The sequence below is a fragment of the Triturus cristatus genome, chromosome 5_2 (genome assembly GCF_964204655.1).
Source record: "Triturus cristatus chromosome 5_2, aTriCri1.1, whole genome shotgun sequence".
NCBI classification, from domain to species: domain Eukaryota; kingdom Metazoa; phylum Chordata; class Amphibia; order Caudata; family Salamandridae; genus Triturus; species Triturus cristatus.
This window is the reverse complement of record NC_140588.1, coordinates 1,031,932,969-1,032,221,326: the sequence shown is the minus strand read 5'-3', so window position 1 is coordinate 1,032,221,326 and position 288,358 is coordinate 1,031,932,969. Positions and strand designations below refer to the sequence as shown.

Genomic DNA, 288,358 nt, shown 5'->3' with positions numbered 1-288,358 from the left:
AGTTCCTCCCCAACTCGTCTGTTTTTACCTTATAGATCTTATCCAACTAATCTCCGCTCGTCCCACCATAACTCTGTCACTACTCACGCCTTCACCCCTCAGTTAAACTCTACAACCCTTCTCTGTCCATACCTGCCGTGAGCTTTTAAAATTCATCCGGCCTCTGCTCCGTCCCAAACTGTCAGTGCTCTCTGTGCCCCTCCCTTATTTAATCACGTGTACATCTCTTTCCAACTTCCTGATAGGCTAATTACATGCATTTTCCCGCCGACAGCGCTCATGCAAATTAGCCTGAGCACTGTCAACAACTACATCACCCATAATGCAATGAACAGGCATAAACTCAGACTGAACTGTCATAATTATATTTGTCATAACACATGTAAGCTGAACATGCCATGAAAATCCTCGCCAACAAATAATGTTCGTATTAATCTTAACACAAGCATTTCCCTATGAATATCCACACCAGCTTGTAAGATGAATGAAGATGTTTCGCCGCGTATGGTGTCCAATGTTCTGTCTTTACTTCTTATTCATTTTTAAACGTTTTTAAACTGGTGGGTGCTATCCCGATGCAGGGCAAATGTCTATATAAACACAATTATAGAGTTCGGGATGCACACCTGTCTTTTTGTAATTGTCCAAACATTATCCTGTGATCCAAGAATGCGTGCAAACTGGCATGTGCCTTTGCCCAAACGGCACGAGAGTAAACACAGTTATGAATGTGGGGCGTTCTCTACGCCCCTGCCGGATGCACTGCTGTAAGCGCCATTGTGGCCGTTATGTTTTTTAATCCTTTTTCATCGCTTAATTTTCATAAACCATTTTCTCAACAAACTTTTTAAGTTAAACTGTAGTAGTTCAATTTGTATTTCGAACCACACGCGGAATTATTTGCCATTTTTCCAAACTTCTTATGCTCCAATAGTGACCATCCGGACCTCAAAAAGGAACACGACCAATGCAACAATTCATCCAAGGCAGTGCTTTTATTAAAAAACCCAATGCATTTCGGGCAACCAAGTGCCCTTCTTCGGGGGTCACTGTAAATGACAATGGAAACAATAATAACAATTACCATTTTAAATCCATGATTATCAAACTTGTTTCAATATAACATTAGCATGTTCTTATCTTCTATATACCCATTACGACCCAGCCCTTGCCTGTGCTCCCAGAGTGCCTTCTCCATGTTCGGTACTTGAAAACTACCCACCCTGCCAATACTCTATGCTAAAAAGAGACATACCCTGCTATTTTATACCTAAACTACCGACCTGCTGAACAGTCAACTTTCCCATCCTTTCTCACAAATTCCGTGCGGTGTACCATTAGTCTCCCTTCCTCCATGTCCCCCTCAGACTCACTTTCTCCTTCGTTTTATCACACTTTCAAACTAACCGCAACACACTTTCTCCCTGCGGTTCCCTCCTCAACCCAAACCTTCGTTTCTACACTATTCCAGACGCCCTTCTCCCTTTCACTGGTTTGCTTAAAACGCTTCAGTTCCTCCCCAACTCGTCTGTTTTTACCTTATAGATCTTATCCAACTAATCTCCGCTCGTCCCACCATAACTCTGTCACTACTCACGCCTTCACCCCTCAGTTAAACTCTACAACCCTTCTCTGTCCATACCTGCCGTGAGCTTTTAAAATTCATCCGGCCTCTGCTCCGTCCCAAACTGTCAGTGCTCTCTGTGCCCCTCCCTTATTTAATCACGTGTACATCTCTTTCCAACTTCCTGATAGGCTAATTACATGCATTTTCCCGCCGACAGCGCTCATGCAAATTAGCCTGAGCACTGTCAACAACTACATCACCCATAATGCAATGAACAGGCATAAACTCAGACTGAACTGTCATAATTATATTTGTCATAACACATGTAAGCTGAACATGCCATGAAAATCCTCGCCAACAAATAATGTTCGTATTAATCTTAACACAAGCATTTCCCTATGAATATCCACACCAGCTTGTAAGATGAATGAAGATGTTTCGCCGCGTATGGTGTCCAATGTTCTGTCTTTACTTCTTATTCATTTTTAAACGTTTTTAAACTGGTGGGTGCTATCCCGATGCAGGGCAAATGTCTATATAAACACAATTATAGAGTTCGGGATGCACACCTGTCTTTTTGTAATTGTCCAAACATTATCCTGTGATCCAAGAATGCGTGCAAACTGGCATGTGCCTTTGCCCAAACGGCACGAGAGTAAACACAGTTATGAATGTGGGGCGTTCTCTACGCCCCTGCCGGATGCACTGCTGTAAGCGCCATTGTGGCCGTTATGTTTTTTAATCCTTTTTCATCGCTTAATTTTCATAAACCATTTTCTCAACAAACTTTTTAAGTTAAACTGTAGTAGTTCAATTTGTATTTCGAACCACACGCGGAATTATTTGCCATTTTTCCAAACTTCTTATGCTCCAATAGTGACCATCCGGACCTCAAAAAGGAACACGACCAATGCAACAATTCATCCAAGGCAGTGCTTTTATTAAAAAACCCAATGCATTTCGGGCAACCAAGTGCCCTTCTTCGGGGGTCACTGTAAATGACAATGGAAACAATAATAACAATTACCATTTTAAATCCATGATTATCAAACTTGTTTCAATATAACATTAGCATGTTCTTATCTTCTATATACCCATTACGACCCAGCCCTTGCCTGTGCTCCCAGAGTGCCTTCTCCATGTTCGGTACTTGAAAACTACCCACCCTGCCAATACTCTATGCTAAAAAGAGACATACCCTGCTATTTTATACCTAAACTACCGACCTGCTGAACAGTCAACTTTCCCATCCTTTCTCACAAATTCCGTGCGATGTACCATTAGTCTCCCTTCCTCCATGTCCCCCTCAGACTCACTTTCTCCTTCGTTTTATCACACTTTCAAACTAACCGCAACACACTTTCTCCCTGCGGTTCCCTCCTCAACCCAAACCTTCGTTTCTACACTATTCCAGACGCCCTTCTCCCTTTCACTGGTTTGCTTAAAACGCTTCAGTTCCTCCCCAACTCGTCTGTTTTTACCTTATAGATCTTATCCAACTAATCTCCGCTCGTCCCACCATAACTCTGTCACTACTCACGCCTTCACCCCTCAGTTAAACTCTACAACCCTTCTCTGTCCATACCTGCCGTGAGCTTTTAAAATTCATCCGGCCTCTGCTCCGACACCATACGCGGCGAAACATCTTCATTCATCTTACAAGCTGGTGTGGATATTCATAGGGAAATGCTTGTGTTAAGATTAATACGAACATTATTTGTTGGCGAGGATTTTCATGGCATGTTCAGCTTACATGTGTTATGACAAATATAATTATGACAGTTCAGTCTGAGTTTATGCCTGTTCATTGCATTATGGGTGATGTAGTTGTTGACAGTGCTCAGGCTAATTTGCATGAGCGCTGTCGGCGGGAAAATGCATGTAATTAGCCTATCAGGAAGTTCGAAAGAGATGTACACGTGATTAAATAAGGGAGGGGCACAGAGAGCACTGACAGTTTGGGACGGAGCAGAGGCCGGATGAATTTTAAAAGCTCACGGCAGGTATGGACAGAGAAGGGTTGTAGAGTTTAACTGAGGGGTGAAGGCGTGAGTAGTGACAGAGTTATGGTGGGACGAGCGGAGATTAGTTGGATAAGATCTATAAGGTAAAAACAGACGAGTTGGGGAGGAACTGAAGCGTTTTAAGCAAACCAGTGAAAGGGAGAAGGGCGTCTGGAATAGTGTAGAAACGAAGGTTTGGGTTGAGGAGGGAACCGCAGGGAGAAAGTGTGTTGCGGTTAGTTTGAAAGTGTGATAAAACGAAGGAGAAAGTGAGTCTGAGGGGGACATGGAGGAAGGGAGACTAATGGTACATCGCACGGAATTTGTGAGAAAGGATGGGAAAGTTGACTGTTCAGCAGGTCGGTAGTTTAGGTATAAAATAGCAGGGTATGTCTCTTTTTAGCATAGAGTATTGGCAGGGTGGGTAGTTTTCAAGTACCGAACATGGAGAAGGCACTCTGGGAGCACAGGCAAGGGCTGGGTCGTAATGGGTATATAGAAGATAAGAACATGCTAATGTTATATTGAAACAAGTTTGATAATCATGGATTTAAAATGGTAATTGTTATTATTGTTTCCATTGTCATTTACAGTGACCCCCGAAGAAGGGCACTTGGTTGCCCGAAATGCATTGGGTTTTTTAATAAAAGCACTGCCTTGGATGAATTGTTGCATTGGTCGTGTTCCTTTTTGAGGTCCGGATGGTCACTATTGGAGCATAAGAAGTTTGGAAAAATGGCAAATAATTCCGCGTGTGGTTCGAAATACAAATTGAACTACTACAGTTTAACTTAAAAAGTTTGTTGAGAAAATGGTTTATGAAAATTAAGCGATGAAAAAGGATTAAAAAACATAACGGCCACAATGGCGCTTACAGCAGTGCATCCGGCAGGGGCGTAGAGAACGCCCCACATTCATAACTGTGTTTACTCTCATGCCGTTTGGGCAAAGGCACATGCCAGTTTGCACGCATTCTTGGATCACAGGATAATGTTTGGACAATTACAAAAAGACAGGTGTGCATCCCGAACTCTATAATTGTGTTTATATAGACATTTGCCCTGCATCGGGATAGCACCCACCAGTTTAAAAACGTTTAAAAATGAATAAGAAGTAAAGACAGAACATTGGACACTGTTAGAAATGGGATTTCTGGTTGGCTAAGGCTTGCGCCAAAGTCAGACAGAAACCACCACTCTAGTCAGGGCTGGGGAGTTACACGCCAAAGATAACCCCTGCTCACCCCCTTGGTAGCTTGGCACGAGCAGACAGGCTTATCCCTGAGGCGATGTGTAAAGCGTTTGCGCGCGCACCCAGCAACAACACCCAAGGCCCACCACAAAGGAAACTCCACACAAGGTATTATATAAAAATAACCTTTGTATTATACACAACACATTAGATAAAAACACACACTTTACAATGTGCCAACAGGCACGGGCAGAATTTACAAGGGATTATATATACAGGGGACAGGGCCACATGGACCACTGTCAGGAATTAGTACTCTTTAGAAATAGCACTTAGAACGTAGGAATAATATTTTAGAACATAGCACATACAATCACTGTAGCACTAAAAATAGAACATATAGCACACAACCAGTAACTACTGGTAACCAGGAAGTACCACCTACGCAACCCTAACCACCTTTAGGAATACCACGCAGGGAACTAGGACCTCACTAGTACCACCTGTACTAGGGGAAAAACAACCACCTAAGTATCACTCTACCTGTAGGGGTCTAAGCACATAAACACAGGATGCATAAAATACATTTAGGGGTGTAAGGAAATAAACACATGATGCATAAAAACATTTCAGGTGCAGGAAAGGAACAATAGCGCCAAAACTCACATTAGCCACTACTGTGGCAGTCCCTGGGCCAACTGGCCTAGTAGGGGCAAGGACGCCCTGCGTCCAGAAAAGTCAGGGCGCGCCGGCGCAGGCTGCGCAAGCCAGAACACCGAGGCCACAACCTAAACGTTGCAGCTGCCCACTAAGTGCTGGGCAGCTGGACAAAATGAGTGAGGGCACTACTGTGCCTTTGGAGCCCTCTCTGAGCTATGACAATGGGGCTGCCTTGTGGGCCTCAATCAAACAACCACGGCGTTGTTGGAGTCCTGCTCAGGGACTCAAGATCATCAAAGAAATGCCCCCGTCGTCGGAGCCTTTGTGCTCTACACAACTTCTGCCCCCGTGGAGCCTCGTGGGCTCGTGAACCAGGAAATGCCTCCTAGAGCCTGTCAGGGCTCTATTAAAATATTGCCCCCGACGTTGGAGCCTCACGGGCTCTAGAACAAAGTTGGGGGCGACGTTGGAGCGGCCTGCTGCCTTTCGGGGCCGCTCTTACTTGCAACAGAATGCCCCCGTAGTTGGAGTCCCTCTGGACTCTTGGATTAAGCAATCCCAAATTGGAGCGCCTCGCGCTCTAAAGACAATTGCTGCCCAAGTCGTGGGAGCCTCACGGGGCTCGTGAGCAAACAAATGCGGCCCTCGTTGGAGCGCACACGCGCCCTTAGGAACCTCCTCGGTCCCCCACACCGCTGCCCACTGTCAGGCGGGGCAGCGAAAAAGAGAAATGAGCACTGCCCCCGCAGTGCTCTGAACGCGGTACGGGGCGGGCACCGAAGCTGTGCCCCGACACTCCCCCCACCACCTCAACACAGAGCCCCACTCACCGGGACTCCGGCGGCGCTTCCTCCTCGTCTTGGTGACCTGCAGGGTTCCCTCCACACGCGGGAGCCCTGCGCGAGGAGCCGCTGCCGCCGTCCTGCTTTCCCGATCTTCTTCCTCTGTGCAGGAGCACGGGGTAGGCTCCCGTCCGCTTCCTGCTTTTATGTCAGGCTCCGCCCACGTCCTAGTCAGCGCTGCCTGACTTCCTGTTTGAGCCCGGACCGGGCTGCAGCGGTGATTTTTCCCGTCACAAGAGGGGTAGGCTCCCTCGTTACAGTGGATGTACGGCGGGGTGGGCACCCGCCGTAAAATAAACAAATAAGCGGGGTGGGCACCCGCCAACGAGCACAGCAAGGTCCCTGGCAGGGTGGGCACCTGCCAGGGGATTTCAGGATCTGTATAGACGGGGCAAACGCCGGGTGGGCACCGGTTTGTAGAATTAAAGCGCTCCTAGCGCTAAGGATAAAAAGTAGAAGCGCTCTCAGCGCTAAAGGCCAATAAAAGCTCCCAGACGCTCTGGGGAGAATAAGCCCAAAGTCCAGCAATAAAGTCCTTCAAAAGGCAGGGGGGCAAGGCTGGACCCAGAGCCAGCTCACTGGGCCTCCAGGCAGGGAGGTAGTCCAAGTGGCGGTCCTCTGGTCCAGCGGCAGCAGCAGCAGCCCCCCTCAGGTAAGATCCTGGCAGAGAACAGCTTCTGTGGGGACACAGCCCCATTTTTATACAGACAAACCCTTTGTTCTGGGTTCAGGGTGAGGGGGAAAACCAGTCGCAGCTGGTTGGGGAGCACCCTTGATGTGCTCAGCCCCTCACTCTATTCATTGGCAGGGCTAGGGTCGTCAGTCGCACCACAGGGGGCGGGGCCAGCATTGTGTTTGGAAAACCCTGTCCTATTCAGGACCCAGGTGGACTCCTCCCACCCATCTAGCTGATGATCTCCCCATTCACCACTGGGTGACTCATCCTGACACTGGGGAATCCCTAGCCCGTCACATGACACGACCAGCCAATCACGCGACAGACACACTGCACACAGAAGTGCCCACTTCTAGAAGTGGCACTTCCACACTAGGTACATACACGCCGCACACATCATCGCGCAGCATTCACTCCCACGAGTCCGCACATACCAAACTCGGGCCTGCACACCCCACGCATCAGGAACTACTAGGGACACATACATTCCCCATGCATTCCTATGGGAGGGCAGGCCTATCTCACCTCATGCACTCAGAGCACGCACGCACTTTACCCTGGGACACAGGGAAAGTGCGCAGAAAACCAAACAAATCACCACACCAAGTCACCAGTAAAAATCAAAAAAAGTTCAGGGGTGAACCTGCCAGAAGGGCCAAGTCCAACAGACACCATACGCGGCGAAACATCTTCATTCATCTTACAAGCTGGTGTGGATATTCATAGGGAAATGCTTGTGTTAAGATTAATACGAACATTATTTGTTGGCGAGGATTTTCATGGCATGTTCAGCTTACATGTGTTATGACAAATATAATTATGACAGTTCAGTCTGAGTTTATGCCTGTTCATTGCATTATGGGTGATGTAGTTGTTGACAGTGCTCAGGCTAATTTGCATGAGCGCTGTCGGCGGGAAAATGCATGTAATTAGCCTATCAGGAAGTTGGAAAGAGATGTACACGTGATTAAATAAGGGAGGGGCACAGAGAGCACTGACAGTTTGGGACGGAGCAGAGGCCGGATGAATTTTAAAAGCTCACGGCAGGTATGGACAGAGAAGGGTTGTAGAGTTTAACTGAGGGGTGAAGGCGTGAGTAGTGACAGAGTTATGGTGGGACGAGCGGAGATTAGTTGGATAAGATCTATAAGGTAAAAACAGACGAGTTGGGGAGGAACTGAAGCGTTTTAAGCAAACCAGTGAAAGGGAGAAGGGCGTCTGGAATAGTGTAGAAACGAAGGTTTGGGTTGAGGAGGGAACCGCAGGGAGAAAGTGTGTTGCGGTTAGTTTGAAAGTGTGATAAAACGAAGGAGAAAGTGAGTCTGAGGGGGACATGGAGGAAGGGAGACTAATGGTACATCGCACGGAATTTGTGAGAAAGGATGGGAAAGTTGACTGTTCAGCAGGTCGGTAGTTTAGGTATAAAATAGCAGGGTATGTCTCTTTTTAGCATAGAGTATTGGCAGGGTGGGTAGTTTTCAAGTACCGAACATGGAGAAGGCACTCTGGGAGCACAGGCAAGGGCTGGGTCGTAATGGGTATATAGAAGATAAGAACATGCTAATGTTATATTGAAACAAGTTTGATAATCATGGATTTAAAATGGTAATTGTTATTATTGTTTCCATTGTCATTTACAGTGACCCCCGAAGAAGGGCACTTGGTTGCCCGAAATGCATTGGGTTTTTTAATAAAAGCACTGCCTTGGATGAATTGTTGCATTGGTCGTGTTCCTTTTTGAGGTCCGGATGGTCACTATTGGAGCATAAGAAGTTTGGAAAAATGGCAAATAATTCCGCGTGTGGTTCGAAATACAAATTGAACTACTACAGTTTAACTTAAAAAGTTTGTTGAGAAAATGGTTTATGAAAATTAAGCGATGAAAAAGGATTAAAAAACATAACGGCCACAATGGCGCTTACAGCAGTGCATCCGGCAGGGGCGTAGAGAACGCCCCACATTCATAACTGTGTTTACTCTCGTGCCGTTTGGGCAAAGGCACATGCCAGTTTGCACGCATTCTTGGATCACAGGATAATGTTTGGACAATTACAAAAAGACAGGTGTGCATCCCGAACTCTATAATTGTGTTTATATAGACATTTGCCCTGCATCGGGATAGCACCCACCAGTTTAAAAACGTTTAAAAATGAATAAGAAGTAAAGACAGAACATTGGACACCATACGCGGCGAAACATCTTCATTCATCTTACAAGCTGGTGTGGATATTCATAGGGAAATGCTTGTGTTAAGATTAATACGAACATTATTTGTTGGCGAGGATTTTCATGGCATGTTCAGCTTACATGTGTTATGACAAATATAATTATGACAGTTCAGTCTGAGTTTATGCCTGTTCATTGCATTATGGGTGATGTAGTTGTTGACAGTGCTCAGGCTAATTTGCATGAGCGCTGTCGGCGGGAAAATGCATGTAATTAGCCTATCAGGAAGTTGGAAAGAGATGTACACGTGATTAAATAAGGGAGGGGCACAGAGAGCACTGACAGTTTGGGACGGAGCAGAGGCCGGATGAATTTTAAAAGCTCACGGCAGGTATGGACAGAGAAGGGTTGTAGAGTTTAACTGAGGGGTGAAGGCGTGAGTAGTGACAGAGTTATGGTGGGACGAGCGGAGATTAGTTGGATAAGATCTATAAGGTAAAAACAGACGAGTTGGGGAGGAACTGAAGCGTTTTAAGCAAACCAGTGAAAGGGAGAAGGGCGTCTGGAATAGTGTAGAAACGAAGGTTTGGGTTGAGGAGGGAACCGCAGGGAGAAAGTGTTTTGCGGTTAGTTTGAAAGTGTGATAAAACGAAGGAGAAAGTGAGTCTGAGGGGGACATGGAGGAAGGGAGACTAATGGTACATCGCACGGAATTTGTGAGAAAGGATGGGAAAGTTGACTGTTCAGCAGGTCGGTAGTTTAGGTATAAAATAGCAGGGTATGTCTCTTTTTAGCATAGAGTATTGGCAGGGTGGGTAGTTTTCAAGTACCGAACATGGAGAAGGCACTCTGGGAGCACAGGCAAGGGCTGGGTCGTAATGGGTATATAGAAGATAAGAACATGCTAATGTTATATTGAAACAAGTTTGATAATCATGGATTTAAAATGGTAATTGTTATTATTGTTTCCATTGTCATTTACAGTGACCCCCGAAGAAGGGCACTTGGTTGCCCGAAATGCATTGGGTTTTTTAATAAAAGCACTGCCTTGGATGAATTGTTGCATTGGTCGTGTTCCTTTTTGAGGTCCGGATGGTCACTATTGGAGCATAAGAAGTTTGGAAAAATGGCAAATAATTCCGCGTGTGGTTCGAAATACAAATTGAACTACTACAGTTTAACTTAAAAAGTTTGTTGAGAAAATGGTTTATGAAAATTAAGCGATGAAAAAGGATTAAAAAACATAACGGCCACAATGGCGCTTACAGCAGTGCATCCGGCAGGGGCGTAGAGAACGCCCCACATTCATAACTGTGCATCACTGCAGGAGGCACACGCCACCTCCGCCAGGACAACCTCCAACTGCCATCTGCCAGAGTCGAAACTGTGGTCCTGACAGATCTACGGAGTTGCAAAACACCTGTCGTGGATGCCATCATCAGACTGTTACCCTGCTCAGCAGTCCAGATGCCACTAACTCAGTGCACCGCAAACCATCGTCCGTTACTGATTGTGTTTTGTGCTTTGGAGAGGCTGTGCAGCAATGTCATCTCAAGCAGTGTGGGAGACCTAGGACGTTGTTGAGGAAGCTGATGCAGGTCTAACACACCCCACTGCATCTGCATCAGGAATATCTCGAAGGGACACAATCCGAGACTTTTTCTTCACATGAGCGTGCTCATCTCAAGTACCCCAACCACAGTGCACTGCAACTCACGGACACTTCTGTTTGTATGTTGTGTGTCCTCTGGACTTTCTCCGGCTCCCTCCATGTTGCTAAGCAGTTGACTCTGTTATTCAGGTGTTTTCAGTTCCCGTTGCACTGTTCAAGTGGTTGCCAGCACCAATCACTCCGTGCGTGCTGGCTTACACTCACCCCACACACATCCAGCACAGGCCCTGCCAATAAAGGGGCCGGGCGCACATGCCCGTAGCCAGATCAACATGATATCTGCATGTGTCACTGTGGTCTTGTTGTATGCATGAGGGCCCTGGGCCCTACGACATTACATTGTGCTGTGTACAGCGGTTGCATACATTTCACCGCAAGCAGCGGGTTGGCACTTGGACATGTAGTTTTACCGTCATCCACCCAATTCCTAAGGGGAGTGGGCTGGGCCATCATAGGTAGAGCCAACGTGGGTGTGTGAGTGCTATTTGCTTGCCCCTGGGTGTGGTTCTGTACTGTGAATGTGCATCTGCATGTGTCTCTATGGCTGTGTGGGTCTCCTTTGTTGGGTGTGGGTGGTCCCTAAAGTGTAATGGACACAAACGTATGTGATCTAGTTCGCCTTCCATGGGTTCAGACCCCACCCACACCTGTTCAGCCACCTCCTTTTGGCATGCTGACACATGGCAACGGGGTGCCATATGTGGGTGGGTGAAGTGTCGTGAGCCAGCTGTGCTTGCGGGTGCTTCCTGCTGTGTGGTCTGTTGTAGGCTCTGTGTCCTACTCTGAGTAGCTTGGCTGCCCGGGTCCTGGTAGTGGGTTGCGTGGGATGTCCATGGTCTGTTGTAGGGCATCGGTGTCGAAGGTGTGGTGGTCCTCTCTGGCATCACAGATGTGTTGTCTTCTGTGCTCTGCTGGTGGTGTTGTGTGCCCCTCTGCAATGTGAAGGGGAGATGCATGTTGACATTGTGTTGCCATGTATGTTTGCACATTGTTCTGGTCTTCATGCAGACTGTATGACAATGTACATTGTAACTGTTTGTGAGGTGCTGAATTCTGCTGCGGAACAGTGTATGTTTGGACTACATGACGGATGTGAGGTCGTACGCCTACATTTCCATTTCACAGGAGACAGTTGTGTCCTCTGTTCTGCAGTGTTGGCTATGCGCATTGTACCACGCTGTCGTCAATGTGGGTGTGCTGTTCTTGCTATGTGTGTGTGCTGCAGTGTGCCAAGGGGATCAGGGACATGATCCTGGGTAATTGTGGGTGTGCAGTGTGCTACGCCTCTTGGTGCATGTGTGCCATTGTGCCAATCTCCCCCATCCCCCCAGTCCCTATTGGTTACTCTCCCTGTTGATGTTGTGTCAGGTCCTCTCGAGCTCTGTCCGTACTCCCTACTCCTTGCACCGTCTCCACACTAATGACTGTGGTCTCGGTTTCCTCCAGCTCCTCCTGTAGGGCAGGACTGCCACCTCCTGTCGCCGTTGCTGCCTTCCTGTTGGCAGTGAGTTTGTGCCTGGTTTAGGTTGTCACGTCATGCCGGCGCCTCTTAGCCTGCTGGATTGGCTTCCTCGGCACTCCGACTGCATTCCAGGTGGTCTGCTTGTGGGTCAGTTGCTGGTAGTGTTCTGTCACCTCTGTGACGCTGGTCTTGTTTTCCTGCTGTCTGCACCCCGTCTTCCTCTCCCTCTTCTCCGTGGCCTTCCCCGACCCCGTTGTTCCTTGCTGGTGGTCTGTGGGTGTTGTGGGGTTCGCATTGGCCTCTGCGCTGTTTCAGGGTGCATCCATGTTGCTACGTGCTTTGGCTTTTTTCTGGTGTGTTGTTTCTGTGTTTTTTATGGTGCATTTTCCCGCCAGACGCATGGCATTTTCAGGCCTGTGGCTGGTTTTTGCTACTTTTTGTACCGCGATTGGCCTCATCGCATGTTTTTTTGCGTTTGCGTTTCGCATTTTTGTGGCGTGGCATTGAATTTTGCGCGGCCTTTTGACAAGTTACCTGGTGACTATCGCATGCTACCGCCGAGTTGTGAATACTTGCTTGGCACGGAGTAATTTTCCGGCGATGGGCTGTGATGTTGAGAGATGCGGTAGTTATCACACGTTCTTCTGAATATATCCCTAAATGTGCAGGCTCCTGGCTGTCTGAGCCAGTGCTTAATTTGTGCCTGTGATTTCCGGTGCTCAGCACCAGCACTTAATTGTTAGCACTGGCACTTATGGCTGTCTGCCACATGGTGGTGCTGTTGTCTGTTTTAGAGATGAGCACAACTACAGTTGTTCATTAATTAAGAATACATTACAAATGACTAATACATTGTGTTCAAGCTATTCCTATCACTTTTGTGCCTGGAAGAGTATGAATTGTCACACTTGTAGGAGTGTGATTGTTAGATGATGTGTTGGTACTGTCGTTGGCTACACTGGCAGGGGCAATATGAGCTGCCGTAACATCCTGACGAGAACCCTAGAACTTATTTTTTTTACAAATTAAGCACTGGTCTGAGCTGAACTTTGCTGAGTTGAAGAAGTCACAGCTCCTGTGGGTGTCACATCTTCAGCCTGGCAAAGCACCTCGAGGCCCTCCCCCTCATGACGAGGTGGAGTGTCATTAATTCCCTCATATCTGGACACTTCAGTTCTAAAACTTGAAGTGCCCAGGGCTGTGTGTCAACAATCATTGACACTTCATCACAGAGTGGGGTGGGGTCAGCAGTCTCACCTACCCCATCCCACTCTTTGACAGTGAGGGACTGCCTTCCCTTACTGGCTGACCATGCGGGCCGTGGCGGCTTCTCTGCTGACTCAAAGGAGCGTCGCCCCACTGAGCAGGTTGAAAAAGAAAAAAAGAAAATGATAATAACTCATTGTTATTATCATTTTATTTTTCGCTTGCTCAGCCGGGTAGCGGCGGGGCTGCTCTGCTCACAGGGCAGGGCAGGGGTGGAGTGGTTTGCCCCCTCCAAGTGCACAGGGCACTTTGACCGACCGTCTCGGGCTGGTCAAACCGCCATGCGCACTTTGCATTGCAGCGTGCATGGAGAAAAAGCCCAGCTACCCATTCTCTGGCTGCGTGCTGAACCAAGGTGTTCAGACCAATCACAACGCTGCATTGCAGCATTGTGATTGGCTATAGGGAGGCTGGGAGCCTTTTGTTTACTTCTACATGCTTCCTGCCCTGGAAGTGGGCGAAGAGGAACGAGAGGAGGCTGCAGACAGGTAAGTGTTTCTTTTTTTTCCCCCTCGTCCCCTGATCCCCCTCTCCCGTTAAATGCCATCCACCGCTGCTTGAGGGAAGGCAGCAGTCCCAACCCTCCTGGGACCTCCGAGGGTTGGGACTGCAGCTGCTTCCCTCATTGGTTGACTTGAGGGTAAGGCAGCCGTCCCAAGCCTCTTGGGATCTCCAAGACAGAGCTGCACAGGTAAGTATGATTGTATTTTTAATATTTGGTGCCTGTGTGCATGGGAATTTGGGAGTGAATGTTGTGAATGGTTGTGTGCGGGTGTGTATGTGTGAATGCATGAGTGTGATTGAGTGTGTATGTGTGTGTACCCACCGCCCACCCCCTTCCAAGTAAAAGCACAGGCCACCACTGCTAAAGTCACAGGTAACGTGGAGCTTCTGTGTAGGAGAGTGCGCGCGCTCTGCAGAGCGGAAGTGAGTGTTATCTGCTTCCCTCTCTCCCCCAGGCACGCGGGCACATAAAGGCAGGACGGGAGCACGCTGTCTTCTGCCAGGCTCGCGCTGTTTTCCACCAGGCTCCCTTTGTCAGCAGCTGGATAGATTACACCCAAGGAATCCTTGATATTTTAATGCCGGCTCTTCACTTCTTGGCAGGAGCCAGCCGGGTGGGAGCACAGACACTTCGGCCCTATTAACATGCCAGCCCGTCACAGCCCTCTCAGTTGAGACCAGTCGAGTGTAGGCACTGGGTCAAGTATGTATTTATCCCTTGCTGGGGCGGCAGCGTCGCCGTTGACAGGGACTCGTGCCAGTGACTCAGCCTGCAGGGTCCGTCCCTGACACATTCCTCTCCCGGTGGTATGCCTGGCTGGTGCAACATTTCCATTGACGCGTCACAGGCCGCCCCTCGCGACTCTTTTCGTGCACGTAAAGAGAGCCATCCAACACCCACGCGCACAGAGGGGCAGCAGCTTCTCACAAGGGTACCGTGCAAATCTGAGAGGAGAGAGGTGAAATAACCCTCTGTTTAGGACCCATTGAAAGTTGGATGATAATCGGCCCGGTATTGACCCCTCACCTGGATCTGTGGCTACCAAACCACTTGTAATCATCCCTGAAGAATCCTACTACACAATCTTGACAATAACGCATCTGGATTTCCACACCTGGATTCCCGCTCCTCTTGGGTTCTGGCAATTTCTGGGGTCAGGAATGCAGCAGTATTCCGACCTGCCCCGAAACTCTCCTGAGAAACATAGAATTAATAGGCAAATCGAGAAAGCACCCTTCGATTCCAACAGTAATTCCACTTTTTGGCAATCCCCCCCCCCCCCCCCACCTGGAAATATCAATAGATTTTATCTGGTGAAATAGTCAAGCGCAAGAGTAGCTTGGTAAAATCCTATGTCAGGATTATCATTTATGTGGGAAAAGCCTCCATGAGTTTCTCTCCCCCAAACATTTCACCTTCAAAAAGCTCTATAAAGCTATGGATTAGAAATGGACCAAAAAAAATGAAGAATAACCAGTGGAATTCGTTACATATTACTGCACCGATTTCCACTGGAAATTCTTCATGTTTGGCCGATAACATAGATGTCACAAAATATTCCCATTTCTCAAGGTCCATTATATGAAGGCTATATAATTAGAGATCAAGGAATTAAGGATGCCTTTAGTATTGCTAAATCTGCTTGATAAATTTGAGTATCAACTCTCCGATGACCTTGTGATCTAGGCACAGGTGGTGAAAAATCAGACACTCAGGGACATTCACAAACCCCTATCGCCACCACAATGTCACTTTTAGTGAGGTTGTGGTGGCAATAGGGGCTTCGACTTATTTACAAGGTAGCGTTGAGCCACTTAACGTGCCTTAGCGCTGCCTTGTAAATAAGGCACCCTTTCACGCTGTATTCAGCGTGGAAGGGGAGGGCAGGGTGTGTTGTGGTGGGAGTTCCACCGCAACACCCATTGATTTTGACCCTGCCCCATATTTACAAGGGTGGCATAAATATGGGGCAGCGCCAAACTTAAGACCAGGGAAAACCTGGTCATACCCCGGTGCAAAGAGGAGAAAGTTTAATTTCTCCTTGTTTTTTCAGTTTCTACGTGTGCTGTGTTGTGCAGCACACATAGAAACAGAAAAACGCCATTGATTGTGTACGTGCAGGAAGTTGTCCCTTACTGCAGGTAAACAATCATAAAAAAATGACGAGTTGCAACTCCTACGTGTGCTGCATCAAGCAGCACACACCGAAGTTACAAACCACCATTTAAAGATTGGTTATGTGCCGGAAGGGAGACCTTGCAGCGCATAAACAATCTTCCCTGCAATGCAGACACCCTTGAATTATGGCGCAAGGGGGCCCGCGTTGGCTCTAGGCTGCTAAATTTAGCGCCTGCGCGGGGTGAAATGCAGGGATGCAACATAGTGTTGTAAATATGGTGCAGCCCTTCTTTTCAGAAGTGGCGGAGCGCGGCGTAAAGCCCAGAAGGCTAATGCCGCACTCCTTCACTTCTTTTGTAAATCTGCCCCTCAGTATTCCTGCTTTTCTAGTAATTCCCAATTTGGTCGAATACACCTTTTTGCAGCCAATTTGGCAGAGACGCTTTGGTGCAATGAGTGCCCAATGTCACACATTGTAGCAGCGGGCAAGGTGGCCACAGAAATCTGGCTACTGGTGGCTCTCACGGAAGCATGTGCAAGATGGTCTAGTCCTTGGGAACCCAAGGTCCAGTCTCACCTACAAGAGAGACCAATCCATGCTCGACCCCTCCCCTGTGGAGGGAGATCTCTTTTGCCATACCGTCTGTTCAGAGGATACAGGGTCAAAGTGCTGCAGGCCTGCCTTGATCCAGCTCTTCTTTAAGCTCTCACTCCCATCTCACCGAGGATCTCCCAGAACATTCTTGCATCCTTTCCAATGAGACACTGCCCTGGAAGGCAACAAAGAATCATGTTTAATGTCACCGCCCCATTGCTATGTTTTCCCCAATAGCACATCCAAGCATCCTTCCTTACTGACAGAGATACAATATTTGTCAAGGGTTTGCGTCTGGTTTGCACCACACAACGTGGTGCATGCACACCAAAAAGCCTAAAATGCAATTTATCAAGCCACAAAAGGCCACGCTGCGTGGCCCTGCGTGGCTTGAGAAATCAGGAGCGATGCAACACAGCGCAAATCCCTGCGTTGCGTTACTGTGCCCTGGGAAAGAGTTCCATAGGCACTGCGTGGGTGTTCCCACACAACTCCAATGGATTTGGACGCATTCCAAGACTTACCATCACTGGTAGACCTGGGAATGTGTCAAACCGATGCTCCTTCTCGGGGGAGAAGTAACTTGGAGAAATATCTTCATTTCTTCCCGTTACTTCCTCTTTCTTTGTGTACTGTATTCTGCAACACACATAGTAAGAGCAACATGCCTCCAGGGATTGTTTTTGTACAGGAAGATGCCCCCTGTCTGCACAAAACAATCCTACATGGAATGTAGGCACCCGTACAGAATGGTGCAAGGGTGCCTGCGTTGGCGCTAGGCACCCCTTGTGTGCCAACATTGGGAAAAGGACAGGAATACACCATATTGTAATAAATATGGTGCGTTCCTGCCCTTTCCAAGTAACACAGCAAGGTGACTTGCTGCGCTGCGTTACACGTACATAAATATGCCCCAATTTTTCATCCAATTCAGAGGCTGCACCAAGTTTGCCAGCCCCAAAAGGCCTTAAGGAGAATCCCACACAAATATCCAGACATGAGACCTGATCACTCTAACAATTCCTTGGACTGGTAGAAACACATGTGCATGTATTGAGTTAATAGCTTGAAAAACCTTATCTAAGTCAAAGATACAAAGACCACATCAACTGGAGATGCTGTGTAGATTATATGCCTTAGATTTCCCGTTCTTTCTGAAATTGCCTGTTCTTGAACCTGGCAGCTTTCTGTTTAATTAGGTGTGTTGTAAAGCTCTATGTTCACCTTATGAAACATACAGACATAAAGTAGAAGGAACAACAACGTGCAATTTAATAGGTCAATCTTCCTTCAGAGTCCAGTCAGGTGAGTTGGTCCTCACTTTTGATATTCTTGAAACCAATCCCCTGGAAACAGTGTTTTTTAAAGGTTTTCTCAAAAAGTTCACTTTTTGCAGTTCAATTGACTAGAGCAAATTGGCTTAGGCTCTGAATTGAGTGTCCCTAAAATTCTAAACATATGGACCGAGAATTATCAGGACCCTGCGTCATTTTCAGAGCCAGTGTTTGTGGCCAAATTTATTTAAAAAACATGCACATCCAAGTGGCTTCATTTTAGAATCTGCATTACCACAATCAAATTCATTGGCAGGCCTGCATAGATCACATTGCAACGGTCTATACTTTTCAAAATAAGATATTTTATGAATTCATTTTGATGACAGGTTTGTTGGAGAGAGAAGGTTTTGCGACATAAGCACAGTTCCATGTTTACCCCCTTAACTATGAGGCAGATATAAGGGTTGACTGGGAGTCTAGAATCAAATATGGTCCTCAGCTGTGGAGGAAACAGGTACTAGGCAATGATCACACCCCTCTTGTAGGTAAGAAAACCAATCGGTTCTGTTTAATGTAGCCTTTTAGTGAATTTAAGCGAGCTTGCTTGTTTATAGCAAGTTTATCAGTGTGATCTTTCCGAAGAAAGGGTAGGAAAAACATCTTTTACGCAGGATGTAGAGCAAGGTTCCACTGTCATTTTAGATACTTTGGGGGATATTCACAAGGATCTATCGCCGAGCAACGGCATATTATCGCAGCCAAAGTTGCAATAAACTTATCTTCCCAATCACAAGCTGATGTTAACAGCCCACAGCACCAGTTTACCTGTGATAGCAGCCGCAAAAGGCATTGCCACAGATGACCCCGCAACAATCTCCAATGAGATGCAGAGTAGGTGTTCCCGTGCCAAAAGCCGCGACAGCACCATTCCACAACATTCACAACGACCAGCTACAACTGTGATAAGAATACAAAACAGGCGATTAGGCACGTTATCAGCAGTAAAATAACACCTGCTCTGACCTGGTGCAAAGTCGGACCACAGCCTGCACCACAAATGTGAGCCCAGCCCAGACCCACACCTGAAGAACAACAGAAGCACCCGGGCAACTGAACATGCAGTCCGGAGGGCCGAAAGGGCAAAAACACCCGCCACCACCACCCCCAGGACACCCCCTCCCCGGCACCCCCCAACCAAAGACATGTCACATCAGCTACACCGAAACATGTACAAAATAATCCGTTTGATGTCGCACAATCGCAACTGGTGACATGCATATGTCTTCACAAAAATGAGCATCACACATTTACGTTCGAAGCAACAAATGAAACTTTATTAAAATGAACACTGAAATGAAATGAAGACACATGGCGGCTCCCCTCGTGTCAATCCGTAGGTCACAGCCTGCAAGACAAAAAACATGATGAGAAGGTGTGTCCTGCGCACAGCAAAGGACAGAGAGAGAGCGAAGGAGAGAGAGAGGAAGAGAGGGAGAGAGAGAGATGAGAAGAGAGGGGGAGAGAGAGAGAGAGGAAGAGAGGGAGAGAGAGAGATAAGAAGAGAGAGAGAAGAAGAGAGGGAGAGAGAGAGAGTAAGAGTGGGAGAGAGAGATAAGAAGAGAGTGGGAGAGAGAGAGAGAGAGAGAGAGAGAGAGAAGAAGAGAGGGTGAGAGAGATAGAGAAGAAGAGAGGGGGATAGAGAGAGAGAGTGCCGCCCCTGCACACCCAGGCCACTCTGCTCACCTGCTGCCACCGGGTGTGACTCCAACCACTTGCTGGTATGTATAGCAGTACCCCAGGTCACACACCTGAGACAGAGCCGTCATCTGAAACAGAGTCTAGATACATGATTGGCACAGTACACACACTTGCACAAGACAAAAGTGCCTGTCCGCCCATGCACACCCAGGCAGAGGCACCTCAGCCCCTCCCGCCGCCCATCGGAGCATGCCCGCCCATGCACACCCAGGCCTTACTGCTCACCTTCCGCCACAGGCGCGTAGACAGGAGGTCCCACCAAGTGGCGCTGCAAGCCACAAGCCCAGGGCCAGTGGACATGTCACCCTCCACACCATGCAGCCCCGCTCCGCAGGCCAACAGGTCTCACGTTTGGTGCTGGGTCTTGATTACTCCATGGCATAGGACATACCAGTGCACCTGGCATCATCGCAGGCTGCACACCCGCTCAGCCCAATGGATGCTACTAACTCTGGGATCCCGGAAGTGATGCTGCCCGCTGGCTCTGGCCTACACTGTGGTCCAGCAGGGCACACAAAACCTGAGCTGTCCGAACCGCAAGGACGGGGCATCATCGCAGGCTGCACACCCGCTCAGCAGCTTAAGGTGCCACTAACTCAGTGCACCCAAAGTCACCGTCCCATGGTGGGGTGCCTGTGCCGGCTGCAATGCTCCGTGTGCCACTAACCCTGTGCAACCCCAGTCAGCGCCACGTGGTGGTAGGCTTGTGTCGGCCGCAAGGCCTTGGGTGCCACTAACCCTTTGCGCAACAACTCATGGGCCCTTTATGATTGAGGACCGTGGAGCGTCCGTCATCCAGTCACCACCGGCAGAGGGGAATGTGACGTCATCGGCCCCTTATGTTGGCGGAGTCACATGGCCTGTGATGCCTGTGCCGGATGGGTGTGGTGTGCGTGCAAACCTGCCCTCAGGGAATGGCTGTGATATGCTTACAATTAGACCAGTGACCTGCACACCACCAGCGAATACGCCTGCGACGGGTAGCAATGAGGCCCCCCCTCGGAACGTAAGTGGAGTGGTCTGACCTGCCATACGCCGGACCAGCGCAGGGCTTGCAACAATGACTCATGGGTTCTGGGCATGGTTCAGTCCATGTCTGGACATGGAAGTGACTGATGCGTGTGTCCCTGTTGTAGTGTTCACGGGACCCGGTACACAATATGCAATGTAACACCCTCTGACTGGCATCCCACAGGATGAGCATCATTGACGCATGGGAAATCACTGTCCCTACATTCATCCACACATTCATGAATGAATGATGAAAGACATGACACAGCAGTGTGTCACTGAATGTTTATTGCACATCCAGTGCAGTTCTGCAGCTGGAGCAGTGCAGGGCAATTCCGAGCACACTACACAATATGGGCCCGTGGCGGGCCAGCCAGAGTCCATCCGGGGATGACAAGTACTGCGGAAGAGGAAGGGTACGGTCCGCAGTCTGGTCGCCATGCCATTGGTCATCAAACAGGATATGGCAGTCCATGTCGCTGTCCAAGGTGAGTGCATCGGAGTGTATCGGGGGTCAGTGGAAGGTCATGAGGCCATGTGCGGCACCAAGCAGAAACAGGCTAGGTGGCGGAAATGAATGCTAGTGCCTCCTTGTAGGAGAGTAGGATCCGCACTTATGTTGCCCCCACTTTTTTCTGATGTTAACACTGGTTTCTGGCTATAGTCTGGCTGGGTCCCTGCCAATCAGGGCCCCAGTCTCTCTGTTCTCTCTAAACAACTTGGAGTGCATATTAGATGAACTAGTGATAGGATACTGTGGTACCTTATGAGCCCCTAGTATATAGTACCTTAGGTATCAAGGGCATAGGTACTTCACAGGCCTACCAGGGGCTGAAGCATGTATTATGCCACCCCTGGAAAGCCGACTAAATGTGACACCACAGGCCTGCTACTGCAGCCTGGGTGAGGTAGTGTTAGCACTTCTCACTGAGGTATTGGTTCCTATATCTCACCATACACACACATATAAACCTATCAGTCACCCCTAAGGGCCCCTCTGCAGCTGGCAGGGTCTATTCCCTGTGGCTGTTTGTGGTTGCGGTTAAACCATATACTCTTAAGTGCATTATAACCTCCCGGTAAAGGCTATCTTTGGAATGACTGCATCAAAACATGTCGTGTTTGGTGTCAAACAACTTAGAATCATACCCCCACACCAGTAACTGGTGTGGGAGTATGATCCCACCCTTCTAGAGGGGACGACATGTACCTATTGTGGTAACACGGTAGAAATCTGAAAGAGCCCTGGCATCACAAAATGGATACCACCAGCACAGACACTGGGCTGCCCTCCTGCTGCTGACTGAAACTCGCAGTGGAGGAGGCCCAACAATAGGCATCCTGTCACAGGGAGGTGTCACCACCTTCCAGACAGGATTTAGTGTATTGGGGCTGGGTGGGTGCACTCCTAGAGTGCTTTGAAGTCCTGCACTGGGGGAGCAGTAGGCTCCTCTGTGCATATGCCAGCTCAAACCGGTTCAGGGGCTACCTGTCCCTGCTCTGGCGTGAAACTGGACAAAGGGAAGTGGGTGTAACCACCCCCTACCCTGACCCTCCCAGAGGAGTGGTCATAGAGCTAGTCCCTCCCTGTCTTTTAGTATAAGATAGGGAACCCTTGCCATTGCAAGTTAGATATCCCTGGATGACGCTTTACAAGAAGAATCCTGGTCCTTCGACGTTCCACTACCTTTGGAAGATGGAAGAATCTCCCTTGGAGTCAAGGAGTGACTCCCCTGCTTGGCAGGCACCAAAAACTTGAAGCAACAGTCGCAAACATTCCCGCTCCCGCCAGAGTCCGAAGTCCCTGCAGCCCCAGAAGTGGATTTCCTGACTTCTCGATGGCCATTGTGAGTTCCCAGAAGAGCTGAGGCGAGTGGACCCCACGATTGACGAGGAACCACAATACCTGGGTATCGTGCACTATTGTCGAGTGCAAATGCTTCACGACGTTCTATGAACTTGTGCTTTGGACCATTTGTGGCCCAGGCCTCCAGCAGGTTGTGTACCGAAAATCAGCAGCCTACCCCGTCCCGAGTGACCAGTGGGCTCCTGTGAAGCATTTCCTCACAAGGGATCTTCGCGATTCCTTGCCCGTTGGCTTGTGGGTCTCCTGAAGACTTTCTTATCAAACCAAAGGGCTCCCCTGGTTGCTCCATACCTGCCCTAACTTACCCTTGCTGGGTGAGTCCCTCAGACCTTGCTGGTCTGCACCATTGACTAAATTCACTTTTCACAAGACTTGCTGTTGCCAAGGCTTGTTGGCTCCAATCTGGTTGCCGACACCGCAGTCAGCTGCAGACGTTGTGGAACACTCCGAATCCAGCTGCTGGTCATCGTCAATCCCTCCTGGTCCTCGAGAGCGAAGAGTCAAAACACCCTTGATCGCCTGAAAGCACCCGACATCCGTGGGCATCCATCTTCCTGGCCCCGGGTCACTGGCAAGTGACTGTGAACACTGTCCCTTCTGCTTTCAGGTCATCTTCATCTTGAATCCAGCCTTGGATTCCACCGGACACTTCTTCAGTCTTCGCAAGCAGCAAATCTTCTTTGGCTTCCATAGAAAACAGCGACGTGACCCGACACCAAAAGACACCTATGCACCCGGCTTCCCTGGGTGAGGTAACTCGTGCACTCCGGTGCCCTAGTGTGTGTTGGCCCTCGAATTGCTTACCTTGTAAGTGGCTTGCTTGTAGACTTCCTCGAAGTACCCTTAAACTTTAAAAATCCAACTGCGACGTGCTCCATTGAAATCAATAGGAACCCGCGGCGGTGTTCTCACACTTCACGCGCCTCCCGTGGGTCTGTTACTTACCTGCTTTTGCTGCATTAGTGAAGCCCCAGCGATTCTACAGGCCCTAGGCCTTTTCCCCTTGCAAGCCGACTTTCCTAAACCTCTTTTTTAGTATATGGTCTGGTACGCCCCTAGGGCCCCAGCCATATTTGTGCTTAACTTATTGTGAAACGTTGATATTTGAATGTGTTCCTGACTTCTAATCTCATAAAGAGATTAGTAGAGTGTGTCTAGAAATAAATACATATATATTTGATATATATACCTGTGTGGTGTCCTTTCATTTGGTAATTCAAGAGATTATAAGGTAAAACAAGCTGCTTTACATTCCTCTGAGACTTAGCCTGAAGGCTGCTCTCCACAGCTACCACTAGGATAGCTTTCTTTAAAAGGTTGTCTTAAACCTATCTACCATAAGAGTCGAATTGAACTGGTGCAAGGTGGCCACTATAACTAGTGACCAGCATATACCAGGCCAACTTCTCACACTCCTGCTGACAAACCCATCCACATCCTCGTCCCCAGATGTGTGCTCTACCCCACCTGTGGGTGCTGCAGTACTGGCTGAGGCACTGTGTGCCACTGACACATCAGGTGCCGGAGGGGATACGTCTGCCGTACTTTGAGGCAGTGGCACACCAGGGGTTAGAGATGTGGATGGTGTGGGGCAGCAGCATTCATATGTGCCACGCATTGTGGCAGCAATGCCATGATGATGATCTGCAGGGCATGGTAGATCCCAGCTACATTTTGCTGATGTGCAGTGGTGGCTGCCATCCTTTGCGCCTCCATCCGGACCATGTCCTCCATGAGCCTCCACATGTGTGCCAGCTCATGGCTGGTATCGCTGGTGCCCCTCTGAGCGGACAGGTGTTCTTCTCTCCACGTCAGGACTCCAGCGATGTCAGTCAGGGCTCATTGAAGACCATGGAGCGGGCCTAGACACCCATGGATGGCATCCAGTTTAGTGGCCATGAGGTCAAACCCCACCCGCACCTGCTCAGCCATCTCCTTCTGGGCCTCCACCACACGGCGTTGGAAGGCGTGTGTTGTTCCTGGGAGTCTTGGATGACTGCCGGGGCCGTGGGTACCTCATTCTGGGTGGTTTGGGTGGTGGGTGGGGTCTCCTCGAAGCAGCTGGTCAGCCCTGATCCCGGAGGTGAGTCGCGGATGATGTCAATGATGTCTAGGAGGGCTTGTGCGTCGATGCTGGGGTTGTCCTCCTCGTCATCATTGAAGAGTGACTGGAACTGCTCAGCAGGGGGTGTTGACGGTGACCCTGCAATGTGAAGGGGAGATGGTGTATTGCAATGTGTCCACATGTATGTAGCCGCATGGTACATGTTGACATTCAAACAGCATGGCATTGTACATTGTGACAGTCTATAGATCTGGGCGATGACCCAGAGTCATTGAGGGTGTGCACTATGCTCTGCTTGATTGTGCATGTGTGCCATCGTGGCCATCTCCACCCGTCCCCCCAGTACCTGATTGTGAGAAGTTGGCCTGGTATATGATGTTCACTAGTTAAAGTGACCACCTTGTACCATGCCAAGCAACCCTTATGGTGTGGTTGTAAGTCAACCTTTTCGGACTAGCTGCCCTAGTGGTAGCGTAGGCTAAGCAGTCTTTGAGGCTAAACTCGTTTAAGCGTGTTAAGCAAGCTGTTTTACCATAGGTAACCCCCCTTTATACCAATGAAAGGACACCACACAGATATATATTCAAAATATATATGTATTTATTACTCAAAGTATCCCCTAGACTCTTTATGAGCACAGGAGCACAAATCGTTAAACAAGAAAGTATCCCAATATACAGAAGTTGCACTTTATATGGATAGGCCCTGGTGGCCGCTCAAACCATATACTAAAATAGTGGTATAAGTACCACGAACAGGAAAGGGAAAAGGCCTAGGGCCTCTAGAATCGCTGGGCCTACAAGGAGCTAACTTCAGTTAGTGACCAGGAGGTCCACGGGTCGCGTGTGCAGTGAGGAAAGTTACACGCGGGCTCCCATAGGTTTTCAATGGGTGCGTAAAAGTTCAAAAGTTACTGCTAAAAGGGTCTTCTGGTTGAACTATGAAATCAAGACTTCAGATCTAGACATTAGAGATGTTACTCTACACTTGTGCACCGGAGTGCCAGCTTTACCTCACCCACAGGAAGCGGGAGCATAGGTCTCGAAGTGCGTCGGGTTTCGTCTATCTGTTCAATGGAGCCTGATGACAAAGATGCTGCAGGCGGCCGGTCCAGAAGAGATGCGGTGGATCCAAGGGTGGATCGGAGTTGTAGAAGACCTGTAAGCAGAGGGGACAGTGTTCACAGTCACTAGCCAGTGACCAGCGTGGCACCAGGTAGGTACCAGGCGATGTTGGGTGCCAACAGGTGAAGAGGTGTAGCTTGTCTCCGCAACCACGTGGTCCCTGAATATCGATGACGTCCAGGAGTCGGTTCACGAGCTGTCCCACGCAGGCTCTCGCTGTCGGCGGTGTCGGCGACTCAAAAGGAGCAAACAAGCCTTGGCAAAAGCAGGAGTCGTAGGAATTGAAGAAAGCTGTTTACTCTGACCAGCAAGGTCAGAGGGGCTGCTCCTTTGGAGGGAAGCAGGGGCCAGTCTGGAGCAACCAGACCAGCGTCGTAGTTTTCAAAGTTGGTCACCAAGATGGCCACTAGCCAACAGGCCAGGGTCCGGTTAGGCGTGTCGAGTTGCAAAGTGCAGAGGGGCCCCACGCAGATCGTGGAGATGCTGGAGGGCTGACCTTTGGTGCAGATGCTGCTCGGGTGTTGGGCTTCTCAGGACCCAAAGCACAACTTGGAGGGAGCCTCTGTTATCGCGCTTGCAGCTTGTCGAGTGTCTTCCAAGATGGATGGCTCCACATGTCTCGGTGCCTCCATGGGTTCCTTCTTTGCAGGGACTGTGGATCGGGCTGTGAGAGGTCTGGAGGTCCAGTTCTTGTCGGTCTCTGGGCTCGGGCTCCGGCGGGAGGCGGCGGCAAAGCAGACATCGATTCGCTGGTTGGTGCTTGCGTTAGCAAGATGGTCACTCCCTGACCATAGGGGAGAATTACTTCAGTCTTCTGTGCAGCAGAACATCGAAGTTCCCGTCTTCTTCTTAGTGTTAAGTTGATTCCAGGATGTCTGAAGTCTTAGGACACAGCTCCTACCTTTAAGCGGATTCTAGGGGCCGGACTACCTGCTAGGTCCCTCCCTAAGGGTGGGACCAGGAAGGGGGGTGGTTACACCCCCAATCCTTTGTCCAGCTCGCCCCAGGTCCGGGGCTGGTGGGCCCCAGGACCGGTTTGAACTGGCATATGCATCGAGGCTCCTTGTCTGATTCCATTCAAGCCCTACCTGACCAATACACAAAATCCTGTCTGGGGTGGTGCTCGCACCTCCCCTGGCAGGAAACCCTTTGTCCACGTCTCCCAAGCTGGAAGGACTCCCAGCAGCAGGAGGGCAGACTTGTGTCGGTGGTGGCAGCATCCATTTTGTGGAGCTGAGGCTATGTCTGATTTTACCCGGGTTTCAGGATCTGTACATGTCGTGTCCCTCTAGAAGGGTGGAATGCTAACCCCGTCGCCAGAATTGGCGAGGGGTTAGTATTCCAATTCGTATGACACCTTACTCGACATGTTTTGAAAAAGCCAAACCAAAGATAGCATTTAACCGCGAGGTTCATAATGCACTTAAGAGTATATGGTATGGCGATATCTGGAAACGGTAGAAGGAAGTTATTCCGACCACTGCAGACAGGCTCAGCTCATGCCAGAGCACCATCTCACATGAAACCAGGCACTCTGCCTTCAGGATTGTTAAGGCCTGCCATCGGAGTGACTTATAGGTTAACATGTGTCCCATTTAAGGTTAGGTATAGGTATACTACACCTAAGTAAGAGGTGGATACACCAACTTACCCCAGCTGAGTGATCAGCCAGTTGTGTCAAATTGTTAGGCCACGCCAGGGGTGGCACAATACATGCTTCAGCCCTTGGTAGGCCTTAGATACAACAATGCCCTGGGTACCTAGTGTACACTGGTACAGGGGCTCACAGGGTGATCCATTTCAATTGTGTATGTACCTAGGGTACATGGAGTCCATTTTAAAGAGAGAGCAGACAGGCTGAGGTCCTGAATGGCAGGATCTCAGGCCAACTAAGTCGAAAAACAAGCTAGACACTAGACAAAAAATTGGGGGTAACCATAGTCAGATATCCACCTTCCTACACAAACCCCCCCCCCCCCAAACGAAGGGAGATAAGGCTGTCCTTGACCAGGTAAGCCTATATTGCCCAAGTGGCCATATAAGGAGGAACCAGCACTGACATGGTTACCCCCTGTCTCATGGTCCACTAAGCAATCCCTCACCCTAAAGGTATCATAGGGTCTCCACCATAGGGAATCTCTACCTTTGGTGTGTCTTTGCAAAGTAAAAGGCTGGTGTTGAGATGGAGTACTGAAGTGAGTGTCCTCAAAGTGAGGCCTCAGCTTCCTCCAATCATCCTCCACCATGGATGCCTTTCTTTCTTTAACTGAGTTGCAGTGTGCTCTCAGGGTCAGCCTCTGGCTACCTAAAGCTGGAGGCTGGGTCCCTTTTGTGGGCTTACTGGAGGGACAGGTCAGGTTTGGGGCCCTAAGGTCCCATGTTTGCCTGTGCCCAACAGAATCCCTCTGGGGGAGGTCCCTAACTACCTGTACAGGGGATCCCTCAGGAATGTGTTTAACCATCACCTGGCTAGGGCTGCTAGCCAGGCAACCCTCATTCTTTTGATGGGGGGGTTCTTGTGGACAGGGGCCCTCTTGGGGGCCACTGGCCTCCCTGGCCTCTGCAGCCCTGGGCTGACTGAGGCAGGGTAGAGGGAGGCAGGCTACCTGCACCAGACTGGGTCCCACCTTGGAAAGGTCCACTGACATCAGAGGCTCTGCCAGGCTAGGCTTGGCTACCTCTGGGGCAGTTCTTTCACAAGGGGTGGGGTCAGATCCCTGGGGAGGCTGACCCTTTCCTAATGTCTGGGGAGAGGGAGACTTTTCTTCCTCCCCACTACTCTCTGTTTGTGTGGAGTGATCCATAGTTTCAGGCTTCACTACACCTATGTCAGTCTGAGTATGGACTGAGACCATTACAGTCCTGCCAACCTTTTCAGGAGGGCACTCAGTTTGGGTTTGAGCTGTGACTGTCACAGCTCTGCCAGTCTCTACAGGGAAGTCTGTCTTTGCCTGGGCTGTGGCTACCACTGCCCTTCCAACCTTTTCAGGGAGGAAATCTACTTGGACAGGGATTGTGGCTGGCACAACCCCACTACCCTTTTGTGAAAGGCCTACCATTTTAGAACGGGTGTCTTGTTCAACTCCAGCCCAAGCTGAGAGTTCTAAGTCATTCCCCAGTAAGCAGTCTACAGGCAAGGTTGGGGACACTGCCACCCTTTTAGGGCCAGTGACACCTCCCCAGCTGAGACACACCTCTACCATGGGATGACTGTTCTGTTTGCCATCAATGTTAGTTACCTGGTAGGAGCAACCAGGCAAAAGCTGCTCAGAGGGAACTAGCCAATGGGCCACCATAGTGATGCTAGCTCCAGTGTCTCTGTAGGCCTCAGCTTTTCAACCATTGATGTAGGGCTCCTGTCTGTACCTACCCAAAGTGTTGGGACAGGCAGTGAAGTTGGCAAACCCCATGCCACCATCACAGACAAGAGTAGTTGCTGTAGGGGAATTGGCTAAGCCAGGGTCCCCCTGTGTTCCCCAAGTAAACCCACCCAAATTTCTGGGGGCACTCCTACCACCTGGGGGATTACTGCTGACAGTAATAGGTGGTGTGACAGGAGTAATTGGAGGAACAGTTTTGTTTTCAGCCTTTGGGCAACTGCTGTCAGTTTTCCAATGCCCAGGAATTTTATATTCATGGCAGTAAGGCTTTTTACCTGTGGTAGAGGAGGGAGCTTGGGACCCACCACCCTGTGTGGAGTTTTGGGGCCCTGAGGAAGATTTCTCTTTTGTTTTATCCCCACCCTTCTCTTGAGGTTTGGTGGTATCTTTCTTTTGGTCACCACCCTGATTTTTAGGCCTGATCCTGGTCCTGACCCATTTATCTGCCCTCTTTCCCAATTCTTGGGGAGAGGTCAAATCTGAGTCTACCAGGTGTTGATGGAGGAGCTGGTTTTGACAGTTACTTAAAATCTGTTCTCTCATCATCAAATTGTACAATCCTGTATAATCTGAAACCTTACTTCCCAGCAACCAACCCTCCAAAGCCTTAGTGGCACATTCAACATATTCAGACCAGTCCTGAATCTATGCCTTCTGGGTATCTCTGAACATTAACCTGTACTGTTCAGTGGTTAAGCCTAACCCATCAACCAGGACACTCTTCAGGGCTCTGTAGTTTCTGACATCCTCCTCTCTAACAGTGAGGAGTCTATCTCTGCCTCTACCTTCAAAGGAGAGCCATAAGATTGCTGCCCACTGGTCCTCAGGAACCTGCTGCACTTTGCAGGCTCTCTCAAGAGCAGTCATCCACTTGTGGATATCATCCCCACCTTTGTAGGGGGGCACAACCTTGGACAGATTCCTATTATCAAAGACCCTATATTTGTCCCTAGGGACAATGCTGCCACCAGTGGGTATAGACCCACTCTCTCTAGGTTGCCTAGCCTTGTTCAGTTTCTCTTCCATCAGGGCTACTTCTAGCTCCTGTTTCCTGATCCTCAGCTGAGCTTCCTGCATTCTGGCCTCATGCTCCCTCCTCTGAGGGCTGGTCATCCTTCTTCTGGAGTGACCCTGAGAGCCTCTAGAGGCATGAGAGCCATTAGAGTCACCTGAGTGATTCCTCTGTCTCCCAAACCCCTGGTTAAGTCCACTAGGGAGATTAAATGGGGTGATCCCATTGTCAGTCCTAAGTAGTCTTAAGTTAGCTGAGCCAGGTATAGCACCTGGCACTGGGCTATTTCTCCCATCAGAACTACTACTACTATCAGACTCACCCCCTTTGTCATCCCTGTTCCTATGCTGATCCTCATCATCTGTAGTCTGATTCTCAACTAAGGGGTGACTGTTAGAAAGGGGTACTTCAGTAGCATCTTCAGAAGGAGGGCCTCCTGTTCCAGTCCCTGAGGGGTCTAACTGGGAGGCTTTCTTGAGAGCTCTCTGATCTTCATCAGCTTGTAAGAGTTCTCTGAGTTCAGCAGAGGTAGGGTTCCTGGGCTGTTTAAGGCCCCTGATATTTGCCAACTGCCTGAGCTCATTCTGGTTTAGGGTAGCAAAGATGGATGGTGCCCTCTGGGGGCCACTCTCGACAGAGATGGGTACGTTGGACCCCTCTGCCCCAGCCATTGCTCTTAAGTGTGGGTGGATGTGTTGCAACTACCTACACTTGGGTTTTCCTACTAAACCTATCTAGTAGTTGTAGTCAGGGTGTGCTACTCCCTTTGCTCTACAACAACTAAGTTCAGTAGAACTTAAGTATATAACTAATCTTGTTTTATATGTACCTAAAGGTACCTGTATGATCTTTCAATTGGTAACAAAGAGATTACAAAGGTAAAACACAGCAAGCTCAAATCCCACCGCTGCTCACCAATGTGAGAAGTTGGCCTGGTATATGATGTTCACTAGTTAAAGTAACCACCTTGTACCATGCCAAGCAACCCTTATGGTGTGGTTGTAAGTCAACCTTTTCGGACTAGCTGCCCTAGTGGTAGCGTAGGCTAAGCAGTCTTTGAGGCTAAACTCGTTTAAGCGTGTTAAGCAAGCTGTTTTACCATAGGTAACCCCCCTTTATACCAATGAAAGGACACCACACAGATATATATTCAAAATATATATGTATTTATTACTCAAAGTATCCCCTAGACTCTTTATGAGCACAGGAGCACAAATCGTTAAACAAGAAAGTATCCCAATATACAGAAGTTGCACTTTATATGGATAGGCCCTGGTGGCCGCTCAAACCATATACTAAAATAGTGGTATAAGTACCACGAACAGGAAAGGGAAAAGGCCTAGGGCCTCTAGAATCGCTGGGCCTACAAGGAGCTAACTTCAGTTAGTGACCAGGAGGTCCACGGGTCGCGTGTGCAGTGAGGAAAGTTACACGTGGGCTCCCATAGGTTTTCAATGGGTGCGTAAAAGTTCAAAAGTTACTGCTAAAAGGGTCTTCTGGTTGAACTACGAAATCAAGACTTCATATCTAGAGATTAGAGATGTTACTCTACACTTGTGCACCGGAGTGCGAGCTTTACCTCACCCACAGGAAGCGGGTGCATAGGTCTCGAAGTGCGTCGGGTTTCGTCTATCTGTTCAATGGAGCCTGATGACAAAGATGCTGCAGGCGGCCGGTCCAGAAGAGATGCGGTGGATCCAAGGGTGGATCGGAGTTGTAGAAGACCTGTAAGCAGAGGGGACAGTGTTCACAGTCACTAGCCAGTGACCAGCGTGGCACCAGGTAGGTACCAGGCGATGTCGGGTGCAAACAGGTGAAGAGGTGTAGCTTGTCTCCGCAACCACGTGGTCCCTGAAGGTTGACGACATCCAGGAGTTGGTTCACGAGCTGTCCCACGCAGGCTCTCGCTGTCAGCGGTGTCGGCAACTCAAAAGGAGCAAACAAGCCTTGGTAAAAGCAGGAGTTGTAGGAATTGAAGAAAGCTGTTTACTCTGACCAGCAAGGTCAGAGGGGCTGCTCCTTTGGAGGGAAGCAGGGACCAGTCTGGAGCAACCAGACCAGCATCGTAGTTTTCAAAGTTGGTCGCCAAGATGGCCACTAGCCAACAGGCCAGGGTCCGGTTAGGCGCGTCGAGTTGCAAAGTGCAGAGGGGCCCCACGCAGATCGTGGAGATGCTGGAGGGCTCACCTTTGGTGCAGATGCTGCTCGGGTGTTGGGCTTCTCAGGACCCAAAGCACAACTTGGAGGGAGCCTCTGTTGTTGCGCTTGCAGCTTGTCGAGTGTCTTCCAAGATGGCTGGCTCCACGTGTCTCGGTGCCTCCACGGGTTCCTTCTTTGCAGGGACTGTGGATCGGGCTGTGAGAGGTCTGGAGGTCTAGTTCTTGTTGGTCTCTGGGCTCGGGCTCCGGCGGGAGGCGGCGGCAAAGCAGACATCGATTCGCTGGTTGGTGCTTGCGTTAGCAAGATGGTCACTCCCTGACCATAGGGGAGAATTACTTCAGTCTTCTGTGCAGCAGAACGTCGAAGTTCCCGTCTTCTTCTTAGTGTTAAGTTGATTACAGGATGTCTGAAGTCTTAGGACACAGCTCCTACCTTTAAGCGGATTCTAGGGGCCAGACTACCTGCTAGGTCCCTCCCTAAGGGTGGGACCAGGAAGGGGGGTGGTTACACCCCCAATCCTTTGTCCAGCTCGCCCCAGGTCCGGGGCTGGTGTGCCCCAGGACCGGTTTGAACTGGCATATGCATCGAGGCTCCTTGTGAGCCTCAGGCATGTCTGATTCCATTCAAGCCCTACCTGACCAATACACAAAATCCTGTCTGGGGTGGTGCTCGCACCTCCCCTGGCAGGAAACCCTTTGTCCACGTCTCCCAAGCTGGAAGGACTCCCTGCAGCAGGAGGGCAGACTTGTGTCGGTGGTGGCAGCATCCATTTTGTGGAGCTGAGGCTATGTCTGATTTTACCCGGGTTTCAGGATCTGTACATGTCGTGTCCCTCTAGAAGGGTGGAATGCTAACCCCGTCGCCAGAATTGGCGAGGGGTTAGTATTCCAATTCGTATGACACCTTACTCGACATGTTTTGAAAAAGCCAAAACAAAGATAGCATTTAACCGCGAGGTTCATAATGCACTTAAGAGTATATGGTATGGCGATATCTGGAAACGGTAGAAGGAAGTTGTTCCGACCACTGCAGACAGGCTCAGCTCATGCCAGAGCACCATCTCACATGAAACCAGGCACTCTGCCTTCAGGATTGTTAAGGCCTGCCATAGGAGTGACTTATAGGTTAACATGTGTCCCATTTAAGGTTAGGTATAGGTATACTACACCTAAGTAAGAGGTGGATACACCAACTTACCCCAGCTGAGTGATCAGCCAGTTGTGTCAAATTGTTAGGCCAGGCCAGGGGTGGCACAATACATGCTTCAGCCCTTGGTAGGCCTAAGATACACCAATGCCCTGGGTACCTAGTGTACACTGGTACAGGGGCTCACAGGGTGATCCATTTCAATTGTGTATGTACCTAGGGTACATGGAGTCCATTTTAAAGAGAGAGCAGACAGGCTGAGGTCCTGAATGGCAGGATCTCAGGCCAACTAAGTCGAAAAACCAGCTAGACACTAGGCAAAAAATTGGGGGTAACCATAGTCAGATATCCACCTTCCTACATTGGTGGTCACTCACCCTGTTGCGGTTGTGTAGTGTCCTGTCGAGCAGTGTCCGGTCTCCCGACTCCGGCCACAGTATCCACACTGATGACTGTCGACACCAGCTCATCCATGTCATCCAGCACGAGCTGTGGCGCTGGGCCCTCACCTCCAGTCTGCATTGCTGCCTTCTGGTTGGCTGCGAGTTTCTCCTTGGTCTTTCGCTTGATGTAATTCCATTGCCTCTTGACCTCATCCATTGTCCTCTTGTGCTCTCCGACGGCATTCACCTTGTCCACGATGTCCCGCCATATTACAGTTTTGGTGCCCAATGACACATTGGAGGTGACGAACAGTTGTTGATGGTGATCCATCACCTCCATGACTATGATCCTGTTCGCCTGCGGACTGAACTTCTTCTTCCTCTTCTTCTAGTCCTTGCCCTTCCATTTCCCCGAGGTTCCAGGATGGTCGACCGGGGTGCTTGTGGGGTTGCGCTCATCCTTTGCGCATGTCCTAGCTGCCTCCATGGTGCTTGGGTGTTGGTCAGTTTGTGTTTGGGTGCTTTTTCTACTTTTATGGTGATTTGTCCCGCCTGCCAGGTATGTGTTGCAGGCCTGGCGCTGCTTATCGCTGATTTCCTCATCGCGCTTTGGCCCATCGCAGGTTTTTTTGTGTTGTGGTTTGTGTTTTTATCTCCATCAAGGTGGTTGTATTGCAGACATTGTCCGTGGTTTAGGCAGACTATCGCATGGTACCGACTTGTTGTGAATTCCACGTTGACACGGGGTTATTTTCCAGCAATGGGCTGCGATGTGGAGAGTTGTGTTAAGCTACTCTTGTGGTAGTTATCACATGTTCTTGTGAATATACCCCTTTAATGTTTAATCTACTCAGATTATTTCCTCCTAAAGCATTGAACCGAAGGTTAAGAAAGATAAATGTTTTGAGGCAAGGTGGGGGATTGAGTAGGAAGAAAATTAAGTGTTGTTTAAGATTGAATTTCGTAACTGTAGGAAAGTAGGATCTGCTTCCATAGTTACCCCCACTTTTTGCTGGTGTCATGTTTTTCTGACAAGTCTGACTGAGATCCCACTAATCAGGACCACCGTCTCTGTGCTTCTGCCCCAAATTGGACCATGGTGAGCACTTAGGCACCTCCCAGATTGGCTACTGGTTTACACTTGTAAGTACCTAGTATATGGTACTAAGGTACCCAGGGCATAAGTACACCTATGGGCTGAAGCATGTATTATGCCACCCACGGGAGACCACTCGAATTGTAACTACAGGTGTGCCATTGCAGCCTGTGTTAGATGGTGCTAGCACCACTTACGACAGATATAGGTTTCTTATATCTGAGGTCACTGCACTTAAAACCTATAAGTCATCCCTAAGGCTGGCCTTCCAATCCTGTAGGCAGGGTGCTTGGTTCTAAGTGTGAGGGTACCACTGCATGAGCAGGGCACCCCTAAAATCCACGTGGTCCATTCTCCCTAGTTGCAAGTGCTTCAGCCGTCATGATACATAGAGTGGCCATGCGTCATTTCGTGATGTCTAGCTCTCAATTGGCTGTAACGAACCCTGGTGTGTTTGGTATCAAACATGTTGGAATCCTGCCCCAACAATGTAAACGGTCTTGGAGGTATGATACCATGTTCTGTAAAGCTCCTGGTACTAATCATCTAGACTCGGACAGCAAACTATGGCTGCTGCCCTCCTGCTGCTGAGCCAAGCTCGAGCAGGGAAAGGCAGGACAATAGTTTTCCTGTCACAGGGAGGAATGCCATCTCCCAGACAGGACTTAGTGTGTTGGGGCAGGGTGGGGGCGCTTACCAGTGCCACTAGACTACTTTGAAGGGCACATTTGGTGCCCTCCTTGTATACTTCAGTTGAAAGCAGTTCAGGGAGCTGTTGGCTCGTGCTCTGGCATGCAACTGGACAAAGGACATGGGAGTATCATTCCCACTGTCCAGCCCCTCCTGTAGGACCCCTAAATCATCCCAACCCTTTCTATAGGGTACTTAAGGGCTTACCTGTGGGTGGTTCCTTATATTCGTCATGGGACAAGATTCAGCTCTGAAACCACTTCATCTTCGATCGTCTGGGCACTTTAGACTTTGCTGGACTTCGCTTTGGGAATCAAGACTGGAACTGGCAAGACTCCTGCTACTCATTGTCTAGTCGTCCTACCAGTCCTCTGCCTCGTCTGTGCCTGTGCTCCATACAAGTTCTTCTACAGGCCTGTGATTATCCAAGACACCCAAAGGAATCTACCGTGGAGTGAGAGAGTCACTCCCCTGCATCTGTAAGCACCTCAATGAAGCTGACCAGTCTGCTGTTCCTGAGCTCCTACAGACGCCAAAAGGTTCATCAACACAGATGGTGGTTCTGCAACTCCCTCAAGGCTGCACTGTCTTCACTGCAAGTTTAAAGCCAGTATCCCTCATCAGAATCGCTGGAGTAGTACCCCTGTGCACCTCATTGGCTTGCCGTTGCCAAGGCTTGATGGCTCTCTCCTCCAGATATCTTTGGGCTTCAATAAGTTCCAGCCTCAAGCATCTCTTTACTACCAAGGACTTTGTCCTCACCACATCCTCTGCACCGTGGACCTTTATCTTAGTGAGTTGATCGAGGTCCTCTTGCGACTCCAGTGCCTCCAGCCTTTGAGTCCTCTTGAGGGTCTTCTTTAACTCCAGTGGTCTCCCCCACTTCCTCTGCATCTCTGACATCGGTGTCAATTAGTCCTCCGTGCCTCCCTGGTCAGTCCTGAGTGGCATAGACTCTGTCTCCTTAGCTTGCAGGCACCTCTCATCTTGAATTCACCTTTAGGTTCCACCGGACTTTTTCACCTTCTTTGCCAGCGGCCAGAAACGACACTCCTGAGGCGATCAGCCGGGAGGAAACGCGCTTTTTAAAAATGTAATTGAATTGTTGAAATTTATTTTACTTGTGTACTGCACCTTCCCCTGGGCACTTCCCCCTCGCCAACCAGTCCAGTTCTCCCCGCGCAGCCGATTGAAGCGCTGCTTTGGGTTAGAGAACCAAACTTGCCGCCATTTCCTCGGAAACGAGGTCACGCCCCCTCACTCTGCTATATAAGATGCGCTGAACGCCAGAAACGACACTCCTGAGGCGATCAGCCGGGAGGAAACGCGCTTTTTTTAAATTTAATTGAATTGTTGAAATTGATTTTACTTGTGTACTGCACCTTCCCCTGGGCACTCCCCCCTCGCCAACCAGTCCAGTTCTCCCCGCGCAGCCGATTGAAGCGCTGCTTCGGGTTAGAGAACCAATCAGGTCACGCCACTGCCTAGGCCACGCCCCTCTCCCCTGCACAAAATATGCATCCCCCGGACGCGCGCAGGGGGCGCGCCAAAGGCAAGCCCGTCTGCGCCCGTCTGCGCCAGATCGGGCAACGGGCCCAGCCCCCCTGCACCCCCGATCACATCACCCATCACATACTCTGCATGTGATTTACAGCAACTCAGGACTAGTACCCCTGACCATTGTCTCCACTCAATAACACCCGAGCAGAGTCAACGCATATGCAGACATTGCTCATACAGACTCACTCCCCACGCTACTCCCAAACCTCGCACAACTAAAATGGCCCTGCTCAACTGCAGATCCCTTCCAAAACACAGGACCGAGATTAATCTTCTCATACTGGACAATGACATCGAGGTACTGTTCCTCACGGAAACCTGGACCAACCCAGCCTCCGACCCAGACATAGTCCAAGCTCTACCTCCGGGCTACCTTATCAAACATCATGATAGACCATCAGGGCCAGGAGGCGGCATAGCAATCATCACCAAAGCACCCATCTCATGCTAGATCTTGGACAGCCCAATCTTTGATTGTGAAAATATCCACTTCTCCATTCACCTCTCCCCGGAGAAAACCTTGTCTGGACTGCTGGTCTATCGTCCCCCGGGCCCTCTGGGACAATTCCCCAACTCCCTAACGGACACAGTTACCTCACTAGCATGCCTCTCCTCCAACTTCACCGTGCTTGGAGATCTTAATATGCATTTCGACGATCCAGGGATCAAAGCAGCGGTAGATCTTAAAGAAGACCTAGCCGCACTCAGCCTCTCCCTGAAAAATCATCACCCCACCCATAACAAGTGCCATCTCCTGGACCCAATCTTCTCCAATATCCTGGAACTCTCCACAACGACTCCCCTACAGATTCCCTGGTCTGATCACCACCTGATTCGTCTAAACTATCCGTTTATCACCAAAACCACACACAGCCCCCCGCCTCAGGCCCCCTCGCGCCCGTGGCACAAGCTAGACACGGCTGTCTGGAGCAACCTACTGACAGCTTCCACTCCTATGTTGGACCCGGACCCCTCTCTGGCGGACATCCAAATTCGTTCATGGATAGAAACATCCCTAGACTCAATCCTCCTATACAAATACCTACCTAGCAAAAGAGGATCTTTCAAATCACCCTGGTTCACTCCAGAACTGCGCGAACTACGAAAACAATGCAAAAAACAAGAACGCCTCTGGAGGAAAGACTGGGCCCCCAGTAGTAGAGAAAAATATAAATCAACCATGAAACAGTACAAAACCTGTATTAAAAACACACAAGCCGCTTACTTCGAAAACAAAATCCTTGCAGCTGCCAACTCCTCTAAAGAGACCTATCACATCGTACGGTCACTCATGAAAATCCCCGAACCTCAGCCCATCGCAGACCTCACCGGCGCAAGATGCACCAAACTCGCCGAGTTCTTCTCCTCCAAAATCCTAAAAATCCTAAAAACCTTCTCCCCTCACCCCCCCCCGGCTAGATTCACCAGCCCAGTCAACTGTCCCAGACGTCCCCTGCCTGGACGCCTTCTTCCCCATCTCTATTGAGAGGATGACGGCCACCCTGACCCAAGTGAAGAGCGGGTCACCAGCAGATCCAGCGCCCATGGGCAAATTGAAACTAGTCGCCCACATTATATCCCCTGTCCTCACTAAGCTGATCAACGTCTCCCTCTCCCAAGGGATAGTTCCTACCAACTGGAAAAACGCGATGGTACGCGCCCTCCTCAAAAAACCCCATCTGGACCCTACGGATCCCTCCAACTTTAGACCAATCTCCCTTCTCCCAGGCTTCAGCAAAACGGCAGAAAAAATAGTGAATGAACAACTTTCCACCTTCCTAGAAACCCACAACCTCCTCCGACAATCCCAGACAGGGTTTAGGCCTGGACAAGGGACTGACTCGCCCTCCTGGCCGTGATAGAAGAGATGAGATCCATCTTGGACGCAGGGGGATCAGTGGCAGTGATCCTCCTGGACCTGAGCGCCGCCTTTGACACGATGGACCACACCATCCTCCTCCACCGTTTGCACAATAGCGGAATCACTGGGACCGCTCTAGCTTGGTTAAAATCGTTCCTAGAGCACAGGACCTTCCAAGTGACCGATACCTACGGTCGCTCCAACGCCCTTCCCCTTCAGTGTGGGGTCCCACAGGGATCCTCCCTGAGCCCCACCCTTTTTAATGTATACATGGCCCCTCTTGATGACATAGTCTCACCATTTGGCTTAAAAGTGGTCATGTACGCTGACGACACCCAACTAGTCGTCTCCATCAATCAGGCTGACCAGTCCATGGAGAATCTGGTCTCCTGCCTGCAGAGCGTTTCCAAATGGATGGTAGACTCCCGCCTTAAACTCAACGGCGAGAAGTCAGAGATTATGCTTCTAGGCAACCGCGACAAACTCCCCAAGTTGCTCGCATGGCCGCCCAGCATGGGCGTTCCCCCTACACCAAAAAACGAAATCAAGAGTCTAGACATATGGCTTGACCAAGACCTCAGCTTTAGAACCCAAGCGAGAAAGACAGCCGGTACATGCCTTGGCCTTTTACGATCAGCCCGGAAGATCCTCCCCCTGATTCCCCCCCAGTCCAGAAAAATTCTCATCCAAGGCCTTATCATATCCAGACTTGATTACTGGAACGTCCTATACCTGGGCGCCCCAGCAACTGTGATCAACAAACTCCAGCACGTGCAGAACGCGGCAGCAAGACTCCTCACGGGGACGAAATACAGATGTTCTGCCAAACCTTCTCTAAAGGCTCTGCTCTGGCTCCCCATTCAGGAGCGCATCACCTTCAAAACCCTGTGCATCTCTCATAAAATCCTCCAGGGTAAAGGCCCCCCAATTCTCAAACCCCTTATCAAACCCCACACCTCCACCAGACAGCTAAGATCGGACTCCCTCTCATTGGCCAGCATACCCAGAATAAAAAGAGCACGTACGGGTGGGCGCCGTTTCGCCTACAACGCCCCAAAGCTCTGGAACAGTCTCCCCATCAGCATCCGTAAAGAAACCAACCTGCTGCCCTTCCGCAGGCTTCTGAAGACCTGGCTCTTCCCCCGATAACTCCGTCCCAGTATAATTTCTAGCTGACACTATAGCGCTGGGACGCCCTCGGGTAGCTACGCGCTTTACAAAACCAAATCCAAATCCAAATCCAAATCCATCTTAACTGAAGTCCTCCATTTTAGTCTACAGCGGTTTCACTTTACACCTATGCACCCGACTTCCCTGGTGTAGGTATCTGGTTCCTGGGGTATCCACGGGTGGGGTGACTCTCCAATCTTGCATCTTCAGCTGGGTTTCTTCAGGGTCCTCTGGGAAAGGTCCTTCTTCTTAAAAACTGCAACCACGACTTACCCATTGACTTGTATTGAGAACGCGGTCGTGTTCCCACTCTGTACGCGGCCTCCATGGGGTTCCTGGTTACTTACCTTAGGTGGTTCCTTGGGTCCTCAGCTATTTTATGTCTTCTGGGACCAGTCTCAACTTAGGTCGTGGTTCGCATTCCACTTTATTAATATATGGTTTGGTCTCCCCCTATGGACCACTGTGTATTTGTGCTACTTACATGTCCTGTCATCAAAGTATTGTGTGTATCGTGATTATATCTCCGGGTAGGAGATATTGCAATGTGTTAGTGAGTGTTTATAATAAATACACATTTTTATAACTACACTGTTTTATTTTTTCACCTAACCTGCACTATATGATTATATTCTGGTAAATCAAGCTGCTATACACTCCGTCTGGACTAAGCCTGAAGGCTGCTCTCCACAGCTACCACTTCAAGAGCTTTCTATGGTTGTCTAAGACCTCTAAAATCACCATAAGGGTTTTCTGGATAAGTGCAGGGTGCTACACTTACATATGTGAACACCATGTACTAAGCCAACCTCCTACAGGAACTTCAGAATTTTAGTTTTAAAAAACTGTGACACGTTTTTTGTGTTGCGCATGGAGAGCTTTTCAGTGCGTCCGTGTTGGACTTGGCCCTTTCTGCATGGTCACCGACAAACTTTTTGCCTTAACCCCTCCTGTATTCTGAACCTGTTTTTGATGGCTTCAAGACTTTTTGTACTTTACCACTGCTAACCAATGCTAAAGTGCTTGTGCTCTATCTTCTAAACAGGGTAACATTGGATTACACCCAATTGGCACATTTACTTTACTTACTACACGTACCTAGGGCCTGTAAATTAAGGGCCAGATTTACTAATCTTTAATGTCACGGTTGCACCACTTTTGTGGTGCATCCGTGATGAAAAATGCTAGTACCTATTTACAAAGCCACACAAGGGTAGATTTGTGATGCCTTGCGTGGCTTTGTAAAAATAATTTAAAACAGCGCAGGGGCTTGCACTGCATTGCATTACATTTCATTCTAAGAGGCATTCCATGGGTGAAACATAGGCGTTCACATGCATCCAAGGACAAAAATCTTTCTTTCTACTTGTTACTTCCTTTTTCTATTTATGCTGCAATCTGCAGTACACATAGAAAGAAGAAAATTCCTCAAGAAATTGTTTTTGTGCAGAAAGGTATTCCTTCCTGCACAAAAACAATTCTCCTTGTAACTCGGGCACCCTTGCACCGTGTTGCAAAGATACCTGCATTCGCGCCAGTCTGCCTGAAGTGCGCCAGCACTATGAGAGAGCAGAAGTAAGCCATATCTGAGTAGATATGGCACATTTTGGCTCTCTCCCTTTCACGCAACGCAGCGCACTAAGTTGCCTTGCTACACTGCGTTGCATCAAAGATTGGAAAATCTGGCCCTAAAAGCTACAAGTAGGCCTGCAACACTTTTTGTGTCACCCACTTAAGTAGCCTTTTAAAACATGTCTCTGGCCTGCCATTGTAGACTGTGTGCAGTTTTAAACTGCCATTTAGATCTGGCAAAATAAACCTTTTGCCAGGCCTAAAGTATAAATCACTCCTAGGGTAGGCCGTAAACAGCTTATAGGGCTGGGTGCATTGTATTGAAAAAATTGGACAGGTAGTTTTAAATTTTACTTGTCCTAGTACTGAAAAACTCTTAATTTCGTGTTTCACTGCTGTAAGAACAACTTCTCCTGTAGGATAACATTGGGGGACCTTATTTCATTTGATAAGTGATAACATTTGTTTGGGAATAGGTAGAAATGTCATGTTCGGGCTCTCATGAATTGTAATTTAAACCCTCTTGGAATTAAAGTCACCATTCTGAAAATGCCACTTCTCAGTTTTGAACGCTGACATTTTCGTGTCTTAACTATTTGGTGCCTGCAGTCTTTATCCTGGGTCACATGACTAGGTTTAATTGGCAGCTGGCCTTTGTATATTTCTCCTAAACAGTATCATAATGGGCCATCCTGACCTGATGGAGGAGTGAAGCTATCACCTACCACACTTGCACTTCTAAGGAGCTTCCTCAGTACACACACAAAGAACATAACACCAGACATCCTGAGACCAGGACAGGGAAGAGGAAATTCCAATACCATCTCTGGGGGGAAACTCTAGACATTTCTTCCACTTCAAAGATGGTACCAGGTAAAAAATTAGAGCCATCAGACCATTAGAACCAACAGACCCACCCTTGAGTACACTTCTGGTATTATGGATACTACAGAAAAAGGACTGCCCTGTTGCCTGAGGCCTGTCCGACTGTCTGAGAAAGAACACTGGGCCTCCCCCTTCGTTCCATGCTAACTGAAGTGGATCCAAGAGTCAGTTCACTGACCACCTGTTCAGAGCTACAGGGACATACCAAGCTCCAGTGGCCTCCCTGCAATTGCCCAGCAGACCTGCTGCATTGATCTGCCTGAATCTGCAACTGCACCTGCACCTGCTTGAGCCCTGCTTGCCTCTGCCGGAGTAAGTTTTGATCCCCAAGAGGTGCGTCCCAGTTCACGCCAAAATCTTGCCAATCGCTAACACGATGCTTCGGTGAACCTGGTCCTTGTATCTAGCCTCACTCCATCAGCCTGAACGTGTGACAAATAGCTGGGAGTGGCACTATGGACTTGTAGGTCCTATACCTATTTAAGTCTTTGAAATTGCATATCTCTGATTATACTGATTGGATTTTTATCATTTTGGTGTTAAATAATTAATGACGTTTTACTCTATTTTTCTAAATTTTGTAGGATTTTTCTTGTGTTGTGTTCTCTCTTTAGTATTTTTTAAGTGCTGCATAAATACTTTACACATTGCCTCTGAGTTAAGCTTGAATGCTTTTGTGCCAAGCTATGAGAGGGTTAAGCACAGGTTAATTTAGTGTCTTTTGTGATTCACCCTAACACTGATTGTGGCTGTTGCTTGAGAAAGATTCAAACACCTCTTCAACCAACAACCCAATTTCTCACAGTCTGGATTGGTCAGGTAGTGGTAGATACTAAAGATTACTTTGGTTTGTATCTTCGTGAATTTTTTTGTCAAGGTAGACTTTTGCCTCCCACCAGGTGTGTGAGAAGTTGGCCTGATATGTGCTGTCCACTAGTTATAGTGGGCACCTTGTATCAGTCCAAACAACCCCTTATCATGATAGGTTAAAGAGAACCTTTATTGAAAGCTATCCTAGTGGTAGCTATGGAGAGCAGCTTTCAGGCTAAGTCTTGAAGGAATGTAAAGCAGCTTGTTTTACCAGTCTATAATCTCTTGAATGATCAAATGAAAGGACAACCACACCAGGTATTTACTTAAAATATATGTATTTAAGATAAAACACACCCCTCTAGTCTCTTTATGAGACTGGAGTTCAAATTACTTAAGTTACAAGTCAGTATTCAACAGTAAAAGCACAAAAACACGTTTTGGCCCTAGGGGCCTACCAAACCATATACCAATAAAGTGGTATAAGAACCACGACTGAACTAGACACAAGGCCTAGAGCCTGTAGAAGTGCTTGGACCACAAGGAACCACCCAAGGTAGTGACACAGGGGACCCACGGGGGACGCGTGCAGTGTGAGAACACAGCCGCGAATCGCCGTTAACTTCTATGGGGAAAGTCGCGGTTGGAAATTAAGAGTTTAAGGACACTTAGAGGATGACTAGGAGCAAACCCTTTTGGGCTTAGAGGTGTCTAGGGCCAACACCCACGGGAGCACCGGAGTACTCGAGTTACCTCACCCAGGGAAGCCGGATGCATAGGTGTCAAATGGTGTCGGGTCGCGTCGCTGTTTTCAATGGAAGCTGCTCAGGAAGTGCTGCTGCCGTGAAGAGGAGAAGTGTCTGGAGAGATCCAAGCCTGGATATAGGATGGAAGGAACCTGAAAGCAGAGGAGACAGAGTCTGGGTCACTTACCAGTGACCAAGGGCATGATAGTCCAATGCCCACAGATTTCGGGTGCTTCAGGTGAGTTGACGGGTGTCTTGACTCTTCAGCCACGAGGTCCAGAAAGCGTCGACGACAACCAGGAGCTGGATTCGAGCTGTCCCATGAAGTCTGTTGAGTGCTGCGGTGTTGGCGACCAGATTAGACACAACAAACCTTGATAACGGCAAGTCACTTGGAAACAGAGAAAGGACGCCGGTGCAGACCAGCAAGGTCTGGATGACTCACCCAGCAACGGTAAGTTGGGGCACGTCTGGAGCAACCAGGAAAGCCCAATCAGAAGAGGAGTCACCTTCGTGGGGACTCACTAGCCAACGGGATAGCGATCGTGAAGGAGCCTCGAGCGGTCGCACTGGAAACTGGCCCACGGATCACTCGTGGTTTGGAGGCCAGAAATCTTCGGTGCAGAAGGTGCTCAAGAATGGAGCTCCTTGGAGCCCAAAGCACAACTTCGAGGACCAGGAAGATAATGGATCAGCAAAAGATCACAGTGTGTAGGGGTCACGGTTCCACATCACCCACGATAGCCACGGGCCCCAGCTTTGCTGTGGACTCAGGGTAGCCTCGGGAAAGTCTGGAAATCCAACTCTTGGGATGCAGAGACTTTGGCGTCCAGCGGAATCTTCAGAATTGCAGACCGGACAGTTGCTTCTTTGGTGCCTGCCAAGCAGGGAGTCACTCCTTGACCCCAAGGGAGATTTCTTCAGTCTTCTAGTCAAAGTAGAACGTCAAAGGTCCAGGATATATGTTGCAGAGTTTCATCCAGGGTAATCTAAAGTCGAAAGGACTGGGTTCCCATACTTATACTAAGTTTGGGGGTTGGACATACTCTAGGGACCCACCTATGGGAGGGTTTGGAAAGAGGGGTGGTTACATCCATTTCCTTTGTCCAGTTTCATGCCAGAGCAGGGACAGCTAGCCCCTGCAACCGGTTTGAACTGGACTATGCACAGGGACACCAAGTGTGCCCCCAGTGCAAGACTTCAAAGCCCCAGAGAGTGCTCCCGCCCAGACCCAATACACATCTGCCTGTCTGGGGAGGTGGTTACACCTCCCTGGGACAGGAAACCTATTGTCCAGGCCTCCCCTGCCTGAGTTTCGGTCAGCAGCAGGAGGCCAGACCTGTGTCTGTGGCAGTGGCATCCATTTTGTGATGCCAGGGCAGTAGAAAGTCTTCACCTGGTAAGACCAGTGTGAACATGTCTGTCCCTCTAGAAGGGTGGAATGCTACCCCCGCCGCGAACTGGTGGGGGGGGGGTAGTATTCCAAAGCATTTGACACCAAACACGACATATTTCCGTGCAGCCAGTCCAAAGTTAGCATTTACCGCAAGGTTATAATGCACTTAAGAGTATATGGTCAGGCTGCACCACAAACAGCATCAGAGGAGGTACTCCAAACACTGCAGAGGGGCTCTGCTCATGCAGAGGCACCCTCTCACATAAAAACCAAGTACTATGCCTTCAGGATTGTTAAGGCCTGCCATAGGAGTGACTTATAGGTTTTATATGTGTGTGTAATGGTAGTGATATAGGTAGCCTATACCACAGTAAGGGGTGCAAGCAACACCTTACCCAGGCTGCAGTAGCAGGCCTGTGGTGTCATTTTGGAGTGCTTCCCAGGGGTGGCATAATACATACTTCAGCCCCTGGTATGCCTCTGAGGTACCTATGCCCTAGGTACATAGTATACCATATACTAGGGGCTTATAAGGCACTCCAGAATCCAATTAGAAATGAACCTAATGTACATGGAAACCATTTTAGAGAGGAAGAAGCTAGGCTGGGGTCCTGATTAGCAGGGCCACAGCCAGACTACGGTCGAAAAACTGTGAAACACCAGCAACAAGTGGGGATATCCATGTGAAGCAGATCCTACTCTCCTACACAACCACTCCCCCCCCCAAACGCAGGGGCATTAAACTAACCTTGACCAGTTGAGTATTCATGTTCTAAGTGGAAAATACCTAGAGAGTCCATCTGTATTGGCATGGTTACTCCCAGGTCTATGTTCCACTGTAAAGTCCATCCCCTGTAGGGAAATGGACCACCTAAGCAGTTTGGGGTTTTCACCCTTCATTTGGTTTAGCCATAAGAGGGGCTTATGGTCCGTCTGAACAAGGAAGTGAGTACCAAACAAGTATGGCCTCAACTTCTTCAGAGCCCAAACCACAGCAAAGGCCTCCCTCTCAATGGCTGACCAACGTTTCTCTCTAGGGGTCAGCCTTCTGCTTATGAAAGCTACTGTCTGATCCTGACCTTCATCATTCAATTTTGACAGTAGAGCCCCTACCCCCAATTCAGATGCATCTGTTTGGACAATGAACTTCCTGGAGTAATCAAGACTCTGTAGAATGGGAGCAGTGCACATGGCCTGCTTCAGGTCATCACAAGCCTTTTGACAGCTAGCTGTCCACTGAACCTTTTTGGTCATTTTCTTAGAAGTTAAGTCATTCAGGGGTGTCACTATTGATCCATACCCCTTGATAAATCTCCTATAATAACCAGTCAGGCCTACGAAGGCTCTCACCTGAGTCTGGGTAGTTGGAGCAACCCAGTCCATGATGGTCTGGATTTTGCTCTGCAGTGGTTGAACCTGGCCTCCATCTACAAGGTGGCCCAGGTACACAACCCGACTCTGCCCTATCTGGCACTTGGTGGCCTTGATAGTGAGGCCTGCCTTTTGCAGGGCCTCCTAAACATTCCTTAGGTGGACCAGGTGAGCCTCCCAGTTGGAGTTAAGACAGCAATATCATCTAGATAAGCTGGACTGTAGGCTTCCAGCCCTGTGAGAACTGTATTCACCAACCTTTGGAAAGTGGCAGGTGCATTCTTCAAACCAAAGGGCATCACCACAAATTGGTATTGCCCACTGGGTGTCGAAAATGCAGTCATCAGCTAGTCTGATCTGCCAGTAGCCAGCTGTTAAGTCAAATGTGCTAAGGTACTTGGCTGAGGCCAAAGTATCTATGAGCTCATCTGCCCTTGGAATTGGATGGGCGTCAGTCCTAGTGACTGCATTGCGACCCCTGTAGTCCACACAAAACCTAATCTCTCTATTGTAAATGTAAATGTAGTTGAGCTTATATAGCGCACAGCTACCCGCTGTGGGTTTCCCGGCGCTTGCTTAGGGAACCCGTCCTGGTATTCCCCTGTGAGATAGCAGGGTATCCACAAGGTGAAAGTCGGGCATCCCGCCGCGAGGGGCCGTTGTGGAGATTAAGCAAGCTATTGCCCAGAGTCGCAGAGTGTGAACCCGTGAGTCGAGGAGGCACCGGGGCGAGAATTATCGAGTCCGTGGAATTTTTAGCCCAAGACCCGCCGAGGCGGGGAATTGAACCCTGGTCCAGGACCGATCTCAGCTTCCAGGTCTGCCGCCTCTAACCCCTGAGCCACACTTCTCCACCACTGGTGTGAGGTTTTGGCACAAGGACCACTGGACTAGCCCAAGGGCTATCTGAGGGTTCAATAACTTCCAAATCCAACATTTTCTGGACTTCTGTCCTGATACAGTCCCTGACATGGTCAGGTTGCCTATGAATCTTATTTTTAATAGGCAGACTGTCCCCAGTGTCCACTTCATGAGTGCACCAGGTAGTCTGACTTGGAGTCAGAGAAAACATGTTTCTGAACGGATTGAGCACCTGTCTGCAATCAGTTTGCTGCTGGGCAGTGAGGCTGCCTGCCAAGGCCACACCATCAGCTGACCCATCATCAGGGTTCTGTGAGAGGAGGGCAGGGAGTGGGTCACTCTCTTCCTCCTGTCCCTCATCAGTAGCCACGAGCAAGCCCATGTCAGACATGTCTACATATGGCTTATGCCTGTTGACATGGAGAACCCTGTGGGGACTCCTGGGAGTTCCTAGGTCTACTAAGTAGGTAACCTCTCCCTTCTGTTCAACAATAGTGTGGGGCCCACTCCATTTGTCTTGGAGAGCTGCTGGGGCCACAGGCTCCAACACCCACACTTTCTGTCCTGGCTGGTAAACAGTCAGTACAGCCTATTGGTCATGCCAGGCTTTTTGCAGTTCCTGGCTAGCCTCAAGGTTTTTAGTTGCCGTTTTCATGTACTCAGCCATCCTGGAGCAGAGACCAAGCACATAGTCTACTATGTCTTGCTTTGGGGGCTTGAGAGGTAACTCCCATCCTTCCTTCACCAAACACAATGGACCCCTGACAGGGTGACCAAACAAAAGTTCAAAGGGGCTGTAGCCAACCCCATTTTGTGGCACCTCCCTGTATGCAAACAAAAGGCAGGGCAAGAGAATGTCCCATCTTCGCCTAAGCTTTTCTGGGAGCCCTTTAATCATACCCTTTAAGGTTTTGTTGAACCTTTCAACCAAACAATTGCATTGTGGGTGATAGGGTGTGGTGAATTTGTAAGTCACTCCACACTCCTTCCACATTGCCCTTAAGTAACCAGACATGAAGTTGGTAGTGTACCTCTGTCTGATACCACCTCCTTAGGAAAACCCACTCTTGAGAAAACTCCCAACAGGGCTCTACCCACCACAGGTGCTGTAGTGGTCCTAAGGAATATAGCTTCTGGGTACCTGGTAGCATGATCCACTACTACCAGGATAAACCTGTGCCCAGATGCTGTTTGGGGATCCAAACAATGTCAATCCCTACCCTTTCAAAGGGCACCCCCACCACAGGTGGTGGTATCAGGGGGGCCTTTGTAGTGCCACCTGCTTTGCCACTGGCTTGGCAGGTTACACAGGAGCAACAAAACTCATTTGTGTCTTCAGACATGTGGGGCCAGTGAAAGTGGGGACCAGTCTGTCCCAAGTCTTGTTCTGGCCCATGTGACCTGCTGAAGGGATATCATGGGCTAGGGTCAATAGGAAGTCCCTGAACTTCAGAGGTATAACCAACCTCCTGGTGTCACCAGGCTTGGGGTCTCTACACTCTGAGTACAGGAGTCCATCATCCCAGTACACCTTGTGGGTACCACTAGCACTCCCACCAGCCTCAGCAGCAGCTTGCTGTCTGAGGGGTTCAAGAGAGGGGCAGCTCTGCTGCTCCAGGCTCAGATCTGCCCTGGAAGGTCCCCCTGTCCCCAAGAACTCAACCTGATCAGGCTCAAGCTCCTCTGGGACAGTTCCTTCTTCAGGACTGTGAACTTCTCCCTCAGGAGACTGATCCTCCTTCTGAGTCAGGGGGGAACGCTCTGCCTTAACCCTTCTGCTCCTCCTCTTGGATGGCACTTGGTCCGTTATTCCAGAATCCAAGGCCTGTTCAGTTTCAGACATTTTGGCCTGTGACCTGGTCACAGCAAACACATCTGCAGGCATGCCCAGCATTTCTGCATGAGTCCTGAGCTCTACTTCTGCCCAAGCTGAAGTCTCTAGATCATTGCCAAGCAAGCATTCGACTGGTAGGTCTGCACTCACCACAACCTTCTCAAGGCCAGTTACCCCTCCCCAGGAGAAGTTAACAACTGCCAGAGAATGGTCTGTTCTGACATTGCTAACATTGGTTACTTGGTACATTTCACCAAGTATAATCTGCCCAGGATCCACAAGACCTTTTGTCACCATAGTGACTCTTGCTCCTGTGTCCCTGAATGCCAAAGCCTGTACTCCATTGATTAAAGGCTGTTGACTCTACTTGCCCTCGTTACTGGGACTCACAGAGTGGGTCATATCCATGCCCCCATCACAGACAAGAACAGCCTGAGTGGTTTCTCTGACTAGGCCAGAGCCCAACTCAGTACCCAGGGTCAACCCTACTAAACCCTTTGGCTGTGTATTCCCACCACCAATTGTAACTGCACTAGGGGGAGCAGGTGCCTTAGGGGCATTGGTGGGGGCTGGAGTATTCTCTTTGGACTTGGTGCAATCACTGGCCCAGTGTGTCTTTTGCTTACAGACTTTGCACCATGGATTCTTTTGGCCTTTCCCTTTGTTAGTCTGTGAATCCCCACCTGAAGAAGATTTTTGGGGCCCTTGAGAAGACTTCTGGTCTTTACCCTTGTCCCCTCCCTTGTCAGAGTTCTTAGAATCTTGCTTCTTTGGGTGCTTGGTTCTGTACCTTCTGCCTCACCCTGGTTCTGACCCATTTGTCTGTCTTCTTTCCCAATTCTTGGGGAGAGGTCAGATCAGAGTCTACCAGGTACTGGTGCAACAGCTGAGTTTGACAGGTATTAAGAATCTGCTCCCTCATTATAAGATTGTACAATCCTATGAAGTCACACACTTTACTGCCCAATAACCAACCTTCCAGAGCCTTAGCAGCACAGTCAACAAAGTCCACCCAGTCTTGATTTTGTGCCTTTTGGTTTCCCTGAACTTTAACCTGTATTGTTCAGTGGTTAGGCCAAACCCATCTATCAATGCACTTTTCAAGACCTGGTAATCATCAGCATCCTCTTCTCTTACAGTGAGGAGCTTATCTCTACCTTTGTCTGCAAAGGAGAGTCATACGATTGCAGCCCACTGCCCTTGGGGGACCTTCTGTACTTTACAGGCCCTCTCCAAGGCAGTTATCAATTTGTGGATGTTATCCCCACTCTGGTAGGGAGGGACAATCTTACTTGGGTTTCTATGATCATAAGACCTCTCCCTATCCCTAGGGAAATTGCTGCCACCAAGGGACTCTAGTCCCTCCTTTTTGCTAGCTCAGTAGATCTCTAGGTCTTCCCTATCTAGGGCCATCTGCTGCTTTCGGAGGTTGAACTTATCTTGCTCATACTTCAGCAGTCTCTCTCTCCTCTCCTGGGAGGTTTCCCTCCCTCTGTGAGAAGAAACTGAAGTCCCTATAGATGAGGCAGACTGAACAGACTCCCCTGAGAGAGATCTATTCCTTCTAACCCTACTTTCAACTCTTCCTGGAGGGACAAAGAGGGGAGCATTGTTCTCTTTCTCATCATCCTCATCCAGTTGAGCTGTGGTCACCAGATTCTGATCATTGTCATCAGTCTGGTCAGTGGCAGAGTTTGGGCCAGGGGGAGTTCCACCTCCAGATCCACCCTCAGCTGCTGCCCCACCCACTCTGCCTACCCCTTCAGGCCCACTAGGCCCTGAGAGATCATCCAGCCTGAGTATCTTTAAAAGATGCTGGGTGGTTGGGCTTTTGCCAGTCCTCAGCTATGGAACATAAGGCCCTAAGCTGTGCAAAGGTGAGATCCTCATATTTATAGGGAAGAAGCCCACTGGCTTTTGGCAGGGACCCACTGGTTCCTGGCTGATTAGACATTACTAGTGTGGTGTGGTGTTTTGCACTGCCTACACTAGAGTGGCTTACTAATACTAAACTCTCTTGAGTTGTAGAAAGGGTGTGTAAGCCCTTGACACACAACTCTAAGTTCAGTAGAACTTACTGTATACTAAACTTGATATTATATGTACCTAAGGTACCTTTAGTGGTTTTCAGTTGATCAATTCAATTACGATTATCTGGTAAAACAATAGCAAGCTGGAATCCCACACGCTGCACACTAATGTGAGAATTTGGCCTGATACATGCTGTCCACTAGTTATAGTGGGCACCTTGTATCAGTCCAAACAACCCCTTTTGGTGATAGGTTAAAGAGAACCTTTATTGAAAGCTATCCTAGTGGTAGCTATGGAGAGCAGCTTTCAGGCTAAGTCTTGAAGGAATGTAAAGCAGCTTGTTTTACCAGTCTATAATCTCTTGAATGATCAAATAAAAGGACAACCACACCAGGTTATATTTTAAAATATATTTATTTAAGATAAAACACACCCCTCTAGTCTCTTTATGAGACCGGCGTTCAAAGTACTTAAGTTACAAGTCAGTATTCAACAGTAAAAGCAGAAATACACGTTTGTGCCCTAGGGGCGTACCAAACCACATACCAATAAAGAGGTATAAGAAGCACGACTGAACTAGACACAAGGCCTAGAGCCTGTAGAAGTGCTTGGAACACAAGGAACCACCCAAGGTAGTGACACAGGGGACCCACAGGAGACGCGTGCATTGTGAGAACACAGCCGCGTATCGCCGTTAACTTCGATGGGGAAAGTCGCGGATGGAAATTAAGAGTTTAAGAACACTTAGAGGATGACTACGAGTGAACCCTTTTGGACTTAGAGGTGTCTAGGGCCAACACACACGGGAGCACCAGAGTACTCGAGTTACCTCACCCAGGGAAGCCGGTGCATAGGTGTCAAATGGTGTCAGGTCGCGTCGCTGTTTTCAATGGAAGCTGCTCAGGAAGTGCTGCTGCCGTGAAGAGGAGAAGTGCCCAGAGAGATCCAAGCCCGGATCTAGGATTGAAGGAACCTGAAAGCAGAGGGGACAGAGTCTGGGTCACTTACCAGTGACCAAGGGCACGATAGTCCAATGCCCACAGATGTCGGGTGCTTCAGGTGAGTTGACGGGTGTCTTGACTCTTCAGTCACGAGGTCCAGGAGGCGTCGACGACAACCAGGAGCTGGATTTGAGCTGTCCCACAAAGTCTGTCGAGTGCTGCAGTGTCGGCGACCAGATTGGACCCAACATGCCTTGGCAACGGCAAGACACTTGGTAACAGAGAAAGGACATCGGTGCAGACCAGCAAGGTCTGGGGAGTCACCCAGCGAGGGTAAGTCAGGGTACGTCTGGAGCAACCAGGAAAGCCCAATCAGAAGAGGAGTCACCTTCGTGGGGACCCACTATCCAATGGGCTAGCGATCGCAATGGAGCCTCGAGCGGACGCACTGGAAACTGGTCCACGGATCACTCGTGGAGTGGAGGCCAGAAATATTCGGTGCAGGAGGTGCTCAAGGCTGGGGCTACTCGGAGCCCAAAGCACAACTTCGAGGAAGACCAGGGAGATGATGGATCAGAAAAAGATCACAGTGTCCAGGGGTCACGGTTCCACATCACCCACGATAGCCATGGTCCCCAGCTTTGCTGTGGACTCAGGGAAGCCTCGGGAAGTCTGGAAATCCACCTCTGGGGATGCAGAGACTTCGGCGTCCGGCGGGAGCTTCAGAATTGCAGACCAGACAGTTGCTTCTTTTGTGCCTGCCAAACAGGGGAGTCACTCCTTGACCCCAAGGGAGATTTATTCAGTCTTCTAGTCAAATTAGAACGTCGATGGTCCAGGATATATGTTGCAGAGTTTCGTCCAGGGTAATCTAAAGTGGCAAGGACTGGGTTCCCATACTTATACTAACTTTGGGGGTTGGACATACTCTAGGGACCCACCTATGGGAGGGTTTGGAAAGAGGGGTGATTTGACCCATTTCCTTTGTCCAGTTTCGCGCCAGAGCAGGGGCAGTTAGCGGTTTGAACTGGACTATGCACGGGGACACCAAGTGTGTCCCCAGTGCAGGACTTCAAAGCACCAGAGAGTGCTCCCGCCCAGCCCCAACACTTCCCTGGGACAGGATACCTATTGTCCAGGCCTCCCCTGCCGGAGTTTCGGTCAGCAGCAGGAGGCCGTGTCTGTGGCAGTGGCATCAACTTGTGATGCCAGGGCTGTAGAAAGTCTTCACCGGGTTAGACTAGTGTGAACATGTCTCTCCCTCTAGAAGGGTGGAATGCTACCCCCGCTGCCAGGACTGGTGGGGGGGTAGTATTCCAAAGCGTTTGACACCAAACACAACATGTTTCCGTGCAGCCAGTCCAAAAGTTAGCATTTACAGCGAGGTTTTAATGCACTTAAGAGTATATGGTCAGGCTGCACCACAATCAGCATCAGAGGAGGTACTCCGAACGCTGCAGAGGGACTCTGCTCATGCAGAGGCACCCTCTCACATAAAAACCAAGCACTCTGCCTTCAGGATTGTTAAGGCCTGCCATAGGAGTGATTTATAGTTTTTATATGTATGTGCAATGGTAGTGATATAGGTAGCCTATAACACAGTAAGGGGTGCAAGCACCACCTTACCCAGGCTGCAGTAGCAGACCTGTGGTGTCATTTTGGAGTGCTTCCCAGGGGTGGCATAATACATGCTTCAGCCCCTGGTACGCCTCTGAGGTACCTATTCCGTAGGTACATAGTATACCATATACTAGGGGCTTATAAGGCACTCCAGAATCCAATTAGAAATGTACCTAATGTACATGGAACCCATTTTAGAGAGGAAGCAGCTAGGCTGTGGTCCTGATTAGCAGGGCCACAGCCAGACTAAGGTCGAAAAACAGTGAAACACCAGCAAAAAGTGGGGGTACCCATGTGAAGCAGATCCTACTCTCCTGCAAGGAGGCTTTCTGGTAACCTCTCAAGCTCCTTTTATATGAATAATAAATGCAACTCTAGATCCCAAATTATCCCTGTCACTTGTGAAGTTTCACAGTCTTTGATTTTGACTCCTGTCATTTTCAAACACTACAAGGAGCCTATTTGTCCTCTACTCACATATAGCAGCATCAACATTTACACATATGAAGATGATACACAATTCTACATGAAAGTTTCCACTCAGACAACCAATGGCTCAAAAACTACCTGCACATCACCCAGACCTGAATCTCAACCCAACCAAGACAGAATAACAAGAAACAGCACAATCCTGAACCAAGATAGCCTTGAATCCCAACTGTTGTGGCTTGGAGTCACCCTGGACACCAACCTTACCCTCAAGAAACCCATAGTCCAAATAAACAAAGATGGTCTGGTAGTAGCTCTCTCTAAACTGAACTAATTTCTTCCATATCGTAACTTAATAACTGCTATTCAAGCCCTCATAATCTAACATCTGGGTGGTGGTAACACCCGGCTCCATTGCCTCACTGACGCCACACTGGCACCCCTTAAAGGCTTCCAGAACACAGCAGTATATGTCATCCAGGGCCTAAAGATATTGTCATGTAGTTCCTATATAACCTATACAGGATCTGCTCGTTTGGATAACATAAACTGTGGGACTGGAGGTAGACTGATTCTGTGCACCCCCACTGGATACGTTTGCCTGTCTTTATTAGCTAGCTCACAGTGCCACTAGAGTCTACTCCTATCAGGGAGAGAATATTTCTTGGCAACCTCAGAACATGACAAACGTGATCCCTCAGAATCGTGGAAACAATATACTACCTTTCACTCAGTCACTCGTGCTCACTTAGTTTGTCTCAGAGATTCACAGAATAAACATACCAGGCGTTTGTCAATAAAGATTTATTGAACAGTTGTTATTCTAGTGTAGACTAGATGAGCTGCAACAACCATAAGACAGTAGCAGAGATATATGACTAGAAGCACTGAGAAATTAAATGGATGGTATAGCTCTACCATCTTTCAATAATCATGAATACATACAAGTATATAAAACACATAATAAAAGGTGCATACTCCTACGATGCCTCCCTACCTAGATGTACCTAAATGTACCTAGCATCAGTGTAGGTGTTATGCCAAGAATCCCACTAGGATCTAGGCAACCCCACTAACCGAGAATGAGAGAATATGGGACTCCATCCTGGTCTTGAGTTGGACACGCCACAAGGGATGTTAGACCACTGCTAGCTGGAGCATCTGCATGCAGAAACCTCAGCATCTCTGGTCAGTGTGTCAGCCTTGAAGTCTCGGTCTCCTCTGTCTTTCTAAGCAAGACATGATGTATAGATACCCATAGGTCTCCCCAGGGGTCCTACCTTGCTGTGTTACTGTATTGGCCTAAAGGATGACGTCGGCCCTGAATTTTATACAGAGATTTTATACAGGAGATGTTCGTCCTACTGTCAGTCCTGCTGTGCTTCCAAGAAGCCTCATGCATAATGTATGAGATTTGAACTAGGGGAAAACCCGCGTTCTGAATGCAGTGTTGTATCTAGGTAAAAGGTCAGTCCCTATGAATCATTCTGTATGTAATGTAGGGAAGAATATAGGTGAAAGGTGGCAATGTTACCTGCGCCAATATAGGGTACCTATATGGAATATAATACCCACTCCTCTTCCGACTGGACGACATATGTAACTTATTACCTTACTACTAGCTTAACTAGATATTGGTATGCATAAAGTTTTATAAAAACATCTCTTTAGCTAAAAATGTCTAAAACGTGCAAAAGAATTCCAAAAAACGTAAAAATGTTTTTTTTTTAAATGCAAGCCATAGTGCTAAAGTGTCCGTAGTTATAGTCCCAACCACTATAAGCATTAGAAAGACATGTATGAATGGAATGTCAATGTCAATTTTGTTTTTGAGTACCAAATTTCAGCTTGTTTAAAAAAGGGCGAATTTCTTTCAGCACACGACGAGCCAAAATGAGTCAAGTATTTATGTGGTAGACGCAACATTCTCGTTGCTTGCTTCTGCAGTAGACGGATCCTGTAGCACCTCGCAGAGTACGTCAATTGAGCACAGATGATGTTCCATACTTTCCGCAGCCGGTGCTGGGGCAGCCTGTGCGCCGTCCAAAGCCTGGGTGTCAGTGGAGGAGCCGGTATCCATACCAACAGGTGCAGTTACCACCTGTGGTGGCTCAAGGAATGCCGCCATCAACATTGGAATACACTGAGGACACTGCAGAACATGGGCCGTTATCAGGTCCAGTAGAGCATTCACGTCCGGTAGGGCAGAAGATGGGATTGTCAAACAAAGGTCTAACACGCATTCTTCTCTGCAAAGAGGCATCAGAGGACAGGTATGATACAATCCATCCAGACTGGTTGAAATGATAAGAACCAAGATACACTTAGTTCTCTTAGGCGACGCATGCCTAGATGTTGTAGCAGGTGGTCACGGTATTTACGCTCCAGGAGTGCTTTCCCCATCTCCTTGATGACTGGGATGTCAATTGCGTAGCAGGTAGAAACAATATGGATACCTGCTATTAGAAACAGGATTAGTGGAAGTCCTCCAAAGATGCTTCCGAATACGGAGTGTATGAAGTTTGGTATAACTCCAAGTACCGACTGAAAGGTGCCTAGAAGTCCAGAACCTATGGTCTTAAATAGGTGGACTATGCCTGTTGTATCAGACATGTTAAAGATAGGATTTACCATTTTTGCAAAATGGAAAGGTCAGTTTGAATGGATAAGTGCCTGTATCTCTGCCGAAGACCTTGCGATCTGGAGATCAAAAGTCTCTCGAGCGAAGGTTAAGGGCACAGACGTCTGTAAAAGCATGGCTTTCATTCTGCTTAGAGTATCAAACCGTATTAAAGAAACATCCAGTGAAGGCCATAACAGCGCCTCCCTAACTGTATGTGTTGGTGGAAACAATACTTGCATACAACAAGTAACCCTGGAGCTCACGGTTACTAGTTATGCGATGCCCAGGAGCATTCCACAGCAGCCTTGACTGTTCAGCATCAAGTAACTCCCATTTGAAAGTAGCCCGAATGCTGGAGTAATCACTGCAGCTGGGGCATCCCGTTAAATGACAGGACAAGTTTCCTACAGAACCATTACAAGCCCCGTGCAGTATTATATCCTGGCATATGAGTGATCCACTTAAAGCGCTCTCACAGTTTATACCGCTTAGGATCACTTCCGAATCCCCACTCCGGCACCAAAATCTGTATGGTAATTCCCAAGATTCCTTAATGTATTCCTTACCCATTTTTTCAAATCTGCCTGCCTGCTTTTGTTCAAGGCAATACTGAAACTGAAAGGTAGAGTTATGTGGCCATGGATTAGCCATTCCGTGGACGGTGATTCTGCCACTGTAAATGGTAATCTATCCAGTTTTTCGATACAGAGCATTGTATATTTTGCTCCACTTTGTGCCATTTCTATCTGTTTCTCTGTTAGATTGTATTCAGAAAACAGAGACGGGCTTTTGATGAAACGCCAAGGCACATAGCCTGCACGCAAAGATTGCAGCGTCCAGTTTAACAACATAACAGAAATTGAGATTGCCCATGTTGTAACATGGCTAAATCTTGTTCTAATATGTCTATTGCAGAAAATACAATGTTGCCTAAAGAAATATATCCTGATGGTCAATGTAGTTAACCCATTGTCTACCACTGCTAGAGATTTATCTAGATTTATACGGTCTATTTCACGTAATCTCTCTACTGCCTCTTGTTGGGATATCTTCCATATTTCATTGTAGGCAGCATAAATGCCAGCATAAATGAAACGTTTCTGGCGTGGCTTCCTGGGACCTAATAAAAAATCCCTAAGATCCACATCCTGTGTCAGTAAGGATGTGTTGTTTCACCTGTGTGAGTGTTGAGGTTTTAGTCAATGAAGGCACAACTTCCCAACACTGTAGGATATCACTACCCCTGGATGTTCTCTCTGCACATACCATGGATCTGGCCTATAGATACTGAACCCTTCGGTCCTACCCATGAATCTCGCCTGACAACTATTTGTGTCTGTGGGCCAAATCAACCATTTCTTCCAATCGGGGTCTGATCTGTTGAACTGTATACTGTCACCTTTTTGTGATGTTTCGTTGGTAAATAGACATAATATTGAAAAAAATATATAGAATGGACAGAATATCGAATTTAAAATATAGAATGGACATAATATTGAATGGACATAATATAGTGGTTAATAATATCGACATGCAGGTAAGTAATATCGCTTGTCAAAATATAGAAGTATATAATATAGGCATTAAAAAATATCGAATTTTTAATAATATCGATTTTTTTTAAAGTGTTTTGTATGTTAGTATATGAGTTAGAAATGTATATTATTTTTGTAATGTATGTTTAATTTTTTTTGAAGTTAAGAAATGTATGTAAAATAATTTTTGCCTATTTTACTTCCGTAGCAGGTTGTGGGTTCATAGGGGAATAGGGTGGGAAGTAATTTAATTATAATATATATTTTTATAAATAAATTAAAATTAATTAATTATATGTATGTATGTATAATTTTTGTGTAATTTAAATCTGTAGTGGGTTGTGGGTTTATAGGGGAATGGGGTGGGAAGTGATTCAATTTCAATTAATTAATTACATATTTTATTTATTAATAATTTAATATTCAATAATTTATATTTCTAATTATGTTAATTAATTTATTATTAATTAATTATAATTTGACTAATAACAAGGAATAATTTATTGGTAATAATGTTAATTATGTTAAAAATTGAATTCATTAGTAATTAAAAAGATATTCATTTTTAAAAATTATTTTGTAAATATGGTAATTGTGTACGTTTTTTAGGAGCGGGTTGAGGGTTGATAGGGGAGTCGGGTGGGAGGTAGTTTAATTTTAATTACATTTTATAATAAGTTAAAAATAATATTTATTAAAAGTTATTTTATAATGTTAATTGTGTTAATTAATTTAGATTTCATAATTATTCATTTGATTGTTAATTGCTATTATTTAATTAATTAATTAATTGCAAATTGATTATGTTAAATAATTAATATTTTAGTAAATTGGAGGTGACGTTTATAGGGGAAAATGGTGGGACGTAAATTAATTTACAAAAATTAATTAATTGTTAATTAATGTTTTTTTTTTTCTTCTTTTTTTTTTATATTCCTCATATACCAGCAGATGGGAAAGGCAATCCAGATGGGGAAGCCCCCTCCCCTCAACACCCACTAGATAAAATACGGTTCCGATATTAAGACCCCGGGGGAGAGAGAGAGGGGTCTAACCCCTCTAGCATTTTACTGTTTGCTCTGTCCACTCCAACGTTTACTCACTGAGAGGCCCATTGACGATGTTAGAGATTGAGCCCCAACAGTGCCCAGGTAAAATCATCGGAATACTTTCATCATCTGTTCCGCCAGGCCATTAAGGGTGCCCATACCTTTGCTTCACTAGAGGGATCACAGGCAATATCTGACTCACAAGTGAACATAATGTGTTTCAAGCAATCTGAAAATATAGGTGCCTTCTCGTTTTTCCACGCCCTACATATTTCTCGCCTTGCTAACAACATAGTATAGAAAATAAATTTATAATCAATGGCACATAATTGATAATTGTTAACTAACCCAAACAAGATTGTCTTTGTATTTATGGTAAATTGTACATTTAATACTGCTGCAATGAATTCGCCTAATCTAGCCCAATATTGCGCCAGAAAGGGACACTCCACAAACATATGTATGTCATCAGTGGCGAGAAATCTACAACGAGGGCACCGATGTTCTAGGTTGGTGAATCTTGCAAGTTTCTTGGGCGAGATATATACTCTATACAGGGTAAGCAGATGGTTCCCTTTAAGTGCAGCTGGCTTAACCACAATATGTAGCATTGTGAAGGAATCCTCCCACAACTCCTTAAGATTATTATGATCTAAATCAACCTGTTCACCCCATATTTTTAGGAGTTCGATCTCCGGAACTTCTTCTTCTCCCATCATAGCCCAATACCAAAATGCCAACTCTCTTTTCCAGGTCCCTTTCCTGTTTACCTGGTCAAAACTTGGATTAGATGTACAGGACACCGGCGCGGGAGTAGCCCACCAACCTGATAGTTGATAATACTTGAACCTGGTGAGAGAACCCTCCGTCAAAGTATAGAGAGAATCCCAGTCAATAAGCTGTGTATCCTTTAGAAGATCTCCCCAGTGTGTAATACCGGCCAACCTCAAAGGGCGGGCTAGCTGATCCTTTAAACACTCTGGGGTCCCTGGTGAGTCCCAGATCGGGGCCTGGGGAGCATAGTAGGGGATTCCCAGCTTTTTCCTGAAAAAAACCCAATTTTTTAGGGCAGCTATCAGAATCTTTAATCTAACTTTTTTTTAAAACCTGGGATCTCCAAATTTGAACAGAAAATATTCCTGGCCCTGGGGTAGACTGTGTAACAAAGCCTGAAATAGGAAGCCTAACACAGTAGTATCTGCCTTATCTGCCATTCGTCTGAAGTTTTTTAATTGGAACGAATGACAGTAGATAAGTAAATCTGGAAGGGCAAGGCCTCAAAATTTTAATTTTCTCGTCAATTTTTTCCATGATATTCTCGGCGATTTAGTGTTCCAAATAAATGAACCTATTTTTCCCTGCAATTTAGCTATATCTTTTGGGTCGAAAGTTAACGGGATAGAGTTAAATAAAAAGGTAATTTTCGGTAAAATAGTCATTTTTATGAGGTTCACTCTGCCAAATATGTTAAGCGGGAGACCAGACCAACGTTGAAGAAGATGACAAATTTCCTTATAAATTCTATCAAAGTTTATTTTAGTTGTCTGATTTATATCTTGAACTAGATGGATTCCCAGATATCTCATCTTAAGTTTAACAGCCGGATATTCTTTAGCCGGGTTCCACTGCATAGACTCGGTTTTGTCTCTATTTATTTTATAACCAGAAATTGCTCCAAAGTCTTCTGCCCATGCAAAGAGTCTAGGGATGGCCTCTTCTGGGTTCGATGTAAACATTAAGAGATCGTCTGCATAAAGAGCAAACTTCAGCTCCAAACTCGCGATCTTAAAAGGTTTGAAGGTCGAGTCTGATCTCAACTTAATAACAAAAGGCTCGATATACAAATTAAACAAAAGAGGGGAAAGAGGACATCCCTGTCTGGTACCACGAAATATGTGTACCCAATCGGTAAGAAAACCATTCACTAAAATTTTGGCTTTGGGACTAAAATATAAGGATCGAATCGAGGCTATAAAGTTCGATGGCATACCAAATGCAGCTAATGTTTCCCAGAGATAGGACCAACTGACTTGGTCGAAAGCCTTTGCGGCATCAATGGCCACAATAGTTAAGGGAGACTTTTCATTAGTCGCTACATCTATGGCAGCAATGGCCTGAAATGTAAGTTCGTTTAGCTGCCTACCAGGCATGAAGCCTCTTTGATCACTGTGGACCACTGATTTAATGACCTTGGCCAATCTCGCTGCCAATACGCCCGCAAAAATGTTATAGTCAGTATTCAGCAGCGAGATTGGCCGATAGGATTCCACGATCAGAGGGTCCTTATTAGGTTTTAGTATTAGAGTCACTGTTGCCTCGGACCATGTTTGTGGCACAGCCTCGCCGGAGAGATGTATTTTATTGAATAAAATTGTAAGGATTGGCACAATTGATTCTAGATTAATTTGATATGCCTCAACTGGGAGGCCGTCCGGACCCGCTGCTTTACCTTTTGCCATGCTCTTTAGTTGGTTGTAAACTTCACCCCCTTTGATTGGTGAACTCAAAAAGACCCTATCTGCTTCTGTGAGATGTGGTAAGACTAGTTGGTTAAGCCACTTTTCAGCCTTCTCCAAAGAGAAATCTCCTTGTTCTGCATACATCTTCGACATATATTTATGGACTTCTTTTGATATCTCATGGTTGTTATAGGTCAAGGTCCCTGAGTCTTGTAAAATCAAACTCCCAATTTGGTTCTTAGCTTGATCTGTTCTGGCCTTCCAGGCCAAGAAACGACCACATTTCTCACCATAAGAGAAATTACTTAATCTGCTAGCATTCCATCTTTCCTTAATGGCTTTATCGAGGAGAGCCTGATATTCTGCCTTTAAGGAATTTATCTCGTTCAATAATATATCCGCATTAGGATATTGCATTAGGGAGGCAAGTTGAAATTGTTGTTCTTTCAACTTAATTTTTATAAGGGAGTCCGCTTCAGCTTTCCTTTTATCCCTGTTTCTCTTAATCGTGAGTGTGGTTATTAATGCCCTCATAAAGGACTTAAAAGCCTCCCATACAATCTGGGCACCCGCTGAACCACAGTTGAATCTGAAATATTCTTCGAACTGTGTGGATAGTTGTAATTTTACTTCGTCTATTTGTAATAGTGACCTATCAAGAGTCCACCTTTTCAGTTGTACTTCTTTTACGAGATTAACTGTTAATTCTACTGAAGAGTGATCCGAGAGTAGATCGGGAATGTAAGAGGAGGAGACTACTTGGGGAAGAAGCATTTGATCGATCAGAAAAAAATCAATCCGAGAGTGATGCCTGTATCTATGACTATAAAAAGAATAGTCTCTACCAATAATATTTCTAGTCCTCCAAATATCCAGTAAATTGAAGTCTTTCATTACGTTCTTAAGTTCTAATTTTGTTTTGGGTAAAGAAGCGACAGTGGCTCTAGAGGTCCTATCCAAGTTTTTATCGAAAACCAAGTTGAAGTCACCCCCCAAAATAATAGGGGCATTTAGATTGAAAAGAGATGACTTCAAATTGGCCAGATGTTCCGGACAATCCTGATTAGGGCCATAATAGACGGCACATGACAGGGGAAAACTATCTACTTTTAACAGAGCGGACAGCCATCTGCCTGACATATCCGTATCATGATTCTCTATTCTAATTTTACTGTTTACCCGAATTAATATCGCGACCCCTCTTGTGCTTCCACTTTGGCGAGAGCACAGAAGATCCTGAACCCAGTTTTGTTTCTCAAAGGCAATCTTACATTCTTGAAACTCCAGGTGGGTCTCTTGTAGAAGGCATATATGGGCGCCCGATTTTTTCAAAAATTCACAGACTCTATTAAGTTTCCTCCCATCTCTCAACCCATTCACATTCCAGCTGATTATTTTAGTTTTATTTAGGGAATTCATCATTCCAGAGAATAGGTTTTTCTATACACCAGACAATATCCATTAAGAAACGTATCCACTTATATACTAAGGAAGTATTGAATGATTTGCTACAACTCATACTGCTGGCTCTATGAGAGAATGTTTTATTTTTTTCCACCCACCCTATCCCCCCCCTCCACCCCCTCCACCGCCCACCACCCACCGTGAGGAACCCCCCCACAGATACCATGGCGATAAAAACCGCCTATTTGAAAGGCCCCGTTCTCCATACGGAGCCCACCACTCACAATTACATATATTTTACTTAGCCAGTGACCCAATGACCTTGATGCCATTATGTAATCCCTTATGTCTACACACACATTTTTTTTTTTTTTAGTTTATATTTTCTTTTTTTTTCATTTAATTTATTTTATGCTTGTTTTTTTTTTTCACATATTCTGCATGTGTTATAAGTTGGTGTTTTTGTGATATATCGCTAGTGTCACTGTTAGTGTGATAGTCTCTATTGAACCTCCTTCATGTGAGATATAAAAGTATCAACCTCCTGAACGGAGGAGAGGTTGTGCGTCTTATTTCTCCATACCACTCTCAGGGAAGCGGGGAACTTCATCATCACCTGTGCTCCCAGACTTCTTAAATCGGCCATCCAAGAGCCCAATTCCCACTGTCTTTGAGCTGTAGCACTGCCCACATCAGAACGTATTAAATATTTAACGGAGTTGATATGCAATGATGTGTCTTTCAAAGCTCGCCCTAGAATCAACTCCTTAATTGAGAAAGAGAGAAAATTAACCAGGATCTTCCTTGGAGCCTTCCTGTCTGGATGTTGTCTAAATGGATCTCTATGGGCTCGCTGGATCTTTTTTTCCAGATCGATATCTGGTCTATCTTTTAAAACCCCCTCTCTCAATAGTTTACATATCAGGGACTTTACATCACCATTCTCTATTCCTTCAGGGATCTTCAAAAATTTCAGATTGTTTCTTCTGGCATGAATCTCTAATCTTTCGATGTCACCTTGTAAAGCCCGATTCTGCGTCTGTAGAACAGAAATAGTATCCGAGTGATTTTGAGAGCTTTTTGCTAAATTGTCAACTTTATTTTCGAGTACCTCTGTTCTAGTGCAAATGTCGTCCAATTTTGACTCTAGGGCTGTACATTTCTCTGAGATTGCTTTCTGATTCCCTTCGGAGATTTCAAACCTGGGAAGCAATTTCGCGAATAGGTCTTCACGGAGGGAGAAAAGAAGATTCTTCAACTGGTTCCCCCCCGCGGGATGTTCTCCACTTGGGGATTCCTCTGCGATCTCACTACCGCTATGGCATGTATTGTCCTCGCGAACGTCAGATTTCAATACCCCGTCTGGGTGTCCTCCTGTGTCTGAACTCACTGGTGTATTGCACAGACCCATGTCAACTTCTATATCAGGTTCAGATAATAGTGGGGTGAATTTGTTTGCTAAGAGAATGGTCTCTGCGTGAAGCATCGAAGGATTCTGTGGCGATTGTAAAGAAATATGATCCTGACTAGATGGTTTAAGGGGCACTGAGCATTTTATGGTGCTGCTGGAGGGTATAGAACTGCGGAAGTCCTCCTTCTCCATTATCTTAAAATAAGATTTCAGTGATGGAGTAGTTTTTACAATACTACGCCCACCTTTTCTATCGTCCCCCGTCTTGTTCTTCTCCCTCCTGTCTTTTTTTCTATGCCTGGGTGTCTTGGGCGCCACAGCGGGTTCTTGTAGAGTCAGTTCTTTCTCAGGTAGTGAACGCAATAGGTATCTGTTTCTAGGAGCTAAGCTGGGTCCCTTCCTTTGATCTCCACTGTCTTTCTCCGTCACTTTTTCCGCCGAGGAGTTGCTGGCCGGGGCTATTAGAACCCCCTCCCCCCGTTGTTCAATTTCTCAAGATCTGAAACCACAGTACCGGGGATAGGCTCTATAACAGCAGAGTCCATTCCTGTGGCTGTAACGGCTGTGCTGAGGGTCTGAGGCCAAAATCCCCCTCCCTTCCACCGCTTTACCAACCATGTGCGCTGACCAACATTGGAGCGGTCGTAGTATACCGTACCCCGGGTGGGAGTAGGATAGATCCTCGCAGACGCTGCTGTTACTCTCTTCCACTCCCCAGCGAAACTTCTGCACACACTTCTACATCGGAATCCTCCCGAGGTCTCTCCGCACCTCCTTTCACTTCGCACCAGTGACGGAGGGTGTAGTAGGTCGTGGACTGTCATCCGCTATTTTTCTCCCCCTGGGACCAAGTGCTCGCCGAACTCTGTTCCGCTCTTCCGCTCTCCGCAGCAGCGCGAATACCCGGGGAGAAAAGGAAAGAAAGCAAACCCCTGTGAGCATAGTACACAGGTAAGTGGTACGCAGCATATCAAATCCTCACCATTCCGTCCTGGACGAGGAGCTCCATGCAAGGGGCACGACTATCCGAAAAAAAACGGGTAGACATCCTACGAAAACAGAGCCTCTCACGGCCGGCGTTAGCCTGCCGCCATGTTCCTCAAGCCAATTGTTAATTAATGTTGATTAAATTTCTGGAGTGGGAATATTAAATTATTCCTATCCGCTATCCAACACTTTCCCTACTGTTGCACTCACTGGAGTGAGAATACTAATTTTTACCCTCCAGCTATCCAACAATTTCCCTACTGTTCCACTCGCTGGAGTGGGAATAGTACATTTTACCCTCCCGCTATCCAACGCTTTCCCTACTGTTCCACTCGTTGGAGTGGGAATAGTAAATTTTACCCTCCCGATATCCAACACTTTCCCTACTGTACTACTCACTGGAGTGGCAATAGTAAATTTTACCCTCCCGCTATCCAACGCTTTCCCTACTGTTCCACTCGCTGGAGTGGGAATAGTGAATTTTACCCTCCCGCTATCCAACTCTTCCCCTGCTGTTCCACTCGCAGGAGTGGGAATAGTAAATTTTACCCTCCCGCTATCCAGGCAAGGGAATTCAGGGGGGAGCTAGTTGGTGAAGTCTTGTATCCCTGAGACTTCAGGCAGGAGGCAAGCTCTAGTCAAAGCCCTTGGAGATTCTTCTTCAAGTTGATAGAAAGCACACTTAGTCCTTTTCTCCTCTCTTTGGTAATAAACCACTGCAGGCCAACCCCCAAACACACAGCACAGGGGTAGTCTCCTCCTTCAGCTTCCTGGTTCTTCTCCTCAGCAAAGGTTCGTCTTGATTCCCAGAAGTGATCTAAAGTTCTTGGGTCTGGGTCCCAATATTTATACTACTTTTCTCTTTGTTCTCTGAAGGCAGAGAGGTCTTTGCCTAGTCCAAACCAGTTCTGGTCAGTCCTGGAGAACTTTGTTAACATGTCTCCTACTTTCCTTTCACAGTAGTGCATGGCAAGGACATCAGACACACCACAGGAGGTGGAGCCAGCATTGTGGAGGGAAGGCCCAGCCCTATTCACGTCCCAGGTGCAACTCCTCCCACCCATCTAGATGCAGATCTCTCTATTCAGCCTTGTGTTGACTCACCCTGTCTCCTGGAATCCTCCAGCCCCTGTCACTCAAACTCCAGACAAGGAATACACAGCCTAGCAGAGGCGGGTTTGGATGGTTAGACAAGAAAATACCTACTTTCTAAAAGTGGTATATTCAAACACAGAATGTTCAAGCATACTAAACTTGAATTTCTACCATGTTCCCTGAGTCAATTAGGATTATAAAATGTAATAATCAAACTGCCCATTCTGGCCTATGGAGAACAGGTAGCCTTTCAATAGTGAAAAACGAAAATGGCTGTAATTCACTATCAGGACATGCCACACACATCAGGGCATATCCTACCTTTTACCTACAATGCACCCTGCCCTTGGGCCTACCATAGGGGTAACTAATCTGTATAAAAGGGAAGGTTTAGGGACAGGCAAGTGGGTGCACTTTCCCAGTCAGCATGGCAGTACCAGACTGCACACAGGCTCTGCAATGGCAGACCTGAGACACACTTTACAAGCTGCTCCGGTGGGTGGCACAATCAGTGCTGCAAGCCCACCAGCAGCATTGGTTACAAGCCCTGGGCACACGCAGTGCACTGTATTAGGGTCTGACAAGTAAACCAATCAAGCCAATCATGGAGTCACTAATTCATACATCAATTTACCTTAGGGAGCACTGCACTGTGGCACTGAACAGCAGTGGCACAGTGCCCAAAGCATCTATAACCAGCAAAAACACATGAGGCAACAGCAAAAAATGGAAGGGAGACCCACGCCAATGGTGCCACGTCTAACATTCTATTATATATTGCCTGACGGACAATTGCCTCGTTGTCCTGTAATTACTAGAATCTCCCTACGTGCTGAGGTGGGACTTATGGCACTCCTATCATGGACGAGCCGTGGCCACTCCAGTTTCCAGATTTTGCTGTCTGTCCGACACCGCCGATGCTAGGAGGAGGAGGAGTCGCGGGAGCCGTGGGAGCCACGATCTGCGACTTACAGGAGCAGCAGAAACGTTGTATATTGGCCACAAACGAGCCGAAAACCGAGCCTCGGCAATCTAGTAAATCCTGGGATTAGCCGCGCGGTCAAACGCGACAGCAGCCGTGACGCTGACTGGTATCTCCTCCAGTCGAGCTGGGCGGCAGGAGTGAGTGCCCCCGGGGTGCTGGGACAGCGGAGAAACGTTGAGCAGTAGAGAAACGCTGTGCAGCAGTGGAGAATGGCGGTACAGTGAATCCAGGCAGTGAAGCCAAGCAGTGGCAAATACAGCATGTCCACCTGCACCAGCATTGAGAGGTGATGCCAGGGGCTTGGAGCAGTGGCAGTCTGATTAGACTGCTTAGAGGTCCAGCCAGATCAGTCGGGGATTCACAGACTACAGTGGCCCAGACCCGAACCCAGCTCAGCTCTGACCTGACCCGAGAGAAAATCACCGGGGGGGTCACAGCCTTATCAGCTGGAAGCATCTACTGTGGGGGTCTTGCTTGCGAGCCTGAGAGTCCGGGAGAGTGGTGTGGCAGGACGCTAGAGACAGGACTCGGCAGGCAAGGGTGAAGCCTCCAAGCGAGAGCGCTGCCACACCTAGCGGCGGCCGCAGAGTGAAGTGCCCAGGAGTGTTGCAGAGGTGGCCCAACGGGGTTGTGCGTGGTCTGCTCCACTCCAGTGAGCCCCGCTCTCGCGCCCCCGCCACCTGGCCTGGAATCGGTTTCTGCATGTTGCCTGTCCCGTGCGGCTTGCCTCCTCTCTGCCTCATTTCCCCCCCTCCTGGGACATCATACCTCCCCCTCTCGCATTCATTGGGCCTCACCTCCCCTCTACCACCTAACCGCTTCCCAACTACTGACTTCAAACACATGCCCCCCCAGCCATAGCCAGCAGTCTCCATCTGAGCGCGCCCTTGCCCGCTTCGTTTCCCCTCTGCCTCACCATCACCCCTTTCAGGAGGGCAGTAGCCACTGCCGTGGTTATGTCCACCAACAAGGGCACCAAGGGGGGGGCCCTGATTGGCCAAAGGTCCAGCTAAAGGGCCACACCAAGAGTGGGAACACGTACAACCTGCGCAGCTGGGCAAGGACCAAGGACCCCGTTCCTGTAGCGGACAGCCTAGCGCGGACAAACTTGGACGCTGGCCACAGGAATGATCAGCCCTCAGAGCGTTTAGATATCTCTATGGATAGAACATCACCCATACTCATATATGACGACGATGATGTTTCTAAGGGCCCAGAGCTTTTTACAGCTAAAACATCTCCCGGAGCCATAATTGTAAAAGACAATTCCCCAAGGGCTAGTACAAAAGCAGGCGAAGGGTCAATAGATCCAGCCCCCCCATCATTGGGGACGAAGTCATCCTCTCATCATCTTTCATTTACACTGCTCAGGGGGCCGACGAAAAGATCTCTTTCTTGCCAGAACTTGGGAGCCTCTCCAGCTTTATTTGATCCACACATAACAAAACAGGCAGCAAATCAGGAAGAGGGCTTGGACCTGGGAATAGCCGGGGTGACTCTGACCAGCTCCTGCAGCCCGCATAACATTTCAAAAATTGAGACGAGTACCTGCCTAATGCCGAAAGAAGATACGTCCAAAGCCGCTCCAACCCCGGGTATTGTAGCCCATACTAGCAAAGGTGAATCATGCATTTCTATAGGATCTTCCCCTGAGCTCGATCCGGAGACAAGGGACTCTTTATACAGATCACCACCGCTCCTGCTTTTTGAGCTTTCATGCGCTCAGGACAACTTGCTAAGATCAGTTAGCACATCCCTCTCCACTGCCATTAACGTGCTAACATGGCAATCAGAGAAACTCGAGCTGCAAATGGACACCCTGCAAATCATGGCATCGAAAATGGCAGAGATTGACAAAACAATAGACAAGTTGGCCGCAAACAGGGACAACTTCCTTCTTTCCTCTCCTCCCCCTGATTGCCGATGTCCAGTCCTAATAGACAAACTGGCTTCACTCCCGACGGTACTCTCCTTGTTGGTAGAGGAACTAAAGCTCAGTATCAGTACATGCCCACTCACAGCTAACACGGAGCAGCATACCAGCACCCACACGTCAGTCGCCGGGGATAAAAATCCGGAGCCCATGCAATCACATCAGCGACCAACATCGGCCACTCAGCCCCCCTCCCCCTGGGGTTTTTAGAGGGCTCGACGGGGGGGACCAACACTACAGGGGACACCATTCCCAGCAATTTAGGGTCCACTAGTCGGTTGGAAGGTGCCCAGGTCGCCCCGCCAATAACACGGAGAGAAAAGAAACGCCTCAAAAAACAAAAGAAGCAAGTCAGGAGTCTAGCGCTAAGACTTCGCCAGCGCAATATTAAGGCAACAGAACAAACAAATCCAGTAGTCAATCGGACAACTGAGCCAGGACACAATCAGCCTCTTTATCCAATATTTTGCAAGAAGCCTAACAGCAAGCCCTTACCTGCCCTAAATCCATCGAACATGCAAACAATTAACCAGCAGAGATTGCAGCCGCAGGGGACGGTTCTAAGAAGCCGAGGAGCCACTCGTTGGGGGGGCCTGACATAGTAGGGCCTGCGCCAACATTGGACTTGCACAGACAGCCAACCCTCTCTAACTTAAATTACATCAACAATGGGATATCGGGTGCACAAAGCACCAATCTAGTAGAAAGACCGTTGAACTGGAACTCTGGAACCATCTGGGCCCCTACCAGGACTTCAGCACCCCCTACCAGAACCCTGAATGTCAGCCAGAATTATATTAGGAATGTAGGACATCTAACAACTCACCCTGGCAATGTACAAGGCCAACTAACGGTACATTTTCACCAGCCCAACGGTTGGACGCCAACCTCCCCCTCCAGCACCCAGAAACACATCAGACATGGAGGTTATCTAACTGCTTGCCCGGGCAATGTACAAGGCCAACCAATGAGTAATTTCCATCAGCCTAACAGCCAGATTCCAACCTCCTCCAAAAGTACCCAGAATAACATCAGGCACGGAGGAATTTTAACAACCTGCCCGGGTAATCTTCAAGGTCAACCAGTAGTTCAACTCCTTCAGCCTAATGCCGCATCCAACAGAACTCTGTCTCCAAGATCAATGCAAGGAATGGAATTTGACCCCCCAGCCCCCACCTGCAAGTCCCCCAGCCCGGATCCACCTACGTGGCCACAAATCTCCCTACGCAATGGCCCCTCTTCAATGCTGGGGCAACAAGGCCCCCCACGGGAACTTTGGGAGAGTCCCATTCAACAAAAATGAGTATGATTCCAAGCTACACTTCAAAGGGCAATCATGATTCTCTCAATAGAACAAACATTTTGACCCTCCTCCAACATACACAGACACTTTCCCACATCTCAACCGGCGACATTGTCAGGGTCCAATTCGCCCCCCTGCCCTTACACACAGGGAAAGAACAAACCATCATAACCTGGGCCAAAGCAGACACTGCCGACAGAGTCCTTATGGAAAAAGAGCAATTTGTCGAATGGAGGATCGAAGTGCAGAGGTTGGAACAGGAAAAGTATCCATTTATCCTCCAGGCACCTACAAGGAACCCCCCCATGGCCAGCATACTGAAGGGGATTCGAGGTGGGGAGGGTTCCCTTGCACATGCTAATTTGAATATTCAGTGCACAGTTGATGGGCCTTGGGGGGGGGGGAGGAGACAGGTCATCTCCACATCAAAAAACCCCACCCCCTTTTGCTCCCCACCCTCCCCAAATTTGGCCTATTGGTGGTGGGTCGCGGCCAACCTGGCCAACAAATCTCAGGGCCCCATCAAGTGAGGGGTCCGGATCAATAAAGGCCTGGCGCGCCCCAAGTAACAGCCTTGCTCAGCCCAGGCTCCTTTCTGCCAACATCCAATCACTAAACATTATGACCTGGAATGTTGCAGGGATGACAAAGGTTCTGCAAAGTACTTTGGCGATCACGCTCCTTGCAAGGGCTGATCTAATCTGCGCTCAAGAAATATGGTCAACTACGTCCATTCCAATAGGAGGCTATGCGGAATATTTCAAACCTGCAATCAAAGGCACTATATTCAGGAGACCTGCGGGGGGCATCGCCATACACATCAAACACGCCTTGAAAGTCCACTTCACCAAGATAAAGAACGATTCTGACATGTTCCTGGCCGGAACCTTGAAAGGTCTCAATACGGGCGAGGGTCTCTTATCCCTTCTCTTAATCAACGTTTATTACAACCCTCACGGACCGGCCCCCAAAAACAAGCTTACTCAACTGATTGTTCAGATTGAGTCTTTGCTCACACAGTTTGCTTCTATGGAACCTATCATCCTCTGGGATCTCAACATGCATAAAATAGGAGAGGATGTACCGGGAAGTCATTCCGTTGGGAGCGCTGGGAGATTCAATACCTTCATGCGGGCATACAACTTGGCCACCACGCACTCCCTATCTACAAAGTGTAAGCCATGGGTATCTCACGCACCCACTTATAACAACCAGACCACCATAGACTACATCTTACTAGGTGAGAGGCTACAAAAATATATGCTAAACTTTGAAGTGCTTCCACGGAGTGAAAGTGACCACGCCGCCTTAACTTTGAACCTAACCATCAGAGCGGATATCTGCTATACCGCCCCCTGCATCGGAGCATCCCAGGGTGAAGAACAGCACAGGCTCCTTAGAAGGATTAAATGGGCGGGGCAAAGACAATCAATGAATTTGCCTTATGGAAAACATCATGGGTCGAATGGCAGACCAGCCCTAATAATTGTGGTCGTATAGGGGAATGGGATAAACTTGCACATGCCTTGGCCACACTGCTCCGGGAGAACATCACATACAGCATCCCCTGAAATCCAACATACGTACTGGGCCAAGTTCCAGCGATAAAGCAATGCACTAAACATTTAAAGGCCAAACGAAGGGCCTATCAAAAAACTAGGTCAGAGACTGCCAAAAAGGAACTCAAATTAGCCGCTAAAAATCACTCACAACAGGTTTGGAAGGCAAAACGTGAACTCACTGAGGCAAAATGGCTGAAAATATTCGACCTATTGGCGCTGTATGAATCCCAAGAATTCTGGCAATATCTAAACCAACTATTTCATGGGACCTCAAACAGAGAGAATCCTCTTGATGCAGCTACTTGGGTAGCCCATGTTAAAAGACTCTATACCGATGACCCGAACAGCACTCAGCAGAACAGCGCCTTACCATCTGGGGAGGGACATGGAAACACCCTAGCAGAGCCCGCTGGTCCTCCAGCCGTTCCAACCTTCCCAAGCACAGGGGAGGTCCGTTTAATTCTAAAAAAGATACGACAGAACGGAGCCCCCGGCCCTAGTGGTCTACCAGGTTCCCTTTTTAGGGACGATACAGACTTCTGGTCAGACACCTTGGCGCAATTATACGCTGAATGTAGGCTACTGGGGGATGTTCCAGACTCTTGGAGGGGTTCACTGCTGCAACCAATATATAAAAAAGGGCCAAACACCGACCCTGGGAACTACCGAAAGATCGCCCTGCTGGACATTGAGGGCAAGGCCTATGCAAGCTCACTTTTGGTGGAATTAGTGGACTGGGTCAAGGCGGAAGGTCTCCTGCCCTTTTATCAGACCGGGTTTAGACCAGGGGGCTCAACCGTGGATAACATTGTTGCCCTGTCATATCTAGCCCATCAAGCGGTGTCCCATTGCACCCCGCCGCTTTTTGCCTGCTTCATTGACTACTCCGCAGCCTTCAACGGTGTAGACCGATCCATCTTCTGGCAGAAACTGGCACGCTGAAACATCAGTCCACCCTTATTACAAGCCATTAAATCACTATATACGCGTATTTGGGTAAGGGTCAAACTCACCAGTTAGTCCGCTACAGAGAAAATTACCACGGACCGGTGGCTAAAGCAGGGATGTGTCCTGGCCCCGATGCTCTTCAATTTGTATACTGCGGATATGGGCCGGGCACTGTATGGAGCCTCATTAGCCACGCCCAAAAGCGGCGATAATTTTATCACTATATCAGCAAGGTCACGCTATCGCGTGAATACTTGCCTTAGCGCATTTTTTCTGAACGCCCAGCTTTGCATCTCTAATGAGATGCAAAGTGGGCGTTCGTTCCTGAAATAACTGGAGAAATGTCGCTAACCAACATTTCTCCAATTATCAAGGGAATCGCTAACAAGCATAGCAATAAGAAAAGTAGTGCTAACCATGGTTATCGCTACTTTCCTTACCCTTGCTTTTGAACTGACTTAGCCATGATATCCTAAGGAAGGTGGATATCATGGCTAAGTCTGCCTTGCCGTATCAGCAAGCTATCCCCAAACGTTGTGCGATTATCGCTGGATTTCCAGCGATAATTGCACAGTTGGCAGCTTGCGCGTTGAATTTTTTTGCTTTGGAGATAAGCGTTGCTGATAGCATGCTATTTCCGCGATAAAATTCAGCGTTGGCCGGCGATAATTATCCTCGCGCTAAGAGGGCTGAGTTATAATTATTGCCTAGCCTTGATAATATACCCCCTAGTTCTTTAACGAAAACAAATGGAGAATTTTAATAATTTATCGAACAAATATTTATTGTTTTATATTTCTAAAAGTGTTTTTCTTCCATTCTTTTTAAATCATGATGTGTTTTGTAATGGTTTTGATTAACCACACAAATAAAGTATTCATTCATTCATTCATTCATACATTCATTCACTCCTATCATGCTAATAGCATGACTCTGTAATGGTCACTTGTTTGCTAGCTTATGAACTACTTACCCCAGCTGGAGTAGGACAACAACAGGTATGGCATATTTTTGTAATGCATATGGTCATATGTGCTTTCTTGAAAATGTTAATAAAAATATTTCCAAAACCATAAGAGGAATCCTCTTTACTGGTATGGATGAATTTATCACTCCCCTTTTAAAAATGACACTGTTAGAATGATGGCTGTTTTCTGTTCTTAGCCCTGTGTGCCAGCAGCCTGTCTCCAATACACCTCTGGGGTGGGTGACAGCTGAACCTGGTGCATTCTCTCTAGACAGCCACACACAGAGGGAGCTTAGGTGTAACAGAGCAGACTTGCACATCATGATGGGCCATCCTGAGGAGGATGGAAGGGAGCAGCTGACACTTACACCTGACTAGGCTGTCCCAACACAAAGGGCTGCATAGCCCATGAAGTGAGTCTGGAGCCAGAACTGGGACGGATGACATCAGAGCACTTCAAAGTCCCTCTTTGAAGTCACCTCCACTTCAAAGACTCAACTGGGCATAAGTACTGGGTCTTTGGCCCCACCAAATCAGACACTAACGGACCTGTGAAGAAGCTCTGCAAGGAGGAAAGACTGCTGTGCTGATACAAGGACTGCCACTCTGCTTGACTGTTGCTCTGGAAGAACTGCTTTTTCTGCTGTGCTGCCCTGCTGCTCGTTACCCTCTGCTCTGCTGAGGAAGGGCTCTAACTTGAACCCAGAGTTACTCCAAGGGCATGCTGGCTTGCCCTCTGTTCTAACTCTCAGGGACATCAAAGACTTTTCATCACCCTGCAACAGCACCTGGACTTTGCTTGCTACAAGTTTTGCCCTGCCGAGTGGTGCCAATCCAGTTCTGGGCTCTTAAAAGTGCGTATAAAGTTCTACAACTGCTGAAATCCATGCATCGATGACTTTATGCCGATGGGAACTGGTGCATCTCCCTCGATGTCGGCGCATCGCTGCTGCTTTACCTCGCATCACCGACTACGCAGTGAAATTGACTCTAGGTGCCAATGCATCCCCGACTTGCACAGCTCGAAGCATCGCTTCATGCTGTTCACATCGCCTACAACCCAGCAGTTGGACAGTGATGCATTGCTTCTTTGCTCCTCACATCTTGACGCATCTTCAACTTTGCGCAGCTCAGAACAGACTCATCGAATTATTCTACAGGATCAATGATGATGCATCGCCTTCCCTCCTTGCATGATCTTCAATGTTGATGCATCCATGGTACTGTCTCAGTGGGCCATGGTTGGTCCCTGTATCTGACCCACGCTCCATTGCGGTCGGCCTCAACTTTTGGATTTATCCCAGTCAAGTACGACCAGATGTCTCCGGTTGGTGCTTCAAGCTTTTAAGCACTATATTTATATTAATTCTTTAAAAATTCACAACTTTGGTTACACTTATTTCATTTTTGTCATTTTGGTCTTAGTTTGTTCATAAAAATATAAGCTATTTTTCTAACTTGCCATGAAGTCTTTTGTTGTGTTTTCACTATGTTACTGCTTGATGTTTTGCTTTAAATACTTTACACATTGCTCTTAAGCTAAGCCTGACTGATCTGTGCCAAGCAACCAGGTGGTGAGCACGGGCTAATTTATGGAGTGTTCCTGACTTACCCTGACTAGGATTGTGGTTCCTGCTTGAACAGGGTGCATACCTCTGCCAACCAAAGACCGAATTTTTGACAGCATGGTAGTAGAAATAAAAGTATTACGAGGTATAAAAAGGTGAGAGGCTTTTGGGTGTGGTAAAGCACTCTGTTGGAGGCGGAGACACCTCAATCTGTAAGGCCTGGGACGAGCAGAACTACGAAATGGGGTAATGAAGATTACTAGTAAGTAATTGAATCATTCCTATGATCATGATCAGTGGGTCGGACGCAATGGTGCGTGCCTTCAGCCACGGAGACTGACATGGGAAAGGAGTTGGAACACCACCCTGGTGGCTATGCAGCCCATTAGCAGGAAATGTGAAGTATTCCTGGGGCACACTGTAGATCCAAGTAGGTTGGTGCAGATCATGCCGGCAGTAAGCGCAGAGTTCTGAGGAAAACCTGTGGAAGAGAAATGGCTGCTGTCTGCAGTATGTGAGCAAATGATGGAGTGTGGCAGGAGGTGGGAGTGGTCCTGACCCAGTGATCCTCACCAGAGTCCACTACACACTGTGTCACTGGAACCAAGCTATACCTCACTTATTAGCTCTAACTAGAGCAAAACTGGGTTGCTCGTGTTCTGGCTTAGGGATGACCTGGCCTGTCAGTCCTGGCTAGGCTGTTCCTATTGGAGCATGCTCAAGATTGATTTATATATGAAAGAAATTCTAAGTCAGCAGTAGGGCACTCGCCCCAACCCACCAGCCTGCACGATTCAACAGACTGTAATTCATGTGCACTTGGTTGTCAGGAGGGGCATGAATTTATCCCAGTCAGATCCAAACTCTGAAGGTACCAGAAGGTTGGTGTTGAGAAATGGCGGCCATGGACTGGGGTGCCATGATGTGGAGACTCTCCCCACTAAACAGCCCCCACTGATGTATCCTAGGGGATGGGTTCACAGGGGGATCTACACTAGAGTGTTAGCCTCTAGTGTAGATGGTTATGATGTTATCTATTATGTAGCCTGGAACTTTAAAAAAATATTTTAATTATAATTTTAATAATTTTTAATAGTTATACTGTGCTGAGTTTTCGGAAATTCATCTGGAAGTACGTGGTTGTCTGTAATGTGCAAAATGACAAAGATAGGGCTAATATCCTACACTTTATATAAATGGCTTGTCGAAATCTTGCACATTTTTACACTAGTAACATGTTTTATGTATGTATTTGTCAGAACCAGATGGTAGTATGTTAACTGCGTGTGCTGTGGCACCTTATATTAATTGATTACAATTTGAATTTGTATGTTAATAGTACTTGATGGCAGCATGTTTAATGCTCTTACACTGGCACTTTATAAAAATTGTTTACATCTGGAAATGATTTATGGGTAGAAGATATGTTTGGTCCTAGTATGGGGTTGTGTTGGGAGGAAATCTGATTTTGTCTTTTATGGATATATATGAGTGTGTGTATTTATACTTGTGTTTTGTACAATGTATGTTGCTTTTATGATCCCAGTGATCGAAAATAAAGCTAAATCAGTCAAGCTTAAGCAGCGTACATGCGCTGTACTCAAGACCTGCTGTAATCATAGAACTATTTTTTTCTTGTCTGCTACTTACAATGCGTTGACTTGAGAGTCGCACGTGTTTGCTGCCTCCTGACTGGTTCCCCCAGCTGATACATCACTTCCATTGAAGACTGAGGAGCACAGGCCAAGTACAGTTTTCTTAGGCTATCAGGGCTTATTTTTTGTTTGGAAGAACTATTTTTCTTCTGCTGCCTTTGCCTGCACAACAAGCCCAGCTTGTGTCTTCGGTGCCCCTGCTCGTCGCTACCTAATCTCCCCGTGCAGTGCCCTCGCCCAATGGGAGCTTGGGGGGCAGCCGAGCACAGCGAGGTCTTACCCCCAGGCAGATTGGGAGGGGGGGGGGAGTGGCCGGCGCAGCCATTTTGGATGATTTGGGCTACATTGGGAATAGCCCAAATGTAGCCCAATTTCGAGTTTATAGCCCATAGGGGGATATAACGAATTTTCGCGCTAACCCAGCCACCATTTTAGGTTTGGTGACCTGGTGGCTGGGAGCGCTTTGTCAGGGCAGGTTTTTTGTCAGGCTTAGTTTTCTTTTAGTGTTGGTGGTAGGCGATTTCTTAGCGGAGTCAATATGTCTGGCGGCGATTATCGGGTTCTGGAAGCTCTGAGGCTTCTTAGTGAGGCTGGGAGAATGGATCTGGTCATACAGGATGCGGCGGTGGCCGCGCGCCCAGTGAGGCGTGCGCCGGCCGGGGTGGCGGCCGCCGTCGCAGCTTGTTCGCCCCCCCGGAGAGCGGTTGGACAGCAGGTGACTGTACGGGGCCGCGCATATGTCAGGAGCACGGCCCCGGGTGGTGTGGAAGCGGCGGGCGTGGTCGCGGGTGGTGCGGGGTTGAGTGGGGATCTGGGACGCGGGAAATTATTTCGACGGGGGAGCGCGTCGGGTGCCCCCCCATCGCATGAGCGATCTCTTGGGGGCCACTCATCTGCCAAGGGAGCGGCCCCGGCAACGGGGGCAGAGGACGTCTTGTCAGGTGGGGGCCGCAGGGAGGTGGGTGGAGCGGCCCCTGCATCGGGATTGTCGGCATTGCAGCGGGGCAGCGCGGTTCAGGGGAGCGCTGCCCTGAAGGCTGCGGGGAGGCGGGAGAGCACAGGGACGGTGCGCGGGTCTTCAAAGGCAACGGGAGTGAAGCGGGGGAACAGGAGCACGTCGCATGGCTCGCCTTCGCGGGGCCAAAATGAGAGGGGCCGCTCTTATGCTAGAAGAGCGGGCCCCAGTGGGAGAATAACGCAGCCGGGTCAGCGGGGGGCCCAGGAGGGGCTGCTCTGTCTTGGGGGTGAGGAGGAGTTGAGGGACTGTGGGGTTGGGACTGAGCAGGCCGCTGGGGTAGTGAGTGCGCAGGAGGGGAAGCTTGGTGGGGTGCAGGCTGGGGGTGTACAGGCGGGTGGTTTTGTGGTGCAAAGGGGTATGGGCCATACATCGGGGCAGGAAGGGGGTATGGCGGTGGGGGGGATTCGCCTTTGATGATAGAGTCAGACGGGAGTGAGCGGGACTGGGCAGGCCTGGAAATTTCGACTCCTGGTCAGACGGGGTGTCTGGGGCGCAGGGGACAGGGATGCAGGGGGGGTTTGGGGAGGATGTAGGGGCTGGGGCAGGGAGGGGGGGTGAGGTTGTCGTGGGGCGTTTCGCGGAGGCGGGGGCGCAGAGGGATTGGGGGTGTGATGCGGTGGAGGAGGAGGCCGGGCCGAGTGTTAGTGGAGGTTATGGGGCCGGGTTTCTGGAGTGGAGTAATGGGGAGGACGAGGAGGGCGGCGAGGAGGAGGTGGTGGATCTGAGTGCATGGGGCGGGCTTGGGTAGCCAGTACGTTAGGGGCAGGTAATCGGTGATGGGATGGAAGTCAGAAGAGAGGTGGGCCCAGCACACCAGACCATTCCTTTTTGTTTCAGGCGGTGGACCGACAACCTGACCGTCGCGGGGTGCCAGACTTGGTAGGGCTGGGAGCGGCCCAGAGGCACCAAGAAGAAGGGAGGGTGGAGCCTCGGGCGGCGTGCCCAGTACCGGCGGGGGATCCCGGCGTGGCTGGCACAAGTAGGCCCGGGACGGGCTCGCCGGCCCCAACACCCACGGGGTCACAGCGCCCTGGGGGACAATGACGACGGAGCAGCGCTGAAGAGGATGTTTGTTTATTGCGTAGGATGCAGTCGGCTCCACCAGCGGGGAGCGCTGGGGGGGCCAGGCAGGAAGACCTTGATTATGAGGAAGATAGTATGGAAGAGGGAGAGGTGCGAGAAGTGGAGGAGGACAGAGCGGGGGGGCCGGATAATGCTGTGTCGAGTGTTTTGCAGGTGTCACGACGCCAGGCGAGGCCCACGGGTCGGACATCGAGGTGGGAGACTGGCTTGGCCCCTCGGCCAGGACACAGGATGGAGCGACGGAGGGAGTCCCTGGCGCCAGGTAAATGGTCTTTGCTCGGGTGCCCGGTGATGGTATCCGTGGGTGTGGGTGGGTCTGACAGAGAAGGGGGGGTTGGGGGGAGGTTGCGCAAGGGTGCGTATGTGGTGGATGTGGCGGTTGGCACGGAAGAATCAGGTAAGGGAGGGGGGTCAGGAAAAGGCAAGGACGGGGAGAGTTTGACGGACAAGAAGGGGACGGTTGAGACGCAGACGGGAGAGGGTGAGACAAAATTGGAGAGTAAAGAAGTGAAGATAAAACGTTTGCCATATATGGGGGTAACTAAGCCCTTAGGAGCACATTTGATGCTGGCTAACAAAGAGCGGATTTGGAAAGGGGAATATGTGGAAATGCTAAAGCTCCTTCACAGGGAAGTGCGGGCGAAGGAGGGCTCGAAGGAGGAAGAATTTGAATTGGCTAAACATCCTAAGATGCCGTTGACGATTGAAAATTGGACAGCGGCTATTCTTATATACGCTAGCGTGTATTGTGAAAAATTCCCAGAGAGGTCGGTGGCCATGTTTGAACATGGATGTCATACGAAAGGCGCAGATTACGGGGGTGGGTATGCCTGGGCCCACTATGATGAGGAGTTCCAGGCGCGCATAGCGTGGGACCCGGAGGCGAAGTGGGGCGAGCTGGATACAGATTTGTGGCAGCATACGATGGGACTAGCGGGGTCTGGGGAAACTATTTTCACGGCCAGCGGGCTCCCGCTCGTGTATTGGCCCTTTCGGGGAGGCCCCACCTGCAGGGGGTGAGGGGAGCAGGCAGGGGACAGGCGGGGGTAAAAGGAGCTTGCTGGGATTATAATAAAGGACTGTGCACACGGGAGTACTGCTGTTTTCGGCACAAATGCTCCGGATGTGGGAAACGACATGCACTGGTCAACTGTTGGGGGGCCCAGGGTCAGTCGCAGGGAGCCCAGCAGTGGCAGTCGGGTGCCTTTAAGGCAGGGGGTCAGCAGCAGCAGTCGGGAGTGGGGCGGGGGGCTAAGGGGCCTGGGCCAAAGGGCTCGTACTCCAGTTAAAGTGGAGAACTTGCTGGCGGCCTTGCACGGGTATCCAGAGAGGGAGGCTGCGGTGCGGTTACGTTTGGGGTTTCTTGAGGGGTTTAGACTGGGGTACGAGGGTCCACGGGTGAGGCGCTGGGCAGACAATCTGAAATCGGCACGAGAGCACTCTCAGGTAGTGCAAGACAAACTTGACAAGGAGGTACGGGAGGGCCGCATGGCGGGCCCCTTTCAGGAATGGCCGTTGCCAAATTTGATTGTGTCACCCATTGGAGTGGTGCCTAAAAAAGAACAGGGGCAGTTTCGCCTTATTCAACATTTGTCCTGGCCGGAAGGAGGGTCGGTCAATGATTTCATTGATGAACGAGAGGCCACTGTATCTTACTCTTCTGTTGACGTTGCCATGTCACTGGTGGTGACCGCGGGCACAACAGCGCAGATGGCAAAGTGCGACATTAAGTCAGCTTTCCGGCTGCTTCCAGTTCACCCTGATGACTGGGATCTGTTGGGCATACAATTCGGCGGTCACTGGTACGTGGACAAAGCTTTGCCGATGGGCTGCTCCATGTCCTGCGCACTTTTTGAATTTTTCAGCACGTTCCTACAATGGTTGTTTACATAACAGACGGGTCACCAAGGAGTTACGCACTACCTGGATGACTTCTTTTTTGTGGGCATCTCAGACTCCACGGACTGCCAGAAGGCTCTGGACAGCTTCAATGAGATCATGAGGGAACTGGGTGTGCCGCTGGCCCCAGAGAAAACGATGGGACCCAGCACGGCCCTTGCCTTTTTGGTAATCGAGTTGGATTCAAGGTTGATGGAGGCACGCCTTCCGGCGGACAAAAAGCAGCAAATGTTGGGGCTGATGGCAATCATTTTGGCAAAACCAAAAGTTACGGTTAAAGACATACAGGTTCTGCTGGGCCATCTCAATTTCGCCTGTAGAGTGGTCAGAGTAGGGAGGATGTTCTGTAGGCGACTGGGGCGGGCACTGGCGGGACAGAGGCCCCCACATCATCATGTACGGCTGTCAGCCGGGGTGAGGGAAGACTTGAGGATGTGGCAGTTTTTCTTGCAACAGTTCAACGGGATACCTCTGATGAGGGAGGCGGACATGGTGTGGGATGTACAGAATTTCTCAGACGCAGCACGGAGCACTGGATTTGGTATTTATTGGTAGGGGAGGTGGTGTGCCGAACCCTGGCCAGCGGAATGGTTGGATAGGGGCAGGAGTATTGCTTTTTTGGAATTTTTTCCCCTGGTGGTGGCCGTCACGCTGTGGGGGGCTCTGTTGACTCACAAGAAGGTCAGCTTCAGGATTGACAACATGGCAGTGGTGCATGTGGTCAATCGACAGTCTGCGAGAGATGAACAGGTTCTGAAGTTGTTGAGGGTTTTCGTGTTGGGGTGCTTGAAGCATGATATTGCTTTTCGCGCGGTGCATGTGCCAGGTGTGGACAATGACATTGCGGATGCTTTGTCTCATTCACAGTGGGGGAGATTCCGTGGGCTCGCCATGGACACGGACGTGACCTCGACCAGAATGCCGCACCAGCTGTGGTACGTAGGCAACACAGGATGTTGCAACTGGTTTTAGGCTCATTAGCACAGTCCACGAGGTCTGCATATCGAGCGGCATGGGAAGAGTTCTTACGTTCCGGGGCACGGCGGCGGGCCTCTTGGGTGGCTAGACAGGAGGACGTGGTACAGTTTATCTTGGACTTGGTAGAGAAGGGACTTACGAAGGTCACTATTGTGGGCAAGCTGGCGGGAATTGCTTTAGTCTGGAAATTGTTGTGGGGCTACGCCCCCTCCGCGGGTGAACTTGGTGCACGGATTTTGGAGGGCTGGGCGCAGGAGTGTGGGCGCGCCTCTCGAGTGCGGAGACCTTTGTCGTGGGAACTGTTGGAAGGGGTCCTCGGGGCGTTGCCTGGGGTGTGTTTTGATGCAGGGGAAGCAATCCTTTTTTCTACGCTCATGTCCTGGATGTTTTTCGGGGCCTTTGGGGTTTCAGAGTTGTTGGGGTCGAAAGGGGAGCGGGGTTTGTCTTGGGGGGGAGGTTTCCTTCGGTACAGAGGAGGTCAATATCTGGCTCCGGAAGGTGAAGATGGATCAGAAAAGCAAAGGGAAATGGGTATCTTTGAAAAGGGGGCGCACGTCGCCAGTTTGTCCTTTTCGGTGGAGTTTGCGGTGGAAATCCCTGTCAGGGGGTTTGGGAGGGCTGGTCTTTGCTCATGGGGATGGGCGGTGCGTCAAGGCTTCACAGCTGCTAGCGGTACTGAGAAAAGCGCTGGGGCGTCTGGGGATTGACGGGAAGGGGTTTGGCACACATTCCTTTCAGATTGGGGCAGTGTAGGAGGCTCATTCTATGGGTTGGGAGCGAGGGGACATGAGGCTGGGCAGATGGTCATCGGATTGCTATCAGCGTTATGTGCGCAGCAACATTGGGGGGGGTGTAAAATAAAAAATTAAAAAATTAAAAAAATGTTTGTTTGGTGTTTTTCTTGTTTCTCATTCTCGTTTCCCTTTTCAGGTTCGGTTATGGGTCCCCTTGCCAGGGAGATGTCCATCTGGATTGTGGGGCATTCCTTTGTGAAACGGGCACAGGTCCAGGCCCGCTCGAGCTAATTTGGAGACTGTTTGGGGTTTAAAAAAGACTTATTCTCGGTTGCTTGGCGAGGTAGGGGCGGTATGCGCTGGAAGGAGTTGTTATCGGTGCTGAACGGGCTTTTGGTGGCTGGTAGGTGCCCGGATGTGTTGGCGGTGCATCTGGGGGAAAACAACATGGTCAGGGAGACGGGCTTGGCGCTGATGCGGGCTATGAAGAGGGATCTGTCGTTGATCAAAGCTCAGTGGGCAGGTTGCTCCATTGTATGGACGGAGTTTGTCCCCCGGAGGTTTGGAGCGGGAGGTCAATCCTGGGGCAGTTGACAAAGCTAGGCGGAAGTTGAACTCTGACATTGTGAGGTTTTGTCGGCACTTGGGGATTGGTAGGATCGCGCATAGGGAAATTTGTTACGACACGCCTGATTTTTTCAGAGATGATGGGGTACACTTGTCTCGGCTCGGCATGGACCTGTATCTTTTGGAGTTGCGGGAGGTGTTTGCACGGTTGTTAGGGCTTTACTGTCGTTAGGCGGGAAGGGTACTGTTGGGGGTTGGCAGAAAAAGGGGGAGGCGGCGTATCCACCTTCACTCCCACCTTTTTCTGGGTGGCGGGCTGGTTGACAGTTGGCCAGGATTGGCTGGAGTTTGTTGTTATATGTTTGGTAGTTTGTGAGCAGGAGCAGGGAAAGGGTAACCAGGTAGGATAAGTTTAGATTAGAGGTTGGTTAGTTACAGTAACACAAAGGCAGGTAGGGATTACGGTCAGGGGAGTTTAGGATTTGGAAAGGCTAGATTGTGTAGGATTGAGTTATATTATGGTTATGGAATGTTATGTTGTATTTTGTGGGATGGGGGAAATGATGTGGGGATCGTAGGGGTTGGGGGAGGAACAAGGGGTCAGGAAATTCTTGTATAGTGAGGTTTTTAGTTTTGTAAGGCAGTGGCCAAGGGATGAAATTGTGATATGCACCTGTTTCAATAAAGCGGCCTTTTTCACACACAATAAACTGGTCTCGTGTCGGCTCGCCCCCCCCTCCCCCCTTTATCTCCCAATGGGAGATTGGGGGGCAGCCGAGCACAGCGAGGTCTGCCCCCTGGGCAGGTTGGGAGGGGGGAGGGGGGGAGTGACCGGTGCGGCCATTTTGGATGATTTGGGCTACATTGGGAATAGCCCAAATGTAGCCCAATTTCGAGTTTAAAGCCCATAGGGGGATATAGCGAATTTTCGCGCTAACCCAGCCACCATTTTAGGTTTGATGACTGGTGGCTGGGAGTGCTTTGTCAGGGCAGGTTTCTTTTGTCCCCACCCGCCCTCCCTAGTTTCAGGGCCCAGCTTCTTTGTAGGACAATGTCATTTTGAGATCTTCCAAATAAGCATGGCGGTGTGCCTCGTTCATTCAAAATGTTTTAATCTGGTCGCTGGGCTGTTTTCTGGATGTGTGGACAGAAAGCAAGTGTTAAAACCCTTCAGATGTGTGTATGGGGTGGGTGGGTCTGTGGGTTATTCAATGCCTCTGGATGGTACGCAGTTACCCAGATGTAGTGTCCTGCAGGACACTGTCTAGTGTTCCTATTGCTGTTGAACCCACACTAAACACCCACCCACCACAGGCGTCACCAGTCAGGTGACCCTGGCAATAAAAGGGGCCGAGCGCACGTGCTCGTGGCCAGTAACTATCAATACAAGCAGTGTCTGTGTGCTCCATTGTTAAGTATGCGGGCCTAGCGCCCCCACCACTTTACACCACTAACATAAAGAGCTAATTTATGAACCAAAGTGCACTTTCACAATAAACAAACCTAAATGGTCAATAACATATTTTCACACAGGAGTACGTAGCAGCATGAGCTCGATGACCGCCAGGATCTCATGAAGTGCTAGTGTGTGGGGGGGGGGGGGGGCAGGCATTCCAGACCATTCCTCTCTATTTGCGCTGTTGGAGGAGCTGGCTTTGTTTCCGAGGCCTGGAGAAGAGTGCTTTTTCCCTTCCATGGGTTGAAGAGTTGCAGTTGATAGCATTACTGTGCTATGGGGAGCGCAATAAGAGCTCAAGTGTAGATAGGAACTGGAAATTAATCATTGGGTAAACACTACGCTGTAGGTCTCTGCTCCAAAGGTATTCCATGTCAGAGATGCAGTCCCTGCATACATTCTACATGTTTCACTTCATCTTGCTTCCCCTAAGGTTATATTATTTTTCTGTAGTTTCCTACTGTGATGAATTATCATGTGTAACTGTAAGTGTAATTTTGTTTTAATTGACATCTCTGTTTTGAAGTGGGCCACGCAAGCTTCACTCGGTTTGACCTCTATGACAAATACGTAGCGAATAACTCGAGAAAATGGCCTGATGCTCTGTTATATAACATCAGGATTATCTCGGATTCAGGAGGCAGTTGAAGACTTTTCTCTTCCCGTAAGTAGTGGTGAGTGATAAGATGTCACAGTAAGCGCTGGGATGCCTTCGGGTAGCCATGCGCTATATAAGTCTGTATTCATTCATTCATTCATCAAAAGGGAAATTAGCAGCAAAAGTCAATTCTAGGTCAAATAACCATTTCTGTTTATTTTGTGAAGTGAGCCCCTTCACTCTGCCCCATAAACCGTGTAATTACCATCTAAATGGAGGCGTGCAGACGACTCTTCTGCGCGTCCTCAGCAATATTTTAAGAGACAGGTGAACAGCGCAAGGAAAATCCTGGGTCCAAAATAAAAGATTCGGGCTGTTAATCGCTATAATCTGTTAATGACTGGGGTTTGATACAGAACCCGTTTTGAAAATATACCATTTTCCTATCTTGCACCTTTACTGGTACGGCCATGTTTAGACTGTGCTTTGCCTCTAAAAGAACTAGGGGGCATATTATCAAGGACGGCGTTAAAATTATCGCCGGTTTAGCAGCAGAAAAATTCCGCTAAAGCGGCGATAATGGGCTTGATAATTTGCCGCAGAGAATTCCAATAGAAGCCCAGGTTCACTCCAGAACATGGACTTCTATTGGAATTCTCATGGGCATATTATCAAGCCCATTATCGCAGCTTTAGCGGCAGTTTTCTGTGGCTAAACCGGCGATAACTTTTACCGCCGTCCTTGATAATATGCCCCTTCATCTGTCAGCTAAATTCTTTGTGCAACGCGTACGTGCTAGATCAGAATATGTTCTGGGGATTTCGAATTCTCCCAAAGCAGATAGAAAGCAGGCTTCATCGACATCATCAAATACTTTATTCAGCTCAACTGAGCCATAAAAGTCTGAGCAAATAAAGAAAGCCACATACAGTATTAAACTTCATAAAATTGAGAGAGACATTTGTTAAAAGCACTAAAAACAAGTATTAGTGATATTTTTAATATACAGCGCTTCACTCATTCATCGCTCATGCGTAACGCAACATATGACTCATGTATAGCACATACTTTGAACTGAGTTGCCTCCCACTGCCTGGGTTCAGGTTGCGGGTGGGGGTTTATGGTGGCACACAACAGAGAGCTATAAATTTGATGCTGAAGGCAGTATGAGTTTTTCACTGTGTCTGTCAGTAGGACATAAAAGCTTGCAAACCACATGCACATCCAGTCCTTGCCTTCTCTACCGAGTGATAGTCGCATATGTGGCATAGGATCCTAACATAATATGCCTAAAAGATATTGCTGTTGGCAAAATCAATAGTTCTTGCATTGCCGAGGCCTATTGGCTATGTCTCCTAACAGACCTGCCCCTTGGGTGCTGCTGCTAATGTGTGGCTTGCCACAGACTTTGTTTATAACCACATCATGCCACAAAATTCAACAGCACACCACATATTTAAACCCCACTATATATCGCTCAACAACACAAAATATCATTCCACATAATTTCACTCCATGACACATAATACTGCTCCACATAAATCCATTGTACTTAATACCACATAATTACTATCCACATAATTCCACAGTACACCATGCTATATAATTCCACTTCACAAATCCACCACACACCACACAATTCCATGCCACAGAATCACACAACTAACTAATCAACCCACCTAATTCTACTACACACCATATACATATAAGCCATACTACATAGGTAAAAGACAATTCCAGTTATAATGCCAATAGCTCTAACTTCAAACAAATGCACGACCTCTTGCATTTCCATGCTTGTTTCCTTGACATGAAGCCTAACACATTCTTTGCTGCTGACTTGACAAGTAAAAAGTTAATTCAAAATTGTAACCCTTAGATTTTGTTCAAGCTCAAGTTCAAAATATCTTTATTTCGGCCATTCTGGTCATAAATGTACATTTGTTTAAAAAAGCAACACATTTCATACGGTTTTGTTATACAACCTTACATTTTGCCTTAAAGTTCATAAACTGCACTGGTTCCACTCCTAGTGTGTTTTGCCCTGGCGAGGACACGCCCCCTCACAATGCCTGGTTGACATTTCCCGGTCTCCAATCAAGAATGAGCCAATGGGCAGCCCCAGGGGCGTGGCTTGAGGTAAACCACGGTGCCTGTGTCTGAGCCATGTGGAGGCAGTGAGGAATTGTTGCAGGGGATTTCATCAACTCCGTGTGTATGTGGGTGGGAGAATGAGGCGCTGACTCACGCACCCTCCATCCTCAGTGGAAAAACAGCAGCAAGGAAGGCAGTCCCAAGGCAGGTGTCACAGCCCCGGAGAGCAGCCCCCAGGATAAAAGGAGCCCGTTCAAAGTCAGTGGCGGGACGGCAGCACCCCAGAGGTACCCCTTAATGTTACCTGCACCGCTGCCTGTGGTACACAGTGGGGAGTTCGAACCCAGACCCAGACGCGATACACGTTGTAGTAGTGCACAAGTGACGGCACCGTAACGTGGCTGCACCCTGCACACCCGCCTGGTGCAAGATCACAGCCTGCATCGATTCCCGTGCGTGGGACGAGCCCTCGGGACGTGCCACCCGGCGCACTTTGGGGGACTTGCCCAGGCATGTCCGTCCCCACTTCCCTTCGTGTTCGGCGGTGGGAGCTGGCAACGCGTGCTCTGTCCTCGCCTCAGCGTGTAGGATGGGAAGAGCAGGGATGGGAGAATGAATGAATAAATGAATGAATGACACTGTCCTCGCCTCAGCCTGCGCTGCATGGGAAAATGAATGAATGAATGAATGACACTGCCCTCGCCCCAGCGTGCGCTGAATTGCGAGAGGCAGGATGGGAGAATGAATGTGAGCGAGGGGAGGAAACAAAGGTAGTAGGAATAATTCAATGAGATGAAGTAGGAATGAATTAAAGACTAAAATGAAATGCGGATGATGGATGGATGGATGGGGTATGTTGAGGGCGGCAGGAGTGTGGCGAGAAGACTGACTGATGGAAGTAGAAGTTTCCCACACACTTTGCATAATGACAATAAGTGAATATTCGCACCCTTGAATGTACAAATGTGCCCCAGCACCTGGCTGTACTTCCCGCAGGGCGCCACTCGCACCGCGCAGATAGCACACCTTTCTATGTACAGCCTCACGCCGTGTCCCTCGCCCAGCACCCTTCAGCACATACATTTAGGGTGCACTCTCACACCAGCTCCCTCACACAAGCACCATTCAGCACATCACTTGAAGGTGAGCCCTCACACCAGAACCCTTCCGCACATACATTTAGGGTGCACCCTCACACAGGCACCATTCAGCCACACCAGCACATTCCTTGAGGGTGCACCCTCACTCCCTGAACCCTCACACAGGCACCATTCAGCACATTCCTTGAGGGTGCACCCTCACACATGCACCATTCAGCACATCACTTGACGGTGCACCCTCACACCAGAATCCTTCCGCACATCCATTTAGGGTGCACCCTCACTCCCTGAACTCCCACTCAGGCACCATTCAGCACATCCCTTGATGGTGCACCCTCTCACCAGCACCCTGGGGTGCACCCTCCTCCCGGCCCCGCAGCAGGCCTCACATTCCTGTCCCTCACTCCAGAGCTGCTGCCGGTGCCCACCGGTTGTGCACCGGGGGCCGCCGTGTAAAGGATCCCGGTGCGCCATGTGCGGGGACAAGTCGAGACTTGCAGCTCAGCTCGTGTTCCGGGCGGGGCTCCAGGGATCGTAGGCGGGACAGAGGGGTCTTCACACCTCCTCAGACCCTGGCGGGCTGTGCACGGGCCCAGACACTGGCATCTCTCGCAGCGCCCTTGCCTCTGACCCACAGCAGCAGCCCCCCCCCCCCCGCCGTGCCATCCCCGTGCCCGAGTAACGCCCCCTCTCTGCCCACTCTCATTGACGGCAGAGGGTTCCGCCAGACGCCCTCACCGCACACAGGGAGACTGCAAGGACCGACCGACAGGTAAAGCGAAGATATAATTTTTAAATCTTAGTATTGCAGGGAAACATTACAACTCTTTAAAGCATATTTCTTTAAGCACACCACGCAGGTGCGCTCAGATGCGGCTTTTATCACTGATGTCAGAAGCCGGAAACAAGCAGGATTGCGGTGTCCAGTGCAGACCCACGTTTGTTTACCTCATGCACGTGCATCGGAACAGACGCACGTGCGTTAAACGCAGATGTCTCCAAGCTACCTACATAGTTGTCTGTGAGTCTGTCTCACTCCTTGAAGTGTAGGCTGCAGGCTCGGATGTTAGCCTCGCGCCTTCGACCTTGATTCCACATAGCGCTTGCTACTGTCATTTCACAGCGCCTTGCATGACAAGGTGTACTGATAATCAGTGTAATAGAAATCAGTGCATCGGCATGAGAAGGAGAAACACACGAGACAGCCCCCAGACAGATCTTGTGAGTTAATATGCAGACCACACACACAGATGCCGTCAACGAACAGCCTTCTGGGAGGGAAGCCTCTCTAATTAGTGGTGTGTCAGACGCCGTGGCACGCGCTCACTCGTGTCTTGTGGTGGGTGTCCTTGGAGCACAGTCTCTCTCGTGGGATGTTGGTCTGACATCTTAAAGCACAGTTTAACCCACGTGATGTGGATGTTCCACCTTGAAGTGCAGTCTCACTCCGGTGATGTGGGTCCTGCATCTTGAAGCAGTTTCACTCCTTGGACTGAAGCACAACCTCACTTTTGTGATGTGGGTCTGACACCTTGAAGAACCGTCTCACTTGTGGGAGGTGGGTGTCACACATTGGAGTGCCATATCACTCGTGGGATTTGGGTTTCACACATTAGAGCACAGTCTCACTCGTGGGATATAGGTGTCACACCTTGAAGCGCAGTCTCACTTGTGGGATGTGGGTGTCACACATTGGAGTGACGTTTCACTCGTGGGATGTGGGTGTCACACCTTGGAGCACAGTCTCACTCGTGGGAGGTGGGTGTCACACATTGGAGCACAGTCTCACTCGTGGGAGGTGGGTGTCACACCTTAGAGCACAGTCTCACTTCTGGGATGTAGGTGTCACACCTTGAAGTGCTGTCTCACTTGTGGGAGGTGGGTGTCACACATTGGAGTGCCGTATCACTCGTGGGATTTGGGTGTCACACATTAGAGCACAGTCTCACTCGTGGGATATAGGTGTCACACCTTGAAGCGCAGTCTCACTTGTGGGATGTGGGTGTCACACATTGGAGCACAGTCTCACTCGTGGAAGGTGGGTGTCACACATTGGAGCACAGTCTCACTCGTGGGAGGTGGGTGTCACACCTTGGAGCACATTTTCACTCATCGGATGTTAATGTCACACGAATAACGTCTCACTCTATCCAGCCTCGATGCCCTATTTCACTTTATGTAGGTGCCCCTCACCCCAAACGCGCCAACATTACATTATAGTACACATACCATTGGAGTGCACGAAAATTCGCCCTTTTTGGTCTCAAACTGAAGATTATTTGAGAAAAGACTCCTCTACTTCACTTCTGTACCCCGGTTGTCACTGTTGCACGATGCATCAGGCCCCCGTGTCCTTTCATATGTTTAAGTGGCTTTCTACGGCTCCTAGTTTGTCCAAAATTAATATCTTGTAGTTATTGTAAGAAGGAAACTATTCCAACGCTTAATTCTTGGATGAAAGATATGTTTGATGTAGCTCAGTCTGAGACAATGATTCAAAGATTGAATGATAATTTTCAATCCTCAGATCACACATGGGGTCTTTTTCTTCATGCACCATAACCTGAATGTAGTTACTCAATGTTATACAGTTTACTCTACATTTCTCACGATATTTATATGTATTAATATTCACGACTGATGCTCTAGTGGTTCACCTTGACGAATTGTTTTACAGTCTTTTTATGCAGACAGTGTCTGATTTTTTTCTCTTCATTTTTCTGTTTTATCATCATCTTCGTTCTCTACCTATATATGACAATTGATTGGTATTTTGTTCTGGTCTTTTGCATAATGTGCACATTTTGTGTATAAGTTATGGTTTCTATATGCGGTTCATTGTATGCTATTTCCCTTTCTTTGTAAAAATGTAATAAAAAATTGAGATATAAAAAAGGGAGTTGACAACTGGGTACCAAACGTACCGATAATAACGAAATAGGGGGGCAGATTTACAAGCCCCGTGCGCCACTTTTGCGTCATTTTTAACATGGGGAAAAGTGACTCAAAAGTGGCTCAAGGGGCTTGTAAATAAGCCCCAGGGTGTCAAATCATTTAGAGTCTCAGCGCCCCTTCCATTAACTTCCTAGGTCCGGGTGTTAAGGCCTTCTGTGGCATACAAAGAACACCCACATACTGAAATATACTATATGTATCTCCTAAATTGAAAAGTCTAAAAAGGATAAATATATTGTCCAGTGCACCTCTTACATTAGTTTAAATAAATCGGAATAGCGATCTACAATTCCGGGACGTAAAAGCGGCCACTTATTTCCTTTCTACATTAGATTTTTTTTTTATTACCGTGTCTAAATTGCAGGCGAATGTTTTCGCCCCTTTTGGTGCCTCGCGTTTCCTGGAGACACGTTTCCGTTTCTAAGATATCCGTTTCTGGAGGTGGGTTTTTCTGGCAAAAACGGCTCACGTGTCCTTTAAAGAGGGTGTGAGAAGGGTTTAAAACTCCAGACCTCTTGCAGTAACTTCGCTGAGGACTGCAGAGAGGCCTGGTCGCTGCCCAGGGGCACACACAATGTCCAGGGCTGACCCGGGAGACACTCTAGGGTTCACCGCTAGCCCCAGTTGACGCTACATGAACTGGCACAGAACGAAATAAACTTTGTCCTCGTGCACTGACATTTTATACCAAAGTTTACCCCTTACCATCAGTACCTATAAAACATGTTTCGGTATGTTGAAATGTAAAACAAAATTGGATCGTTTTTGCAGTTTGGCCCTCGCGCAATAATCAGTCCACGCAAGGTACTTTGCGTAAAAGGCCATTTTATTAGGACAGGGTTGGACAACCATAACCAGAAACATAACACAAATCCCCAACAATCCCCAACAACAACATTCCTCACTACCCATACTCTCCAAGCCTCCAACTACTCCATACCCACTTCACACCGCAACCTTCTCACTTCCTTTCGCTTCCTCACTTCTCTTCCAAAACTCCACCACCATCTCCATTCGTCGTCCACTGCTCTGACGCACCCCCACGTTCTCCCCAGTATCCCCCTCCCCGGGAGGGTGAGTATGCCCGTCATGGACTCCTCCCCCCTCCCCAATCTGCCCAACACGCACACACACAACCCGTCCTAAACTGGCACGCTGAAAAAACATGACCTCCTCAACTAGTCATGCAATTGCCGGGTGGGTGGGTGGCCAACGGTCCACTAACTACCCTCCCTGAGGCGCTGGGGAATGGAAGAGGAAGGACTTCCTCTTCCTGCCCCTTTTAACCCTACCTGCGACCCCACCCCTTATCCCACCCCTTCCTCCCCTGTCCTTCTATTTGCGCGAACTCCCCGGGGGAAGACTAGACCGCTGGTCTTACTTCCCCCGGGGGCCTCCTCGCGCAATAATCAGTCCACGCAAGGTACTTTGCGTAAAAGGCCATTTTATTAGGACAGGGTTGGACAACCATAACCAGAAACATAACACAAATCCCCAACAATCCCCAACAACAACATTCCTCACTACCCATACTCTCCAAGCCTCCAACTACTCCATACCCACTTCACACCGCAACCTTCTCACTTCCTTTCGCTTCCTCACTTCTCTTCCAAAACTCCACCACCATCTCCATTCGTCGTCCACTGCTCTGACGCACCCCCACGTTCTCCCCAGTATCCCCCTCCCCGGGAGGGTGAGTATGCCCGTCATGGACTCCTCCCCCCTCCCCAATCTGCCAACCAGGGAACCCCCGGAGGGCGGTTACCTGCCCCACCCCACACAAGTGCACCTTTCGCCCTCACCGCCTCCTACACCAGATCGACTCATTCCACAGCCCACTGATAAAATCCCTCATCTCCATCATATAGTAGGCGTTTCCCATGTGCGAAAGGTGCACGCCATCAGCCCTAAAAAGCAAGGGCTCTTCAAGCCGCAGACCAGGATGCGCCAGCACCTTGATCCCACAGTCCTCACAAAAAACTCTCATTGCCCTATTTAATTTTCTGCGGGCGCGTTCCACCGCCGCGGGCTTCAGCGCCCCCCTCCAAAACTTTCTGGGAATGAACTCTGTCCACACAATACAAGCGCCAGCCAGATTGCGTTTGATCGCTGCCAAGTCCCGCTGCATTAAGTAGATCAAGGACACCGCCGACTGTCGCACCAGATCGTTCTCTCCCAGGTGAATGACAAGCAGATCCGGACAGCCCTGCTGCGAGACCTTCTTCGTGAGCCAAGGCAAAAGTTCTCCCCATCGCATCCCACTCCTACCCCACCAGAAAACCTCATGACTGCAGCTTCTCAGGCCCAGGCTACGCCCGTACACCTGCCTGTCAGCAAACTTGGCAGCCCAATGCACAAATGAATGTCCCACTATCCAGGTAACCGTCTTGGCTCCAGGACCCCCAACACAACCTACGAAGAAAAAAGGAGCATTAGAAACAAGAAAGGGGCACACAAAACGCTCACACAGCCGCCGCGCACCCTTCCGTCCTACTTCCTCACGTACCGCTCGCAGCAGCGCGAACGCCATCTACCAATCTTCCTGATCTTATCCCAGGACCAGCCCAGCCGTGCCGCCGCCGTCGCCGCGCCGATCCGGAAGGAGTGAGTCCCAAACCCCGCCGGGTCTCTCCCTAAGCGCCGCAACGCCATGCGCAGTACCGCCAAGAGCTGGTAAGCCGTGACCCGTTTCCCAGAGGCATGACAGAAAATTTCCCCCGCCAAACGGCCACACTGCCCGCAAAAACTGCTCCACTCCCGCACCGGGCACGCTGCCAACTCCCCCGACGCATTCAGCCACACCCACGTGCCTCTGCCAACCTGATCCGTCTTGGAACGCCCCAGCCATATCCCCAGGCGTCCCCCGTCCACACGTACATCCTCAAACCTCAACCCCATTCCCCCCCTACCCCCCAGCAACTCTGAAACCCGAAAGGCCCCGAAGAACATCCACGTCATACACAGGCGGAACAACGCCAACTCATACCGATCGTAACACAAAACCCCCAACTCTCCCAAAACATCCACCAACAGGCCAAAAGTGATCGCCTGGCGCAACGGCGCTCCCTCCCGCCCCCCCCGCTCCCTCGTCCAGCCCTTCAGCATCCTGCTCAACAACTCACCCTTGGCCGGATCAAAACCCAGATAGATCTTCCCATAGAAAGAAATCCCTGCCAATTTCCCTGCAATTGTCACTGACGACAAACCCCTGTCCATGCAGTGCAAAACATAGCGCACGACACCCGCTTCACACTCACCCTGAGACATCCGCCAGTCCTCCCGCGACCAACCCAAGAACGCCCCCAACTCCACCCATGCCATACGATAAGTCCGCCGCGTGGACTCGGCAACAGACTGCTCCACCAGATTCACCACTCTCACTCCCCCCAGCTCCAGATACCCTCCGGCACCTTGGTCTTGGCAAAGTCCGCTCCGGGCGCCAACCTTCGGAAACGCTGCCACTGCGAACGAGACAATGCATCCGCGATGTCATTGCTAGCGCCCGGCACATGTTTCGCGCGAAACAGCACATTCAAGCGCAAGCACAGCAGCATAAAACTTCGCAGCAAGCGCAGCACCCGCAGGTCCCTCGCCCTCTGATGGTTCACCAGTTCCACCACCGTCATGTTGTCCACATGAAAAAGCACCGATCGGTTCCGGAATTCCTGCCCCCACACCTGCAGCGCCACCAACAGCGGGAAGAACTCCAGAAACGCAATGCTCCTGCCCTGTGCCAGCCAGTGCGCCGGCCACTGCTCCGCACACCACCGACCATCCCAGAACACACCAAAGCCGCGCGCCCCAGCCGCGTCCGAGAAAATCTGCACTTGCCACACCATGTTGCCATCTGCAAAGTCCAAGGAGACCCCATTGAAGTCACTCAGGAACCCCTGCCACACTCGCAGATCCGCCCGGACACCCACCGAAATCCGCACCCGGTGATGGGGCAACACAGCCCCTGACATGGCCAAACCGAGCCGCCTGCAAAACGTCCTACCCGCCCGCACCACTCGGCACGCAAAGTTCAGCAAGCCCAGTAAACGCTGGACGGACCTCAGATCAATCTTCCGTTGCACCATCACTTGGCTCAGACACTCCTGTATCTCCAAAACCTTCTGCTGGGGGAGGCGCGCCATCCACTCCACAGAATCCAATTCAATCCCCAAAAACGCCAGACAACAACTGGGCCCGGCCGTTTTTTCCGGCGCCAACGGCACACCAAACTCCCCCGCCATCCTCTGAAACTGGCCCAAAGCCGCCCCACATTCCCCCGTCTGACCACGGCCCACAAACAAGAAATCATCCAAATAGTGGGACACCAGCCGGTGCCCCGCCCTGTCAGTGAAAGCCCATTGCAAAAAGGAACTGAAAGTCTCGAACAGCGCACAGGATACCGCGCACCCCATAGGCAACACCTTGTCCACAAAAATGGCCCCACCGAACTGCATGCCCAGCAACGAGAAATCCTCCGGGTGAATCGGCAGAAGGCGAAACGCCGACTTGATGTCACACTTGGCCAATTCCGCCCCCCGCCCACACAGCCGCACCAATCCAATCGCATCATCCACCGACGCATACAACACCCGGGAATCCTCCTCCGCGATGAAATCATTCACTGACCGCCCCTCAGGCCAAGACAAATGGTGGATCAAGCGAAACTCGCCAGGTTCCTTTTTTGGAACCACCCCCAACGGGGATATGATGAGCTCGGGCAGCGGCCACGTGTCAAACGGGCCGGCCACGCGACCCTCCGACACCTCTTTGCGCAATTTAGCCTCCACGACGTTCGGCAACTCCTTTGCTGACCGCAAATTCTCCGCCCACCTGCACTCCCGTGGCCCCTGGTACCCCACTCGAAAACCTTCCGTGAACCCCCAAAACAGCCGCAGCGCCGCCACCTGATCAGGGTAGCGGGAGAGCCACGGACCCATGGCCTCCACACTAACCGGTGTAGGAGCCCTTTGGCCCAGCCTGCCCCCTTCCTTTCGTGACCCGCCATTGCTCGGACGGGGTGGCCAAGGTGAAACACTGCGTGACCGGGTGCTTGCCACCACACTTAGAACACTCGTGTTTAAATTTGCAGGGGTGGCGGGTGCAGAATCCCTTGTTGAAATTCCAACACGCCCCAGTGGTGGCTCCCCCACTCTTCGCAGGCTGCCCGGTTGCGCCGGCAGCGGCAGCCTGCCCTCCCGCACCCCCAGTTCCACTTGCGCCCCCTCCCGCCCCCCCCCCGAGGCGGGACGGGACTGAAAAGACCGATAAGCCACCGGAAGGCCACTCGCAGTGTGTGTAGCCGCCGAGGACTGAGTGGAGGCCATCCACTGCACCCACAGCTCCTGATCTACCTCTCCCCAGGGCTTGTCCGGGTTGACACTGACCCTCGCCCGAAATTCCTCATCATAACTTAGCCAGGCAAAACCCCCAAAGTGCATCTGCGCTTTTCTGATGATATCCATGTATTTGAACAACGCAATCGCCCTATCCGGATGCTTCTCGCAATAAATACTGGCATAAATCAGGAAGGCCGACGTCCAATTCTCCATAGTTATCGGCACCCGTGGCCGCCGAGTCAACTCCCACTCCTCCTCTTTCGACCCCTCTTTCGCCTGAATCTCCCGATGCAACAATTTAAAGACATCCACGTATTCGTGTTTCCAAATCCTGCCCCTTGTCTTTTCAGACAGATGGGACCCCAGGGGCATCGCCAACCCCATATAAGGCAGCTTCTTCTTATGTTTTTCACCCCCGTCCTCCTTCTCATCAGTCACCTTCTCCGTCTGAACACCAGCTCCCACCATCCGCTTCACATCCCCCTCTGGGGCCGCCGCCTTAGCCGGCACCTGCGGCTGCGCCGCCTCTCCCACCTCCCTCACCGACCCATCCCCCACCCCCACAGACCTACAAGACTTCTTACGCCCCCGCCCAAGCCCCTCATCCCACGCCCCCCACCATGTGCTCTCACCTGTCAAAGTGCGTGGCACCTCCTGCGCCCGTCCGCCTGGACCCGGGGCCGACACCCTCACCGCTGGCGCCTTGCTGCAGCTGGCTTTGCTGGCCTGGAAAACACCAAACTTTTTCGTTGCCACCGGCCACCCCCACGTTCTCCCCAGTATCCCCCTCCCCGGGAGGGTGAGTATGCCCGTCATGGACTCCTCCCCCCTCCCCAATCTGCCCAACACGCACACACACAACCCGTCCTAAACTGGCACGCTGAAAAAACATGACCTCCTCAACTAGTCATGCAATTGCCGGGTGGGTGGGTGGCCAACGGTCCACTAACTACCCTCCCTGAGGCGCTGGGGAATGGAAGAGGAAGGACTTCCTCTTCCTGCCCCTTTTAACCCTACCTGCGACCCCACCCCTTATCCCACCCCTTCCTCCCCTGTCCTTCTATTTGCGCGAACTCCCCGGGGGAAGACTAGACCGCTGGTCTTACTTCCCCCGGGGGCCTCCTTGGCGTCTGGGGGTGCACGTCCCCTGTCTGTCCCCTCACCCCTCTTTTCAGAGGGTGTGAGGTGCAGGGAGACGGGATGGGAGAGACAGAAAGTGTTTCTTCTACAGCATGGTGTGTTTACATTATAAAGTACGTTTAGTTCTTGTAGTATTTATATGTGACCAGTTACAAATGTTTCCTGCTTGATGCAGCTCCGTTTACGGGGTTGTGGACTTGTGTTAAGTGAATTAAAACCATCAATCAGATTTCACAGGGAGTTCATAGATGCTGTGGTGGGGGTGATTACGGGGGTGTTGGGCCTCGTTCTGGGGAGCACTGATAAACAGGCGACACCAGTGTTACTCGAGTGATTGTCGCACCTTCACTCATTGCCTCCGGTCCGAGCCGGGCCGGAAGGGTGAAAGTGTTCAAATATATTTCTTGTATTTGGAGAATAAGAAATACAGTTTCGAAGCAACAGCGATACATAAAAATCAGAAATTGATGCATACAGGTAAAGGAGATAAAAAGTTAAAATGGGTTACATGACAAGCATTATTTGAGCTAGGATGAAAATGACACAGTTATATACAAAAGATCATGTGAATATCATCGTTACAGACTAATGGGGTAACCCAAATGACGTCAAAGGACCTGGGTACAATGTGGTAAAGACCCAAGGTGGTCCAGACACCCCTTATTTGGCAAAGCCAAACAGGGGAGGCAACAAATTGTGACTGCTCAAATTAATTGACTGCGTCACTGAAGCACATTTTCACATAATTGATATATTTTAAGAGCAATATATCCTCTTAATATCACACCAGAACGAAAAGACACAACCCCTGTATTCTGGAAACAACATCTCACTTATATTCTCCGTTTAGACATAAAAACAGAAATAAAACCTAGGCAGGGGAGCCCCGCAGCGGGTGATTCTCCGTGCTACAGTTGCTGCACCCCCTCGTTCCCGGGCGAGTGCTAGCGCTGCTTCTCCCTGGTCCGGCTCCTTTCTGTAACACCTCCACTCTCTCCTCCTTAATGGCGATGGGGAGTGTTTGCGGTGCCCCTAACGACCTCCATGCCAGTGCCGGCTCCATTTCTCCTGCTCTGAGGTCCGCGAGCTCGTGTGAGCGGCCCATAATCAGTATGTCATCCAGCGTGATGCCCGGCTGGCATAAGATCAGCTTTCTCAGGTCGGATGACCTGCAGCCCTGAATGAGTTGTGCCCGAATCTCAAATTGTTTGTCGATGCCCATGCACAAACTCGCCAGCCTGCGCAGTCGTGCGAAGAACGTATCTACTGTCTCCCCTTCTTGTTGCTTTGCCTGCCGTAGCTTGAAGTGTTCAAAATCGGGGTTCAGTTGTGGGTCGAAGTGTCGGTTGAGGGCAGCGACTGCTGCATCATAGTTAATCTGGTCCTCGGTGTTGGGCAGGTCCTGGAATAGTTCGTACAGCTTATCGCCACCCATGTGGAGCATCGTCAGTCACTTTACTGCCCCATTGAGTGGGAATTATGTTCCACCGTGCCTCCTGCACCCCTTCCTGCTCCACCTCCTGCACCACCTCCTCCGCCATCTCTGGCCTGGACTGACGTTGCTACCTGCTCTTCACCCCGGTTGGTTGTCCAAGAGTTCTTTTGATCTCTGGCACCCTGTGATAATTCTCCTGCGTGTGCGTTTGCTTCTTTTCACCCCTCTTAAGGTTACATTGCCTGGCAGAATATGGTTTGCTTCGGCAGATGCCTGTGTTGTATGTAATTGTTGTAATTGTAATTGTAAAATCACTTATTTAGCGCATGGCTACCCGTAGGCATCCCAGCGCTCTTGGCAAACAGTCACCCTGGGCTGATCCGATCTGCATTACTACTACGAGCTAGTTTCTAGGGAATAAAAAGGTTTTAAGTTTCTTCCTGAACTGAAGGAAGGTCTGTTCCTGCCTCAGATTACATGGGAGGGCATTCCATTCTCTTGCTGCTTGCAGAGAAAAGAGCCGACCGCCCGAGCGGGCTCGTTTTATTCTGGGAATGGTTGCCAAATTGTGTTCACTTGAGCGGAGGTTAAGTTGGGGCTTGTAGGGACTGATCAAATTTTCCAAAATGGAAGGGCCTTCTCCATGCATGATCTTGTAAGTGATGCATAGGGATTTAAATCGCACCCGTTCCCTCACCGGGTGCCAATGGAGTGATCTTAAAGCTGGCTTCGCCGACATATACCGACTAGTTCCCGTCAGAATTCTGGCAGCATAATTCTGCGCCACTTGTAAGGTCTTAAAAGTGGATACCGGTGCCCCAAGATATATGGCATTCCCGTAGTCAATTCGTGATAAAACCAAGGACTGAACTACGGTCTTCCTTGCTTTTTCAGGAAGTTGGGGCAGGATTTTGCGCAGGGATTTAAGTATCCCATGACAAACTGCAGACGTCTTTCTGGCCTGCGTATCGAAGGACAAAGCGTTGTCAAGCCAGAAGCCTAAACTCTTTATTTCCGGCTTGGGCGGTGGTATGGCACCCATACACGCCGGCCAAGCTAGACATTCGGGAATATCCTGCTTTCCTAAGAGCATCAGCTCAGTTTTTTCTCCGTTAAGTCTGAGCTGAGACAAATTCATCCAATTTACCACCACCTCCAAACAATTAGCCAAGTTGTTCGGGGGGGCATCTATTTGCTGCAGGGAAAACACCAGCTGGGTTTCGTCTGCGTAGCTTATTAGCTGGATGCCAAACGGAGCTACTAATTCCGCCAACGGGGCCATATAGACATTAAACAGTGTGGGGCTGAGGGACGACCCCTGTGGTACCCCACACTGTAGCGGAAGAAGGCGAGAGCAGTTGTTCCCTTCAAACACCTGAAAATATCTTTCCTCAAGAAAGGATCTCAGCCATTCCAAGGCGTATGACGTGCGTTGTGAGACTTCGCTACTCTCTCTTTTTTTGGTTTTGTTTTCTTCACCTTTTGCTGAGCGGTGTAGTCATAGGTGTGCTGTCACCACTCCGGTATGTTGAGTTTGTTTTCTTTTTTCTGTATGATTTTATTTGTTTTCTTATTTTTTCTTCGGTGTCTGTCCACGCCTTCCTCACATGCTGTGCCTTTCCCCCGCATACTGTTCACCCTCCCACACGCACACACAGCGCACTATGGGGAGGATGGGGGCGGAGCAACTCTTCAGTGGCAGTAAGCTCGTCAGCCCACCGCGGGCTTATGCTGGGTATTGGCTCAACACCAGCTGCCTCCGGGTGCCGGGACCTCCTACCTGGGGACGTCGCTGCTGCCTCTCTGCCTCAGCTGCAGCCGGCACCTCTGAGACACCACTCCATCTGCCACACAGTCTAGGGTGACCAGATTCTCAAAACAAAAAACGGGGACAGGTCATAGACATAGAAGTAGGACTATGGTTTGCAGTAACCATCGACATAAAAGTAGGACTATTTGACAGCTGTCATAGACATAGAAAAGGGACTACAATGACAGCTCCCTCCACAGACTGAGATGAAGCATTACAGACAACAAATCTGCGGTCTTTTATTGGCACCCCTCTCCTTTACACAGCAGCATTAGAACTTTTTTATTACATTTATACTTTTAAGGACTATAGCATATATTTGCTAAAAATCAATAAAACATTACAGGTTAGCAAACGCCAGATTTACTAGATTTATCAATGCTCGTTTCTATAGCTGTGCGTCAGCACCACGTAAAGTACAACTCACCAATGTTGCTTAGTTGCTCATGACAGAAAAGCATGGGAGGTAAACTGCGGAATGCTAAATTGCCAAATGGCAGCCATGGACCAATGTAAAAACAAACCACTTCTCTCCAGGTATTACTGCCTTAGGGTCTTAAGGGTCGCAAAGGCTGGCCGACCACACAGTCCTCCCACATTTTCGTGGTCACTGCTGGGATGTCATGTTAACTTACTGGGGTATTATAGTGCCCTCTAGCCATTGGTACCATCTCATAGTGCAATAGTGTGAAGACCTGAGCAAAAAGCTCGAGCAGCGCTGCTCGCCTCTCCCACAGGCGTTAACCCTGCTCCTTTAAGTCCTTTCCAGCTAAACAGTTTGCCGTGATCTGAAAGGTCAGTCAAAAGGTCAAGTCATAGCTTTGATATGGAGAACAAAGAGCATGCATCAATTGGTTATGAATAAAACATGTAATGAGCAATGCATTAATCCTTGCACGGTATGCATAAGGGCTACTGAAAAGTTTGTATGGCTATGAATACAAGCTACAGGAAGAAGAAATATTGTTTTATCCAAAGTAGAAACTTTGGCTGGCACGATGACGTAGGTGACGCTGCGTGTAAAATGTCTCTCTTCAAAGGATTTCCCTTCTTGCTACAGCGCTCACCTCAGTGACGACACATGCCGTAAACAGTGCAAAGAGAGCATGCGCGCGCATGCTCAACCGGAACAATGAAAAACAGGGACACCTGTAAACTTGTAAACTTGGGGATTTATAGAGCGCAGTTGTTGCCCGAAGGCGTCCAAGCGCTAGGATAACCGTGACCTACAGAGAGCAGGGAAGGGGAAAAAAAAAGACAACGGTTTAGCAGGCAGATGTGAAAAGGTGGGTCTTCAGTTGCTTGCGAAACATAGTAAGGTTCTGGGTGGCTCTAAGATGAAGTGGTAGAGCATTCCAGGCCTTAGCTGCGTTGTACATGAACGTCCTTCCGCCGGTTCTAGATCTTTTTATTCTTGGGACTACTGCTAAGAGAGTTTGGCTGGAACGAAGACTACGATTTGGGATGTAATGAGTGATCAGATCACGGGTAATGATAGGTCCCATGTCCCAGAAGGCTTGATGGGCTATAAATAGCGCCTTGAACAGAACTCTCTGCCGGACCGGTAACCAATGGAGGCTAGTCAGTCCGGTCCTCACTGAGTGTCTGTGCGGGATTTTAAGTAGAAGGCGAGCTGCGCTGTTCTGTACAGTTTGCAGCCTCCGAAGGGTGTATTCTGGTGCATCTTGAATCATAAGGGAATGGATCACTTGTAACTGGAAATAGGGGTCTTTTGGGTCGTTATCTGAACCACTAATACCTAAATAGGTATTATGAGAACCCTCAATCACGTATTTTTGGTGGTATTGGCGGTGTATCTTGGTTCTCCGCCTTATTAATACGCGTAAGCATTATCATCGGGTCTCTTGTGTGTTATGCTTCCTCCACCTGGAGGCAACCGCTAATTCGCAGTAGTGATCAGAGATATTGGTGCAAAAAGGTGCAGAATAACGTGAAAAGTTGACGTTAAAAATGTCTTACCGGTACTACCTTCAAAAAGCAAAATTTATTCTGTCAGGTGTATTGGTAGACTTCTAAAAAATGGTGGTGCAGTAGGTCAAATTATGTAACCCCAGCACTTTAAGGTGTCCAAATCAAAAAATGGTCGACATGTTTCTGCCCTTCTAGCGCCCCTGGAGGGGGTCGTTGGGCATTCTTCAGGACCTAGTGAATGTGTGAACCGGTATTCTCCAGTTCAGAGAAGGGGGTTTATGGTAATTTCCATAAACAATGAATATATCAGTATCTTAAGGTTATTCTTTTCCTACAGAAAGGAAGAACAAGTACAATAAAATAAAATAAAATAAAATAAAGTAAAAGAGACAGTACAATGAAATGCACACCAATCAGGGTGATTATACAGCGGATATCTTTGTAGAAAATGGCAATTCTTTAAAATACTGTACTGTAAAGCAATGTCAAAAATGGCAAATCTTCACTGTAATCAGAGAGAGCGATCTCAGAAGTTCGTATCTTTTTACTATTTAAACACACAGAGCCTGAATATAGAGCTGGGGTTGGGGAGAGGTAGTATGTAGATCTCGCTGTCACAGCGGGAGTTAAGGCAGTGCAGTGGTCTGTTAATGTTCAATTTCGATAGTTGGAGTATTCGGCATTTAGAATGACAGATCACATCGCCAAGATTGTAAATCTAAAAAGCGGTATGCTTATACACTTTAGAACAAAGACGGGAAGAAAACATCGTCAGTTACCTTTTGGGCGCATCCGTGTTGCGGCTGCTGCCTTGCCACTGTGAGCGCGTAGCCTGTAATTAGAAACGGGATAGGGCTGGGATGGGTGGGGGTAGGGTGGTTTTAAATACCGTGTAGTTGTTGAAGGCTGCAGGACTGGTTGCCGTTTACAGGGTTCTTCCTTCGTACCTCCTTTGTGGGCTATGCACGACTTGTGCTGACGCTGGCTTGCAGGGCTCGTACTGAACGAGATCCCGTGTTCTTGCCGTTTTGTGCTCGTTCTTCATGAAGATCGAGGAAGGACTCTATCCGTCATTGTTTGTATGAATCGAAGAAAGACTCGCTCTGTATATGACGTGTTATGCGCTATAAAGTAGGGTTTTAATTGAAAAAGAAGCTGTATTTTCAAAAGGCTTACTTTTAAAAAAGTTGAAATATTTTATGCGCTATAAAGTAGGATTTGATTTGAAAAAGACGCTGTATCTACAAAAGGCTTACTTTTAATAAGTATAAATATTTTATATGTGATAGTGATGTGTTTTGACACGTATTTTTGTTTGTTTTCGTTTTTTCACGGCAAAAGCCTTACGATGTTCTTATGAATGTAATTATCTCTATGGCATTGAGAAGGTTGAGAGCAAGTTGGGGTCAGAATATTATGATTATATCGTGTTAAACATGATATTGTCCATCGCATCATAGGTACAACATGAGATTGCATCTGACTTAGTTTGGGAAGGACTCCTCACATGTGGGTGTCGAGGGTCAAGACCTTGCACCAAGTTATTTGAAACTTAACCAGGGTATGTTATCGTTCAATCCTTTGGTATCTGTGCATAGACGGTGTACCCATCTTTGTTCTCTTTCGAATAGGATTTTTTCAGCATTGGTCTTTGATCCCAATAGTGTTTCAATTACAATCCATTTCAAATCATCCACTGAGTGTTTCTGTTCGATGTAATGTCGGCTCATCTTTGTGGTTTCTCATTTGCATTTTACGTTGCTCCTATGTTCGCAAATTCTTACTTTGATTTTCCTGCATGTCATGCCGATGTATCTAAGGTTGCAAGGACATGTGATCATATAGACAACAAAGGAAGTATTACAGTTTGTGTGTTGTCTTATGGTCCACTTCAGATTTGGCGTTAATTGGATAATCTTTGTTGGTGTAGTCATGTGACAAACTGAGCACTGTCCACAAGGGTAATGTCCTGTGACTGGTTGTAGGTCCCACAGGGTGTTGGTCGTTTTTGGGGAGGGAGGAGGTGGTCGTGTATGTACCAAGATATCTTTTATGTTCCTTGTTCTTTTGTTGGCAAATCTGGGTTTTTGCCAATTTAAAGTACCTGAGGTCAAAATCCGCCAATTTTTGTTGATTATTTTCTTTACAGCATTGCTCGCTGTACTGTAGGTTGTCACGCATGTAGGTGTATCATCTGTAGGATCTCTCTGCATTGTTTCCAAAAGACAGTCCCTTGGCTGATTTCTCGCCCTTTTCTTGCATTTCGATATTATTCTGGTTGGATAGTCTCGTTTGAGAAGCTTTTGGCTAAGGTCATCAGCTTGCTTCTTGTATTCCGCTAGATCACTGCAGTTACGCTTTAGCCTTAAGAACTGGCTGTATGGTAGATTTTCTTTTAGTGGACGGGGGTGGAAACTGTTGAATGATAATAGGCTGTTTCTGGCAGTCGGTTTGAAGAAAGTACGTGTCTTGATGGTGTCTTTTTCAATGTAAATCGTGAGATCTAAAAAATCCAGCTGTGTGTCATTAGCTGTATAAGTGAATCTCAGACATTCATCTTGTTCATTCATCCATTGATGGAACTTCCTCAGGCTTTCTTGATCACCTTCCCAAATCACTATGATGTCATCAATGTACCGTTTCCAAAAACGGATGTGAGTTTGATATGGATTCCTTGCATTTTGTATATAGATTTTTTCAAAGGTGCTCACGTATAGTCCCGCTACGCTCGGCGCAAATGTGCTCCCCATAGATGTTCCGTGTCGTTGATGGTATAGTTTCCCTTCGTACTCGAAGTAGTTCTCTGTAAGCGCCAGGGTGCAGCATTGTAATACAAAATGTCGTGGAGTCTGGTATGTCCAGTCTTGGTCAAAAAGTATTGTTTCAAGGGTTTCGAGAGTTTTCTGCTGAGGTAGGCTGGTGTATAAACTCTCTACATCAAAACCTGCCAAGAGCATAGTTTTTGAAGTGTAGTTTTCATTTTTCAGGAGGTTCAATAGATCGCGATCGGAACATCTATGGGGAGCACATTTGCGCCGAGCGTAGCGGGACTATACGTGAGCACCTTTGAAAAAATCTAAATACAAAATGCAAGGAATCCATATCAAACTCACATCCGTTTTTGGAAACGGTACATTTATGACATCATAGTGATTTGGGAAGGTGATCAAGAAAGCCTGAGGAAGTTCCATCAATGGATGAATGAACAAGATGAATGTCTGAGATTCACTTATACAGCTAATGACACACAGCTGGATTTTTTAGATCTCACGATTTACATTGAAAAAGACACCATCAAGACACGTACTTTCTTCAAACCGACTGCCAGAAACAGCCTATTATCATTCAACAGTTTCCACCCCCGTCCACTAAAAGAAAATCTACCATACAGCCAGTTCTTAAGGCTAAAGCGTAACTGCAGTGATCTAGCGGAATACAAGAAGCAAGCTGATGACCTTAGCCAAAAGCTTCTCAAACGAGACTATCCAACCAGAATAATATCGAAATGCAAGAAAAGGGCGAGAAATCAGCCAAGGGACTGTCTTTTGGAAACAATGCAGAGAGATCCTACAGATGATACACCTACATGCGTGACAACCTACAGTACAGCGAGCAATGCTGTAAAGAAAATAATCAACAAAAATTGGCGGATTTTGACCTCAGGTACTTTAAATTGGCAAAAACCCAGATTTGCCAACAAAAGAACAAGGAACATAAAAGATATCTTGGTACATACACGACCACCTCCTCCCTCCCCAAAAACGACCAACACCCTGTGGGACCTACAACCAGTCACAGGACATTACCCTTGTGGACAGTGCTCAGTTTGTCACATGACTACACCAACAAAGATTATCCAATTAACGCCAAATCTGAAGTGGACCATAAGACAACACACAAACTGTAATACTTCCTTTGTTGTCTATATGATCACATGTCCTTGCAACCTTAGATACATCGGCATGACATGCAGGAAAATCAAAGTAAGAATTTGCGAACATAGGAGCAACGTAAAATGCAAATGAGAAACCACAAAGATGAGCCGACATTACATCGAACAGAAACACTCAGTGGATGATTTGAAATGGATTGTAATTGAAACACTATTGGGATCAAAGACCAATGCTGAAAAAATCCTATTCGAAAGAGAACAAAGATGGGTACACCGTCTATGCACAGATACCAAAGGATTGAACGATAACATACCCTGGTTAAGTTTCAAATAACTTGGTGCAAGGTCTTGACCCTCGACACCCACATGTGAGGAGTCCTTCCCAAACTAAGTCAGATGCAATCTCATGTTGTACCTATGATGCGATGGACAATTTCATGTTTAACACGATATAATCATAATATTCTGACCCCAACTTGCTCTCAACCTTCTCAATGCCATAGAGATAATTACATTCATAAGAACATCGTAAGGCTTTTGCCGTGAAAAAACGAAAACAAACAAAAATACGTGTCAAAACACATCACTATCACATATAAAATATTTATACTTATTAAAAGTAAGCCTTTTGTAGATACAGCGTCTTTTTCAAATCAAATCCTACTTTATAGCGCATAAAATATTTCAACTTTTTTAAAAGTAAGCCTTTTGAAAATACAGCTTCTTTTTCAATTAAAACCCTACTTTATAGCACATAACACGTCATATACAGAGCGAGTCTTTCTTCGATTCATACAAACAATGACGGATAGAGTCCTTCCTCGATCTTCATGAAGAACGAGCACAAAACGGCAAGAACACGGGATCTCGTTCAGTACGAGCCCTGCAAGCCAGCGTCAGCACAAGTCGTGCATAGCCCACAAAGGAGGTACGAAGGAAGAACCCTGTAAACGGCAACCAGTCCTGCAGCCTTCAACAACTACACTGTATTTAAAACCACCCTACCCCCACCCATCCCAGCCCTATCCCGTTTCTAATTACAGGCTACGCGCTCACAGTGGCAAGGCAGCAGCCGCAACACGGATGCGCCCAAAAGGTAACTGACGATGTTTTCTTCCCGTCTTTGTTCTAAAGTGTATAAGCATACCGCTTTTTAGATTTACAATCTTGGCGATGTGATCTGTCATTCTAAATGCCGAATACTCCAACTATCGAAATTGAACATTAACAGACCACTGCACTGCCTTAACTCCCGCTGTGACAGCGAGATCTACATACTACCTCTCCCCAACCCCAGCTCTATATTCAGGCTCTGTGTGTTTAAATAGTAAAAAGATACGAACTTCTGAGATCGCTCTCTCTGATTACAGTGAAGATTTGCCATTTTTGACATTGCTTTACAGTACAGTATTTTAAAGAATTGCCATTTTCTACAAAGATATCTGCTGTATAATCACCCTGATTGGTGTGCATTTCATTGTACTGTCTCTTTTACTTTATTTTATTTTATTTTATTTTATTGTACTTGTTCTTCCTTTCTGTAGGAAAAGAATAACCTTAAGATACTGATATATTCATTGTTTATGGAAATTACCATAAACCCCCTTCTCTGAACTGGAGAATACCGGTTCACACATTCACTAGGTCCTGAAGAATGCCCAACGACCCCCTCCAGGGGCGCTAGAAGGGCAGAAACATGTCGACCATTTTTTGATTTGGACACCTTAAAGTGCTGGGGTTACATAATTTGACCTACTGCACCACCATTTTTTAGAAGTCTACCAATACACCTGACAGAATAAATGTTGCTTTTTGAAGGTAGTACCGGTAAGACATTTTTAACGTCAACTTTTCACGTTATTTTGCACCTTTTTGCACCAATATCTCTGATCACTACTGCGAATTAGCGGTTGCCTCCAGGTGGAGGAAGCATAACACACAAGAGACCCGATGATAATGCTTACGCATATTAATAAGGCGGAGAACCAAGATACACCGCCAATACCACCAAAAATACGTGATTGAGGGTTCTCATAATACCTATTTAGGTATTAGTGGTTCAGATAACGACCCAAAAGACCCCTATTTCCAGTTACAAGTGATCCATTCCCTTATGATTCAAGATATACAATTAGGAAGAAGAATGGATGACTGCTCCTTCTAGCTCCCTTTTTTTGATTATAAGATGTATTCTGGTGCACCCAGATAAAGTGCGTTGTTAAAATCAAGACAGGAGTGAATGAGCCCTTGAATGGCAGCCTGTTTGGCTTCCAGGGGGAGGAGGGGGAAGATTTTATTTAGCACTCTCAGAATGCCAAAACATGTGGCTGACAGTTTTGTGGCTTGGACATTGAAAGATAGTGAGCTGTCCAGCCATACCCCAAGACTTTTGATGGTGTTTTTTGGGGTTGGAGGCGGTCCTAGGCATGGGGGCCATAGGGAAGGGGGAATTGCCGGCTCTGACGGTCCTAGGAGCATCAGCTCAGTTTTTTCTCCGTTCAATTTCAGGGATGATGACGACATCCAGCTCCTCACTTCCTCCAGGCATTCTCTGAGCCCGCCTGGCGCAGTTCGAGATGCCTCCTGCGCCAGTGAGACCACCAGCTGCGTGTCGTCCGCATATGAGATGATTTTAACTCCAAATGGGCGGACGACACTGGCCAGTGGTCTCATATATAGGTTGAATAGAGCAGGGCTCAGAGAGGAGCCCTGAGGAACTCCACAATTTAGAGGTCTACTGGAGGAAACTGAATCGCCATCAAAAACCCTGAAAGATCTGTTCCCCAGAAAGGATTCAAACCATGCCCAAGCTTTATCCTTAATGCCCACACAGGACAGGCGGCTTAGTAGGGTGTCATGACACACTGTGTCGAAGGCCGCGCTTAGATCAAGGAGGATCACTGCCACTGATCCTCCCTGATCCAAGATTTTTCTCGCTTCCTCTACGACCATGAGGAGGGTGGTCTCTGTCCCGTGCTTAGGTCTGAAACCCGTCTGAGTGGGATCCAGTATGTGGTGGTCCTCTAGATAGTTCACTAACTGTTGGTTCACATATTTCTCCAAAATGTTTTCTGTGTTTAACCTGGCACTGTTTGAAAACAGGGACATTTGAGTCACTTGGAGAAAAGTGTTGGGGCAGGGGGCCACTTCTCCAAAAACGGGGACCGTCCTGGGAAAACGGGGACGTCTGGTCACCCTAACACAGTCCCTCAGGCAGTAAGTGCGACCATGCGACAGCCACGGGTGCTCGGTTTGCAGCACACGCCGTCAGCTCGACTCCAGCCTCATCGCCAATGTGGTGGGGGTGATTGCGGGGGTGTTGGGCCTAGTTCGGGGGAGCACTGATAAACAAGCAACACCACTGTTACCCGGTACGTGCAGACAACCGCGAGCGATTGTCGCACCTTTATTTATTTCTTGCGGTCCGAGTCTGGGCCGGAAGGCTGAATGTGATACAATATATTGCAGTGGCCGGATGGCTCACTACAGATGCGACTGTAACCAGCAGGAGCTTTCTCCATAACAATTCAACAAAAGTCCTAAAAACCTTTGTGCCAGCGTGCAGCAGAAACCAGTTGTAACTGGTTGCTTTGAATTCTGAAGGGACAGCCCAGAAAAGTAAGGTTCCTGCTACATGTATCAATGTATAACCTGCAGTTGCAGCTTCTTTTCTTAGATTGCATCGGGGTGTTATGGAGTGGGGGGATTGTGTGTGTGGGTGTATCAATGTATGACCTGCAGTTGTAGCTTCTTTTCCTAGATTGCATCGGGGTGTTATGGAGTGGGGGAGATTGTGTGTGTGGGTGGGGGGGAGCAGCTGACCATCAGGATGAGTAAGATAGGGGCAAAGTCTGGAAGTTAAATCAACTGATTACTTTCTCAATCTCAAATACAGCAGTATAGATGCGTGACACCAAGGGCCCACTCACATAGATTTTTCTATGCCTTTCTATCGTAGCATGCTGAGCCACCCAGCCCATACTTATTACAAAATCTTTGTGTTTCTGGCACAGTGCGTGTCTGTGGAATTTCCAGGGCACATTTGGTAGCTTTCCTAAGACAAAGATAGTACCTTGTTTCATTAGTTGTTAAATGCAGCACATTTCAGTTAAAGTCAGGACTCAAGGCACAACAAAAGCATTACAAAATCTAAAAAAAAAAAAACGCACAACCAAACCAGAAACATAGCACACTTTCTAAGTAAAACATAGTAGTCATATACAATTTAAAATGTTCGACTTGAACATGTTCCCTACATATGCGTATATAATTTACAAATGCCAGTGTTGTTCCTCGTTCGCGGAGCCATGGGGAAACCCAGGGCTCCTGGCCTCCACAGTGGAGGCTGAGATCATTTGCTGCTGATGTCCCAGAGAGCATCTTCTCATGCCCTACAAACTGAGCAAGTACAACCCTTTCCATGCTTGACTCTCAGGGCAGTGGCAAGCAGCAGTAAAAGGCTTCCTGGGGAGGTAGGATGGGGTGATCGAGCTAAAAGCTCAGCAATTGCTTAACAGCCCAATAAAGAAATTATCCATCCCAGTAATGCCTTCTTGGAAAAGCAAGTACTTTATTAGACAATGTGCGCACTCCCAGTAGCTGAAACAATTTATTGTCTCTGGGCACAAGCTTGGCAGGCGCTGCTCTCACCCCTCTACTTCACAGTCCCCAGGCTTTCTCCCTTCTTCTAGGTGGTCCCTTCTCACTCTAGGGCAGAGGTCTTCACACTTTTGGATGCCGAGACCCCCTTGTCAACATTTTGAGGTGTAAGGACCCCCTCCTGACAAAAATGTCTAAACCTGTAGGCAGGGCTACTGGAATAATGAGGCAGGTGAGGACCAAATTACGCGACAGGCTTGACTAAATTGTGTGGGAAGAAAATGTAAATGATGTTATATGATGCAGCGTATTTTGGGATAGCATTGCTTCATTATTATGAAATTAATTTTTTGCACACAGTAACACAGAGGAAAGATTCCACCCCATCAGTACCTGTTTATAACCAAAATACAGCAATTAACATCAGAAAGATTTCTAGTCAACCTTTTTGAAGGGGCTTCCACTCCGCAGGAATTCGTGCTGCCACATTAGAAGCTCACCTGGCCCGGGCCGGGAGAAGCAGGAGTCCCTTAAAACCCTGGCGGTTTTGTGCAGAGTTAGGCAGTTTATCCATGCAGCTTTCCTCTCACTCACTCCCTCCCTCCCTTCCATCCCTCTTTCCTCTCCCAAACCCGGATCCCTCTCTCACTTTGCAGGCCATTTTCTTTCACCCCTTTTTACAACTTCTGAACTCTCCCCATTCAACCTCTCACTTCACCTTTAATCGCCTCTTGCCATTCTGTCTTTTCCCTGCCCTCATCTCGAACAGTCTCTCGCATTTATCTCATGGCCTCTCTGGCCCCGTCACCTCCCGTGCCCCTCAGCACTTCTCATTCACCTCGTCTCTCCATTCAAATTTTTGTCTATTTGTATCTTACACCTCTCTAGTCCCCCCATTCATCTTTCACATCTACCCTTTGTTCTAACAGAAGCACTCACCTTTGGCTCACACTCACTTTTTGCGTGTCCACACTTCTCTTCGGCACTTCACATTTCTCCTCATCCCTGACCTCTTCAATCTAACTCTCTCACTCCCTTGCTGTCCTCTCTCATCGCTCCTCACCAAGCATACGGGTCGGGCCCGTATGCTCCTCTAGGCCTGTGCCACTCTGCTTATTGTTCCCTAATTCAAGAAGGCATGAGTTGTCTGTCGTGCTATTTTGGTGCAGGCCGCACAGTTATGGAACTTGCACCCTCCTTTGCTTTGCTCCACCAAGAATCTATTATCCTTTAGGAAGATATAAAAACCTGGCTCTATGCTCTGTAGGTCACCCCATTTGGCTGGTTCTCCTTCTCCTTCTGTGTGTTTCTCATTGTCCTTCCGGCAGCAGATGGTTATTAGCCGCAGGACATCTTTTGGTAACAGTAGCGATCTACAAATGTAAATAATAATAATAGGGAGAAGCAGGGGAGCCACTAGACCAGAACTTCGGGGGGTGGGGGCTAACACTCCTAGCCACGGCTGGCCCTAACACTGGTTACACACTGTGCAACAGTCTCTTTTGGTGCCCCACCCCGTTTCCTTCTTCTCCATGAATTCCCTCACTACCACTCACCAACAATGCACTTCATCTCTCTATAGCACCTTTCTGACAAGCATTTCATTTTTTATAGCACTACTCATACTTTAGTCACACTAATTTCTGTGATCGGCATGGTACATATTCTTTGTAGCAGGCACATTAACCCTCTGCACTGTGTGGGTGACAAGAGTGCCCATGTGAGTGCACGGTGAGAGATGCAACAGTGTGAGAGTAGGGTGAGAGGAGTGACTGCAGGGTGAGTGAGGTGGCCGTACGAATTTGAGTGTGGATGCAAGTTCAGAATGGGACGAATGCATGTATGATTACTGATGGGCTTGTTTGAGTGAGTTGCATATTGAGCAGTGAGTGGGACAGGTGAGTGAAGTGTCACATGAGTGCAGGGTAAGTAGTGTGCTTGTGTGACTGCAGGGTGAGGTACAGGGTGAACAGCACAAGTGCATTGTGAGTGCAAAGTGATCACTGTGAGTGCAGGGTGAGCAGGTGAATGGTGTGAGTGCATGGTAATCAGTGTGAGTGCATTGTGAATGCTGTGAGTGCAGGGTAAGCGTGAAAGAGAAGGGCGAGAATGATGAGTGAGTTGTCTGAATGCAGGGTTTATTCCCAGGCACTTGAAGTAACTCAGCATGTTATTGGAGGCAGCGTAGGGTTTAAGATCTAAGATAAACTATTGCTATTATGGCATCAATCTGGGATCAAGGGTGGAGGAAATAAATAATGTGCTGATCCTGCAACAAACTTCCAGGCCTATGGTTAGGGTAGCCAGCAGATTATTTTGATGGCCCAGTTGGTACAAAAATAAGCAGTCACCTAAAACAGTATTTTAAGCAGGTATCTGTGCATACTTTGAACAGCAAAAGTAAATAGAAAGCACTTTTAATTGTGTTCTCGGGCTGCCACAATGATCCATGACTGATAATTAAAGAGAACAAAGACAGAAAAGTCACATAACGAATGAATACATACTTTTTTATTTATATGTCTATTTGGTGTCAAGAGATGGTCTTTGTACTGTAGGCTCTTTAAATAACACATGGCTCGCATTTTTCTTTTGGCAACCCTACTTTATATTCCTTTTTATTAAATGCATTCTCACACTACAGCAGTAAATCTAAAATACAAATGTAAGGAATATGCAGAGTGAGGACCCAGGGGGTACTGGAAGGGGGGGGACACTAAGCCTTTGTAACCGGTTCACAAAGGCATGCAAATATGCAAATGGTCTTTAAAGACCTGTGAAAAACTTGGACGGGCGTGGTGGAGATAAGACTCCAGACACTGCCTAGCTGAGCCTCCAGCAGCTTGAGTTGCACTGCAGCAGCCCGGGCTGAGACACAGGATGGAGGAAGAGGGGGGCTGAATCCCTTGGGCCTCGGCAGAAGTGTGCTTGGGAATGCGAAACCCCCTTTGCATCGCTCCACGCCCCCCCCCCCCTGGGGGTCGCGCCCCAGAGTTTGAAGACCCCTGCTCTAGGGGATAGCAGGAGCAGGATTAATCTGACACAAGTGCAGTTTAAGTCACCCCAAAACAGTATGTGTGCTCAGTCTTGTTAGTTTCTTCGCCGCTCATGTGTAGAATCAATCCTCACAGTCATCCTTGGCCTTCCCAGTACCTCCGATGACTGGCAGCATGTCAACAGTCAGCCGTAGAGTGTCTTCCGCCTCCAGTGCTGGGCTGCATCTGAGAGTGGGAGGCAGCTGCACTGATGCAGCGCGGTCCCTTCTGGGCCAATGGCAAGTGTTTCTGGACTTTGGGTCTGGTGATGGACCCACGCAATGGCTTTAGGGCTCACCACGAAGTCCACAACAGTGCTTGGTGACACTTGGCAGATAAAGCCCCTTGTAGGCTGATCACTAACTCAACTGATACAACCCTAGATAGGCCAGCCACAACTTCAGCAGTTGCGTCATCTCACAGACCAATCACAACTTTAGCAGATGCATCCTCACATTGGTTGATCCAAGCTTTGGAAGTTACAGTCATTCATGGGCTGATCACAGCTTCGTCATTTGCTGCCACTCATGGGCTGATCACAGTTAATCAGTTGCTGCTTCACACAGGCTAATCACAACTTCAGGAAATGCATCCCTACATTGGTTGATCTAATCTTTGGCTGTTGCAGCAATGCATGGGCTGATCACAACTTCGGCAGCTGCAGCTCCGCATGGGCTGATCACACCTTATGCGGTTGCAGCCCCCTACAGGCTGATCAAAACTAGCGGTTACAGCCCTGATCAGACCTTGGCAATCTTGCTCCAATGGTTGCTGCTTGAACCATAGGGAGAGTCTGGACGAGCACTGTAACATCTGAGTCTTCCCCGATCACTATCCAGCTGTCTGCTCCTCTTAGCAGTTCATGGCCACTGGGGAAATGCTGTATCTCGCTCCTTCCTGGGCAGTCTCTCCTCCTTCAGGGTAGGCAGGCTGCTTCCCTCAATAAGGAGACAAGCAGTCTTTTAGATGCTTCAGGACAGGTATACAACTGTTCCAGCAAGAGATCTGGACTTCAGATGATGTCTCCTCACCTATGAGAGTCTATTAGGCAGACACCAGCCCTGGTTGTACCACAGCCTCCTGAGTACTTTGCGGAACACTCCCTTCTTTGGCCAAGGAGGACCTGGTGCTGGAAGAGCAAGTGGGGTAGTGGAGTCCCACTTGTGTGTATAACTTCCACCGAGAAGATGCAGAACCACTGTCTGAAACAGCAGAACCTGTTTAGGGTGATTCTTTTTTGATGTGTCCTTTCCAGGCTGTACCTCAGACACACTCCTTGTTTAGGGTGATGCTCCTCACAGCAGCTTAAGCCTTCCCATCACATGACACATGGAAATCGGGAAGCTGCAGTGCAAACTTTGCTTCATCACAGAACAGCCACAGTGTATGAGTGGCAAAGAAAGCTTCCCTCTCTCACACAAGGCAACAAGTGCAAGCTTCCATTCCCCGCAGAACATATCCAAGAGGCCAGACTAGCACAAACTTTCATCACTCACAGAACATGCACAGTTAAGACCTGACTGAGGCAAAGGTTACAGTCCGATTTCTGCAGCAGGTGCCTAACTCACTGAGAGGAATGTGTAGGTGGATGAGTGAGTGAATATTTATTTGGTCTCTGACAGTATTCTCACTGAGGTGATGCTACACATCAGCCTAAAAGTTCGGCTTTTATTGCTCGGAGACTTGCGGTTTGTGTTGATTGTTTGGTTTGCCACAGGCTGAGAAGTAGCCACAACCATGAGGTTATTGTTTGTGGAGCAGCCCGGCCACAGTCACAGTAACTATGATCTAAATAGGCGAACAGTTGCCAACCTCTTTGAAAAGGTTTTGAATACACAAGCACGAGGCACTTTGCAATTTCAGCCGTAGTTGTGCACCTGTTGAAATTATTAAGAGTGGCCACTGTTCTGAATGACACATAAAACAATGTACTTCCCTGAATACTACCTCAGGAATGGAGGCTTTATGAATTACATTTAAAATACTTATGCCAGGTGTACGCATGAGCTGTTAACCATGTGCACGCTCGTGTGCATACTCGTACACACACTTTAACACATTGATTTACACGTGCCTCATGCATTCGGAATCAACCGTGAAGTTCCCTAAGTGTAAGTCAGGTGCCTGTTTGGAAGAAGCTTGAACCAGACCTTCTAACTTTTTCCAATAAGCCTTCAACTCAGTGGTGGCTGGCTTGTACGAAGGGTGGTGGGTGGGCACAAAATAATCACTTACCTCCGCAGCGTGATGTCCTACTACCTCAGGTGTCTTCCGGGAAGACCCCTATGCAAGAAACTGCACTACCCAATCCTTGCCCTTCTCTCACAGCATGAAAGCAGCGCCAGGATTGGATAAAGAAGGCTCTATATATCACACTAGAGGGTTCATAACAATTGGAGTGAATAGGTGCACATCACCACTCCGGACTATATTCCTCACAAAAAGTAATGAGATGGTAATACAGATTAATAACCAAGGTAAATCTGCAAACCAAGGAAAAATAGACAGAAAAACAAGAAGGGAGTCTTTTCTTTTAAAGACGAGAACCCTCACTCACCCAAAGGTGACGTGCTTCATCATTGGGTCCCCTCTTACCGCCAATGGAAGGATACAGAATAACCTGAGAAATCTGTGATCTGAGGCAATACTCCCATAAAGGTGGAGGTAAATTAAAATTACCCTTTTGACACTGGACCCGACTGCAGCTGGTGCCACTCTCATAAACGACCATAACAATTAAGTATGGTTTTTAATTTCAGTTTCACTAATTTTGTAGCAGAGTGACAACGTTGGAGGTCCTGATGAATGCCACAAACTCCTAGTCATCTGGCAGAAACATGTTGACCATTGACGATTAGGACATTATTTCAGTCCTTTAATACTATCTTTTTAACCCTAGCCCATGGGGACATTTATTAAACTAATCTTTGTCACCCTGGAGCTAGTTTTAATACACTTTTTGTTCTTTAATTGCACTCTGCCCCCCACTCCCACTGCCTAAATTGGTAGCCTTATAAAACACCTCACGCTCCTCTCTTCTTTTTTCGAGAGTTGTAGCCCACACTGTATACCTTGCGGTTGCAGTGTGTAAGAGGGGACCCAATGATGAAGCTTGTCACCTTTGGGCGAGGGAGGGTTCTCGTCTTTAAAAGAAAAGATTCCCTTCCTGTTTTATTGTCTATTTTTCCTTGGTTTGTAGATGTACCTTGGTTATTATTCTGTATTAGCATCTCATTACTTTTTGTGAGGAATAGAGAAGGCTCTTCCAGTGCTCGTAAGAACACTGGAGGCCAGCGCTTTCTCTAACCCAGCTGTCTAAGACAGCTAGGTCAGAGAACTTTAAAATGCCAAAGAGACATGCGCATATTAAAGCACACAGCTCCATACTGCTGCCACTCGGCAGCACTTACCCCGCCCCATTCTGACAGTTCAGGACAGGTTGCTGAAAAATAAAATATTAATAAATAAACTTCATTACCATTTGAATTTTCAGCTCTGGGGCTTGTGGGGCGACGCTCCTCCTCTCAAATGGAGGAGTTGCCCCTGCAAACTAAAGGAGGGTTGAAAAATCAATGATTCAACGAGCACAACCCTCACCGGTTACTCTGCATTCTGCACCAATTTAAACATTTTCGGCACAATGTGGTCCACAGTTAAACATTGCTGTGCTATAAAAGGCAGCAGATTAATACTCACTTTTAGTGATGAAAATTAGATATCTTTGTGTTCCCTCTTTTCAAGATGATATGGCTATAGCTGGACACATCAGGACCACAAAGAGGTAGTTTACCCAAGGGGTGTGTGCCAGCGGTGAATGTATCAATCGGTATGATGGGTGGGCCATGTCCAATTGGAAGGAGATATTGTATTTTTATTGTTTTGTATTTTATATAGAGCTTGCTACCCCTGATAAGGCATTGAAGCGCTTTATGGCAACTAGCCCGCTGCTCCGGAACAAATGGTTAGTGGTTAATCTAGTGGTTAAATGTTAGTTATCGCGATCAGTCGTGCTCTCAAGAAGAAAAAAAACATTGCTTACATTTACTGCAGTTACTTTGTGATAGAATATACAATACCGGCTAAGTGCGATCATTGGTGGGGCTATGTGGTGTCAGGTGAATGGTTGGGGGGATAGATAAGCTGAGGGAGATTAAGTAATGCTTTGTTACAGGGACACGGTTTTTATAGAACAAGAGGTTGTGATCTATGAAATGAGGTGTCAGCCAATCGCAGAGTTACAATAAGAAGGATTGGGGCAGATAGGCGTGGGACTGAGAGGAGGCTATAACCAGACATAGACGACGTGCAGAGTACGGAAGGTAAGAAGAGGGTCACTCGGAAGAAAGAAAGGCGAGGAATCAGGCTGAAAGGAATTAAGCATAAAACTTTGAAGGAGAACCCGGCCCCTCAATATTTTTAGAAGCCCCTACTCGCATGATCTTGGAAACCCCATGAAGGAATGGGCTTTTGTAGGTACTCCACGCCCACTTGAGAAGCCGCCATTTTCAGAAAGAATTTCCTGCTAGTATTCACTCTTAACACTCTCCAGAGCGGTGGCAGAAAGAGAGAGAGCCGTCCCGGAGCCATCAAAGTGGCCATGTCCCCATCATGGAGTGAGGGCTTCTCCAGAGGAAGACACATTTATGTACAGAGGTTGAAGTGAGCCTGAACTCACAGGAACTGAGTTCCGCAACTTCTATATTTACTTTTTAATTAGTTATAACACGGTTTGTGTAGCGCCCACATTAGTCACTTCGGAACCCTTTAAAAGCTCTCCTACGTTTTACAACCATTTTCAGAATTACTGTAGCTTTTCTTAAGTTCACATATAACTTTTTTTTAAATAATTATATTTGACACTGAATCTTATCACTTCACGTGTGCTGTTACCGATCAGGGTGCTATTTAAACTTTCATCGCTTTCAACCTAAGAAAGCAAAATGAAATGCAATACATTAGCATTCACTTTTCTGTACCCCCTCTTCAGTGGTTACCATACGCGATTGGCCGTCCACGTGTTGTCCTTTCCAATTCTTGCTGCAAGCATATGCCACGCCTCTTATAGTTCTAGACATTTTTGGGTGCAGTTTGACCCAGAATAAGCATACAGGGGCTGATTTAACAACACTTTTCGCTATGTTTGCGTAACAAAGTTGGCACAAACCACCGCAAACTGTTTTTTTCATTATTAACTTTTCAGCGCAAAACTTGTTTTGTGCTGGAAATTACCTAAAAGTAATGCAAAGTGGCACAAAGTGCTGCTTTGCGTTACATAGCATCAAGGGAATGTTACATGGGCGATACCATGCACCCACCTATGCTTTTTGACACAAAACCCTATCTACCAAAAATGTGAAACAGGATTCCGCATCAAAAAGAAATGCCAATTGAAAACAGGCGTTAAAAGGAGAAATGTTTTCATTTCTCCGTTCTTTTCTGACTTTGAATGTGTGCTGCTCTGTACAGCACACATACGAAGTAGGAAAAGTTTTACAAGGTGTCTAGGCATAGTATTTTGTATTGGAAGGGAACCCTTCCAATACAAAATCTTTGCTAGACTCTCGCACATACCCCTGCACAATGGCGCAAAAGTGTGTGCGTGCCATATGGTAGCACAATTCTGCACGGCACTAGGAGGAGGGGAGGAGAGTGCCATATTTCTGTAGATCTGGTGCTCTACCAATACCTCACTGTCATGCAACGCAAAAAGGATTTTTGACTGCTGCACTGCGTTCTGTGATATTTTGATAAATCTGGCCCATAGTTCCTTGTTGTACACCATTATTTTGAAAGTTTGATTTAAATATCTCCATGGCTTCAACTCCTGCTTTAAAACCGTTTCTAGCCCGCAGCCCCCAGGGTAGGTTGAAATGAAATTTGCAATCTAGGACAGAAATTTGGGTAAATAATTATTTTTCAAATATAAGCTGCTTGCCCTTGTTGTGGTGCAATTGTAGAATAACTAAATGGAGGTCTCTCAATTGTTTGTGTCTCCCCTTCCACTAGATCTTTTTAATAAGATTAAGTCTGCACACCCAGGAGACTGCATGTTCAGATCCTTGCTGGGCTAACTTAACCTTTTATCCTTCTGAGGTTGATAAAATGATTAGCTGTTTTGTCCTTGGGTCTGACCACCATCCTTAGTTAAAAACAAAGCAACAGCCCTTAGTGCGTTTGGAGAGTGCTCCCAGCATGAGTTCTAGGGAGCATCTATTGGTGGCCTGTACTGGTGCCTTCTCCATGGAAGCTGCACTAATGCTGTGCTGTACTGTTAACTGTCATCTGAGTGGAGCCATGCACCAACAAAGCACTCAAGTTGTACACTCCTGTGAAGTATGCATCTAAGTGAACGATACCTCTTCCCCCAGCACTTATTATACCTTACTAGACTCACCAGCCCGCTCTTGACTGGTTCATGTTTTACTTGTTGGACCGCTCCTTCTATGGACATCATTTAGGGGTCACCAGGGGTTGCAGCTGCGATCCCTGTTTTGCCTTTTGTGACACCCAGCAGTGCCTTTGCCACATCTGGCCCCAGAGGTGGCAAATTCAGTGCCAGGAACACTGTGGCAGCTGGGGCTCCACTCTCTTTATTTTCTGTCAATTCATTATTACACTAATAGTGAATAAATACAAATTATTATTCACTAACAGTGTAATAAAAATGGAGTACAATATGCTGGAATATGCCCTTTCATGGCAGCTAAGGTAAGTAAAAAATGCTTTCAAATGTGTGTTGTGTGCGTGCTTGCGGGTGAGATTGTGTTTATGTTTGAGAGAGGGTATATGTGTGAATTTGTGCGAGTGAAATTAGAGGTCAAAGGGCGTGTAATGTCACTTCTGCTACCCCTGGCTTTTCGGTGAATTGACGTCTGTGGCTCCTTACCTACCTGTTGGCATTCCCCAAGGTTCCGTCTGGGGCCACTTCTTTTTGTCTTTTTATCCTTGAAGATACTTCCCCTGGTGACATTATCCCCTCATTTGGCATTTCCTATCACCTCTATGCAGTTGATACCTAAATCGGCATTTTTGCCAATTGTGAAACCCCTTCCACTGCACCTTGACCAATTTTGTGAATGTTACTTTCCAACAACTCTTAATTTGCTTTAAAAAGTGCCAGAGCACTGGTCAGGAGGCCGCTGCAGCTAGCACCACACATTACCCCTGCAATGATAGTAACAACGCAATAACCATCACACTCGAACAACTGTGAGAATTCGGATTATTTCAGGCCCCAAAGCTATAAGAATGGCTTGGGTGCCAGGTCATAGTAATTTCTAATGTATATTGAATTAATAATTAACTGTTGTTGTGGCAGCCAGACAGCGCCACCTGGTGGCAGACTGTCACAAGCTCCAGTGTTGACAATTAAGTACCAGGCTGGGCACCGGAAACCACCGACTCAAATTAAGCACCGCCTTTCAATCTAGAAAGGTATTTTCTCCTGCCCGTGTCAAGAGTACATTTTTGACCTTATTACTGACACAAGATAGGAAGGGTTCTGACAGGAGTTACTGAAAAATCACAATCGTAGATTTGTGGGTGAGTCCAAACTCACAAGGTATTGTAACATTGGAATGTCCTCTCCCTGCACCCTCTCGAGCCTGTGAGTAGATTTTCCCATGCAGAAATTACACTCCTGATTCTTAAAATCTGGATGTATGGAACTTTGCAATTTTAAATTGCATTTATGGTAGAGTTAGGAGCATTGTGGCCTATTCACAAATGCCACGTGAAAAAAAGGGGAAAAAATGAGCTTGTTTGGATGCCTGGCTTTGTGTAGCTGTGCCTCCCTGAGCTTGTATGTTTTCTGGACAGCCGTGTTTGTTTTTCACACTGAATCAACAATCCTCATGTGAGTCTACTGCAGGGGATTTCCGTGCTGAACTATTTCTGAGACCCTAGAACTGGGCTCTGATGTAAAGGAGACAGGCACCCTTCTCCCTTTGTTTCAGAGAGGCCTCAGCCCTCTCCACCCAAGTTATGTGGTAAATGCGGCAGCGGAAGAGCGACCATAGAAGAGGAGCACAGTCCTTTTTACCTGAACCGCTGTGGGGGGAGTGCTTTCTTGTTGCAGAAGTTTACTTCAGTCCCCGATAACTGGTTCCCTCCGCCTTCTTCATATTTTGGACATGTGTGAAGGGTGCGTTTAAAGTGTAGTCTGTGGGCCAAGGGCCTCCGCAGTCGCTGTGGAGTCTCTGCAGTCATGGCAGAGTCTCTGCAGACGTCACGGAGTCACTGCATTCATGTTGGAATCTCCACAATGAGAAATGCAGTGGGGAGATTGTGCCACGACTGCAGAGCCTCTGCCACGACTGTGAATCCTCCGCAACGGCTGCGGAGCCTCTGCCATCTCTGTGGAACCTCCGCCACGGGTACGGTGCCTCTGCCACAACTGCAAAGCCTCCGCCACAACTGCGGAGCCTATTTTGTCTCGACTAAGGAGCTTCCGCCATGACTGAGGAGCCTCAGCCACAACTGCTGAGCCTCTGCCATGACTGCGGAGCCTCTGCCACAATTGAGGAGTCTCTGCCATGACTAAAGAACCTCTGCCACAACTAAGGAGCGTCTGCCACCACTAAGGACCCTCCGCCACAACTGCGGAGTCTCTGCCATGACTGCGGAGCCTCGGCAATGACGGCGGAGCCTCCACCACATCTGAGGAACCTCTGTCATGACTTCAAAGCCTCTGCCACGACTGTTATTCCTCCGCAATGACTGCGAAGCCTCTGCCACAACTGCAAAGACTCCGCCACAACTGCGGTGCCTTTGTCAAGACTAAGGAGCTTTCGTCATGACTGAGGAGCCTCAGCCACAACTGCGAAGCCTCTGCCATGACTGCGAAGCCTCTGCCATGACTGCGGAGGCTCTTTGTGTATCGTGCCCTGAGTGTTTTTGTGTTGAGAATGGACTAAGAGTGCTGGAGTCTAATAGGAGTGTGTGCTGCACAAGATGATGCTCGTCTTTGTGCTTGACTACTAATGCCCACCTCAGAATTTCCTCCCTGAACATTCACTTTCTCCTGTCCCTTTCTCCAAAAACTGGGGTATCAAGCGGTGCTGGTAGGTAGATAGTCCTTTCACTTTTGTTTTAGAGTAGGCTCACCTCCTAAAGCGGAAGACCTACTTGCCTGCAAGAGTAACTTGACTGTGCCTGCCAGGGGAAGACGTGGCCTGGTCACCAGAAGTAAGGCAGCAAGCGAGGGGGGGGGGAGTTAATTTTCACAGGAAATTAAAGCGGCGTATACCGAAAGCAGAAACAGTTACGGTGCGGTGCCACGGGTGAGGGAAAGACCCCTAAACCCTCGGATTGGGGCCCTAGGGCCCAACTACAAACAATACCAAGTCCTATGCACACGCATCTAAATTACAAACAGTACAACACAATCACTGTTGATCAAAGATGAAGACAATGTTGTCCTTTTGGTTTCTGTGATGATCACTTTTAATGGTGTTGCTCAACAGGCTAGCCAACACATGTTTCGTCAGTGGGTGGTTAAACACATGACTTCTTCAGGGCTGTCACGAGGCAAGATAGATCATATACCTCAATTCCGACCTGGTGGGTCATAAATAAAGAAAGGCACAAGGCTCAGATTATTGGAATGACCATCATGGGGGCATTTCAAGAACCGAGACTTCCTAGCGTGCAAGTGGATGCTGCAGTCGAGCCGTCCAGTAAATGTAAGATCAAAAGCCAGGTTAAGGATGTGCTTGTTAGCCTCCTGGAATGCCTAATCAAAATATCTGTGATGGTTTGGAAAGTTATATAATGTTAGTAGCTTAATGAAGTATACTAAAAAAACAACAAAAAAAGCACATTTTTGATGTGTAAATGTGAAGGAATTTGAAATTGGAGGTAAAAATGTAGTCCATGTAGGCCTCAAATGAAACACTGGTCAAATGAAACACTGGTATGAGGAGAACATGCATGAGGATCGATTAAAACACAGTCGTATGCTGGAGTCTAGCATATAGCTTTGTCTTTTAATTTAGAAATAAAACCACCTTTTGAAATCTCCAATCTTCCAATTTAAATTTACATTTTTAAACTTGTAAATTAAATACAACATTTCATAATTTGTGTATTTGTTTGATATATGCTTCTGTCTGTAATTTTATGTTTTGTTTGGTTTGAGGACTAAATAGTAAAAATTGCTTAGGCCATGGCTCCCGGCTTCCAGAAGTGCTTCAGTGGTGGTCCATGGAAGTCACCCATTTTCTTTGGCAACTGGCATCTAACAAATTGGGAACTGGCCCTGAATATTCCTACCTGTCCCTTCAGGGACAATTCGGGCACTTTCAGCAGTCACCGCACTTCACTGACATAGACTGTGGCACTTAGGGCCTTTTTACGAGTTTGGTGGTGCGGGAGCAGACTGTCATGCCGGCCAACCCCTCCCGCACCACCAAACCCGTTGTCGGGGCCTCCTGCCAGATTACGAGATTCCTTGTGTCTGGCGAGCTATTTTTGGCGTTCTCACTGCGGTGCCTCTGTAAATGGGCACTGCAATCGAATCGCCAAAAACAATTCCTGCACGGCATGGTGTGAAAGTCCATGCCGTGCAGGAACTGGGGTGCATGCACACAGGGGGGCACATTGTGCAAACCCTGCATGCATCCCGAAGCAAATGGGCAACAGGGGTCCCTGTAGGACCTCCAGTGTTCCAGGACCGCCAGCATTTTCATGGAGGAAAGACTTATGCTGGACCCAAGCACTTCGAGCATTACCAAACTGACCTCAAGCATCTTCATAGAACAGAATTGGACATAGGGCTCAATGTTCAACCACATCATTGCGCTTAGCCTCAGACGCTATAAAGACATTTAGGTTAGATTGTGGATTCAGAAGCTACCAGAACCTTCCTGTTTTCAAATGTATCATATTTTTAGGATTATTTATTTATTTGTTACTACAGTCCTTTTATTTCTATAAAATGAAGGACTCGCTGTACATTGTATTGAGGGGTATCTAGTGCGTACTTCTCTAGTCTGGGTTTCTAAACCCCTGCTTCTGCTGGAATAAGCCTTGGCTGCTCACCCTTGTTACCCTTAGAGAGCACAGTGGCAGAATGTAGGGCCTAATTATGACTTGTTGATGGTCTTGGATGCCCGCCATGCCAGCGCCCTGCTCCCAAACCACCAAATCTGTGCTGAGACCGCCCACGAGATTACAAGTTTCCTTGTTTCTGGTGGGCGGTGCTTTGGTGGTCCCATGGCGGTGCCTATTAAAAAGACACTGCAATGGGAGTGCCAAAGGCCGTTCCTGCCCGGCATGAACTGTGCAGTCCATACCGGGCAAGAAAGGGGGTGAATGCACACAGGGGAGCACGTGCCCCCCTGCAGGCACTCCATGGCTCTGAGGTAACAGGCCCCCTCTGTTTCCTCACCACCACAGTTTTCGGCCTCACCGCTATGAACACTGTGGCGGTGAGGGAACTCTTAATATGGTCTGCAGTTTCGCAGCAGCACCACTAGCATATTAGGGCCTCTTACTGCCGCGGAATCCATGATCCCCAGCAGTTGTGGCGGGCCTGTCGTGCTCCTACCGCCGTAATCATATGGACCGCCACTTTGCCAGTCCAGGGACCGCCACCACAGGTTTGGGAGAGCCACTTAACGTCTTCGCGATCCAATCTGGAGTCATCCATACCCAGATGGGATGATCCAGTCACCACCGACTGCATCAGGACCCAAAGATCAATGTCTGGGAACAGCCACAGTTGTCTCTTAACCTCTATAACAATCATAGATTCTTAGCTGTGTGGACATGTGACACTACCTGAAAACTGTCAGTGCACACCGAAGAATATAAGAGGTTGTCGCTGCCCCATGCGTTTTGTAATGACACCACACCCCCTACAGCAATACTACTTTTTCCCACCCTTCATTTACAGCAGGGACAGATCTGTCGTAAGGGCAGATTTTCTCCTCCTGTAAGTTTGAATGTATGTATTCTGTTAGGGTGAAGTAGAAGATGCAATCGAAGCAGAGAAGCCCTGACCCCACAAACAGAAATGGGACTAAATAGCACCCATTTGCATGATGCTAAGTAGCACGCCACTTTAAATTAGCTCCTGTTTAAGTATTCTGGCCGCCATATTTGTTTTGTTAATATTTTTGTTACTTTACCTTCTTTGTGCCACTTGCGCCCCGAGCTTAGCCTTGTTTAAAATGAGTGTGAAAGTAAAACCTATTGCCATTGGGTGCTGAACTCGGCTGACAACAAGTGATCTAACCACCTTCACCCTCCATCTTGCTCCCATAGTGAGATGGAAGGAAGGTGTGCATTGAGTGGGTGAGTCAGCACTCATCTGATTCAAGTCGCTAAAAACATGGATTACGGGAGCCGGACAAAATGTCTTATTAGTAGGTACATTGTAGCTGTGAGTTTACTAAAATCAAAGGTGTTGGCTAATGCCAGACCCAACAAATAGGTGAGGGCCAATTCGAACATTCAATGATGTAATTTCATGACATGAAGGGCTGTCATCCTTTGTCATACTACCTCCTTTGCTGTCATAGCTCAAGTACAACCTTTGCAATGTACATTATCTATGCCTGTAAATATAGGATATTCCATGTACATGGTCACCAACAGACCACACATCCATGTGTATCTACCTGTCACTATACACGCCATGCAATAACACAATAAGTAAGGAATTCAGATGTTATCTACCAAATACTATTGGTGGTGCTCAACCCGCATACATGTGTAGTCTGGTGTCTATGCACTTACTCAGAGGTCCAATCACAAATCATTTTGTGCAAATAAGATCAATTAAGTATCCAAAAGTGTCAGTTTCCAAGGTAATTTCATATTCCAGATTCTTAAACGCAGGACTGGTGCAGTTCTTTAGTCATCAATAGAAACAGGGCAGCAGTGGTAGCTGACTGGCACCTCTAAAAGATGCACAAAGTCAATAGTCGGTACAAGTAAAATATCTCTCATAAATGTTGGTGCTCATGGGATGGACAACACCCTACTTCCAAAGGTGTTAGTCACAGTAATGGGCCGGTAGACCACAACCGCTTACAAAATTACAAAAACTGGTCAAGCCAAGCACTCGGGCTGTATTCAAACAGGTTAGAAGTTCGAACACAAAGGTAATTACAGTGGAAACATAATTTATCTAAAACGATGTTCATCTGTACAATCCATAAATCCCGTTAATGATGAAATAAGTCCATACTTCGTATTTTTATTATTATAGTTTTTAGGTCTCGTCTAGCTATTGCGTTCACGCAATCGCTATGCGAGACTCTAGTAAGAGGGGCATTTCAAAGTGCTCCCAAAAGTGGATTGCATGGCGGGCACGCGCACAATCACGTGCATCGTGCCGCCATGCAATCTGTTTGGGGAAGCGCTTCAGCCCACTGGCGCGTGCACGTGTAGCCACAGCCTCGGCATCATACTTCAAAGGGTCCGCTCCCCCGCCTGGAATGCGCTCCCCCGCACCCGCCAAGCGTGTGCGCCACGCTCCGCCGCGTCTCGCCGTAATTGTAAACATATGACAAATTTGCTTTCACTTTCGCTCGGCGGGCGCACGCGTCGGAACCACTTTAGAAGCCGGGGTTGTCTTGTGCCTATGATCGCGATCGGTTTCACTTTCACGGCGGCCGCGCTGCATTACTACCCTGCTTTTTCCCCTGTATGAATCAGGCCAGAAAACACATTCCACCAAAGCCCTAAAAGATACCTTGTCCCAGGAGCACTATTGTTTCCGCTGTACATTTCAAAAGCTTCCTTATCCAATTTGCTAACACCGCCATCTGCCTTCCTCTTGCCTGCTCTTTGAATGCTCCTCCCCTGCCGCGTCTTGCCGTAACTGTAAACATATGCCATATTTGCTTTCACTTTCGCTCTGCGGGCACTCGCTCCCTCACCACTTTAGAAGCCGGGCTTGTCTTGTGTCTATGATCGCGATCAGTTTAACTTTCACTGGCGGCCGCACGGCTTTCCATCTTTGATGAGAGCCATAATTCCTCAAAGGGGTATTGATGTCCTCTGTGCTCAATGTGAGAGCAATTTTATGTATAACAATGACTTGAAAATCTAACCTATATTACAATGTTGTCTACCGTACGCTCGGAACCCTCCTTGCAAAAAAAAAAAATAGCTCGAAGTTATTGAAAGTTATAGAGATAAAGGTCAGAGTTCGTCACGACGCATACATCCATCCAATCCCTGAAGAGGGAAGCTGCAAACATCTGTGATGCCACTAGTATTCTTCCACCCTTACGCACATTGTCGCTTCACCCACTTATTCACCCAATGATATAGGAAGGCTGAAAGGAGTGACACTTTCATCACTCATCCTCCCTTCTGCTTACTGCGTGATACTGATTTGGAGTGGACGCTCACCGTGGACCATTCTTCATGAGACAACCAGGATCATAAATCCTTCTCTCATTTTGCCTGTGCTTTGGCTATCAACGTCAGAGACGAGCATAGCTTCTTTGCACAGATTCGTAATGCGCTGTCCACCCTCCACTCAGAGACGTTTTAAGGCAAGGGCAAAGTGGGCTCTGGCCCATGGCCTCAGCCTTTCAGGGGGCCCTAACAGAGCCATCTCTGTTCTGCAGAGGGCCTTGCCCTGATGACCTTGAATACGTTTTGAACAGATTGTTGTAAAGAGCGTTTTTCTACCATTTATTTTTAATCGGTTAGAGTCTATTACAGACTTTTGGCAGAAAAAATGTCTTTGTTTCTTGCAACATCCATATAAAACGTTTCTTTTAGATCAATACAGGACCTCACATATGTGAAATGGGAGGGTATCACGGAGATTTACAGTAATATCAGTGAGCTGCTGCTGTGTTACAATACTGAAAACAAAACATCACTTTTCCTGAATATCAGAGTACTCACATTTAGGATTTGAGCAAAGAGCTGAAACTGGATCATTGAAATCAAAGCTGTTCCGAACAGTGGCCCCCAAAATATATTTGGCCCATGGCCCCTAAAATCCTTAAAACGTCCCTACCTCCACTACAAAAAGTATAGCTTTATTTATTTCATGCGTTTTTGTTTTCCTGTTAACCCCTTCCCTGCTCATGACGGAACCACTCCGTCATGAGTCACGGTCACGCTGTGCTCATGACGGAGTGGTTCCGTCATGCCGCGGCCGTTGGCGGCCGCTCCGCCCACGCGGCGCCTTTTCCCCGCCTGTGCGGGCGTGTAACGTAAGTGGGCGGCGCCGTGACGGAACCACTCCGTCATGAGCACAGCTCGCCCGTGACTCATGATGGCGTGGTTCCGTCATGAGCGCAGCGACACCGCGCTCACTGAAAAAAACCCCAGCGCCGCGGCGGAATTCGCGCCGCGGCGAAGGGGTTAATCCACCCCACCAGCTCCGAGGCTTCTTATCAAGTGCAGCAAGGACGCAGAGTTATGGTATTATGAAACAGCCTTCCTTGTTTAGTTGAGCACTCTCTCCCAGTAGGGGAGTGTCACACCGAGCCCCTTTTGGTTTCCTTGGTGCAAAGAACCCAATCAGGAAGTTTCTCTTTTATTCCTGACTTTAACAAAGAGTTTCAAAGAAAAAGTTGACAGTCAACGATTTCAAGCATGCGATATCGAGCAGAAAGTTAATTTTGAAAACTCAGAATACTATAGGTAATTAGTGTAAGTGGTGATTTAAGTGGGCAAGGGCTGTCCGGTACTTAGCACCTACACTACTTTTATTTCAACATTAAAATAACAGCACTTCTCAGCAGGAATGCAGTACTTTTCTTTATTTGTTCATTCATTTTTCTATGAAGTTATTTGTAGAGAGGAAACTGTCATCCGCAGGCAACCTAGCACTAGAACTGCGGAGAGACACATTGGGAGGGGGACAAACTCAAACCGTGACAAACTAGAGCCAGAAAGGCACACAAAACTGAAAAAAAAGCATTGGCATAGCCAATAGGTCTCGCCTTTGGGACCTTATAAGTGTTTAGCCATGCAACAGTTGATGTTGTTGCACCAAGGATATTGTGCTGGATAACTTCAGCACAATATCCTTGGTGCAACAACATCAACTGTTGCATGGCTAAACACTTATAAGGTACAAGGTTTCGCCATGCAACAGGTTATGTTGTTGCACCAGGGATATTTTGCTGCAAAACTAAATACTTATAAGGTCCCAAAAGCCAGACCTATTGGCTATGCCAATGCTTGTTATATTCTTATTTCAACTTTCACGGGTGTTGGTCATGAGCACAATCTTTCGATTCTTTACTTCCGGGTCTAATCCACTTGGGGACTACGGTTGCACTGTGGTTTGTCCCTGAATTCATCACCTATCTTGCATTTCATCTAGAGGCAGTGACCTACCTGCAGGCAGGTGTAGTGAGTGACTGCATCTGCCTGCAGGTGGAAGCCCTGGGAGGGGCTCTGGATGTCGCTTTACTTCCTTCCAAGGAACACCCTCAAGATAGTAACTGACTGTGTACCTTCTGTGTGTGGCTCACGGTCAGTGCGCCTCCTGTCGACCTCTTTGCCCCTGCAGCTGTCATACTTTATGTGCCCAAAGGCAAATAATTCTCTCATTTGCATGGGGCAATGCCAGTATGCAGATGAGGGACTGCCTCCCTGAGACCACTCTGCTGTTGATTTAGCACCAGTGTGGTCTGTATTCAGTGCTTAATTTGTAACAAAATAAGTGCCAGGGCCCTCGTCAGGAGGCCACCTCAGCCTGCACCACCCATTTCCCCAGCCAGTGCTGCCAATGACAGTACTTACACAACTACTAACCATCATACTGCTACAAGTGTGATGGTTCAGACTGTTTGAGGCCCCCCAAATCAATAAGAACGGCTTGCGAGGCATTAATTAGTTGTTTTTAATGTATATCGAATTAATAAACAACTGTTGTTCAGCACATCTCTAAATTACACAAACAGCGCCACCATGTGGCTGCCGTCATATGTGCCAGTGTTGACAATTAAGTGCTGGTGCAGAGCACCGGAAACCACCGGCTCAAATTAAGCACTGTCTGTATTACAGAAGCGTCCGGCCGCACGTGCCTTCCACTCCTTCTGTAATACAGAAGCACACGGGTGCAAAAATCAAGCACACATGCCTGTCACACCCCTGGGGCACATAACGTATGACATCCCCAGGTAGACATTCTACATGAATACATTTTGCTAGTAGTCCTTGAAATACACATCTGATGTACATTTGGAAAAGCACCAGTGAAAGTCTTTGTGAATATCATAAAAGTTACTAATGTGCTCCAACCATTGAGGAGACTTATGGTAGCACATCCCTGACTTTCAAATCTAGGACTTTCTTTATCAGCACTGTTCCTGCTGGGTCATTGGTTCAGCTGTCTTTAGAATCCCTCTGTGTTCCATTTTAGTGGCTGGCACAGTGTGTGTTGTGCTATCCTTCTACAGTTCAGCCCGCACAGCTGCAGCGGGGCCTGTTGATGTGGGAGGCTGGGCGGATGTAAACAAACAGGCACTGGCAGTTAGCCAGGATTGGGCTGCCTCTTTCACTAAACTACTGTTGTGGGAGCATTAACAAGAGCTGAGTGGTGCCCTGGCGGAGGAAATGCCTGCACTTGATTTACAAAAGAGGTGTGGCTCAGAAAGGAACAGTGGGCGCCATGCACAAAGAAGTTCGTAATTCTGCCTCTAAAAGTATATTTCCTCGTACTGGGTGCAGATTTACATATTTTAGGAATTTACGGAAATGTCCCAAAATGTTCCAGGAAAGCTATGACAGTCACAGCATTCAAGATGTATGCTCGGAAAACCTTTGTGAATTATTAATCATGTATTTGTGGAAGAGATTTCGCATATGTAATCGTACATATTTTTTAATTGGTGCAATGGCGCTTTTCCTTTTTCTAACAGGGTTATATTTCCTTGTGAACAAAGCCCCTGGGCCTTATTTATGGCATTTTTGCATAGGGCAGCGCAGCAATCCACCTTGCTGTGCTGCCCTGTGCCCAAGTGAACGGGCTTGATTGCACCGTATTTAAGCAATACAGTGCATTTCTGTCCTGTCTGCCTGCCCTGGTGCCATTTCAGCAGCCTAGCGTCAATGTAGGCACCTTTGCACCATGGTGCAAGGGTGCCTCCGTCACAGGCAGTATTGTTTTTATGAAGGGAGGGGCACATTCCTGCCCAAAAACAATCCCAAGAGGCATTTTTCTCTTTCTATGTGTGCTGCAGAATGCAGAACACATGGAAAGAGGAAAAAATGAGGCAAAATAAACATATTTCTCCTTGTTACTCCTCACCTCGGGAGGTGCACGGATTTCAGGCTACTCCAGGTTTACATCACTTTGTAAATCTGGGGCGGCGTCAAATTCCTTGGGTGTTGCGTGGGAAAACCTATTGCAACGCCCATGGAACACCTCCAGGGTGCAGAATAAGGTGACATAGTGATTTGCGCTGCGCCGCCTTACGTATGATTTTCAAAGTCAAGCAAGGTGGCTTTAAAACATTTTATGAGAGCCCTGCAAAAGTGACACAGGGCTCTCATAAATAAGCCCTTGGTTTACATCCACGCCAATTATGGCTGTACTACCTTCCCGTTCCGGTGGCCTTTGGCAGGAGTAAACTACTCACTGTTTCCAGGGTGGAAATGAGTCATGGAGACGTTTTGAATACTTGAGTTTGTGAGTGTTTTTAAAAGTGTTAGATAACCCTCAACCTGACAGGTCCACAACCTGCCCCCGGCAGGAGATTTAAGTACGCATCAAATTACCCCATACTGTGGTAATATCACACACAGGGAATAGTGCAAAAACACCTTTCCCTTTTACTTGTTAGTCAATCATTAGTGTTTGTAAGTTGAACTTGCATGTGAAAATGGGTTACTGAATCAGACCAAGTGTGTGTGTGTGAAGCAGGGAGTGAGTGGCTACCCGCAGAGGTTCGGTTGGGTGCCGTTTGTGCACGAGCGCAGTGTCACCTCGTGTGCTGTCGCGCTCGTGCCCATTTGTGCTTTTGAAACCCACTTTACAGGTTCCACCTGATTTTAAGTCCGGATCATAGACAGTCTGTGCAGTGGTTTCTAAGGAGTATGCATCCATTAGATGAACTGTAGCTAAAACCCTTTACTTCTAATTTAAAAAAATCATGTTTCTTAACAGTGTTGGTTAAGCTTATCACCTCAATTGTGCTGGTGGCTATAGGCATGCTTCTGTGTGTGAGGGGCAAGGGCCACTTTCTCCTCCGACTGCCCCTTCCATTTCCCTTCACTTTTCTTCTATCCCTTCCCCTCCCCTCCTCTCCAGGGACATCTTAAGGATTTGGGGGGCCCTGTGCCAAATCTATTTTGGGGTCCCCTGGTCGGAACAGCTTTGAATCTATGATCCAATTCCAGCTCTTTAATACCCTCTTTGGCCAGGTGACTGACAGGCATACTCCTCCAAATTCTAAATGTGTTTAAATCTAATATTCTGGGATAGTGATGTGTGTTTTCAATATTGAAACACAACAGCAGCAGCTCGCTAATATTACTGCAAATAATATCTGCAACCCCTCCCATTTCTAATTTGTGAGGTCCTGTTTGGATATTTTTATGGATGTTGCATTAAACATTAACACAACATTTCTCAGAAAAATATCTGTTGCACTCTCCCACATCACTCACATTAAAAATAGATGAAAGGCAAATTGCATTTAAAATAATCTGCTTAAGAATTATGAAAGCAAAACCAAAGGGGATGATGGACGGAGTGTTGAACATTGCAAGCACTCGCCCCCAGTCAACTGATCTGGGTTTAATCCATCATCATTCTTTAGCTCACTCCGCCACCTCAGTTCAGACATGGCCATATGCAAATCAGTATGACCCTGTTCCTCATGGAAACAGTCCAGCCCGAACTGTCAAGCCATGTCTTCCCTGGACCGGAAACAAGCATCCTGGGACTTGTTTCTGGCTAATCAGCCGTCATCAGCCAGGCTAGTTTGAATCCAGTGGCAAAGTGAGCAAGGGACCCACGTCTGGGCATACCCTGCCAACTTAGGGTGAACAAAGCAAACCCAAAGGGGATGATGGACGGAGTGTTGAACATTGCAAGCACTCACCCCCAGTCAACTGATCTGGGTTCAATCCATCATCATTCTTTAGCTCACTCCGCCACCCCAGTTTAGACATGGCCATATGCAAATCAGTATGACCCTGTGCCTCATGAGAACAGTCCAGCCCGAACTGCCAAGTCATGTCTTCCCTGGACCGGAAACAAGCATCCTGGGACCAGTTTCTGGTTAATCAGCCGTCATCAGCCAGGCTAGCTTGAATCCAGTGGCCGGGATGCGCGCAGAGCCTGAGTTAGAGGTAATGCCACTAGCTGCTTAGCTGCTGTTTCCAATGTTTTAGCCTGTTTTAATCCTGTTCGTTTTTATTCTACATACTCCTGCCCACTTTAAAATTGTAAAATTGTAATTTGCACATTCTGCTGCTTTCACTTACCCATCTGTGAGTGCTCCATCGCCCCAGTCCGACTCGGCAAGTGCCGTTGAGTGGAGGGCGTTTTCGGGAGACACTTCCGGATGCAGTCAGCGCTCTAGCCTTCGCGCTCCACTGCTACTTAACCGGATGCTCGAACTCACACGCAGCGGACGCGCGCAGAGCCTGAGTTAGCGGTAATGCCGCTAGCTGCTGTTTCCAACGTTTTAGCCTGTTTTAATCCTGTTAGTTTTTATTCTACATGCTCCTGCCCACTTTAAAATTGTAAAATTGTAATTTGCACATTCTGCTACTTTCACTTACCCATCTCTGAGTGCTCCATTGCTCCGGTCCGACTCTGCAAGTACTGTTGAGCAGAGGGCGTTTTCGGGAGACACTTCCAGGGCGGGACACTTCCGGATGCAGTCAGCGCTCTAGCCTTCGCGCTCCACTGCTACTTATCCGGATGCTCGATCTCACGCGCAGCGGACGCGCGCAGAGCCTGAGATAGAGGTAATGTCGCTAGCTGCTTAGCTGCTGTTTCCAATGTTTTAGCCTGTTTTAATCCTGTTCGTTTTTATTCTACATGCTCCTGCCCACTTAAAAACTGTAAAATTGTAATTTGCACATTCTGCTGCTTTCACTTAACCATCTCTGAGTGCTCCATCGCCCCGGTCCGACTCGGCAAGTGCTGTTGAGCGGATGGCATTTTCGAGAGACACTTCCAGGGCGGGACACTTCTGGATGCAGTCAGCGCTCTAGCCTTCGCGCTCCACTGCTACTTAACCGGATGCTCGATCTCACGCGTTGCGGGCGCGCGCAGAGCCTGAGTTAGAGGTAATGCCGCTAGCTTCTTAGCTGCTGTTTCCAACGTTTTAGCCTGTTTTAATTCTGTTCGTTTTTATTCTACATGCTCCTGCCCACTTTAAAGTTGTAAAATTGTAATTTGAACATTCTGCTGCTTTCACTTACCCATCTCTGAGTGCTCCATCGCCCTGGTCCGACTCGGCAAGTGCCGTTGAGCGGAGGGCGTTTCAGGAGACACTTCCAGGGCGGGACACTTCTGGATGCAGTCAGCGCTCTAGCCTTCGCACTCCACTGCTACTTAACCGGATGCTCGATCTCACGCGCAGCGGACGCGCGCAGAGCCTGAGTTAGAGGTAATGCCGCTAGCTGCTTAGCTGCTGTTTCCAACATTTTAGCCTGTTTTAATCCTGCCCGTTTTTATTCTACATGCTCCTGCCCACTTTGAAATTGTAAAATTGTAATTTGCACATTCTGCTGCTTTCACTTACCCATCTCTGAGTGCTCCATCGCCCCGGTCTGACTCGGCAAGTGCCGTTGAGCGGAGGGCGTTTTCGGGAGAGAATTCCAGGGCGGGACACTTCTGGATGCAGTTGTGTGAAAAACATATAGGAAACTCGATCTAGAGTGGGCTAATTGGTTGAGGACACATGTGATGACCCATGGACCGATACAACTCAAAAATAAATTTTTAGTTATTTAATTTTATTATGTATAAATAAGAAAAATCTGCAAATTTATACATATATTCAAAGATTTTGTATTATTCTTTTCATGAGGATAATCGTCCTTTGATACAGTTCTTTGTAAACAATACATACAAAATCAAGTTAATACAATAAATGTACATTACAAGCAAAACATGGTGGGAAAAAGGAAACTGATTTCAAAAGTAGTTATCTTGCATGGCTAGACATAGTCTACGCGCGTTTAGGCGTTGTGCCTTCATCAGGTAGCCATGTATTAATAATTCCTAGAGAAATAGAAAAAACGAAAATGACCCACTTTATACAGAAACATTAAAATACTTCCAAAAAGGGGGGTTACATGTGTACAGTCCTACTCATTATCTATTATTTACAAAAAGAGAAATATACATATTTACATAGTCACATTGGTTATGGTGTCACAGAAAGCAAATCATTAAAAAGGCTATAAGGTGAGATCTGGAGGGTTTCTCATACCTCAAGCAGGAGGGAAAAATAGGGGGGAAAAGAAGGGGGATAAGATGTGAAAACAAGACGGAGTCAGTATACTAAGGCAAGGTCACAAACAAAAGTGTCCCTTATAGTTCGAACATGTTAGTTTTGTGAGGGATACTCAATGTGCTTGCAGTGCGGTGTATCATCCTATCTGGATGTACTTATAAATACACCATTCCAATTATGCATTTTTGTAATCAACTGTCTCAATGGTCAATGCCGGTATGCCATTTACCGAAACCGGTCCTAGTATGCTTGATTATGGTCCAGGGAAGACATGGCTTGGCAGTTCGGGCTGGACTGTTCCCATGAGGCACAGGGTCAAGGCTGATTTGCATATGGCCATGTCTGAACTGGGGTGGCGTGGTGAGCAAAATAACGATGGATTAAACCCAGATCTGTGACTGGGGGTGAATGTTTTGCCAATGGGCAACATTCCGTCCATCATCTTGTGTGTTTTATTATTCAAATCCTACCACCTGGCTATTTAGTACAAAGGGTGGACCGTAAGACTGGAAGAGGTGGGGGACTAGCTATAATATTTAAAGACAACTTTAGTTGCCGGTCTTCTATGGACAGACCACCAGATGGCGAAAGCATGAACTTCTCCCTAGAATTCTCACACACCTGCACCTTCTCCAGTCTACTGCTTTACCGACCCCCAGGACCTATAGGTCAATTTCTCAATTTGCTCTCCATACTTGTAGCCGATTTAGCTCTAACTCCAGCGAACTTTATTATTCTGGGGGATCTTAACATCCATATGGATGACCACTCCAACCATCTGGCCAATGAGTTATCAACTTGCCTCTCGGCACTTCAAAGTAAGCAGAAAGGCTTCGCCCCCACACATGATTAAGGCCATCTCCTTGACCCAGTGTTTAGTAACGATCAGAATCTCCTGGTTGGCACTCCCATCCCCCTCCCTTGGACTGATCACTTGCTAATTCCCCTGGTCTGGGATTCTCTGGCCCCCATTCATCCTCAGAACACTACCTTGACTCTAGATAGGAAATTGTCGAATCTTTCTGCTAGCCAATGGACTGCTGTTCTTAATGCCACCAGACCCCATAGTGACCCTAACCCTGAGATGGCTAATAATAATTTTAATTCATGGATCCAAAGCTCATTGGACACTATTCTTCCAAATAAACCCTCTCATAAGAGAGTCAAGCAAAAATCGGCTCCATGGTTTTCTCCTAAATTAAGGTAGCTCAAACAGACTTGTAGGAAATTCGAAAGAAGATGGAGACAGAACTGTGCAGAAGAGAGGAAACTTGATTATAGAGAGGCAATTAGGAGTTATAAAGCAGAGATCAAAACTGCCCAAACAAACTTCAATGAGGAGAGGATCACTGCAGCCACCAACTCTCCTAAAGAGATCTTTCGTACCGCTAATTCCCTTTCCACTATGCCGCATAAACGTCCCAAAGAGGAGGAAGCCCCAGATCTTTGCAACAATCTAGCAGAATACTTTCATCAAAAAATCCAGTTGATTTTCCTGCCTTTTCCTCCCCATCTGCCTGAGTCTACCGATCTCAGCACAAGAAGTTGCCATCCTGAAACACAGTGCTCTCTAGGAGAATTTCCTTTGTTAGATGCAGACTGCCTGGATACCCTTATGTCTAGGGTAACCTCTGGCTCTCCCACAGACCCCGCGCCTCCACAGTACCTCTCATTAGTCTCTAATGCTATTCGCCCAGTCATCTTAGACGCTTTCAACTCCTCCATCACCTCCGGCATAGTACCCCTGGCATGGAAATGTGCACAGGTTAGAGCCCTTCTAAAAAACCCAATTTAGATCACTCTAAAATGGCCAACTACCGTCCCATCTCTCTCCTCCCTTGGCTGAGCAAGCTAATTGAGAGACATATAAATTCCACGCTAGTTCAGCACTTGGAATCCAACAACCTGCTTCACATCTCTCAAACAGGATTCCGCCCTCAGCTAGGGACCGAGACGGCCCTTCTGGCGGTAACAGAGGAGGCAAGGAGACTTCTGGACTAGGGCTGCTCAGCAGCCATCATTCTTCTAGATCTCAGTGCCGTCTTCGACACTGTAGACCATATCATCCTGCTTGAGCGGCTAAAAAATCTGAGAGTGACAAATATGGCACTCACCTGGTTCCAGTCCTTCCTAAAAGATCAGTTTTTCCAAGTTTTTGAGGGAACTGCCACATCGAACCGATGGCCTCTCAGCTGTGGGGTCCCACAGGGTTCTTCCCTGAGCCCCACGCTTTTCAACACCTATATGGATCCATTGGCAGAGATAGTCATTCCATTCGGCATAAAGATCATTACCTACGCAGATGATACCCAACTGGTGGTGGCACTAAACCACCATCTTGCGCTCTAGGTACCTGCCTAGAGGCGGTAGCCGAATGGATGTATCACTCTCACCTCAAGCTAAATGGGGACAAGACCGAACTGATGTTCCTGGGTAAATCTCCATCACCCTGCTTGGCACTTATATGACCGACCTGTCTTGGCCCCATGCCCACCCCAAAGCAGCAGATTAAAAGACTAGGCATGTGGCTTGACAGCTCCCGCTGTTTTAATCATCAAGTCACTAAGCTCTCTGCTACTTGTTTTGGCCTAATGAGAATGCTCAGAAAAATTCTTCCCTTGCTCCCTTTCCAGGCAAGGAGGATTATGGTGCAGGCCCTCATACTGTCTCGCCTGGATTACGGGAGCGCATTGTATCTGGGTGCCCCTCAGTCCACAATCCAGAGATTACAAGTAATCCAAAATTGTGCGGCTCGCCAACTGCTCCAGATTCCCCGGAGACAAACCGCGAAACCTGTCTTGAGGAATCTTCACTGACTGCCTATCCGAACCAGGATACACTTCAAGGCTATGTGCCTGGCCCATAAAGCTATGTGGAAATCAGGCCCACCCATCATTCAATCCTTGGTCACCCCCTATGAACCCTCTAGGAGTTTTCGTTCCAGTTCCGTTTTTCTTGCCACTCCATTGAAAGTACGAAGATCCAGATGGGGTGGACGCTCTTTCTTCCTGAATGCCTCCAATCTATGAAATTCCCTCCCCCTATTCTCCGAGGGGAACCTAACCACACTAGCAGGACATGCCTATCAGTCTCTCCGCTCCATAAGCGCTAGGAGACCTCAGGGTAGCTAAGCGCTATACAAATCATTCAAAGTGAGCAAGGGACCCACGCCTTGGCATACCCTGCCAATTTAGGGCGAACAAAGCAAAACCAAAGGGGATGATGGACTAGTGTTGAACATTGCAAGCACTCACCCCCAGTCAACTGATCTGACCCCGAAACCGGTCCTAGGATTCTTGTTTCCAGTCCAGGGAGGACCTGGATTGGCAGTTCGGGCTGGACTGTTCCCATGAGGCACAGGGTCAAAACTGATTTGCATATGGCTGGGTTCAAACTAGAACGACATGGTGAGCAAAAAAACAATGGATTTAGGCTCAGATCTCTGTACAGGGGTGAATGTATGACATTGTTCTACATTCTGTCCATCAACTGTTGTTTTTGCATTTGTCACTCAGAGTGGGAAGGGCATGCCCAGACGTGAGTCCCATGCTCTCCATGCCACTGGAATCAAGCTATCCTGGCTGAAGAGGGGTGAAACCCTGAAACCGGTCCTAGGATGCTTGTTTCCAGTCCAGGGAGGACCTGGCTTGGCAGTTCGGGCTGGACTGTTCCCATGAGGCACATGGTCAAGACTGATTTGCATATGGCTGCGTTCAAACTGGAATGGCATGGTGAGAAAAAAAACGATGGATTTAGGCCCAGATCTCTGTGCTGGGGTGAGTGTATGACATTGTTCTGCATTCTGTCCATCAACTGTTGTTTTTGCATAAGAATTATTAAAGGTAATCGAGGCAAGATTCTCTGCAGAACAGAGATGTCTCTATCAGGGGCCCCTTGAAAGGCTGGGGCCCTGGGACAGAGCCCACTTTGCCCATGCCTTAAAACGTCTCTGCTTCTTCTCCAGGGAGTGGGATTTTAAAGCTATTCCATAGTTTAAGATACTCTTCAGAGTTTTAAAACATAAAACATAGACCTGGATTACAGATGGGCGAATTTACAAACATGGTAATTTACGACGGTTGTATGGTATTTCTGCGTCAGTTATTAAGTTACAATTAATTCTGTAATTTAACAAAACCTATGCAGGACAATGAGATGTAACTTAGAATGTCTGAACGTACGAAGTTGGTATTCACAAATAGTCACTTACATCAATGTCAGTGGATGGAAAGTGGAGTAATTATACCAATGGTGTAAAAAACGATCGCGAAGCTGAAAACATGCGTAAACATTTTTCTCTGACCCCAGACTACTTTTTCACATTACATCTTCTCTCCCCTCACACAGCCCACTAACAGTGGTTAGTTTCAACTCCTTCCCAAATGTGCTCACACGCTTTCTCTGACAATTTGCAATTTTAACTTGGGACCTTAATCACCTCCAATGCAATTAAGCAGAATAGCTTCATTTTCTCTTAATTATGATCTGCCTCACGCAACACCTGATCCATCATCTTCTGTGTAACTTGCACATTTCAACAAAGGCATTTTTTCTAACTCAGGCGGCTCAAATGATGAAACTGAAGCCACGCGTGCTGCTGGGCAGCAAAAGGCCCTTTGCTGTGCAGTGGAGGGGAACCTTACTGTTCACAATTGCTGCATCTAGGTGTGAAAATGATACTAATAAAACCAATCTTTTACACAACCGTGTTACCGTTGTAAAAATAAAAACAATGTGCAGTAATAGAGCCACAAAATGTGCCGTAAAATGCAAGATAATTTGCCCCTTCTTGACACATAATTTAGTCAACCCTACCACATAATCTGCTCCTCCTCTTCCGCCTAATGTTGTGTGCGTTGGAATGAATGGTGCCTTGGATTTTGGTAGCATGGCATGTGCATAGGGCTTAAGTATGGTCGCAGATGGCGGTACTGATGGTTGCATTTCTCTGCCACTACACACGCCATGTGCGTTATCGATTTTGTATTGCTCTGTCCTGGATGCTTTATAACAAATTATGTTGTGTTGTATGAATCTATGATGGCATAACACATATATATTATGAAGGTACATATTAATGTATGATCATTTCGTACAACACTTTGTGAATGGTGTGCAGCACAATGCAAAACACATACAAAGAGGAAAAAACGAGGAGAAATAAACAATTTCTCGTTGTTGCGCCTCCCCACGGATTTGGCACTTCCCTAGGTTTACATCACTTTGTAAATCTGGAGCAGCGTCAAATTTTGTGTGATAACCAACCGCAACGCCCATGGAACACCTTCGGGCGCAGAGTAAGGCAACGCAGCAATTTGCGCTGCTTCGCCTTACTCGTGATTTATGAGGCCACTCCAAGCCACCCAGGCTTTGCCTGGTTTCATAAATCGAAAGGAGAGCCGTGCGTCATACAGGTACCACTTTACATGGTGCAAAAGTGGTGCAGGGCTCACGTAAATAAGCTGGCAAGTCTTTTCCCTGAGGTTAGGGTGACTTTGAGTGTCCAAAGTCAGAGAATAAAGGGCCCGATTCCATAAACTACTGGCTAGTTCCGACACTTGTACGACACACATATTCCCGTACGGGTGAATTGCTAATCTTCTCTTTATAAACGTGTCTTTCCTATCGTCTTGATATTCCCTCCATGCCCTGAACCCTGATGGCAGGGGTGATTGGTCTCCTCCCCATATTTCCGTAGCAGTTACGCCTGGACCCCACAGTTGTAGCATAATCAGAGCCAAGGGAATTATGCCATTTTGCCGCTGTGGCGTTTTTTGCATAGTTATAGAATTGCCACATAATTCATCATCTGCTGCATAATCTGGAGACTTTACCGAATAAATAGTTTCACGCTCAAACAGATCAAAATGTACTAAAAACGCTGCAGCATGTGTTGCTGCACAGTGGAAGGCCTTTTGCAAAGGTTTACCAGTTCCCTTTCAGTTGCTGACTGCTGTATTTAGGTGCGAAATTATACTAATGACATCGAACCTTTGCCCAGAAAGTGTTACTTGTTTAAAAGTGACAAAATAAGGAAGTAATACTATCACAAACTATGTTGCGTTATTCTGCATAATTTACTATTTTCATGCTGCATAATTTAGTCAACCCTGCTGCATAATTTGGTCCTTCCCTGACACACTCTGGGCATAAACAAACATGTAACTGTGGAGAATGCACTGGCAAATGTTTTTAAACGCCCACAAAAATATACCTGAATTGGAGTTTATGTGTACATTAGAGTTTCCGGACCATTACTCTGACACCTGCGCTTATAAGTGAAATTTAAGAGAAAATGTGCACATGCATGTTACAGACTCTAATTTACACACTCTGGGGCCAATTCAGAAAGGAGAAATCCAGGCTGTCCTAATGCCATGGAAGAGGGCCTGGATTATTTACGGGTTTAACCTGACTGAAGACACTTACTTGTAAGATGACTGCGCCTAGCGCCTAACTTAGAAATGATTTTCCTTGACTTCTGCCTTGAGCCAAAGCAAAATCTTTCATAAACCAGGACCTTTTACCAGTTTTAAGAGTGTAATGGGGCCTTGAAAAATCTCATGGAAAAGTTCAAAATTAAAAAAGTTTTAATATCAACTTTCCTGTTTTACTTCTCGTTTGGACCCCAGGATAACCCTCATGTGAACAAAATCCCTCTGTCACGTGAACGAATGCACCATCAGACGGTCACGTGACCCTGCTGCATCTGGACCACTGCAGCACCTTCTGAATAGAACCACCTTCAAGGTGATCCCTGCACGGATGCAGACAAGCATCACCGAGATCTACATCCCGGCTTCGGTTGAACCGCACGGTGTCTGTTCCCCTTCACCTGAGGTCAGACCCCAGAGCGCCAGCCCTCAACAAGCCCCCCGTTGTGGAAGCTGCAGACAGACATCAAAGACAGCGCCTTGTGGTTTCCGTTGCAGCCCCGGAAGGAGGCAGAAAGCAGTAGTTAAAACGCTTACACCGATTACAACTTATCCAAGATCCCTTTGTGTGCTCCTTGTTGGAGCCTGCCTGCCTCGGGGCGCTAACTCCGAGCACGGAAGCGGCTGGGGACTGAGGGCCCATTCACACCAGAGTTTTGAGTGTGGAAAGTAGTAATACAGGAGGAGTACTTTTACAAGGCCTACATGCCTTTGTGAATTTGCCTCAAAACGTCCAACTCCGATTTAGAACAAGCACTAGCAAAGCCAGGTGGTCTCACCCTTGAGACATGTTGGATTTGCCAATTTCTCTTGGTGGTACCGTTGCGGGTCTCTGTGCCTGATCGTCAAAATACAAAACAGTCTGATTGCTGGCAGGTCATTTCAATGGCACGTGCGTGCGTCAGACAGCACATTGTGCACATCAGCGGAATAATGCAGGCAGAGTTTGCTTTCGTTTTTACTAACCAATCCAAGATGGAGGACGCCACTTGGATCCGTAAATTAACCAACAAAGATATTTTAGCGTAAACGCGTCAATTGAAAAAAGAACCACAAAACACCACAGCAAGGCTGGCCCTGGATCTGCCTAGACAAACCCACCTCTCCCCCTTACCTCAGGGAACTCCACTGGCTCCCCGTAGCGAACAGACGCCACTGCAAGCTCCTGACCCATGCAACTGCGGACCGTCCTCCGAGATTAAACGTTAAAGAGGACCCCTGAACAGAAGATAAGAAAATCAAACAAAAACAAAAGCATGGATGTTTGTTTTTGTTTGACCGGCCTCCTAGAACCACTACCTTAACTTCCATCAGCCCACCAGACACCTCCGCTCCGCTTCCTTTCTCTAACTCTTACCTCCCGCATCTGACGTGGCAGATGCGTAGGGCGCTCCTTCTACTACTTAGGAGTGAAGACACGGAACGAGCTACACTTTAATCTGTGGAACTTCCCATCTCTTCCAGAGTTCCGAAAGTCCCTGAAGACCTGGCTAATCAGCTAATCAACTCGACTCTGCCATCGCCTGGATACCCTCACGGGTGACAAGAATTGCTCTACAAATTTACTGATTGATTGAGGTGTTAGAGGCTCGAGTAACGGAACAGTGGGGATGGAAGGGAAAAAAACAGCACACAGATGGAGGGTGGAGAAGCACAAGAGAGTAAATAACACAGAGAGCAAACACAGGGGACAGAGGCACATGAATGAGAGAAGGTAGTGGGGAGGGTGGGAAGAAGCACACAGACAAGATAGAAAAAGCTAAGCGGGAGTGGGGAGAGGGGCATGTGAGGGAGACAGCTGGAAAACACATGCACTTGTGGGGTGCTTAAGCAAAAGGAAATACAAGATAGTGTGTGTGGTAGAAAGGCAGACAGATAAAAGAGAGCAAAACTGCGAAAAGAGGAGGAGTTACGCACAAGGAGACAACTAGAAAACACACACAGTCTTGTGGAGTTCATAAGCAAAAAGAATAGATCTTTGCAACACAACAATAGGTCTTTTGCAACCAGACAACTTGTGCTCTCTGGTCTAGTACGCTCGACCTAAAAAGTGCAAATAGGGAGCAATCTTTCGATTTGTATTAATTGCACATGCATATTCTATGAATATTCTCATTTTTGAAGTTTTGGGGGCAATTCACAAAGGGATGTAATAGTATGTAAAAGAGTACAACAAGAGTATTATTTAAGTAAACTGCTCAAGGATGTGCTGCCCATGGTCATGTTAGAGTGTGAAAGAGTCAGGGATGGTGGTACATGCGTAGTTCTTGAAAATGGGAAACCTTTGACATCTTTTCACAGACAAAACGTTCCCATTCTTGCCAAGTGCTCTTGTACAATCATACATTTGCTTAGTCCTTTATAAATCGCACATTTTGCTGCTCATACATAAAAAGCCACTGCCCCTACAAACGTTCCTGACTTAACCCTGCTTTCCTAACACCAGGGGGACATTTAGAACCTGGTGATAGGGTTAAATTGATAGGGTTAAATTGATAGGGTTAAATTGAGCACAGAGAATATGTGCAGCTCTACTGATTCTAGCACCTACTAAGAGATCAGTGCAAATAGCACGTTTTTGAATAAGCAGCTTTCGTCTAGTTGTAGCGGGTGGGATTACTTGTGCAAAACTGGACCCAAGCGATGATAATGGGCCAATACCAGCCGTTGTCTCCTGCACGCCTCGTCCTCAGCCATCCTCCAGGAAGAGCTGCAGGGAGAGGGCGTGGCCTTACATTACACTTTAAAATGGCGGAACCGGTATTGAGTCATGCCGTCTGCTCAAGATCCGGCCCTTCTGGAAACATCCTCCAATCTCCTCAGGCCTATAAACAACAAATGTGACCTTGTGTAATGTAGCTGGTGCTCCTCTAAAGCCCTTCAATGGTGTGGCAAAGGCCTCTGCGGTGCTGGGGGGGACCCCCGAGTTCCGGGGCGGGGCCTCAGCACAGTACCTGGGCCTGAGCGCTCCTGAGAAGGTCCTGAGGGGGGTCCAGGCTCGGATTGGGAAGGTGGACAGTCCTGAATTGGTCGAGGGGCTGGTGCCCCAGGGTCACCTGTGGGTCGGTTATTTGAGGCCTCTGTAAACTGACCCAAGAGACTGACTTTCTTTTCCAGTCCCCAGGCCACTTTAATGTGGCGCCAGTATCTAGGTCACTCCCTGTCGTGCTGTAAATTGAGGCTGGGGGCCAGGTGTTGCTTTAGCCTTTAGGGCATTCGAACCTTGGCGCCCTGCCTTGCGTGCTCTTTCAGAACCAGTGTTATCCCCTGCCGGGCTATCACTTTTAGGACATGGCAGGTGCAGGGAGGGTGGGTTGTATGCATGCTACACGGAGGGGGCATGTTTTATTGGGACATTCTCATGTCCCGCCCCCCCCCAAGCAACAGCAATGTGCTTTTGACACATCCCTTGCCAGGTAAATGACCGGAGGCTAAATTGGGCTGGGGAGGGGGTGAGTAAGAGAAGTGGCCTCCGTAACAGCCAGGTGTTGTGACCTCATCCCCAGTGTCTATTATCAATCAATCAACGAATCAAGGTTTTATGAAGCGCAGCTACTCACCGGAAAGGGTTTCAAGGCGCTGAGGGGGGAATGGGGGGAGCGCAGCTTTCACGGAGCTCCGTCGAAGAGCCAGGTCTTGAGGTCCTTCAAGAACCTGTGGAGTGACAGCATCTGTCTGAGGTCGAGAGTGAGGACGTTCCATGCCTTGGCAGCCAGAAGGGAGAAGGAGTGTCCTCCTGCTTTGGTCTTCTTGTTGCAAGGTACCATCGCAAGGGAGAGCTGGGACGAGCAGAGGGATCTTTGGGGTGGGTGGAACGTGAGGCAGTGCTTCATGTAGGTGGGTCCAGTGTTATGAAGGGCCTTGTGAGCGTCGGTCAGAAGCTTGAAGGTGATTCTCTTCTTGACGGGGAGCCAGTGTAGTGTCTGTAGGTGTTAGCTGATGTGGCATTGGCGCGGTAGGTTGAGGACTAGTCTGGCGGCGGCGTTCTGGACGTTTGCTGGTGAGGTTCTTGTTGAACCCGGCGCAGAGTGCGTTAATCCAGGCGTAGAGTGCATTGCCGTAATCCAGTCTGCTGCTGATGATGGCTGCTGTTGATTAGGACTTGTGGGGGGAGAGTAGAGGGTTGCATAAAATTGCGCTATGGTCAGAGTTGCAGACCTTCAAACTAGGTTCGAGTTCCAGCATCAGCTCAGCAGCCTGTGATTTGGGCAAATCACTTAACCTCTATACCGAAAATGAAAATGAATTTGATCTTATGTAATGTAACTTGTGCTCGTGTACATTGCTCCAATGACTTTGGGCCGAGTTCACACTATACAAAACAATAACAAAAAATAACTGACCAGATTCCAGTGAGATTAAAGAGATGGTGATCCATAAAAGGGATGATCAGGGAATGTGGGCCACTTTCTTGAGAGTGCCCGGACCTAATTGTGATCCCAATCCGACCATATGGGTGTCCTCTCCATGTACTTTGCAGGGGAATGGGGGGTGGGGCAAGTTTTGTTACTCCACTGAAGCTCTCCACTACCTTTGGGTCATATTTGTGCTATATACCACTGTAGAGAATGGACATGCAGTTGTGCAGAAAGTTTCTACTTCGCTTGGCTGAGCCCCAAACACATCATGGCTAACAGAACTGAGTAGGCTAGTGTAGGCAGGCCATGGCAGAAAGAAGCCACTTTTACTTTGATCAACCAGTGTTCAAAGAATGGTAGGTGTTTTTTCTGTTTGGAGGAGTGTGGTTTGGGCCTTGTGTTGACTTTTTAGCTACCTTGCCTGGAGTTCTGAAATTTCACAATTTCAAATCAATCCAAAAGTATGTGCTGACTCATCGCTGTGTAAACACAGGGTACAGTTGTGCAAGAAACCGGTGTGCAAGGGGTCCAAATGAAGTATCACTTTTTAAGAGAACTGCTGAGGTCCCCGAGGAAGGATTTATAGGTTATTTTATGGAAGGCTGCGGATTGTATTGTAATTATAATTGCATTTATGTAGCGCTTACAACCCCTGATAAGGCGTCAAAGCGCCTTTTGGTGATAGCACGCTACTCGGGAACACAAAGAGGTTTAGTGGTGAATTAGTATGGGGAGATATGAAATACATTTGAGCGGTGGACATGTAAGTTTGTTAATTGGATTGAAAAAGGATAGTGGAGTGATAGAAGAGGGAAGGTTTTGCATTTATATAGCGCTTGCTATCCCATACGAGGTATCAAAGCACTTTTTGGTGGGTAGCACCCTACAGCGGAACCCAAACAGGATTAGTGGAGAATTAGTATACAGAAATATGAAATTAATTTGAGCGGTGATTAGTGGGGAATTAGTATACGGAAATATGAAATTAATTTGAGCAGTGGACATGTGAGTCTGTTAGTTGGATTAAAAAAGATAGTGGAGGGATAGAAGAGGAAGGGTTAGAAGGTGTTTATTTGGAGAGGTGAGGAGGTAAGAGTCAGAGCGAAGCGTTTAGAAAGGCCTGTTTGGAAGATCCGAAGAGTAAAGGAGGTTGGAGATAATACCAGGAGGGGTAGAGGATGGAAGAGTCAAGAAAGGGTTATTTTTGGGATCATAGTAGTAGAATGAGGTTTGAGATGAGTTAGAGAGTGGAGGTAGAGGATATATTGAGAGAGGTGTAGGGCGAGATATAAGTTGGTGCATCGGAGATGCTGAATTTACAGTAAAGTAATAAATATAAAGATACATAAGTACATGGAAGGTATATATGTATAAGGAATGTAATGTGGGTGGGGAACAGCCATTACAACGCGGTTATTACCACGCTGTGCAGTTACATCGCATGCGTTACAACGCATGCGATGTTACAACGCTATGCCATTAGAACGCAAGTCTGTACATCGACTTGCGCTAGATGGCGTGCTAACATTACAAATAGTGTAGTTTACTATCCCAACACCTTCCCTACTGTTAAGTGGACTGGAGTTGGAATAGTAAATTACACTTTTTTAATGTCAGCACGCCATCTAGCGCAAGTCGATGTAAAGACTTGCGTTCTAATGGCATAGCGTTGTAACATCGCATGCGTTGAAACGCATGCGATGTAACTGCACGCGTGGTAAAAACCCGCGTTGTAATATCATACATCCAATGTGGGTAGATTAAAGGTGTTTTAAACCAACTCAGACTTTTAAGTGTTGCTGTATTTTACACTAATTTATTTGTTATTATAATTTCTTATATTTGTTTTTGTATTCCAATAGTGAAGCAATTGTAAATCAAAATTTACTTATTTATGCAGTGACCTATATGCATGTTAAACATAGAACAATATAACCTAAGTAATATGTACATTTGTTAGGCAGAACTAATGAATATCTGTATATTTTTAAACATAATTATTATACACGTTTATACAAAGGAATACACAGCTACACATCTATAGTCCAAATAAATGCTTAGGTACACAGGGATATATATATATGTTTGATTATGGTGGTTATATGGGGAAGAGAAAACTCTTGAGTACTCTTCTGAAGATAAGGTAGTTATCTGTGGATCTTATGTTCGTGGCAATGTTGTAGGTTTTTCTCTGGGCTGTAAGAATTTATGATCTGCCTTATACTGGTAATAGTACAGTGCTTCCTATCACTAACAAGGCCAAAATGCTTTCTGAAGAGTTGACTTGGCTGACGCTCTGTTTGTTATGTTGCATTATATTATATGTTATTTTTTTAATAGTGCAATAACCCCAAACCTTCATGGAGCTGTAAGGCCGTAATACCGTGGTCTATAGAAAAGTTCAGCAGCTAAAAGGTGTAAAGGTACATTTATAAGATTCATAAACAAAAAGACAGTTAGGAATGAAGGTGAAAATTCATGAGTTCCACAATCTGATTGCAACAACAGAATGCCCCTAACTCTGGCATGGGCCTTAGGAGAAGCAGGAATATGATGTAGAGACACATTTCCCAGGCATAGATAAGTGGCACAATGAGATTAGCCTGCCATATTAACATTCGTTGGGGTAAGAGATTTTTCTAACTTTAGAATGATCCGGGTCCCATCAGCATAGTTGTAACAAGTAAAGCGCAAAGGGTTTCATGATGTCCAAGAGATAGACAGCATACACATTGGATAAGAAAGGCGAGACAGTGGAAGATAATGGAATGCTGGGCACTGAGGTGAAATGTGCTAATAAGTCGGTGGAAGAGAGAAATTTTGTAGTAACTGGACACAATCCAAGGTGCTTTCCACTTATCTTTATTTTCATTCATGTAGTGGACAAGTCAGTAACCTCCAGCAGAATGACCAAGATAACAGCTTTTTTAAGATCCCACGCAGCTCCTCATTCCATCATCCCATGCATCATAACACATCCCACCTTCTAATACATCCCCACACATCTCCCCCTTTTCATATACATCAACAAACACAAAATAATATAACATTTTTAGCATTGCTATCGCATTAAAGACAGCAAGTTCAATACAATGCAACTGCAGGAATAAATATTCATTCCACAATGGTCGGACCTTTGACCTTACATAAGCTTCCAAGACTCCACTCTCATCCATCATCTAACCTCACAACCAACTTCTTCACCTTCATCACTTTCTGTGGTTGAAAAAACTTGATCTCGCCTTTTCTGACATGGCCTGCTTTCTTTACCACCCACCAATCTCCACACTTCATACACGTTTGTCACGCCTTTCCGGCTGTCATAATTCTATTTATTATACTTCTGTAAATCTGTCACTCTCAACCTCATACGCTCACGATCTACCCACACCTGATCTTTTCCTTGTAACCACATGGGAGACTCGATGGTTCCCTGCCTTTAAGAGCTATGAACAGAGATACACCAGTCATGGAATGGGGTGTCACCCTATGAGCCCACACTATCTTATCCAATTCATCCCTACATGCCAATTCATTTGCCAGAGAAAATTGAATATTGTCCATTATGATGCAATGCGTTCTTTCCGCCAGCCCATTGGCCTATGGCCGAAACAATGCAACTCGGTCATGTCAAATGCTCAGTTTAGCAAGAAACTCTGTAATAGCTGTGAAAAACAATTGTACTCCATTGTGCGTGACCCATACTTGAGGTATCCCTTCCTCCAAGAACACCTCACTTAAGAGTTTCATGACATTATAAGTCATAATCTGTTCCATTGATCTAACCACAAACCATTTGCTGTGGTAATCCACCAGGGGCCATATGATACATACCGCACATTTTCCTTGACTGCTGAAAAAGCACCATATTAGTGTGAATGCACTGCCCCCAGGCCAGCCCTGAACTCATGCTGCTCCTGGGGGCTGTACATTCATGTGAAAAGTGGAGTGGCTGCTTTGAAGCCACTTCGTGTTTTCACAGTGCAGGTGGCACCCGCCTGCACTTTAAAAGGGGATTAAAGATCCCCTTGCAGGCAGGTGCAGTGAATGACTGCACCCGCCTGCAGGGGGATGTCTAGGGGGGTCCATGGGAACCCCTTTCCCCCACCAGAAGGCTTCAATCAGGGTGTGCACTGACAGTGTGCCACCTTTTAACTCCTGAGAGCTTCTTTGCCTCAGCGCCCGTGTCTGTAATATGGGGTGGACGCAGAGGTAAAGGGATTCCCTCATTTGCATGGGACTACGCCACCATGCAAATGAGGGAACGCCCTCTTGAGGAAGAACTGGTGCTGTATGTGCACCAGTGCTTTCAGTATCACAGAAGGAGACGCACAAAGCATCTGTGGCCCCTTCAGTAATACCAAAGTGCCCCGGGGGCATGAAAAGCAGACGCAAATGCCCGTTGCGTCCCCGGGGCACTTCTATGATATAACCCCCGAACTGACAAGAAAAAAAATCTTTTCTCCCTAGCTTCTCTATGGGGTCTAAAAAGTCCACACCAGTTTCTCCCATGGTTGAGGCAGAAGTTCCAAGCAAACCAAAGGTGATTGACTCCCTACTTTAACCTTGTCACTATTACTACAGGCATAGAATCATTCACAGCTCCCTCCACCTCTTTATCTATCCCTGACCACCAGAAAGACTGCCTTAACCTTCTTTCAGTTACGTTTTTTCGCTGATGCCCCATATGTACAATTCTAATCAATCTCGCCCTCAACACACTGGGTGGAACGATGCAGTCTCTCCTAAATATCTTTTCACCCTGAATGCTGAGTTCATCCTTCACCGACGTATACTGTGTTACATCTTCATTCAACAGCCTTAGCTGTTGCTAACCACTCCATATAAGTTTTCTCAGTTCCTCATACTCCTTGCCATTTGCTATAGCTTCCCTCCATTCTTCTTGTCCAAGTTCCCCTTCAACACAAACTATCTGGGTCTGAATTTCATGCATAAGAGAAACATCCTCAACAGGCATGCATGATCGGCAGTTAGCTATTACATTTTTCTTTTCTCTAACATATTCTATTAGAAAGTTGTAGTCCATTACAGTCATCAACTATCTAGAAATACGGGGTGTTACACTACCTTCCAAACACCCACACTTGAAAATATGTAATAATGTCTGTTTTGAGTACAAATGGCAAATGTTTCTGATGGAGTTCTAATCCATTGTGCTTTGCATGCGTGGGTTTGGATCCCATCCTCGTTGCCAAATTTTGTAGTAACTAGACACAATCCAAGGTGCTTTCCACTTATCTTTATTTTAGTCATGTAGTGGAAAAGTCAGTAGCCCCCAGCAGAATGACCAAGATAACAGCTTTTCTTAGAACCCCCTCAGCTCCCCATTCCAACAGTATCATCCCATGCATCATAACTCATTCCACCCTCTAATACAACTGCACACAGTTTTTCAATGGTACAGGGTGTTACCATGAATTCTAATGTCATTCAGTCTCTGCAAGTAGTTTGGGGTGATACACTATGTTAACCTGGGGAGGCAAGATCCAATACAATTGAAGATGGTAAAGCCTTTTGTATCAACATAGTTGTCCGGTCATCACTGGTGGTGCACGAAGCAGGTTGTGGGCCTCTGTCAGGGTGGAATCCTGTTGTCATTGGAGAGGACGTTGTTTTCTTCAAGAAAGGCAGGGAGCAGATATTTCAATGGGTTTAGCATTAAGGGTCCATTTGATATTGGGCAGAAACTGGATGGATCTCTCCAGATGAGGCCTTTTTTTCAGTATAAGGGTTTGAGATCACTGGGAAGTTGCAAATGTTAAGGATTTGTTGATGATAACTTTGGCCTGAGAGTAAGAAAGGTGGTGAGGAGGATGTTCGTTGATACTCAATGTGGCCATGTGTCTGTTTGTTTGGCAGTGCCATAGGGAGTAAAGATTGATTTTACATTGTTAGTAGAAAGAAGCTTGAAGGAGCTTGGGTTACTGGTTGGAGTTAAGATTCTCAAGTGACAAGGGCTGGGATGTGGATTCGCTATGGCATTTGCTCAAGAAATCATCTTCCAGGTCCTTGGATTTTGAAATGTAGTAATAATAATCCACATTTGTAAAGCGTGAACAATCACCTGTAAGGGTCTCTAGGCGCAGGGAGCCGTCGGGAAGATTAAGCAAGCTATTACCCAGAGTCACATGGTGCTGGGCTAATCTGCTGCCGGGGATCGAACCGTGATCCCCAGATTCCGGAGTCAGTCTCCCTGCCCACAGCGCCACACCTCTTCCCTCAAGTGATCAGGTATTTGCATCTTAAAGGTTTTGGTTTTTTGTAGGCCATTTGATTGGCAGACTGGTTCAGAGACATGACAGCTGTAAGGGGGCTTCTTCTTCTTTTTAACAGAGGTTTTGCATATCCTGGAGTGGTATTGGATGCGGTCCCTGTTTTTGGGGTTGCTTGTTTTTAACACTGTCTTTCAGGGATTCTGTTTTCTGCTTTCAAATTCTTACAGTACACGTGGAACCAGATGTTTTTTCATTGTGTTGTGGATCTGAGGATGTCTTGGATGGACTAATTTCCAAAGTTAGCGGAGAGCCACCGGTGGAACTGCCGATCTGTTTTCATTGGGTTCATTGGCATTAAACCTGACAACTGTAATTCAAGAGTATTTAGATAAGTTTCTTCAAGGGTGTGACGATGATTGTTGTGCTCAAGGAGAGTAGTGTCGTAGGGCAGGAGGACAGGTCAGGGTTGAAGCGGATGATGGAGTGGTCATTCAGCTAATGGACTGGTTTGTTTGGACTGTGATATATACTGCTAGTGGTAAGATTGCGGTTGGGTGTGGCCAGATTCATTCATGGGGCCAGGGAACTGTTAGAGGAATCTCATGGCTTTTAGGTTCTTAGATTACCAACAACGGATCTGGTTTTTGGCAGTTTGGTTTGTTGATCGAGGTTTGAGTTTGTAGGGCAGCAATAACGAAGAATGTTGTGGAAGATACAATACAGTAAAGAAGAGAGAAAGTAAGTGAGGGAGCGGAGGTAGGAAGTCGGACTTGGGGAGGAGGAAACCTCTAGGAAACAAGAGCACGTGCAAACATTGAGAGAGGTGGAGATGTTGTTTCTGTCTGAACATTGACATATTAGAGTGATACACAGGAGAGCCAAGGTTGCTTAGAAGATGCTTGGAAATAGGATTCAAGGGAGCACCCAGGTCGAAAGATGTAGCTTCTGAAACACCAGTGTTTGAGTCTATGGTGTCTCCCTGGACAGGTACAACGTATAGGAAGAAGCACATTACCAAAAGCACCAATTTCAACAGGACTCCTAAAGGAGGAAGTGATTTAATGTCTTCCTAATAAGAATGTCTAAACCAAATGCTATATTCCACCAACAAATAGATTTTAAGACAGTCTTCGTGCACTTACACGGTTTAATTTTCAGAACCATTATTAAGAGAGAATGCAAACCTTTTTATGTGCCTTAGGGTGGGGAAAGTGCAAAATACCTTTTAGCACTCAATGTAACATGCGTTCCTTTACTGTCTGTTTAAGCATGCTTCTATGACTATCGAATTTCAAGACTGAGTAAACAGAATTTACTCAAACCTGCTCCAGTAACTTCTTCCAAAGGTCAGCACTGCAGGGGATTTCCAGCTGCTAAAAACAGACAAATGGGCACCATGAAAATAAACACCGTCACAACCAAAAGCCTCCCTGTTGTAAGAATGTTAACTTTATATGCTATATATGATATTTATTATTGATATTCAGCGTTAAGTTGAAATAAGGAGAAGACCTTTTGCAGGTTTGTTAGGTTTTAAAAAAAAGATATTTAACCAAAGTTAGGAAGCAAGAGATTAAATGTGTGCAGTAAGTTAAAATCCTACTGAAAAACTCATGACTATCAGGAAAGCTCTTCCCCCGTGTAAAGTAATTGTCATTTGCAATTTATGAGGCAGTATACTGTGGTTTTGTCCTGCCAATTATCAGTACTGTGTTATTACATGGAATTTGACTTTACACTGCAGTGATACATGGGTGAACATGCATTCATGCATGTATTAGCTCAGTTGTTTTAAATAACGTGTGCTATAATATGAAACCACTGTGAGACCACCTCACACGAGTAGATAATCCAGTCTAGATTGTTTTTGGTGCTTTTTTTGATTTGTAGTTCTTTTAATCCCACTATTAAATCTGGATAATAGTAATAAATAGCATACTATATGCTGCACATCTGTATATACACTATGGGGCTGATTACGATGGCAGAAGGATTTCCGCCATCGGACCGCGATTTCCAACCGCCACGTTATGATGGCGGGGGATCCAGACTGCGACCGTGGCGGATGCAAAGACTGTCCGCCATGGAACCGCCAAAGACACTCGTTGCGATTGCCTGACGGACAGTCCAGATAGGCTAAAATGGTGGTGGTGCCTAGCAGACACCGTCCGCCAAATTAGAATGCTGGCTACAGCCAGCCTTTCCATGACGGCGAAACCGCCATGGAAAGGCTGGTGGGGATTGGTTTCGGGGGCCCATTGCGGGCCCCGCTTGTGTTGGGGGAGGTGTGGGTGCACTGGGGGGTACACATGGTACCCCTCTACATTTCATTTCACCAAGTGGCAGGCACCGTGTGGTGCTTGCCACATAGTGCAGTGAAATGCACAACATGCATTTGGAACATCGCGGCGGGTGCTGCAGTCAGCAGCACCTGCCCCAATGTTAAAGTGCAAAATGCGCCCGCCATGGTGGAGGTCGCATCCTATTTGGGTGTGCAGGACCGCTGCATGTATTGCGGACGGTCCCGGTCACCACCGCGATGGCGGACGGACTCCAGTCCGTCCGCCATCGTAATCGGCCGCTATGTGTATATATTTACAGTTATCTAAGTATGAATACATTTATAGGTAAAAATGTATTCATGTATATATACACACACACATTTCCCCATGCTATTTTCTATAGGGATTTTAGATATGACTACAGCCCGAACCGCCGAACGGAATTATACCAAATTTAGCAGAAAGCTAGATCTTGGCCCAGAAAGAGTGCTTTATGTCATTTGGTGTAAATCTGTTCAGTAGTTTTGGAGTTATGGAAGAAAAAATAGATATGTATATCTAGAGACGTGGCTCCACCTCAGTGGATCTGAGGATCCATGCGCCAACAGCAATGCCGTGTTTGGCTGTCCTCACTTCAAGAAGTGGTGGCAGCCATCTTGGGACTCCAACTCGACGGACTCGCAAGAAAAAAGGCAAAAAACCACAAGGGACAGGGTAGGAATACCATGACCCCCTAAGCCTGGTTGTGGGGTCCCACATAGCGCCAAAAATGTTTTTATCTTGGTATTTTGCTGAAAGTTCATGAAGGATCAGTGGCAAAAAAAATTTGAAAAGCAATCACGGTCCCTTGCGTATATATATTTTTTATGACCCTGGGGGAGGAGGAGGAACAGATATATTTGAGGGGAAGGAAGGGGGACTGCATGTCCCTCCCCATAAATATAGTGGTGAGCCCATGAAATGGCATCCCGGGTCCAAAAAGGCCTGGGAAGGAGAGCCGCATACTCCCCTCCCCCACAAAATGTTCCGGGGTCCAAATCGGCCCAGGAAGGTGGGCCACATGCTCCCTTCCCCATTAAGAATGGTGCCAGGCCCACGGGATGGGGTCCCAGAGGCTGAAATCAGCCTGGGGAGAGGAGCCATGTGTCCCCCTCCCCCTAAAAGTTGTTGCTGTTCTCTAGGGGATAGGAACCCCAGGGCCAAATGTGGCCCAGGGAGGGTGGGCCCCCATGAGCCTCCCCTAAAATATACACTGATCCCTGGGTGAAGGGGTCCCTGGGGCAAATAGCAGGCAGGGGAGGGAGCCTGCTGGTTGGCTGCCTTTGGGGTGCGCAAGTTATAGATACCTGAGGGCACGAGTTATAGTTTCTTGAGATAACTATAACTGCTGATGTTCTATGGTTTTATTTGTGTGAAATCTGAACCTAACTAAAACATCCCTGTACCCTTTTATAGTGAATTTCTAAGCTTTTTTTAATTTTATTTTCTCTATAATGTCTCTGTAACCTCTGTTATTAGAAGTGAATTTCTCTGTATCTTCCTACTATTTCCTATCTATAACGTCCCTGTAACCTTTGTTTCTGTCTGCGAATATATGTATACACACACACACACACACACACTCTCTATAAATATATACCCATAGTGTACATGCAGATGTGCAGAATGTAAAATGCTATTTATTACCATTGTCCAGATTTTATATTAGGATCAACAAAACGATAAATCACAAAATGTAAAGGAAAAAAAAATTCGACTGCATTACTTACCTTTGTGAAGTAGCCTCGCAGTGTTTTCATACAAGTGCCTTCATGGTGAAGAGGTGAAACTAAATTTGCCCCAATAGGACATTATTTAAACAGCTGTACTAATAAATGTATATTCACACATGGGGTGGCTTTGGGTCTGACTTCTACATCTGTATCTGTTCAACTGTCATACATATTGTGCTTCTGCCCACCAAAGCATATACTGTGCGGAAGTGGGTCAGCGGCTAGTTCTATTGCACTGTGCATTCTATTCTTGTTCTAGATACACCTGACTTCTAGGAACCACCTATATGATTCTATTAAAGTTATATGTGAAGTGATAATGAATTTTCTTTACAATTTCAAATTTTTTATCGCAAGTATTTAGCTACCACGTTTAATAGGAACATATTTTCTTTTATGCTTTTATTTTTTATTTTTGTGGCATATGATTTCAATAAAAAATTCTAAAAAACCTCACACCAGCTTGACAACAATGCCAGGCATTTTGGCTTTGACAGTGCTTGTTAGTAGTAAGTTATAGTTGAATGCACTGCTACAGTTTATCTTCACGGTGCTTCATAATGGTACATTTAAAGAACACAAATATTTTGAGGTAAGAGTTTTGGAAGTGCTACTAAATATTTAAATATATCATTTATTTTCTCTTCAAAAAATGTGTTTATATTATTACATATTTCAAACTTTGTATTATCCTTTTTAATTTTTCATGCAAATAAAAATGCATATTTAAAATACAGGATGCTGGTAAGGGCCGACTGAGTCCTGTGCGCATAATAAAAGTACTCTCAACCATTTGGTCGAGTTGAATTCCAGAGAGTGTGTTTTTGTGGTATTGAGTTTTGAGTGGTAGAGGCGCGGTTAATGTGTTTAAGGGTTTAAGCTGAAGGTATTGGAAATAACATAAGGAATAAAGGATATGGAAGACAGCATGATTTTGTGTGCAGTAGACAAAAGTTGAATTAAGAATAATTTAGCAAAATGCAAATAAGGCTCATTGAGTAGCAACTAACAGTGAATAGGTAAGCCACTTTAGTCTGAATGAAATGGGTAATAGGCAGAAAAGATATTAGGGAGTCATTGGGGAATAGATAGCATATAATCTAATGAGACAAGGTCGCCAGGGACGGTTGGTCTGCACCAAAAAAGAGTAAGGAAACCTGACCTGGACACACCTGGACACCCCCACAGGCAGGAAGTGGTGGTAGATATGGAACAGCGCCAGGAGACTGGGGAGCAAAGCAAGGTGTAAGAGGTGAACCAGGAATGCTCTGTGCACATTATGCATGCAGATAATAATTCCTAACATGGGAGTCTATTTTGCCACTTGGATTCTTTGTAATGCTCTGGTTGCTAGTGCCCATTTGGCATTTTTATTTTCTGGAGCAAAATCTCTAATGACCTATCTTAATTCTTCTCTTGAAATCTTCCTGCATCTAATGCATAAATACAATACTTTATTTGTATTAATTTAAATGTTTTGTAAAGTCAAGGATTGTGATGAAGTCATTGTGTAGTGTTGAATGCCGCAGGGATTGAATGAGTGTGAGGGTAGCATGCGTGTGTGGCAGAGAACACCTTGAAGGTTCTGATGACACTGCTTGGATCAACTGAGAAAGACTGATGTATCCCACTCACGCAAGCCATAACCTACACCATAACAAGGTGTGAGCTACACGGAATGTTATTGAAAACATTGTACTGTTGCAGCGATACAACAGGCTCACTGGACCAAGCATGGCTTTGACCTTACCCAATTCCTTCAATTAGTACAGCTGTCCATTTTTTAGTGTGATGTCGGTCTGCCGGCGCAGCATACAACCTTCTACAGCAACGTGTGACTTGTGTTCCTCTCTAGGACTTGAGGAGGGTACCGGCACAATGGTAATGGTGGGTCCAGTAAGGAGTGTCATGAGAAAGGAGCACAGGAAGGTTCCATAATTTCGGCAATACCCCCTCTACCTCTAATTTCTAGGGTAGCGCTGTCACTAATTCCAGGAGTAAACCGCTTGGGTGGGTTAAATACAGTAAAGACCCCGAACTTGCATATGGCTCTCTAGAATGCTGAAGCAGAGTGGGAGGAGAAGGTCATAGAGTTTCAGAGGGAGAAGTTGAAGCTAGGTCGCTAGAAACAAGAGGAGAGGAGGCTGGAGAGACAGGGGGAATGGGCCTGGGAAGAGAAATTAAGAGAATGAGAAGAGGGGGAAAAGGGAAGGTAATGAGCTGGAGAGGGAGACGATTGTCCTTGAGAAGGAGAAGCTTAGGATGGCAGCAGGTACAGTTCCATCTGGGAGATGCAACTCCACCTCCATTTTGGGCCAGGTAGTGGCCAAGATTCCCTGCGAGCTTATACACTTGTATGTGGAATGGTTTGTGAGCTGTAAGATCACTTTTAGGGCACAGGACTTGACTGGGGTGATAAGGCGGCTGCCTTTGTGGGTTACAGCCTTTGGAAGGGACAGAAGTCATTGGAAGGAGGCATGTGGTAGACCAGATCGTCTATGAGGGAATGAAGGAAGCTCTAGTCAGGATGTTTAGGCCTGAACCAGTTCAGTACCTTCAGAGATACAAGGAATGCCAGAAAACGGGTTGCTTTCCATATGAGACTTGTATTCACAGGGTATTGCGAGATTGGATGAGTGAGTGGAAAGAGTCAATGTCAAGGATTTTCATTTTCTTCACCGGCTGATTGTGACAAAGTGACTCACGGAGGAGCGCTCCACCCCACTTTGGCTAAATCTGTCTGATCCGACAGAGAGGCATCCAGCGAAAGGTGCAGTGCTGATAGACAAGTGGTTATCTAACCGGGTTCACAAGGGGTTAGAGCAGCATGCTGCTAAGCCAAAAGGGGAGAGTAACTCACCATAGACTGGTTCCAAAGCAGAGGGTAAGGGCCGAGGTCCTAGACAGGACCACTCAACATTCTAGCTTGGTTCTTTAATAGTTGCTGCTCCTCACTCTTAGGCTCCTGAAAAGAACATGAGATGTCCAGCTGAGCTCTTCCAACAGCAGTTGCTGTTCTTCCGCTGATCCTGATATCCCCACGGTCTACTGTCCGGATGTGTGAGTAAACCTCCCACCAACTATAGCAACTGTCAGATGTCTAAAGGAATGGGCCCCACATACCATTAAGACCTGACCTGTGACTGGAAGTGCACAGTCATAAAGTGTAGTCTAGAAATTGGGTACGGTTTATGGAACCAGCAGGTAGGCTCCTCTGGGCTGGACCTCTGCAGAGTCACATGCAAAACCGAGGTTTCTTCCAACCCTGCAAGTGGAGAGTCCCCAAATTTGTGCTGTAGTGCAGTCTCTACTTTATTCCAGGCTTTAGTTTGCTGTAGACCTGAGCTTCAAAGAAGCCACAAAAGAGGAAGCAGTAATAGGAGAACCTCATACAAGTGGAAAGGAAAGTAGGCCTGAGACTGTTAGAACTGGGGGTCTGTAGTTGGCAACGGTATGCACCTTTGTCCAAATAGGGACCCGTGCTTCTAGTCAGCGGGAGACGAATACACACTTTAGATAACCCCAGCTTATCCCCTTGGTAGCTTGGCACAAGCAGACAGGCTTATCCCAAAGACAATGTGTAAAGTATTTGTACTCCAAACACACAGTAATTCAGTGATAACACCACACATGGACACCACACCAGTTTAGAAAAATAAAGCACCTTTGTCTAAACTCAACAAGACCAAAACGACAATAATCCAGCATACATGTAGTAAAATAACACTAAAAGACAGTTATTTAAAAAATAAAGCTTGTTGAAAACAAGTAGCTCCACCTGGTGCCATTACGACATTGTGAGAGCGATAAATTCAAAGTACGGCACCGACTGCGAGGTGCACGGCATTGGGCACAGAGTCACACGGAACTCCAAACAAACAGTACATTGCAAATTAAGTCTATGATGATGCACGGCGTCCTGGAGGTGAGACGTTGACACCGAGGTCAAGACGGCTCCCTGGCTGCCACAAAGAAGGTGAGGTAACGTGTTTGCTAGGAGGCAACGTGTTGAATCCAGGACAGGGTAAGTCAGTTGCGTTAGCAGAGAGGCCTCGGTTCCAGTGAAGCGATGCGAAATCGGCAGGCTTGTGGAGTCACCCTCGGTCGTTATCAGCGCTGAGATAACTGGATGCAGGTGCTGGCAGTGATGGAGTCGTTGCGAGCGCTGGCGTCGGGAATGCCGATAACTGGAGGTGTCGAAGGGCATCGGAGCTGTAGTGCAGGCCGGGTGGTGCTTTGTGCACTTCACAAGCAGTACTCCTGGCCGCTGTGCAGGTCGCGGCATCAAGGCGGTGTGGCTGGCGGGATCAGAGATAGCTTCTCTTGCTTTTCTTTTGCAGATTTTTTTTTATATAGCTCCAACTCGACCCGAAGGTAGTGCAGCGCTTTGCATGAGCACCAGTTACATTAGACAAGGACACATTCATTATTATTATTTTATTGGTGGGCACGGGGAGATTAAGTGATTTGCCCAAAATCACAGGATGTGGAGTCAACCACAAGGCTCGAACCTTAGTTTCCCAGCTCCAAAGTCGGCAGCTCTAGCTGTTAGACCACATCCTCTCTCTTCTTTTAGGTTTCTTCCAGCTCTCAACAGCGGGAACATCCTCCAGAGGCCCAAAAATGGAATAGGCTTGTCAGATCTCTCAGCAACAGAGATCAGGAGAGCTGGTGGTCTTTTTGTCCCTGAGACTTCAGAACAGGAGGCCAGCACACACAAGCCCTTGGAGATTCTTCTTCTAACATGTTTCTCAGCAAAGTTCCAGTCTTTGCCCTTTCCGTAGCAGGAGCAGCAACTGCAGGCCAACCCCAGACACCACACAGCAAAAGGGGCAGTACTCCTCCTCACAGCTCTCCAGTTCTTCTTGTTGGCAACGGTTCCTCTTAAGTCCAGAAGTGATCTAAAGTTCTGGGGTTTAAGGGCAACTACTTATACCCAATGTTGTCTTTGTTCTTCTTTGTGCAAGGATCTCTGAGCCCAGTCCAAACCAGTTCTGTCCTCACTGGTGCAGGATGACCACAGGGGGTGGAGCCAGTATTGTGCAAGGGAGACCGGCCCTATTCAGGTGCAAATAAAACTCATCCCACTACTCTAAATGCAGCCAAGGTCTATTCATCTCAGCTCTGAGTCATCCAGGAAGGGCCAGTCATACCTCAACCCCTCTTCCCCCAGTGGCTGTCTACAGTGAATGCACATCCCCAGGCCCTGTCACTCCAAAACCAGACAGTCAATCCACAAACAGGCAGAGGCACACAGAATGGTTAAATAAGAAAATGTCTACTTTTTAAAAGTGTCATTTTCCTATACACAATTTAAAAACCATCTTTACTAAAAAATGTTTTATTAAATTCTGAGTTCATAGAGCCTAAACTTCGTTTCTCTATCTTGTCCCAATGGGAAGTTATACTTGTAAGATGGTACAAAGTATCTCCCACGGTATCCTATTGGACAAATAGTCTTTCAATTGTGAAACACGAAATTGGCAGTATTTCACTATCAGGACATGTCACACACACCAGTACATGTCCTACCTTTCACATACACTGCACCCTGTCAATGGGGGTACCTTGGGAATACCTGAGGGGTGTCTTACGTGTAGGAAAGGGGATTTTAGGGCCTGGCAAGTGGGTACACTTGCCAGGTCGGCGTGGCAGTTCAAAACTGTGAGCAGATACTGTAGTGGCATGACTGAGATACCTTTTCAGGGCTGCTCATGTGGGTGGCACAGTCAGTGCTGCTGGCCTACTAGTAGCATTTGATTTACAGGCCCTGGCACAGTCAAGCGAACTTTACTAGGGACTTACCAGTAAATCAAATCTGCCAATCCGGGTGAACCAATTGTAATAACAATTCACGCAGGGAGCACTTGGACTTTGACAGTGATCAGCAGTGGCAAAGTGCCCAAAGCATCTAAGCCAGCAAAAACGAATCCAGCATAGCACCACAAATACAGGAGGTGGAGGCAAAAAGTTAGAGGTCGCGGTGTTAGGCTAGCATTTTGGAACTTTTAAGTGTTATCCACAGGTGAGGTATGCATGATGAAACCCCGCCTCTCCCCGCCGGTTTCTCCACACCTTTGCTCATTAGCCGGACTTATCTTCCTTTCCTTAAAGGTGGGTGTTCAAAAGCCCAGGGAGCATTCGTTGTGGGGGAAAGGTATGGATTTGGCTGGGGCCAGCTGACCCAAGGAACATGTGACAGACAGGAGGACCTATGCAGCGAGAAACCATGATGGGATATTTTGTGGGAGTCCACGTGCAACCAAATTCAAAGGTGACAACATATGTATTTTCTAAAATTAAATGTAAAGACAGAGGCGCAACTAGAGCCAAATTTCGGGGGGGGGGCTGAGCAAAAATTTCGGGGGGGGCTGAGCAAAAATTTCGGGGGGGGCTGAACTTTAAGCAATAGGCAGAGTGGAGCTGCAGGGGCGCTTAGAAGGGGTGAAACAACCGCAAGGCCTCATTAACATGCAAATGGTCTTTTAAAGACCTGTGAAGTGCTCGGGTGCGGCTGCTTTTTTTGCCCGGGAAGGTGTCTCATCCCGGGCTGCCACACACGACGGGGGGGGCTGAAGCCCTGTGAGTCCAATGGGTGTTGCGCGCCTGTGTAAAGAGATAGTCATGGAGAAAAACAGAAATATTTTAACAATATTGGTGGCAGTGCAGCTACTTTTAAATATCTGAACTGTATACATACCTGCACCTCTCTGAGCAGGGCCTGTGAAATATGACTTGCCATCTGCAAAGAAGGCGGGAGGGGCGCTCTAAATAAAGAATAAAGCGACACGAAGGAAGATCCGTTTTCCTGGAGTCTATGCCTCAGACTAAACAGCTTGTAAATAAACCGCTCCGGGGCGACAGACGTGGGCAGGGCCTTGCCCAGCAGCTGCCTCGGCCTTGTCTCAAGTTGTTATCACTCCAGGTGCCCTCCAGGGGGGCGCGCTTCCCTTCCCTGTCTTCCACTTGGCAGAAATCATTTCTAAATGGAATTACTGCCGATCAGATTTCAAATAGCTTCTTTGGAATTGTGCTACGTGTTTTAGCTGCTTGGGCAACAAGTAAACAGTGACCAGGAATGGGCAGTATTTATGGTTTGATAATTGTGTGCCAAAATGTTGCATATATCCAGATTATTGGAACAGCGGTGTTTTGTGCAATTTACCACTTTTCCGACGTCTAAATCCTGGTATAGTTTCCTCCGAAAAATTGAAATATTTCCTTGCGACTGCTAGTTAGCGTTGACAATGGATGAGCCATTTTCTCACGAGGTCACTTTATATCCAAGGGGCATATTATCAAGCACGGCGTTACAATTATCGCCGCTTTAGCGGCAGAAAACTGCCGCTAAAGCGGCGATAACGGGCTTGATAATATGCCCTATGGAATTCCAATAGATGCCCATGTTGACACCAGACCATGGGCTTCTATTGGAATTCTCAAGGGCATATTATCAAGCCCATTATCGCCGCTATAGTGGTAGTTTTCTGCCGGTAAAGCGGCGATAAATGTAACACCGTTTCTTGATAATATGTCCCCAATTTCCTTAAAGCAGCTTAAAAGTGGAGCAAAACTGAAAACTGTCACGTGAAAACATTTGCTGAAATTGTTGAAAGTTTGCAAAAAAAAAAACAAAAACAAATTTGCACAACCCAATTGCAACAAAGAAAATGAAAAAGAAATAGAAAGGTACAATATGGGTAAGTATGGTATGTTATTGTATGTAATGTAATGTTGGTTATTGCGTGTTTCCAAGGCAGGTATCACGGCGCTATGGGGGTGCGCCGGGAGTACTCGGGTGAAAGTCCCACCCTCATTCTGTGATTATCTTCAATCGATTGTATTCGATTCTGAGACTTAGGTCCTCGTCACGAGTGGCCCAGCATTAAGTGCGATATTGATCACACCTCTGAAATAATACTGTGGGGTGTGTGATTTATCGGGTGTGATAAATAGGACTTATGCTTAGCTCTGTTTTTTTTGGAAAGGCCACCACAACCTATCCACCAGAGTGAAAACGAAGACTCATAAAGAAATTATTGGATACAGACCCTAGTGTTTGAAAGTGCTGCTGCGTCTTGGCAGTTGAACGGAGCGCTATACGAATGCAATTGCAAATATAATATCGTAACTTGTTGATGACACCCCCTATGTAGAGTCCAGCTGGACACGTTCTAGTGTTCTTTCTGCTGTACCCCACACTTTACACCCACCCACCACAGGTGTCACCGGTCAGGTGACCCTGCAAATAAAAGGGTCCGGGCGCACGTACCCTGGGCTAGTTGCACTACACCACTACCCGTGTCTGTGTGGTCAGTGTTCTACAATGAGGGCCTAACGCCCGCCAACCTTTACATTGGCGACGAGGGGGCTGTTACCGTGCGTACGTGCAGCAGCCCAGCAGATTGGAAAAAGGGAGAGAGTGTTGCCCGTGTCTAGGGCACCCCCTGCGAGGAGGCACCGGACACACCTGATAGCCCGCGGGGCGTGAGAAGAGCCCCGGGGGTGGAAGAGGTGATCAGGAGTCCACCCCGCACCTGCGATGCCCGAGACCTTATGGCGGCATCTGATCCGGCAACAGTGAGCAAGATTAGAGCCCCGTGCGACGTGTAAAGGAGCCAGTGGCATGCCCCTACAAGCCGCCTGCTGAGGCCCAACTGAAGCTGAGCGGGAGCCCACCCCGCATCGGAAGAGCCTGCTGCCCATGTATCAGGCGATGTAAGGCCCTGTGAGGGCAGAAGAAAATGCGTGTGGGGCCAGACTGCTGAGACGCCGGCCACCGCCGCAGACTGCCATGAGGCAGAGTGACGCCTGACCAGGAGTGGGCAGAAGGTGAGCCACTGCGGGTCGTGAAAAGGGAGCCGTGGCGTGCCCCCGCCACCGGCCTTCTGAGGCCCCATCTGAAGCGGGAGCCCACCCCGCGTCAGGGAGAGATACTGCCCGCATGACCGCAGTGCGGCGGACCACACCCAGCACCAGCGAGACGCCACCATCTGCGGTGAAAGAAAGTCCCGCAGAAGAGAAAAGCTTCAGGCTGCGCATTGGGGGAGGAGATCTTTCAAGACTGTCCCGAGGCCCCTCCCGCACAGCCCGCGAAGATAGAGGGCCTGCTGCGCGGAGTACAGAGTGACAGAGTGCGGCCAGCGAAGTGAACCTGGTGCTGGCTGTCGTGTCCCAGCAAAAGGAAAGAGAAGGGCTCAAGGAGAGGCCATGCCAACAGTTGCGAGGCCCAGCACAGCCAGGGGTGAGGGGCCCGTTGCATTCCGCTCGCAGACAGTAGCTGCAACTAAAAGGTTTACCCCAAAGGTAGCTGTAGCTATCAGACAGTGCTGTAGATGCCGGCCCGAGAAGGAAATCTCTGAGAGAGGGTGCACGAAGCAATCAATCATTTGTAAAGCGCACTACATACCCGCGAGGGTCTCAAGGCGCTGGGGGCGCTACTGATCGAACAGCCAGGTCGAGCACGCAGCAGGAAGGAAGCTGCCGGGCCGTTGAAGAAATGCAACAGCACCATCTAGTGGCCTTTTCCTCAAATGGCATCACATTAAAGGTAAGCACGGCTAGTCAATATTATATTGCCCTGCACTGCAGCGACAAGTGTGTCAAAGCGACGCAGGCCCCCAGTAAAGCACGAAATGCTACCAAGAGCCCAAGCAGCAAGTAAGTACATGAAGCATCACAACACTGCACATTGTATTGGACAAGTAGTGAAAAGAGAGAGCAGGTGCCCACACCCACTGAACAGATCACTGTGCAGCCCAACCACAAGGAGAGGAAAGAGTGGGAGGCACTGAGCTGCTCAAGGCATCCCAGTCAAGAGAGTGCCACATGTCCCCATGGACTACCTGTCAGGTTTAGAGGGAGAGACTGCAAAATCCCCAGCAAAGAGACAGGTGTGGCAAGGATAGGCAGCGCTGCAATGAATGTCTTTCCGCCTCAACTCTCACAACCATGACAGAGAGAGAGGGAACGCAGTGCTGAAGAAAGTGCTGCCCACAGAACTGAAAGTGCCAAGAAGCCCAAAGCTGTCCCAGCACAGAAAAGCATCAAGTGACCAAGAGCAGCAAGGCCGAAGAAGGCAGCAAGCCCCCCTTGAAGCACAAAAGGAGCAGGCACAGGGTGTGCAACTCCCAGTGGCTGACTGATGCCACCGCAATCCAGAAGGATTTTGCTATACACGCCCCAGTGGTAACCCGACGTCACCGCAAGCCAAGGAAATGGGCACGCCCAGCTCCAGAAGAGGACACCCGAAAGAAGGTCCAAGAGCGCAAAGACTGTGGTGCGCCGACGCAGTCACCCAGAAGCTGACAACATGGGCAAGCGCCCTGAAGAGAGAGACATCTCCACACAATTGCACTGCTGAAGACAGATGGGAGATCCCTTATGTCTCCACCATGCCAACGAAGCCTGGCAGTGGGCAGAAGACAGCACAGAGTGTCCTCCATCACACTGCCTCAAGACGGAGTCACCAGAAACCCAAGACAGGCAAGAGAGAGTCGCACACCTCACGTGGCAAGCCACCACCACAACGTACGTTCCAACGTCCGGCGACACGTGGCAGGAAGCCACAGTCGCACCGTAAGCTCGGAGGACATCACTCGCGGTGAATAACTCCGCAAAGCATGCTCGAAGAGAGGCAGGACCAAGCGCCACGACGGCGCAGCTTCGAGGCGCAAGCATGACGCTCTCGAGTAAAGAGAAGAGGAGCACCGGGAAATCCCTGTGGAGGGAATGGTGCCCGTGCAAGGTCCCCAAGAGGAAGAAGCAAGTCCTACTGACAGGATAGACCTGCGACAGGTCCGCAGAACAGTGAAGACCGTCCCAAGAACTGGACACGACCAGAGTGATGTCCATGTGGTGCAAACATGAGACATGTGGCAGGACGCCACATCTAAGTGAGGACCTGGTCGGAAAGAGGAACTGAGAGTGGCAGGATGCCACGCTGCGAAGGGAGAAAGAACAGTGGCACAACGCCACAGGGCAGACAACCACCACAGGCGCGCAGGAGAAAAAGGAGCAGAGCGACAGGACAGAGGACTCGTACCACCACAAGATGAGCGCACCCAGAGACACCAGACAGCCATCAAGCCGGACCGACGTCCCTGGAGACAGCCCAATGGGAGAACCAAATGTAAGCCGCAGCTAGCGTGAACCGCCTCTCTCTCCAATGCTTCCCAGTGAGACCGTCCAGTCCTGAAGCCAGACCGACGTCCCTGAAGACATCCCAATGAGAGAACCAAGTGTATCCTGCAGCCATCGCGAACCGCGTCTCTCTCCAATGCTTCCCAGCGTGACCGTCCAGTGCAAGGCATCGGCAGTCCAAGTCGGACTACATCACTGCTTCTCAACGCAGATGCCACGGGTGAAGAACAGCCTCAGCAAGACAAAGACATGGGCTGAGAAGTCCCTCCAGTCCTCCTCTTTCCCCGAGGTCCCCAAAAGCCAGAGATCCCGCCTGTTTGCCCAACTGATAGAAAATAACTATGTTCATCAACCAGGTGCATCATCACCAAGGAGCATCGCACCACCAGAGTGGATCCCCGCACTCCAGACAGCCAGAGTTCAACGAGGCGAGCCACCCAGTAACCTTCTGTGTGCCCCCATCAACCTGAAGTCTGCCGAAGTAGAGCATACCCGACCACTGGAATATCCACCCTTGGGATTACGCAAGACTTGGCCGTGGCCCTGTTGGGATTTCCACAGCAACCCCTCAGCGCGGCCTACGCAAAGGCCTGCACAGCCCACGCGGTCACGTGGCAATCCAGGGGCAAGGACCTCGACAGAGTTCCTGTGAAAGGGGAATCCGAATAGGAGAGATGCGTCGGCAGGAGCTCCATGACAGGCATGGGAAGCATGGAGGTCACAGTCGACGACTGGTCACCCAAAGACCATCAGAGGAAGGCACAGAACCTGAGTCCTGACGCAAGAACATCTAGACAGAGACGCCATCCTCTGCGGCTACATGAGCAACTTGGCTGTGAGTCGTGTTGGCAGTTCCTCAGCGACGCCTTTGCACGGCTTATACGAAGCCCGCACAGTCCACACGGTCCCATGGCACCCTGGCAGGAAGGCCCTCAGAGCAGGCTCCAGTGAGAGAGGAGTCCAGGCAAGAGAGGCAAGTCTGAAGTTGCTCTGCTGTCAGGAGTGAGGAAGACCATCAAGCACGTTCACCTCCAAGGAAAGGCCTCACACACCGAGATCAACTCCAACAGCTGTAGGTTTGTCGTCCACCGGAATCTGAGCACCTGAGAGATCTCCAGAGTGGACTCCACCACCGCTCCAGATGCACCGATACTTGAATTTTGTACATAGACTCCAACACCACGAGGCCATGCCGGTCTAAAGTACATCGTCAAGGCGGACTAAAGCATCCTGACCATGCGGTCCAAAGCTCCTTTGGTGCTATGTGTTGTTTATTTGTTCTCCTACAAGTTGGACTTTTGTTTGCTTCTTTTCATTAAAGTTTGGGAGGGATGTAGTGTCCGGCTGGACACGTTCTAGTGTTCTGCCTGCTGTACCTCACACTTTACACCCACCCACCACAGGCGTCACCGGTCAGGTGACCCTGCAAATAAAAGGGACCAGGCGCACGTGCCCATGGCCAGTTGCACTACACCACTACCCGTGTCTGTGTGGTAAGTGTTCTACAATGAGGGCCTAGCGCCCACCAACCTTACACCCTACACTAAAGGTGGCATATTTTACATTTTTTAAAACACAACAGTTTCTTTTTCACTTGCCTTCTAATTTATTTATTAGTATGTTTTGTTTTATATAATGTCATCTATATCTCTCTGTTGCCCTTGAAAGCGATTTGTAACAAGCATCGGCCGGGTTAATTGCAATGTTCTCTCTAATTATTTTCCTCTGTATGTGGAAATGGTATGTTGTGTGCACGCTTTTATTACAGTGTGCAGAATCAAGAGCGAGTTGTGAAAAAGCCTCTTTGAGAGCAATTGCGTTGAGAGAGCTACCACTTTGGAGAGGTGTTTGTCTGGGAGAGGAATGGAGTAGGTAGTGGACATAGAAGGCTAACGAGGCCATCAAAGATTCATTTGGAAAAAAAAACAACAAACAAGTAGCAATTGTGCCTCTGGGCCTCCTAACAGGGCTCCAATTGTACCTTTTGGATCCTTGATTTTAACAAAATGACCTCCCACTGAAAGTCGCGTTTTAATGACTCTGTGTCAAACCCAATTATGTGTAGCTCTGCTCAGAGATCTATGTATTTAATAAGCACTGTTCCCAAGCAGTGAGTGTAGAGGGCGAAAGATGCACAGTTCATAACTGGGTAGAAACTAACCATATTTATACAACTTTTAAAATAATGTCAAAACAGTATTGTATATGAGTGACAAAAGGGGACCTGGTGTGTTCTGTCCAGGTCATAGTTGCTGGCTTGTCGATTGTGATCGGATCCACTGGAATTATCGGCAGGAGAGGGACAAATTATGCGACAGGGTTAAGTAAATTTTGGAACAAGAGAAGCCAAATTATGCAGCACATTTTGTAATAGTATTACTTCATTATTTCATCCTTTTTAAACTTGGTAACACTGTATGGGCATTGGTTGCAACTCATTAGTACCAGTTAATCACCTAAATATAGCAATAAGCAACAGAAAGGTGCCCAGTCCAGCTCTGCATTTTTAGTAACTTTTGAACCATTTGAGCTAAAAACAAAAACTTTTTTTGTTATAATCATCAGATTATGCGTCAGATGATGGATTGACTCAATTTTCTACCCCTCCCAATCCGGATTCTGCCCCAACCACAGCACAGAGACTGCTCTACTCGCCGCCACAGATGACAATCGCACCCTCCTCGACCAAGGACACACCACGGCCCTGATCCTACTAGACCTGTCTGCAGCCTTCAACACCGTCTCCCACTGCACACTCTCTGCCAGACTCCATGACACCTGCATACAGGGAACTGCCCTCGACTGGTTCCGCTCCTTCCTCACCGGCAGAACCCAAAGAATCAGACTGCCACCCTTCCTCTCCGAACCCACGGAAATCAACTGCGGCGCACCCAAGGATCATCGCTCAACACCACACTCTTCAACATCTACATGGCCCCCCTCGCTTCCATGGTCAACAGCACGGACTCAGCATTGTATCCTACGTTGACGACACCCATCTCATCCTCTTCCTCACCAAAGACCCCATCACCACCAGACTCAACTTACAGGAAGGAATAAAGGACGCCGCATCCTGGATGAGCAACAGCTGCCTCAAGCTCAACTCATAGAAGACACAGGTCCTCGTCCCCGGATCCTCCCCCTCTGCATGGGACAACACCTAGTGGCCCACCACCCTCGGCAGCCCTCCTGCCCCCAAGGACCATGCCGGAAACCTAATCATCGTACTTGACTCCTCCCTCTCCATGACCCGACAAGTCAACACCGTTGCCTCCACCTGCTTCAACACCCTCCACATCCTCCGAAGGACCTTCAAATGGATCCCCCCTGAATCAAGGAAGACCGTCACCCATGCACTCATAACCAGCAGACTGGATTACGGAAATGCCCTCTACGCCGGGATCAACAAGTCTCTGCTCCGCTAACTCCAGACCATACAGAACACTGCAGTTAGACTCGTCCTCTGTATTCCTCAACACAAACACATCACCCAACTCCTGCGCAACCTCCACTGACTCCCCGTTGAGAAGAGAGTAACTTTCAAGATACTCACTCACGCCTACAAATGCCTCCACAACACCGGACCACACTATCTCAATGACAGAATCTCATTCCACGTCCCCAAGAGGAACCTCCAATCAGCCGACCTCGTCCTCGCCGAGCCCCACGCATCCGCAGAGCAAGAACGGGTGGCAGAACCTTCTTCTACATTGCGGCCAAGACCTGGAACGAGCTCCCAATCGACATCAGATGCGCCCCCAAAATGGACATCTTCAGGAAGACCCTAAAGACCTGGCTCTTCGACTGACCGGAGCACCCCCCCCGCCTCCAGTGCCTTCAGACCCTCACAGGTGAGTAGCACACTTAAAGAATCCCTGATTGATTGATAGACCCATGTCAGTTTCAGCATACCCATCCCACAGCTACCACCACCAGGATTGATCATCACAGGTGGAAAAGCATCTCAGAAGACGAGTGGGTTTTCGTCTTCTCCAAGTACCTGCCCTAAGCTCACAAGCGAGTTCCTGAAAGCCATTAAAAACCTCAACAGCCGCATCACCACATGCGCAGACACCCTGGCTCCCCTCAAGCATGACTTAATGGCAATAGCCTGACCACAGGTCAGCTGGTATAAAGAGAAGCTCAGGCTAACAAAACACCACTGCAAGCAAATGGAGTTCAAATGGAGAACAAGTCAAGACACCACAGATAAAGACATCTTCAAATTAGCCTTAAAACGCTACCACCAGCAGACACAGAACACCAAGTACATAGATCTTGCAGATCGCATTGACACCAGCACCAATAGTAGCATGGAGATCGTTGCCATCTTCATAGATTTCACTGCGTTTCCAGCCGCCGCCAGCTGCATCACCCTCTCACAAGACCTTTGCAACAAGCTCTCAAAATTCTTTCTTAACAAAATCACCTCCATATACAGTAACTTTGACCCTCAACCCCATCATGATAGCCAATAACTCTGAGTCTCCATCGGACCCTTGCACCCACCTCGCCTTCACCGAAGGACTCTTACCTATCAGTGAAGTACTAACACCCATCCTTAACACCTTCATCAACTCAGCCAGATTTCTGAACACCCGGAAATGTGCCACTTCTCAAAAAGTCAGCCTTTGTCCCAGCCACACTTTGAAACTACAGGATCATCGCCCTCCGACCATGCCCAGCAAAAGGTCTTAGAGAAACTAATAAACCAAGGTGTCACCGACCACCTCAGCAATAACCAGCTTCCAATGCCATGCAGTCCGGATTCAAGCCCAACAAAAGAACAGAAACAGCACTCAGAGCTGCCACAGATGACATCGGCATGATAAGTGACAGTGGACCTCACTGCAGCATTTGCACAATCCTCTTGAAGCACCTGCACTTGATTGGCATCCAAGTACCCGCTGTTGGCTGGATCTGCGCCTTCCTAACGGATAGAACACAAGCTCTGAGCCTGGCAGCTTTCTCCTCAAAAGCCTGCAAACTCATCTGGGGAGTGCCTCAAGGCTCATCGCTCAGCCCCACCCTCTTCAACACATACATGATCCCTCTGGCCAACGTCAACCATGCACACAACATCAACATCCTCTCCCATGCAGATGACACCCAACTATACTCCCCCTTTCAGGCAAGACCCCAAAACAAGAAGTTCAAGCCTGCATGACTGAACTCGCTAACTGGATGTAATCCAGCTGTCTCAAACTCAACATCAACAGGACAGAAGTAGTTTTCTTCAGAAAGAACATCTCACCATGGGACTACAACTTGTGGCCAGCTGAACTCAGACCCACACCCAGATCCAAAACAGGCGACCTCGAAATAATAATCAAGAGCAAACTAGATTTGACCGCCCAAGTCAACACCATCACTGCATCCTGTTTCCACACCCTGAAGATGCTGAGGAAGATCTTCAAATGGCTCCAAGTAACATTCGAAAGACTGTCACCCATGCCTTAGTCACCAGAAAATTGGAATATGGGACTACCCTCTATGCCGGTAATCACTAAGCAACTCACTAGAGGACAACAAACCAACCAGAACTCAGCAGCCAGACTCATCCTCAAGCTCCCACACAGAACTCACATCACACCACACCTCACAGATCTCCACTGGCTCCCGATTCACAAATGCACTCAATTAAAACTCATCACACACATTCAAGGTACTACACACCTCTGGTCCCACCTATATGATAAGTTTGGATCTCTTTCCACCAACCACCCAAACATCTCCACTCTTCAGGACTCCTACTTGCACACATCCCACACATACAGAGAACCAGATCAGGAGGACAGATATTTTCTTACATCGCTCCTAAAGCATGGTACTCCACATCAGTGCCTATTCCTCTCTTCTTAAATACTGCTAGCAGCAGAAGAACTGGCTTTTCATTTAACCAACCTACCACAGGCAGGGCTAGGCACACACACCTGTGGAGACCCAGGATACCATCGCTGGTAATAGTGCATTTCACAAATACACATAACATAACATTTGTTCTGAAAGTTAGAAGTGCATTGACTGATCCTTATATTGGGGGCAGGAGCTGCACCACTGAAGGTGCCATACATTAAGCAGTGCTCTAGCAACACATTGATTTCTACAGATGCTAACGTTTCTAAGTACTGTCTTTGTGAGCACATAAGTGAGACTGACCGAAATCAGCATTTGTTTCATGCTCACACTAATCAATAATTGCTGAAACGTGACAACATGTGTAGCTGGAAGGCCCATCACCAAGGCGACTGGTCATCTTTCTGTTGCTTAGTGCTATATTTGTGCCAGACTTGTTCTAATGAGGTGAAACATTTGCACCTGTAAAAATGTCAAAATAATGAGGTCATGCTGGAAATCAGGTCATGCACTGACCTATTGAGATTCAGAAAATCTCTCAAAACTTGGCTGTACATCCAGGCCTATGAATAAACTGTAACCAGGTTCGGCATCCACTAGGATCAGCGCCATGAAACCAACCGGTGTACGAGCGCTTTATAAAACCCTTTTAACATTACATAACATAACACATTATGCAGCATAATTTTCCTTTTCTTGCAGCATAATTTACTAAACCCTGCCGCATAATTTCATCCCCGCTAGCACCTTATTCCAGTGGCTTTGTCATCCTCTCTGTGTGCGGTATGAATAGACAGGGTGTGCGGGCGCCCAAGTGCACATCTTAGGGGGCACACAGGTTGGTAGTTACAGTTGGCTGAGGTCTCACACCGATCAAATCAAACTTCCAAGAGGTTAATGCTGTGTTTCCACTGTGCAGCTGCTTTAGAATTGGCAGCTTGCCTGAACACAGAGTTGAATCAGCTACCACCCATCTATTCTCCAATTGCTGGCTAAATTGGTCTGGATCCCTTTCAAAGCTATGGACCTTTTTCAGAGGGCAAAGTAGTTATTTATTGGAGAGTACACTATGCAGATACGGTGTATTTAGCTACTTAACATATACCAGAAGACGGTGGATGGGTTGAAAGAACAGAAATGGTGCATGGCTGGTGGATAGTGGGGCTGATAAATTGACAACACACTTCGTATAGATGCCATGTGTTCACAGATGTGCCCAGGGAACATATGCCTTGTGGGCTGGTAAGGAAGGTGCAAGGGGTGTGTAGAGTTATCTGTGGTGTTTGTCCTCCTGTTTGATGGTGTACACTTTCAGGAAAGGCCTGAATGCAGAAGAGCCTGGTAGGCCACTGGGACAGACATTCTGGTCAATAGGTCCCTGTAGGTCAAAGATCTTGAACCTGGTTGTGGTGTGCGGCGGTTTAGACACAGGCACCAAGGTTGTGGTTAGCTGAGCTTAGTAGGCCTGGATGTGGTGTACAAGAAGAGATTGCAGAGAGATTGGTAGTGAGGTCCCTTGTAGTGCCTTGAATACCTGGGTGGAGAGCTTGCACAGTGACCTACAGCTGAGTGACAGCAAGCGTAATGTCAATAGGCATACCTCTGTGTGTGAGGCATACCTCTGTGTGTGAGGCATACCTCTGTGTGTGCCTGTGCACTCTTTATAGCATCCTCTAAACAAAAGAAACCAGTCAACATTAAACCCTCTGAAAGCCTGTGCTACACTTGACACCTCAAGAAGTCTTCAGCGCCCACATGGCACTGCAGTCTGTACTGAAGTACACGTGCACCTCTTTATGTATGTTCCTTTCATGTGCAGCACGCATGTGGATCCCCTCATGTACACTGATGTATATTTACACCCCTTACCTCAGCAGGCTCTCTCAAGCAGCCTGTCAGCCTCTTATTTAGTCCTGCACAGAGACCTCATCTGAAAGAAATTCAAAATGCATAGACCAGTGCCTGTGCTTCTCACAGTTAAGGCAGTCGGCATGGCGCTACCTTCGGGGTGGTTTAGTGGCTTTGTACATTAGATTGTGTGTGTGCTCCACATTAGGTCTTTGTGAGGCTAATCTAAATTTATTGAGATATATTGCGTCCTCTGTTGCTCCAACCATTCCACATCCACAAAAATCAGTTCAGTTGAGCACTGGTTGTAAGTCATACTAGCAAAGTGATTCAGTTTTCAATTCGTTTTTAAGAAAATATATTTTTTGTAATTTAACAAAATACATTTCTAAAACTTCGGAATCAGTGAGTCCGATACAGAACTCAGGAGCTGAAAAACAGATTACCCCATGTCTCTCAGTAGTGAAATCCTGTAAAACTGTTATCATTTTATAAACATTTTAATAAATCACAATTGTACTGTATCAAATTATAGCATCATTGGTTTGGCTTCATAGGCCCCAAGGCTGCTGCAGTCGTCATTATGCTAGGTTGGGAGCATGTGGGATTCAAATGTTGTTTATCTGGGTCAAGTTCTGGTGCCATGCATGAGGGCCAGAGGAGTAGAGATACACACAGGGTAGCCAGACTAAACCACATTCATGCTGGGCAAATGTACAAATACACAAAGCAGGGTTTCCTGAGGGACAGATGCACCTATTCCCATTTAAATCCTCAATAATATTATTGTCATTAGTAGCCATCTAGAATATGTCTTTCAAAATATATAATTTCTACAACTATTGCAAAACCCCGGTGTGATAAAATGCATCGATCTTGTTCAATATAATGCCTAAAACAGGAGAAAAAAGTTGTCAATATATTTAATCAAACATTCAACATAATTTATCACATAAAATCTCTCCGAACATCCTTATTTCAGAAATTGGTCTAATAGATTCAACATTTAACACTCATCTTGCAGTCCTTATGTACATATTTATACATACAATGGTCTCTCTGAGCCTGCCCTCTTGACATCGTTAATGGAAATCAATGATAAACCCGGCTGCAGCAGGCTGAACAATTGCCCGTGCTTGTTGAACCTGTCCCTGTGCCTGTGCCTCCCTGTGCTGGCTTGAGATTTCGAAAGGCGAATATTCGAGTAGTTGGCAAGCTTATTTAAATGAGTGTTTATGCAATTTTGAATGCCCAAACTTAGTAAATGAAGTGAGAAGCAAAATGGTTTATAAAAAATCAATTAACCAAACAGCAGCCTTACTGTCTTCTATAACAGACAAAGATGAATTAAGGCGAAAAAATCATTTATGGTCAATAGTTAATTCTTTTGGCAAATTGTTGCCACAACCGTATTTGCTATTTCATTTAAAACCTTTGATTAAAAATAAATTCATATTATTAACATTTGGGATATACCTTACTAAAGATGGAACACCAAAATGTGAGAATAAGTGGCCGTCGAATATTTGCAGGCTATGTGGGTTGTGTGATGAAACCTTACTGCACATAGTAACTCTAAGTCCAAATTTGTTAGAAGAGCGGAAGATCGTTTTGAAGCCGATTTTTAAGAAACTGGGGGTTAGATCATGTAGGACTGCAATTATTTTATGTCTAAGTGGTGTTAACATTCAAATTATTTGCCAATTTGTTAAGTTTGTTTTCATGGCTGAAAAGAAACTTTGTAAAGCAGATATTTCAAGTAAAAGAAATACCTGTTATGAAAGATAATAAAAAAAGGGTAACGAAATAATGTTTTTTAAGCGTTTTTTAGGGAGTATGTGGGCTATTTTAATGTATTTTTAGATTTATCTTGATTATGTGTTACTTTTGTTGTCTGTATATGTTATTTTAATGTTGTAGTTTACCCCTTCAAATGCTGCAACCTTTCGCTGCTAGCACAAGGCATTTTAGTTTTGGAGCCAAAATTGTAATTGTAATTGCTAATAATTATTGGCATATTGTTAAAATTGTCTATATTTGCTGCTATTATAAGGTACTTTAGATTTGGTGCTGTAAGCAAAATTCATTTGTATATGTATATGTTTAGTTAAATGTTGCTGTGGATATTTATTATTTTTATTTTATTTTATTTTATTTTTTTCCTTTGTAATGATTTTAATTAATCAACAAATATATAAATACTACTACTGTCCCTCCCTATACACTCAAAGAAGCTAGCTTGGTCCGCTCTAAACCACTAGATGAGCACAAGGAACTACAACATTCAGTTTGCTCTGGTTTTATCCCTCCAATTAATTTGAATGGCTAAGGGGCAGTTTTTATCATAAATTGTGTTGCACCTAAAGTTTTTTCGAATGCTCTTATAGTGTCGGGGTTCAACTGTCGCCGACGCTCTCTCATTGTGCAAGATCTGCAACCCTGCTTAGATGGAATGTTGCAGGTATCAGGCCAAAGCAGGGTGATACGGATTTGGGGAGTTTGGTAGATTCATTCGAAACATGGGCTGTGGGTGAGATATATCGACAAGGTTATAGAAATGACCAGGTTTAGCAAAAAATTCCACTAGGTGGTCTAATAATATGGGTTAAGACGTCCCTGGCTTGCAGTGTAAACCCAATTGCCAGTGTTTTTCCTGATATACTTGCTCTAAATGTTTTGCTAAGGGTGCACAAACCATTTAATGTGTACAATAGAAGTTCTGCACACTATACTGAGTCTGTCTCTTTACATTGTCAGAGGAATGTTATTAGTGCGTCTAGAGGGGATTCTGCCCTTATAATAGCGGGTGAATTTAATACCATTTTTGAACCATCAGGGTTATTGATGGAGGTGGCCAGGGAAGAAAATGATTATTGGGGCATCCTGCATCTGACAAGTTCTGCGAGAAAAAAAATCCCTCTAAATCGGACCTGCAACTAGCGGATATTTCCTTATGGTTTGGAGTCTGTGCTTGTAATGGACGTACTCTTTGAGATCCGTCTGGTGATTCCTACGTTTAAGAGAGATTTCTACTAAAGTATTATTGATGATATATTTATTGATGTTTCTTTGTGGCATGCCCTGAAGGATATGACGGTACTAGATAGACAAGAGAGTGACCACAATCCTTCAGCTTTATATCTAAATGGATCACTCAATCAATCAGGGAATTATAAGCACGCTACTCACCCTCACTCACCCGTAAGGGTCTCAAGGCACTGGGGGTGGGAGGGGGTACGCAGCTCCGTTCAGCCGAAGAGCCAGGTCTTGAGGGTCTTCCCGAAGGCGTTCAGGGAGGGGGTGAGTCTGATGTCTACCGGTAGCTCGTTCCAGGTCTTGGCTGCAATGTGGGAGAATGATCTCCCGCCTGCTCTGGCTCTGGGGATGCACGGGGTTTCGGCCAGAGCGAGGTTGGAAGATCGTAGGTTTCTTTTGGGTGCGTGGAAATTTATTCTCCGTCGTTGAGGTATTTGGGTCCATTGTTGTGTAGGCATTTGTAGGCATGAGTGAAGATTTTGAAGGTGACTCTCTTCTCCACGAGGAGCCAGTGGAGTCTCCGCAGGTGGTGGCTGATGTGTTTGTGTCAGGTGATGCCGAGGATGAGTGTGGCGGCGGTGTTCTGTATGGTATGGAGTTTGCGGAGTAGGGACTTGTTGATGCCAGCGTAGAGTGCATTACCATAGTCCAGTCTGCTGGTGATGAGTGCGTGGGTGACTGTGTTCCTTGACTCAGTGGGGATCCAGTTGAAAATCTTGTGCAGGATGCGGAGGGTGCTGAAGCAGCTGGAGGTGACTGCATTGATCTGTCGGTTCATGGTGAGTGATGAGTCGAGTACGATGCCGAGGTTTTTCACGTGGTCTGAGGGGGTGGGGTGGGTTCCGAGGGTGGCGGGCCACCAGGTGTTGTTCCATGTTGAAGGGGCGGTACCGATGATGAGGGCTTCTGTCTTCTCAGCGTTGAGTTTTAGGCAACTGTTGGTCATCCAGATTGCAACTTTTTGCATTCCTTTCTGGAAGATGAGTTTTGCGGTTGTGGGGTCTCTGGTGAGGGAGAGAATGAGCTGGGTGTCGTCGGCGTAGGACACGATGTTGAGGCCGTGTTGTCGGACGATGGCTGCGAGGGGGGTCATGTAGATGTTGAAGAGGGTTGGGCTCAGTGATGGTCTTTGTGGGACTCCGCAGGTAATTTCCATTGGGGCGGAGAGGAAGGGTGGTAGCCTAATCCTCTGGCTTCTTCCGGTGAGGAACGAGCAGATCCAGTCCGGGGCAGTTCCTTGTATGCCGTCGTCCTGTAGTCTAGCGATTAGTGTGTGGTGAGAGAGGGTGTTGAAGGCTGCGGACAGGTCGAGGAGGATGAGGGCTGCGGAGTGGCCTTGGTCCAAGAGGGTGTGGATGTCATCTGTGGCGGCGAGTAGGGCGGACCCGGTGCGTTGGTTGCTTCGGAATCCAGATTGGGACGGGTCGATGATGGTGTGCTCTTCGATAAATCATGTCAGTTCCTTGTTGACTGTTTTTTCTGCTAAGGGGAGAAGCAAGATGGGCCGGTAGTTTTTGAGTTCGGTGGGGTCGGCCATGGGCTTCTTGAGCAGGGGCCTGACTTCTGTGCGCTTCCAGTCTCCTGGGAAGGTGCCTGTTGTGAAGGTGGTGTTGATGGTGTGTTGCAGTTCAGGTGCGATCGTGTCTGCGGCTCTGTGGTAGATGTGAAGGGGACAGGGGTTGGTGGGTGCCCCCGAGTGGATGCCTCTCATGGTCGTGGAGGTGTCCTTTGTCATGATTAGAGTCCAGTTGGAGATGGTGGGTAGGCTGGAGTCTTGGGGCGGCGGGGGGCCAGCTGCAGCATCTTGTGGGTGGTCGACGAAGTTGTCGTAGAGTGTTTTGATCTTTTTTTTTTTTCTTCATTTGCCTCCTTTACACCTATCTGCCAACGTTTCCATCAAGGAGTGTCCCAGACCTCATTCGTTGAAGAAAGGAACAAGAAGGGGATTCGCTTTTCTATTTGATCTGAAACGCCCTTGGTTAGCGACATCAATCTTCCTTTACTTCCAATACACACCAAACTCCTTAAGCGTCACTACTCAATGGAGGATGGAGCCAGCCGAGGTGGCGAGAGGCTTAATCATTGGACCCTAGATCTTCATTCTTACTTATTTCTCACACCAACGTAAGAAGGGAGTCCAAAATTCATACTTTTCCCCCTTATCTGAAATGTCCAACATGGCCACATTTTTTACAAATGTTAACCAATCAGCACAACTTGGGGGAGCCTGTGATACCCTTTGTTTGCAAATCTCTCTACGTGCCAAAAGTACGGCATAAAAGACCAACTTAGCGTAATTGTTATTGACTGTAGTTTGCAGATCCAAACTTCCAAAAATAACCAATAAGATACTTACCTTGACTTGTAGGTTCAAAGCGTTAGTTAACACATTACTCACGGCCTCCCAGAATGGCTGAATCTATGGACAATGTACAAACATATGCAGATCGTCTTCCTCCTTGCTGCCACACTTTGGACATGCCACATCACCACGAGACCCAAATTTAGATAACCTTTGGGGGGTCCAATAAGCCCTATGGATAGTAAAAAGATGGTTCCTTCTAAGGTATGCAGGTTTGACAACTTTATATAGCATAGAGATAGATTCTTGCCAGTGATCTTCCAGCGTAGTTTCCAGCAAGCATCCTCCCCAAAGGTCCTCCGGCAAGGGGAAAGCCCCATCCTCCATCTCTATCATCAGCCAACACCACATCGCAATTTCTTTCTTTGGTACGACCCCCAACAGCAATTTCTCGTCAAATTCATTGGGTTCTCCTATTTTTATATTTGCCGCATGATTCCAGCTTTGTATTTGCAGAAGCTTAAATCTTAAAATGCCTTGAGCCATTTCCTGTACACACCATTTCCAAGTAATCAAGTCACCATCCTTGAATAAATGTTTCCATCTTAATACACCAGCCTCTTTCAGTGGCAGTGCCAATGCATCTTTTGTCCATTCCGGAGATCCCGGAGCTTCCCATATGGGGGCTAGATAGCTGAAGTATGGCAGTTTTGTAACCTTTCTAATCTTATACCACGTCTCAGCCATGCCCCCTAATATCTTCAACCTAACTTTTTAAAAGTATTTTGGGTCTGCATATTTATACATGAAACCACAGTCTGCTCCTTTCTCTTTCTTCACCATCACCGCAAATATTTTACCAATCTCCGTATTTGTAGGTCTATTCAGTAACATTCTGCCATTCTTCAATAGAAAAGCCCAAGAGTAAAGAAGAAGATCTGGCAATGCTAGCCCCCCTTTCACCAACCTCTTTCTAAGTTTCTTCCAAGATATCCGTGCTCCTTTGGATGACCAAATAAAAGTACTAATCTGAACAAACCACTCTTTCTTAAATGGCAAAGGGATTGAGTCGAACAAGAAAGTAAACTTCGGAAGAATTATCATTTTAACGAGATGTACTCGGCCAAACAATGTTAATGGCAAATGTACCCAACTCTTCAACCAGCCCGTCACTTCTTTCCTAATCTTTTCAAAATGTTCTTTAGTAAGCTTTGTAATGTCCTGGGTAATCTTAACCCCAAGATGTCTCATTTCCTTCTTACACTTTATCTCTCCAACCTCTGTATGCCAGGTCATAACCTCCGTTTTCTCCTTATTTATATCGTATCCTGAGATTTTTCCAAAATCTGTTGTTAAAGTCAAAACTGAACTCGGGTTTTTTTTTAAGTTGGTTGTAAAGATTAAAATATCATCCGCGTATAGCCCTACTTTCTTGCTCCAACCATTAAATTCAAAAGGGGAGATATCTGTATTCTTCCTGATTTTCCTGGCCAGTGGTTCAATGTACAGATCAAACAACAAAGGCGACAGGGGGCAACACTGCCTTGTACCCCTTGTAGTTTGGACAGCTTTTGCAATCCCCCATTAACCAGAACCCTGGCTTCGGGTGCTGAGTATATTCCCCTCAAAATTTTGCAAACATTAGGACCTAGATTGAGAGATTTTGCCACCGACTGCAAATAAACCTAGTTCACCCGATCTAATGCTTCAACAGCATCTGGGACCATAACTGCCAACGGGAGCTCATAAGCAGAGGCCAGGTCAATGGACCCTATAAGCGCATATGTAAGCTCTTTTAACGACCTGCCTCTAATGAATCTTGAGGTGGAAGTAGGTTCCCAGCTTGTCGTAGAGGTCTTGGGCCTGGTCATGTCTGTGGCTTCGCTGCGTGGGTTGGTGAATTCTTGAATGACGCTGAAGAGTTCCTTGGGGTTGGTGGAGTTGGTGGAGATTTTGTTGTGGATGAAGTTTCTTTTGGTAGCTCTGATTTGGTTGTGGTAAAGCGTCATGGCGTCCTTGTAGATGGAGTGGCTATCGGTAGCCTTGGTGTTCCATAGGGAGTGACTCACTTGAGTCTTCTCGGTCACAAGCTGATTTCCTTGTTGTTTGTAATAATCGCAAAAATGTTAAATGGGCTAACATCTGTGGCAACACAACAGTTATAAGCTTCACTTATGATGTAGTAAACACAAATTTGGAAATTGTCAAAACTAACTTAGATAATACCTTATCTTTCATGCGTATGTATGTTTTATTGTTTTGGGACCTAAAAACGTTTTTTGGATTGAATGTTAGGACTGACAATGCACTAAGGTCTAGCAAGAAATGGTTTAATAGGGAATGCCACGCATGAAGCTCAATCCTGTAGCAGCTATTAGATTGGTGATAAAGGTGAAATAAAGTTATCTAGAGCTGCATTCAAATCTGAGATCAGAGGGACTAGATCAAAATGGGAAGCAGGCATTTGAGATGATCTTCTAGAAGCTGCCTCGTCTAAAAACTCGAAACATTTCTGGCACATTGTATTCCACAGGGGAAGTAACAGACCAACGAAGAAAGAAATCCACGTTCATGCTGATGAATGGATTAGGTACTTTGGAGGCCTCTATGATGGCCCCACATGCTTTATAGAGTTAGGTTCTGCCCTAGACAAAGCAAGGTCTGAAGTGGCTGCTCCATGTGTGTCAAGGATTAGTTTTACCCTAAAGGACACAATGAAAGCCATATGGGCCCAGAAGGCGAGTAAAGCTCCCGGCCTCGATAAAATACTTGTAGACCCTTTTAAGTCAGAGTCTGACAAATGGATCCCATATTTTAAAGCTGTTTCGAGTGCTATAGATGCAGGCTCCCCAAACCCAGAGACTTGGATGGGAGCAGTAATTGTCCCAATTCACAAGAAGGGATCTTGAACAGATCCTAGTAATTATTGTACTATCAGCCTAATCGATAGCTTTTAAAAGATCATTTATAGGCAGGTTCATGATAAATTAACAAAAAAAGATATCATTAGCCAATATCATTTGCCAATACCAAAAAGATATCATTAGCCAATACCAAGCTGACTTTAGAGAAGATATAAGTACAGTTGACTAAGTGTTTTGCTTTTTTTCTGACAAAATGGAAGATTGTGGAACTCTTGGGGGTTGGGAGGGTAGTCTTTATCTTGCCTTTGTTGACCTCCTTGCAGCTTTTGATATGGTCCCAAGAGGCAAGTTGTGGGAAGTTCTGCGAGCCCTAGGAATTCCTTTGGACCTCTTATACTTACTCAAATAATTACACTCAGATAATTATGCCAAGGTCAGGTAGGGCTCCAATAGTGAACATCTAGAATTGTAGTAAAGTAAGGAGCTTGACAGGGGTGTGTTTTGGCTCCTACCTTGTTCTTAAGTTTTTATTAATGGATGTATAGATTTTTTATCAAACTGTACTAATGATTCCCCCTTCTAGGTGGGAAATAAAGTGCCAGCTTTTCTTTTCGTAGATGACACTCTGCTAGTGTCAACAAATAAAAAAGGTCTACAGGTTCAGCTACATAGATTCATATTGTTTTATTCCACTTATAGTTTGGTGTTAAATACACAGAAAACAAAATTAATGGTTTTTATATGAGCTATCATCCAAAAGTTACTCTAGGTGGGTGCCTCTTGAGATAATTTGATTATCTTGGAGTTCAGATCTCTGACTCTAGCTCCTGGTCGAAACAAATTGATAAAAGTACTGCTTTACTTCACCATAGTGCTGCGGCAAAAAATGACGGAGGGTATGCTGAATAAATCAAACATTCACCCCCAGTCAAGAGATCTAGGTTCAATCCATCGCTCTTTTGCTGATTATGCCACCCCGGTTTGGACCCAACCATAATGCAAATCAGTCTTGACCCTGCTCTGCGTGGGAACAGTCCAGCCCGTACTGCCAAGCCGAGTCCTCCCTCGATCAGAAACAAGCTTCCGGGGACAAGTTTAAGGGTAACACCCCTCATCAGCTTGGCTAGCTTGAATCCAGTGGCACAGCGAGCAAGGGACCAACGTCTGGGCATACCCATCCAACTTAGGGCGCAAAGTGCTGTGGCAACAAATGACAAAGTCAGAGGTCTAATTTAAGGCTATATCGTCTGACAAATTCCTACTTACTTTTTAACATGGAGATTTGAGTTTAGAAAATCCTCTTACTTTGCATACAGAGAAAGAAAAGTAAAGTGGATTAAGTGACATTATCGCGAACATAAAGGCTATAGGATGTAATTTTGTATGTAAAACACAAGAAAATGTAAGTACATTAAATGAACTGCACATTCAGCAGTCAGGAAAGCACAAATAAAGTAATTTTTTGTAACTTTCAAGTGTGATGCAAACAAAGATTTTAATAGGATTCAAAACAAATTACCTTACTTTGTGATGCGCAAATGATAAACATTCACTGAAATAAGAGTGGTTAGAACACGCACTACTAAAATAATCTTAAAGATGCGTCGTTGTGGCGTGCTCCTGGGGTATCACCCTCTGACCAGGGTGTGAGGAGAGATATGTAAGAGTGGTGGCGCTTAACTCAGCGACAACCCCCTGGGCTCAGCCCGAGGTCTGCAGGCAGCAGGTTACAAAATGTTTCAGTGAAGTTTTAGGAAAGATAGAAGTTGATCAAATGTTCATTCGTGGATTTGTTTATTCATTAGACATGTATGCTTCATATCCAAATGAAATCAATTGACTGTCAACAAGTGCAAAATTAACCAGCGAAGAATATCAATAGGTTACCAAACAAAAAATAGAGAGAAATATCCCTACACCAATATAACCTGGTGTCGTAACAATCTGACAAAAAGAAATCTGAATAAATGTCTCCACAAATTGGAAAAGAAGTGTAGTGGTGGATTGAAATTACAAGATATATAAATGACAAGATATATCTGCTCACTGACGCCGTCGTTGTGACTTACTGATATATTTACTTGCTGGTCCTTCTTTTAAAGCTGATTTTGTTGTTATTTTAGTATTCATAACGTATTTGTGTATCTATGTGATTTGTATTTTGCCCCGCATACTCGCACCTTAAAACTGTATACACGGGAACTCTTTAGTTCCTATCCCTGGCTGCTATAACCCACAATCGCTGTTTGCACTATTGTTCTATTGCTCATTTCCCCATTTTAAGATGGCGCTGGCATAACTCGACTCGACTCCACTCTACTTCCTGGTAGCGTCACGGGGATTAGCACCTATTAGCTTGCTCCGGCCCTTATTTCAATAGCCGGATGCAAGCGCGCAGCGCGCGCGCGTAGTGTACGCGCCATAGGCGCGCCGGTGGCACGCCAGAGGCAAGCCCGTCCGCGCCCAGGCGCGTCCAGCGGCCAGTAAATATACTTTGCCAGAGCCTGCCACCTCTAATTTTGTAACTTATACAGCTGATGAGATACGGTCCTTAAGAGGCATGATCCTGCCCTGCTGTTCCGTAGCCAATCTTCAGTTGCAGAGATTTGTTTGCCCCAACTGTCGCTTTGCTTTAGGCCGTGGTCCTAAAAAAACGGATGAAGGCTATTTTAAAAGCTTCCGCCTCTTCCAATCTAAAAGAAAAGTCTCTTTCAGGTGCAGGTAACCTCCATTTCTGGAGCCTTAATTGTCGCTCCCTCCCTAAAAACAAAGCGCATATTTATGACTTTCTACAGTCAGAAAATCCGGATGCCTTGTTCATTACCGAAACCTGGCTCAATACCAGTTCTGGCCCAGACATTGCCTGTGCCCTCCCCCCGACTATGTTATGGTAAGAAGTGACAGAAGCACGGGAAGGGGAGGTGGGATAGGGATCATTTTTAAGTCTAGGTATTCTTGCAAGTTCGAACCTCAAACTTTTTCAGGCTGTGAGGCCGCATTATTCAAACTTGCCATTTCTCCACAATTGACTATATCTGGAATGCTTATTTATCGCCCTCCTGGCTATGCGAGACAATGGTCCTCCTCGTTTTCAGATGTAATCGCCCCTTTTATTTTACAAGCATCTAACTTTCTAACTTTGGGTGATCTTAATCTTCATTTGGAAGACCCCATGAACTCGGAAAGCTCTACTTTTTTAGCTGATTTGGAAGCTCTTGGTCTGATGCTTCATAATAAGGGACCCACACATCAGGCAGGGCACTTGCTGGACCCTATTCTATCTAATTTTGCCCTAGTCTGTAACACTCCTGCTCTTCCCCTAAATTGGACAGATCATTATGCCGTTCACTTCCAACTCAATGTCTCCGGAAACCCTTTCCCCTCATCCACTTATAGTAATGGGAATAAGAGACCATGGCATAAGTTAAACCTAGACTTGTTAAATAGCCTCCTCGAAGCAAATTCCCCAGATTTAGAACTCCCGCTCAATTCCTTGAATATGGCGGTTTCCAATTGGCTTTCCTCTTCTATTAATCTCTGTTTGCCTTTTACATCAAAAAACAGCTCCTCTCATCGTCCTTCGGTCCCCTGGTTTAACGATGACTTGAGGATCCTGAAATCTAAGTGCAAATCCCTGGAAAGGAAATGGCGCAAATCATATGCTTCCAGCTGTAAAGTTGATTATAAGGCAGCCCTTCACATATACCATTCCGCTTGCAAGGCTGCAAGGGCCGCATATGTCTCAAATACCATCAATAATGCTTTAAATCACCCTCAAGCCTTGTTTTCCATGGTTAAATAACTGGCTGGTGCAAACACTCTTCCCCTACCTCCCGTTCTTGATTCTACTAGATGTAATAACATCGCTAATTTTTTCATCACCAAGGTAAAAACGATTTATAGTACTTTAAATTGTTCTGTTCCTGATGCCCCTGATAAACTGGGCCCAGATAACAATCACATGAATCCGCCTGGCACATTAAAAGTCTCACAGTGGCCCTTCCTCGATGATGACTCTTTTGCCAATTGCCTAACCAGGGTAAAGTCGGGCTCCCCTTTGGATCCTTTACCGGCTAACATCTTGAAACAACTTTCTCCTGCTGTATTGGGAATCTTTAAGGGGCTCCTCAATTCCTCTCTACGTGAATCCTCTGTCCCTTTGGATTGGAAACACGCAATTTTGGTCCCCCTGTTGAAAAAGCCCAATGCTGACTCTTCGGTTTTAGCCAATTACCGTCCCATTTCACTTCTACCTGTACTTTCCAAAATCTTGGAAAAACATATTAATTTTCAGTTAACTACCCATATTGAAAATGCAAAATGTCTACATCCTTCTCAATCTGGTTTCAGGACACATTTCTCAACAGAGACTACATTACTAGGAGTAACTGAAAAATTACGCGCTTGTTTGGATCAGGGTGAGACTATGGCACTCATTTTATTAGATCTGAGTGCCGCATTTGATTCTGTGTCTCACTCCAACCTGTTGAAATCCCTTCAGTCAGCAGGAGTGGAAGGATCTGCCCTTTTATGGCTGTCCTCCTTCCTCAGCGATCGTACTTTTCAGGTCTTTTCATCTAGCTCCTCTTTTACCTCACGTTCATCTGCATATGGAGTTCCCCAGGGGTCCACCTTGAGCCCAGTGCTCTTTAACATCTATGTGAGACCCCTTGCTACCATCGTTGAGGACGCAGGTCTCACATTATACTCCTATGCAGATGACACTCAAATCATTTTCTCCTTATCCTCTTCTAAAGACACTCCTGTATCCTCATTGCGGAACAGTTTACGTCAAGTTTCGGAATGGATGAATGGTAACTGTCTGAAATTGAATGGGGAGAAAACCGAAGTCATCATTTTGGGCAAAGATAAACACCTTTGGAACCCTTATCACTGGCCCCAAGAAATGGGTCCTTGCCCCAAGACGGTTGCTCAAGTTCGCAACTTAGGGTTCATCATTGACAGTCAACTCTCTATGCGGCAACAAGCAATCAGCACCGCCGGTACCTGTTTTTCTATACTTAGATGGCTACAAAAGATCATTTGGATGCTCCCCGTTTCAACTCAGAGAACCGTGGTCCAGGCTCTTGTCATCTCCCGCCTGGACTACGGGAATGTACTCTATTTGGGGAGCAACAAAGAACTGTTGAATAAGCTCCAGATGGTCCAAAATTCTGCGGCCCGTCTCCTTTGCCATGTCCCAAGAAAAACCTCCATCTCCCCTTTCTTTGACAACCTTCATTGGCTTCGCATTGGAAGTCGAATTAAATTTAAGGCCCTCTGCCATATTTTTAAAATCAAGCAAGGCTTAGCACCTACATACCTGCAGGAACTGATTCACCCTTACACTCCGCTTCGCGCCCTGCGCTCCTCCTGTCTAGGTAACCTGGCACTTCCTAGAATTAAACTGGCTAGAATGGGCGGATGCTCTTTCTCATACCTTGGACCCAGATTCTGGAACTCTCTTCCTAATCACATGAAACACGAATCTTCCTATCTCAAGTTTCGACGCGACCTTAAAACCTGGCTTTTCACCCAGCAATTGGCTTAGTTACCTAGTCTAGATTCTAGACATACTCGCGCCGGGAAACCCTGTCTGGGGTAGCTGTGCGCCTTATAAAATTAATTTAATAATAATAATAATATAGCCCACGATGCAAGCAATGCCTAGAAAAATGAAATGGAGTGAAATGGGTAGTTGAAAACACGTCGAAACGTATCTGCAAACAAAAGAGAACTCGCTAACGTAATACCTACCGAGTTTGTGAGGATTAAGTACACATCGTGCTTAATAAAGAGCAAGTGAATGGGCTTCAAGAAACTGTGATGAGACAGTTAAAAAGAGTGGACCGTTACCGACCCGTCACTGAAACCCAATATCCACACATTCAAATTTGTGTGCTGTATAGCTATATCTTAAGTAAAACCGTATGTGCAAATTTAGTGGCCATTTCAGTGGAAAATGTGCTATCTGTAAATGACAGTGTGCCCCCACGTGATTCTTCGGGCCATTAAAAACTGACCTCCTCATGTCCATTAAAGCTAGGTAGGAAAAGAAAGTTTGTTGTTCTAAAAATTGAGCTGTGGTTCTAAAAAGTTTAAGAAGCACTGATCTAAATAAGGTTCCAGCACTGAACCAGAGAATAGTACAAGTACTACATTTACTGTATCGCATATATGGCCATATAGTTACATTACTGGATGCAAACATGGGATCATTTTTTCATTAGGCTGTAGATCTCATCTATTTCACTAAGGCCTAAAGTGGCTGTCTTTAATTTCTGAATCAATCTTGTTTTAGTAACTGCAAGCTTCAATGCTATCGACCCCCCCCTTCCCCTCCCCCCCCGGGATCACCCTCTATCACAGCCAAAACTGCCTCTTGAATATCATTATGAGCGTGCCCCATGTTTTCATAGTGTTGGATTGTGGGTGCTACTTGTATTTAGCATCTAATCCTGGATCTATGATGCACAATCCTCTTCTTTTCCCCCTGTAATGTCAGTCCAATATAGCTTTCATTGCACGGAGATAGTATGACGTAGATCACATTTCTGGTTTTACAATTAGAAAAACGGGCGATAGCATTATTGAAGGTCAGAATGTGAATAGGCGCAGCTAACCCAAGGGGACCTCCACTCTATGTATTTGAGGCCCAGCGCTGTGTGCTCATCATGTTGCGGCAAACCTATAGCTGAACTTACCTATGATGTGAAGCAGAGAAGTAAAGGATACATTCACATGTTTGTATGAACATCCCCTTTCTGATACAATGCAGGATTAAATAGCGCCTCATTTAGAGGTTGGTGGATGAATGGCATCTGAAACAAAGCTGTGGATTCTGAGTCGATCAGACTCGCAGCTCTCCGGCCCCATTTAGTAGCAGGCAAAGCACCAGATTTACACCCGCAGACCCTTACCAGGTGGCAGGCAAAGCACCAGATTTACACCCGCAGACCCTTACCAGGTGGCAGGCAAAGCACCAGATTTACACCCGCAGACCCTTACCAGGTGGCAGGCAAAGCACCAGATTTACACCCGCAGACCCTTACCAGGTGGCAGGCAAAGCACCAGATTTACACCCACAGACCCTTACCAGGTGGCAGGCAAAGCACCAGATTTACACCCACAGACCCTTACCAGGTGGTAATGTTTGCTGACGAACTATCCTCTAAAGGACCCTTGGTCTATGTACTTCAGAACATCCACCCTGTTTGGGGTGCCCATATGTAGATGTTTTCTTTTGGTGACAGCCATAGGTGTCCTAACAACACGGAACAGGAAACATAGGAATTGACCCCAAGTGCTGTCGGAAAATCCCCAACACATCAGGGCCATTTAATTTTTGTTTTCCAGTTACAAACTCCTGTTTTGGGAATTTGTTATTTGAAAAAGAAAGCTTTATCAAGTGGGCATATCACACATGGTGCCCCTTTGGTAAAGCTTCAGTGCTTTCAACTGAGCTGTAAGCAGCAGCTGCCCAAGGCACAGTGGTCCCTGGCTCTCTGGTGGATCTTACCTATGGTGGATGGTCTCCCGTTAGGGGAGCAGAGGCCAGACTGTCAGCTGGCCAGCCAGCAGGTCACCTCCAAGCTCTGAACCAGTCTCATAGTTTATCATTTATCCATATCAATTGACATAAAACACACCTGTAGCTCGCATCATCCTCAGACCTTGGTTTGCCCCTGGGATCACCAGTCCACAGTATAATGATCATAGGTACAGTTGTCTCTTCCCAGCACCACCTTATCTTATGTTGTCCTAAAACCTCTTTGCTCAGCTTGGGGAAGAGTATTTGTTCCTGCGATAAGGCAAAGATACTCTGATGCTTTTGATGGGAACGTCTTACTTCATACATCAGCTTCATACACCAGTTACTTTACTGCTTTGCTCTTGCCAAGGCCCTCTGACAGCTCAATGATTCCAGGGTAGATGGAGCCTTCCTACTGCATGCCAAGTCACTTTTCTTTACCATTATCTGCAAAGTTATATGAGTTTTAACTGACATTTTTGCTCAAGGTCTTCTAGTAATCCAGAAGAAAATGTGCTCCTCTAGAGCAGCTACCTAGTCCTTTTCAAAGTTAAAATGTTGGTAACTTCTTCATTTCTTGTTTCAGTCAGATCCCTTACACGTAGATGCCAAGGGCATCAAGATGGCAGCGAATGGACACACGTTGCTGATGGCTCTGCTTCTTCCACAGGTAATCCTTCAACTGGAGGGAAGTGTGCTCTAAAGTGGACTCTTGTTTCGATGCAGGAGTCCTTCACCCATGAAAGAGCCATGGCGCCTCCTTTGATGCTTCAGGGGAAGCCATTTCGAAGGCATTGATGTTTTTACAAATCCGTCTGGTACTGTTTTTATAACCATGGAAAAAAGATCGTTTGAGGGTTGTGACTTTGGAGTGATTGGTCTTTGGGGACTGAGTAAAGTGCTTTCTTAGTCTGGGTTAGTGTTCTTTATGCAGGTTTGAAGAAGGAGTGTAGTACGCGCACTACCTGTAAAGTTTTTAGGTGGTATTGGTGGGTGTACCGTGCTCCGGGGTATCACTCTCCGAGGTGGAGTGTAGATATAAATTTAAAGGTGCACCCCCAAAGTTTGGGGTGTGTCCCCCAGGCACTGGTGGTGGTCCTCCGGAGAGGTTTTTGAATTTTTTGAGTAAGTTTATCACAAGTTTGTATTCTTTTTCAAATTAAAATTAAAAATTAAAAATTCTACAAAAAGGTACATCCTTCGTGCCAACTTCAGGCAGCAACATCCTTGAACTCGACATCAGTTTTTTCAAACTAATGAGAAAACTCAGACTACGCCACTTCTTTGACAACTTCTTAATACCCACAAAGGAACAAGAAGAAGATCCCCTAATGGGCTTACATCTTAGAAGTACTTTCATGGCACCGGTTAGCCACAAAAGCCTTGACCTGTTTGAATAAGTAGTAAAGAAAGACATAGCCAAACTTAACAACAAGTTAACATCAAAGCTCCACAATCTCACCAATAAAGAACTAGGCATATTGAAAACCATCGCACGAAATCCAAACATAGTCTGTACTAAAGCAGATAAAGGAGGCGCATTGGTTATCCTCAATACCAACTATTACAACACTCAAGTATTGATCCACTTACAGGATTCAAACACATATATGAAATTGGAATCTAACCCCACAATACAATTCAAGGGAATCTTACAACACCTGCTTCAAACAGTCGTTGATATGGGCACCATCAATGAGAAGGTCAAAAAATTCCTCATACAACCCAATCCAAAAAGTCCCACTATATTCATGGTACCTAAAATCCACAAAAATCCCATTGAACCACCGTGTCGACCAATTGTTACCACCCGAGGAAGCTTACATGAACCAGTGGGCAAATATCTGGATCGCCACTTGCAACCCTGCGTCAACATTATGAGATCTTTTATTAAGGATACCACTGATTTTCTCATCAAACTAAATCAAATCATCATCACTGAAGATGAAGACATTACCTTATGCACAGTGGATGTCAACTCACTATACACCTCCATTCCTCATCAATCAGGTTTGGAAGCTATCGAACAAGCTTTATTACACTCCAACTATCCACAGAATTTACAAGTTTTCCTAATGGAACTAATGCAATTTACTCTTCTTCACAGTTATTTTCAATACAACAATGAATGGTTCCAACAACTAACAGGTACATCTATGGGAAATTGTGCCGCCCCAGCATATGCTAATATCTTTATGAATCGGTTCGAAGAAGACAACATCCTTACCAATCAAGCATGGACAGATCACCTAAAACTATATCTGAGATTTATAGATGATATATTTATCATATGGAAGGGCCCAGCACATATCCTAGAAAACCACCTGGAAAAACTCAATCAAATCGATCAACGCATACAGTTCACATCAAATATTCATCCACATTCAATTACATTTTTGGATGTCAACATCATTAAAACATCAACAGGATTTGAAACAGATTTGTATAGGAAAACCACGGATAGAAACAACACTCTCCACTATCAGAGCTTCCATCCTTTACCCCTCAAACTACATCTCCCATACTCCCAAATGCTCAGAATCAAAAGGATTGTATCTAATCCCAATACAATGAACACTCAACTAGATACCTTAATACAAAGATTCAGGTCCCGTGGTTACCCAGAACCGGTACTACAAGAAGCGTTAGAGCGATCAACAACAAAGAACCGTAACGAACTCCTCACAGGCCAAATCAAACACATTAAAAACCAAATCACAGTAGTGTCTAAATACTCCACCATGAGCGCCACTTACAAACGTATCATCAGAAAACACTGGCAACTACTCAAATTGGAACCGGATTTCAACCACATATTCGATGAGGAACCGATTTTTGCCTACACCAGAAATAAGAACATTGGGGAAATTTTGAAGCAACCTCAACAACCATCTATTCACCCCACATTCAAAGGTACCATCCCTTGTTTAAATTGCAACAATTGCAATAATATTATCAAAGGTGAATATATCACACATCCCATGAAAGGGCATAAAATCAAAATCAAAACAACCGCAACATGCGACACCGCTAACGTTGTATATATGCTCAAATGCCCATGTGGCAAAATCTATATCGGACAAACCGAACGGAAGATCAAAATCAGACTCAATGAGCATAAATCCAACATCAGAACCAAACAGATGAAGTCATCAGTTGCTCAACATTTCATGGAAGCAACACACAACGTTAGCCAGTTGAAATTCTGTATCCTTGAAACCATCGACAAAAAAGAAGGGAGAGACAACCACAACTTTTTATTGCAACGAGAAAACTACTGGATTTATCTGTTGAACTCCATGAAACCATATGGAATGAACGATCATACAGAATTTACATGTTACTTATAATGGTTTCAACAATATAAAACTTTATTGACAATTTTCTGTAATTTCCAGGCGACCTTTAAATTTGTTCTTTACGGGTCATTTTCTTTTGCATAACAATCATATTTGCAACCAACATTGATGTCCTGATGTTGATGTTTCTGTTCCTACGTGTTACACTCCCCCCTTCTTTGTGATATTCTACCACATTATGTTGTTTTACCCACACATACATTCCTTATTCACGCTCATGTCATTTCAACGACATCAAACACCATCCCACATCATCCCGTGTTTACATCGTGTTTATTTTTACTTTTCCATTCTCAAACCACACATATTTTCTTTTTCGTCCCATTCCTTTCACATCTTCACCTAACTAGCAGTTTATCCCACATCACCCAGTTTTTTTCTACATAGCAATCCATATCTTAATAGTCTTTCTTCCTTGTTTAACGCACTCAGTCTAGTCACGTGTTCACTCTACATTTTAACTTCCGGATTTGATCCACTACTAACACACCACTGACGTATCACCGGCTCAACGCGTCGATGCATCTCACACCCGGTAAGCAAAAGAAACTTTGGAGCGCCATTAATTTTCAAGCGTTTTATCCGATAGCAATTCCTCCACCCGTAATACCACAGACATCACTTACCAATGGTATCAGTTTAAACAGTCACATTTCCGTCGCTAACCGCACTTTCACCTCGGTAATTCGTCTTTCACTTTCCCGTAAAACCACTCAATGACACTAGTATCCCAAGATAGCCACTCGGAAACTTTAACATCCCTTTACCCGTCACCCGAAATTAACATCCACTTCCCCGTTAACATACCACCAATGTTTAACCGTCCTCCTTCATATCCACGTTACCGCGTTCTGTACTAAACACCACGTTATTCCCTTTTGTTATTCGTTTCACAATGATTGGGTGAAACTACTTCCTCGTATATTATACTCTACATTTTTATCATTACTTATAGACTTCCCCTGATGAAGGCAAGCATGCCGAAATGCATTGGGAACAATAACAAAGATGTGATTTAAGAGCAGATGATTTGCACAATGGATTTTTCCTATGGATTAAAAATGAAATCTTCAATTTCTATGAAGCAATTGAATGATCAATAAAGACTTTCTTTGAAAAAGAATACAAACTTGTGATAAACTTACTCAAAAAATTCAAAAACCTCTCCGGAGGACCACCACCAGTGCCTGGGGGACACACCCCACACTTTGGGGGTGCACCTTTATGCAGGTTTATCATGGACTCCAATTCACCAAAATAACAGGCGTAGTGGATGTCCCTCATTATTTGACCCCTTTACCCCATCCTTAGCATCTCATTGGACCTCTAGTTGCTACTCAAGGAACAGAAGAAGGTGAATGAGTGAACACTGCAGAAAGAGCCCAGAAGCCTCTCTCCCGGCTGTTTCTGATGCTTCCTTTGCAGCTCCTGAGACCTGGGGACCCAATGGCAGTGTCGTTGGTACCAAAGGGTAAGCCGGGCCCAGCAGCTGAGAGTTATGCCCACTTTGGTCACATAGGATAGACATTTAGATTGCATTGGAATGAAATGCGTTGCAGCTAGTGAAACCTTTTGTATGAGATGGGCAGGCCCTAGCAGTGAGCTGAGCAGCAGTACTGCAGCTTATCGGGCCTAAGAATGTCAACATGCACGAGTATGGAAAGAACATCAAGGGACAAAGTATCGAAAGGGAAGTGCATATAAGGAAGCACAGATTTACTAGTCCTAGCTCCACATCAATGTACCGTGTATATCACGGTACATAGATGTGGAGCTAGGTACAGAAAATATGCTTATGTTTTGATATTCTGGATTGGATATTGAGGGTGCAGATCATGCTGAGCATGTATAATTAGAACTGAGTTTTGTACCAAGGATCCACAATGCAAAATATTTGCTCATAACAATTGGGTAGTGCATATAAGGAAGCACAGATTTACTAGTCCTAGCTCCACATCAATGTACCGTGTATATCACGGTACATAGATGTGGAGCTAGGTACAGAAAATATGCTTATGTTTTGATATTCTGGATTGGATATTGAGGGTGCAGATCATGCTGAGCATGTATAATTAGAACTGAGTTTTGTACCAAGGATCCACAATGCAAAATATTTGCTCATAACAATTGGGTAAATTGTGTTGTGACAGTGAAATCTATCTGTCTGTCTGTCTGTCTGTCTGTCTGTCTGTCTGTTACAAGCATATATATTTAAAATAACCTACTTGTGTTCCTTAGATTTGTCGCATCCTGGCTAACTCTGACGAGTGCTTGGAAAACGAGTTTGCGGATGAATATGGACAATGTGTCCTCTGCAAACAGTGCGGACCTGGCCAGGAGCTTTCCAAGGTTAGTCAGTTTGTTTGTCGCTGGAAGTTTACAAACACGTCAAAATGCATCATCTTCCCTACAGATGACTGCACGTGTCCTTAAAGCAGTCTTGGGAGAAACAATTAATATGATTTTTTATACGAAAGCGAATGTCCCTAGTCACTGGAGACTGGCCTATAGTGAAGATCGACAATTACAGTTTTTCATAAAATGTATGAATGGGACTGAACCCTCAAATGATGGTCACTGTGCATGTATGACAATGCACATCTGGGGCTGCACTGACCATTAGAGAGGTGAGCCCATCATCTGAGTCTGTACCTGCACCGCTGATGCTCTCTTTGAGCTTCTGAAGATGTTTTCGGCACATGCAGCTATAGTTTAGCAGGGGACGGTTATGATTGGGCAATTGATAGTGACCCTGGACATTTGCCGCTGTGCCTGGGAGCCAGACTTGGAGATTAGGCTAGTCATTTGACACTCCAGCTGTGCATTGAAGGCTGTGTCAGGGCCGTTCAAGCAACCCATGGGTGTTTGAGCCTGTACCTGGGCACCAGGGACTGTGTTTGAGCAAATGGCACTAGCGTCTGTGCATTTCAAACTATGCATGAGCATATCTTTATTGTACTTGGGTATGAATAACAGTATCTGGTCATTCGAGCCTATACATGAGTATATGGGTGTGTACCTGGGCATATGGCGACTGTGCATTGCTTATGATGGGTTTGTCTATGTATGCATCGACATGTGATGGCTTTCCCATTGGCATACAGCATCAGCTCCATAGTCAACCAAAAAAGGCTTATGTTCTTTGGTAACATTTCGTGTTCTTATATTATTCTTTCACATACTGGTGTTTATTCAGATTTAGTGAATTCACTTCCTGTGATATCACTAAAGTCAAAAGTTAAGAGACTTCACTTTCAGTGATGTTTTGGACTTAAAGGTTGTTAAATTTCACATTATGTGATTTCATCTGGGATCACAAGAAGTAACTGTACAGGGCATCAGAAAACCATATCATGGACTTTGGCCAAAGGCACATAAGTAAATGTCTCGTGGGATTTATACAAATATTTAGGAGTGATATTTCCCCCTCTGAAGAAACCAATGTAAATTGAATATTAATCACTAACAGGATTTATTTACCCTATTTCTTGCAACATTTATCTAAGTCTAATCCATATTGTAGATAAAATATTAACATGTTGCACATTTACCAAAGCAATTATATATCAAAATAACATATTCCTATGGAAGTTATAGAAAACTTTATTCAGATTCACAAAATGACAGAAATATTTAAGGAACAAATACAACTATCACTATGAAACTCCTCACAAACTCAGCACTTTGGGCCAGATGTATGACCAAGAAAATTGCGCATCGCAAATTGCAACTCTTTTGCGAGGCGCAATTTCCAATGTACAACAGTGTATTTCACACTGTTTGCGATTCCCAATGGGGTCGCAAATTGCGAGGCTCATTCATATTAATGAGCCTCTCGCAATTTGCGACCCCATTGGGAATGACAGCACTCCCAGGGGTGGTGGCCTGCTGGGCTCAGCAGACCACCATGTCTGGAACTGTTTTTTAATAAAAAAGCTTTTTTTAAAAAAAATGCAGCCCGTTTCCATAAAGGAAAACGGGCTGCATTTAAAAAAGAAAAATGGAACCTTTCAGTTACATTTTTTTAAGGGCAGGTGATGAATACAAGCCCCAGCTAGGCCCGCAAGAGACAAGGGTTCGCTCTTCTGTAACGAAATCTATAAGGAAGTTGGCACGGAAACTGCAAAGTACAAAAACAACGTTTATTAACCCTTAAGGGTGGTCCTACAATCCACACAACACTCTTCAGTATTGCAAGGAGTAGCACAAAGAACTTGCATACACAGTCCCCTTTTATACACAGTAAAGGGGCTCATGAGTGGGTGGATACCACAGAGTTGAAGAACATTACCATTTAGGGTCATTCTTGATACCGAATCAATACATGGGCGGAGCTAACACACTCCTTGGGCCCACGAAAACACATGGTCAAGCAAAGCTAATTACAACAGATGTGGTCAAGTCTGGGCATGCGCCAGACGGACAAAAGAGAGCTATTTATAGACTGTTGCTAGGCAGATTACAAGAGCAACTAACACAGAGGTCGGACTCTCCTCGTGGTGAACACGTGGCAGCATGCCAATACAAAATGGAGTCCGGACTTCGGCCAACATAATGAGGAAAACACGATAAAAGGGAAATATTAATGTCTTCAGTAAATGCTTAATCACATTCTGCTTTAATTTACAACAGACGACCCTTTCAGCATTTACTGAAGACATCTGGTTTCCAAGAACAATCATCGTATATGTCAATTATCATCATTCCTTTAACCTCTTTAGCTAGACCCTTCTGGCGGGCAACATCGGCAATAGCTTTCTTATCTGGAATGCAGAATGAAATGCATACGGAACAGCACAATGGTCCACATTGAATACACATACAGAGAAAGAACAGAATTGCTATAATAATGCAGAGACCAGTTAAGACCTTCCATCCCCAGGCAGTAACCAACGCCCAAAACCATCCAGAAAAGGACCAAGTGCCGGTTTCTGTGTGGATTTCAGCTGCTATTTTATGCAGCTTGTTAATGGCGTTATAAACGGATGGCGTATGATCAGGAATGAACACACAGCAGCTACTTCCAATAATTTTACAGGCTCCTCCTCGATCAGCTAGCATTACATCCAATACCATACGGTTCTGCAATGCAACAATTCTGGTAATCTGTAATTCTTCTGTAAGATTCCCAAGAGCAGCAGCAGTCTGATTAGTCACAGCTTCTACCACTCTTGTTAATCTTCGGATCTTCCTACTATTCAAAGCGGCTCCAACAAAGAAAAACAGTCCTAAGTTAAAATCAATATACTGTTGCAAGCTGGTATCTGTTTGATCCACCTCATCAATTGATAGAGTACGTTTATATCTATTTACAGTCACATTATTCAACAGTTTTAAATCCTTATGATATGACGCAGGTGCTAAGAATACAGGAGGTAATAGGAATGATACATAGCATACCCCAGACCACCCAGCCGGCAAACGGTAATAACCTTTATTTCCACATACAAAGTAGGTATTATGGGACGCTAAGAAGGTGCTGTTGTTTAACCCATCGATGTTTAGTACGGTTATACAATCACTGACACCCACAGGAATAAAACCCACACTCTGGACACACAGGTCCGCTTGGGCTTGTGCTACTTGGATTACGAATTTGTCCTTCCCCACAGTGTCTCTGGTGTTCGTGAAGATGTAGGGAATGGATTCATTGTCTGGTCGGTACTCTTCCCACTCCCAAATTGTCCCATTCGCTTGTGGATATCCATTCTTGTCCTGATGGCATTCTTTATTAAGTCTGAAAAGCAATCGTCCCACTGTCGGTTTCCGAGTGGCAAACAACAAAGTGTACCATGCTCTACAAGAGCCATTGTGAGAGAAAGGAAGTGGTATGAATGGCGTTCCTCCTTTCTTCTGATGGGCTGGCATCATCCCACATATCCAACAGTTCGTAGCGTTTGTAGCAACGTGGGTGTGATGCAGCATCTGAATGAAAGTGTTATTCAAATAGGATTGTCGATGCTTCAACTCTTGATATGGCAATGTATAAAAGTAGTGCTCCGCAGGCACTGGAGTCGTCAACACAAGCGTCTCTCGAGCAGGAGTTGCCTCCTCCACAAACCATGTGGTTATACCAACGATGGCTACTGTTAGCATGAACCCCAACGCACAAAGAATTTTCTTCTTCTCCATGTCAAAGGAAACAATACCCTGATATCTTCCTGTAACTACAAAGTCTGTCAGAACTCTTCCCCTTGGGCAGCGGTTGATTTCTTCACCAGCGGGCCAAGACGGGTGTCGCTACACTAATGCAGGGCTGATCCCCCCCCCTTGCCTCATCGGCTCTCCGTTTCACTAACCCAAGGGCCGTTCTGACAGTATGTCCCGGTACTGGAAATCTCACTTCCTTGGTCGCAGATGATATCGCCTTCCTCCAGAAGTCGTGTGGTCCGAAAAGAGCTCTTCAGTGTCGTTTGGCTTTACAGCACGGCCTGTCTCTGCTGCTAGGATGTCTCGTTGATCGGTCAGCACAGCAGACTCCACCAATCCGGGCGGTACCTTTCGACAGTGCAAGGAATGGATCCAATTCCTCCTGTTCGAGACTCGCACAGCCGTCCTCGTTGCAAGAAGGACTTGCTCAGGTCCGACCCATCTCGGCTCCAAACTGTTCGATCTGTCGAAAACCTTTATCATCACATGATCTCCAGGCCGGAGACCATGTCCTTCGCCAGTAGACCGATCAGGGAGCGCCTCTCGGACCTGTTGATGAATAGAAACCAAGTTATCCGTTAACTGTGCCAGATAATCACTCATCATCACACAAGGTACATCATACACAGCCTTAGGCCTTGGTGGACCCCAGATATTCATTGGGCGTCCAAATACAATCTCATAGGGTGTAAGGCCGGTTCGAGAGTGTGGCACCGACCTAATTGACAATAACGCCAGTGGCAAGGCGTCTGGCCAAGTCAAAGATGTTGAAGCTTGAATTTTAGCGATCTTAAGCTTCAGCGTACCATTATACTTCTCGACTAGTCCTGCAGACTGGGGGTGGAATACGGCGTGGAACTTCTGGGTGATGCCTAGGCCCTTCAAGACATACTTTATAACATCCGCTACAAAGTGAGGGCCATTATCACTCCACAGAAGTCTACAGACGCCGTATCGGGGGAAAAACTCTTTCAGCAATAGCTTCGCTGTAGTCATTGCAGTATTGTCTTTCGCAGGGTACGCCTCAACCCATTTACTGAAGGCGCAAACCACTACTAGAACATACTTCAAATTGTTACAGCGCTCAAGCTGAATGTAATCCATCTGCAGAACCTCAAAGGGTGCAGTGGGCGTCGCAAATCCTCCTGCTGGAGTTCGCGTGCCTTTCCCTGGGTTATACTTCAGACAGATCATACAGGTCTGCACCACCCTCTTTGCCGTGCTAGCAATCTCTGGATGCTCCCAGACTTGGGTAAGCAATTTCACAATTGCGGAAGCTCCAACATGTGCTAGCCCATGTGCCATCTGAACCATAGGTTGTACAAAGGCCGTGGGTAATTTCCATCTATCCATCTGCTTATTTCTCCAGCAACCCTCGTCATCCAGTTCTTCTTCGCTAGCCCATTGTTCCCGCTCTTTGTCAGAAGCGGTCTTTTGTATTTCTCGCACTTCCTCCTTCGCATCATGCCATCTCTCCACCTGTGACTTCACTACATACATGGCAGTAGTACCGGGCTGCATCGCAGTCTCCCGTGCTACTCGATCCGCTAACGCATTCCCTTCTCCAACCTTATCAACCACTTTCCTATGGGCGCTACACTTAACAATGGCGATTTTCTTTGGGTATGTCAATGCAGTTAAAAGGTTGTGGACTAACTCCCCATGCATTATCTGCACCCCATGTGACGTTAGAAACCCTCTCTCCTTCCAGAGTAGGCCGAAATCGTGCGCTACTCCGAAGGCATAGCGGCTGTCTGTGTAAACATTCACACACAATCCTGTACTGAGCTCACACGCTCGTGTTAACGCTATCAGTTCCGCTGCTTGAGCTGATTTCTGTGGTATGCGTGCTGTCTCCACTATCGTCTGTAACGTGGTAATTGCATACGCTGCTGAAGCCGTACCATCTGGTAGCTTCAGGCAAGATCCATCTACCCACAATTCTCCATCTACCTCTGAAAAGGGCGTATCCTGGAGATCAATACGACCCTTTGTTTGTTCCTCAGTCACAAGAATACAATCATGCGCTTTCTGTGCCTCAGGCTGGGTCTCGGGATATGGCAACAATGTGGCCGGGTTTAATGTCACGCACCTTTTCAACGTAATATGAGGAGCTAAAAGCGTCAACTCATATCCCGTTAAACGGGCACTGGTCAAATGCTGCGTCTTTGTTTGATTAAGCAGGGCATCAACAGCATGGGGAACTAACACCAACAGTTTATGGGACAATACAATTCCTTCGCTCTGCCGTATTGACACAGCTGTCGCCGCAACCGAGCGAAAACACCCTGGCAATGCTCGGGCGACAGGATCAAGTACAGCCGAAAAGTATGCACAAGGGCGCTGCTTATCGCCGTGCATCTGCACTAAGACTGATAATGCACATCCATCTTTCTCATGCACATACAACGAAAAGGGTTTTGCATAATCAGGGGTCCCTAACACTGGTGCTGAACAAAGGGCCTGTCTCAATTGCTGAAAAGCAGCGTCACACTCATCTGACCAGGGGATCGGGATGGGCGTGTCTTTTGTCAGGAGAGCTAGTAATGGCTTAGCTATGTGTGAAAACCCCAATATCCACTGTCTACAAAAAGAAACAAGACCCAAAAATGCACGTACATCCTTCTGCGTGGATGGCCTTGGTGTGTCCAAAATTACTTGGATACGATCTGGTGTGAGTGCACGCCCCTCCTTAGACAAAAGGTGACCCAAATAAGTCACCTTTGGTCTACAGAATTGCAATTTCTTCCTAGAGACCTTGTGATTGTGGGATGCTAAAAAGGAAAGTAAGGCTATCGTACTTTTCTCGCACAACTCCAGGGTGTCAGCCGCCAACAAGATGTCATCGACATATTGAATGAGGGCGACCCCCTTGAGTAAGGCAAAGGAATCCAACTGTCGTTTCAAAGCCTGACTATAAATACTAGGGCTTTCTGTATAGCCCTGGGAATTCTACAAAAACGATAAGATCTATTGTTTAATGTGAACCCAAAAAGAAATCGGCTATCCGGGTGAATGGGAATAGAAAAGAAGGCATTTTTCAAATCAATCACTGAGAACACGGTCGCCGTAGGCGGGACCAAGGTAAGCAACGTCGTGATATCAGAAACCACCGGGTACTGAGGTATCACGATCTTGTTTACCTCCCTCAAATCAATTATGAACCGATAGACCTTTGCATCCGTGTCCTTTTTCAGAATAGGGAGAATCGGACTGTTACAGATATTATAGGGAACTTCTTCCACTACTCCTACTGCGATCAGGTCTTGCACAATCTGTATGAGAGCCTCCTGGGAAATACGATACTGTGGGAGGCGTGGCAGTACCGCCCCCTCCTGGACACTAATGTGGACCGGAGGAATCACCATTTGTCCGACATCTGTGTCCGAAGTCGCCCATAAAGCTCGGGGGAGGGTAGCTAACAGCGCATCCTCTGATATCGTACACATCCGCCCAGATCGGGGGTAGTTGTCATTTAAAATCACCCTCACACCCTCAGGGGAACAACGAATTGTAGCCCTAAAGTACTTTAACATATCAAGGCCCATAATGTTATCCGGTGTGTACGGAGCAAGCAGAAACGGACAAGGCGCAGAAAAGCAATCAACTTTAAATGCAAGGGGCTGTGAAAGAGGGCTTCGGGAGAGTGTACCGTCAAACCCTACCGATGTAACTATTGAGCCGGATGGGGGAGCCCCCGGAACCAAGTACCTAGACAATGCACTACGTGTCGCTCCTGTATCCACTAGGAACTGATCGGTAGAACCTAAAACCTCAGCCGATACATAAGGACCCGTCTGATCGACCGGCACCTCAACTGATTCAGACCCCCATCCAACGCATTCCTATGCATGCTGAGAATCATGATATCCCGATCGATCGATGTCCGATACATGATACTGGTGATGGCGATCGAAAACATTTGAGCTATCTCGGTGCTGTCCGGCAGTATCGAAACGGGCATTATCGTTGGAATTCCCTCTAAAGTTCGAGAAACCCCCTCTACCTCTCGGGCCACCCGGAGTGTGCCCCTGACGCGAAGCACGCAACGCTGGGCAATCCCTGGCCCAATGGCCCAACTGCTTGCAATACGCACACTGGTTCCTATTCAAATCAGATCGGCCCGAAGGGGGACCATAAGATCCGCCCCTTCCTCTATTATTATTACCCCGGCGGGGCGGGCCATATACTTGTGCTAACATCACTTTAGTTTTGAGATCTTTCGATTTCTTCTCCTCCTGGCCCTTCGCCTCGTGCTCCTGACGCTCATAATACTGAGCGATGGTCAGAAGGGCCGTCGGTGTCGCGGAGGACCAAGAACTCTCACTCGCTTTTAACCGGGCCGCAACTGCCGGCAGCAGATTAGCCACATATTTGTCCGCGAAAAGGTGGCGACCCGTGTCGTCAGTAAGCGACTGGCCACTAAAATCATGAAACGTCTCCTCAAAACGCATAAAGAAGTCCGCGACTGACTCGTCAACTTTCTGCTTACATGCAGCTAACATATTCCAGTCAATCTTTTTAGGGGGGATAATCGTCTTCAACTTAGCCACAATAGCCGCAGGGAGATCTAAAATATTCTGGGGTGGTTTCTGTGCGGGCTTCCGTTCCCTATCCTCATCCTCAAGGTCAGACCACCGAGCCTTAAAGGCAACCGCATCATCTACCTTTCGGACAGAGCGCCACGTATCCGGCGGTAGGATAAGGCCAAAGAACAAGTCTATATCCGCTAAGGTCATAATGCAAGAATTCAAGGCCCCCTCGACTTCTTCATAGAAGGCCGCTGGATTCTTGCGGGGGTCAGGCAGCGCATTCTTTAATGCCATAACATCGGCCCTATGCCATGGAGTGTAAACCCAATTATATACAAAATATCCCCTTGCATCGGCGGAGTTAATATCCGAGCTAGTCCCTGCTCCCTTGGGAGGAACATACAAAGGCGCCGCCTCTCGCATTGGTTTAACATGCACTATGTCATCCTTATCTGACTGGGAGGCGGATGGGTGGCCCCCTGCTGCAGACGAATCCGACTGCTTCTCCTCCTCCGTTTGTTGACGTGCTTTCTCTCTAAGGGCCAGCACCTCGTCCCGCAAAGCGAACAGCCGCCGAGCCGCCTCAGAAGCCTTAGGGGGAGAAAAAACACCATTACGTAATGCTCCGGCATCCGAAGACACTTCGTCAGGCTCAAGGACACTAGAATATTTTCGGAAAGCAGCAATTACTTCTTCTGAAAAATGAGACAGAAAATACACCCTCTCTCTATCTTGCCACGACCCCCAAGTATGGAACAACTCATCCTTAGACATCTTGCCCTTAAGTGCACGGAGGGAAAGTTTCCGAAGCTCAGCCATATGCTCGGCCGATAACATGGACCGTGTGTCGACCTTACCCGGAGCCGGGCCAGAATCTTGCGGCCGCGGAGCAGATGCGCCAACATAAGGGGGCGGAGAGCGATCTAGTAAATAAAAATCGTCATCAGGATTATTAAGGACAGGATAAAGTGGCTGACGAACAACATATTGACCCGAAACTTGTAGCCTTCGCTCTTTCTCTTGTCTGTCCGTTTGCTCTTTGTCCTCTCGACGCTTCGCTTCCTGCGCTCGCATATGATCATTCTTTCGTTGCTCCTTATCAAACAGCGCTTTCTCACGTTTCTCTCGCTCACGCACTTCCTTCACCCATAATCGCACACACTCAAACATATCCTGACGAGCACGTCGCTTACACATACACTGTTCCACATACTCAATCTTACGTATATCAAACGATCCATACAAAGGCCATCGCAACTCAGGATCCTTCCTCGTATATTTCCTCCATAACGTGCTGTAGATTATGGAAGAAAGACCATGCTTCACGTACATATCCCTATTAGGAGTCCCCTCTGGGGGAGCTGGAGCAGATTCCTCGAGGTTCAACCGGTGTCCAAAACAGCAGCACCACTTACGGAGTGCGCTAAAAGCAGGCATGCTAGGAATAATGCAAAATATGCAGTATTATCAAGAAAAATGGCACTTAATCGTTGCGCCGTTCAAAGTTTACACAGCTCCGGAGAAATTTCTCCACATTACCTGCCTATATGTGTTGCAACGCATATATTTTCACAAAGACAAATTCACAATATGACTAGTCACCATCAATCAAACTCAAATAGCCAGACCAGGCTTCAAAACTCGGAGCAAGTACCGTACAACGGTTCTTACCAATCAAGAGTCCAGGTTCCAACTGCCAAGCTCCACAATCGCCCAAACGGCTCTCACGGCAGGACCGACAGAAGAGATCTCAGTCGATGACCGGCGCCACCCAGACGGTCAGCTCGGAAGGGAAGGAAGAAAAACCTCAGGATGCCAGGGCTAAGACGCCGCTGGCAGTGATCACGTCCCCGGCCAAACTCCTCACCTTCGTCGCGACCAGTCCTTCGAGCATCCGAGTCGCCGATGAGCCCCACGTGACGGGCGCCAATTGATGAATACAAGCCCCAGCTAGGCCCGCAAGAGACAAGGGTTCGCTCTTCTGTAACGAAATCTATAAGGAAGTTGGCACGGAAACTGCAAAGTACAAAAACAACGTTTATTAACCCTTAAGGGTGGTCCTACAATCCACACAACACTCTTCAGTATTGCAAGGAGTAGCACAAAGAACTTGCATACACAGTCCCCTTTTATACACAGTAAAGGGGCTCATGAGTGGGTGGATACCACAGAGTTGAAGAACATTACCATTTAGGGTCATTCTTGATACCGAATCAATACATGGGCGGAGCTAACACACTCCTTGGGCCCACGAAAACACATGGTCAAGCAAAGCTAATTACAACAGATGTGGTCAAGTCTGGGCATGCGCCAGACGGACAAAAGAGAGCTATTTATAGACTGTTGCTAGGCAGATTACAAGAGCAACTAACACAGAGGTCGGACTCTCCTCGTGGTGAACACGTGGCAGCATGCCAATACAAAATGGAGTCCGGACTTCGGCCAACATAATGAGGAAAACACGATAAAAGGGAAATATTAATGTCTTCAGTAAATGCTTAATCACATTCTGCTTTAATTTACAACACAGGCAGTGAATGAATGAATGAATGAATGAATGAATGAAAAAAGTATTTAATAAAGCGCACTGTGGCCACGCGGCTTCCTGGCGCTGAGAACTCCAGCCAGCAATCACAGAAGTAACCCAGGGAGATTAGCAGGAGTAAGCCTGAGAAAACAAGAGGGTTTTCAAGGCTTTGCGGAAATGAGAGTAGATAGGGATAGCACGCAAAGACAAGGGAAGAATGTTCCAGAAGCGGGGGGCCAGAACAGAGAATCGGGTTCCTCCCGTTCTGGACTTGCGAAACCGGGGAACATTGAGGAGGGCCAAGGAGGAAGAAAGAAGAGGGCGGGCAGGAATATAAGAAGAAATGAGAGAGCTGATAAAGACCGGAGCAGAACGGGCAAGAGCCTGGAAAATCAAGCAGCCCAGCTTAAAAAGGGATCGCTGATGAACAGGGAGCCAGTGGAGGGACTTAAGTACAGGGGAGATGTGATGAGTACGAGGAAAATGAAGAATAAGACGGGCAGCCTGATTCTGAATTGCTTGTAGGCGACGTGTTTCATAAGCTGGTATGCCCACGTACAGGCTGTTCCCGTAATCAAGACGGGAGGTAATCAGAGCAGAGATAATAATTTTAAGAGCTTCAAAAGAAAAAAAACGAGATATTTTTCGGATAAGCCGAAGAGACAGAAAACAGGAAGAAACAACAGAACTAACTTGGGCGTGCATTGAAAGATCCTGACTAACCTTAATGCCTAAGGTCCTAACAGAAGAAACAGGTGTGGGAGAGGGACCTAAGGCAGGGGGCCAAAAAGCAGAGGACCACGGACTGGATGAGCCACCCGTCAAGACCAACTCGGTCTTGTCCGGGTTAAGCTTAAGATGATTTGCGCTCATCCACTCAGAAATAAAAACCAAAGTGGAACGAAACTTAGAAAGAGACATAGAAGAAGAGGAAAGATCAAAAACGAGCTGGAGGTCATCTGCGTAGTTATACACTGAGACCCCCAGATCGAGAAGAGAGGTGATAAGAGGATAGATGTAAAGATTAAAAAGAAGAGGGTAAAGAGAGGAGCCTTGGGGAACTCCACAGGAAACTGGACGAGCGGGGGTAGAGAATCCGGAGAGATGAACCGCTTGGGAGCGACCCGAAAGAAAGGACGCAAGCCAAGAAAATGCGGAGCCTCGAATGCCCGCTGCGCTGACACGGTCGAGAAGAATGGAATGGTCAACCGTGTCAAATGCAGCGGACAAATCGAGGAGGACCAGAGCTTGAGGAAGAGAGAAGTCGGCTTTCGATTTCAACTCATCAAGGACTGCGAGGACCACCGACTCCGTAGAGTGGCCCGAGCGGAAGCCTGCTTGATGGGAAGCCAAAAGATGGTTCTCCTCAATGTAAGAGGAGAAGCAAGAGGTGACGTGGCTTTCCAGGATCTTGCCCAGAAAGGGAAGAAGAGAGATAGGCCTAAAGTTGGAAGGAAGAGAGGAATCTAAGCCAGGTTTTTTAAGAATAGGCAACACAATAGCAGATTTGAAAGATAGAGGGACTAAGCCCAGGGAGAGAGAAGCATTAAGAAAAGAGAGAGGGGGGACAGGACAGTTAGAAAATAGAGCTCTCAAAATACGTGCCGGGGCACAGTCGGCCGGAGAGCCAGACTTGATTTTTGTGAGCAGAGTAAGAAATGAATCCAAGGAAATAGAAGAAAAAGAGTCAAGAAAGGAACGGGGTAAAGGAAGAGGAAGAGAAGAAAAAGAGGAAGAAACAGAAGGGATGTTGGATTTAATCTTAACGATTTTCTCAATGAAAAAATCGTTAAGTGAAGAACAGAGAGCCTGGGAAGGAATAAGATTGGGATTAGCGCGATCAGAAATCGCCAAGTTGTTAACCAGAGAGAAAATCTCTTTGGATTTGTTGGCGGAGAGGGCAACTTGCTCAGAGAAATACTTGGTTTTGGCCGCAAGAACAGCTCTCTTATATTCATTGAGGAGAAGTTTGTATTTGGCCCGAAGAACAGGGCAATAGTTACGTCTCCAATGATGCTCAGAACGTCTAAGGTCCAATTTTAGAGCTTTAAGCTCGTTATTGAACCACTTGTGAGCATCATGAGGGCGAACGGCCTTGATTTTCCTGAGCGGAGCAACCCGATCGCAGGAAGAGGACAACCAAGTGCTGACTGCTTCGGCTTGAGAGTCAAGAGAAAGTTCAGAAAGAACAGGAGTAGAAGAAGCAAGAGAAAGAGAAAGGGAATTGAGATCAACCCGGTTCCAACTACGTGCAACCATGTTCTTAGGTAAGGAGGATTTGTGAGGAGCGCCAAGGTTTACAGAAAAAGATATGAGGGAGTGATCAGACCAGATGCAGGGGAGAATGCTAGGAGAAAGGACTGTGCAGCGAGATGACCAAATTTGGTCAAGTGTATGACCCAATGCGTGGGTAGGGGCAGTGACATGGGACAAAAAATGAAGGCACTGAAGAGTGGCCGAAAAATCTTTAGAGGACATTATCTTCCTTAGGATTGCCCGGCCAGAAAAGGCAGGCAGTGGTCTCCGGGACCACTGCCTGCTCTTACCACCTACTTGAAGTAGGTGGTAAACTGCAAGTGTATTGGGGCTGCAAATGCGGGTGCAAAACACTAGTACATAGCATGCTGACTCGCTATTAGGAAGAGGCGCCCCTTCCTAATAGCGAGAGTCGCAAATGCTATTTTGCGAGTCAGGGACTCGCAAAATAGCATTTGTAAATGCTATTACCCTTTTTTGTGGCCGAAACGGGAGGTTCTCCAGTTTGTGGCCGCAAAAAAGGGTTGTACATCTGGCTCTTAATTCCTGAAAACAAATTAGCAAATCTCCCTAGTCATACAACCTTTTGAGATTCCAGAAGTCACTATAAGAGTTTCATGGTGAACCAGATGGTCAAATTGGCGTTGTGCGTTTTACCTTCACTGCTCTCTGTATTAGCAAGTGACAGAGTAAATTCTTTCAAATCTCAGTCATTTAGGACAAACACAACGATGCCTAGTATTCTTCACTGGGATCTGTTCTTGCCGACCCTGGCTCTGCAGCTCCTGCATTCAACAGTACAATTCACTTTGCATCAATAGTTCTTCCCTGCGATTTGGAAAATTGGAAGTGTCAACAACTTGTTTGTTAATCCAACCCTAGGCAGCAGGTATAGGTATCATGATAGTGCCTGCTGGGGCCTCTACAGCAGCTCAAGCCCCTCTCTCCGAGTTATAGGTGCTAGCTGCAGGTGAGGGTCTGTGAAGAGGCACAGGGCCTTTAAAAACAAGTCTGGCTCGAGGACGAAGGGCTGTAATGCTATTAGAACATTCAACCCACCGAGGGCAGCATCTTCTACGCGAAACGGAGAAAGAGAAAGACAAACATTGGAATTTTCAGAAGAAAGTCTATACCAGCTATTGTGGGTTTTCCATCACTCATTATCCTCTTTAGATAGTATCACAATATTCCAGTGTCATAATATCTAAATATGCTTTCAAAATGTATAGTTAAATTTGAAGAAATAAAAACTGTTTAGTCATCCATTACGTCTAAGTCTTACTGTAAATGTCCTTGATACTTTTCTAAGATGTATTTTGGCTCTTTCCCCTGTTTCTTCAGGAATGTGGCTATGGTGAAGGAGGTGATGCCAAGTGTGTGGCTTGCAGCAGTCGGAGATTTAAGAAGGATTGGGGCCACCACCGTTGCATTTCCTGCCTCTCTTGCAGCCTGATAAACCGCAGCCAGAGGTCGAACTGCACAGTCCAGGCAGATGCCACCTGTGGGGAGTGCCTGCCCGGGTAAGACATCCGCATTTGTTATAGGACTGTCCTCTCGCTATACTGGGGCAAGTAGGGGTCTACATGTAAAAAGGTGGGGGCTTCGGCTGTCACAAATAGTGATATTTAAAAGGCAATCACACCAAATGGATTCAGATTACGACGCATCATAACACATTTGCTTATTTATTACATTTGAGTGTTTGTAAAGCTCAAGATAATTCGTCTGGCTGAATGTTTGCTGGCAGTGCTTGATTACGTGTACAAGAGAGGGTTGACCCAGGTGTCTAGGTGTCTACTTCCATAGGATTCTTCTTTGTTCCACATTCAGGGCCATATTTATGAGCCCAGTTGCGACTCAACTCAAAAATGAGATTCATGAAGCCAGGCAAGGCCAATTGACATGGCCCTGAGTGGCTTCATAAATCTGGAGTAACGCAGCACAAATCGGTGTTCTACCAGGGTTTTTGTCGCGTTCCCAAATTGACCAAAAGTGGTCGACCTAGGAATGCACCCAAAAGATATGCCTTCTCAGGGGAGGTGTAACAAAGAGAATTATCTTTATATCTCCTCGTTTTTTCTTCAATCTATGCGTGCTGCATTCTGCAGCACGCTTAGAAAGGGGAATATGCCTTTCAGGATTGTTTTCGTGCAGGAGATGTCCCTCCCTGCACAAAAACAATACTCCTTAGAATGCTGGCACCCTTGCAACATGGTGCAATGGTGCCTGTGTTTATGCTAGGCAGCCAACATGACGCCAGTGCAGCGACAAATGCAAGAATGCAGTGTTTTCTGTTAAATATAGTGAATTCCTGCTCTTTCCTTGTCATGCAGCACAGCACGGTGACTTGCTGCGCTGCGTGACGTTTATGTAAGTATGCTCCTCAGCGTGAGAGCATTGTCGAGGGGAAACAGACAAGATTCTGGCACCTGCTTTAATTCATAGATGTCAAACCAGCATGAACATGGACTATTGCTAGGAACTGCATGTAGCTGGGAGACAGACATGAGTGAGACCTTAACGTGGTGAATCCTGGTTGTAGTCAAAATGGAAATGTCTGTTTTGTAACCTCTGTGAAACTTCGGGAAATGTTGGAAACCCACAAGTCGAGGGGATTCCTCAGCTAAAATTGATCCCGTAATCTACAATCATTATACCGAAATCTCCTAAGGAGAAACTTGCACCCCTTATTTAAACTTTAAATCTACACATTGTCAATCACAAACACTTCTTAGTTTTGATAAATAGGTTGGTTTAAAAAGAAAAACGACCCAAATATCAATATCCACCTAAAGACTGCATTATGTCTCCTTGCATTAAAAATTCTATCAAGATTCCAATGTTAGAATTCGCTCATTGGCCCCTAGCTTAAAATCTTGTAATAAAATAGACTAATCGCTAAAACCCTTTACACAGCCAGGCAAACCCAGAAATCTACTAACATTAATTTCAATACTTCATTAAATCTTACAACCTGCTAGACATCACTTAATCAGGTTTCAGGCCAGGCAGTGGCAGTAGAACAGCAATCAGCGATGAACGGAAGGCTTGCATAGAATATTGGATTGCAGCGCCGTGACTACGTGTAACTCTACTAGCCCTCTGAGCTGCTCTTAACAACATAGTCGATATTATCTTAATTAAATGCATATGATTAACATCAATGGCACCACCCTGTCTCAGATCTACTCCTCCTTAGTCGATCGATCACAAGAAGTAAAACTCAATACCTTTATATGTCCACCTACAGACAATCCAGCGTAACCCATGACTTCATGATTGTACCTGTTCTACTTGGTAGCCTCAAGAGACCGCTGGCAACAGGTCATGAATTAAAATCCCAGCACTATGCAGATACCACCTTGCTGTTCTCTAGAGTGATGGTGGACACAAAACACTAAAGAGAGTAGCAGATCATTATGGATAAAGTAAAACTGGATATGGCTAAGCTAATAAAAACAAATTCTACTAGTTGTTGATGAAAATAAAGCAAAAGACCTTTCCATGTCTCCTTCCGAATTAGTCTTGATACGAACATAAGAGTAATATCTACCGCAACGCTACATTTTATTCCTAAAATCATCTATCTGTACCAAAAGAACCTATACAAGCAAACACGAGCACATCAATTACATCTGTAATTTTGATATCTAGCAAAACAAGCTTAATATGCTTTGTGGTCAGAGCAGAACCAAAATGTTGGATTTTCACCAGCCTCACAAATGGACTAACAAATGCAAATGCTACAGATATCTCAGCGCTCGCACCAATTCTGACATATTACAAAGGGATCACGTTTCTTTTTCCTTCTTAAACATAAACTGGCTACCAGTACCCATTCCGAAGGACTTCTTCAGCAAGGGAACACCTGAATATCTGGACCCAACTGGGTCTGGGTAAGAAGCACAGACACTCCTATGTTCAAGTAACCTAAATGGCAAATTCAGGAAAATTGGAGGCAAACTAAAGGGATCTAAATGAGTAGAATTCCTAAATACTCTTCTTGCGTCATGAAATTTAGGGTTATTTTAAGTTCCTTCAAGAAATACTTAAATACTTAATTATTAAGATTTAACTACTACTTTCATGTTGCTACTAGATTTCAGATTACTCATTTTAGCAAAAGATTAGATCGTTCTAATTCCTCTTCTCTTTTGTATTAACTAGTTTTAGTACTGTGATACCATAGTATTCAGCACTAAGTGAATGTATGTCTGTAAGGTAGGTAGTTCTGTAGGTATGTTTATAAAGGGTGAGCCAAGCTGAAAGGGAATTGAGCCCTATATAGGTTCACCCGCAAAGATGCAGTCAACGTGTGATAGGAGGATGTGTTGGTTTGTTTACTGTAACTGCATTTTGTAGTGTCCTATGAAGTGGTAAATGTTCAGATCCATTCTAAATTGTAGTAGGGTGAGGGTAGTCCTGCTGGATATATGGATGTTGTTCTGGGTCCTAGGTGCATGGATGAAGAAGGCCCTTTGCCTGGCTTTTTTCTTCTCTGCCCTTCTTCATCTTCAGTCTGATAGTGTCCTGGCTGCAAGTGTACCGAGAGCCTCCAGAGATGATGCACCTGTCAGCCAGGTAGGCAGGGGTGCCGGGCATGATGGCTTTGTAGATGATGCAGCTGGTATGTAATATAATGACGCCCAGCATACTGAGCTAGAGGAGTTCCATTGGGGTGGGGATGATGTGTCTCTTCAGGCCATTAACAAGCCATGATGCAGCATGTTGGATGCCCTTTAGAGGCCAGTTCAGGGCCTAGGAGGCCTGGGAGGCCGTAAAGGAGGGCATTGCCCCCATCCACATGCGCAAGTACAAAGGCTTGAACAGCATCTTTGGAATCGCTTCCCAGAAAAATTGCTTCACTTTCGTAAATAGAGCTGGTACCAAGACATTCTAGTGATATGTTCCTCAAGATTGAAATTGCTTTCTTTGTTCTTCCTTCCTTCTTTTCTTCTTGCCTTCTTTCTTTTATTACTTCTTGCTTTCTTTATTTTTTATTTCTCGCTTCCTTCTCTTTCTAAGGCAAGAGGCTGACAGCCAATGCCAGACCAATTGGCTATTTAGCCTCTGGCCCTTTTGATTCATTAAAATGATGTATATAATATAGTTACTTGTGGTGTTTTCAGTTCGACTTCATCAATTACTCTGTGGATGTGTCATTCATATTTTTCTTCCACCCACTGCAGCATGCGTCAAGAGCCAGTGCGTCCCCTCACTTACACCATTGGCTGACTTCACTATGAGTTATCTCACGCTGCCCATTCACAAGTAGCACATCTGCATACAAAGTAGTTTACTTCAGTGCCAGGGAGTACTATAGCAATGTGTGCTTTTGTGTGACTGAAAAAACAGTTTTGCCGTTAACTTTTATCTTTCAAGATTGATGAATACCCGGCAGCTTCCTGAACAATAAAGTTTTGCAAAAAACCATGACAAAACAAATCAAGAATTACCAAAAGGCTGGCGGCCAATGCCAGATCTCTTGGTTTTGCCAGTGCTTGTTTTGTTTTGCACTGATGAAAGTGTGGGTATTATTTCAGGCGACGTTCTTCCACAACATGGAGGAGGTTGAGGTGTTAGGTTTCCGATTGTGCTAGTCTACAAAATTTACTTTGAAGCTTTGATGGGTACATAGTTTGCTTTGTACAGGCCTAGCAGGGATGAGGAGAAACATTTTTCAAGTAAATGCAGACTTTGATACAGAGAAAGTTGTATAAGAAACAAACTGCAGAGTGATGGAGCTGCACCACAGAACCGATGCACTTGTGCAAGATCTTAGGGCAAACCCATTTGCATGATATGTGCTAGTTGTGTGACAAAAAATGAGGCATGCACATTGTGCCGCAGTTGAATTCACAGAAAGATTTTTGCATCAGGAGTCAGGACAGTAATGGAGGGGATTTATTGTGAAACTATAAGTATTCTAAATGGTAATATTTCATGTATAATAAAAACTTTAAAAATTCTGGGGCTTGAATAACTTACTTTAAAAAATAAATTGTGTAATTAAAAAAACGGAACAAAGTGGTTTGCCTTCATGTAATTGCATCTTTCATGGCTGAATGGTGTAAAACATCTATTTTTCTCAATTTTACAATATGTAAACATAACAAAAATAGTGTGAAATGTGTCTGCTCCATTGTTTTGCCCTGAGTTCATCCTAGAGCAAACACTAAGCAGCGAAAATGGCACCAAGGCATTTGTTCTACCTTGCTTTTAAGCCCCAGGGAGGTTTATGTGACATTCCTCATGTGTTGCCACTCTGTGTTTCACTGCAGTCTAGTGTGCACACACGTGGCAGGGAGCCAGTGCATGAGTCCAGGGTTCTCCAAAGGTGGTCCTGGAGGGCCGGATCCATGAAAGATTTTTAGCATATCCCCATTTAGATAGATGTAGTTATCTAAGAAATCTGGTGAGCACCCTGCCCTCCAGGACAAGCTTTGGAGAACCCTGCGCTGCTCCCTCAGTGTGTGCTCCTTTGAAGCAGCTCTTGGTTGATGCTGATGCTTTTCTCTGTGTGTTTATGTTTTGCAGCTTCTACAGCAAGACTCGGATTGGCGGAATAAAGGAGCAGGAGTGTATTCCATGCACATCACTGACATCTCCTGCAGAGACACAGTGTAGGTTTAATTTTTCTTCAGCTTTGAATGGGGGTTGTGCTGCATCTTCAGGCCAGGAGCCATGTTCTGTACGTGGCAGTGTTTCTTCCCTTTCCACATCTTCATGCCAGGAGCCATGTTCTGTACATAGCAGTGTTTCTTCCCTTTCCACATCTTCACGCCAGGAGCCATGTTCTGTACATAGCAGGGTTTCTTCCTTTTCCACATCTTCAGGCCAGGAGCCATGTTCGGTACATGACAGTGTTTCCTCCTTTTCCATATCTTCAGACCAGGAGCCATGTTCTGTACATGACAGTGTTTCCTCCTTTTCCACATCTTCAGACCAGGAGCCATGTTCTGTACATGACAGAGTTTCTTCCTTTTCCACATCTTCAGACCAGGAGCCATGTTCTATACATGAAAGTGTTTTTTCCTTTTCCCCTTCTTCAGACCAGGATCCATGTTCTGTACATGACAGTGTTTTGTCCTTTTCCACATCTTCAGGCCAGGAGCTATGTTCTGTACATGACAGTGCTTCTTCCTTTTCCACATGTTCAGACCAGGAGCATGTTCTGTACATGACAGTGTTTTTTTCCTTTTCCACATCTTCAGGCCAGGAGCCATGTTCTGTACATGACAGTGTTTTGTCCTTTTCCACATCTTCAGACCGGGATCCATGTTCTGTACATCACAGTGTTTTTTCCTTTTCCACATCTTCAGGCCAGGAGCCATGTTCTGTACATGACAGTGTTTTTTCCTTTTCCACATCTTCAGGCCAGGAGCCATGTTCTGTACATGACAGTGCTTCTTCCTTTTCCACATCTACAGACCAGGATCCATGTTCTGTACGTGACAGTGTTTTTTCCTTTTCCACATCTTCAGGCCCGGAGCCATGTTCTGTACATGACAGTGCTTCTTCCTTTTCCACATCTACAGACCAGGAGACATGTTCTGTACAGGAAAGTGTTTTTTCCTTTTCCACATCTTCAGACCAAGAGCCATGTTCTGTGCATTACAGTATTTCTTCCTTTTCCACATTTTCAGACCAGGAGCCATGTTCTGTACATTAAAGTATTTCTTTCTTTTCCATGAACCTGTCCAGATTTAATTTGCCATTTATATTTAAGTCAGGTGCAAGGTGGCAGATTTGGATAAAGGGAGATAGTCCATTAATTGGACATCTCCAAATAAGAATACACACAGTCTTCACTGTTAAAGTTCCCTAGCTCATTAGGTTAATGCGCTTGCTTCAGAAGTCTTTGTGTATCCAGAGGGTGGGTTTGAGTTGGGATGGAACCTACTAATCTGTGTTTAATCCGAGCATAAAAGCAGCCCACAATTGTGGAGTGAACTGGTAACATTTATAATGACAGTGCTTCAGTACCTAGTGGAGGTAAACCGTACTACGGATTGTTTGGTTGATAGTATAATTTTTAAACCAGTACAAATATTGACTCTCTATTATTGTGAATATATTTATTATTATTAGAAGTAGCAGCAGTAACCGTGATAGTATCAGTATTACTATTAGTAGTAGCAGTATTAGTAGTAGTAGTAGCATTAACGGTATTAGTAATAGTAGCATTAGTTGTAGCAATATTAGTAGTAGCAGTAATAGCAGTAGTAGTAGCAGTTCGGTATTAGTAGCGGCAACAGTGATAGTAGCACTATAACTATTAGTAGCAGTAGTAGTCGTAGTAGTAGCAGTATTAGTAATAGTAGCAATATTATTAGTAGTAGTAATAGTAGTTGTTGTAGCAGTATTATTATTATTCGTAGTAGTATCAGTAATAGTAGTAACAGTACTGCAGTAGTGGCAGTATTAGCATCATTAGCAGCAGTAGTATTAGCAATAGTAGTAGGGGTGACAGAACTTGGGCAGGCAGGAAGCGTCGCAAACACTTCCCCTGGGACGGTCTCCCATCATGCTCATGAAATTGATGAGGATGGATGGCTGCATAGGGAATTGTAGCACAAAGGACCTTACCCCTTCCAGTCATACACATTACCCATAATTCCTCTCCCTTCTGCTCTGCCTCCATACATGCTGCTTCACTTGCCTGGCTCCACCTGCCATTCCTTCAGTCTGACAGTGGTGAAGGGGACAGGGAGCATAGCCGCCAATTTTTCAGTTTTCTTATGTGTGACATTTCCATGGTTTAGTCTACCAAGGAGTGACACTCCACAGCCAGATGTGCCCTCTACTATTTGTTATAAGTACAGCATCGATTGTCAGCCTCCATTCAGCCTATGACACATGCTTAGGCCCATGGCAGTCTCAATATATTCAAAACAAACTCTTTATCTCTATGAATCTTAGACTTCCTTACGTATATTTAAAGGTGTAGGTAAATTGAAGTCCCTATGAGCCATGCGTACTTCAGCGGATTGCACGCTTGGCGTGCTGGACGGGATTTAACTTGCCTGTCTTTAGAACTCTGACTTTTTGACCGTTCTTTTTATCTGGCTCCATAGGTCATTACATATGCTTCAATGCGTTATGCCAGAGAGCAGTAGGGATTCTGTTCTATTTTAAGAGCTTCATACTCAGCCAGTCACAAGTCATAGGAAGATGGTCTTTTTTTGTCTCTATAGGTAATCGCAAGGCAGGACCCATGAAGCTTGAAAGCTCAACACCACCTCCTCAAGACATGACTGCCCTGCTGGTAGGAGCAAGCACTGCCTTTGCTATGACTGCCCTGGCGCTGGTGATACTGTCCGCGATATACTGCCGGCGATTCTTGAAAAAACAGTGTCGGCGCGGTAAGCAAGCCTGACATTACCCTAAGAGTAGTGTGTGTAGATATCACCAAACAAGGTCTTTTTGCCATAGTTCGCAGGATAAGGGAGGTATTGATTGTGCACTGGTCTGTATTTATGTTCTATTGATAAATAGACATCTTATAATTAAAATATACAAAATGTGAATTCAACAACAATGAGTGAATGAATGAATGAACATGTTCTTTGAAAACGTCCAAAAGATGCAATAGTAATACGTTGACCTTTGGATTGTAAGGTATTCTTCCAACACCGCTTTGGTTGAGTTATCATTTTTTTTTAAGTTTTGAAAAATAGAAATTTTATTGAAAAAAAAGAAGAAGGGGGTGAAGGAAGGGGAAGATGTAGCAAAAATGCATACACATTACATCCTTGAAATCTTAAAAAATACATGACTAAGAAATCTTATAACAATATAAAGAAGATACGTAAGTATAGAATACAAATCTGGTCAAAAATCTAAAAATACAAAAATACAGTGGAAATGTCAGTATAAACAGTAATATAAATAAGAACAAAACAGAGTGTCAAGGAGGTTTCGACACTTCTTGCTCAGAAACTTTACGTACATAAGAAAGCTTAGCATAACAATCAATAAAATTTGTAACTGGAGACCATAAAAGAGAGCGCTTAAGAGCTAAAGAAACTGGTAATACATAAACTGTATCCAATCTGTGATTATAACATACGGCATACCACCAAGCCTGGAAGGATAGGTCAGACAAATTTTTCCAATGTTTGGTGATCTGCTGAAATGCTACTCCCAAAAGCAGGTCCAAAATCTGTAAATACAAGGGACATAAAAGATAGTTATGAGAAAATGAAGTGGGAAAATTTAAATTGAAGTTTAGCCTGAGAAAAGGGTATAGTTTTATCATTTTGGTGAACCCAAATAAGGCCTTTTTGCCTCCATGATTTCCAAATAATGGATTTGTTATTAACCATTAGACGATGATTATGCCAGATTGAGGATTGAAGAAGAGAGTCTTTGGAGGATCTATCCAATAAAAGTGAATCTAGTAGTTTATGTGTGAGCTTAACAATAGGGGTAGATAACTTCTGGGGTTTCTGGGTAAAAGAAAGATACTCTAGAAAAGAGAAAGGAGATCTATACGATTGTTCAAGTGACACCCAAAGGGGGGAATCTGACGAGGGGGTATTAAGCCAATGAGACGACTGATGTAGGTTGAAAGCTTTATGATAAGCAGGAAAATCAGGAAAGTTAACCCCACCTTCTGTTTTAGGGCGACTAAGTTTTGCTAAAGACATGCGCACTTTTTTCTTATTCCAAAGAAAAGAAGAACACAAAGAGTTAATTTTTTTGAAGTACTTCTGGGGAATGGTAGTTGGCATATTAGAAATAGTGAATAAAACAATCAGGAATAACATCATCTTAATGGTATCTACCCTCCCCCACCAAGAGAGGTATAAAGGATGCCACCTGTCAATAAGGGAAGAAATCTTTTAACAACATTTATCCAAGTTGATGGAAACTGATGATTGAATAGAAGAAGAAAAATATATTCCTAAGTACTTTATATAATTGGTATTCCAAGTAAAGTTGGTGATTTTAAAATCTTCTTTAAAAGTAAACTTGGTTAAGGGTAGGATTTCACATTTAATCTTGTTTAAAAGTAAACTTGGTTAAGGGTAGGATTTCGCATTTGTCATTGTTTAATTTGTAGCCAAAAACAGAAGAGTAGGACTAAGCTTCAAGTAAAAAAATAGGTAGAGAAGAGGTGGTATTAGACATGAACAATAATATGTCATCAGCATAGGCTGCTAATTTAAATTGCATATTACCGTGTTTGAAACCCTGAAAATCAGAATTCCGACGAAGTTTACATAAAAAGGGTTCTAAAGCTAAATTAAACAAAAAGGGAGATAAAGGACAACCTTGACGGACACCTCTGCCCAAGTTAAAATAAGAAGAAGTGAGACCATTAACAAATATAGCAGCTGTAGGGTTTGAATACAAAAGAGAAAATAAAGAATTAATTTTAGGACCAAAGCCAAACCATTTGAGTGATGACAAAATAAAGGGCCAATAAACTCTGTCGAAGGCTTTTTTCGCATCTAAAGGTATTGCAGCTAAAGAGTACGAAAAGTGAGAGGCCTTTGAGAGAACATCAAAGAAAAGACGTGTATTGTCAGTAAGAAAACGACCTTTTACAAAGCCTGACTGCTCCTTACCTAGAAGATCTGGAAGGAAGGATTCTACTCTTAGGGGGCAAGCATTTTGAGAAAATTTTGTAATCAATGTTTACCAAAGAGATTGGCCTATATCTTTTGCAAAAACGTGGGTTTTTATTATCTTTAGGAATGAGGCAAAATAGACCTTCTAAAAAGGACCCAGAAGTAGTACCAATTTGTAAAAAAGAGGACATAAGTTTGTGTAACTTAGGGAGGAGAAGATGTGAAAAATGTGAGAAAAATTGGACAGTGAAACCATCAGGACCTGGGGCTTTATCCTTCTTAAGAGTGCGCAAACCATTGTGTAATTCTTTTGTTGAAACATCCAACTCCAAGGATTGAAAATCTAAATTAAGATCAGGAGGTTTAATAATAGAAGAGAGATACTCCATGATGGATTCTTCCGTAGGGTTGGTTTCAGGCGTATATAAAGAAGTATAAAATGTATGAAATTCTTGTAAAGTTTCTGAATCTTTAAATTTGGGCATCTGATGAACATCAAGAATTGATTCAATATTAATTTATTCATTTTTTTACTTTAAGGTAATTTGCCGGATTTGTTATTACCGCCATAAAATTTGGCACTACACTTAAGCAGATACAAGGAAGCGTTATCTGTAGATTCTTTATTAAATTTAAGTTTGGCAGCTATTAGAGCTTCTAAGCAATCTTTCGATTTAGATATTTAATAGGCATGTTCTAGAGATTTTATTTGAGCAAAAATATCTGTAGCTTTTTTTCGAGCCTTATGACATTTCCTGGAGACATAATTGATGATAAAATCTCGTGCGGCTGCTTTAAAGGTGTCCCAAACAACAGAAAAGGGAAGGGTGTCTGATTCGTTAAGAGAGAAATATTCCATAAAAAAAGAAGAAAATGAAGAGGTAAAGACCGTATCTAGTAACAGAGTTATTGAAATGCCAACGTCTAGGTGCAGAAGATTTGTGGAGAATGTCTAAGGAAACTGAAACTGGGGCATGGTCAGAGGTTAGGATAGAGCCAATATCTGAAGAATTTAGAGATTGAGAAAGGGCATGAGACATGAAAATGTAATCAATGCGTGATTGTGTATGATGTACTGGGGAAAAAAAGTGTATCCCCTCAAGGACGGATTGCATAATCTCCAGGCATCAACTAAATGCCTTTGCTGAAAAGAACGTAAAAATGTTTTGTGAGGCTTGGAGGGAATAAAAGAGGACATGGAGTTACGGTCGATGAAGGGATCACAATTTGGTTAGAGTCACCAGGTAAAATCAAATTATCATGAGGGAGTTGCATTAATTTTTCTTCAATATGGGACCAAAAAGGCAATCACCAGTAGTCGGGGCATATATATTTTAAAAAGTGAGGGAAGTTTTCCCAATCAGTAGGTTCGTAATTAACCAACGACCAATGTCATCATTTTCTTGAGAAACAAATTTAGCATGGAGAGATTTATGAACAAGAGTAATAACGCCATTACGTTTGCCATCACCAGGAGAAAAGAAAACTTCTCCCACCCAATCTCTCTTTAACTTCAGCTTCAGTGAGGCAAGTTTCCTGAATCATGGCTATATGGGCATTCAGTTTGGACAAATGTGATATTATACACTGCCTGTTAATCGGAGAGTGTAAACCCCGGACATTCCAAGTAACAATATTTAATGTCATCTAAAAAACATTAAGAGAACACGCAAGGTAAGACCAGATAAAACAGTAATCATGATAAAAAATAACCATGGATGCATATAAATGAAACATAGTACAATAACATTTGAAGAAAGAACTCTATAATTGAATTGAAGTATGAAGGAAGAAAAAAGGCTGATGGTGAGATATAGATTGAGATGGAAAACAAGAGAAGAAAGGAGATTAATGTTGAAATAAAGCTAAAAAGAGGAAAAAGAGAAGGTAAACAAGGAATAAAGGAGAGTAAAAATAGAAGAAAGAGATATGGAATAAAGATAAAAGAAGAACATGAAGACATACCAGAGACTCAAACATGGGTGGAGGGTGTTTGAGGCAACAAGACGAGAGGACGGACCAGCTCAACAACTCTGGGGGAGGCCATGAGGAAGGGGGTACTCTAGACAATATGAAAGAGCGGAAGATAACAACAGCCGGAGGGAGATAACACCTAAAAGGGAGAACAAGGGAGAAAGGGAAAAAATAGTTAGTACATTTTTCATAAAGAAGAGAAATATGGGATAAATACATAACTACAAGCATAACATAAGAATGATAATAAATGTTCTCAAGAAAAAGAAAGTAAAATACATTTTAGGTTATAAAGAGGAAAGTAGTATCTGAATGAAGGACATGGAAAAGTAAAACATTAACTCAGTTATCATAGATAAGGAAGACATGAGATATGGAAAGAACTTGTCAATAAAAAAAGGTAAATAAATAAATAAAGTTCTCAGGAAGAAGAAGGTCCTGCACAATCCATAGATTCCACTTTGCAGTTATCAAGAAAACGTTGGAGTAAGGCTGCATCTTCATACGTGGTTGTTGTTTTTTTGTAAGTTACTTTGAAGAGGCAAGGATGCATCAAACCAAACCTGGCATTTTGATCTCGTAGTGCTGGTCGCATTGCAAGAAAACTTTTTCTCTTAACTTCAGTGGTTTTTAGCGTAGTCCTGTGAGAAGAATATTTGGGAACCCTGCCAGGAGATACGACGTTTAATTTTGGCTGCCTGCAAAACTTTCAATAAATCAGTATATTCTAAGAAATAAAGTATAACACCTCTTGGTTTCAATTGAGATGAAGAAGCTGAGGGAGGACGACCCAATCTATGAGCTCTTTGTATATTTAAAGGGGGAGAATCTGGAATATCTAGCACTTGTGGAATGAAAGACTGAAAGAAGGCCAAAGGATTGGATCCTTCCAATCCCTCGGATAAGCCATAAATATGTAGGTTATTACATCTACTTCGATTTTCAAGGTTTTCAACCTGTTTCTGGAGTTGTAAGATGTCAGCTTTCATAGGAGAGATTTGTCGTGAAGAGACTTGTAATGACTCGATTTGATCTTCCACAAAAGTAAGTTTATTCTGCAGTGAGAACCAATTATCTTCCAAACTTTGTAGTAGGGTGTTCGTTTTTTCCATATATGGTTTAAGTGCACGTATTTCATCCAGAAGCAGTTCTATGGAAGTAGGTGGAGGAGAAACAGTTGGTATAGAAGGGTCCTTTTTGACTCTTTTAATGGAGGATATTGGTGACAAAACATTTGCTTTAGAAGTAGTTTTAATATGGACTGGAATGGAAGAAGATCCAGAAACAGGTATAGAAGAGGGTATGGTGGATGAAGTATCGGTGAGAAGAGGTATACTTGTTTGCGTAGGGTCCTCCACGTCATCTTGTAGGACAGAAAAGGGGTTAGATGGTAGATGGTAGATTTTGAACGAGAGGTAGACAAATTGGATGAGATGTTGCCTCGTCCCTCTCTGGTTCTTCCCATAGACATGAGAGAAAAAAGTAGGCAGGTATTTGCAGAGCAAAATTTTGGATTTTCCAATGAAAAAGTGAAAAAAATTCAAACTGACCCCAGCAGAGATATTGAGAGATAGTAAATATAGACCACAAGCTAAAAAGAATGACGCAAAAATTTGTTATGATGTCAAAGGTAAAGCATATCCATTAAAAAAAGAGCATTTGAATGAGAAAAAATTGTAGCAGTAGGTAATCGCTATAAAAAAAAACAAAAAACACAAGATGTCAATCACTCACTTTAAAGATATCCACAATAGAGTCTTTCCATGAGAAATGGCATTGTAAGTGAAAAGGAAATGTAACAGGAGGTAGATACCAGAAGGAACCACAAGATGGCAATCACATATCAGCCAGAAGCTCATTGCATATTAGAGCAAATATCTAAATGCTGTAAAGAGAGATTTGTAAAATATGAGTCCTCGTTGCCTTGTAGCTAATATTCCTTTCGCCACAACACAATATAACGGCACACCATTCTGTGAGGAAAACTGAAGAAAAGCAGTCATAGTCCATTCACGGAGCGTGCTGCAAAGCAGAAATGCAAAATAGCAGGAAAGTACATTTACTCAATGAAAGGTGACCAATTTAGAAGTTGAAATGTTCCGAGTGAAGCGGCATTTCTATGAAGTAATGACCGCTCTGTGAGGAATAAATGTTACGACGGGCATAAGATGGCGGTCGCGAGCTCCTCAAATAACGCGCCGCAAATCTGAGGCAGAATTAGGCAGGAATGCGGGCTTACCGCCACATAATAAAGATGTCTTTGAAAGAAGTGGAGATTCCGACAGTTAATTCTTTAACTGAAACCCTCCAAAGAGTCCTTCCATCGGTCCGCTTTACTGACCTCCTCGATATCGTCCCGGAGCAGTATTAGTGAGCCGCCATCTTCGTTGGCGCTCAAACCACGCCCCCCGAGTTATCATTTTTTTAATGCTGATGAGGCTGATGTGCATCTGGTACAGCTGTTTTGTGGTAGAAGAAGGTACGCCAGCAGCTTAGGTGTAATTGGTTGTTTTGGAGTGAGGACCAAGTTCACCACTGGGGCATTGCGGTCACAACCTTTTCATTTTTATGTCATGTATGAACCTTTGTATTTGTGGTTTTATTAACGTCATATTCTTCCTTCCATAAAGGAATGGAACTATAGACGTTTATAAGGCAGCGCTTTAAACAGCATCATGTGAAAATGAAGATACCATTATGGAAAAAATAAAGTAAAAACTACAACTTTTTTAATTTGGCAAATAGGTAATCCATTTAAAAGTAATTTCTGTAGTGTCAATTTAGCGATGGGGCTAATGAGACTATGAGTAAGGGTCTTTGAAGGATTAAACATGCAATAGGGTTATGTTATGGTTTATTGCTTGGCTTGCTGTCTGGGGTAGGTTTAGAGTAACATTAAATGCTAGTGTTGTGGTTGGGGAGAATTTGACCTATGGTATTGGTAGGAGTTAGGGTTAGGTTTAAGGTGAACTTGACAGTTTTGCTCTTAGTAAGTTTAGTTTTATGGTTAAATTCAGAGTTAGGTCGAGGGTTATGGATCTTGTTACGGTGAGCGTTGAGCCTGAGGTTATGTGCAGGCTTAGGGAGAGGGGTCAGGTTAGGGTTGGGGTTAGTGTGGTTTTTATATTCTGTTTTTTTCATATTTGTTTCCTTCCAATTCTCAATATATGGTAAAAAAACATTTATTTCACAATGGGGTATTCAAAATCAATTTTCAGGGCTGTATTATTTCCTGTTGTCAGTCATCATTATCAGTCAGTCAGTCAAAAGCTTTTATTTCGGTATGATACCATAAAAAGACATAAATAATTCTGTACAATAAAACATGATTAAATCAACATTAGGTAGAGTGTAATCCATCAAAACATTAAAATTTTTATTCTAAAAAAATTGCACAGAGAAATGAGAACAAATTATTTCCACAGGAAGCAAATTTGTTAGAGCTGTGACCAAAGCCCAAAGTGATCTCACTACACCACAAGATTCTATAGTGACAATGATAGTAATACTGGAATCAAGAGGGTTGTGGGGCAGAAGGCGTTTTTTTGGACCTGGTGAGCCACATAGAAAGAAGATATTTGGCCATCGCAAACACTATCAATGGGGTGGTATCGTACTTCAAAAATCTAAACACTACCTGGTAGTCCCTAAGGCCCCTAGACTTACAGAGCTGAATGATCCACTTCTTCCTAGCCTTGATATATAGGGGGCAAAAAAGATGACATGCATCTCTGTTTCACGAATATCAGTACATACAGGACACGTGCTTGATCGATCAGATGCGTTAGACCATCTACATGTAAAAGCCCTCAGAGGTAGCGAGCTGTGTCGAAACTGAATGTAAAGTTTCTTTGCCAAGGGGGGTTGGATAACATCCAAGAAGGTTTCGTACTGGGGGCTGAACTTAATGTCCAGGAAGGTGTCAGTGAGCCTACCCAGAGAGGAATGTAATAAAATTTCCTTCCGATACAAATGCAGGGCCTCACTCAAAGATTTCTTAGATAGTGTGCGGCTTGTCTCTTCCGGGGCGGACCAAAGGTCCCCCTTCCCTATGGAATAACAAAGGGTCTTAACATAAGTTAACCAAGGGATTTTTTCCAGTTTTCCCCTTGCCAGTATATCACCCAGGTCGTGCCTATAGCTTGCAAGCTCGGGTGTTGACCAGAGTCGTCTCCAGAACAGGAGAGGGCGATTCAGGGCAATTTCTTCTATAGGAACTAAACCTAAATCCCATCTCAAGGGAATTAAGGAGGTGCTTGCAGGTAATTTCAGCAGTCGCCTGATAAAGGAATTCTCAATTACCGATAAAGAAGCAGGAGTAGAATGCCCCCAAAGCTCAGCGCCATATAGCGCGCCCCCTCTTGCTTGGGATTTGTAGATTTCCATGGGGGGGCCCAGAGGTTTGGAAGAAGTGTTATTAAAGACCTTCAGTAAACCCCCCACTGATTGTGCTAGCTTCAGGTTTGCCTTCGCCATATGAGACCCCCATTTCATTTTGTCATTGAGGGTCACCCCCAAGTAATCAAAGGTAGAGACCCTATCTAGCTCTACATCTCCCATCTTGGGGTGGGGACAGTTGATTGAGTTGGAGCTGAAAACCATAAATTTTGTTTTAGATAGGTTCAGTTCCAGATCCCTTTTTTTGCAGAAAGAGCAAAAGGCCTCCAATGTACGCTGGACGCCCATGAAAGATTTAGATAACAGGAGCGTGTCATCCGCGAACATTAGGGCCGGTATCTTACGCCCCGCAAGGATAGGGGAATCCAAATTAGCGGCGCGCAGGAGATGCTCAATCATCCCATTAATAAAAAGGGAGAAAAGGGTGGGGGCCAGGACACAACCCTGCCGCACACCCTTTTCAACCGGAAATGGCCCTGAAATTTCCCCACATCTCCCAAATCTCACCCTTGCATAAGTGCCTTGGTGTAGGCGTTTGAATAGATGGCAAAGGTAGGGGGGAACACCCATCTCTAATAACAGAATCCATAATTTTTCCCTTTGGACCGTATCGAATGCGGACCGAAGGTCCACAAAGATCAAGTCGAGATTACCAGCACCCATGCTGACTGTCTTCCAGTGAATCAACTGAAGCCTAAACAATTGGTCAATGGTAGAGACCTTTGCTCGAAACCCTGCCTGGAGCGAGGTTAGGATTTGATGGTCCTCCATCCAGGACTGCAGCCTTGTTAAAAGGACTCGGGCAAACAGCTTCTGTAAGACGTCAATCAAACTTATGGGGCGATAATTGGCTGGGTCCAGAGGGGAAGATTTTTTATGAATGGGTATAATTTCTGCTCCCAACCAGGTATCCGGGATCTCAAGGCCCTGCAAAATGGCATTGAAGTATACCAAAATGTAGGGGGCCCAATTTTTAATTCACTTCTAAACAGATCACCAGGGATCCTGTCAAGCCCCGGAGCCTTCCCTACAGCTAAGGTGCTAAGGGCCAACTCTATTTCTGAGAGGGAGAAAGATCGACTCACAGAATCTTCTTGGTCCATCTGATTCATTAGAATAACATTAGGCGGGGTTACCAGATCAGATCCTCCCCTAGGGTCACTAAGAGAATATAGGGGTTTAAAGTGGGCGAGCCAGACCTCCTCACTGAGGTTGGGAATGATAGCGGGGCTGCAAGCTACCGTACCAGTTCGAACAATGTTCCAGAAGGCCCTCGAGTCATGGTCTGCTAATGCTTGTTTCATGTTTTGCCACCTGAGATCCTCCCACTCAGATTTTGCCTCCTTAATCAGATTTTTATAAAAGGCCCTCGCAGCCTGGATACTAGACAGTGTACCATTTTTTATCTCCTTAATCAGGGCAGTCTTGGCCAGCCTACAGGAACCATTGTACCAATGCTCAGGCCTTGGGGCCCTTGGCCTTGAGACAGAGGCACTGTAAAAAAAACCAACCAGGCCGCCGAGGAGTTCCTTATGGATGTTTTGGAAATCTAGGAGATGGTTCTGCTCAATATCCCCATTGGGGCTCAATAGGAGGGAAACCGCCTCCAGGGAGCGAGTGACACTGCTATATAAAGCTGCAAGCTTTATTTCATCGGTCACAACCCTTGCCCACCTAATGCGTCTACCTCCTGCAGCTAGGACCAAGTTCTCGCTATTAGGTGGTGTCAGGCCGTGTGGGCCTGCACTACCACCAATATTATTTACCAATTCCAATGACAATAAGTTATGATCGCTATCGACCCGCGGAATAACAGAAAATGCTGCTAAATAGCCCCAAAATTCCACGTTCACCAGGATATAGTCGATAGTCGAGCAACTCCCGGGTCTATTGAAGGTGAAAGCTCCCGGTACATCAGGGCACAATCTACCATTGCAGGCCCTCAAGGAATGTGCAATGGCTAGCTTGTTGATCTCGAGGGCTAGTGGGAGAAGACGCTTGGCCGGGTAGATGGTAGGATCTGGGATTTTATAGTTTTCGTCCTCATCGCAAGTAGGAGGAGGGATCCCAGGGAGGGGTTCATAGTGACAGTTAAAATCCGCACCTAATAGTTTGTGGGACGCAGGGGGAAGGGAGTGTAGTACCTCATCTAGAGCCCCTAAAATCGACAAACCCAGCTGTACCGGATAAGGACGCAGATAGACATTTAGTACTACCAGCGAGTACCCGGCAGGGAAGGTAAGTAGCAGGCACAGGATATCAGGGGACTTTGTGTCTATAGACTTTACAGAGCAACCTAAATGAGTTGCAACCCAAATAGCTAACCCCCCCGAAGGTCTGCCCCTGGTGCCTTGGACCGCAGGAGTAAAAAAAAGCTGCGTAACCCACCCTCACTGGACTGTACCGAAGCCAAGTTTCTTGAAATAGACAAATATCAAAATTGTCCATTAACTCTCCCCACTCAGGGTCAGAGAGTTTGGACTCCAGTCCAGCCACATTCCAGGACCCTACTAGTGGTCTACGTGAGGGTGTACGGCAGGAACTGGCCACCAAGGGGAGAGAAGTAGGGCACTCATGGGGAGCAGTATGTTCAGGGGGGCCCAACTCAGGGTGTCCTTCCGTAGAACTGTTATTCAGATGGAAAAAAAAGGAGGGAGTAAGTCCTCTCCCGATACCAGGTGCGGCCAAGGAGAGATCCATCACCACACCATGGTCCTCTCTACCAGGGTTCCCCTCCGTGTGCATGTGCCTTCCCTTGATATGCCTCCGGGATGATGGTCAATCCACGGAACCAAGCACATCAAAACGGTTGGCAACCGGGATATTAAAATAGGAATTATGAGATGCTTGGTGAGAGTATGGAAGTTCCACAGGGTTCAAAACATTGGGATGGGAATAAAAATACCCCAAATGGGAAGTATCAATGGAACCTAGTTTAAACTTCCCACCCAGATCCAGTATGTGTCCCACTACTCTGGGGTCCCTAAAATTAATCAAAACACAATCCCCACTGATGTCCTTTGGACGAGTCCCTAGCCAGCTAACCCTGCGAACAAACAGGATTTCCCCTCTGCCAACTCCATTCAATGGTCTATTTTTAGACAACCAATGGGTGACTTTGTTTTTTACTTCATGGTAAGTTTCCCCCTTGGCATTAGATAAAGGAGGAACTCCTGTAAGCACGATCACATACGGAGCTGACTCGGGGGGGAGCTGTACAAGTGGAGAGGGATCAGCCAGGTTCCAAGAGGCTAAGTTCCCACCCATATTAGGGAGAGGCCTACCCCCACCAGAGCTCCGTGGGCTATGATCCTTATTACTCTGGAACTGATCACAAGCTGATGAGACAATAGAGACTCGGGGGACGTTCAGGGGTATAGGGGGACCAGCAAAAAGAGGAGGGGCAATTAGTGGCGCCACAAGTGGCTGTGCTGAAGTAGAGGGAGTGGGGAGCGAGCGGGAACTAGGCTGACCCTGAGGAGTAGGATTGTTAATCATAGCTTGGGTGCTAATACCTTCCGTACTGCGAGAGTTGTGCAGTGGGTCATGGTTTGGCTGCTGCTTCCCAATACCTTTGGTATTGATAAGGGATACCAACCTGTCTATTTTAGATGACAGGGTTTTTAGGAGAAGGTTTAGGGAATGATCTATATGCGACTGTAGATCTATTAGTAGGTTAGAAGCCCAGACCGGTGGATTAGAAATAGGAGGGTGTTGAGCCAGGACTGAAGGGGCAGGCCCAGCTGCAGGAGGGGCAGAATTTAAAGTCCTTTTTTTAGTTTTCTGTTTATTTTTCTTTAACTTTGCCTGCTTCTTGGGGGCCACTATAGAAACAAAGGAGGATGATAATGGACCGACTTCCGGCAGCTCAGGCTCATCTAAAATCACCTGTGCACAAGGTAAGTGGGTAAAAGATGGCAGCATAGATGACATAGCTTCCATATCCACCTGGTATGTGGACATATCAGCCGAACCATCATGTGGGGGTGCCATAGTAAATGCAGGAGTAATGGACAGCCGTCTTTCCGTGTTTTCAATGGGTGTAGCAACCACCCCAATTGTTTTCTGCAGCATTTTATCTATCGCTGTCAGACTTGGGAGCGGGGGATTCGAGTTGGCTAGTTGTCTAGTCATAGGACGACTCGAAGAGGGTTTAGTGTGTTTCCCCATAACTCGGGTGGTGGCTAACAGGCTGGTACAGTACTAATAGAAACCCCTATAAAAACAATAGCTAAATACTGAGCAATCAAGAATAAAAAGATAGAACACTCTATGAATAGCTTATGGCTGAATACTATATAACAAATAAAAGACATGACTCATTGTCAGTGGAGAATTAAAATCCAGACTAACCCAGAGTTCACGACCAAGAAATGTTGCCCGACCCGGCCTCCTCCGGCCCCGGATGGCCACAGACGGCCCGCCCTCTGCCCGGGCTCAGCCCGGCGACGCCCGCGCGCGTCCCGCGACGCGGGGGGAGCCTCGATTGAAGTAGCGCCTCCGGGCGCGCTTTCCGCCGGATGTGGGCGGATCACAGAATGGCTGCTGGGGGCTGTAGTCCTCCTCTACAGCGGCCTCGGTGCAACAAGAGGCGGCGAGGGAGACTACCAGCAACGGTGCCAAGAGGTAAGAGGGACTCTGCCCCCAAGCCCAGGAGCCAAGTACAAACTGCTGCGTGGCGCTGTGTAGGCTGTGGTTCAAGGTACGGTCCCCCCGCTCCACCGGGGGAGCCTCGATTGAAGTAGCGCCTCCGGGCGCGCTTTCCGCCGGATGTGGGCGGATCACAGAATGGCTGCTGGGGGCTGTAGTCCTCCTCTACAGCGGCCTCGGTGCAACAAGAGGCGGCGAGGGAGACTACCAGCAACGGTGCCAAGAGGTAAGAGGGACTCTGCCCCCAAGCCCAGGAGCCAAGTACAAACTGCTGCGTGGCGCTGTGTAGGCTGTGGTTCAAGGTACGGTCCCCCTGCTCCACCGGGGGAGCCTCGATTGAAGTAGCGCCTCCGGGCGCGCTTTCCGCCGGATGTGGGCGGATCACAGAGTGGCTGCTGGGGGCTGTAGTCCTCCTCTACAGCGGCCTCGGTGCAACAAGAGGCGGTGAGGGAGACTACCAGCAACGGTGCCAAGAGGTAAGAGGGACTCTGCCCCCAAGCCCAGGAGCCAAGTACAAACTGCTGCGTGGCGCTGTGTAGGCTGTGGTTCACGGTACGGTCCCCCCGCTCCACCGGGGGAGCCTCGATTGAAGTAGCGCCTCCGGGCGCGCTTTCCGCCGGATGTGGGCGGATCACAGAATGGCTGCTGGGGGCTGTAGTCATCCTCTACAGCGGCCTCGGTGCAACAAGAGGCGGCGAGGGAGACTACCAGCAACGGTGCCAAGAGGTAAGAGGGACTTTGCCCCCAAGCCCAGGAGCCAAGTACAAACTGCTGCGTGGCGCTGTGTAGGCTGTGGTTCAAGGTACGGTATCATATATTCCTTTAAACTGAGAATTCAAAGTGGGGACCTATGTAGGTTTCCCCTACAAGATGTGGTCTGGTCCTTTACGTTGATCCCTGAGTCATCTGCGTATGTGGCAAGCCCTTGTCCTCGTGAATTATTTTCTGAGTCCTTCCAGGGATGTCCACTTTGGAGTATAAATATTTCACACGTGCACGAGTTGATGAAACAATGTATATTGTTTGTTTTTCAGCATTTCTGAGTTCCTCAAAGTTGACGGAAGCAAGTGTGACATTTGCAGGCTGCGGGTCCCAATCCAGCAGCCAATGTGCCAAGCAGCAGCTTCACAGTCCCTGTGCCCTGGATGGCAATCCCTCAAACGCCAATCAGCAGACAGAAGGTGAGGTTCTGATGGCCCCTCCCCTGCCTCGTGCTTTCAAATCAAGCCACTGACCTGCTTATTCTTTACAAATTTTCATGGTGGGCTCAGAGAAGCCTAGCTCAACATACTTAAGCAAGGTGTGAAATTGCTCCTTTCCATTAGAGTGTGTATAATCCCTCATGAGGAAAAGTGCAATGCAAGGAACTCAGTCGTGGACAAAATGCTCATGAGTCTCCGGTGGAACATAGTTTCACCATAGTCGAGATAAGAGACATCCTGGGGCATATTTACAAAACAATGTGGGAGCGCGGGGTTGCACCATTTTTTTAAATGCAGGGATGTGCCGTATTCACAAAATATGGCGCACCCATGTGTTGCCTCTAGCGCCAGCGCAAAAAAAAGCTGCCGACATGTTGCGGGGGTGCCTGCACTGCAGGGGCAATTGTTTATGTGCAGAAAGGAAAACTTTTCTGCACATAAACAATCAATAATGGCGATTTGCTCTTTCTTTTTGTACTGCAGAATGCAGCACACATAGAAAGTGCAAAAAAATGGGAGAAATTAGTAATTTCTCCTCATATCGCCATGCTAAGACCAGGCATTCCTTAGCATTCGTTTTTGGCGCTGCCTCAACCTTGTAAATCTGGGGCAGCGTCAAAAAGCAATGGGTGTTGCGGTGGAATGCCCCAGCAACAGCCCCTTTGCCACAGAGGACTGTGGCTGAAAGAGGCATATTTACAAGATGGTGTTAAGCCACGTTAAGTGGATTAGCGCCACCTTGTAAATATGGGAAATGATGTTACGCCACCGGAGCGTCACAAAAAGTGACACTCTGGTGGTGAATGGGACTTGTAAATAGGACTCCCGGTTTCATCACAAACTAACACTTGTGAGTGAAAAACGACACTGGTGATAGGCAAAGGGAACTACGCGAGGGTCAATAATCATGAACTAGGCAATTATGGCTCACGTAACAAAATCTTTGCACACCCCTGGTATGCACCCGGAACCTCTTGGTAGAGGTACACACTTTAAATGACTTACACAATATTCCATAAGTCTTTACCTAATAACCTGAAGTACAGCCAGTACTGGCATCCAGCTAGTAAAGAACAGGTTAGAGTTTGAGAGAGGTGGAACACCCATTTCAATGCCCATTGCTTGCCCCTTTGCCGCAGTGGACTGCTGTGGAAAGGGGCATATTTACAAGGTGGCGTTAAGACACGTTAAGTGGCTTAATGCCACCTTGTCAATATATGGTATGGTGTAATGCCACCACAGCTCAGAATAAGCGATGCTCCGGTGGTGCTAGGGGTTTCTAATGTGCCCCATTATTTATAGTTAAGGATAACAAACTTCATCACAGCAGGGCATGTGCTGAACTCTAGAAACAATCAAATAGTAAAAAGAAACCTTGAGGATTTATTCAATTTAAATTAATTATTTAAACAGTCACAACAGTGATCTTGATTTCCAGGAACTCAGAAAGAAACTCGAAAAAGAAACTTTCAAAAATGACCCAAGTTCATCTTTTATACTCTTTTATCAAAAATTATTTTATATATTAATACAAGCCATCCACATTTTGGCCATATGTCGGTGACGCTACAACACTTCTTTTACATAACTAATAGGCATTTGATGCTGTTAGAAAATTCATCTGTTTGTATTGATTGATTTCAACACATGGCCAAAATGTGGATGGCTTGTATTTGTTTGTAAAAAGTGTCATTGACTACTGCTGATGTGATTCTAAATGAGACAGTAGTTTTATGTTGCCTTTCATGAAATGTTAAGTGGATTGTTTCACTACTTTATTGAATGAAAATATCGAAAATATATAAAATAATTTTTGATAAAAGAGTATAAAAGATGAACTTGGGTCATTTTTGAAAGTCTCTTTTTCGAGTTTCTTTCTGAGTTCCTGGAAATCAAGATCACTGTTGTGACTGTTTAAATAATAATTTAAATTGAATAAATCCTCTAATAATAATACTAATAATAACTAACTAATAATAACTTAACAACCTGTCGTTTTTATGGTAGTTTTAGTGAAACGATAGGGTTTCAACCATATCTGAGTTTTGTTTCTAGATCCTCCCATCGATTTGTTCTGACAAGGCTCCGTTTTGGTATTGTTCACCATCTGGTCGCATTCCCAAGCATTAAGAAACACCCAACAGGTCCTTGCCCATGTGACAATATTACTGCACAAAGTACTGTACACTTCTTATTGCTCTGCTCATTTTACGGAAACCTCCGATCAGCTTTTTTAAAACCTGTTTTTAAGAAATACGGAGTCAGGACTGTAAAAGACACTATGAGTCTGCTATTTAACCCGCCACCTGATGTATGTTTTTTTACTGCCACTTTTCTTTTACGGGCTATTAAAGCGAGGCCTAATCTGTCATTTTAAATTGTTTTTAAAGTATTTATATGTTTGACTGTTAAAATGATGAAGTTTTATGTATGTTTGTGCTTTTATGGACTTTGTTTTTAAGCTCCGAATAAAGCCTTATGAACTGAACTGAACTGAACTGAATAAATCCTCAAGGTTTCTTTTTGTTATTTGATTGAATCTACCCAATTCCTTGGGGAATATTGGGTTGCCCTATTGTTATATTCTATTGAACTCTAGAAACAAAGCACTCTTGAGAAAGGGTCAGGCGTAGTCTCTTCTGATTGGAAGTCCTCGACAGGAATCACTTGCTAGGATTGGTGCTCAGATTAGCCAGAAACTGTAAAGTTTACTTCTCAGGCAAGATCTGACCTGCCTGCACTTTAGAATGTGCTGCATTTGGAAAGCCAAATCAAGAATCCATCCACCAATAGAGACACTGATTGCTTTTTGAAAATGTTGACTGTCATCTAGATCCACGTGGTGTAAGTTCAACGTATGTTAAAGCCTCTTTTTGTTCACAGGTCCAGTAGAGGAGTTGCCCGGTGCTCCAGACAGCCATACCTCCAGCCTCCAGCCACATAGTCTACCGTGCCCTCTGCAGCCTGGCCCAGACCACCCTCTACCCTTCCACCCAAGCACTGGTCCTCAATTCACCAGAAGGGTTTCAGAAACCCAACCCCTCATCAGGCACTCTGGCTCCAGCGACTGCTCTGCCGGATGCTCTTCGTGTGAAATTAGATTGAATCCAGCTCTGGAGTCCTTCGTTCACCCTCCAATGTCAGCCACAGTTTCCTGCGCCTCCGAGCAGTGCCAGCACAGGTGGGCACATGCACCAGTGGAATGCACCGAGCTAGACCTTCACAGGTTCTCCATGGAGCAAGAGTGCCTTGGTACAATGGACTCCATAGGCCCGATTCATCGAGGGACTCCGGAAATGACTGAGTCAAGCACAGGCCCACCGGACCAGCCACAGGAGACATCGAGTACGCGGTTTCAGCATTTCACCGTTGAAAACGGGGTATGTACGCCACACTGTTCCCTGTATATTACTGCATGTCCAGAGCTACTCTCAGCACCTGCAGTGTACACATTTGGATATATGTATCCCTCTATTTCTAAAAAATCCTTTTTCTAGGTTAGTATATCTCATAGTTCTATATTTAATCCACCTTGTATACCTCAAATGGAATACAGGTTCCGAACTATGAACGGTTGGTTCTGTGCAGTCCCAGGGCCTTATTCACAAAGGCAACTTACACTGTTGAGTTAGTTTACACTTTGGAATAAGTGTGCTACTTTCGTTATTCACAAACTCTGAGTGTTAATTTACCACAAATGTATACGTCACATGTCTATACTCCCAGAGTATATCAATTGGCTCAATCTTGTGTGACTGGGTGACGTTCCTTCGTAACCCTTCCTCAACTTGCCCCAAACCCCTCTTTTCGCTAATTCCATCCCCTTTCCGAGTAAGGCTGCCCCTTTCCCACCCACTCCGTCCAGTCCAGTGCTTAATTTGAGCCAGTGGTTTCTGGTGCTCGGCACCGGCACTTAATTATCAACACACCACACTTATAAACAGTCTGCCACAAAGTGGCGCTGCTCATCTAATTCAGAAATAAGCAGAACAACGGTTGTTTATGAATACAGTAGACATTAAAGATAAATAATACCTACTTCCCCAGCTATTCCTTTAGCTTTGGGAATCTGCAATAATCTGAACTGTTCCATTTGCAGGCGAGAAAGATGGTTAGTAGTTGTTTTGGCAACAATGACAGCTGCAATGGGTGATGCAAGCTGCAGTGTCCTCCTGGTCAGGGCCGTAGCACCTATTATTTTACAAATTAAGCACTGGCCTAGTCCCACCCACATTTACTAGTAAAACGTATATTTACTTACATGTGCGGAGACTATGGGCCCGCTTCACAAAGGTAAAGTTAGACCAAAAGCCTGACTTAGACCAAAAGACTAACTTTACAACTTTTTGGTATTCACAAAGTTAAGTTACTACTAGTAACTTTACTTTACTACTAGTAAATTTACTAGTAGTAACTTACCTTTGTGAATACCGAAACAGAGTAAAGTTAGGGTTTTGGTCTAAGTCAGAATTTTGGTCTAGCTTTACCTTTGTGAATCGGGCCCTCAGCATTTGGGTCAGAAAACTCCTCACACATAAGTATAGGTAATTAAGGAGGCGAAAAATCCACACGTAGTTTGTGAATAGCACATTGTAATGCATTTTACAGAACTACAAAACAAACTACAAAGTGTGGTCTATGAATCAAGACCCTAGTATTTAACATCGCATTTGGTCAATCTCTGGTGAAAGCAGGGATTCCTACTTTGAAGACCAATCATGTCACTTCTTTTAGCTAGGAAAGCATCCTCAAGAAAGAAGCCCACACTTTTACTGGGACATGGCCTAGCTCAGCTGCTCTGCTGACCTGTGATTTATAGGGAAACATCACAGCTAGCAAGGCAGGGCTTAAAGCTCCCAGGAGACTGGCGTGAATAATGACCAGACCAATTCATGATCCAATTTCAATATAATAGACTTTAGAAATTCATCCACAACGGCAGCAGTAGCATGACGTGTAAGGGCAATTGGCAAGCAGCCTGTTATCACGTGATTCAGATTCTCAAACCGTGGCCCAGCATGGCACACCCTGTGGCATGGAGGAGCCACACAAAGGGAGGCAGCTTATCTCTCCAAAGCTGGCAGGTCAGTGTTGGAGTCAGTCAGATGCCAGAGCACTCTTGACTACATGATAGTATCCTGTGTTTCTTTCTCCACTCATTCCTTAGTAAAGTTAACAGAAGAGTCTTTGTGCCACTCACCCACAAGAACTTTCCCTGTTTTTTTAATTTTATGTCTGTTTTTCTTAAAACAGCCCTACTGGAGGTTAAGGACATCATAGGACCGAATTTGTTATATCAACACAGATATTTATAAAACATAAATTCTTGTAAACAAACATTTGAGGGTAGATGCATGTAAAGACTCTTGGTCCTGCTCTTTTGTATCTAAGTGGGATTATTTATTCCCCGGGGGATAGCAAGGAGGACAGTGTGCTTGAGAGATGAGGACAGAAGAAAAATGACATTAATTAATCAGAGTCTCTGCAGTGAATAAGTCCAGATCTTTAACCACAATCAGTTGTGAGATGATTGTCGTGGAGATGTGTCCAGTGGGAAATTGCATTGGAATAGTGACATTCTGAGTTATTTTTCGAAGGTGTTAAAAGAAGCGATTTTCCTAATAGAGAAATGTAAAGAGTGTAAAACTCTGAGTTCACTACAAGAGAAAGCTTGGTTGAGCACTATTGGTTTCTTGAGGGCTGGAATGTCTATGAGGAGAGAGGTTATGCTCTAGAGTGTACGAGATCTACCCGCGATAACTTTCTTGACTAGTTAGCTGGGAGAGGTTTTGGAAATGCAAGCTAGTTTCAATTGCCTTCTCAATTGTTCAGAATCCAAACCTAGATCAATTTGTTTGATCTCCTGGCACTTCTGGCCAGCTGCCACATTGAGAGCTGCTTTCAGGGGGTCAAGGTAAATGTTTGGTGTTCGGGTTAGAAGGAAAATGCAATAGTCCATTTCTGAGACTAGTAGGTTTTAGACCACTGATTTGAGGTCGTCATGTGGAATAATGACCTACATTTGTTGGGGTTGGTCGTGGGCGTTAGTATGCGCCTGTATTTAGGTTTTTGTTGATATTGAAGCCTAGGAATGTAGGCTCGGAATCCACTAGAGATGAATTGGCTTAGGACATTTTGGGGTGCAATCAGGAGCTACTCAGTTTTCGCGGGGTTTCATTTTAGGTGCGGTAGAGCCATGCCAATGCTGTACGATTTTTAAAGTTTTGGTTAGTTTGACAGTGTCTTCTATAGAGGTGACTCCGTTACGGCTGCATATCATCGGCATAGAGATAGAATGAGATGTTTGAGGGATTCAGGAGGGTGAATAAATAAATGAAAGAGCGTTGGGGAAAGAATCAATCCTTGTGGGACTTGTTGAAAAATTGAAGGGTTTGATAGGAAACTTGTAGTTTGTTTTGTTGGGAGCAATTGGGCAGGTGTGATTAGAACCAACTCAAGACTGTGCCAGATATTCCCATCCATAATTAAGACCGTTTGAGAAGAATAACAAGGCAGGATCGCTTTGATCTAAGCTGCAAAACACATTGGGGCTGATTCCCAAAGGAGCCTCTGCCCTCGTGACGGAGGTCCTGAAGATGTGTAAGGGGGGCCCATACTCATGCTGGACCCTCTGCTATAAGAAAGTGCAATGCAGAGGTACTACCATGAGGGCGGGTCCCCCACCATGAGTGCGGGGCTTCCTCTACGAGTGTGGGGGCCCTTTGTGAATCTGGCCAATTGTCTGTTAATGGTAGCCTACATTCTCTATACTACAGTTGGGTCTAGCCCAATGTAATGTCTGCTCCAAATTCTGAAGGTGCAATTTGTGCTACTTTGGTAAGCATCCATGGTGCCTCAGAATCTTTGGGAACAATATCATTACTATCTGCGACAGAATGAATGCTCAGAAGTTCAGTGGGGTGCCATTCTATGATGCCTGAGGAAAGGGTGACTCGTCGCAGCAGCCACAGTGAAACCTTGGACAGACTAATATATGTGTGAGATGATTAATTTCTCCCTTAAAGGATTACAACCTGGAGTAAAAACCAACAAAGGGGGAAAACCTCCTTTGCAATCTTGGTAAATCAACACCAAAATTGGAGATATAATTAGTAAAAACAGCACAGCACAAACTCCTCCTGATATCAGGAAGGGGAAACAAGCTCAAGCAGCAGGGATGATCCATGAGAAAAATTATAGAGCCTGCTTGAGTTAAAAATTAGGAACAAAAAGAGAATAGCAAATTGGCATTGTGCATTGTAACACATCATCATTCCCTTCTGAGCCCTGCCATATAAATGCTTAGAACTGGATCTGACATCATAGGATGAACCTTTGCAATATCTTATTTTGGGATGCTCCAATAACTTCCAATGGACTAACCACCATCTTGGAAAGGGCATTTTGTAAAGCTTAGTTCTATCCCGCTGTGAAAATTCACGGTGCTCATTCTCCCTTGAAGGAGAAGCCCAAGTGTGACATCCAGTGCACCATTCAGCACCCTGGAACCCAGCTGCTGCTCATGTCTCTAGTTACCTGCAGCCTACAGGAGACCCCTTTGGATCACCACACACAGGGAAGGGTTGTAGTGGCTCTGGCGTCGAAGGACCATTGAATGGACTGCTGGAATATCTGTAGATCATGATACTAAGGTCTGTGTGAGCATCAACTTGACAATGCTTATTGCGTCGCTCTTGCACCAGGTCCTGAGCAGGATCCCTGGTACTACAGAACCTATGGGGTCAGTGGCATCACAATCTATCAAGCATTGATGTTGAGAAGGTCTGTGCAGTACCTTTCTAGGTTGCATTAGCAAATGGTTATCGCGTCCAGCAGTCATGGTGCCGCCCTGCACAGAATAATATCTTGTGAGGTAACAAGTGTCTCCTTCAGAGGGTCACAGCTTAGGGGAAAACCTACAAAGAGGACAATACCTGCTTTTCCATTCTTGGTACATCTTGATTGAAGATAACAATAAGCATTGTTAAAAAGAGTAAGGAAATGCGCCCCCCTGATATCAGGAAAAGGAAAAGAGCCAAGTAGAACAAGCTTGGAAGTCCAACAAAGAAAATGATCCTTGCTGCTAAAGTTAAAAATTAAGGACAAAATTGAATATCAAGAAGACATGTGAGCATGAGTTAAAATTAGGGAGCAAAATGTGTGGCAATGCATTCTGTCCTTCCAAGCTATGCCATATGTGTGCTTGAAACAGGAATTGACATCACAGGAAGAAACTTCCAATGGTTCAACCACCATCTTAGAAAGGGCGTTTTTTTAAAGGTTTTGTTCTTCCCCTCTTCAAAAGTTCATGGCATGAAGAAACCGAAATTTGACACCCAATGTGCCAATCAACATTCTGAAACCCTGCTGCTGCCATCCGCACTACTTGCATACAGTGTGAAACCCCTCCGCGGTACCACGAGTGCGGAAGCAGTGGAACGGTCATGGAGCTCAGCATCTGATTGGACATGGTGTTCTGCACATAAAATATACCTTTCATTTCTGACTATGTACAATCTTACATGATTTTTTGGTATTGTATTCCTCATGAATATGACACTATACCATGTTTCTGGGAAGGATTAAGCATGTCTTTTAGGCAGAGTGAGATGGAAAGACTGCCCTCCTTCACTAGCTTGACTGGGAGAGTGCCTGAGAAATGAGAGGATGTTCTTACATCCGCAACTGTTTTTGCCACCCTGTCTGCATAATATCTTGGAGCAAGCATTTACAATGCAATGGTCTCGGCATTGTTAAAGTTAGAGCTATTGGCATTGCTCATGACATTATTTTTGTTTATGTTTTTGTTTTTAAAACATTTAAAGAAACGGCATTGTTATTTACAATGTCAATAGCTTAATCTCTCTCAAATGGTGCGTTTCAGTAAATGCAGCCTGCTACACTCTTTTAACAATTACATTGAGCCTGCACCGCAAAGATCACACACTGAGCAGGTCACCTCTTCAGCTTTAAGAATACAGATTGGCCTATGTGTTCCGCTGCCAATAACTGTACTAAGCGCAGGGCTTTAAGTGGGCCAGGTCCTGCTGGTGGTCAGCACCAGTAGTTTTAAAAAGTAGATGCTGAGGCGAGGCTATCGGGCTCTCCATGTTTGCCCTCACCATCAGGGTGAAACAAAATCATGACTCTGCAGCAGGAACATCCTTCACTGTCTGTGATGTAACATCAAAGATACTTGTTATAGTTCTTCCACAGCCTCATCCTTTCAGAACTGAAGCATTTTCAACATTATATACAACAAAGCCATAGTTGTTCCTTATTTATCTTATGCAACTAACAACCATTGACAAAGCCAATAGTCATGGCTTGTTGTAGGTGTAAGTTACATGTTGTATTATATATCTAGATACAATTAAAAAAGAGACAAAATACTAGTCGGGAAGCACACTATGCTAAGCACAGATTTTTTTCACTTAAATGTTTTAAGCCACGCCCTTAATTAAATCGACCACGCCTCTCTGAAAGACCCCCGTCCCCCCCTTCCCTCCCCCGAGTTTTTCATCCCACTTAAACCCCTTACTGAGCGCATCCCTTTGCCGATGTCAGGGTGGATCGTGACAACTGGTGCAGCCAACCACCCGGAGATTCTACTACAGTAAAAACTTATCAGCACCCTGCGAACGTGAATAGAGCGACGTTTCTCCAAACACATTTGCACTTCTTTATATATAAAAAAATGTTGCGGCGTCTGTATTGAATTTCCCCTGTGGTGAACATATACTCTATATTCCGGACACCCTGCGGGTCCCTCCGCGGTGTTTTAGAAGCAGAGATGCCAACGGTGGCTATACTTCCCTGTTATCTTCCACATGACTATAATATTGTTTTTGGTTCTTGTTAAATTAAACTTTTAATGGCCACGTTGTTGCATCAGACTAACCCACAATAGTATAGAAACGTTCCACCTAAAACGGCAAAATAAGGGTCTATAACCAGTATTTTACTGGGTGGAGATTACGTGGCTACACTAGTAAACAAAGTGTAACCAAACATCCTTTTACCTGACACTCACCTGTAATCGCACTAACGAAGGACCAGCAAAAGCGGCGCCAACACAGACCCAGAAGTTTCGTAGCTGAGTCAAGCCAGCTCCCGCTCTGCCACTTTACAAAGTACACTGCAGACCAAACACTGGCGCCAGGGAAGAACTACGTGCGCCCAGAGAGGACAAACTAGAGCCGTAGAACACTTATGCGAAAGCAAGTGCCGAAAGTGAAAAGGGACAACTGATGTTAAATGTGTGTTTAAAGAGCGGTAAACCGATGGAAGCATATGTATAGAAAAGTTACACCTATGCGAAAGCAAGTGCCGAAAGTGAAAAGGGACAACTGATGTTAAATGTGTGTTTAAAGAGCGGTAAACCGATGGAAGCATATGTATAGAAAAGTTACGATCTGTCTGCAATACGTGCGTTTTTACTATTCTGCCACAAGAGCCGTAAATTATGGTCACCCGCGCTGTATTCACAACCCTTGGAGACGTATCTTATTCGCTGTCAGACAGTGTATTACTTTAGGACTGGTTATGGAAACCCTTATCATCCGTGACGTGGGCCCCCCTTGGCAGACAGACCCGCTTGCTCCGCGTTGTAGCTCATGCCTCCGGGCGTCAGTACAATGGCAGAAGCTTCTGGCTAGCACCCGCTCTGCGCAGACACCACTGCCTTTCTCCGAGGTCAAGCAGAAATGCCTCGGAGAAAGGCAGCGGCGTTTTCGGATTAGGGGGCGTGTTTTTTTCTTTCTCTCCTCTTGCCATTGGCTGGAATGTTTACATTCCAGAGGAGAGAAAGAATCGAAAAAACATGCCCCCGAATCCGAAAAGGACGGGGCTTGTTTGGAGAGACAAACCTCTTCTCCAATGGCTGATCTGCATTTAAGAGGCCAGCCAATGGAGAAGAGGAGAGAAGAGAGGTGGGTTCAAGCCCCTCTTTTCCAAGTCATTAAATCTCACGAGCAAGACTGCGCAAGCGCAGCCTTCGCTAGCCGAGACCTGAAAATTACCCGTGTCTAGAGGTTCCACATAGTAAGGTTTCAAAGTATGTATCTGGCTTGTTATCTCTGAGTGATATTTGTAGTTTCCTTCTTTTATCTTGGAAGAAGTTTGACAATGTTTCACAGCTTTTTTTAGACTTTAATGTTGTGGGAGCAAGAGTGATTTGTGTGCATTTGTAAGCCTTCTAATTCTGGATTATTGTTTTAAAAAGTTTGCTAGTTGTAATACCTCTAAACCTCTTGATGAGGGGGAAAGGCAATGGGAACAAGAGAGATAGGAGCGTTGTGTGTGTGGAGGGGGGCGTTGTGGAGGGGAGGAGCGATTCAACAATGTTTTATTCATTTAAGTGGAGTAAAATTGTAGGAAATTAAAACATTTTGCTAAATTGGGTGAGAATGTTATTCAACAATTGAATCATGATTTTTTTTAAATTGAAAATGAAGGTTTAGACCTTGAAATGTATGTATGTAGATGTGGTGCTAGATTTTTTTGTTTCTGCATGGAACCCTTTTTGGATCTAGTAAGGGATATGCGAAGAATTCATCCCATCCAAGGATGTTTTTGTAGTCATGTTTCCCACAGTGACACTGGTCGCCAGTCAGTGTTTCAAGCTATTTATTCCCTCATAATCTTCTTGTTTTTTAAGTTTGTTCATTGCATGTTTAGAGAAGGATGAAGGATGTAAGATGTTTTAAGAGTAATTGGTCAGCTTGGAACGTGTTTAGGTTTTGCCTAGCATAGCAGCGCATGCGCTGCCCGCTTGCGAGATCTATTGTCGTCGCTTTTCTTTTGGAAGCTCCGCCTCTGCTTTTAATTGGCGCGTGGCACAAACGCTCGCTTTTCATTGCAAGGGAGGCATGTTTGTTCCCTTCCTGTCTCCTGTTTGCCTCGCCAGCCCGGACTGGAGATTGTGCATGCGCACGGCGTCTCTTTTGCTTGCGGGCTTGGGTGTCATGTTTATCGCTTTCAGTTTCACAACTCGAGGGGCTCGTGTTGCTTGTTGGTTTATTAAAACTCCCTCTGCCTTTCATCGCTAGATGGCGCTCCACTCCATTATTCCCTGTCTGATCGCGCGTAATAGTTGTTAAGCGGTCACTAGGCAATGAGTCGGCGAGAGTGAGTGGCTGGCAGTGGTGATGGTGCCGGTGGGGGACCTGCCGAGCGGTAACAGTGGACGTGGAAGATCACTCGTGAGAGAAATGTCCGGACCTGCTGCCACAGTACTGGTAATTACCTAATAGGATTTTTTGGGCGGATAGGGTGCAGATGCTAAGAGGTACTGAATCAAGAAGTGAGGCGTTCTCGGGTCTGATTTACAAGCTACACACGCACCATGTTTTACTGAGTCGACCTCGTTTCCTTAACTTCCTAAACAGCAGGCCGAAGGGTCACAGAGAGCTCAATGTCATTACACACAGGTTCCAAGTGGTCTCACCTGCAGCTTGTTAGATGTGACGACACTTTACATTAGGATAAAGCATTATTGTGTTAGACGTCGCGTTCCAGTTTTCCGAATTAGAAGCGCTGAAATCATAATTTTAAATTATAAAATGTAAGCCTATAGTCGTGAGCTGTAGAGTATCTAAAATTTGGAGCACAGACTGCTAGTAACTACGGGGCATATTATCAACGGCCAGCGATAATTATCGCTGGCCGTGCTTAGCGATAATAATATTATCGCAGGCTATCTCTGGAATTTATCACCCTGGTTGCGCATTATTAGCAACGCGTTTCTCCAGGGCTGTAAAAATTCCAGAGATAGCGAGGTTATCGCCCTTTTGCAGGGAACATCGCTGGTTTTCCAGCGATGTTCCCTGCAAAATGGCGATAACCTTGCTGATACGACCCACAGGGTGATATCAGCATAATCCACCCCCTATGTTAGGGATGGCTAAGTCAGGATTTTAGCAGACGTTCGATTTTGTCGAAAACGTCAGTATTCGCCAAAATCTAACGTCTACTAAAATCATGTGGGCTGCCTTGTAAATATCGCAATGTAAACATCAGCGATATTTGCAAGGTAGTCCATCCGGGGTACGCCCAGTAACGCCCACTTTGCATCTCATTGGAGATGCACAGATAGGCGTTGGGGAAAAAGGGTGCTCACATGCGATTATGCATTTCAGCACCCTCTGGTAAATAGGGCGCTGGTTTTATCTCCGCTTTTTTGGCTTTGTAAGCCAAAAAAGCAGAGATAAAGCCCTTGTAAATATGCCCCTAATAGCCTGTCACTTGACAGCCACCGACTACCCTTTTCCTCATCACCTTTCATACCAATGAGACTATCATCAAATAGAGAGGGCCGGTCCTAGGATTTTTGGGGCCCTGGGTGTACATGTGTCCAGATGTAAACGATACTAGAATACTATGAGGAAGGAACAAAGTGAAGGTAAACAAAGGACAAACAAAGTCCAATCATGACACCACACCAAAGTGAAGATGTGAGGCACCTCTAATTTGCATGTGACATCATAAAGTGTATTCACAGAAAGTGACGTCCCAGTGCTATTAATCATCTTTGTCATCACTTAAGTGACCTAGTGTGGATGTCTGTATCAGGAATGAAAAGATAAATGCCAAAAAGTAGTCAGTCTACCTATTTTAAAGCTGTATTAAGTGGATTACAATAGGCACAAGTCTCACGAAGATTCATTTCCTTACTCAATGTTAACTGATTGCTTCCAGATTAGGGCATAGTAAAAATTCTAGAGCATTGTAAAAAATTAATTGGTTGGCATCACTATGGTAAAACAAGCATTTGCAATGCAATAGGTCTCGCATTTGCTAGAGTTTAAGCTATTGGCATACGACCAACACATAAATAAAAGGCATTCTCCTTTACAATGCCGGTAGCTCAAACTCTCGCAAATGCGAGACCTATTGCATTGCAAATGCTTGTTTGAAGAGCGAGGATTTTTCAGTTCTGGTGGTTACATTGCCCTTCTCTTTGAGGATAGGCCCAATCTTCTCAGTTGTGGGGTGAGCGGGCTGAACTGGTCTGTGTAAGACTGTGTCATGTAAGCCCAGGTTTGGAATGTGCAGTGCGTTCTTTTATTATTTGTCGAACTTTTTCACTGTTCCCTGTTTATGTTAAAGTTTGTTTTGCAATTCTAGGATGGATGTTGTTTTCGTTTAGCTGTCTATCTTCTCGGTAAAAACATCACTAATGATAAATCTTTTATGGGTTGAATTAAAATCAAATATCCTATTAGCCACAGGGTGGCAGTATTGCACAAGACTAGGGATAAACGGTTGCAACAACCAGCCATCCGAACTATTTAAATGGCAGGGCTCTACCTTTAAGGCTCTGCCTTTATGCATTTCCCGTAATTGCAATCCAAATGGAACAACCGTGGGGCAATGCACACCTTTTACTCTCAAAGTTTCTTGCTAAAAAAACTAGACCGAGAGATATGGAAAACATGGTGGGCATTTTAATTTCTGTCAATTTTATTTACTATCGTCAGTGCACCCAAAAGTGTTTATCGGCAAATCTCAGCTGTAAACTCCTCCATTGCTATCCCGCTCATATATTTAGATGAATGTTTTGATAGTTTACTAAATAATTGTATTTTATGCTATTGCTTTCCATATTTAGGGCTCATATAAATGTTACTGTCTGACCAAAATAAGTACAAAACTAACCTCAGTTGAAAACATATCAGTGGAGCTGCCCCCCCCTCTTCGAACGTTATACAGTGTGACCCTGAATTAACACTATTTGTACCTTTGAAACACAAACCCAGCGCAAAGGGTTGTGGTGGTATTTACTTTCCAATTCAAACCAAGATTTGTGTTGGAAAGAAGGCCAGAGAACAGAAAGTCGCGACACGCGCTACTTTACGCTACTTTGCATCAAAGGGCGTTCCATGAATGGTGTGTGGGCGTTTCCATGCACCCCCCCCATTGGGTTTTGATACAAAGCCCTATCTACTGGGACACGCGCCGCCAAACCTTATACCCCCTGAAAGCAGCTGAATGAAGGAGAAATGTTTACGTTTCTCCATACTTTTCATACTGTGCATGTGTGCTGCACTTACAGCATACATGCAAGGCTGGGAAAGTATTGAAGGATAGACATTGTACTGGAAGGGTCCTATAAACTGGCATTAATGTACACATCTTTGCACTTAAGCCCAAGGGTGTGTGTGCTGGCAGGCACGGCCCTTACAGGTAAGATCGGTGGAGCGAGCGGGGTGGGTGGGGGGGAGACAACAGACAACAGGGTAGTTAAAATTAAATAAAAAATAAATAAAACCACTTATCTTGCGCTTGCCGCATCGCTGACTCGGCCCCACCCCCGACCCCACCGCTCTAACATGTGCCGGCCGCTCCTCTGTGCTGGTGCATTGCAGCCCAAAGTGCTCCAGTGCAGAGGGAGGGAAAAGCAGGCCCATGTCTTGGTTGATATTGAGTTGTTTTTCACCCTCCCTTTGCTGCAACGCAAAGGAGCAGCTTTGGTTGCTGTGCTGTGTTGTGTGACTTTCTGCTTGTATATTATCTTTGGGAATGAAGGATATGATAGTTTCCGATCACCAGTGTTCTGCCAGCACTTTTTGTTCTGATTACATCAAAGTGCCATTTTGTTTACAGGCAGGTGACTTCTCCTTTTCTATACACTCGCTTCATACCTTCTTTCTGAGGGTGTTACATTATTTCTTATTTAGAGTGATTGCTTTCCTACACAATATATCATGAGCTTCCTAAAGGCCACAGCGAGGTGCACAAATATACATTTTGCAGTACTTAAAGAATAAACAAAAAAGTGAGGCGAGGAAATCTTTTCATCAAGAAATAAATATATATGCAGGGTCTCTGGAATTGTGTGGCAGGGGAGGAGCAAATTATGTGGCGGGGTTGGCTAAATTATGTAGCAAAATTATGTAGCATTGTGCGCCACATTGTGTGCTACTATTACCTCATTATTTTGGAATTTGTATTCATTAACAGTATCTGGGCAAAGGATGTACCTTATTAGAGCTACTTTGACACCCAAATACAGAAATAAGCAACAGAAAGGGGAACGGTCGACCTTTCGAAGGGCCCTCCCCGGCACGACAACATATGCTGCTGCATTTTTAGTAATTTCTAATCCGTTTGAGCTAGAAACATTTTTTTAAAATCAATTCTGCAAATTATGTTTCAAATGATGGATTTTGTGGCAAATGCGGCAAATCCATAATAATGCGGAATACTCCGTGGCCACAAAAGTAATAATCCAGGGACCTTGAATATATGTTCTAAAGATGCTGACCATTATTGTACACTTAGCAAATTAATATTATCAATGACAAAAATCAATGCTGGGTTAAGTTATCTAACTGGCACACCAATTCTTTCTCTTCCAGGTGAATGAGTTTCAGAGCCTGGTAATCAGGATCAGCCACGCTACCCAAGGTGAGTGAGATCAAAATGTGTTACCACCAAGCAATGGTGAGTTCTTTCCCAGTATTACTGGCATTGAATGCTGCTGTGTGTACATTCCACTTGCAGGGAGCACATATGATGTTGGCTGCAGTCCAAAGGGATTTAGAGAAGGTTGAACATTTGAAAGATTGTTTTTTATGTGTAGTAAATGGATTACAGCACATTTATCACCTTTTAAATTAAAGAAACGTGGTATTAACACGTTGCCAATGCATAGGTATACCACATTGCAACATTAGCCCCATCATTATATGTCTGCACAAATAACTGCATAAAACCCAGTGGAAACACTGTCTCAGACAGTAATTTAAATTTGAAAGTCATGTTTGTGGTAATACCACACAACCTGAGCGGGGTAACACAATTATCTCAACTTTACCAACATCTCTAAGCGATTGATTCCTATAGCATAGTCAGAAATGCGCTTCCTTAGGCTTATGACCATTTTCGATGTGAATTTCTGACTATTGTCGAACTCACAAAGAATTCTTTGGCTTTTCCACGGAGTATTTGACTTTAACAGATTTTCAGGAGGTTGAGAGGTATTGGTGAACAAATTTCAATGAGCGCATGTGTAAATCTTAAAAGTGCACATTTACACATGTGTAAAGGTGCTGCCCAAATGCAAGTGCATTCCGTAGCTCCACCACAAATTTGAGGGTTTTTTTTCCTCCACTTTTCCTCCTTTAAAACATATTTACATCTTTGAAAATAGAATATTTGCAGCCATTATATGGGTGAGTGTGTCCAGAGTTTTTTGAGTTTGTGGGTTCGGCGGTGAACATGCCCTTAATATTCAACAACCAGCACCCAACATAATTAAGATCTGAGATTTTAGCATAACATTAATTGTGAGTAAATTAAAAAACAAGAGCAAATCCGCCTTTGGTGAATTACAAATTTACACTTATAAATGATGCTATTTCGGCACCGAAGTCAGACTTATACAAGCAAATAGATAACCAAATATGTGCCAGAATGTACTTTGATGTGTCCCTGTGATGTACAGCTTTTTACACAATGTTGTATTTACTACAACTTTCACTTTCTGTTCTTCCCCTACTTACCATGGACATAATAGATAAACGTAATAAAAACCTCTTTGAAGGATTCTAATCTCTCTTAAGAGAATAAGAAACTAATTTCTCCAGTGATATATTTGGTTAAACATGGTTGAACGAGGCCTCAGCACCAGACATTATAGCTCCTCTGCCTTCAGACTATCGCATCCTCAGGGTTGATCGCATAAATAAGAAAGGGGAAGGCATTGCACTTATTTTCAAAGCACAGTATGCCTGCAAAATAGACAAACGATCGAGGGATATGAGCTGTAGATCATATACTGTGCATAGATCGCCATCTGGTGTTGGACTCGGATGTTTGCAGTTTGTTTTTGTTCGAAGAAGTCTTTGTAGTCACAAGATAGGTGACTCCTCCTTATGATGATAGTGCGCGTGGGCATCGACTCTATCCCCTGAATGTTTTTTTCCCTATTGGGTTCGGGCGTGATTTGCTGCGCTCTGGGTCGGTATCATCTTTGAACCCCCTTCGACGCGCAATCCTTCACCGCTCGACGGTATTGTTCTCGATCACTTTCCCCTTTGACGTGCACCCTCCAACTTCAAATAATCTTCGACCAAGAGCTTTAACGCGGGCCTTTGGGCCTACCCGCGCCGACCACCACACCCAGGTGTGGTGCTAAATTCCCACACACAGACATACACAAAGTGTGTAACCTCTGCCTCTCCCCCGAGCATGAGGCAAAGCCCTGTGAGGCCTGTACATCGTTCCGGTCGAAGAAAACCATCCGTGATCGTCGGGCTCGATGGCACAAAATGTCCTGCGGAAGCAACTCAATTCTGGACATCTTCGGAGCAGGTTCGAACGTCCATCCAGAACTCCAACCTGCAGAAGAGGATATCTCCGTGTCCGAAGCCGACGACTCCAAGGAAGACGAGCAGAATGTCACCCCGGCTCAGCGGACAGTGAGTACTAACACCCAGCCCGCCACCAAACCCAATCCTAAGGCTCCGGTAACACCTTCGCCCTCTGGCTCAGGTCAACACCGTGAACATACTTCAGAAGTCCCGCCCTCAGGCTCGGCTATGAAACTGAAACAAAAGCCTTCGGACTCGTGCTCGAGTTGGCCCTATTCCAGCACTGAACATACACCTTCGGCACTGAAGCCTAAAACCAAGCCGGTGCCCCACACTTCATTACCGGCACCGAAGACACCTTTGACGCCGAAAACCCCGACACTGAAGCCACCCAAAGTTAAAGCTTCGGAGCCGAAACCGGACAAACCAAAAGCTTCAGAGCCAAAGAAAATCTCAGATCCGAAAACTCCCTCACCAAAGATTTCAGAATTGAAAACACCTAAAAAAACTTCACAGCTTAAGCCCGTTAAGGAACAGTCTACGGCCACGCTTCTGGCACCGAAACAAGACATACCACTCAAAAGACATTTCTTTTCTGGAATCTTCAGATCCAAAGCAGAAAACACTGCATATTGACCCCGAAACTGGCCATCTTCTCACCAAACCTCCTAAAAAACAGAATCTAGACCTCCCAGAGGATCCTCACATACCTCTCTAACATAAGGACACGGGTACTAACCCTTCTCCCCCTTATATGCCTTCCTCTCCTCCTCCTCCTCCTGATCCTAACTTATTTATTTCACCATTACCTACACTCTCACCTGTGCCACAGGATGTTGATGATGATGGGGATGGGGATACATTAGGGCATAATGACGACCATAACATACCACAGTATACAGACCCATGGGATGACTATAATCAAGACCCAGATCTACACAATGACCCTGATCTGCATCCTTCCAGGCCATCACCACCTGATGATAACATTGGTTTTTCACAACTTATTAATAGGCCTGCTCACTACCATGGGGTGGAACTACACACTGATCCCCTAGAAGAGGTCTTCATAGTGGAAACATTCGCACATCCACCCACACCCTGCCAATATTAAAAGGCATGTTAAAACACACTACAGAAGTATTCAAAGACCCTGTTAGAGCCCGAATACTTACACCAATGGTGGATAAAAAATATAAAGCAGCTCCCACAGACCCAGTGTACATCAAAGTCCAGGTATCTTTAGACTCTCTTGTCGTGTCTATTGCAAGCAAGAGGGCTAATTCCCAAGCTAAAGGTGACACCCCTCCTCCTGACATGGAGTCAAAGCTTATAGACGCTTCAGGGCAAAAAATTGTGTCACAGGTTGCTAACCATTGGCGTATTGCCAATGCTCAAGCTCTCCTAGCACGCTATGACAGAGCGCACTATGATGATTTGGAAAAACGAATGCAGTACTTACCAGAGGAACACAAAAACAAGGCCAATGAACTCATTCAAGAGGGCAAACTGATAACTAACACTTCCATAAAATGCGCCCTAGATGTGGGTGATACAGCATCTCGTGCCATTAACAGCAGCATATTACTGCGTAGGCACGCTTGGCTTCGAATCTCCGGATTCAAGCAAGAAGTTCAAACCACCATATTCAATCAGCCCTTCGATCAAGAGCATCTCTTTGGACCTACAGTGGATACTTCATTGGAGAAAATGAAGAAAGATACCAAGATATGGGGGCCTTGCAACTCCCTTCCAACAGGGGTTCCTTTCGCCGCTCCTTTTACATGGGTGGCTCCAAAACAATATCGTCAGAAAATCCTTCCTCATCTTACAAAAGTCCAAATCAATCTACCTTCCCCAAAGGATATTTTTGGGGAGGATACAGAGGGAACAGTAATAGGGAAAGAGCCAGTGGTAACAACACCCGCAATTCCCCTAACACCAAGCAGTGACTTCCCTTCACTACAGTCGACCATTCCAGTCCTGGTGGGGAGCCTCTCTCACAGTTCCTACCTGTCTGGAACTCCATCACAATAGAAAAGTGGGTAAAACAAATTATCCAGTATGGTTATTGCCTAGAACTCACCTCCACTCCCCCAAATACCCCTCCCAGGCAACGTCTAATGTCATCACAACATCTGACTCTCCTAAAACAAGTGGTTCTCTTCCTGTTACAAAAACATGCAATAGAACCAGTCTCCTTGCCTTATCAGGGCACAGGGGTTTACTCCCTATATTTCCTAATTCCAAAAAAGGACGGCTCTCTCAGGCCAATACTGGACCTCAGACCACTAAACCTCTATGTTCAGTCAGATCACTTCCACATGGTCACCCTCCAACAGGTGCTCCCATTGCTTCAACAAGACGTTTTTCTTTCCACTCTGGATTTAGAGGATGCCTACTTCCTTATTACCTTTCATCCAGCTCACAGAAAATATCTGAGGTTCCTGGTGGACGGTCAACACTACAGATTCAAAGTACTCCCGTCCGGGGTATCCACGGCACCCAGAGTCTTCACCAAGTGCCTTGCAGTAGCTGCAGCTCACTTAAATTTGCTTACGCTTTTCGGCCTCTCCCACTCATTCCATTAGTGGTTCTGAAGCTCAAACAGCATGCCCTCACACTAATCCTGGTTGCTCCCACATGGGCTCGACACCCTGGTTCACAACACTATTAGAAATGTCAGTAGTTCTTCATCAAAAACTACACCTCTCTCCCAAACTTTTAACTCAGAACCATAGAGAGATAAGGCATCCAGATCCCAATCAACTCAACTTTGCGATCTGGCACCTGAAGTCTTACAGTTTGGCTACCTTAATCTCCTGCCAGACTGCATGAACGTCATTAAAGAGGCTAGACGTCCTACTGCCAGAGCATGCTACCCAGCAAAGTGGAAACTATTTGTAAATTACTGTACAAACAATAAAATCAATCCACTAGACGCTTCCACTCAAACAATATTTGCTGTCTATTACACCTACAATGCTGTAACCTAGCATACACATATATAAGACTACATCTAGCTGCAATAGCAGTTTATCTACAAAACAAACAACACTTGTCTTTGTTTCGAGTACCCGCTATTAAAGCTTTTATGGAAGGACTTAAACAAATAATCCCCCCTAGAGTTCTGCCCTCTCCCGTGTGGAATCTTAATATCATCCTTACAAGGCTCATGGGCCCACCATTTGAACCTCTGCACAAATGTGAACTGCAATTCTTCACTTGGAAAGTAGCCTTCCGTATAGCCATCACATCTCTTAAAAGAGTGAGTGAGCTTCAGGCACTAACCATACAAGAGACATTTTGACAAATTCATCACAACAAAGTGGTTCTCAGAACTAATCCAATATTTTTTCCTAAAGTTGTGATTGCCTTTCACCTTAACCAGTCTGTTGAACTACCAGTTTTTTCCCTCAACCAACTCAGTGGCAGAAAGAGCTCTTCACACACTAGACGTTAAAAGAAAGAGCACTACTCTATTACATTGAAAGAACTAAGTCCTTTCGAAAGACTAAACAACTCTTCGTTTCTTTTTCCCCACCTCATAAAGGCAATCCCATTTCAAAAGCAGGTATTGCACGGTGGATTGTTAAGTGCATCCAAATATGCTACCGTAAAGCCAAGTGTACATTAACCGTTCCCCCTAGGGCTCATTCTACGCGCAAACTAGGGGCTTCTATGGCCTTCTTAGGGAACATTCCCTTAGATGACATCTGCAAAGCTGCAACTTGGTCTACACCATACACATTTACAAAACACTATTGTGTAGATGTGCAAGCAAAACAACAAGCTAGTGTGGGCAAGGCTGTCTTAAGAACACTCTTTCAAACCACTGCAACAGATACAGGTTAACCACCGCCACAAACAAAACTGCTGTATAGTCTATGCACAATATATGATCTACAGCTAATATGCCTCGAACGGAAAATGCTATTTACCAGTATGCATCTGTTCTTTTCATGTAGAGCTGTAGATTCATATATGCCCACCCGCCTCCCTGGGTACCTTTATCTGTTGCAGTGTTATCTTACTTAGATACATCACACATGGACATCTGTTTCTATTTCTTACTTACTCCATCATCACCCTTTATGCCGAAAACAATCTGCGGATGAAGTCGATGCCCATGCGCACTATCATCGTAAGGAGGAGTCACCTAACTTGTGACTACAAAGACTTCTTCGAACAAAAGCAAACTGCGAACATCCAAGCCCAACACCAGATGGCGATCTATTCACAGTATATGAATCTACAGCTCTACATGCCAAGAACAGATGCATACTGGTAAGGAGCATTTTCCTTACCATCCCAGACTATGAAGCTCTATTGCTTTCCCTCACACTTTCTAACAATTTCATATAAGAGATATACCACTTTACTGGTCTGGCAGCCAGCTGATGCTCCAGTCTAGCAGAGGCCCTATACCCCTGCCTCATAAAGTATGCTAGCCTTACAATTCTTGGGGATTTTAATATCCATCTCGACAATAAGCCATGAAAAACTGCATCCTCTCTTATTGAAGATCTTATAGCCCTGGAAGTCTAGCTTGTTAACAATGGTTCTACCCACGAGGCTGGCCATTTGCTTGACCCTATTTTGTCGAGTGAACGGAACCTGCAAGCTGATCAGGCCCACTGCTGGCCTGGTCTGACCATTTTGTAGGTCCCTTTGCTTCAGGTGTGCCCCAGCCAGGGACAGCCAAGTCCACCTCCTCTGGTAGATACTGGTAAAAGTCAGTGCTTCTGTACTGAACTTTATTCTGGAGTCCAGTTGTCCGATGCTTCACAACTCAGTGTGTTATGACGCTTTCATCATTGATAGGTGGATTGGGTCAGCACCTGACTCTTTAATTCCAGTAATAACCAAATAGCACCACCGGATTCCTCCCCGACTCCCCTCCCCCCCCCCTGGTTCAATCACATACTGCACAAAAATGAAAAGATCTGCAAATCCCTTGAGAGAACTTGGCAAAAATCCTATAGTGCAGATGACAAAGAGCCTCCTTTTCTCAGATAAAATCAACATGACCCAAAACTATCCGAAAATGTTCTTTCAAGATGTTAAAACACTTTCTGACCCTGCATACACAGCCTAGGTTGTCCCTTTCTCACAATCCGGGTGTGACGAATTAGCCACTTTTTTCTGAAAACAGTTGCAGACATTCAAGCCACTTTCTCCCCTACATCAGACTATAACTCTACAGACACTCATGTTACTCCTTCCCCATATTAAAGCATAACTCTCATCGGGGTCATCCTGCCAGGTCTTTCACATTGAGCTCATTAAAGCTCCGGTACCCCCCAACTTTGAAATTCCTCCTCACTTCAAGTCAGGTTCACCTCTTGTCTCTTACCCTTCTTCGGTGTTTGGCAATCTTGAACCTTTCTGGATGAATTTACAGCTTCTAGATGCCTCACTTTCGTAAAGTATCATCCGAAGGGCATGGAAACATGCAAGGGTCATGAGCCTACTCAAAAAACCTAATCTAGACCCCTTCACCTATAACCCAATATCCCTCTTCCCTACCCTATCTAAAGCCCTAGAAAAGCATGTGGGCAAACAACTCACAGTGTATACAGGACAGAATGGTCTGCTCGACCCCTCACAATCGGGCTTTAGATCCGGCCATAGTCAGTGCTACTAGCAGTAACTGAATATCTAAGACAACAACTAGACAATGGTGGCACCACTGTTGGATCTCAGTGCAGCATTCGACACGGTGAACCACAATACTCTACTCAATAGGTTAGAGGCTGTAGCGGTGCAGGACGCAGCTCCGTCCTGCCTGAGCTCTTTCCTCTGGGATCATTTCTTCGAAATCCACACCATTGTTTTAAGCTGCACCCTCAACCTTCTGGGTTCCCTCAGGGCTCCACTCTTATCCCAACCACCTTTAATGTATGTGGAAGGTCACTTGCAGACATTGTAGAAAAGTGCAGTCTCATCCTCCTTTCTTACACTGATGATACGCAGACCGTTGTCTTCTTGTCATCTCCGGAGATCAACAATGCAGAGGCACTGAATAACTGCCTCATACGAGTCTGCTCCTGGATGAACACTAGCTCCTTGAAGTTAAATAGAGGAAAGACTGAGGTCTTATTGTTGGGCAACTTTCCCCACCTGTGGGGTCCACATCTCCGCAAAGCTCCGCAAAACGGTAAAAAATCTCCGCGAGCACGCAAAAGTTCCGCGAACATGCGGAATTGCTTGTTCTGCCCGTTCGTGATGCTTTCTTTTCTTGTTTGCGAACGCTGTTTGCGTGCTCGGGGAGAAATATCTCACGAACACGCATTTTGAAAGCGCGAACAAGCAAAAAAATTCCGCGAAGCTGTGGATCACACAATTTTGGGCAATTCCGCGTTCTCCGCTGAACGCGAAATTACCCAAATTCCGCGAGCGGAACGGAATTTACCGTCCAGGCCTAATTGGGAGTCGCCCTTGTTGTCTCTGGGTGCCTTTTCGGTGGCCTAGTGCTGGGAAACCCATGGTTAGGTAGTCATGCACTGTACAAATCTGAATAATAATAATAATAATATATGTGGGTGAGTGTCCCTTAGAGTGCTTAATATCTCATGAGACATAAGCCCTGTTAAAAGTAAAACGCAACACTTCGGGAAGCCTAAATTCCAACTAGCGTTAAATGCAGAATAGCAGGCAGCAGAGCAAAGGATATCATTTCACTGACCAGAGCTCTTGAAGCTATGTGCTAAAACGCATGTAAAATTGCCCTAGTATATAGCCAACTTCTTTCTATACAAGTCAATGCAGTAGCCCGTGACTTTCTGTTCTGGTCGACACTCCCCCTGTGCAGCCTCCCAGCAGAGAAGCACTGCCCAGTCCTCCTGGTCTGTGTTGTCACCGGTCTGAACCCCAGTGCTGTTCTCCCACCTTCACAGGTGGCGAGTTCCTTCCACAATTTGATTGTAATTATTGCTTGTGTTTAATTTGGCTTAGCCTTAATTTTGAATTGTTGCCTGTGTTTAAGTTTTAGCCTTAGTTTATTTGTCAGTGTTGCCAGTGCATCACTTTTGTCGTTTTCTGGCCCGTGTTGTTTTGTTTCTTGTCGCCGCCTCCTTGGTGTTACACACTGTCTCACTCCATTTTTTCCTTGCCCGGCCACCGGCCTAGCCCTCTGCCATCCCGCCCCCCTGGCAATAGACTCCTCCAACTGCATCTTCCTGGGAGACTTGAACTTTCACCTTGAGGGCCCCAATGACACCAACTCCACCACACTACTTAAAAACATGAGCATCATCGGCCTCTCTCAAATGGTCACCAACCCCACGCACAGCGTAGGACACACCCTGAACCCCATATTCTCCACTAGTGGCCACACCAACTTCTCTCACACCACCAAACTGACCTGTACAGACCACAGCATCATTTGCTACTCCATCTACGGCCCACTGAAACCCCAGATAGGACACTCCTCCCTCCCTAGACACAACTGGAGCAAAGTCACTGGACCCCTCTGGATAGCCACTCTCTAGACAGCAAGATCAGCCCCAGTGGATACCCTCAAACTCATTTACCAAACTTCTCCAACTGGATCTCCTCAGTTGATGACACCATCGCCCCCGGAAAACCACCACCGGCGGAAGACTCGTCAATCAAGCAAGGTGGTACACCTCAGAACTTCTGACCCTCAAGCACTACTGTAAGAAACTGGAGAGACACTGGCGCACCAAAAAGACCCCCGCCAACCATGACTCCTTCTGATCCGCCCTCAACAGCTAACACCACCGGCTCAGAGAAACCAATAAAGAAGCCCTCAACACACGCATTGAAGTGAGTACCAACCACACCAAGGAACCTTTCAGCATCGTCCAAGAATTCTCCTGCCCTTCTGCCACTGAGAACACGATCTACCTTTCTCAAGTCCTCTCTGACACTCTAGCGTCCTACTTTCACCGCAAGATATCTGACATCTACAGCAACCTTGGCCCCCACCCCACCGCCCTCAACTACCTCTGCACCCTAACCAATGCCTCCCCCCACCGAATCATTGACTCAAAGCAGTTCTCGGCCGAAAACAACGCCTTCATCATGAACTTCATTCACTCAGAATTTCCTCTTATCCTTGTCCCCACCACATCTACGACCTAGGAAGAGAAGTGATTGGAGGCCCCCTCACAGCACTTCTTAACATCTCCATCACCACAGCCACCGTCCCGGACACCCGGAAGCACGCAGAGGTCAAACTTCTACTGAAGAAACCATTAGACAACCCCAACAAACTCTAAAACTACTGACCCATCTCTCTCCTCCCCTTTCTCACCAAAGTCCAGCGGACACTTCTAAATCTGGCGGGCGGCACATCCGTCAGGGCGACAGATTAATTTACTTTGATGGACGGGCTGCCTTCCAAGATTTAAAATACGCCAAATATCAGACTCACGGGGGAAAAAACCACTTTGCAAACCTATGGCAATGTTTTTGCAGCTTGATGTCCATGGCAATTAATATACATTCAAGTGACATTTTGATGATTTTGACAAAAAATGTGTACACTAATAATGTTGTAATTTAATTTAGAAATGTGAAATATTCTCTGTAGACAGAATAACACTGTTTCATGTCTCATGTTAAATAAGTTGTAATTATTATATCATGACATGTAATGAGCAAAATGTTGACTGCTTTGCACGGTTAATGTAAATATTGTACTGTTGGTTACCTGATGTTAGAGTAAAAGATCAGTTCGCATTTGAGCGTAACTGCCTCTCCCAGTTTTTATTTCTACTGAATGTAGACTTTAACAGCAATAGAAACTTAAGCCATGTTTCTATTCTTTCAAAACAATTACACTGCATTCTATAAATTTGATATCAGCTGCATGTGAAGGCTACCAATGGGCAGTAGATGCATCAGAATGTGTTCTTTTCCCAGGATGTGTTTCATTTGCAATAGACTTTAATGAAGTTTTCCCATAAATGGACTCTATTCTTGCTTTTTAGGTCTTCGCCTTGGTAAGCTTCCACAAGCGGTGGTGCTTCTGCTGAGCCTCAGACTGGACCCGCATTTGCCAGGAGTAAAAAACTACATGGACGTAGGGGCGGAGCTGGGCGTTGCGGGTGACCTCATGAGCCAGATGTCAGGGTATGGGCACCTCCATGCCTACCTCTCCTCCAGCAGCCTGTGCACTCTACCTGGGCTAATGCAGGCTCTCCATAGGCTGCAGCGCTTCGATGCGCTGTCCGTTCTCTGCGAACACTTCGCACCCAACCACGACCAGGAAGACCCAAGCGTGCAACCTCATTAGTGAGGAAAAAATGACTCATGTAGGCTACAAAAGAGAAGAACATTGATAAGATGTGACAATCCTCTGGACAGTAGGTCTTGTTAATTCAAGCTGATGAGATGGTCAAGGGCCATGCACTTCTTACTGAGAGTAAGACAGGTATTAGGGCTGAGAATAATGAGGGAACTTTCATCAAATATTTAATATTGAAGAAATTCAGAGAGGTTAATCTGTGGACAAGATGAACCAGGGTATTCTAGAGCACAGGACGAAGAACCGGGTAAGGAAGTGGGACAGTGTGATGTCTAGAATTAGTTGCCTTTTCTATGAGCTGGCTATTCAGGAACATAGCATGTGTAGGGATTTGAGTATAGCTTTGGAAGTGTGAGTACCCATGGCCTGGGAGGCCCAGTGGACACAAAACATTTCTAAGTAGTGAGTAGCAAATCTGTGGTTTTCCTTCTGGCTGAGCAGGTCTGAGCCTTATGTCATGGGAAGGGCATTAGTTGTAAAAGTATTTCTATGGCTTATCCAAAGATGTAAAGTATTGTTTCGGAAGCCTGTTCCTGTTGAGATATTTTTGTTGGACTTGTTGTTGTCATTGTGTATTTAATTTTGTTGGTGGAATGATTAATTTGTCTTTGCTGCCACAGAGGCAAGTGGGCTTGAGCCGCACTATTTTCTAGCTCTCCTTGTCCTCTAATGTTGTGAACATGCCATTTTTTAAATTTACAATAAACTTCTATTTGCTAAAATGAGCGCTTTTGAAGTTGTTATTTTGTTTCAAACCATCTTAACATTTGTTTGAAGGTTGCCTGGTGAATTTTGCCCCACTATTGCCAATAACGCCACACTGAATGACAGCTTCTGCTGTATGAGGTGACGTAATTGTTCTTAGGTGTCATAAAGTATGTGTGGTTATCGCGCCAAAGCACAATGCTGTCTGTAAACCACGGACTGGGTTTACACCGCTTCCTCCAACATGAAAAGAAAATAACACAAATGCAGTGCAGTGGGGGGTAGGTGGCACCCACTGTTAAAAACAAGTTGTTATTGTGGGTTTATGGGGAAATGCAGCCAGGGAAAAAAAGTGGACTGCAAAGTAAAATTGGGTCTTGGAAGCCAGTCATGGTTCTTGTACTTGTCACCATCCACCCATATTCGCCTAGCCTATAAAACTCAACCACACACAAGAGTTCATATGGTGGGAAACACAAATGAGGTGTGTGGTGGCTGGGGAAAGGAGAGAGAGAGAATTCATGTAAAAAAGAATAAAAACTAGGAGGAGACTTCACCACTTTGAAGACACGGGCATATTGAGTGCATTGGTGAAATGTCATTAAAAAGTATATTGACTACGAACATTGCATTGCCTTTAGGGGGGTTCGCCTAATTAGATGCACCTTTGTCTGGACACTGTAGACAGAGAAACCAACCCACTCTGCCACCGCCTCACTCACATTGTTTTCTGGTGTGAAAATCATGACTAATTTTTTATTAAACACTTGTGCAATGCAACTCTCCACCCCCACCCAATACGTAAGGTTAGGCCCGGCTTTTTGAGCGGGTTTATCCCCAGACTTTTTGATTTTTGGCCTCCTGTTTTATGACTCTGAGCACTTTACAACTGCTGATCAGTGCTAAAGTGCATATGCTCTCCCTGTAAATTGTTATTATGGATTAGTGGTTCCATAATTGGCTTATTTGATTTACTACTAAGACTGTAGTACAGTGCACTATGTGTGCACAGGGCCTATAAATTAAATGCTGATAGTGGGCATGCAGCACTGATTGTGCCACCCACACAAGCAGCTTTGCAAAAGGATCTCAGATCTGCCATTGTAGTGTCTGTCTGCAGTTCAGTACTGCCGTGTCAACCTGGAAAGTGCACCCCCTTGCCATTCCCTAATCTTCACGTTTCTTACATGTGAGTCACCCCTAAGTTAGGCCCTAGGTACCCTATGGGCAGGGTGCAGTGTATGTGAAAGGTAGGACATAACGTGTGTGGCATGTCCTGATAGTGAAATCCTGCAAATTTCGATTTTTCACTATTGAAAGGCTATCTGTCCCATGGGTTTGAATAGGAGTTTATTTATAATATCTTATCAATATAACTTCCCATTGGGACCAGAGGGGAAGATAAAGTTTAGTATGCCTGAAAATACCACTTTTAGTAAGTAGGTATTTTCTTGCATAGCCATCCTGCGTGCCTCTGCTGGTTTGTGGATTGACTGTATGGCTTTGGAGTGACTGAGACTGTGGATTGCATTCAGTGTAGACAGAAACTGGGGGGGGGGGGGGGTTGAGGTGTGTCCTGCCTTTCCTGGATGAGTCAGGGCTGGGCTGAATAGACATTTCGAGTATGGGGAGGAGATTTCCTTTCACCTAAATAGGCCTGGTCTGCCTTACACAATGCTGTCTCCACCTCCTGCAAGGGAAGCTGCACCAGAAAGGGCAGAACTGGTTTGGACTGAGCACAGAGTCTCTATGCCACCACAGAACAAAGGAATTTGTGCTTTTAAAAGTGAGGCCTAGACCCCAGATGTTTGGATCACTTCTGGAATTCAAGAAGAACCTTTGCCAAGGAGAAGAGCTGGAGAATCTAAAGGAGAAGTACTGCCCGTTTGCTGTGTGCTGTCTGGGGTTGGACTGTAGTGGCTGTTTCTGCCAAGGAAGAGACAGGACTTTGCTGTGTGCTGTCTCCCATGCTTGAGGATGATGTCCAAGGGCATGCAGTAGAGCTTGCCTCCTGTTCTGAAGTCTTAGGGACACAAAGACTTCACCACCAGCTCCCCTGAATTTCTTAGCTGGGAGTTCTGACCTGCCAGAAGGTGACTGTTGCTGGATTGGGCCTCTGGAGGTTGTTCCTGCTGTTGGGAGCTGGAAAAGAGATGCAACTACGAGAAGCGCAACACATCCGCAACTGTTTCAGATGCATCGCTAAAGAAACTGATGCATCGCCTGCCCACAGCTGGAGAAATTGCTGCACGCCACATAGAGTGCACCAATCTACGAAGTCTGACATCACCGCACCGATTCCAATGCAGGCCCTCCTGTGCGGCTGCAAAAACCAATGCTTCGTGGGACCGCAGCTGGAGAAACTGACACAGTGCTGTTGTCACTGCCGTATCAAGAACCGACGCATCCCCGTTACCCACGCATCGCACCTGGGCGATAAGTCTACAAGAACACCGGGGCCGCAGTAAGAAACCGACACTTCCCCTCCCCCAGTTAGAAACCGACGCATCACCTCCCCTTCAGTAAGGAACCGATTTATCACCTCCCCTGGAGTAAGGAACCAACGCCTCACTTTCACCTCGCGTAAGGAACCAATGTATCACCTTCCATGTGGCTGTTTTTGTTTGTGACTGTGATGCATCCAAGGTACTTTGTGTTGAAAGTGTTGCAAACTATAGTTTGTTATGGACAAACTTATTTCTACCTTTTACAAGTCAGATTGCTGAATTGTGGATTTTTTGTTGTTTTTGTCGTGTTTGGTTAAGATAAAGATTACTTATTCTTCTAAACTGGTGTGGTGTCCATTTGCAGTGTTTTCATTACTGTATGGGTTCACAAATGCTTTACACACTACCTCTGAGAGAAGAACGTCTGCTCCTGCCAAGCTACCAAGGGGGGAACAGGGGTTATTTTAGAAGTGTATCCCCATTACCCTGACTTGGAAGAAGGGTTCCCTACTTGGACAAAGGTGCAAGCCATTGCCAACTAGAGACCCCGATTTCTAATAGTCCCCAATGCCCTTCAGCATCCTCCTGTGCTGCATTGTTCTTTAAAGTTGGTAAGCTCATTTCTTCCCCAAAGCTTTTAGCTTCTTCTATGTTTGTTAGAGAACTTATCCAGCCGGTGAATACCATTACACATGCATAGCACCCCTCACTCGTGTGTTCCCTACTCATTAGTTTCTTCGTTACCTGGCTCCCTATCCCATGTCGTAGGATCTGGGACCTCCTTCACTGTAAGTGCCCCAGCCATCCACAGCCCTCCCTTGAGGTCAGAAAGTACCAGTATTCACTGCGCCGTCTCTTCTCTTCCACCTAAGTCTTTCGGGGTTGCAAATAATTGCTCCTTCTGAATGGAAAAAAGATATTGTTTCGAACATTACAAAATATATATGGTCATGTGCCTTTTACAAATCGTATAGATCGATTACTACTCTCTGAGACACACCCTTGACCTCCCATCTGATTATCACCTTTTGCACTTCATTTTGTCATTTTTGGACCGCTGTAAAAATGTCTTAGCTGGTATTATTGTATATTTACATTTATTGCATTAATGACTTTGTGTATTTCAAGGTATCTTTTATGTTATACTCTATGTGGAATTACCATGCCATAAGAACCACTGTTCTGTAGTAGAATTCAAATTGTAGCCACACTTCCAAGGAAATAATTTTATACTGACAGAATTGTATTTAGTTGAAATACAATTTAAATGCAGTGGTGGCCCGTGCAGGTAAGCATGGTGGGGGTGTGTGAAAGTGACAAATGACAGGATAGGGAATGTAAAATAAATAAAACCACTTACCTTGCGCTCGCCACACCGCCGAGTTTGTGATGCGGCAAGCGCAAGGTAAGTGTTTTTATTTCTTTATTTCTTTTACATTCTCTATCCCGTTGTTTGTCACTTTCACCCCCCTCCATCCCCACCCTGCCCCACTGCGCTTACCTGCACGGGACGCTACTGCTTAAATGTTTATACAATATTTATAATTTCAAGGTGTGGAACTAAGAACAAATACTTTACTCGGGTACATGTATACTTGAGTGGTATCACAGACATGTACACTGAGGTGGGAAGAGTTTTGTGGTATAGTGTGAGGTGAACCTAGAGGACTGTAAGTTGGGTTGGTTAGAATTATAATAAAAATTGATTTCTGATTAATATATTTGGTTTTACAAATAGGAATGCTGAGTCAGTCATGTAAGTAGTTAGGATACGCACTCCAGTGTGCATTGACATGTTTCGGTCCCAACAGCACTGTGGACTTTCACTCACAGATGCTAATAATGAAAAGAGCACAAACAAATTAAAACGTGGGCATCAGTAGAGCAACAGTGAATATGATACAAATAAGTTAGGGGCATATTTACAAGGGCTTTATCTCCGCTTTTTTGGCTTTTAAAGACAAAAAAGCGGAGATAAAAATATCGCCCTATTAACAAGAGGGTGCTAACATGCATTAGCGCATGTTAGCACCCTTTTACCCAATGACTCCCTTTGCATCTCTAATGAGATGCAAAGTGGGCGTCACTGGGCAGGACAACCTTGTAAATATCGCTGATGTGCACATCGCGATATTTACAAGGCTGCCAACGCATTTTAGGAGATGTTAGTTTTGGGCGAAAACCACTGTTTTCGCCGGAAACTAACGTCTGCTAAAATGCAGACTTAGGCATACCTATTATGGGGGTGGATTGTGCTGATACGACCCTGCGGGTCGTATCAGTAAGGTTATCGCCATTTTGCAGGAAACATCACCGGAAAACCAGCGATGTTCCCTGCAAACCGGCGATCTCCCCGCTATTGCCGGTAATTATATCGCCCTGGGGAAACGCGTTGTCAATAACGTGCTAACAGGGCGATATAATCAAGCGATAAGACGGCCAAAAATAGAAAAGCGCTAAGCGCGCTTTACATCTATTTATCGCCGTCTTTGCAGATATGCCCCTTAGTGATCAGTTTGTGGCTCTGTGAATGATCGAAACTTGGAGAAAGGATTGGTTGATATGGAGCGATATAAAGAAAGGAGAAAAGGGAAGGGTTGCCATGCTGTTTCCTTGTTTGGTGCCCCCTATCCAGTACAATCAGAGCTGCACCCTTCACTGCAGTTGTCCATCCAGAGTGTGTTCCTCCATGTTGAAAATCACCAGGCCACTAGAGAAGGCTCAATGCACATGGAAAATGATAAATAAATATCTAACTCTGCCTAGATGGTTGGCTTAACTTCCTTGTGTCAGGCTTTGTTGCTACTCTTGACCCTAGTGGCTCCCCATCCTTTTCACTCAAGCACAGACACGTTCAGTCTTGTATCGTATCAGAGCACATTGATCATAGGGATAATACGTTTCCAAGTGCAGTGCATGGAATGATCCTTCTTCCATCAAAATATCCCTATAAAGTGTTCTACTGCGCCTGGTGCTAGGCTCATGCTCATTCAAGTATCTCAAATCAAAATCAAATAAATGATTTCCACTACCTATGCATGCTGCACAGGAGATGTTGTTTGCATTAGAACATCACTGCACAAAAAAGTTAGGCCGCTCCATTTTTCTCGCAGGGATACACAAGTGTTTGATCTTGAATGGCCAAGTAATGCCTTCATGATCAACAACTCAACTTATTTCCACACAAGAACTTTTTTAATGAGAAAGAATTTTAGAAGAGGAGCACACATTAGCTGTCAGATGACATGGTTGTCTTCCAGGTGACCCAAAATATTATTTAGACCTAATAGAATTGACCAAAAGATGCACGGTGGCATGGTTGGCTTCCATGTGACCCAGATTATTATTTAGAGCGTAGAGAAAAAAACAAAGGGGCATATTATCAACGGCCAGCGATAATTATCGCTGGCCGTGCTTGGCGATAAATTTCTTATCGCAGGCTATCTCTGGAATTTATCGCCCTGGTAGCGCGTTATTAACAACGCGTTTCTTCAGGAGGTGATTGCCGCTTGTGAGATCTCTGATGAAGTTTTTTAGGGGCATGTTTTCAAGCACGGCGTTAAAATTATTGCCGCTTTAGCGGCAGAAAACTGCTGCTAAAGCGGCGATAATGGGCTTGATAATATGCCGCAGAGAATTCCAATAGAAGCCCATGTTGACACCAGAACATGGGCTTCTGTGGGAATTCTCAAGGGCATATTATCAAGCCCATTATCGCCGCTTTAGCGGCAGTTTTCTGCTGCTAAAGCGGCGATAATTTTAACGCCGTTTCTTGATAATATGCCCCTTAGTTTGCAAAACACCGCTGCCCAAGTCGTTAAGAAGGGTATCTACAGTAATACCCCCATGGTGCCATACACTTTAATATTGGATTGTTGTTCTTTCAGCTTTGGCTTATAGGTTAAGACTCCATATTAACCAGTGATGTCAAAGCGGTGACATAGGAGGCGTCATTCAGATTGCCTGGCTGCCAGCTTTCCAAGGGGCATATTATCAAGGACGGCGTTTAGCGGCTAGCGGCGATAATGAGCTTGATAATATGCCGCAGAGAATTCCAATAGAAGCCCATGTTGACACCAGAACATGGGCTTCTATGGGAATTGTCAAGGACATATTATCAAGCCCATTATCGCCGCTTTAGTGGCAGTTTTCTGCTGCTAAACCGGCGATAATTTTTACGCCGTCCTTGATAAGATGCCCCCAAGTGCGCAAGCTTCATTCCCTATTTTAACACTGGTATTCATTTTCCAGTCCCCATTTATTCTGAATCTTTCTTCGGATGATAAAATATCCATCCGCAACTGGACGATTGTTATGTCCACAACCCTATAGTTTCATGAACCCACGTTCAATGTTTAAGATGGGTCTAATTAGGAATATCAGACCAGCAAGTATAAGAGATTTCCCACATGCTGATTCGAAGCTATGCAGTAAGAACAATCACCCCTTAGGGTATTCATGCTTCTGCAGTTAGTGCCAAGGTAGCGCCAGCATCTTTCTAAAAGCAACATTGCTCTCAAGTTGATCTTTAAATCAACCATTTTGATTATGTGCCATGCATTCAGTAGGCCACAAGGACAGCACACGCTGGGAATCAGAGGATGGATGGTGAGAAGGAGAAGCTTGAAGGAAAGGATGTACAAGGTTTAAGGTGACAACCCTATTTAGCCCATCAGTTGTGGCCATGACCATATATCCTTAGGTTTCCAGATTCGTAAGGAGCTGTATCATTGTTCATCTGTCTAAAAACACAATAAGGGCCACGTGAGCATTTTCAAGAGAAGCCTCCCAATGTCAGAGTTGATAAATGTGGGACATGGATTAGCATTTTTCATGAATCAAGCATCATTTAACCTCCAACACTTGTAGTTGCTCATCCGAGTTATTGGTGACGTAAGACAGTATTATCACAATAAAACTCCAAATAAAAGACCAAAATTAAATTTACCAAGTGAAATATGTCAGTAGTGCTCACGTGGTAGAGTCAATTGATTTTATGCTAGAGAATCACAGACACAAGTTAGCTGCAGTGGCGGCTGCTCACCAATTACACTGGTGAAGTGAATATTTGAGGCACTGACTGTCACTTATAAAAACCAGCATGCCCTTCGGCTCAGCGCTAAAGCTCTCATTCGTGGTCCATTTTAAACAATGTGTCTGTGGCTCCAGCACAGGCTCCCACGGCCTTGGCCAACTCCCCTCTACCAATCCAGACGCTGCTTTCATTCTTCCCAGACAGAATGAGAGAAGCACCAGGACTGACTGGGCTGGCTCAATGCTCTCTCAGGCACTGGGGGGCAGATTTACAAGAAAGTGACGCATCTATACAGATGCGTCACTTTCTCTGCACCACCCTTAGAAACCCTTGCGCCACCATAGATGCGCCGTATTTACAATACGGCGCACTATGGCGCAAGGATTGACAGATGCGTCAGAAATTCTGACGCATCTGTTAGCGAAAAGTCACGCATTGCTGGAGTGGTGTCGCAAGCACGACGCAACTCCAGCAATGCGTGTTGAGGCCTATTCCCACTACACTGCGTCACTACTTACGCCTGCTTGAAGCAGGCGTAAGGTTTTGACGCAGTGGCGTCCTAAATGTGGCGCAGTGAAATCTTGTAGATTTCACTGAGTCACTTTTACGAGGCCTTCCTGCGTGGGAACGCCCACCCTGCATACATTATACCTGACGCAGGTATAATGTGACGCAGGGCTTTACAACGTGACGCATCTCCATAGATGCGTCACGTTGTAAATAGGCCGCATTGTTTGCGCCACTGTTGCGTCAAAAAAGTGACGCAACTGCAGCGCAAATGTCACGCAAGGGGCTTGTAAATCTGCCCCTGTGGGCCTTTGCTTGCTCTCCACCCAGCCGTCTAGGACAGCTGGCTGGAGAGGTTCCAAGTGCGCATCTCACAAGACAAGTGATGTGTGCACTCTAAAATGGAGTTAGCACCACTCCTCTGCTTCCATTCAGTGTTAGTGACCCCGCCTCCCTCAATCATGGCTGGGCCTGGGAGCAGTGACAAATAAAATGGTAATAAATTCATGTTATTATCGTTTTATTTTTCACCTCTGCTGTGTTTGCAGCAAGCGCGCAACGCGCCTCCGCCCTTACGAGGGGTCGCCGCAGGTTAGCCATCACAAAGAAGTGGCTAGTGGATACTACCTTGACATGTCAAGTCCATTATACATCATTAAATGTAAAAAGAGACAGTGGTCTGAAGGAGGCGAGATGCTATAGTTGGCAAAGAAGCTCTGTCGGTGAAGCTTTTAGTGTAATATTAGTAAAAATAGGTTGGCTCCAAGTCTTTTGTGGTCACTAGATTAGCTGGCTCTCCTGCGTTCCTCTATCTTAAAGTCTCAGGGTGGGACACAAGTGCAGCTACTCGGCTGCTATATTGTACAACACACCAGCAGAGTGCGCACACATTAGGCATCCACCTACATACGGAGGGGCTTATTTACGAAAGCCCTGCATCACTTTTGCACCATGTGAAGTAGTACATGCGTGACACAGGGCTCTCATAAAGAATTATGAGGCCACGCAAAGCCACCCTGCATGGGTTTGAGTGGCCTCATAAATCAAATTGCTGCGTCGCCTTACTCTGCACCCGCGAGGCATTCCATGGGCATTCCGTTGGGTGTTCAAACGCAACACCCATGGAAATCGACGCTGCCCCAGATTTAACAAGCATTGGCATAGCCAATAGGTCTCTCCTCTGGGACCTTATAAGTGTTTAGCCATGCAACAGTTGCATAACTAAATACCTGCGAGAACTATTGGCTATGCCAATGCTTGTTTCTGTTTATTACTGCTCTGTAGTAATGGCGGCACCCGTGCCTTAGCTTAAACATCTTAAGCTAAAGTCGGGTGCCGAGATTGCTTCAAAAGTAAAGAATTGTCTAATTCTTTACTTTTGAAGCAATCTCAGCACCCACTTTAGCCTAAGATGTTTAACCCCTTCCCCGCTCATGACGGAACCACTCCGTCATGAGCCACGGTTGAGCTGTGCTCATGACGGAGCGGTTCCGTCATGCCGCGACCGTTGGCGGCCGCTCCGCCCACGCGGCGCTGTTTCCCCGCCTGTGCGGGGGGACAATGCAACTGGGCGGAGTCATGACGGAACCGCTCCGTCATGAGCACAGCTCAACCGTGGCTCATGACGGAGTGGCTCCGTCATGAGCACAGCGCCACCGCGCTGCCCCCCCGCACCCCCCAGCGCTGCGGCGGAATTCCCGCCGCAGCGAAGGGGTTAAGCTAAAGCACGGGTGCCGCCATTACTACACAGAAGTAATAAACAGAAAAAAACAAATTCTTCGTTTATCAGACCATGTAAGCGGGAGGCAAACCTGGACTTAACAAGCAGACCAACTAGAATACAGAAGATAACCTTGTAAGCCCTGCCACAGTCGTCCAGGAAATTAATTAATAAGTTACACATGCACGTACACACAATTCTAAAAGTACGAAACAAAGCCATAAAACAAAAACACTACAAATAAATGAACATGCAACATACGCAATGAGGAGCACTGCCTTGTGCCAGACAGTACAAACATTAATGTCAGAAGAGCCTGATAACTGGAAGCCTCAAATGCCACTATTACTGATGTGTTACTGAAATAGAAAATATCCTTTTAATAACAAGTTGCTTATTATATAGCACTTCATTCCACATTGCTGTCGTTTCTAAGCATTGCAAATGGCCAATGGCTTGTACCCAGGTTTATAGTACTCAAATTACTCACCCAGGCAGGTTGGAAGACTAAACAGGCCTAGCTGGGTATGAGCTGTGTATTAGCAGATATTTCAGCAGTGAGCATTAGACTCACTGAGCCATCCTCTTCGCCTCTGAAAGTGCTTTATAAAATTCTGAAATGCACACAAGGGCGTGGAGTCAAACTAGCGACGCTTCAAGCCTCGTCTTCTTGGAGAAGACTTGTGGTTGGTTCAACAGCTCAGCTTCAGTAGCCTATAGAAAGCTTCAGGTGAGCTTAAAGAAGTGTTGTAGACACATGGAGTAGGGGGCAGAGTAAAACACTGTTGTGACGTAGCACGTATGCTTTAACCAGTGAAAAGGATGGTACACGCAGACGTCATCACTCACGTACCATACGCAGATGCTGGTGAGAGGCACAGAAGGGAGGGAACCCACATCTCACAGGGAGCAGCATATGCCTGGCAGGACATCGAGGGAGACAGACCCACTGCCCACCTCTCCTTTTGTTGACCCCTTCCCTGTACTAGAAGTTGAACCCAGAGATGCCTGAGCCTGGCGCTGCCCGGGGCGAGAGGTGCCATCTCAGATTAATGCAGCGCCCTTGTCCGCCTCTGGTTCACAGCACACGAGAGGCAGTATCAGCCTTTCTGCAAGCAGGGGGTGAATGAGCTCAGAGAATTAGTACCATGGGATGGTTTAGAGAACACAAGCTCGGAGAAAAAATAAACAAGCATTGGCCGCGCGGCAGTAAATGTAACGCCGCACGGACGTAAAAGCGAAAGTCATCGCGAACGCTCTGAAAGCGAAAGTGATCGCGATGACGCGCTAAAGCACGAGTTTTCAAAGTGCTGCTCAAGGCTAGCGGTTCGCGCATGCACGCTCGCGTGAACGCAAGCGCTAGGCCAGCCAGCAGTACTTTGAAAACTCACCTCCAAAATGTCTCTCCGAGCCAGCGCATGCGCTGGGTTCAGCGAGACCTAAAAAGTGATGTAGCTGGGGAAGTGTCAAATCCGTACGCATCTCAAGGTAATGTGTTAATTTCTCCTACGTTTTTCCTCTTTCCATGTGTGCTGCATTGGAAGTGGAAAATGCCTCATGTGATTTTATGTGCAGGAAGGTGCCCCTTCCTGCACATAAACAATCCTGCCTGCAATGGAGGCCCCCTTGCACCAATGGTGCCTACGTTGGCACTGGCTGCCAAAATGGTACCGGCACCGGGGAAAAGGCAGGAATGCACCCAGGGGCATAACACAGGCTCCCGCGGTGGGGGGGGGGGGGGTTGCCTCAGCACAGTATTCTGGCCGTAGAGCTTCAGATTGAGCTCAGAGGGGGCCCCTGCACTTACCTTGCAGAGGGGCCCCTCGAGTTTCGTTACACCACTGAATTGTTTAAATACAGTGCATTCCTGCCCTTCCACTTTGTCATTGGGCAGCGCTGCCCTACACCAACCCTACACCAAAAAGCCATAAAGGAGGCCCTAGGTTTTGAGTGGAGATAATGACGAGTGCATCTTAACAAGCACTGTCGGCTAACCTGCAGCCTGGGGGAGTGGCAGTAGTTTTTTTTCATTGTTGAAAATTCTAGTTGGCTAGTTACTAATACGTTTTAATGGATCTAAGGAGGCACTTGGATTTTTTTTTCATATAATGAACAGCTGTGAAGAACATTTTATTTGAATCCACTCCAGTATAAACTTTTTTGTGTCTTTGTAAAGAAAATTATAAATTGGAATTAACACCTGAGGGAGGCCTAGTATTTGGACCTCTACCTGGGGTTGAACCCTCCGCCTATTCAATATCGTAGAGTAATATCAATCATTATATCGAAAATAATTCTATTCGATTTGATTTTTGGTTGAACGATTTTTCCCTCATAAATAATCGAGAACGACAATCCAATTCGATCAGTTTCATAACGTAAAATGACGGGGTCCCATGCAGAACGTGATGGGGGTCACCCGGGGGTCCCATATCTCACAGATCTTCATTAGCCTTGAGGTGAGAGCCCCCTCCCTGCGGTATCACTGCCGCCCCTTCCCCCTCCCACGGCTGCGTTAGGTCCGGTACTCGTCACGTTTCATCCCGTGCTCGCTCCTCGAGGGCTTGATGCGGCAGTTCCATAGTTCGGCAGAAGGTGGCAGTGTTAGTCTTTGGCTCCTTACTGTTCTGTGTAAGATTACTATTGCAAGTCCCTCAGCAGGCTCCCCGTCTGGAAGCCAGGAATTCAGTAATGTATTGAATATTCACTAGCTACGCCGAGAGAGGGCTGCTGGATAATTCAAGTTAGTAACTAGTTTACTGATTCTTTTCCTTGCTTTGGATTCAGAGGCACATTTAAAATAATTAAGAGCTGCGGCTGTAAAATACAGAGAGAGAGGTTCTGGCAGCCAGGGCATGGAGTGCGCGGCGCTCGGCAGCCATCATTGAGCAGGATCCGGCTGCGTGTGGCCCCAGTGACATATGCTGAATTTGTCTCAGTGCAGTTTACTGGCACCAGGGCACATTCAGCAGCGCCCGCAGAATGTCGTCTTGCGATTAGAAGCAGCAACCTGACTTAGAGGGGCATTGGCCTCCTTTTATTCCAGTACCACCCTGACTGTGAGCAACCTAGAACCTAACACTGATATGCAGTGGAGAGAAGCTAAGGCAGCCAGCTTGTTGTCAACCTCACAAGTGCTTAAGTTTGACTTAGTTGAAACACAGTATGTAAGAGACAGGTTGCACTGTAAGAATTATCAGATATATCTGCCAATATGAGCAGTTACACGATTTAAGCAGCATTTACTAATTAATTTATATTAATTTTTTTTAAAGCGGTACTCACCCCAATGAAGGGTGTTGGAGCGCTTTACATCCCACTCACATTATCATTTTACAGAAACAATGAATCATACAAGTGTGGAAATCAGTGCTTAGTAAATGCCGCATATGATATTGATATTGAAGGTTACAGGGTGTAGGAGTCTCTTATCACCCATACTGGAAGGCATTATATGTTGATGATAAGGAGAAAGACAATGGCAGCATTTAAAACGTGTTGACAACAAAGAAAGATGTGCAGTTCCTACAAAGTGGAAGGTCTGGGTGGGACGAAGAAGGGTTATCCAAAACCAGACTCTCACCAATGGAATGTGAGTGCACAAGGGATGGGGGTCCCTTAAGGGTGGAACTGAAACCCTCACACACCCAGCAAGCTAGGTGTCATGCTTCATCATCTGGGTTTGCTCCTCGTCGGGTCGGCGGTGCAATACCCGACGGGCACCCATAAAGGGGCTCTTTACCGGAGATCTTTTGTTCCCTGCCGTTTGGTGCGTGCGTGTGAGGGCCCGTGCGTGTAGATGTGTGTGAGTGAGTAAAAAAGGTTGGTTAGTCTGAAATACGACTTTAGTGACTCAGTAAACAACCTTATTAAAAAGGTTGAGTGGCGTTAAAGCTAAAGTGCTCACAAAGGGAGGAGTGGCTAGCTACGCTCTACAAGCATTTAAAACGTAACACATTGGTTGTGGTTGAATGCATTACTATCGATAGGAACTGCTTACAGTTTGCATGCCGCGCCCGGGTGCTAGATCATAGCTCACCTATATTAGAAGGACTACAAGTTATGACCTGCAAGTAACAAAGTGATCTCTTTGTCAAAAGCAGTAATCCACTTACCAAACTACATAAAATACAAATCTGCGGTCTCCATATTACACAATGAGCTTTGCAGCTGGTGCACTGACCCGCTATGTTACTTTATGAGTCAAAACTGAGACTGTACTAAACACATTTCTCTGCAGCAAGTGCATTAACCTCTGTTAGAAATGGCGTTTCTGGGTGGCTAGGGTATGCACCTAAGCCAGGTAGAACCCACCACTCTAGCCAGGGCAGGGAGTGACACGCTGAAGATAACCCCTGCTCACCCCCTTGGTAGCTGGCAGAGCAGTCAGGCTTATCCCAGAGGCAATGTGTAAAGCGTGTGCGCAACACGCTCACAGAGCAGCGACACACTAGGCACACCACAAAAGACACTCCACACAAGGTTATATAAAAAAGCCTTTGTATTATCCATAAAAACACATTAGATCACAATCACATATATTACACTGTGCCACCGGGCACTTGTCATAACTTCACAGGGATTACATAAATCACTTGGGGAACCGGGCCACTGTCATAAACATTACAGTTAGGGACCAGCAGCTACTGATAGGATTGCACTTAGCACCACACGTTATACATACACCATCAGCAGTGCATTACAATACACACTTGTAAGTTGCATAGGCTTTGCCAACATTGTAAGAACAATCACTACTGAGAACTATCATGCAGCTCCTGAATATAACAGTTAGGCCTACTATGTTAGGTCACCATTAGGTAGATTTCAGTAAACAAAGAAATACCTCTGTCTTTCAGTCAACACGATAAACACCCGTTGATGCGCAGGTGAACCCCTCTGTAGCTTGTGAGTGTAACCCGGTGTCCTCCCTGTAGAATTCTGGGCCACGTGCCCTCCTACAACAGAGAATACGGCAGTTCTCTTGACCCCCCAGCATGAGGCTTCCAAATCAGCCCCAAACGAGGCCAGAAATGCCGTAGGCCAGGGTCAGACCCTCGAAGTACATTGAGGGCAATAACCCTGCTCCGGCTGCACGTAGCATGTTCCAAGAAAACAACGCTCCACAACAGGACCTCGGCCCACTGACATGGGCCCAACTACTGGCGTGGATGCGGGGGAAAGAGAGGCAGCCAGGCCCACCTCCATCTGCCTTACTCACCGGGACCTCTCTTCCAGCTGTGGCTGGTGGGAGCCCACAAGGCTACGTCTTCCTCTTGTAGTCGGGCCCCACCCCCAGTGTAGAGTTTGGTTCTACAAACGGAGATCTTCCAGCGCGGCTCATTCGGTGGTTGCTTAGCAACCAGAACTCTGGGCGGTCGCACCCTGAAACACTCCAACCCCCTCAGGAGGTAAGAGAAAACAACAGATGGTTTTCAAACTCCCCTGTGGTTTGTGGCCACATAGGGAGGGAGTGCCTTTCAGGCCGCACACAGCGCTCCTCACGATCTGGCCAGAGCACTCGCTGGTGCCTCAACACAACAGTGCTGCACGAATCCTGCAAGTCGCAGCGCTTCCCATCTAGGCGCAAAAAATGATGAGGGAGGCACCCCGTAGCGCTCAACTCACGCTGCCAATATTAAAAAGAACCCGCAGGCAGGGCAGGGCTGCGCGCACTGTTGCACCGAAGAGCACTTCAGGGCATTAGAAGTAGAGCACTCACCATGCGCTCTGTGGCAAAACAAAGCACTCTTCTTCAATCAACCAATCAATCACATAATTTGTAAGGCGCACTACATACCTGTGAGGGTTTCAAGGCGCTGGGGGGGGGAGGTGCTGCTGCTATTGGTCGAAGAGCCAGGTCTTGAGTTGTCTCCTGAAGGTCAGCAGGTCTTCGGTTTGTCGCAGGCAGAGGGGGAGAGTGTTCCAGGTCCTGGCGGCGCGATGGGAGAAGGATCTGCCTCCGGAAGTAGTTCTCCGGATGCGTGGGACTGTGGCCAGGGCGTGGTCAGCGGAGCGGAGTTTCCTGTTGGGTACGTAGAAGGAGAGTCGACTGTTCAGATAGGCTGGGATGGTTTTGTGGAGTGCCTTGTGTGCGTGGATCAGGAGCTTGAAGCAGATTCTTTTGTCGACAGGTAGCCAGTGTAGGTTCCTCAGGTGGGGGGTGAAGTAGTCGCAGCGTGGGACGTCGAGGATCAGGCGTGCAGAGGCGTTCTGGATTCTCTGTAGTCTGTTGATGAGCTTGGACAAGGCTCCGGTGTGGAGGGCGTTTCCGTAGTTGAGTCTGCTGCTGACTAGGGCCTGGGTGACTGTTTTCCTCGTGTTTGTCGGGATCCATCTGTAGATCTTGTGGAGCATGCAGAGGGTGTTGAAACAGGTGGAGGAGACTGCGTTGACTTGTTTGGTCATGGAGAGTTTCGAGTCGAGGATGACTCCCAGGTTGCATGCGTGGTCGGTGGGGGCCGGGGGGGAGGACCCCAGTGACGTGGGCCACCAAGAGTCATCCCATGCGGAGAGGTTGGACCCGAGGATGAGGATTTCTGCCTTGTCTGTGTTCAGTTTGAGGCGGCTGTCCTCCATCCAGTCTGCGACGGCCTTCATTCCCTGGTGGAGGTTGGATTTGGCGGTGAGGGGGTCCTTGGTGAGGGAGAGGATCAGCTGAGTGTTGTTGGCGTAGGAGATTATGTTGAGGTCGTGCTGTCGGGCGATGCGTGCTAGTGGTGCCATGTAGACGTTGAACAGCGTCTGGCTGAGAGAAGATCCTTGAGGGACGCCGCAGATGATCTCGGAGGCATCGGATTGGAATGGGGGGAGGCGGACTCTCTGAGTTCTGCTGGAGAGGAAGGAGGTGGTCCAGTCCAGGGCCTTGCCTCGGATCCCTGCGTCGTGGAGGTGCGTACGTAGTGTGAGGTGGCAGACGGTGTCGAAGGCGGCGGAGAGGTCCAGGAGGATGAGGGCCGCCGTCTCGCCGTTGCGTAGTAGGATCCTGATGTCGTCTGTGGCGGTGATAAGGGCGGTCTCGGTGCTGTTGTTGTGCGGAATCCTGATTGGGACGGGTCCAGGATGTTTTTGTCTTTGAGGTGATGGGTGAGCTGGGTGTTTACTATCTTCTCGATGACCTTTTCTAGGAACGGAAGCAGGGAGATGGGTCGGAAGTTCTTGAGGTCGCTCGGATCCGCCTTGGGTTTCTTCAGCAATCAGGCACACAAGGTACTTCGCCTGTACCCCACTATGAGCTAATCAAGGGCACGTGAAGCGCTCCCCAGTACCACGGACCCTCTTGCAGAGGACCAGAGAACAGGGCACACTTAGGCCAGCACAGAGGGCCTCCCAGCAGAGGGCAATCCCTTCAACCACCCAGCAGGCAGCTGCTGAGTTCCACGGCAGTTCCTTCTGGCAGAGTATTTTTTCTTCAGATTCAGTTTCATGCACACCAACATGGGGTCACCGCCCCAGTACTTATATTGACAGTGTCGTTGTTCTCCCCTGGCGCAGGGCTCTGAGCGCAGTAAAAAACAGTTCTGGGGGCACTTTAAAAGCATAATTAACAGTGTACAACACTCCCCATTCAAAGTGTAAGCCCAGGCTCCAGACACACCACAGGGGGGTGGAGCCATCATTGTGGAAGGCAGGCACAGCACTAATTAGGTGCAGGAGCTACTCCTCACACCACTTCAAATGCAGACAAGGCCTATTCAGCCCAGTGCTTAATTTGTAAAATTTGAAGTGCAGCTGCTCAAATCTTTGTCGGAGGCCACACCTACTTTTTCTTTGGCTCCACCGACTTCCTCCACTGGCTCCACCCACTTCCGCTATTAGCTCCACCCACATCCTCAAAGGGCACTGCGAAAAGTCAGATTAATTTCAGCAAGGGAGCCTGCCTTCCTCATAGTAAGGTTTTGATAGGAGGTTCCCCTCCCTGTGAACATTTTCAAAAAGATTAAATCAAAAGTGCATTTAAAGCACAATTTTGAAATTAATTAGATAAAATCACTAATGAATTGAAAAGGGACAATTCCAGTGCTCCATGTGCTAATTTGGGGAAAGGACAATACTGGGGTAGGGTATGCCCTTTTTAATAGAGTCTATGAGATCAAAGATACAATGTTTACATAGCTTATGTGACAAAATAAACCAAAATGTTGTGAAAACAAACACTAGTCAAATCAGAACAGATAAGCTGAATAAAATCATGAAATACACTTGAAAGGGGTCACTGTCACTTCCAGTGGCCGAAGGGGTTTGGGATTCATAAAAAGCAGAGTTAAAGCGATTACTTTTAGAGAAACAATTAAAAAAGATGATTAACAATTGGGCTTGCTACTATAACTTACTCCCTGGCATGGAGCTATAAAACGCACTCTTTTCCAAATCTCTTTCTAAATATTATCACTCTCAAAAAGTGTTTTTTCCATGTAATGTTCCTTTGATGGGAAGAGGAGGTTTCTGAGGTGGGAGTATCAGGCAAGTGACACTTCTCGGGCTCCCTCTGTGCGAGCCTTCAGGGAGAATCCCTCTACATTACTACCTCCACCTGACCCTGGACTCTGCAACGCACTCCCTTACAGGCTTGTTTATCCCGGTAAAAACATTAGTAAAATCACCTTCAAACTTAAAACATTGAATATAGTGCTAAATATAATTAGCACGCACTTCAAAGTATGTTCCACAGTAGCCCTTATGACCCCGACTGCTAATTAAATAAACAAAAACAGAAAGGCCATGACAGGGCCGGCTTCAGCGCTGATGCGAAAGTCTTTTTTGGTGCTGCACCAATAACCTCTCTCTCCGTGAATAACCTTTACTACCACCTTCCAACAGTGCCCCTCATCCCTCCATGGCCCCCCCCTATTGACATCCTCCTCCGATTCCCTCACTGCCACATGCCACAAGTGCCCCTCATCTCCCCATAGCCCCTCCCCCTCATGACCTCCTCCTCGGATTCCCTCACTGCCACCCTCCACCAGTGTCCCTCATCTCTCTGTAGCCCATCCCGCTCATGAACTCCTCCTCAGACTCCCTCACTGCCACCCTCCACTAGTGCCCCTCATCTCACTGTAGCCCCTCCCCCTCATGACCTCCTCCTCGGATTCCTTCACTGCCACCCTCCACCAGTGTCCCTCATCTCCCTGTAGCCCATCCCCCTCATGACCTCCTCCTCAGACTTCCTCACTGCCACCCTCCAGCAGTGCCCCTCATCTCTCCCTAGCTCCCTCCTCCACCCCATGACCTCTTCCTCGGATTCCCAAACTGCCACCCTCCAACAGTGTCCCTCATTGCTCCATAGCCCCTCCCCCTATTGACCTCTTCCTCAGATTCCCTCACTGCCACCCTCCAACAGTGCCCCTCATCTTTATGTAGCCCCTCTCTCATATGCATTTCATTTGTTGTATAGCGCTACTCATATCAGTGTAGTGTGTGTCAGTACTTTACACCACTCACACATTATACAGGAGACAATGAATCATACAAGTATGTAAATCAGTCTACAGGGAATGTCACATAAGCCAATGAGGATTACAAGGTGTATGAATCACGTGTCATCCATACCTGTGGGCCGGAAATTTTACGAGGGTTTGGGCTGGAGAAACACAACCTTAGGATTTAAAGAGTATTCAATGGGGGTCAGCTTTACTGATAAAAATGTATATCTGCCCAAACATACTCATTTTGGCAACATTAGAATAATGAAAGACTGGGGAAGTTCTAACTTGTCTATATCACAAAAAAAGAAAGCGAAGTTCTAACTATACCATTCATGTTTGTATGCAGCTCTTTGGTGACAGTTCATTGGTCACTGTCCTATGTTAGGATTGTACCTTCTGAACTGCAAGTAACACAAGGATCTCTGTGACAAAGGCAGTAACCCACTGAGCTTCCACATAAAATACAATTTATCTGCATTTAAAAACTACTAACAGACAAATGATTGCTCTCCAGCAGGATCATTTATCACCAGCGTTATCTGGGCATTTTGTATTGTCTTATTGTTGTCCTGCATCGGTCATGATAATGCTAAAAAATGTCTAAATGAAGCACACACGAAGTATGTGTCCTGCTGGGCCTGCACAGCTTTTAAAAAGAAAAACTAGTAGTAACACATTCTCTTACCTAGTCACGTACTCCATTAGTCAAACTTTGTGTCACAGCCTGATGTGATACGCAGCTGCATGGGTTAGGAAAGGTGAATAGGAATAAACAAACTTCTTTTCTCCTGCGCTGCATAGAAAAAGAAATATCCACGCAGCAGAACACTGTGGCCTTTGCCATGTGGAGATGAAGGGGTCGGTGAAACAATGAACAAAGCCTCGTTAACATATAAATGGTCTTTTAAAGACCTGTGAAGTACTCGGGTGCGGCTGCGATAATCTAACACTGAATGTGTGTGTGCTCCTTAGAAGCTATCTCGGCCCGGGCAGACACACACGACCTGTGCTTTGAAATTGCGCGCCTGTCTTCAATCCCTCACTGCGAGGGCCAGGCTCATGTTTGGGTGGACCTGGCCCACCCGGCCCAGTGGCCCACCCGCTAGAACCGGGCCTGTTGGTCACCATATTCGCAAACCGGCTGGGACTCGGAGTAGACAGGATGATGGGAATGGGACAGCCGGGCGCCGGAGACAGTGGCGGGGTCCGGGGAATCACTAACTTGAGTGAGTGGGACGTGGGTGGCCGTGGCACTCGTGAAGAGTAGTCTGGACTCTCAGTCTCTCTCTATGCAAATTTGCACTGCCGGCTGCTGCGCAGCTTTATAAACTGTCTGTCTCTTTCGCAGGGCTTAGGCCTGCTAGGACTAGGAGGCCGGGGCCCTGTCTTCAAGTTCTCACTCTCAAGTCTCACCTGGTGCAGCCGCTGTTGCCAGACCCTGGCTAACTGGCTCACAACGTCGTCCGGCCGGGTCACTCACTCAGTATTTGTGAGTGTGAAGTTTGTGAACGGCGAAGAAGTGTTGAACCAACACGAAGACTAGGTGCGACAGCGCTATGCTGGGGCGTGGCACTGAATGCGTGGCGTGCGCAATCAAAGCACAATTTGAGAACATCTGCGCAGTGCGAACGTTGCCGCGTACAGCCCCCGCCCCACGCCCCCAACCCCCGAGGCCCGAGAAGCGAGAACCAAAAAGCCTGGCTGCGCTGCCCAACAGTGTCCCGTGGCTCCGCAAAATGAAGTGATTAAGTCAGTGTCATTGATCATACAGTCTGTAGACAGTTGTTAAACAAACACTTGAGTTTTAGCAGTGTCCCGTTACCGTAGCATTAGAGAAGCTGCCGAAGCAAGTAAGTTACACTTGTATAAATAATTACGTGCACCTGAGTGTGTAGACCCGGCCCTGATAATTAGGTGCCGGTGCTAAGCACCGGAAAGCACCGGCACAAATTAAGCACTGATTCAGCCTAGCGCTGAATCACCCAGGAAGGGCAGGACACAACTCAACCCCCCCAAGGGACAGGCTGGAGGGAATGCACATCACATCTCCCCCTGTCGGTCAATACACATCAGGCAGGTATAAAGACACATAGCACACAGAAATGCCTACTTCTAAAAGTGGCATTTCTAAAATAGTAATAATAAATACGCTTTCACCAATAAGTAGAATTTATCACTACTAATCCAAACATACCAAACTTGATCACGCTACTCCTCTCATGTCAGGAATTACCACTGAAGCACATACCAGGGAATCCCCAATGCATCCCTATGAGAGGGCAGCCTCACAGCAGTGAGAAAACAAATAGGCTGTTTGTCACTACAAGGACATGCCACACAGTTGAGGCAGATGCCCTACCTTTTACTTACACCACACCCTGTCCATAGGGCTAGCTAGGGCCTACCTTAGGGGTGACAGATATGTAGTAAAAGGGAAGTTGCAGACATGGCATTCACTTTATGTGCCACGTCACAGCGGCAGTAAACTGCACGCGCAGGCCCTACAGTGGCAGAGGCCAAAGACAGGTTTGAAAGGCTCCTTTGCAAGCCCACCAGTAGCATTTAATTAACTGGCCCTAAGTATATGGGATAACACTGTACAAGGGACAGATAGGTAAATTAAATATGCCAAACAGGTGTAGATCAATCTTACCGAGTTTACCATAGAGAGCACTTGCACTTTAGCACTGATCAGCAGTGATAAAGTGCCCAGACTCATAAAACCACCAACAACAGGTCAGAATAAATACAGGAGGAAGGCAAAAAGTTCTGGGATGACCCTGCAAAAAGGGCGAAGTCCAACAACCTCCAACGCTATCTTACCATTATTGTTATTCCCTGAAAATTGGTGGGCACACAGAGAGCTGAGCAGCAGATGTCTTAACCCTCTAATAAGTGTTCAAATACAGCCTCTTTGAGACCAATTAAGTAGACTAGAACAGGTTAATTGTCACATTAGCCCTTGATGCCAATTACTAATCAGAAGAGGTCTAAAAAAATAAATGTACAAATTGACTCTTAAGCGCTGTATTTGATAATTCTGCTTCTTATTACTCTACTCTTGTGCTTAATTTGAGCCAGTGGTTTCCGGTCCTCTGCACCGGCACTTAATTGTCAACATCAGTACAAGTGACAGTCTGGCGCATGATGTCTAATTTAGAGATGAGCACAACAACAAATGATTCTTAATAATAGTACATTAAAAATGAGTAAAACCTGCCGCCGAAGAGATTCTTACAGCTGTGGGGGCCTGGTATAGTCTGACTTGTCACACTTTTAGGAGTGTGATGGTTAATAGTTGTGTTTTGGCAGTGCTGGCGGGGGCAATGGGTGTTGCCAGCTCTGGTTACCTCCTGACGAGGGCCCAACACTTATTATATAACAAATGAAGCCCTGCTCTACTCCTTGTCCATTGCCACAACTGGACTCTCAATGTATGGGTCACAGGAGTACATTGCTCCCACATCAGTAGTGTGCCCCATCAGGGAGAGTTAAATATTGTTTTCATTACTACTGATTAGCAAAGGCCATAACTGCCTGTGCTGCCTGCTGGACAGCAGGGATCCGAAATGGCAGGATCACAAAACATTTTTGAAAGGTGCTGTTTCATGTCCTGCGTGAAAGCACATTTTACCATCCGATTATGAAGAGTTTTTTGGCTGTGGTAATGTATGACAAAAGTGTTTGTGCATATTTGTTGTGTGGAATTTCATTGTCATGGTGTGGTGTTATATTGTATCTTTTCTGCTGCTGTGTTTTTCTGCTGCAATGTGATGTGTTGTACTGTGGAGCCAATGGAGTTCCATCAGGAGGAGGGTGATGTGATCATATTTCTTCATTAGTGCAGAAGCATTTAGGATGCCCTAAAGGGATGCGGTGTGTGGTCATTGATGCCATGGTGCAGAGCATTACCACCATCCAGATGTAAGAGCAGGGCCGGCTTTAGGGCAGTGTGACTGGTGCGGCCGCACGGGGCACTGACCTGGGGATGGGGTGCTGACCTAAGGGGGAGTGCTGTGTTCAGTAATAACTTATGATTTAAAAACACCTGCTGCAGAGTTCCTTGTGTGTCCAGCTCTCAGGCAACAATAAAAATGTCCAGGTAACTCTTGTGGTTAATGCTCCTGATGGATAGAGCGATCAGAATTTTGTCTATTGACAGTTTTAACTCCCCATAAAGTAGCACAGAGGGTTAATATGCCTGCTGCAAAGAACGCGTAATGTGCAGATTACAGATCCGTATTTTATGTGGATAGCTGAGTGGATTACAACTTTTGTCACTGAGATCCCGTTGTTACCGCAGTTCA

At 46.4% G+C, this 288,358-nt stretch overlaps 1 protein-coding gene and 2 long non-coding RNA genes across 10 annotated transcripts in view; 2 read left to right on the top strand and 1 right to left on the bottom strand.

Annotated features, from left to right (window-relative positions):
- The window catches only part of LOC146829625 (uncharacterized), a 3,770-nt gene extending 534 nt beyond the window's left edge, over window positions 1–3,236 (bottom strand). The window contains exons 1-3 of one of the 3 annotated variants that reach the window (XR_014962279.1): window positions 3,153–3,236; window positions 1,643–2,559; window positions 1–1,049 (exon numbers count right to left, since the gene is read on the bottom strand). The exon at window positions 1–1,049 is cut by the window's left edge and continues 534 nt beyond it. This is a non-coding gene — a long non-coding RNA (uncharacterized LOC146829625). Of the gene's footprint in view, window positions 1,050–1,642; window positions 2,560–3,048; window positions 3,105–3,152 lie in introns of those variants that run through there. The other 2 variants (XR_014962280.1, XR_014962281.1) reach the window with 2 other exon arrangements.
- A 245-nt stretch (window positions 3,237–3,481) lies between these two features.
- On the top strand, window positions 3,482–10,162 carry LOC146829624 (uncharacterized). 4 transcript variants are annotated; one of them, XR_014962278.1, is made up of 3 exons: window positions 3,482–4,586; window positions 8,580–9,496; window positions 10,090–10,162. It is a non-coding gene; the product is annotated as an uncharacterized LOC146829624 (long non-coding RNA). The 4 variants fall into 4 exon arrangements; XR_014962276.1 differs by having other exon boundaries at window positions 3,499–3,570; window positions 4,164–4,586; window positions 8,580–10,162; XR_014962275.1 differs by having other exon boundaries at window positions 8,580–10,162.
- Window positions 10,163–88,766: 78,604 nt separating this feature from the next.
- LOC146829623 (tumor necrosis factor receptor superfamily member 27-like) lies at window positions 88,767–264,934 on the top strand. Of its 3 annotated transcripts, none has more exons than XM_085608311.1 (10): window positions 88,767–88,977; window positions 194,578–194,661; window positions 199,589–199,699; window positions 214,157–214,335; window positions 219,353–219,438; window positions 222,013–222,180; window positions 236,451–236,597; window positions 239,502–239,998; window positions 252,980–253,028; window positions 263,896–264,934. In XM_085608311.1, exons 2-10 carry the CDS (start codon window positions 194,614–194,616, stop codon window positions 264,198–264,200), a joined length of 1,590 nt encoding a protein of 529 aa, XP_085464437.1. In that variant the 5' UTR covers window positions 88,767–88,977; window positions 194,578–194,613; the 3' UTR covers window positions 264,201–264,934. The 3 variants fall into 3 exon arrangements, with proteins under 3 accessions (XP_085464437.1, XP_085464439.1, XP_085464438.1); XM_085608313.1 differs by having other exon boundaries at window positions 88,874–88,977; window positions 194,582–194,661; XM_085608312.1 differs by lacking the exon at window positions 88,767–88,977 and adding an exon at window positions 90,358–90,562.
- Window positions 264,935–288,358: the final 23,424 nt, after the last annotated feature.

Coding starts and splice junctions, on each gene's coding strand:
- LOC146829623 (XM_085608311.1), top strand. CDS start 194,614: ATGGCAGCGAATGGACACACGTTGCTGATGGCTCTGCTTCTTCCACAG. Junction 214,336..219,352: donor TGTGGGGAGTGCCTGCCCGG/GTAAGACATCCG, acceptor TATGTTTTGCAG/CTTCTACAGCAAGACTCGGA. Junction 219,439..222,012: donor ATCTCCTGCAGAGACACAGT/GTAGGTTTAATT, acceptor TTGTCTCTATAG/GTAATCGCAAGGCAGGACCC.